At 44.1% G+C, this 261,213-nt stretch overlaps 1 protein-coding gene across 4 annotated transcripts; it reads right to left on the reverse strand.

The window, feature by feature from the left end:
* Window positions 1-14,372: 14,372 nt before the first annotated feature.
* On the reverse strand, window positions 14,373-220,275 carry LOC143924007 (neurabin-1-like). 4 transcript variants are annotated; one of them, XM_077448012.1, is made up of 19 exons: window positions 220,037-220,275; window positions 209,657-211,357; window positions 142,355-142,487; window positions 140,921-141,041; window positions 121,464-121,568; window positions 108,522-108,651; window positions 101,417-101,572; window positions 91,900-91,953; window positions 90,538-90,767; window positions 80,464-80,560; window positions 71,846-72,014; window positions 70,115-70,266; window positions 68,492-68,636; window positions 63,772-63,850; window positions 61,606-61,677; window positions 56,948-57,134; window positions 48,004-48,120; window positions 34,883-35,071; window positions 14,373-19,909 (listed from the first exon to the last, which is right to left on the reverse strand). In XM_077448012.1, exons 2-19 carry the CDS (start codon window positions 211,175-211,177, stop codon window positions 19,745-19,747), a joined length of 3,822 nt encoding a protein of 1,273 aa, XP_077304138.1. In that variant the 5' UTR covers window positions 211,178-211,357; window positions 220,037-220,275; the 3' UTR covers window positions 14,373-19,744. The 4 variants fall into 4 exon arrangements, with proteins under 4 accessions (XP_077304138.1, XP_077304136.1, XP_077304135.1 ...); XM_077448010.1 differs by having other exon boundaries at window positions 68,306-68,636; window positions 209,657-211,354; window positions 220,037-220,274; XM_077448009.1 differs by having other exon boundaries at window positions 68,306-68,636; window positions 220,037-220,274.
* Window positions 220,276-261,213: the final 40,938 nt, after the last annotated feature.

Raw genomic sequence — 261,213 nt, forward strand, 5'->3', positions numbered from 1 at the left:
TTGGGTTAGTATGACAGCCGGGGACCTAGGATTTGCAGAAGTTAAGCAATGTCAGCCTGTGTACTTCCTTACTACTACAGTTTATTTGTTTTATTTTTTTTCAAAATTGCTCTGTGCCAAAAGTGTTTATTTTTCCTTGAAGAGTAAAGGCAGCGTATAACTGTAAATAAAATGTCTCTGTAAATACATCACGGCCCGCCGATCTATCTTGATATTGTATTTATCTGACTATAATATGGAGCCATAACAGTCATATTGCACTCTTGAGTGATTATTGGTTTAATTGTCATTTTAGTTTACGATGTCATTGGACCTCGATGACTGTTTGCAAAGTGGAATTACATGAAATTTTAACTTAAGCCTAAAGGGCCCATATACGTTTGTGCAGTGTGTTTTAAGGTGTGTGTTTGTGTTTTTAAGGAAGTGTGTGTGTGTTTATGGAAGCCCATTTGTTTAAATAGACTGCCTAATGTATCAAAATGCCCAAACATGTGCATGCAGTGCAGCATATTACAGCGCACAGTAATGTATAATTGTGTGTTGTGGTGCGCAGGTCTGTTGGGAAGGCTCCAGAATAAATGGAACTGCAGCACACCAGTGCATTAATGTATCGTATTAACAAATGTGTTCCTGCAATGTGTGAATTCACTAAGCGGAGGCATAATGGTGGAATTTCCTAAGTTATAATTTCTCAAACTCCTCTGAGGCTTAAATATTTGTGCGAGGAGTTGGTAAAAGATGTAACTCATGGACAGTCTACCAGATCTTAATCATTTGGGTAGACTGACCACTACATGAAAAGTAAAAAAATGTATGCTTCGAACTGTAAGCAGAACTTTTTTTGTATTACCAACCCCCTTGATATCTAGATAAATGTTCAATATTAAAGTAGAAGTTCAGTCAAATCCTAACTATACTAAAACCTGCTCCCACCCCCATTCTAAGTCTATTCTAACTACCATGTAGAGAAAAGATGTCTATACTTGCCTATGCTGAGGGTGCTTCAGTCCAGTCACATGATCTCTCCAGAGGCCGGCTTGAAGAGGAGATTGTTGACAAGGGCTGCAGATCCTATGTGGTAACCTCATCCTTAGACTTACTATGGGGTATCCATTGTTGGATGTCCCTCCTCTATACTTAAGTCAGTGCTGGGAGATGATCATATGACCAGACTAGAGCACCATCAGCATAGGTAAGTATAGACCTCTTTCCTTTACAGGGCAGTTAGAATAAGCTTAGAATGGGACTGAAAGTAGGTTTCAGTATAGTTAGAATTTGAATGGACTTTCACTTTAAATATTAGAGAATTGATTTCAATGTTTCCTAATACAACTCTCTGTAGACTTCCAAATATATTCTACATTGAGAGACCCTCATGGGTTTATTTTTTTATTTTTTGCCCCTGCCCACCAATTAAAGTGAAAATCCACCCAAATATAAATGAGGTGCATGCTATTGGATTCAGTCACATACTCCTGAGTAGGGAAACCTTTTACAAGAATCTATTTGCTAGAGATGTATTATTCTGCAACTTCCCTATAACCAGCAGTGATGGGATCATACCCTACTGTAATCTGCCTAAAATGGAATCATTCATTTTGTCTTGGAATTCCTTTGTTACTTGTACACCAGATCAGTATGGTGTAGAATTTTTTTTTTTATGGCTTCATAATGCACCAATAAATGCGGTGTCAGTTTTGTGTCTGTGGATTCTCTAGATCTGCACTCCTATCAGTGTGGTAGGACAGTGCTGCTTTATTTAAGCCTTTAGAAACCTTTTCTTCTCTGTAGCCTCCAAGTCATGGGTTCAGTAAGTGTTTGCACTATGCAATGCGACTATTGCTGCTACTACAAAATATGGTAACTGGACAATTCACAACCTCTCCTTGACTCCCCCCCCCCCCCCCCAACCAATAGAGTGATGGGGAAAGTCTGTGTATGTACTATACTTGCCTTTTGTTGCCCCAGTATCAAATACTCAGTTGATCTTTTCCCCCTTTCTGTCAGAACTTTGTGTCCTAATGACTTAAGTTTACCTCTGAACAACAAAGGGTAAGGACCATGCCAGACAGGCAGATGTGCAGCAGTACCTGGGTATTTTGACTACCCGAGTGTTGTCTGAGTAGTTTGTGTGGATCGTTGGTACTTGTGTATTGTGTGTGGATCATGGAGCGCACATGGGTCTGCGAGTACCTGTGTATTGTCTTGTTGAGTATTAGTGTCAGGAAGTTAGTTAGGTAATTTGTACAGAGTATAATCCCCAATCCTCATTAAATTATTAGGTACGATGCCCGGTGGGTGTGGCAATGCGACTCGGTGTACATCTTGTGTCATGTATGCGTTCCTTGATCATCCAATCGAGGGTGAATACTGCTGTCCAAAATGTAAGCACATTGTTTCCTTGGAAGCCCAGATTCTGAATCTGGGGAAGCAACTGTCAGCACTGAGAAGTCCCTCCATACTAAAGGAAAGCCAGGAACATACACGGCAGGGGCCAGCACAGAGGTGGGTGGAGACAAAGAGGTGCAGGCACTAGGAAAGAGTAGATGGGTGACAGGAAGGGGAGAGGGGGAAGTGCCAGGGAGGCCGCTTCTAGGGCTGGAGCAACCCAATAAGTACATTCCATTGAGTGACATTGGTGGAACAAGTCAGGGACCAGCACTGCTGGACCTGAGGGACTCTCCTAGCTGTCGGGGGAAGAACTCCTCCAGTGAGAGTGGGGGGGGGGGGGGGGAAGCGAAGGGAAAGGAAAGACAGCTTCTGGTGGTAGGGACTCAATTCTTAGGACAGAGAGGGCAATCTGTAACAAAGACCTGAGGCTCCAAACTGTATGTTGTCTACCGGGCGCTCAGGTTCCGCACATCATGGATCTGGTGGACAGATTACTGGGAGGGGCTGGGGAAGACCCGGCTGTCATGGTGCACGTTGGCACCAATGACAAAGTCAGAGGCAGATGGAGTGTCCTAAAGAATGATTTTAGGGTCTTGGGAGCTAAATTGAGGAAAAGGACCTCCAAGGTAGTCTCAGGAATACTACTGGTACATCGAGCTACACCAGGAAGGCAGAGGGAGATTAGGGAAGTAAACAAGTGGCTGAGGAGCTGGTGTAGTAAGGAGGGGTTTGGGTTCCTGGAGGACTGGGCCGACTTCTCAGTCGATCACCAATACTATAAAAGGGATGGACTGAGCCTAAATGAGGAGGGTGCAGATCAGCTGGGAGTAAAGATGGCCAAAAAGTTAGAGGGGATTTTAAACTAGGGGACGGGGGGCCCAGAGGTAGAGCTAGTCAGCGCGGAACATATGCCAGAGGGTAGTATTGGGGACATTAGTTGTAGGTTGACTATAGCACATAAACCCAAGGTAAGTATAGTAACAAGTCCTAGTTGCAATCTAGGAACACCCAATAAGAGGATAGCATGCGACGGTTGTAAACTAGGTGGCATGTTCACCAATTCCAGGGTCCTGGTGGACAAGATGGGTGAACTAGAGATACTGTTGTATGAGGAGGATTTGGATTTTGTGGGAATTTCAGAGACCTGGTTCAACAGCTGTCATGATTGGCTGCCAACCATTCAAGGGTATAGCCTTTATTGCAGGGATAGAGAGGCTAAAAAGGGGGAGGGGTATGCCTATATATTGCAAATAATATACAGGTGAATGTGAGAGACATCACTAAGGGAGCCAGGGAGGAGGTGGAATCCTTATGGGTAGAGCTCCAAAGGGATGAAGCTAAGAGAAAAATAATACCGGGAGTATGCTATAGGCCCCCTAACCTGAGGGAGGACGGGGAGATGGATCTCCTATCACAAGTTAAAGATGAGGGTAGATGGTCCCCAGCCAGGTGCTCACCAAGAGAACTAGGAGGCAAATGGACTATCTTGGTACAATACACTAAAAGTAAGCTCGGGTATGAAAAAAATTGTGTAAAAAGATATACAAAAGTTTATTGGGTATATACATGACAAAATATCAATGATGAATAAAAAATAGGTGACGGTCCATGTGTATCGCCAAGATAATACTCCCCTGATGGGGAAGATCACAGTGAGATAGTTGGCCACGGACAGTGTTTCTACTAGTTAACGCCATTATAGTTAAAAATTTTCTGGATGATGATACTACTTTTAATGGTTTTAATTTATTATTTTTGTTTGTAGAGGCCATTTCAAATCTTCCTATCACAAGTTGGATTAGCAGCAAGGATGGCAAATATTTTCATAACGGGGGATTTTTAATTATCCAGACATAGACTGGGCAGAAGGAGCCGCGCATTCGTCTAAGGCTTGCCAGTTCCTAAATGGCTGCAGGACAATTTCATGGTTCAGATGGTAGATGCACTAACTATAAATAAAGCGTTACTGGTTCTACTGATTACCAACAATGCAGACCTGATCACGGATGTGGAAATACGGGGCAATTTAACAGCAATCACAGGTCAATTGGCTTCAGTATAAATCACACAAATAGGAAACATAAGGGGAATACAAAAATTCCCTAAACTACAAACCTCGTTAGAAGGCATGAATTGGGATAAAATCTTAGGAACAAAGAACACGGAGGAGCGATGAGTTTGCTTTAAGAGCATATTAAATAAGGGCATTAGCCAATGCATCTCATTTGGTAATACATTTAAAAGAGAAGAACAAAAGTCCTGGATGGCTTAACTCCAATGTAAAAATGCACATAAAAGCAAAGGAGAAGGCCTTCAAAAAATACAAGGTTGAGGGATAATTATCAGCATTCGGACTTTATAAAGAATGCAACAAGAAATATAAGGGTGAAATTAGGGCGGCCAAGAGAACACGAAAGATGCATAGCTGAGGAGAGCAAAAAAAAAAATCCCAAGAAATTCTTTACGTATGTAAACAGTAAAAAAGGGAGAACAGACCATATTGGCCCCATAAAGAATGAGGAAGGACATCTGGTTACAAAGGATGGGGAGATGGCAAAGGTATTTAATTTTTTCTTCTCCTCAGTCTTCACAAGGGGGGGTGGGGGCTTCAGTAACCAAAGCTGCAGTGTTTATCCTCATGACACATCACAGGAAGTACCTCCATGGTTGACAGAAGACAGAATTAAAATTTAGACTTGGGAAACTTAACATTAATAAATCGCCGGGACCAGATGGCTTGCATGTGAGGGTGCTTAGGGAACTCGGTCAAGTAATTGCCAGACCATTGTTCCTAATGTTTACGGACCAGTCTACTGAATGGTACCAGCTGATTGGAGAAAAGCCAATGTAGCATCAATATTTAAAAAGGCACCAAAATACATCCCTGGGAATTACAGACCAGTTAGCCTAACATCAATAGTATGCAAGCTTTTGGAGGGTATGATAAGGGACTATATACAAGATTTTAGTAATGAGATGGTATCGTTAGCAGTAATCAGCATGGATTCATGAAGAATCATTCTTGCCAAACCAATCTATTAACCTTCTATGAGGAGGTGAGTTGCCATCTAGATAAAGGAAGGCCCGTAGATGTGGTGTATCTGGATTTTGCAAAAGCATTTGACACAGTTGCACATAAACGTTCACTGTACAAAATAAGGTCCATTGGCATGGATCATAGGGTAAGTGCATGGATTGAAAACTGGCTACAAGGGTGAGTTCAGAGGGTGGTGATACATGGGAAGTACTCAAAATGGTCATGGGTGGGTAGTGGGGTCCCCCAAGGTTCTGTGCTGGGACTAATCCTATTTATTTTGTTCATAATCGACCTGGAGGATGAGGTAAACAGTTCAATCTTTGTATTTGCGCACAAAGTGAAGCAGGGCAATAATTTCTCTGCAGGATGTGGAAACCTTGCAAAAAAATGGGGTGGGCAACTACATGGCAAATGAGGTTTAATGTAGAAAAATGTAAATGCATATGGGTGGCAAAAATATGAATGTAATCTACACACTGGAGGAGAACCTGTGGGGAAATTTAGGATGGAAAAGGACCTGGGGGTATTAGTAGATGATAGGCTCAGCAATGGCATGAAAGCTGCTGCTAACAAAGCAAACAGAATATTGTCATGCATTAAAAAGGGGATCAACTCCAGAGAAAAAAAACGATAATTCTCCCGCTCTACAAGACTCTGGTCTGGCCACACCTAGAGTATGCTGTCCAGTTCTGGGCACCAGTCCTTAGGAAGGATGTACTGGAAATGGAGCGAGTACAAAGAAGGGCAACAAAGCTAATAAAGGGACTGGAGGGTATTCAGTATGAGGAAAGGTTGCGAGCACTGAACTTATTCTCTCTGGAGAAGAGACGCTTGAGAGGTGATATGATTTCAATTTATAAATACTGTACTGGTGACCCCACAATAGGGATACAACTTTTTTGCGGAAGGGAGTTTAACAAGACACGTGGCCACTCATTAAAATGAGAAAAAAAGAGGTTTAACCTTAAACTACGTAGAGGGTTCTTTACTGTAATAGTGGCAAGGATGTGGAATTTCAGCAGGGGGGGGAGGGGGGGGCCATCAATAGTTTCAAAAAACTATTAGATAAGCACCTGAAGGACCACAACATATGGGGATATACAATGTAATACTGACACATAATATCACACACAGGTTGAACTTGTGTCTTTTTTCAACCTCACCTACTAGTAACTATGTAAAAAAAAAATGCTACAACTGTAGGTTGGTGTACTGTGTTACAGAATCAGAAAAAGCAATTTGTAGCAAAGCTATAAGTGCTGGTTCACACTATTGCGATGCCAGACATCGCATGTAATTCGCAGCGCCACTGCTGTTCACATTACATGCGATGTCTGCGTGCGATTTCAGCCATACAGGTAGTATGGCTGATATCGCACTGCATTCGGTCCAAACACGCACAGGACCCTTTTTTCTGTTTCGCACCAGAATCGGATCGCATGTGTGTTCAGACATATGCGGTCCGATTCATATCCGAACTGTCAGTGCGATATGCGAGCTGAAATGGGGGTGTCGTTAACATATGACTCTCCCCAGCAGTTTGCATATGGACGTGTGAACTGCCGTGCGTGTCGGGTGCTATGTGGGAACCCGCAGTTGATTCGCAGGATTCTTGCATCACAATAATGTGAACCGGCACTAAAAGTGACTGCAAAGCAACTCACTGGTGATCTTTTCGCAGACATGAAATGCTGCTGAATCATTGAGCGACTGAGTTATAAATTGCTAAAAGGTTAGAAATTAACTGAAGGGAAAAAGGATTGCTGAAAATAAATTGTCTGACGTGACCCTAAGAAACGTTCCTGCCGATCTGCTTACTTTTATATGAAGTTTATTTTAAAATTTATAACCTCATTTATCGGTGCACTGTTTTTGTTTTTTGATAGTATGACTTTCATAGTAGGCGTTAATTTTGCTTTGGTTTAAAGCTATGTCATTCATGGTGCCTTTTTATTTTATTTTATTCTGCATGTAAAGTAAATTATCAATAGGATAAAAAAAGGTCAAAAAGGTTTCCCTGTATAGAATTTGTGTTTGGATTCTCTATCAGCCCATATGATGAACTCCCTAGCAGGTGATAGGAAATGTTAAGCTGACCAGCCAGATCCTTGGAAGAGGGGTCATCTGCTAACAAGGGACAGTAGGCTGTCCAACTCTCCTCACAGTGACACAATCCTTTGTGATATAGTGGTTTTAAATGTATAACAGAATCTGTGTCACCAGATGCCATGTTCCTGTTGTCCATGCATGATCTATATGATAAGGAAAACATTGCCCATGTTGCTGCTGTGCACAATGGGGGGAATAAACAAAGACTAGTGTAGACTTCTTGCCTGTGCCTCTCATTTAAGCTGAAAAAACAAAGATGTTGTTACTAATTAACAAAAGGATATCAAGCCCCCTGGCTAATTAGGAGTGAATTGTTTTATGCTGTCTGTGACAGACATGAGACAGATCAGTTCAGCTAGCGCTGCACGCCCCGATTCCCCTACCCACCCCACTCAGCAAAGTGCAGGAGGAAGGAGGGTTGGTAACCTTGTATGTTCTGCTTATGCAGTGTAATCCCTGCACGAGCAGAGAGAGGAGTGTGAGCTGTCTGCAGACTATTCACATCTTATATGCCAGGTCTAATTTACGTGGGATCTGTGGCAGTTTTCTATACCGTAATATGCCACAATCCCTTTGAGTGGACCCAGTTCCAGTTTTTGTTTCACTCTGAAAAATAAACTGGCATAGTTGGCACAGAGAAACCTGAAATGGGTTACCACAATAGCCAGTGTCCTCTGCCATTATAATGATGCAGGAACTTTTTTATTAATTCCCCACAATGCCTTGTGGAATTTAGAAGAGCTTCAGCTGCAATCCAGCTCTGACTGGTGGGTAAGAATTACATATTTTCAAAACATCTTGGACATGAGAGGTTTTGGTAAGCTCCGATGCATTGAAAAAGATTGGTCAGAGAGCGGTGATGTGCACTAACTATTGGCAGCCAATCAGAATTTAAAGTTAGTCTGAATGATGTGAACCTGTTTCAGATTGTGGGGGTTTTTTTTTTGGGGGGGGTTACTGTACACCAGAGCCCCTTCAAACCTGTGCTCCTTTTGTGTTTTTGATGGTATTCATATTTTTTGTTATGTATGCAGGAAGTGTCGGTCATATACTGTTTGCTTATTTTCTTAAAATAAGATTGATTGTTCTATAATGACTTTATTTTTGAAACAAGTCTAGTGTGAATAGCAATATCTTGCTTGAAATTTGTTCCAGTAAATTTGTATCTATCTGTGAGAACTGTCTTTATTTCCTTCACCTCTCTTTTATACATGTATATGGACATTAAGTTTTATTCACTTGGGCTGTTTACACTATTATGAGGTCTGACATCGCATGTGATTCGCACCACATTTCTGTGCAGATTACATGCGATGTCTGCGGGATGCAAATTCAGCCATTCAGTTTGTATGGCTAAATTTGCATCAAATTCAGACCAAATGGTGCAGGACCCTTTTTTTGGGCCACACTGGAATCGATTTGCATGGGTGTTCACATCCATGCGATCTGATTCCTGCACCATTTCAGTTCGCACTGCGATCTGGAAGCTGATCTGGGGAGGTGTCATTAACTTTGTATCGACACCCGCAGCAGTTCACATAGGGCAGTGTGAACTGCCTGCAAGAGACATGCGATGTGGGAACCAGCATGATTTCAGTGCGGGTTCCCGAATCGCATGTGTAAACCGAGCCTGAAAGTGGTTAGCATAGTTTCCAGGTAAAGGAACTTTTTGCCTGAACCTGGGTTTGACACAATTTTAAGCTATATAAGAGAGCGTTTCAGAGTTTGCCTATGTGAGAAGTGCATGTTGGGAGTGGCCATTTGTACTGTGAAGCGCCGTCCAATCAACTTTGCTGCATTTGGATGAATCTGGACTGACAGTATATCTCTAAAAAACGCAGAATTCATCCGGCTACTTCTGTCACATCATCAATAAACACCAATGACCCAGTGCCACTGGAAGCCATTCACACCATCAACACACCATCTACTGAGTCCAATCTGTAATTGCCTTCTCAAGAAGAAAAAAAAACCAAGAACTAATACAGTGAACATCTTTTGTTTTAATGCACTTGGAATACATTTTAGATAGCCGATTTAAATGGAAAGTTAAGTTCAGCTGCATTCACACCTGTCCCTTCTGAAAGGGGTTACATTAACCGCTTCAGCCCTGGAAGAATTTACCCCCTTCCTGACCAGAGCACTTTTTGCGATTCGGCACTGCGTCTCTTTAACTGACAATTGCGATGTTGTACTCAAACAAAATTGATGTCCTTTTTCCCCACACATAGAGCCCTCAAATGTTGGTGGTATTTGATCATCTTTGCGGTGTTTATTTTTTGCGCTATAAAAAAAAAGCGACAATTTTGAAAAAAAAATAAGTTTTTTACTTTTTGCTATAATAAATATCCCCAAAAAATATATAAAAAAAAAAACAATTTTTTTCCTCAGCCGATGCGTATTCTTCGACATATTTTTGGTAAAAAAAAAAAAAAAAAAGTATATATTACAATAAGAGTTTATTGATTGGTTTGCGCAAAAGTTATAGCGTCTACAAACTAGGGGATCGATTTTTTTTTTTTTACTGGTAATGGCGGCGATCAGCGTTTTTTATCGTGAATACAACATTATGGTGGACACATCGGACAATTTTTGGGACCATTGGCATTAATACAGCGATCCTTGCTATAAAATTGCATTAATTACTGTAAAAATATCATAGGCAGTGAAGAGGTTAACCACTAGGGGTGGGGAGGAGTTAAGTGTGTCCTGGGACGTGTCTCTAACTGTCTGGGGGATGGGCTAGCAGTGACATGACACTGTTCTCTGGTCCCAATGACAGGGAGCAGACGATCGCAGAATGGTGAGATGCTGTGTTTACATTGCCATCTCCCCGTTCTTCAGCTCCATAATGCGATTGCAGGCACGGAGCTCGCGGCAGGTGCACGCACGGCGGGAAATTCAAAGTAACGTACAGATATGTTACTTTGCCCAGCCGTGCCATTCTGCCGGTGTAAATATACAGGCGGCAAGGGGTTAAAAAAAAATGTAATATCAGTCTGTATATGCAGTAAAGCATGCCTGTTCTAATCTGTGCAACCTAAGGGGGTTAATCTTGTACATTGTGTACAAAGGCTGTTTGATCCTGTCTGCTCTTATCTGCTGCTATCCCCAAACCATCCCTTGATAAGATAGAGCCTTTTGAGTCACTCTGTACATGCTCAGTTTGGTGTGTATTGCTAGATAGTTCCCCTCAATTTCTAGATTGATCATACAGATGACCCTTTTCCTGTTACAGTGCATTCTTCTCAGGTGCTTAGTGCTTCTTGGGTCTGCTATCATCAGGCGTCCATTGCACAAGGTTGCAAGGCAGCCACTTGGTCATCAGTGTATACTTTCACAACATTCTACGAAGTGGATGTGTTGCCATCATTTTGGCCACAAGGTTTTGCAGGCTCCTGTTTAGAAGGTCTATTCCCTCTTGAGGGGGTATTGTTCAGGTTGGGCTCCAGCTTGTTCTGTATTGAGCGCCTGTTACCTGGGTTGGCTTATGTGTTAGCCTTGGGATTTTTGGTTGCCCCACTCCTCATGTTTGGAAAAACAAATAAAGTTGCGCTACGGACTAAACCCTGAACAGGGGGATTGGTAAGAGCTGCCTCTACTTAATACCTCCTCCCAGAGTGGGGGGAGGGTGATATAAGTAAAATAGAAAGAGAATAGCTTATGGCGCTATACCCGAGACCTCTATGTTGTAATAAAACACCATACACAACACAACACTAGAGTCCCTCGATGAGTGCAACCCTATATGAAAAAAATAACCTAAATGTGATCAAGGAATTGGGCATGTGTGGTTTAAGAAAGGGTAAAAAAAAAAAATAATAATATATATATATTTTGTGTGTGTATATATACTTAGTGCCTAAAATCCCAAAGAGGGTGCCAGTACAAATTACTTAAGTTGACGGTAATAAATGCATGTAATTGAGTGCCACAAGATAAATAAATATTAGTCAATATAGTAAAGTGTCAAGACAAGGAAAAAAATTGAATTGAAAAGTGACCATCAAAAATTATTAAATTAGCTCAATTGAAAGATGGCTGAAAAAAAGTCCCATACAAGGATAAGAAAAAGTGACTAGTGCAGGAGTGCTTGGTATCTTCAATAGAGAGAACAGCTTCCCCCGGAGCGCTTCTCAGTGATTTAATAATGTGGTTGCCCTCACCAGAAATCTTACCCCAGCTGGGGTGGATAGACTTTCACAGTATAAGCCACTGTGTTCACTCTTCCAATCGTGTTATATCTCCGTTTGTATATGCGTTGGGAGAAGAAACACATCCATAGTGTAGTACGTAATAAAATATACTTTATTAAAGAAATAGAAACCTACTCACATGAGAATCGTAAGAGATCAATTTTTTTCCTTGTCTTGACACTTTACTATATGGACTAATATTATTTATCTTGTGGCACTCAATTACATGCATTTATCACCGTCAACTTAAGTAATTTGTACTAGCACCCTCTTTGGGATTTTAGGCACTGAGCATATGAGTAATGTACAAGTAGGTGTGTGTGTATATACACATACCAGACACATAATATATATATTTTTTTGTGCATTACCTTTTCTTAAACCACACACGCACAATTCCTTGATCACATTTAGGTTATTTTTTTCATATAGGGTTGCACTTATCGAGGGACTCTAGTGTTGCGTATGGTGTTTTATTACAACATAGAGGTCTCAGGTATAGCGCCATAATCTACTCTCTTTCCATTTTACCACTCCTCATGTTTGGCAAGTCCCTATGGTTCTGAATAATGGAGCACTGCATCCGTCAATGAACAAAAGAAAAAAATGGGATTTATGACTTACCGTAAAATCCATTTCACAGAGTTCATCGACAGACACAACACCCACCCCTCTAACAGTTTTAATACTTCTGACACTGCTTTTTACTAAACTGAATGCCTATAGCAGAGAGGAAGATGTATACCATCTAGGACTGCCCATAGGCGTAGCTGTTTTTATTTTATTTTTTTTTTCTGCTTAGTGTCATACTCCTGTGGGGGGCAGTATAACCCTATGGTTCTGAATAATGGAGCTCTGTGTCTGTCAGTCAATGAAGTCAGAGAAATGGATTTTACGGTAAGTCAAAAAATATAATTTTTTGGTGGGATATTTCCAATAGGAACACAGCTAAAGGGATGCAGACCCAGCAGATTCCCTCATTAGTGCTCTGCGGCTGCCACAGCTGACTGATAATTATGAAACCACTCCCATTAGACCAACTTGGCCCAGAGGAACAAACCATGATTTCTTCAGAATCACAACAGGTGGGAATCTGCAAAGGTTGTTATAAATCCTTGTAATGTACATAGATGACCCAGGGAGGAATGTTTTCTCAACAAAAGTGGAGTTACACTTTAATACCCCATACACACGATCAGAAAATCATACGAAAAATACCACTTTCGAATTTATAATCGTATTGTCAGTATAGCGCTTTCAAGAGCCAATCAGGACAGTTCAGCCATTATTTGAGCGGACATGTACACAAATATTTTTCATTCGATGCCAGATCATATTGTTTTTGTTTAATCAGTACAGCTGTCCTTGGAAAACGCAATACAACATATGACATCACTTTCAAATTTTTATTCTGTTGTACCAGTATTTGTGTGACTTCGTAAACTCATCAGATTTAATCTGAGATCTGAGATCATGCAAAAAAAAAAAAAAAAAAAACCCATGGATAATTTGTCCAATAATCTCATCCTGTGTACTGGGCTTAACCACTTGCTTACTGGGCACTTAAACCTTGCCCAGACCAATTTTTAGCTTTCGGCGCTCATGCACTTTGAATGACAATTACGCAGTCATACAACACTGTACCCAAATGAAATTTTTATCATTTTCTTTCCCCCACAAATAGAGCTTTCTTTTGGTGGTATTTAATCACAGCTGGGGTTTTTATTTTTTGCTAAACAAAAATATGGATAATTTTGGGAAAAAAAAAAAAGATCATGTTTAATAGTTTGTTAGGTAATTTTTCTGCTTCATTGATATGCGCTGATGAGGTGGCACCGATAGTGCCCACCAGTTGAGCCTAATAGGCACAGTTAGATGGCACTGATCAGACACAGATTGTGGGCACTAATGTCCCGCTCACTGCCACCGGTGATGGGCTTTTTTTTTTTTTCTTTCTCCTCGCACTGTCAGCATGAGGAGAAAAAATAGGCGATTACCAGCTGTGTTGGTATTTACGTGATCAGCTGTCATTGGCTGACAGCTGTTCATGTAGTAAGGGGGTCGGGATCGACCCCTTACGCCGATCCGTGATCCAGCGAGTCTGAGACTCGCCACGCGAGCCCTTCAGGGGGCACGCAGGCCACTCGTGCACGGGGCAACGTCAATAGAAGCAGTCCCGGGAATGCAGGTCCGTGCTGTGGCCATCAATCGGCTATAGCGTGGATCCCTAGAGCAGTGTTTCTCAACTCCAGTCCTCAAGGCACCCCAACAGGTCATGTTTTCAGGCTCCCCATTATTTTGCACAGGTGATTTGATCAGTTTCACTGCCTTAGTAATTACCACAGCCATTTCATCAGAGGGAAATCCTGAAAACATGGCCTGTTGGGGTGCCTTGAGGACTGGAGTTGAGAAAAACTGCCCTAGAGGTTAAGCTGTTCCCATGGTAAGAACTGTTAAATGGTTTGTCTCAACCTTCTGTCACCTTTGCTTGATGGCTTGGTCTGGTAAAGCTTGAAGCTGAAAAATGTGATACTTTCCAGTAGGAACAACAGGTAAGATGGCTGCATTATTACTAGTGACATATTGCATCATTTGCCTTTTTATTTTGCCCTTCATTCTACAACAAAATAAGACACAAAAACAGAAAAAAGGGTCAGTTTTATTATATTAAACACTTTTTTTTACAAAAATGTTTCTATGTTTTGTTTAAACATCTACATTTAGTGGAAAAAAAACCCAGAAATGGTCCACAGTTAAGGCAGAGAACAAACATTATATATAATAAAAAAAAAAAAAAAAAATGCATGTGAGAAAGTGTTGGTGAAATAGAAATGTAGTTCATTCCTCCAAGTCATGGAAATGTACAGCAGCCTCTATTGAAACTGAAGGAAAACATGATAATGTGCATTAGAGCCCAGGCTGAAGTGTACTTTGTAGTGAGTTGACAAGCTGGTGTGAATGGGCCATAAACTCATTCACATTGACTGCAGCTTTTAAAATTATACAACTTCCTCTGAAATCACACAAAAAGCAAAAGCAGCATGTCAGTGCAACTTGAAATACATTTGTGCAGCTTCATACACAGATGTCTATGCAAATCACACTTGAAAATCACCAAAAGTTGTGCAGAAACTACTTTTTCAAATTGATCTGGCACCACAACGTTGGTTCCGCACCAATTTGAACAGTGTGATTGCCGGCAATAGGGTGCAACCTGTCAAATCACGACGGGGCCCTTTAATGTGACCGAGGGCTAAGGGAAGAGATGCTGTGGCTGAATAAATCCATCAGCATACCTCACCAACTAGGAAAAAATGCTATCAAATCTTTGAGGCACAATGTGTCTCATGTGTCAGTAACATGACTGGATGCTGGAGATATGATGCGGGTTCGATGAAGCTTAAGGCTGGGTTCACAATACTGTGCACCAGACCCCTGCTGTGACCCACTCCTAGAATAGGCCAGCGAGTCTCAGCTCCATTCCTCAAGTATTCCAACAGGCCATGTTTTTTTTTTAGCATCTATAAGAACAGCTGCTCTAATTGCTGAGACAGTAACACACATTCACGTAAACCTGTCACAGAGGCAACACAGGGGCTCCTACTGAAATTTCCAATGGCCTGAGCCAACTCATGTAGGGGTGTGTCAATGACCCAGAACAACCATGCAGCTAAAGCACTCACTTTCCTGGTTTGGGGTCAGTAACTCACAATGGATGGATGGGTGCCAAATTATCCCAAAAGCCAGGCAAGTGGCACTTTTAGAAAGTGGCCAGCAGTGGCAGTCCCCATTGTCCTGTTATGACAGGTCTACTTTAAATTAGGAGGATGAAAACCAACAAAATTGGAGTTTTGAATGTGTAGGCAACAGGTACATTTTAAAGTAGACTGCTACCCTGGGAAATGCTATGGCCTCCTGAAGATGGCAGTTGCCTGGCTTTGTGCTAGTTTCAGAGCTATAATTGTAAAGTATTGAAACTAAACAGAGCGATAGTGGTCTGCAAAGGTTCCAATTTATCCATATGGCCAGGGGTAGACAACCTCAGCAGAGCTAAAACTACAAAATCCCAGGAACCATGGACCAGAAGATCATCTTTCTAGGATTCATGCCTGTGGCTGTCAGAGGCATATTTTTGATTTGGTTGCCTACTCCTGGCACATGTAGCAGTAGTTCATCACATTCCACTGAACTTGTTCTATCGCTGAAGACAAGTCATAGCTTATCTAAGGCACGTTCTGAGTGTCAGCCTTTTAATTTAATTTTTTTTTTTAAAGTGTTTGCAAACCCTTAGGATGGGTTCACACTGGAGAATGCCATCTCACGCAGCACAAGTTCACCGCTTCAGGTCCGATTTCAGCCCAATTCAGACCTGAAACAGATCAAAAGACACACAGAGCGCCTGTGCAATTTGCATCAGAGCTGCTGCAGAGATGTGAACCCAGCCTGACATATACCCCGTCAAGTGACTGGCCTCAAGTGATACAGTGAACAGATGACTGCAGCTAGACAGGTAAAACTTCTAAGGGCAGAATTTATTAATTATGAAGCTTATCTGAACATTTTGAGGCGCTCAGCCCCCTCCCACTGCTAATTCTGTGAGGTGGGGCAGTGCTGAAACACATGGATGCACCACCATAGGAAGCTGGCAAGGGCCCCCCATAACAGGAGGTTCCAGATGTCTCTATGCAAGGTGGGACCCCCCTGGATCACAACTTAAAGGATCTGCTACGGACGGCTTGGTGCCAGATACCACAGCATACCTTCAGGGGTCTAGTAGCATCCATGACTCAACAGGTCAGGGCTATTTTGGCAGCAGACCAACCTATTCAAGATTAGGTGGGTGGTATTGTGCTGACATTCATCAGAACTGATGATGTATGTGGAATAAGCTATAAAACACATTCCAGCCAACCAAAAGACCTCTTCATTGGCAGCCAACATTTCTCCCATGACAGTTTTTCCATCAAGAATTCAGAGCCTTATTCACACTGTGTGTATAGCTATGCTCTTTAAATGGTAGTCCAACACTATTTTCATAGGAGGTCTATACTATTAGTTGTACAAAAACATTTCTGATAAAATACAAAAATTGTACTCCACATAAAAAGTTGCCACATGGCCATTTCAGTCTCTCAGATTCAATCTCACCATACTGCACCAGTGCTTTATACTTGGACATCTCCACAGTAGAATGTTTATAAGAATACAGTTTAAAAGTTCTGTAGTGGTTAGTGAATACACCAGACAATGTAAGGTAGCAGATGTGCATTCTGAAGACAATTCTTTAACATCGGCCACACTGTAGACTGCTGGACCAGTGATCCTCCAAACTCCTCTTCTCCGATTCTTTGCCTTTAACATTAAATCAATGTGCTGGTCAATAAGTTCTCATTGTACCATCTCAGAAATTTGTGGAGGTACATCAATGAATTTGCATGGTTTTTGAGGACACATTACACAGCGACCAAAAAAAAAAAAAAAAAAAAAAAATCAGACATTATCTGCACTACTACAACTAAATCTTTAAAGGGGCTCTCCATACAGCAAGAGCTTTCTTTAGAACTTTGTTTCTCACCCACATCAGATAGTCCTGCTATGAACAAGACCTGTCTTGGCCATGTCTCACTGTAAATTAGACCCACCCAAGGCAAAGAGTAGAGGCAGAGACATCTGTACCATAGAAAGGAGTTGTGAAAGTTTTACAACTGTTAGAGACAGCTTAGTCAAAGTGGCAGCAAACTATAATTTTCAGCCAAGGAAGCTGCCATCTTGGCCTCTGCTTAATCTTCGCCTGCACATGTGATCAGTTATGAAACCAACCATTGGACAGTTTAGAGTACAAGCAATGTGACAGTTACAGTCCTGGCATGCCCAGAATGTAATAAACTTTTTTTTTTTGGAAACTGTTACATTTATGGGTTTACCCCTGCTTTAAGACAAGAAAGGCAGAAAAGTCAGCTGGTGGAAAATCTGTATCAAATGGACCAATACTTCCTAGCCCACAGTGTGTCAGATTACAACAATGAGTAGGAAACAAAAAAACATCTTAATCATTACAATCCAACAGACTCAAATTAATAGCAAAAATACACAAATGACTGGTCTTGGTGCCACAGATTAGTACCATTATTTATAATCATAAGAGTAATACTATGAGAGGAAACCATGCTGTCCAACAATTGGATTACCATTACTCTCTTGCAATAGAAGTTCCCATTAGGATTTAGCAAGTGCATAGACAAGAAAGGTGATGCAGTCCATGGAAGATTTTTTCATTCTCACCAGAAAACATTGTTCAACAGCCAACATTCTGTACATGATCAAAAATGTCTAACTCTCATACTAACCAACCATACAGGACACCCACTATTCTTCCCCAAAGACATTTACAACATCCCACCAGCACACAATATAACAATCCTCCTGTGAGGGAAAGTATTTTAACAGCTTGGTCACTTATCTGGGAGAAAAGTTATTTTCATGGAGGCTGGTTTCACACCTATGTGAATTGGATGCGGGTGTTTCCACACCCAATTCGCATAGCAGGAGAATATGAGAAAAGCTCTCCATGGAGCTGGTCTACATGTCTCCGGGAAGGCTGCGGAACGCACTGCACAGAAACGCTGTGTAGGTCTTTGCCTCTGTTTCAGGGCCGAATTCAGGCAAAGATTCTGCCCCGATTCATCCCTGAAAGAGAGAACGACAGACAGCGTTGTTTTGTGACCCGCCGCCGGCTCTCAATCATAAAAAAAAAAAAACCTGATTGCAGCAATAGGCTGACATTAAAGTGGTTGTAAAGGCAGAAATTTGTTGTTTTTTTTGTTTTGTTTTTTTACACCTTACTGTATTCTATGCAGAAAAAAAAAATAAAAAATCTGCATGCAGTCCCAGTGTGTCCCATTGCACAGAGCAGGTAAGCATAACATGTTTGCTTTTTTTTTAGTGCCTTAAGAACCCATTTAAGACAGCAGAGAGGGAAGTACAAGTAGACTTGAGAAAGGGGGGCACACCCCTGAAACACAACCATATAAACCCATTACAGCATTCCAGGAAGTGCTCTGAAAGCATTCGCAGCCGCTGACAGCAACTTTACCAGCCCTGTGTACAACACTGACCAGATACAGTGCAAGCGGCCCCTCTCTGGTTTACCGGCACAAGTGGTCTGGGACAGTCCAGCAGCACTAATCTCATAACCTACAGATCAGTCCCTTCAGGGATCAAGCTTGAAACAAAATAAAGCCTTACAATCATTATAGAGATGTAAAATCCACCAGTACGTTCAATTATCATCAACTACTGATGTGATGAGGGTAAATAGAAAGGGTGGGTTGTTTGCTTCACAACCATCAGCTCAAACTGCCTCGTTTTATGCACTATTGGTAGGAAGTACTTGGGGAGGCACTCAATTTAGGAATGTTCAAATAAAAAACAAAAACCCCACAACAGGCATACAAATTTGCTTGAAACTAAAGCAGCCATACAGAACAGTGATACTGACAGGAACTGCACAGTAAAACCATTTTAATCGCTCAGCACAGCCACTAAACCCATTTAGAAAGGCTTTTTTTTTTTTTTTTTTTCACTGGACAAACCCCCCATCCCCCTCCCTTTAAACAACCAGGGCTGTTAAGTAGAAAACTATACATAAGAATCACCTTTTCTTACAAAAAGTCAGGAGGTCTGCATTTTACTGGCTGTGCGTGGAAGGTTTAAAACACAAACATACTATATTATTAAGTGGTTGTTGGAGAGAGAAACTTTTCAGCATTAAAATATCCACAACCTTATTACACTAAAAATTACACTTCAAGAAATCATTACAAATATAGTAGCTATTTTTTTAATAAAAATGCTAAATAAAAATGTTGATCCTTAGGTGACGTTCATTTTAGATGCCAGTAGGCATTAAGAAATAATCTAAATATGTTATAGATTTCCCATCATCTCATTTTAATTGTACACCTATTTACATATACAACACATGTGCTGGAAGGGATTGTGGTGTAGTGTTTTAGCAGCTCGATTCCACGGTTGCAGCCACTTTGCCAGTTCTTCTTTGTACTTCTTTTTTTGAACTTTTTTCTTTAAGTTTTTCCAGTTTTTCTTGTGATTTTTTTATTTCTTTGATTTTCTTCTTAATAGTGGCTCTGTCTGTCTGGCTTGCAACACCCAGGGCCTTTACAAGGAAAGGAAAAAGAATATACATGTGTTAATACTGTTGGCAATACAGTTACTATTAGATAACAAATGGTATACAGCAGGCATATTCAAATTAGCAGACCTCCAGCTGTTGCAGAACTACAATTCCCATGAGGCAAAGCAAGACTGACAGTCACAAGCATGACACCAAGAGGCAGAGGCATGATGGGACTTGTAGTTTTGCGACAGCTGGAGGTCCGCTAATTGGAGACCAATGATGTATACCAGGGATATGCAAACTACGGCACACTGACTGGATGCTGCCCCTTTATGTGGCCCACAGACACCAACAATTAAGCATAAATCCTCCTGCTGATATAAATAATGGGACACTATTCTTCCCATAGACACCAAAGATGGGACACAATTCTTTCCACCGATATCAATGATGGGGTACTATTGCACCCACTGATAATGGGGCACTATTGTTCCCGTCGGCACCAATCATGGGGCACTATTCTTCCTTCTACTGACCACAAGCACAATGTATTTTTTTATTTTTTACCCTCACTGACCACCAAGCCGAAGGAACTTTCAATTATCAATGGCCACAGTCTGGCCCCTAATATCTGAAGGACAGTAAACTGGCCCTTTATGCAGAAAGTTTGGGGATCGCTAGTATACATGGACTGTACAGAAACCAAAAATAATTTTAGTTCATCTCCAGTCAAAACATTCTTTCAAAGTTTGGATAGAGTGCGAAAGGGGTAGACCGTCTACTTTTTATTGTGAACCAGGAATAGAGGACAAAACAGCAAACTTGTTTTGCAGCTCGGGACTCCTAAAACCAGTAACTAGAGTAAGCTTTGTGTTGATATCTAAATTGTTTTCTCAAGATACCAACATCTCATTATCCAGCTCTTCACTATATCTGGACTCTAATACTGGTTTGACGCTTTCATTACTAGATTTCTTGTTTGCTGCGCCAAGTGCCCAGCCATGGTCTCCATGTACCAGAAAATGATACCAGACCAGGGAATCCAGCACTCCACAATCCCGTTTCGCCATCAAAATTACTTTCCCTGCTATCTGTGTCAACATATGGGAAATGTATCTACCTCCTTACAAAATTATAGTACAGCGAGGGAAGGCGAACACCTCCCCTCAATATTTTCTTGCCATTTATGCTCCCATGAGGGAAATCTCCCCCTCACCTCTTGTCCTGCTGATGAGTGTCAGACAGAAGAGCATAAAAATTCTCTATGGTGTGTGCAGACAGCATGTAGAATCTAAATTCCAAACCAGTTGGGACGCAGTGTAAAATTTTCATAAAAACAAACGATTTGATTTGCGAATCTCAAACCCATATTTTATTCACAATAGAAAATAGAAAACGTCACCGAGAAAATGTACACATTGAAGAGAAAAAAAATTCCGAAATTTTGAAATGGATGGCAGCAACATGCCTCAAAAAAGTTGGGACAGAGCAACTAAAAGCTGGCAAAGTAAGTGGTACCAACTTAGACGAGCTGGAAGAACATTTTGCAACCAATTAGGTGAATGGCAACTGGTCCGTAACATGATTGGGTATAAAAAGAGCATCTTCGAGAGTCAGTGTGTCTCAGATGTAAAGATGGGCAGAGGTACACCAATCTGTGAAAAGCTACATCTAAAAATTGTCAAACAAATTGAGAATATTTTTTCTCAATGTAAAATTGAAAAGACTTTAAATACACTGCTCAAGAAAAATAAAGAAACACTTTGAACACACATCAGATCTCAATGGGGAAAAATATGCTGGGTAGCTATACTGATCTGGATTGGGTAATGTGTTAGAAACGAAAGGATGCCACGTTGTAGGTTGATCACTTTAATTTCCATCAAAACGGAGGGCTGAATTCAAAGATACCCGAAAATCCAAGTGAAAAAAAGATGCAACAGGCTAGTCCGTTTTGCTGAAATTTTATTGCAGAAACTCAAAATGGTAGTAGTTTGCATGGCCCCACATGCTTGTATGCATGCCTGAATGTCAGGGCATGCTCTTAATGAGACGGATAGTGTCCTGGAGTATTTCCTCCCAGATCTGGACCAGGGCATCACTGAGCTCCTTAACAGACTGAGGTGCAGCCTGGCAGCATCGAATGGACCAAAACATAACACCCCAGAGGTCTTCTACTGGATTTATGTCAGGCAAGCATGCAAGTATCAATTCCTTTACCCTCCAGGAACTGGCTGCATACTCTTGCCACATGAGGCCAGGCATTGCCGTGCACCAGGAGGAACCCAGGACCCACTGCACCAACAATGGTCCAAGGATTTTCATCTGGATACCCAATAGTCAGGGTGCCATTGTCAAGGCTGTAGAGGTCTGTGCATCCCTCCATTGATCTGCCTTCCCAGACGATCACTGACCCACCACCAAACTGGTCATGTTGAACGATATTCCGGGCAGCATAACCTTATCCACAGCTTCTCCAGACTTCACGTCTGTCACATGTGCCCAGGGTGAACCTGCTCTCTCATCTGTGTAAAGCACAGGGTGCTAGTGGCTTACCTGCCAATTCTGGTGTTCAATGGCAAATGCCAATCGAGTTCCAAGGTACCGGGCAGTGAGCACATGGCCCACTAAAGAATGTCGGGCCTTAAGGTCACCCTCTGATTGTTTAGAGACATTCACTCCAGTGGCCACTGGAGGTCATTTTGTAGGGCTCTGTCAGTGTTCATCCTGTTCCTCCTTGCACAATGGAGCAGATACCAGTCCTGCTAATGTTAAGGACCTTCTACGGCCTTGTCCAGCTATCCTAGAGTAACTGCCTGTCTCCTGGAATCTCCTTCATGATCTTGAGACTGTGCTGGGAGAAACTGCAAACCTTCTGGCAATGGCATGTATTGCCTCATGCTACCACTGACACTAGCCAAATACAAAACTAGTGAAAAATAGAAAAAAGTTGAGTAAGGGGGGGGGGGGGGGGAGTCAGTGGCAACCATCTATAAAACCATTTTGTTTGAGGTTGTCTTATTGTTGCCCATCTAGTGCACCTGTTAATTTTATTAACACCAAAGCAGCTGAAACAACCCCCTTTGCTACTTAACTGACTAGATCAATACCCCAGGAGTTTGACTTGATGCTATACTCTGATCAAAAAGTGCTCCTTTCATTTTATTTTTTTTAATGTATATCATCTACAGTACATAACGTCATTAAAAGATTCCAAGAATCTAGAGAAATCTCTGCCCACAAGGGCCAGGGCCAAGATATAATATTGGATGCCCCTGATCAATGGGCCCTTGTCCAGCACAAAATCATGCCTTTTTTTAATGCAGTGGCATATATCACTGTATGGTCTCAGGAATAGTTCCAAAAATCTGAACATAGTCTGTTGTGCAAGCCAAATATGCAAGGCAATGCTCTATCGTGCAAAGAAGCCAAATCTCAATATGATCCAGAAACGCCCTCTTCTCTGGATGAAAGCTCTGTAAAATGGTCTTACAAAGTAAAAAAAACTTCTGTGGACAGAAAAATCTAAATTTGATATTCTTTTTGGCAGCCATGAGTGCCACCTCCTTCATATTAACTGCTTGCTGACCAGCCGCCACAGAACTGCGGCAGAACGTCACCTTACTTCGCCTTTTGGCCACTAGGGGTGAGCAGGCGCCGCCGGAGACGCGTGTCCGGCGGGCGTGATGACCGACAGATTGAGAGCTGGGATCTGTGTGTGTGTAAAACACACAGATCCTTTTTTTTTCAGGGGAGTAGACAGATCATGTGTTCATACTAAGTATGAACACTGATCTCAATCTCTCCTCCTAGACAATCCCATCCCCCTACAGTTAGAACACACCTAAACCCTTGATCACCCCCTAGTGTTAACCCTTTCCCTGCCAGTGACATTTATACAGTAATCAGTGCATTTTTATGGCACTGACCGCTGTATAATTGTCAGTGGTCCCAAAAATGTGTCAAGCGTCCAATTTGTCCGCTGCAATATCGCAGACCCAATAAAAAAAAAAAAAAAAATAAAAAAAATAAAAAAAAACACCCCAGATCCCCATTACTAGTAAAAAAAAAATGCCATAAATCTATCCCCTATTTTGTAGACACTAACTTTTGCACAAACCAATCAATATACACTTATTGTGATTTTTATTACCAAAAATATATAGAAAAATACATATTGGCCTAAACTGTGGAAAACATTTGCTTAAAAAAAAAAAAAAAAAAAAATGGGGATATTATAGCAAAAAGTACAAAATACCTTTTTTCAAAATTGGCGCTCTTGTTTATAGCGCAAAAAATATGAAATGATCAAATACCACCAAAAGAAAGATCCATTTGTGGTAAAAGGACGTCAAATTTGTTTTGGGTACGTCGCACGACCCCACCATTGTCAGTTAAAGCATCGCAAAAAAAAAAAAATGCCCAGCCGTGTCTTCCAGGGCTGACGTGGCTAAAGAGCAAAGGGACAATTTGGCTTGTCATCAACGCTCAGTTAAAAAGTCAGCATTTTTGATGGTATCGGGGTGCATATAGAATGGGCAGCTTACGCATCTAGAGCGGCACCATCAATGCTAAAGGATATATCCAAGATTTTATGGCAGAATATGCTCACATCCTCTTTTTTCAGGGAAGGCCTTGCATATTTCAGCAGGACAATGCTAAACTGCACACTAGGGATGCACCGAAATTTCGGCCGCCGAAACATATCGGCCGAAAATGGTGTTTTCGGCAAATTGCCGAAAGGAAAATCTTGCCGATAATGGGGCCGAAAATGGGGGCGGGGCCTGTGCGGGGCTGCGCCCCTGGTGCCACCCATTGCACGGGTGTTTTCCTGGCTTGGCCCCCAGTCCTCTGTCCTCCCTCCTCCCTTCCTCCTGACCGACAGTGCGGTGATCTCCGTGTGTCACGGAGCTGTGCATTGAATTGTCTGGGCAGCTGCAGTAACAATGTACCGCTTCCTGTGACAGACTGTACACTGATCCAATGGCGGGACATTGAATCAGCGCGACGTGATTACAGGAGGCGGGACATTGTTACTGCAGCCGCCCAGGCAATTCAATGCACAGCTCCGTGACACACGGAGATCACCGCACAGATCCGGGCATGGATGAGGCTGCATTTAGACACTGGCAAGCTGCCAGTTTTGTGCCCACAGTGCTGCTGCATCCAAAAGTCATTTGTTTGCCTCTGAGACTATCTACCTCTGGCCACTTGTGTGAATGGAGCCATGCTATATACAGTGCCTTGCGAAAGTATTCGGCCCCCTTGAACTTTTCAACCTTTTGCCACATTTTAGGCTTCAAACAAAGATATAAATTTTTTATTTTTTGTGAAGAATCACCAACAAGTGGGACACAATTGTGAAGTGAAACGAAATCTATTGGATTTTTTAAACTTTTTTAACTAATAAAAAAATGAAAAGTGGTGCGTGCAAAATTGTAGAGCCACCTTTTGCTGCGATTACAGCTGCAAGACGCTTAGGGTATGTCTCTATCAGTTTTGCACATCGAGAGACTGAAATTCTTGTCCATTCTTCCTTGCAAAACAGCTCGAGCTCAGTGAGGTTGGATGGAGAGCGTTTGTGAACAGCAGTTTTCAGCTCTTTCCACAGATTCTCGATTGGATTCAGGTCTGGACTTTGACTTGGCCATTCTAACACCTGGATACGTTTATTTGTGAACCATTCCTTTGTAGATTTTGCTGTATGTTTGGGATCATTGTCTTGTTGGAAGATAAATCTCTGTCCCAGTTTCAGGTCTTTTGCAGACTCCAACAGGTTTTCATCCAGAATGGTCCTGTATTTGGCTGCATCCATCTTCCCCTCAATTTTAACCATCTTCCCTGTCCCTGCTGAAGAAAAGCAGGCCCAAACCATGATGCTGCCACCACTATGTTTGACAGTGGGGATGATGTGTTGAGGGTGATGAGCTGTGTTGCTTTTACGCCAAACATATCGTTTTGCATTGTGGGCAAAAAGTTCAATTTTGGTTTCATCTGACCAGAGCACCTTCTTCCACATGTTTGGTGTGTCTCCCAGGTGGCTTGTGGCAAACTTTAGACGAGACTTTTTATGGATATCTTTGAGAAATGGCTTTCTTCTTACCACTCTTCCATAAAGGCCAGATTTGTGCAGTGTACGACTGATTGCTGTCCTATGGACAGACTCTCCCACCTCAGCTGTAGTTCTCTGCAGTTCATCCAGAGTGATCATGGGCCTCTTGGCTGCATCTCTGATCAGTCTTCTCCTTGTCTGAGCTAAAAGTTTAGAGGGACGGCCAGGTCTTGGTAGATTTGCAGTGGTCTGATACTCCTTCCATTTCAAAATGATCGCTTGCACAGTGCTCCTTGGGATGTTTAAAGCTTGGGAAATCTTTTTGTATCCAAATCCGGCTTTAAACTTCTCCACAACAGTATTACGGACCTGCCTGGTGTGTTCCTTGGTCTTCATGATGCTCTCTGCGCTTTCAACAGAACCCTGAGACTATCACAGAGCAGGTGCATTTATACAGAGACTTGATTACACACAGGTGGATTCTATTTATCACCATCAGTCATATAGGACAACATTGGATCATTCAGAGATCCTCACTGAACTTCTGGAGTGAGTTTGCTGCACTGAAAGTAAAAGGGGCTGAATAATTTTGCACGCACCACTTTTCAGTTTTTTATTTGCTAAAAAAGTTTAAAATATCCAATAGATTTCGTTCCCCTTCACAATTGTGTCCCACTTGTTGGTGATTCTTCACAAAAAATTAAAATTTTATATCCTTACGTTTGAAGCCTGAAATGTGGCAAAAGGTTGAAAAGTTCAAGGGGGCCGAATACTTTCGCAAGGCACTGTAAACCAGGTCACAGGACAAAGGCTGTACTCACTTTATTGACCATATAAAAAAATAATAATCTTGATTTTGACCCAGCTAGGTTTTTATCGCCATGTGATAGAATGGGGAAGGGTTAAGTTATTGCTAGTAGAGGTAACGATATGAGCATTCCCAATAGAAGTCTGTTGGAACGGAACCAGGTAGCTTGCTTGGGGCCAGTTCACACCAGATGCAGTTCCGTGTGCTTTTTTTTTTGCACAAAATGCATGCACAGTGTTTTCCATGTATTCCAATGGCTCTAGTTCACACCATGCAGTCAGTTTCCGCACCGGAAACTGACTGCATGGTATGAACTAAAGCCATTGGAATACATGGAAAACACTGTGCATGTATTTTTATCAGGCAGGCTGCATCTGAGGGGAACTGGTGAGGCTGCTTTGATCTCCTGTACCATGCCTGCAGTCTCTGACCATCTCCTGTACCATGCCTGCAGTCTCTGACCATCTCCTGTACCATGCCTGCAGTCTGACCATCTCCTGTACCATGCCTGCAGTCTGACCATCTGCTGTATGAAAATATTTTTTAAAAACAGTCATTTTCGGTATCGGTGCTGTTTCGGTATCGGTTTTCGGCCTAGTGTATTTTTCATTTTCGGTATCGGCACCAAAAAACCCATTCGGTGCACCCCTACTGCACACTGCAGCTATGACAACAGCATGGCATCATAGAAGAGTCCAGGTGCTTAACTGGCCTGCCTTCCATACCTTTCATAAACTGAAAATATTGGGTGCATCTTAAAACGAAAAATATGACAAAGAAGATAATCCTACATCAGACAAGAATGGGGCAACATTAATCTCCCAAAACTCCAGCAACATATACAGAGTGTTAAAAAAAGAGGGGGATGCCAAGTTGTAGTAAACATGCCCTGTCCCAACTTTTTTTGAAACTTGTTGCTGCCATCAATTTCAAAATTATTTTTTTTTTTTTATAATATCAAATTCTCAGTTTAAAAACATTAGATATTTCTTTTTTTCTAGTGTGAATAAAATATGGGTTTATGAAATTTGCAAATCACTGCATTCTGTTTTTATGTAGATTTTACACAGCGGGGGGGGGGGGGGGTCATCACACAAAGCATTTAAATCTAGAATCTGAAACTAGTGTGTCTTTAAAATGTCATCTTACTGGAGTGGGGCGAGATCACTATAAACATGTAGGCTTTCAAAATGACTTGCAATTGACCAAGCACCATTATGCTTTCCCTTTAACAGACCAGCCAATAAGTTCTTTCACCAGCAGATGGCGCCATTAAACTTTCTGCTGACTAAAACACCACGTGTTTCGTTTTCTTTGGCTTATACCTCATTCAGTATAAATACACAGCATGCAAAATGTTCAATCCAACAACACAAAGGATGGCGCTTGAGAAAATACTCCTACTAATGAACAGAGTGTAATCGCGACACATCAAGTAAAACGGAATGCCAAACTTTATTGAAAGCGGCAACAAGGCTTCATTTAAAAATTGAAAAATAGATTGTTTCTTATAAAACCGAATACGGTAACAATGCAATCCTTTCTCGGTTAATAAACACGGCATACAATGTGGCCTATTCACATCTGGAATATGAGAAAGACTGGCTGAGGAGATCTAAGCCATAAAAGCCAATGGCATGAGGTATGGGTAAACACATAGCTTGCAGGGGTGTCAGGTACTAGATCGTTACGGTTTTCTATAATGAGAGAACAGCTAAGAGAAACATGGAGGCTAGCCATTTGCTGCTTATGCTGATCCATTGGATTCAGTACTTTAGAGTCCCCAGTCAGATGCCCTTACCCGCATAGTTGTTCTGAGTTATAAAAAATAATGTATTGAATAAAGGTCAGCATGGAGTCCTACAACTAAATTGTGGAGGAGAAGAAGTCAGCTATGGCTGATCAGAGTTTCTCTTGGGAAAGATATAATTTAACAGCCAACAGAGAAAACCATTCATTTGTTGTACTGTGGTTAGAATAAAAAGAAAGGATCAATGTATAGAAAAAGAGCAACCAAACCAGTCAGGTATTAACTCTTTTCTTTACGGGGCCCTTTTTTGTAATATTTAAAGCTGAACTCCAGACAGTTAAATGCACACATGAAAATGTATACAAGTCGTTTCATCTGCCAAAGGATTTGTATTTCTGTCCATTCAGTCCTGAGATTTACACAGTCCTACTCCACAGCACAGCTCTGCCTGGCAAGAGGGGGGACCTGATCTTTCTCTGCTGAAGTTACAATTGCACTTACTGGTCTCCTCCCCACCCCCATCCCGTGGCCAGACAGTGAAAGAAGCAGCACACTGACACATGTCATCTGTTACTCTGCTCTCTTCCAACCAGCATGCTCTATGCACTGAAACACACCCGACTTCTGCTTCTTCTCACACCCCACCCAAGTCTGAGCTGTGCTGCACACGGACTATAACAGGCAGATACCAAGTCAAAGCCAAATCCTTACACCACTTACATTTATAAAAACACATAATGATGTATTATTAGAGATTACATTCATTTGTGTCTTGTATATCCATCTGCCTGGAGCGTTCAGCTTTAAGCACAGTCAATTTCAATCATAGAAGAGAGCGCTAGTCAAGCCAGTCTTGTTCAGACAAATAGCCAGGCAAAAATAAAGATAAGCCATGTATTGATTTGTTACCATAGGATGATTTAAAAAAATTTTTTTTTTAATTCTCCTCACATAAATAGATCACAAACAACTGTTGTGGTACCTAATGGGGACAGCCAGAGATGGACTGGCATGTTGAAAATTTGTTGCAGTGGTGAAACCCTCATACGCCCCTACGAAATCCACAAAAGTGGAGAAGGGGGGAGAGTGAAGCCAACTCATGTAAGGACTGGGAAACGGCGTGTAGCCTCAGAGTCTCTGGTGGTAACCAGTGGTGAAGAGAACTGCTAGCTAGCCGTAGGTGGAGAAGGGGCCAGAAGACGGACAGTTAAAACAACCTCAAATAGGAACCAGTGAGCGTAGGACTCCCGGGCGTGATGTCAGACGCTCAGAGAGACCAAATCCAAAACAAGTCTTGGAGCTCAAGATGGTGGAGAGCAAGCCGAGAACATGGCCGTCTTGCCAACGCATTTCAGGGCGTGGCCCTTAAGTCATGTGACACGGCCAGCCAACTGGGATTTAAACAGGAATTAGCCGCAGGAGATTAAAATTTTTAAATGGAACCATGACTGGTTACTCCACTACAGCAAAACCTCTATTGTTAAAAAGCTTAATAAAATGAATTCATATTGCAAAAACTAGAAAGAAACTAGAACAAGCAAGTGAGCCAATGACCAAGATCTAAATCAATAATACAAAATGATAAAGGCAAGTGTTATTTATTAAAAGAAATAAATGATTACATTGATATATATATTTTTTTCTAATTTGTTGCTGCCTAGAAAACCCCACTTTGGGGGACAATTCCCTTTTTTCTATAATAAAATGACAAATCACTACCATGGAGTGAAAGAAGTGGGGGGGGGGGGGTTGAGAAACAGGAAAAATTGTGTGTATACAACTGAATGGTTACTGATTGATTTTTGTCTGGCTATTTGTCCGCACAAGACTGGCTCAACTAGCGCTCTTTTCTATGGTTACCATTGACCGTATTTACATCCAGACTTTTTTGCTGTTGTCATAGCTTTAAAAGCGGAGGTCCACCCTAAAGTGGACCTTCCGCTCATTGGAATCCTCCCCCCCCCCCCCCCGGCGCCACAATTGGCACCTTTCAGGGGGGAGGGGGGTGCAGGTACCTGTACAGTACAGGTATCTGCACCCACTTCCGGGATAGCTCTCTGCGGAAAGGGGCGTAGATTACGCCCCTTTCCGAAAGTCCCCCGCTGCCTGCTGGGAAACACACAGATCCCAGAGGCAGCGGGTCCATCCTTATTGCGCAGCGCGACTCGCACATGCGCAGTAGGGAACCGGAAAATGCACTTCCTGATTCCCATAACCAAGATGGCGGCGGCAGCACCCGAGAGACGATCGAGAGATCGGCTTCGGGTGCCGACATCGCGGGCGCGCTGGACAGGTAAGTGTCACTATTTAAAAAAAGTCAGCAGCTGCAGTGTTTGTAGCTGCTGGCTTTTAAAAAAAAAAAAACGCGGACTCCCGCTTTAAGCACAGGGCATGCAATATTTACTATAATAAAGCAGCCAGAGAATATCTCAGTGGTGTAAATATATATATTTTCCCTCTCTGGAGCTCTGAGCTGTGCAGGGAGCAGTAAACTGGACCAGCTGAATAAAGCCCTGCCAAGTCGAAGGCGATGTCTGTGACCCTTACAGCCTGAACACTTACTTAAAACTTACCATACCTAGGGATTCGCTTATCCAACTTATGTGGGCCTTTATCAATCCAATTTCCCTTCCCCATTTAATAAATTGACTGAATTGTTTTCCTCTTGGAGTCACATTCCATTGTCTTGGTTTGGCAGCATCAATGCGATACACATGACTTCTCTTCCCAAACCGTTATATGCTTTTCAGGTGATGTCGGTCATAGGTTCTGTATTCAACGAAGCAGGGTTTTACAATTCATTTGGTGGTCCTAAAGGCCTAGAACCACAAAATGTTTTTTTTTTTTTTACCTGCAAGATCAATAACGACCTCAGTCCCCAACCTTCAAGCATACTATTTGGTGGCCAACATTGCTCTTCTGTCCCACCTCCACGAGAGACACCATCTGCCGCTGTGGGCCACTATAGATTTAATGCAGTGGCTCCCTCTTGCTTCCCGACAATCGACCCAACTTCATACCTCCGACTCTGGGACTTGGTGGGTGTGATCGCATCCCATTTACCCTCGTTACGCTTTCTGCATGGTCCGCTGTTCGGACCAGGGCTCAGGAAAACTTGACAGTTTGTCTGGTGGACTGACCACAGGTTTACCGACATTCTTTACTTTCTCCCTCCTACTAGGACAGGGATCCTCAAACTACGGCCCTCCAGCTGTGCGAAACTACACATCCCATGAAGCATTGTAAAACTCTGACATTCACAGACATGACTAGGCATGATGGGAATTGTAGTTCCTGAACAACTGGAGGGCCATAGTTTGAAGACCCCTGCACTAGGATGATAAATGCTTGATGCCCTTACATAATCTCAGGAGATTCTGTTGCGGGAGCATTACTGATGTGTAACACAATGGTGGATTTGCATATAATTCCTTAAATCCCAAGCCCCTACGCCGTTTGCGAGTATCTGTACATATATTCCATTGCATCTACTTAAAAACCTCTGTTGCGGTCCTTCCATCACCAATGGGAGAGTGAGTTGGGGGATGGGGTTGGAGCCAGCAGATTATGACCTTAGTGAGATCCAAGAGCTCCAAAAATGTACTCATTCTCAGAAACGCATAAAATTCTGTACAGATGGTACTATACGCCGGCTTGCTTGGCTCGTTTTATTCCATCTTAGTCATCAACTTGCTTCTGCGGTTGTTCCCAACCAGAGACTACGGTGCACAAATTGTGTTCCTGCCCTAAGATGTGCAGACTACAGATTTGGGTTTATGCGCTTCTACGCACTCATTCATATATCAAAAGAAATCCACACAAAGCTCTTTGCAAAACCTATTGAGGAGTTGCTCCTACCAGGGTGGCAACTAGCATCAGATCTTTGCAGCAACCAAACTCACCATAGCAAGAGCCTGGAAAACCCCCAATTCTCAGCTTCGAGGCAAACGCCAAATGACCGATATTATGGTCAATGAAAAATGAACGGCCATTTTACTTGACACATACGAAAAAGTCTCCAATTCTGGCAGCCTTGGCTTTCCAAAGCTCAGCCATTGCACTTTGATAACCTCATGTCAATTTGAGGGCCCTAATCCAATGTTCCCTGAGAACTCTTTTCTCTTACACCTCCTTTTCCGGGAATTTCTTGTTTTCTGCACTCTTCTTTTAAACGCTGTATCTCTTTAATTAGCATGTAAACGTATCCAGCTTTTACTGTTTTCCCTGCACTTCCATCATGGAATTGCACTTTCCTTGGCCTGCGATTTCAGGCAAACCATAAAATCACCACTCCAATCAGATGGAATGTAGTTTTGCTTTTCTGTGATGTTGAAGTTCTGGATGCATTTATTTTCTTTGTTGTATGAAACGACAATGTTATGTTTGCATTTCCCATATATGTATACATATTGCAAGTACTGTTGTGTATGTTTTAAAGACAAAGCCTTTTGTAAAAGCACTTTAAAAACCCATAATGCTCTGGGAATCTTGTCTCATGGATATACCTTGTATTCAATGTTTAGCTGAGGGCTAACCAACAATCCACCAAAACCAGATGGAGAAACACACAACCAGATTGGGAGAAAACTAGAACAAGATGTGGTCAACAGCAAAAACAAAATCCAGTGGGCCAAGTCACAGGAAACCAGGTCCCCTGAGGGAAGTTTAGACAAAACAAGTACTAAAGAGAAAAGGCTGGCCAGTCAACAGCCAAAGGCTCAAGCCTGAAGCCCGGTACACACAGCAAGTGTTTTTTGTTTAACCCAGCGGGCTGAACAAAAAAAAAAAAAGAAAAAAAAAACCTGAGGAGCTTGCTGTACTAACATCAGCCAGTCTAGCGAGCTTCTCAGTTGCACAGGCTGCTGTACATATAGGCCAAATGTCATCTGGTTTCTGCTGAACCGGATGATATTGGGCACATGTGTACCAGCTTTGACATTCCTAACCATTGAATTTCATAGTAAGGAGAATCCATATTGATGAAAGACATTGCCTGATGAGACAACTAATCTTAAAACAAGATAACAATGGTTGTTAAAGACCTCACAGCAATAGTTCAGATGAACAGAAAAAAAATTACTCCTAAGGCTGGTAGAAAAAAAAAAAAAAAAACGAGGAGGTAGAGCGAGTAAACACCCACACAAATGGTAGGCAGGGATGGAGGTGTACTGTAAGTAAAGACTAAAACTAGTACAGCCCAGCTCACACATCAATGTGGTAATCCCGATTAAAGTCACCAAAAAAAAAAATCAGCTGTGTAACAAGAATCTTGACTGAAGTCAGCAAGGAAAAAATAAATACCACAAAGATAGAAGGGATAGCAAAAAACATCAACGTTATCCAACCTCCTAGGACACTAGCAAAAAAGGGAGATACACACGGGGGAAAGTTATATGGATTTTCTGTTTTCCCAGTGTCCTGACTTCCCATAGGTGGCAGTACATCCCAACTTTCTCTGAATTCTTTTGTCCCTCTCAATAGATGGACGGGGATCAAAGCAGAGCTTTGTTGTAATACTCCTTCAATCCGAAGCCGTCTCACAGTAATTCCTTTACGGCTGTTTGTCTCAAGTCTTCTGGGTTGAATGATGTAGGCCATACTTTGAGCCCAGGCTGTCATACACATCTGAACAATGAGTGCTTTCCTGCATACTCCTTCCTAGCACATCAACTAATTGACTCCTTATGTTGCCTCATCTCCCAGTCTGAGCTTGACTGTATTGGGACTTCAAGGAGACAGATACCAAGTAAAATGTAGGTGCTTAGACTGCTTGCACTGAAAAAAAAAATATTTAAATGATAATACAGAACTGCATACATTTTTTTTCTTTAATTTTAAAGCTAAACCCCAGCAGAAATAGAAGCATAAAAAAAGCAGGTTTGCCTTTTTAGGTAAGTTATGGATAGAGTAGAAAGGGATAGAGTAGAAAGGGATTAGAACACCGAATAGTTTTTATTGCAGTCTGTGCCCCCATTCAGGAGATTCATCCTCTAATTGTCCTGTTTACCATGATCATTAAAAGTTAAAGAAAATCCCACATTGCGGGTTTTCCCGACAAAATAGAGGGGAAATTCAATGGGGACACTAGTTATGGTGGCCTGAGGGGCCCCAACAGATTACCTTATTTTGCAGGGACTTCCTCTCACTTCCTGTTTGACTATGGGACAGGAAGTGAAGGTAAATCTTTACAATGAAATATGACAGAGTACGGAAAAAAATAAAAAAACCTGACTGGAGGTTTAAACCCTCCCTTACGCAATCCAAAATGAAAAAACTTTGCCTATAATTCTATTTTAAACCAGCTATAAATGAGAGTTTCCTTTAAATACTTTACAAAACAGTGTCAGTCATGGAAATATGCCATGTGTGATTAGTGCGGACGCAGAGAATAGTGGATCTTACCTTTAGTCTGTCACTATCCAGTAGCATTAATTGTTGTCCATCAATGTTCTTTGCTGTGAACTCCGTGATGTATTGCTCCATATTCATTCCCATTAACCAGTGACACACCTGCTGAGCACTCCAGTCAGACACTGGCCGACTGTGCCATTGGTTTTGTTTCCCGCTTGTTGTGGCATCTTCATCCAATGCCTGCAAAAAAAGAAGAGCTCTGTGACTCTGCTTAATATCTCTGGGGCTGCTCAGTGTTGCCATCTGGATGGACTCCAGGGCCAAAAGAGAAATCATAATATAAAACAGTCATTTCTTCGTCTAGTAAACTCCTGGCCCCAGTCCCACTAGTCACCCCAGCTGAGCTTATTTGGTAATTTTCCTTGTCTATGACGATTTCAGATAGGACTTCAGACTATACTTTGATAACGGAACAATATGCCCTACTTGCATATAAAACAACAGATGTGAAAAACGGCAAATCTCAGTTTGAACATTTTCTGCAAACTCATCCCTTACCACAAAATAAGCCAACAAGTCACTCGGCCCAAGAAATTCAGAACAATTTTACCAGTAAATAGAAAAAAAAAAAAATAAATCTACAAATCTACAAAGTGCTGGTGGTCTGGTGTTAAGTGCCTTTTGAAACAAAACGACACTGGAAATAATGCGGTTTGGTAAAAGCCCCACATAAAATCACCAAATGTACACAATAAAAATGTACAGCCAAGTCAAAAATGCACCCCTAGAGCTCCCCTTTAAAAATAACCCAAATCAGTGTATATTTGTCTGTGTGAAAGTTCTATGGTGTGTGTGTGTTTATATATGTGTATGTATATATATTTATTAAAGTGACAACACTGAAGAAATGACACTTTTCTACAATGTAAAGTAGTGAGTGTACAGCTTGTATAACAGTGTAAATTTGCTGTCCCCTCAAAATAACTCAACACAGCCATTAATGTCTAAACCTCTGTCAACAAGAGTGAGTACAACCTTAAGTGTAAATGTCCAAATTGGGCTCAATGTGTAGATATTTTGTGTGGCCACCATTATTTTCCAGCACTACCTTAACCCGCTAGGGCATGGAGTTCACCAGAGCTTCACAGGTTGCCACTGGAGTCCTCCTCCACGACATCATGGAACTGGCGACTGTTAGAGACCTTGCGCTCCATCTTCTGTTTGAGGATGCCCCACAGATGCTCAATAGGATTTAGGTCTGGAGACATGCTTGGCCAGTTCATCACCCTTACACTCAGCTTCTTTAGCAAGGCAGTGGTCATCTTGGAGGTGTGTTTGGGGTCGTTATGTTTGAATACTGCCCTGTGGCCCAGTCTCTGAATGGAGGGGGATCATGCTCTGCTTTATTATGTCACAGTACATGTTGGCATTCATGGTTTCCTCAATGAACTGTACCTCCCCAGTGCCTATTCTATCGAACAGTGCCCTATGTCCAAAAAGTGACCGGGCATCCGTAGTACAGAAGGACACTCCAGCTGATTTCCCGATCAGCTGGCATGTCGTCACTATAGCTCATGCGCACATCATAGGAGGCATTTTTTAACAGGACATACCATTTTACGGCACAATTGAAAGCTATGCAAACAGAGGGAGACCATAGTTGTCAGATTGTGTTGTAACCTGCCCTTCAACACACACACACACACACAACCCCCCTGCAACAGCAAGGCACAATCTGACAACTATGGTCTCCCTCCACTGTTTGTGCCCGTCAAATTGTAGCGCCCTTAGAAATATATCTCCTACGATGTGCATATGCGCTAAGGTGAAATCACGCCAGCTGATCAGGAAATAAGCTGGAGTGCCCTTCCGTACTGCGCATGCAGTTTTCGATAGAGGGCACTATTCAATAGATCGGCAGCACTCATGCAACCCCAGACCATGAAACTCCCCCACCACCATGCTTGAGTGAAGGCAAGACACATTTGTCTTTGTACTCCTCACCTGGTTGCCGCCACACACACTTGACACCATCTGAACCAAATAAGTTTATTTTCTCATCAGACCACAGGAGATGGTTCCAGTAATCCATGTCCTTAGTCTGCTTGTCTTCAGCAAACTGTTTGTGGGCTTTCTTGTGCATCATTTTTAGAAGAGGCTTCCTTCAGGGATGACAGCCGTGCAGTCTGAGCACTGACAGGCTGATCCCCCCCCACCCCTTCCACCTCTGCAGAAATGCTGGCAGCACTCATACATCTATTTCCCAAAGACAACCTCTGGATATGACGCCAAGAACGTGCACTCAACTTCCTTGGTTGACCATGGCCAGGCCTTTTTTGAGTTAAAGTGGAAAATAGTTAATTGTAGATTGCAGACCACTATACCTCAAGATACCCGACAGTTTACAGGCATATCAATTTCTCATACTCAGACTGAACTAAAACCTTGTGGTTGAGCCGTGGTTTTGCCACCTCTCAACTGTTAACACCTTTAGCAGCAGAGGCAGCGACTGGGTATGTACACCTGCCCTGGCTGCGATTTTGCCTCAGCAGTGGAAGGAATTATATCCTCTGTACACCCGACAATCGTGACCCATTTAAGTGAATAGAGTTGCTTGATCGGGTTCAAGGGGTTAAAAGAGGCGGTGATCCTAACTGCCTGTCACATTTTCTCTTAAGAGCAATCTAAACATGGATAGCACTTCAAAGAACATCATACACGTTAAGTCCTTATGATACAATATAAATATTCATCAGCTCACCTCAGATCTTCAATTAGGTTCAAGTGTTTTTTTTTTTTTTTTTAATTGAGGAAAGATCAAATCACAGAGTAATGCAAAGTTTTGGAAGCTATGCAGGACCCCATTGTCAGGCATGTGAAGGGGTCATGCACAGCTCCAACAAGTTGCATTACCTGGTTTGTGATGTGATCTTTTAATTAAAAAAAAAAAAAAAAAAAAAAAAAAAACACACACACACTTGAACTCAATTGAAGATCTGTGGTGTGCTGGCAAGTATTTACATTGTGTCATGCATGCTCCAGTATCCAGCTGGTGGTTTCTACAGCACCCAGTACTTTTGAGAATTTATTCCAGGAATGTGTGCGATGGGAACATGGACTGTAATCTGCAAGTCCTTATGCTGACACGACTGATGTGGCGGTGATCAAAGACACTAACTGGGGTGCTGGCGATTAAGGACAATATGACTGGTATGGTGGAAATTAGGGACACTGACTGGTGACAGTATGTATTTAAAATCATCCATTTTTTGTTTTTACATGCTGTCAGTAGTGTAGTGTCGTCGTAGTGGTTCTTTACCACTGATGGAAGGCGATTTGGATTTTTTGACACTATTGCATATTACAGTGATGATTACTGTAAAAGCAATTGTATTACCTGTCTTGAATAGCTTTCATTCATGGCTCATTGTTTACTATTGGTATTGCTGTGATTGACTACAGCTATCGCATGGCACAGGGCCTCTGATTGGTGACAGTGATCATGTGGTACAGGGCCAGTCATAAAGATCACAAAAGTAAGTAATGCTGACATGAATGAAAGCCATTCATGCCAGTGGTTTACTTGTGATCATGTGATTGGTCACAGCGATCACATGGTACCTGGGCCAATCACAGTACCGAGCAGTGTAGTCTTCTGTGTCCAGCGGACAGATTTTATTTTTTATTTATTTATTTTTAATTAGGAAAAAAAGGCACTGTGCCAATTAAAGCAGTGTTAGCTGAACAAAAATGAACCTCTTATGCAGAACACATTAGGCTCAATATAAAAAGTTAACATATTTAACCACTTCAGCCCGAAGGATTTACCACAATGAACAGGCCATTTTTTGTGATACAGCACTGCATCCATTTAACTGACAATTGCACGGCCGTGCAACGCTGCACTTAAACAAAACGATGCCCTTTCCCCCACAAATAAAGCTGTCTTTTGGTGATATTTGATCACCTCTGTGGTATATATTTTTTGCGCTATAAAACAAAAAAAATCAACAATTTTGAAAAAAAAAAAAAAAAAAAAAAAAAAACATTTTTACTTTCTGCTATAATACATATCTAAAAAAAAACAAAAACAAAAAAACCACACACCTAAAATGTATTCAATCAGTTTAGGCCAATATGCATTCAACATATTTTTGGTAAAAAAAAATATTCCCAATAAGCATACATTGATTAGTTTGCGCAAAAGTTATACTGTCTACAAAATAGGGGATAGATTTAGGGACCTTTACATTTTTATTGTTTTTTTTACTGGTAATGGCAGCGATTTGCGATTTTTAGCAGGACACTGACATTGCAGCAGACAAATCTGACCCCAAATGACACTGTGGGGACCAGTGACACCAATACAGTGATCAGTGCTTAGAAGAAAAAAAAAATGCACTGATCACTGTATAAATGACACTGACAGGGAAGGGGTTAACACTAGGGGGCAAAGGGTTAACCGTGTTCCCTCAGTGTGTGTTCTGTGTGGGGGATGGGCTCACTGGGACAACGCAGATCGCTGTTCCCGATTACTAGGAACAGCCGATCTCAGTGGTGTCCCCTGTGAGAACGGGGATCCACCTCATTCACATATGCAGATCCCCGTTCTGCCTCTCTGTGGAGCAATCGCGGGTGGCCAGCAGACAGAGTCTGCACAGTATCTCATGCACGAAGCTCAACGCAATTTAAAAATGAGTCACATGGGTGAAAATAGTGTGCCTTTAGGCTTTGTTAACTCTTGTGCGGGGTGTTTGAGCTCTAAAGTGTGATCCACTGTGGATGGCTTTTCAGAGGCAATTTTCTGCTTCATGAATGTCCATTTTAACTAGTAAAAGCTCCCAGCACCATGATAGAACCACAAAAATTACACTGTTGTGGTGAGGCCCTATGTACTTAAATGTGTCATGTTTGGTACAACTTTTCACATTTGGCAGACAGACCCGCCTCCATTCTCACGGTGCCGCAATAGCAACACTGAGTACCGAGTCATTGGCCATGTTGAACTTACAGTTCAGCAGACAGTAAAAGCACAGCTAAACAACTTAATTTTACTCCCCCTCATCCTTGTATAAACAAGGCCTTGGGCTGGTGTTAAAGCAGTATTAAACCCAAAAGCAATCATAATGCGGCTTACCTATTAGATGTGATTGTTGTATTATTTTCTTTTTTAGGCTCTGTTTTATTTTCATCTGGTAATCCTGAAAGTCAGTTTTTCACAAGCTCAAGCTCCCCAGCAAAATGTAATTGTTTACATGAATGAGATAAACCACTTAACACTGGAAGGGGTGATTAAAAAGATCAGCTTTTATTCATGTAAAACCTTTATCCCAAAAAGGAAGAAGAAAAAAAGCTTTGCTGTAATAGATGAAATTGTGAGCGGGAGTTTGGCTTCAATTTGTTAGTGCATCTAAATCTAATACATTTAACACTAACCCCAGCCGGACAATGCTGCCGTCTGCTGTGCCTCCTGTTCTTGTGCAGCCAGAGTGGTCTCTCACCAATACAGGTGGTGTGTTACTGGCCAGATAACCAGGTCAAAAAAAAAAAAAAAAAAAAGTCATGCAGCCACCAAATCTAATGATTGGTAAGCGACAATATATGTAACATTTCCTTTAACTTAAAACAGCACTGAGCATGGGCTCCGTATTGTATATGGCTTGTAAATACAGGTAAGCAGATTCCCTACTAAGTGCCCGGTGCTGAGTTTACAGTAGACTGACTCAATACACAGATTTAACGACTTCCCAAATGCATTTTTAGCATACTCAAACTTTTGGACAACAGAAGCAACTGCTTTCCTTCCAACACATGTGATTATATAGTATCTGCTTACTACCCAAACACTAAAAATTTCTAATGAAAAATCTTTTATCGGCAAACAACTTGTACTACCCAAGGCCCAGCACAACTGCCATCTGGTTCCCTGCAGTCTAGTAGTGAGGGCATACAAGGTCATGGGTTGCTGTCTAGTGGATTATCAGTGTGTCCTCACGAATACTATGTAAATCCTACGATCATGTCTGGTATAAGCAGGCTTCTAGGACAGAAGCACCCAGTCATTTCAGGTCAGTAAAAAGGCGTTTAAAGTGGTTTTAAACCCACATTTTGGGGGGGGGGGGCCTGCAAGACAAAGGCATAATGAGCTAGTATGCATAACATACTAGCTCATTGTGTAATACTCACCTGAGATCGAAGCCCTCACTGAGACACCCGTACACAGCACCGGCCAGCGACATTACTCCCTAGAGTTACTGCCAGGTATCACAGCTCCAGCACTGATTGGCCAGAGCCACGATGACATCATTCTCGTGCACGCAAGGTGCCCGTAACGGCACACTCACTGAAGCAAACGGCACGTACGTGCCATTGCTTCAGTGCACATGTGCCGATGACATTGGCACATGCAAATATACAGGGGATATCTCCTAAACTGTGCAGGTTTAGGAGATATCCGGGGTAGCTACAGGTAAGACTCATTATATGGTTACCTGTAGCAAAAAGTGAATTGTAAGGGTTTACAACCACTTTAAAGAACAAACATGGCTGAAGGTCTTCCAAAAGGGTCAGCTTCACACTAGAATTTATTTTTTTTGTGATCTGTCAAAGCCTTGCAATGGAGTTACTCACAAAATGAAAAGAAACCGAATAATGCTTTAAAATTCAGAGCTAATGACAGAATCAGTTAATTCATTTAAATTTCTGCTTTTTTACTGAAAGAACAGCATATAGAATAGTAGATACAATTTACTTTGTCTTTCTAGTTCAGACCTGCTCAAGAGAGGCGCCGCTAAATGTAGCAATATGGTTACATTTGATGAAGGTACAATATTTATCAACATATTGCTACACTTCGACGCCTCTCCTCTCTTTTGTACTCTGTAGCTCCTGATGGATTTTGCTTCTAATCCCCTTGTAGAGGTTTCCATTTGTGGATGGACATTTTATGGTTACACAACCCATCACAATGCTGTAACCTTTTTATATGGACTATAAACTGAATGACCTATGAATAAATGATTGCAGAACGAATCATTTGAGTTTCCATTATTTCTTATGGGGAGATTTGCTTTGATATACAAGTGCTTTGGATTACAAGCATGTTTCTGGAACAAATTATGCTCGCAATCCAAGGTTTTACTGTACACACACACAGTACTGTGCAAAAGCTTTAGACAGGTGTAAAAAAAAATGCTGTAAACAAAAAAGCTGTCGGAAATAAGTGTTAGTAATTTATGTCAAAATTAACAGATTTATTTATTTATTTTTTACTAAAAGTAAATGAACTGAAGAGAAATCAGAACCAATATTTGGTGTGCCTTTAACGCAGTATCAATTCTTCTAGGTACACCTGCACAGTTTTTGAAGGAACTTGACAGGTAGGTTTTACCAAACATCTTGGAGAAGTAACCACCGTTCTGTGGATGTTGGCTGCCTCAAATCCTTCTGTCTCTTCATGTGATCTCAGACAGAATTGAGATCGGGGCTCTGTGGGGGGCCAAACCACTTCTAGGGCTCCTTGTTCTTCACACAGAAGATACAGTATACTACCAAAAGTATTGGGGCATCTGCCTTTACATGAACTTTGACATCCCAGTCTTCGCCCGTAGGATTCAATATTTGGTTGGCCCACCCTTTGCAGCTATAACAGCTTCAACTCTTCTGGGAAGGCTGTCCACAAGATTTAGGAGTGGGTCTTTGGGAATGTGTGACCATTTATCCAGAAGCGCATTTGTGAGGTCAGGCACTGATGTGGATGAGAAGGTCCCTCTCGCAGTCTCTGCTCCAATTCATCCCAAAGTTAAATCAGATAAAGGTCAGGACTCTGCGCAGGCCAGTCAATCTCCTCCACCTCAAACTTGCTCATCCATGTCTATATAGACCATGATCTTTGGAAGAATGGGGCCATCCCCAAACTGTTACCACAAGGTTGGGAGCATGAAATTGTTCAAAATGTCTTTGTATGCTTACACCTTAAGAGATCCCTTCACTGTAGCTAAGGGGCCAAGCCCAACCCCTGAAAAGAAACCTCACATCATAATACCCCCCCCCCCACCAAATGATTTGGACCAGTGCACAAAGCAAGGTCCCATAGACACCCCTAAACCTTGTGGACAGCCTTCCCAGAAGAGTCGAAGTTCTTCTAGTTTAAAGGGTGGACCAACTCAATGAACCCTACGGACCAAGACTGGGATGCCATCATGCAAGGAACCTCCACCATGCTTCACGGTTGTCAGCAGACACTCACTTTAACACTCTCGGTTCCTATGTTTTGTGCACAGTTGAGTTGCTTGGCCTCGTTTTCACGTCAGAAGTGTGGCCTTTTGACTGCAATTCTTCCATGAAGACCACTTCTGGACAGATGTCTCCAGACAGTATATGGCTGTACTTGGGTCCCACTTCTTTCTGCCAGTTTAGTGCTGATGGCACTGCTGGACATCGTCTGATGGCAAAAGGTAAGCATGATGCGTCTTTCCTCTTCTGCATTAAGTGTCCTTGGCCGACCACTGGGTCTACTGTCCTCACTGCCATGGTCTGCTTAAAGCTTGTGGGAGTAGTTTTAATTTTCCCCTGACCCTCTGTCTGAACAGTGCTGATTGGCTCTGATGATCACATACACTCTCCCAAGCATATTAAATAAAAAAACTCCAGCGATGAACAGCAAAACTGAGCATGTGCTGCCTGTCCACTAATGCTCTGTTTAGATCAGAAAATGGTCTGGTCTGGAGTCAGGGGAAGAGTATCACACAGCCTTTTTACACAATGTAGATGATTAACCCTAGGTTCCACAGCACGTATAACGAGCATACTTTACTGCATATATGGACTGATTTTACTGTTGTGGGCTTAGTAACAAATTAACCAACTTCAGCCCGGAAGGATTTACCTCCTTAATGACCAGGTCATTTTTTGCGATACGGCACTGCGTCGCTTTAACTGACAATTGCTGTACCCAAACAAAATGTATGTTCTTTTTTCCCCACAAATAAAGATCTTTTGGTGGCATTTGATCACCTCTGCGATTTTTATTTTTTGCGCACAAAAAAACGGCAACTATCTTGGGGAGAGAAAAAAAAAAAAAAAAAAAAAAAAAGCTACTAACATTTCTTCATCAGTTTAGGCCAATATGTTTTCTATATATTTTTGGTAAAAAAAAAAAATTTAAAAAATATAAAAAGTCAAAATAAGCATATATTGATTGGTTTGCGCAAAAGTTATAGCGTCTACAAAATAGAAGATTTAGAGCATTTTTCTTAATTTCTTACTAGTAATGGCAGTGATTTTTAGTGAGACTGACATTGCAGCAGACACTTTTTTTGGGACCAGTGACATTTATACGGCCATCAGCGCTATAAAAATGCACCGATTACTGTATAAATTACACTGGCAGGGAAGGGGTTAAGGAAGGAATGGATGGCTGCATTTTTAATTTAAAATCCATAAACATGAATGGTACAACAGGAAAAAAAAAAAAAAAGCAGGTACCGGTAGACACGTTTCACACAGGGACGCTGTGCTTATTCATAGGGAAGGAGTTAACACTAGGGGGGGGCAATCAAGGGGTTAAGTGTTCCCTAGGGAGGTGTTTCTAAGTGTGGGGGAGTGGTCTGACTGGGAGCGATCGCAGGTGGCCGCGGACATCGCAGGTGGCCACATTCATTACACGAACCAATGCACCGGTCCTGCGATTCACGCAATAGAGCCGACCTACTGGCAAGTGGTCCATTTACGGCTTAAAACTGCATATGCAATTGATGATCATTAGCCCCTGCTTGGTATAATTGGTTAATCATACCCCTTACTCAAATCCTACAAATTTACCTGACTTTGTGGAAATGTACAAAGTGTGCAAGTGTAAGAACTGATGCTGGTTTGAAGCCAAAAGGCAGGCACACCAAATATTGATTAGATGTATAGTTCCCTTTGCATTTTGTAAATGGATAAAAAAAAATAAAAAAAATAATGAAAATATAGCTTTTTCAAAGCACTTTACAGCATTTCTTCACACCTGCCTAAACCTTTTGCAAATTACCGTGTATAGGACTCTATTAGACTTCTAAAGGTATGCTGTGATATCTGGCACCAAGCCATCAGTAGCAGATCCCTTAAATCTTGTAAGTTGTAAGGTATGGCCTCCTTGGATCAGACTTATCCCAACATATCCCAAAGATGCTCAATTGCATTGAGATCTGAAAAATATGGAGGCCAAGTCAACACTATAAAGGCACCTCTTCTACCATTACTCTGTGGTGCAGTTCTGATACCAATGAGCCCATTGTAGGCCCTTTTGGCTGTAGGCATGAGTGCCCTGACTGGTATTGCATCCCTGGACCACTTTTGGTAGGTCCTGACCACTGCAGACCTGGGAACATCCCCCAAAAGGAGCTGCAGTTTTGTAGTTGCTCTGACCCAGTTGTCTAGCCATTACAATTTGGCTTTTGTAAAAGCTGCTCAAAATTCTTTTGCTTGCCCATTTTTTCTGCTTTCAACACAACTTCAGGGACAGCATATGCTGCCTAATATATTCCATCCACTTTCAGATCTAACTGTCACCAGAGTCAATGTTATTCACTTTCCCTGTCTGTGGTCTTCATTTTATGAATGATCGGTGTATACAGACACTTTTGGACACACAAGGATTCTATAAATAGAAAAGATACAGGTACATGTATAATAAAATAACAAAAGTTAACCAAAGTATCCCACAGACCTGCACTGAGAAGGGGAAGTATAACAGATTTACTGAATGACTTGTGTGTGTGACGCTTGTGTATGTACAATCAAAAGTGCGGCAGTATGTATGAAACAGCAAGTTATATAGGGCAAATTTACATGCCAACAGTGTTCATCGGATTTCTTTTAATGACATATATAGGACAGAACACTGATAAATAAAAGCTCATCTTTGATGCAGCAGTATTACTTCTTCCTTTCATCGATTGATTCACTTCTGGGTTTCCTAGCAACCACTGCTAGGCAAGAGTAAAGTTAAGCCAATATACGGAAGGGTAGAGCTCAGTCTTGTGACTGGGCCACTTAGCCAAAGCTGCCCCAAATCCAATATCCTTTGATACAAAGAAAACTTTTGAAGTCTGAGGCCTAAGCCAGATTAATCTGCTGCCCTTTAACCCGTCACTGGAAACACCAAGGCAGTGATAAAGTAGTGTTTAAATTAATATGGGCAAAACAAAATGGGGAAAAAAAAAAAAAAAAAAAAAAAGACTCCAGAGGGTGAAATACCACGAATTGATAATTGTGTTACCGTCATCTCCATGTGGCCAAATGAACTAGATAAAAGGGAATGTTTAATTGTTTTGTTACATATTGTCTTTATTATGGCCAGGACTTAAAGTGATATACTCTGCTTGCAGCTGAGGTTCTCATCACTTTTACACATTTACAGTTTCTCCTTGCCAATTGTGTATAAAAAAACAATAAGGCTGCTGTATACAGAGCTCAATAAATCAAGCTGATCTGTTTTACACACAATTACACTATACACCAGACCCCATCATAGCAGCTGACATTTACAATCTTTTAAATAATTGATGACTGTCAGAAACGTGCCGATATTGGTCAGTCCTTCCCCCAGCCCCCCTGCGTGGCACTCGTTACAGCATCTGCCAATCTGCTTCTCCAGATACCATTTAAAAAAGGTCTGGACTGGCCATAAGGCACACCGGGCAGGGTGAAAGTGGGGCCGACTCGCATTGCTCCCAGCCTGTGCTGTGTGCGCGCCTGCACCAGACACTAGATTGAAAGGGGGTCACAGGCAGCCAGCAGATCGATCACAGGCAGCCCTGTATTGCCAGTCCTTTCCCCGCTGGTATCTCAGGGCTGGATGGGGGCGGGGGCAGGGGCAGAAGCTGCTGGAGTTAACTTCACATTAAACATTAGGGGACTGGTTGCTAGGATGTGAGCAGTGTGTACATTTAATGTTTAAAATTTTAATAAGCCTGTTCAGTTTATACCAGATTTGTGTAGAAACTGTAGATTTTTCAAAACATATGTACAGAATAAATTGGTATCCACCCGGAAAATAAAAAAAGTTATCAGTCTATCTCTATCCCTAATACCCAGCTAACATCCTGCTTTAGCAATACTGAAAGCCAAATAGCTGGATGATCGAATGTGAACCTTACAGTTATGTAAAAAAAAAAACCCCACACATTTTACCTCTGAATAGAAAGCACAAGGGGCCTAATACCACCATCTGTAGCGTTGGCCAAAAGTGCCTATTCTGTTTGCCCCTCCGATTCTTGTTTACTTTGTTACTGATGAGCCTGAAGCAGAAACTCTATGAAGTTATAACCATAATAATGGAATTAAAAGGTCCAACACTTTGTTTTGTAATATAATCATAATGAAGTTGGGACATCCCCCCCATACAAACACTGCTCATGGCACAGGTCATTAATATCATATAGATATGCAACTTCATTAAGCCCAAACCTCTGAAAAAAGAAGATGTAAAATCAGACAAAAAAAAAAAACAAAAAAAAAAAACACCAAAGTAATTTCCATCACTGGTAAACCTGTCATTAAACTTCGCAGAGAATAAAAAACATTTTCAGTGCCTGCTTAAATTAGGTTTCAGTTGAAGCAAAACGCTTTAATTAGATGTTCTCTATCTAATCATCCCAATGTGGTTTTCCACTATTAAATCCTAACTTTTTTTTTACCTTACAAGGCACTGAAAATATTTCATGAATACACACGAGGCTTGTCGAGAGCCTCTACATGTAAAATACAAGCTCATAAAGAGGATATTAACAACATTAACATGTGTCCAAGTTTACATACCTGTGCACAACAAGACGTGCCCTGTGCATTGATATCCGTAATGCAAGATATCAGCCATGTGAGGCTGAGGAAAGGCTCAGCACAGGCTGACTGCAAAGTATTTTCATGGGACTATTGGAGAAGAAGTCAGCCATGTTTGGGAAATTGTATCATCTTACAAAAAATATTTTCAGCTTAAAAAACAAAAAGTTGGTGCATGTTATTAATAAAGCTCTTTAGGTCACCTTGTATTTTAGTTTAATTTGGCCTACTGGTACACTAGCATGGCTCAAGCATTTGCTCCATCTGACTGATTAGGACTACACAACATACATGCGGTTACGAAGAACACCAACACAACACCACGAAAAGCACACCGAGAAACTCACCTCATTGGAGGAGAAGGTGAAGGTGTGCGAGCGCCCCGATAGGGAGGGCTCTGCCACCAACCCTGACAGGTCAGAGCAGGGGCTGTAACTGTATGAATCATCTATGACAATTCTACTCTGAAAACAAGTAGAAATAAGAATGTATTATCCATGTCCCTGGCAAGCTTCATAACAACACGTTCGTGTATCTCTGCCTTATATATGAAAACCCACACACCAGCAACAGCTGTACAGAGATGGCTGTCTTTTTATATTCATTGCAGTAAGCTAGATTTGATAAACTTCTCCAGTAAATAAAAAGCAAAAAAGTCTTCAGTTTACTTCAAAAGATGTGCAATCACTCAATTTAAATAAATCCCTAAAAATTGTTTCCCACCAACGCATTAAAAAAAAAAAAAATTCCTTTTGCAGAGGCGCCACGGTGCCCATTAATTCTTGCTTAATCACTTTCTGACCAGCCGCTGCAGTTTTACTGCGGCAGAACGGCACGGATAGGCGAAACAACGTTATGTTACGTCGCTTTGCCTTTTGGCCACTGCCTTTTATGGCAGACACCGATGCAAGTGCGGCGGGCACGATAACCGCCGGGCTCCCACAATCACTCGTGAGCGAGAACCGGGATCTGTGCATGTAAAACCATACAAATCCCAGGTTCTTTCAAGGGAGGAGACATATCGTGTGTTCATACTATGTATGAACACCAATCTCTCTCGTCTCCTAGACAGTCCCATCCCCCCCCCCAGTTAGAACACACCTAGGGAACAATTAACCCCTTGACCACCCCCTAGTGTTAACCTCTTCCCTGCCAGTGAAATTTACACAGTAATCAGTGCATTTTTATAGCACTGATCGCTGCATAATTGTCAATGGTTTCAAAAATGTGTCAAAAGTGTCGATGGGTCTGCCATAATGTTGCAGTCCTGATAAAAATCGCAGATCGCCATTACTAGTAAAAAGATAAAAATAAAAAAACATAAATCTATCCCCTATTTTGTAGACGCTATAACTTTTGCACAAACCAATCAATATACGCTTATTGCGTTTTTTTTTTACAAAAATATGTAGAATACATATCGGCCTAAACTGAGGAAAAAATATTTAGGATATTTATTATAGCAAAAAAGTTTTACATTTTCTTTTCTTTATAGCTCAAAAAATAAAAACCGCAGGGGAGATCAAATACCACCAAAAGAAAGCTCTATTTTGTTTGTGTACAGCATCACATGACCGCGCAATTGTCAGTTAAAGCGAAGCAGTGCCGAATCGCAAAAAATGGCCTGGTCATTGAGCAGCCAAATCTTCAGGCTTAGGTGGTTAATTCTTAATGGCTCCCCGAGCGCACCTTGCTAACGGACACACCAAAACCCATGATAGCAAAGTGACGTATTTTGGTGCAGCACAATTTTTAAGCGAGGATCAGACACTTTAGCGCTTAGGGTGGCCCATTAAAATAAATAGGCTTCCCTAAGCGCAACATGCAAATACATGCACATGCTCTGTCACACCTGCATAGGTGTGAATGCAGCCTAAGCCACATGCCTGCTAAAATTGGCACTTAGAGCATATCTATGGTCAAAACTTTAAATCACATTTCCATATTTTATTTCAATTATTTCCTGTCCACTCCTAATAATCTGAGCAATCTTGAAGATTGTAAACCTACTTTAAGATCCCTGCACATTTACTTCCATAAGTTCTGTGACATGTATTGACTGTGCATTGTGGACAGACACTGTTGTATTTCAGAATTTATGGCACCTGCCTTCTGAACTAGTCACTACATAAAGCACTGCTTATAGGCAGCAAGGTGCCATGAGATATGTAGTCCTTAGAAATCAAAAGCATACAGGGAGCTCAGGAGGTTGTGGAAAGATGGCCAGCTCATTTCATGGCGAGTCCCGATGTCTATCGATGGACGCAGCAGCAGGACACTGAAGAGTGCACAGGTGCCCAAAGGGAGAGTGCATTTGAGAAGAGGAGGAGCCAGGAGTGCTACTGGGGGACCCCAGAAGGGGAGCATCGGGGCCACTCTGAGGCAAGTGTGACATTGTTTTTTTTGCTTTAAACTGAACCTTTAGTTATCCTTTAAGAGAAATCCTATGGTCACAGAATTTTAGCTTTCTAATAGCAATACAAACAATACGTTTTATTGACAACCATAAACTTACTTATAACATCTTATTTCATGGCGAGTCCTGCCTAAGTAAGCTTATAATGGTTGTCAATAAAACAAACTGTTTGTATTGCTATTACAAAGTTAAATTTATGTTGTGACCGTAGGATTTCTCTTAAAGGATAACTAAAGGTTCCGTTTATAAAATAAAAATAAAAAAATAAATAAAAAAAAACACGTCATACTTACCTCCTCTGTGCAGTTGGTTTTGCAGAGTGGCCCCGATCCTCCTCTTCTGGGGTCCCCCAGCGGCTCCCCCTCTGCACAAGGCACTCATGCGGGCCCAGTTCCGTGTCCTGCTGCTACATCCATTGACACAGACAGCGAGACTCTGCTCCGCCCCCCACATCATTCGATTTGATTGATTGCAGCAGGAGCCAGTGGCTGCGCCAATATCAATCTATCCAATCAGGACCTGATAAACCGGCTGGAGCGGGTGTGCTTGTCCCCGGCACAGGAACAATCAGGTACAGGTAAGTAAAAGGGGGGCTCTGGTGGACTACAAGGTTTTTCACCTCAATGCATAGAATGCATTGAGGTGGAAAACCACAAGGGTTTACAACCCCTTTGAGTGAGTATGCAAGGAGGAGGGGGGGCTAGGGGATGGCTGACACCAGTTTGGTGATCTGTAAGCGTGGCGGGTTTGGAGCAGTGGGATATCACAACAGTACATGCATCTCTTTAGAAGTCTGCTCAATAAAGCAGCTCCTAAGCATTATATGGCTGTGTGTTTAGGTATTTCCGCTTACTGCAGACATATCAAAACCAGATACGTGGAATTTCCACATCCACATGTAATTTCAGGCAGACAGGCCATGGAGAACTATAGCTATGACTGAACAGAGGCCCTTGGCATGAAAAATGTATCCTGTTCACATTTCATGACCTTATTTTTACATGAGCAGAGTTTACCTCCAACGTCATCTTTCATTTACACCATATATAAAGACAGTTTTTTGTTTTTTTTGATGCCTAGATAGAACTGTGACTGGGCTATAGACAGTCAACTATTGCATTGTAAACAAGCAGTAAAGACCCTTTGAAACAAGCTGTTTCTGCAGACACCATTAAATAATTCATTCTTAAAGGTTTAATCCATGCTTTGAACCACATTTCATAATACTTTTTTAGGGCGTAACATGAAGCATGGTCACATATACAAGCCCCCTAAAACCAAAACTGCTCCCACCATCTCAATCACAGGGTGCTTCTTGGTCCTGGTTATTTGAATTCAGAATGGTAGCGCATTGGCTCCACCCTTACAGCCGTGTCCCCATTTCATAGGGATCTGCAAACAGACATAGTACAAGTCCTGTCTGCCACCACAGCAGATCACACCTGCAGCAGGACAGTGATGTCCTTGTAGTCCATTAACCACTTTCAGACCGGACCATTTTGCTGGTAAATGACCAGAGGTCTTTTTACACTTTGGCACTGCGCTGCTTTAACTGGTAATTGCGCGGTCATGCAATGTTGTACCCAAACAAAATTTGCGTCCTTTTCTTCCCACAAATAGAGCTTTCTTTTGATGGTATTTGATTGCCTCTGCGATTTTTATTTTTTGCGATATAAACGTAAAAAGACCGCAAATTATGAAAAAAAATGATATTTTCTACTTTTTGTTATTAGAAAAATCCAATAAACTCAATTTTAGTCATACATTTAGGCCAAAATGTATTCAGCCACATGTCTTTGGTAAAAAAAAAGTCAATAATTGTATATTTATTGGTTTGCGCAAAAGTTGTCACATCTACAAACTAAGGTACGTTTTCTGGAATTTACGCAGCTTTTAGTTTACGACTGCCTATCTCATTTCTTGAGGTGCTAAAATGGCAGGGCAGTACAAAACCCCCCCAAATGACCCCATTTTGGAAAGTAGACCCCCTAAGGAAATTGATAAGAGGCATGTTGAGCCCATTGAATATTTTATTTTTTTGCCTCAAGCGATTGAATAATGACAAAAAAAAAATTTTTTTTTTTTTTTTTTTTTTAACAAAGTTGTCACTAAATGATATATTGCTCATGCATGCCATGGGCATATGTGAAATGACACCCCAAAATAAATTCTGCTGCTTCTCCTGAGTACGGGGATACCACATATGTGGGACTTTTTGGGAGCCTAGCCGCGTACGGGGCCCCGAAAACCAAGCACCGCCTTCAGGCTTTCTAAGGGCGTAAATTTTTGAGTTCACTTCTCACTACCTATTACAGTTTTGAAGGCCATAAAATGCCAAGATGGCACAAAACCCCCACAAATGACCCCATTTTAGAAAGTAGACACCCCAAGCTATTTGCTGAGAGGCATGTTGAGTCCATGGAATATTTTATATTTTGCCACAAGTTGCGGGAATATTACAAACTTTTTTTTTTTTTTTCACAAAGTTGTCACTAAATGATATATTGCTCACGCATGCCATGGGCATATGTGAAATGACACCCCAAAATAAATTCTGCTGCTTCTCCTGAGTACGGGGATACCACATATGTGGGACTTTTTGGGAGCCTAGCCGCGTACGGGGCCCCGAAAACCAAGCACCGCCTTCAGGCTTTCTAAGGGCGTTACAGTTTTGAAGGCCATAAAATGCCAAGATGGCACAAACCCCCCCCAAATGACCCCATTTTGGAAAGTAGACACCCCTAAATTTAGGGGTACACTAGTGAGACTAGGTAATAAATGGCGGGTGCCCTGAAACTATAAAAAAATAACTAACCAACCAGCGTCACCTGTAACAGTTATATGGTGATCACTGGTGAAAGGGTTAACTAGGGGGCAATTAGGGGGCTTTATGCGGTAGTATATGGGGGTCCCTGGCGCTATAAAAAGCTGCAGCGAACCTAAATACCTACCTGCCTAACTAGCGTCACCTGTGACACTAATACAGCGATCAGAAAAACGATCGCTTATTAGGCTGGGTTCACACTGGAGCGATGCGGGTACGCCACGAATCCGCGGCGGGTTCCCGGATCACATGCCTCCCGGCGGCAGTTCACACTGCCCTATGCGAACTGCTGGGAGTGTCATTGAAATGTTAATGACACCCCCAGATAAGTTCGCATATCGCAGTGCGATCTGCAAACTCGGATCGCATGGTGTGAACACCCATGCGATCCGATTCTGCTGCGGGCCAAAAAAAGGGTCCCGTGCGAATTTGCGGCGGGTGCGGCGAATGGCTGAACTCAAATCGCACAGAGATCGGATGTGATTTGCACTGCAGTGCGGTGCGAATCACATCCGTTCTCATAAACCGCTGCAATGTGAACCCAGCCTTAGTGACACTGGCGACGGGGGGTGATCACGGGGTTAAACCTTTATTGGGGGGGGTTAGGGGGGTACCTTAGAACTAAAGGAGGCTAACCCTAACTGCCCTAACAGTTATTAGTCACAAATGACACCCGCCGGGTGATCAGGGGGTTAAACCTTTATTAGGTAATAAATGGCGGGTGCCCTGAAACTATAAAAAAATAACTAACCAACCAGCGTCACCTGTAACAGTTATATGGTGATCACTGGTGAAAGGGTTAACTAGGGGGCAATCAGGGGGCTTTATGCGGTAGTATATGGGGGTCCCTGGCGCTATAAAAAGCTGCGGCGAACCTAAATACCTACCTGCCTAACTAGCGTCACCTGTGACACTAATACGGCGATCAGAAAAATGATCGCTTATTAGGCTGGGTTCACACTGGAGCGATGCGGGAACGCCACGAATCCGCGGCGGGTTCCCGCATCGCATGCCTCCCGGCGGCAGTTCACACTGCCCTATGCGAACTGCTGGGAGTGTCAGTGAAATGTTACTGACACCCCCAGATCAGTTCGCATATCGCAGTGCGATCTGCAAACTCGGATCGCATGGTGTGAACACCCATGCGATCCGATTCTGCTGCGGGCCAAAAAAAGGGTCCCGTGCGAATTTGCGGCGGGTGTGGCGGGTGCGGCGAATGGCTGAACTCGAATCGCACAGAGATCGGATGTGATTTGCACTGCAGTGCGGTGCGAATCACATTCGTTCTCATAAACCGCTGCAATGTGAACCCAGCCTTAGTGACACTGGCGACGGGGGGTGATCACGGGGTTAAACCTTTATTGGGGGGGTTAGGGGGGTACATTAGAACTAAAGGGGGCTAACTCTAACTGCCCTAACAGTTATTACAGTCACAAATGACACCAATGCAAAAAAAAAAAAAAAAAAAAGACATTGGTGTCACTGTGACTGGGGGGCAGGGGTAATTGGGGGGGTGATCGGGGGGTAAAGGGGGGGTGTGAGTGTGCCTGGCATGTTCTACTGTGTGTGTAGAGTGTTGGTGCAACTCACCGATCCGCTCTCCTCCGTGTCGGAACGAAAAATACCGACACGGAGGAGAGAATACATCACTTCCTCTCCTGTGTTTACATTACAGGAGAGGAAGTGATGTCACCGGGGATTTCTATTCGTCGGGAGCGATCGCGAGGGGGTGGCCATGAATGAATGGCCGCCCCCTCGTCCCGGATCGCTCCCGGACGAAAACCGACCGCCGCAGGCACCGGGCGGGGGCCCGATCGGGCCCCCGACCCGCGGGAGGCAAGGGACGTACATGTATGTCCTTATGCCTGCCCGTGCCATTCTACCGACGTACATCGGCGTGCGGCGGTCGGCAACTGGTTAAATACTTACCGCTGTACAAACCTGCAGCTAGGAGTAACCAACATAGGAGCCTGAGAAGTAAGGCCAAAGCTTGCTTGGTCATCTCTCTCATGTGGGTCACAGGAGTGCAGTTATTTTTTGACAACACAGATTCATCTCAGTCTCTCCATGTATCCCAACAATGTCAGGATCCACCCAGATGTCTGACTGTCAGTTGGCTCAGCCTCTCAGAGCACCACTAACAGCCTGAGCCAGCTGCTCCGGTCGCCTCTACAGCTCAGTGACCAATGAGCGCTGGAGGGGCAGAGCACAGAGCAGTGACCGTCAGTCATCGCTCTGCTCAGAGCTGACCAGGGAAATGAGAGACCAGTGGTTACAGCATTCATTTCTCAGGGTTAGAGTTGGTGGGGAACAGATGTAGCATTGGACTGATGCTGCAACCATGCCGGTGAGTATGCAGGGTTTTTTTTTTTCTTTAACTTTCTCCTTTAATTACTTCATTGTTAATGTATTATTTTCTTTAAAGATGGAATATACAGAGAAAATAATGGTAATTTTTTTTTTTTCAAACGTTACATAGTGTGTCCCCCCACCACCACAAGCCTTTTCTAATGTAATCACAGAGCAGGTGACCTGACAAGGGGCCGAAAATAGTAAAGATATCCAACTTTAATGACGTCACTTCAGCTCTTGTGAATTTTGAGGATGTACTGCTCTGCAGTGTTTGCGGCTACACAAGTCCATGAGGACGCGATATAAAGTTTATTACAATTTAAACTGACTGACTTAACCCAGTGACCTAGTGCAGTTCAGGCAGATAAATGGAGGTTGGAAAACAGGCAGTATGCACATGTTCACTCTTTAGCCAACACATAGTGTTCTGGGAATCCTTTGGTATCAGGTATTGGAGACATCTGGAATTGTCAGTTCAGTGGCACCTGTAACTCTTCAAAAGTGAAGATTAGTTTTGCCACCTTTCGGAAAGGTAAGAATTAAACATGATTTACAGGCTGGCGTAGAGCGATAGGATCACATTTTTAATACAGTTATATTGCTTTTCCAGTAAAAAAAAACTTAAAAATAATTAAATAAGCAAATCACAGTTCATGGAAAGTTAGCCGCTTAGAATTAGGTTTCTCTAGTAACTGTTTTTCAGTTAATGACTTGGTTTAGGGTGATAAATCTATGCTATGATAATCATATGAAGAAAATTATAGCTGTAAAAACCAGACTGCAATTTCACTTTGAAGTCAGCTCTACACAAGATTCCATACACATTCTGACAATCTGCTAGTGGATGTTCATTTGCCTACTTGAAGCAACCAGAGAATGGATTTATACTCTTTAATAAAACAAAACAGTAGACCGTGAAATTTCAGCTTTTCATGGACTACGTTATAAAGTATTTAGTATTTTGAACAATAACTGCATAAATGTAGGATATAGTTTGTTAAATCTCAGATTCTTGTACCGCTCTACCCAGAGCAAGATCTCTGCACAAGCAATTCCAGCTATTTTGGTCTGAAATATATTTGAAAAGTTACCTAAAAGTGGAAAACCTAAAAAAAAAAAAAAAAAAAAAAGCGTGTTTTTTTTCTCTCGTTTGTTTTTTGAGAGGAGTGGCCAAGGTTCAAAGCCTAGTCTATGTGATTTTCCATGGCATCCAGGAATCCAATTGGTTTACCCTAGCCTACAAGGAAACGCTGAATTGCTCAACCAATAAAAAAAAAAGGAATATAAACTGGTCTTTAGCAGCCTGGGTTTGCACGATTACATAAACATAAAAGCCATTAATTTATGGGTCAAACAGCACATACAAACTCATTTGAAATGTTTTCATAAGATTTTCTGATTAATGATGTGTCTCAAAGCAATAAAGCATTGTAAAAAATAGGGAAGTTAAATCTAACTACACAGCACTGGTCATGTACCTTGCAAATAAAGAGCTTTGCCTTTAAAAGCAAACATAAGCTACATACAGCTATCTTTACCCCTTGTATTGTTCTATCCATATGTGTAGAAAATCCACCTGCATAATGTTAACAGCTATGGTGACAATGCGACTGATACAAAGGATCAAAACGTCCCCTGAACAATAAAGAGCAGACAGTAAACCTATAGGGAATATTAAATATATTATTTCAATGTTTACCTTGTTTCTGCTTCTCTCTTGGTCTGCAGATGGCTCAGAGCCACTATGAGGAAAGTTGAGGCTTCCGCTAGAAGCAGATTCTTTATGGCTCTCGCCAAACCAGGAGAAGGGCATGCATGTAGGAACCGGAGAATCTGAGTCAGACAGCGACTGGTTACCACCTTCATCCAGTAACTCTCGAGATCCACTGGAAACATTTATTGAAGACAGAATTAGGAAAACCCCGCTGTTACCATGCATCACACAAAACAGAAGACAATTGCTATTTAAAACGCCTTGTTTTTTTTGGCTGGATTCACAGCATATGCATCGCATTTAGCGGGCACTAATGTGCACTAAATGCATTTGTGCCAAATCTTTCCCCCACAGCAGGAGCCAAATTACCAATCCCTTATGTATGTTATGACACATTGCAGCACACTGCGTTGGATTTAAATTCCCTATTTTCAAACAGGGCACATCAACGTGCTGGATTATTGTGTACAGGGCTGATGGAAAACAAAAAAGTATTTTGACATTGCCCCATAGCCAAAAAAGGAAGCAATCTTACATATTTCCAAAGTGAATCTCTGACTTGCACTAGAACTAGTGTCCCCCATTGGAAGATTTCCCCTATATTCCTGCTCTGGGAACAAGCCAAAAATTAGCATTTATTTACTTTCAATTATCATGGTAAACAAGATAAATGGAGAATGAATCTCCCTATGGCAGTGCTTCTCAATGCCTGTCCTTAGGACCCACTTACAGGCCAGGTTTGCAAGATAACTGAAATACGTCTCAGGTGATAAAATTTGCTGCTCAGCGATTGCAGTATTGTAGTTCGCATCTCCCCAAGGTAATACATAAAATCTGGCCTGTTAGTGGGTCCCGAGGACAGGAGTTGAGAAACACTGCCCTATGGAGATGCAGAAAGCAGCAGAACCTGGCAGGCTCTCCAATCAATCCATAAAGTTTGCCTTTATAGTTTGAAATCTTTAAACATGTCTGCAGATCACAAATTAATTTTTCAACCTTCTCGCCTCCACTTCTTTACAGGTACAGAGAATAAACCCCTGCCTTACTATGTGTAAAAACCCATTCCATGTTTATTTTTGCATCTATATTGTAGGAATAAATTAACCTTCCTGTTTATTTGATCAGGGAGAGCTGAGGTCATTTTTACAGACTGTCATCTTGGGCATGATGAGCTTTAAGCATGTTTGGACTGGGATTCAAGCTCACATGTGAGCCACCCTGACAATGTCACCTGTATCTGTCAATCTGCGATCAAGGCATTCCACACCCAGCAGCTGCAAGTATATATGTAGCTACGGGGAACGTCCTGGCTGACAATTGGCCCGCACAGTTGACTTTCTGGCTGGCTCACACGTTGGTTCAGAACCTAGTTGGAACATGCCCAATCGCATCACTATTCTGAGTGAAAAGTTTGCTCATTATGTTCATCAATTTCTAACTGACAACCACTCCCCAACCACATATGCCTATAAAATTTAGAGGACCTTTTAGGACAAGACAGGGGTGCCTCCTGTCCCCCCTCATTTTTATTTTGACACTGGAACCACTCATGTGCCACGTCAGGAATGACCCAAATATTTTAGGCATACAGAAACCATTGGCGCACCATAAGATCGTGGCCTACGCCGATGATTTGATTTTTTTTTTTTTGTTTCCAATCCCCACATCTCTCTCCAACATTTTTGGAAGCCCTATGGGCATACGGTGACCTTTCAAACTACAAGGTCAACTGCGCCAAGTCCGCTATCTTGAATATCTCCGTCCCTGAGGCTGAAGCTCACTGGCTACGCTCATCTTTTATGTTTCATTGGGCAGATAAGTCAATACGTTATCTGGGCGTTGACATCACGCCGGACTTGGCGCATTTGTACCTACACAACTATGTCCCCTTATTACGTAAACTAAAAGTAGACTTTGAGAGTTGGCACTCTAACATTGACCTGGTTCGGTCGATAGAATGCCTTCAAAATGACAACACTCCTGAGGATTTTGTACATATTCCAAACACTGCCGATCCGAATTCCCCTGAAATTCCAACTGAAGGTGCTCATTAGAAATTTTATATGGGCACACAAACCACCCAGAACAAAAAATTACAAACATTATCCAGACCAAAGGAAAAGGGAGGCTTAGGTCTCCCTGACCTGCGTAGATACTATAGGGCGACACTACTGGCTAGGGTAGTGGACTGGCACTGCAACGAACAAAAACAGTGGGTGGGGATGGAGATGGAAGACATCCATCCCCCCTGCTAATCTCCCCATGGCTCATGACAGCTTTCCCAAAAGACATTAGGGACCACCCCCCGATTGGGGCTACACTGACAGCAGTAAGGAGACTGTTCCGCGAAACATTTATCTCGCCTTTGCCCTCCCCCATGACTCCCCTAATTGGAAATCTAGACTTCTGCCCAGGCATTACTAACAAAAGACTGAGACAGTTGACAGTAGTAGGGAGACACCGCTTAGGGGAGGTGTGACCATCTGGAGAGCTCCCGACTTCACACTTCCTGCAAGCAATACAAAAGCGTCCTTACACACCACGAGACTTGACTTCCTTTGAGTCCATTTGTCACAAAAGCGAACCTGTACAGCACACCCTCTCCCTCTTGTACAACCTCCTGACTAATAAAGACGAGGAGTCGATCCCAACGTTCATTCAATTGGAAAAATATTTAGGAACCCACTTCACCCCACAGCAGACAGAAAAAACTGGTACTAGCACACAAGGCCTCCATTGCAAATCAATATGGGAATCAGGGTACAAAATAGTCTCCCGCTGGTACAGGGTTCTGTACCTACTCAAGATGAGTAAAACAATCCCGGATAAATGCTGGAGGTGGAGTAGGAACCATGGGCCATATCTTCTGGGCGTGCCCAGCATTGGGGGTGTTATGGGAGGGGTGACGGCGACGATAAAGAGCATAACCTCTGTGGAACATGAGATGCGGCCTGTGTGTCCGTGGGCTGGGTCCGGAACATCACTGGAATATTCCTGCCGAGTTGCATGGATGGGTCTGGCTGTGACCGGGAGGTCGGCTGGCTCCTGCCCGCTGTATGTATAGCCGCAGATCAAGGCCATTTAGCTGCTGGGGTGCTTCGGTGGAGCTCTGGATGGTGGAGCTCTGTCTCTAAGCGGTCATTCCATTCCGGCGCCAAGCCCCCCCCGAGGCTGCCCATTCTATACCCACTAAAACACCCCTATACTATCAGAGATACAGGGTTTTGAACAAAGTGCTGACACCAAGCCAGAAGGTCCCACTCCTCTTTAATCCAGAGGACATAGTGCCCATGGTTGCCAAAAAGAATATCAAATTTCAAATCGTCTGACCACAGAACAATTTGAAACTTTGCAAGAAACCATTTTTGAGAGCTTTGGCCCACACAAGACCGTGCCGTTTCTGGATCATGCTCAGATATGGCCCAATGTTCTTCCGCCTCTTCCTTGTAAGTACCAATTTTCCACCTTTTTGTTGCCCTGTACCAACTTTGAGACATGTCGGTGCCATCAATTTCAAAATTACCTTATGTTTTTCTTAATATGGGTACAGTTTCTCAGTTTAATATATACGCACACGCATGGGCGCACGCACACACACACACACACACTTAACCCCTGCTTGACCTCATCTCCAACTCCCTTAAGTTATTTCTTGCAGTTAGCGAAACCTGTTTTTTCAGATTTCTGAATCTTCCTTTCCAGGTGCCGTCTCCCATGGTGGCCTTCCCTGGACTCACTCACCCAGACCAATGAACAAAATTGGGTGGAGCTGGAATCCTATCCCCACAAAGCATTGTCCAAGTTCTTCATTAACCTCTCTCTATTCCTCTCATCATTTCAATCTAACTGTATTTGTCTTTGCACATTAATTTCTTCTTTTGCCGGTGTCATGCTTCCTTGATTACTTCTTTGCCAGATACCATACTTTCTCTCCTCTGAAACACTATCATTCTTGGTGACTTCAATGTCCCTATTAATGCTAACACCCCAGCTAAAATTCAAATTCTCTAACCTCAACTTTTGATCTTTTGACTCAACACCATGGCTACACATTCCAACGCCTCCAACAAATTTTTTACCACTCCCATCAGCTCATTCCCCACAGTTACAACCTTTTGTACCACTTGCCCACCCTATTAGATCGTAAGCTCTTCTGAGCAGGGCCCTCTTAATCCTCTTGTATTGTCTCCTTTTTATATTGTAAAGTGCTGCGTAAACTGTTGACACTATATAAATCCCGAATAATAAATAATATTCACTCTGGCAGCAATATCCATGACCTTGTATTATCACATTTCTGGACTCCTTGCAAACTCTACAACAGAATGTAAGCTCCCTTGAGCAGGGTCCCCCTCCAACCCACTTGTCTTGAGATGTATTAAAACTATACAGTCTCCCTTTATTTTCTAAAGCGTTGGAGAAATGAATAGTAGTAATATCATAGGGCTGGTATTATATGATTTTAGGTCAATAACAGCTAGCAGATCATCTTATTAATTCATCCCACACAAAACTAACATTTAACGTTGTAAGAAGCAAAGTTAAATAATGTCCTAACCTTATAAATATTTAAAATTTGCTGAAGTTATAAAAAAAAATGATAAAAAAAAAAAAAAAAAAAAAAACGCAAACAAAAGATTTACCGACTGTCCAAGGATCCTCTCTGGCTATCCCGGTCCAGTTTTTTGCCTTTGCCTCCAGACTTTCGCAGTCCCCTAAAGAAACAAAATTAGACTTATGAAACACTTTTATGTAACCTCCGATTTATCCTGGGGTCACATAATGCTATTCACGCTCTTCAATTGTAGGCAGCTGTAAATATGCCTCTCTCATCTGTTAATACATACTGAATTATATAAATATGAGGACATTCTTAAATGATTGGAAGACTCCATTCTTTATGATGGTTTTAAAAATATTCTTTGTAAAACTCTTAAAAAGGGGATGACCGCTTATGGAGAACTCGCATTATTCAAACCAAAAAAATAAATAAATAATGTTCTTTACAAAACTATAGGTTGCTCTTAAATTACTCCCTATATTCCCCATTTATAGATCACCAAAACAATGATTTACATAAACATGCTTTACAATTCACTTCATTCCTTGCACTCGTGGTACTTAAAGCAAATCGAACCCAAATAATAAAATCTCACATAAGTTCTAACATGTTAACGTAATTTCAAAGGTTGTGCTTCAGTCATGGTTCACACTAGCCCACACATCACACTGCATTCCTGGGCAATCCAGTGTAGTGCGATGTGCAGACACCTTTTTTGGAGCCGCATCGCACGGTCATTTTGTACCATGTGATCCGGTGTGAGAAAACCACACTGCACAAGTGATCCTTTTGGGGGTGTCATTAAATTTGTATCGACACCTACAGCAGATCACAAACACAGTGTGATTGCAATGCAGTGTGGGAAAGGAGCAAGGATTGCTGCGTTTTCCCGCACCGTGCGTGTGTGAACCTAGGCATAATCCAATCTGCAGCTTTCAATAAACGCATACCTGATAATCCTGCCATGCAATTCTCTTTCAGGCATGTCTTGTTTATGGGGTGACAGCTGTCCCCTAAATGTGATCTTGTGTTGTCACCATAACATGCGCCACTGCTTAAGACTACAAGCAGGTGCGCCAACACACACCCCCCCTACAGGCACAGTCCACTTTTACTATCTGGAAGTTTTCCCACAGCAATGGTGTGCCTATGCTGGAGCTCATGTATATAGAAAGGAAGTGGTCGAAAAAGCTGCAGGAGATGAGCAGCACAGAGACGTAAAAAAAATAAATAAAAAAAAAAACAACAACAAAAACCTATACTTTAGAAAAAAAAAAAAATTGTTTACGATACAGTGCTTTAGCAAACTACATTTTTCAGTTCTGGTTTAGATCTACTTAGTGTAGTTTTTCCATTACAAAAGCAGACAGATTTCAGTGATAATTTGGGAAGAAACAAATTAACCTACTAATTAGGTTTTTGACTTTGAGGAACACCACGTACATCTGGTGGAGGTAAAAATGAGAGGTTATAGAGCAGGGATATGCAATTAGCAGACCTCCAGCTGTTGCAGAACTACAAGTCCCATGAGGCATAGCAAGACTGACAGCCACAAGCATGACACCCAGAGGCAGAGGCGTGATGGGACTTATAGTTTTGCAACATCTGGAGGTCCGCTAATTGCATATCCCTGTTATAGAGTAATCTACTCGAAGGACAGCTGTGAAGCAAAGCACAAGTGTTAACCAATGAGCTATCCTGATCATTAAATAGGCTTTTTGTTTTGGACAGAGTGGAGAGGGATTAGAAAACCTGTCTTGGCTTTTATTGCTGTCTATGCCCCTATTAGGGAGATTCACCCTCTCCATTTGTTCTCTTTTTGGTTATGAACTAAATCGAACGTGAAAGAAAAATCCCAAGTTTTTGGCTGTCCCCAGAACAGTTAGAGGGGAAATCCATTATGGATGCCGTTTGGCCTTCCCATGTCATCAGTGTGCTGTGGATCTGGAGGCGATCCCGTTTGCTTTTTATGGCATGCTTACTTGTAGCATACGTTTGATTATACTGTTTTTAAATCACTCAATAAAAACTGCATAGTGGTAAGGCACTAGGGTCGGTGCACCCTCTTTGTTGTTGGTTTTGCAGGCATTCATAAGGATACTCAGTCCTGAGGGGACAGCAAAGCATATTGGTGCTCAACCAATGTCAGCTTAAAGGAAAGCATAGTAAGCCTCAAAGCATACCACCCAAAAAGGCAGGTGAGCATTTTTTGGATTCACAAGAATAAGGGGCTGAGGAACGCTCTTACCCAAAATCAGGAAACCTCCTCTTGTGCTTCCCAGTGGCTTCATTTGCGTCAGTGGTTTTGTCTTCACTTCTCTTCTCCTCTATGTGATCAAACAAGGCTTACATCAACAAAACTGACAGCAAATTGAAATTATATTTCTGCACGAGAACAGATGGGTCATCCAAACACTACTCAGGTCTACATCTTCTGTATTCTGTACAATCGATCATTTGCAATCCAGACAAATTCACTACACAAAGTGAGAGAAAGTTTCTCCCCACCAAGCTACAAAAGAAAACAATCCTCCTTGGACCTTCCTACAACTACATGGTCAGAAAGAGGTGGTCAACTTCAGCTTTTCGTAAAAACGTTGCTGCAAAATTAAGACAGTAGTAGATAACGTCTTGTGTAGAAGATGCTGAAAGACATGGCAGTTTTGGATCTACCCAACCTGTGCCCTTGTGGAGATCTGTTGCTTATTCAGGTTAAGTCTATAACAAGGTGGGAACACGTTAATGTAGAACATACTAGCTCCAACAAGAATAAAGATATCCTAGAAATGTTGGTCCCAAAAGTCAATTTATGATGCTCTGGCTACATGAACTCCTAGACGGAGCCAGTCCTTTAGCAACCAGTCCATGTTCTAGTTGCTTTGGTTTCAAGTTCATCTTGGAACTTGGCAGGTACAATACACACCAAGTGGACATTGCACTAAACTAGACCCGACCTCTTAACAACTCCCTAATGCTCATACATTTGGGACATCAGGTTTCCAAGAAGGCTGCTAAACATGTGCCGCCACTGCCACTCCTAGATGAGCATTTACATATTAGTTATTATCATGAGGAGCTAGCAGTAAAGCTGGCCCTCTCCCATCTATTCCCCCCTTCTCTTTGACAGGCAGATAAGGCCTATGCACTCCACTACCATCAAAAGTTTATGGCTGGTCTTATACTTTAACTCTACCCTACCCTTTGACCATAGAGGTATTGCGCTTTGATACTTCCCCTATATAATCACTAAATACTGCTGCTAGCGGAGATGTGCAGCCTGCTCCATTTAAAGCTGACTGTACACTGCAGGACTTTTGTTAAAAGAAGAAGTCCAGCCAAAGCTCATTTGGCTGGACTCATTATGAATCACAGGAGTGTAATTTGTTTTTCACTCCTGTGATCCATTTTCAGCAGACAGCCCAGTACTCCAATGAGTGAGGAGGGAGCAGAGCTGCTGATTGACAGTCAGCAGCTCTCTGCTCGGGGAGCTGTCAGAACTGAGCGATCGGAGGGGTTTGATTGCTCGGTTCTCAGTGGAGAAGCATCGGAGGACAAATGCTGCATCCACCCAAGTATAAATAATAATAAAAAAATAAAAAAAACACAAACCCATACTTTTCTCTAATTCAACCCACAGGGCTTAAAAGAGATCACTTGAATTCCCCATACATAAGAAACAGTATGGATGGAAAAATATCTCCTGCCTTCAACTGGAACCAGACATAATTCCCTACATGTACGGCAAGCTTAGTGGAAGTGGAATTCCTGCCTAACACCAAATATCATAAATGTCCCTTCCCCACTCCTGCTACCTATCCTACCTACCCCATGTTAAAAAAATATGTACAGTGGAGAAATTATTTTAACCCCGGCGGATTGTAATTTGCCCACTTACAAAGAAACTAAGAGTCTATAATTTATCATAGGTGTATTTTAAAAGACAGAACATCAACCAAAAATCCATAAAAAACATGATACACGTGTTATAAATGGAGTTACAGTTCAGTGAATAAAATAAGTATTTAATCCCCAAGCAAAACATGACTTAGTACTTGGTGGAGAAACCCTTGTTGGCAAGCACAGAGGTAAGATGTCTTATAGTTGGTGACCAGGTTTGCACACATCTCATGAGGGGATTTTGGTCCAATACTTACGGTTTCTTGGTTTTCGCTTGGTAGCTCGAAGTTTCAGCTCCTGCCATCATTTTTCTATAGGATCCATGACCTTAATGTGTTTCTTCTTGAGCCACTCCTTTGTTGCCTTGGCAGTATGGTTTGGGTCATTGTCATGCTGGAAGACTAATCTTCAGTGTTCTGGCTGAGGGAAGAAGGTTCTCATCCAAGATTTTTCATAACATGTCCAATGGTCAATTGGCTCCTCAATGCGGCAAAGTCAGCCTGTCCATCAGAGAAACAGCCCCAAAACATAAGGTTTCCACCTCCGTGTTTGACTGTAGGGATGGTGTTCTTAGAGTCATAGTTCACATTTTCCTTCCTCCAAACATGGAATGTCAAGTTAATGCCAAAGAGTTCAATTCTGGTCTCATCTGACCACAGCATTTTCTCCCAATCCTTCTATGAATCATTTAGATGTTCACTGGCAAACTTCAGATGGGCCTGTACATGTGCCTTCTTGAGGGGGACCTTGCGGGCGCTCCAGGATTTCATTACCATTGGTATTGTTACCAATGGTTTGTTTGGAAACTATGGTCCCAACTGCCTTGAAATCATTCACAAGTTCCTCTCGTGTAGTTCTGGGCTGATCCCTTACTTGTCTAATGATCATCCTTGCCCCATGAGGCAAATATCGTGCATGAAGCTCCAGACAGAGGGCGATTGATGGTTATTTCGTATTTCTTCCCTTTTTCAAATAATCGCTCCACCAGTTATCGCCTTCTCACCAAGCTTCTTGCTGATGGTCTTGTAGCCCATTCCAGACGTATGCAAGTCTACAATCTTGTCCCTGATGTCCTTTGACAGCTCTTTGGTCTTGCCCATGATGGCGAGGTTTGAACAGAAGAAAGGTGTCACAGGTGGACCGGTGTCTTTTATACAGATAAAACGAGTAGTTGGAGCACCTTCTTAAATTTGACAGGACCAACCTTGTGTACCACATCAGCTGTGGCCAGTCTGTGGGAGCCAGAGTTATTATTGGTTGGTAGGGGATCAAATACGTTTTACTCACTGACCTGCAAATCAATAACATTTGTATTGTGTGTTTTTTCTGGAATTTTGGTTCATATTCTATCCTTTTAAATACATCTATGATAACAATTATAGATCCTTCATTTCTTTGTAAGTATGCAAACTTACAAAACAAACTACTACAAAATATGCAAGGGGATCAAATATTTTTGCCACCGTATACCTACCTTTTTCAGTTTGCTCTAGTCAGCATAATCACACAACTCTGTCTCCCCTACGTCAGGAAGCAGCAGCTTCAGGGGAAAAGGAACACCAACAGCTGGGCTATAGGAGCCTATGGGTGACATCATGGCTCTGGGACTTCCCAGGTGTTGACAAGCACTTCCCGCTATGCAAACTGGAGCTGCGGATCGCATGTCCAGTGGAATTAAAAAAAAGGCAATTAGACCTTTTTGCATAGGGTAGGCAGGTTAGGGGGAGGGGAAATTGTTACAGGAATTCCACTTTACGTTCATCTAGACTTGGTGATACCCTGTTTCCCCGAAAAATAAGACCTAGCATGATTGTCAGTGATGGCTGCAATATAAGCCTTACCCACCCCAAATAAGCCCTACCCTGTTTCCCCGAAACTTACTACCCTGAAAAGAAGACCTACAAGGACTTTAACTAGGTCTTATTTGGGGGGTAGGGCTTATATTGCAGCCATCACCGACAATCACACTAGGTCTTATTTTCAGGGAAACAGTGTAGTTATATCAGGAACGCTGAGCCAAGGACGATTTTTCTGCTGAAATCCAAGGTTTGAGAATCTACAGGTTGAAACCCTTGGAAATCTACTCAGGATTAAAATGCCAGTGCGTTTTTTTTTTTTTCTTTTTTTTTTTTTTAAACCAAAGCCTATTTAAAAAAAAAAATAAAAAAATAAATAAATAAATAAAAAAAAGGTGCTCACTGCATTCTTAAACTGGGGTTAATTATCTCCAAAAAAGAAAAATCCCCCCCTTCTTGTGATGAAAAATACTGTATGTTTTAAGAAAAAGAGACATTGACATTCTGATTAGTAAGGGAGCCGATAAATGTAAACCTGTTAGCGGAGTTATTGAGATGTTGTTAATGGCCCAATTTGTTGTATATAGGATGCATGCATTCAGCTACTTGAAATAAATAGAACATGCACTCACTTCATTTTACGTCAGAAAAGACAAACTTAGGTTTTAAGTCTTCTTTTAATGAGCTGCCCTTTAATATAGTGCTGGACCTGTCAAACATTACAAATATGTTTGAATAGAGTCTGCTGTAAAATCTGTATTTCCTCTCTTGTACAAGGGCACAGCAGAGAGGTACATGAGAGGTACCCTGTCAATTGTCATACGTCCTGCAGTTCAGTCAAATATACTTTGACTGTGCAGTTTGCAGGGTGAATAAACAAAAGCACTGACGTATTTGGTCTGCATATGGAAACAAACTCTGTAGTAGAGAGTTGCCACCTGATACAAGCTGCATACTATTACTCTTCAGTAGAGATCCTCTGACCTTGAATCATACTTATGGAGAAAAAAAAAATAAAAAAAACTGAGCTTCTCTTTAGATCTTATTGCCACCTTTTTTCAGAACACAGACTTAAATACCTAAGCTTACCTTTGGCGACTTTGCCTTTGCCTTTAGATTCTCTCACTTTGGTATTCCTAGTGTATCCACCTGAGGAACTCTGAGCTAGCCCTTCCTCAGTGGGAGACTGACTGGAGGTTAGAATGGTTTCAGTGTTAGTCCTGTGTGCTGGGGAAGAGGAAGTGGAAATGGAGGGGATTGGCTCCAAGAGAGTACCTAAACTCTCAGCTGCTCGGGGCTTTTCAGTCCTTTGATCATCATCCTGGGCAGCTGCCAACACCAGCCGCTCTTCTGTCTCTTCTCTTACTTTCTCACAAGGGCTCACTGTTTCTACCAGAATTGCATCTTCAATATCTTCCTCCTGTAGAAAGAACACACACACACACACACTTTTTCTTTAGAGCACCCAGGTATTGGCTCGCAACATTGTGCTAGTACCAATTATTCACTATAATACAACACATCCTTTTAGTATGTTTAAATATGACTACCTTAGAAAAAAAATATTGCACTGGCAGACTTCCATTGTAACTTTCAATTACAAATATATTTACTTAAGAAAACAATTCTGTGACAATACAAAATTAAAAAAATGTATGTACCCAAAAATTTGCATTATGTAAATGTCAGGTTAGCACTGTCTGCAGCTTTGTCTGCTGCCCACTAATGAATCTTGAAGATACACAGAACAGCTCAGGCTCATGTTTTTGTGGGCCCATGAGTCCCGACAGTTATCTGTCACACAGATCTGCATTACACCAGCTTCTTCGTCACAGTAGGGTTCCAAGATAAACCTAACTAGTCTTTAAAGGATAAGTTCACCTTTTGCAGGGAAAAAAAAAAAAAAGTATTATATAAGATTTTAAAAAAGCATTGCACCCGTGACTAGCAGATTGTGGTTGCCATGCAGGAGTCATGCAGACTTGTCACTATCTGTCTGCTTGTACCTTGTATGACCAGGCAGATACAGGAAGAGAGAATGAATTACCTAAAGCACTCAACAGCATCATGGTAGTTCATTGAGAGCTACAAGCCGACAGCCACAAAGGATGTCGGTACTTAGTTTCCTCATTCACAGATCTCTGAATGAATAACGCAGCCGGGCCATAATACTTCTGCTCTACATTACGGAAACAATCTACAACCAAAAAAACATAAGTTAGCACAACCCCAGTGTTAATATATGGCTGTGTAACTATGGGGAAAAAAAAAAAAAAAAAACACCTAACCACCTGACCCCGATGCTTAGATATACCACAAAAAAATGTGACATTGCATGTCCCTTCTAGATAACAAAGTCTGCCTGCCAACAGTAACAGCTTTAAGGGCAGAAGCACATGGGTGATTTTTGGGTGGCTTATTCCACTTACAATGGGTGATAAAATGGTGGCGGCTCAAACCATACAGTATGCACAACAGTGTGTGTACAGCTCTTTGGTGTTCATTTTTGCAGTTAGCATCGATTATAGTGAGAACAATCAGATACTCTACAGAAATGGTGGAGAAGCAGCTTTTCCAGTGTGAAAAGCGACATTAGGTACTGTGAGGTATGAGGAAATTGAAAGAAAGTTTCCCTTCTGGAAGTTCTGTGCATCTCTAGTGGCATTTGACCACTGCACTGACTGACAAGTCTTCTGACCACCATAGGGCAGTAAGTTTAGGCTGGCAAGCCCAAAGAGGACTGTAAATGAGTTGTTTCTGCTGTGGTGACTTGAACAGAAATAACTGGAGTAGGAAATTAACTATTTTGCCAAGTTTTTTTTCTTTTTTAAAGCTTGATCCTAATGGATAGTTTTCAGTAAGCGCATAATTCATCAAATGAAAAATCATAGTACATACCTCTGTATAGGAGATTTTCCCTTCAGCAGTCAAAGGCTCTTTGATTTTGTGCCGGGATGGCCGCTGGCGTTTCACTTTAAGTGCAAGCTGAGCTTTGGCTTTGTGTGCACTGGTGTCCAAGCGTTGGATTTCTCCCACACATGCATCAAAATCTACAAGCAGGACACAGACTAAGTCAAGTCTAACACATGCGTTGTTTTAATCAGGTTTAATCACCGTGAATGCTGTGTTCTGTGTCAAACTGAGAGCAAAAGTAAACACATAATCAAGGGCAACCCACTCACCATCCATGCCAATCAAAATACAAAGCCCAGAGTCTCACTGCAAAAAAAAAAAAAATTGCAGCTATAAAAGTTCTTACCCTGGCATGTTTTGGATTTGTATTTAGGCATAAAAAAAAAAAAAAAATCACACATGAAACCTGTGTATTTTCGGGCAACTCTCTTGTACAATTGCCTAAATATTTAGCATAAACCTAAAAGCAGAACTCCAGAAAAAAAAGTTTTCCCCATGAGGTGGAGCGGCTTGTTTTGTCCAGGGGCGCACAGGAAAGTGATCAAAGGATAGGGTATACCCATCCTTAGAGCCTCTAGAAACAGCGCCCACCCCCATCCAGCAGTGGGCTGTTCCTGCCATTCTCACATCCGTCAGTGTGTGAAGATGCCAGGAAGAGTCTTTGCACAAGACCGCTAGCGTGCAGGAGCGGCACACTAGATGAGTATATCTCCGCGCTCCTCACCCCTAGACAAAAAAAAAAAAAAAAAAAAAAACACAACAAGCAGTTAACCCATGCAGTGCAGGCACAGCCCCACTGGGCATTTTTTTTCCCGGAGGTCGTCTTTGAAGCGGACGTTCAGGCAAAGTATGAAATATAAAGAGCCAAAACTGTGCCCAAATTTGATTCCAGGTTGTAATGAAACAGAAAAAGGAAAAAAACAAGAAAAAAAAAACCCCCCAAACTAGTGCATGTGGGGGGATAATGAAGTGCATGAATGCTTATGCAAGATATCAAGAAAACAGACCATGAGCAAGATATCAGAACTACTATGGGTGATCTGGAAAATGCTAGTAGACTGCCTGTCTCTAGCTTCAGTATTCTGAGACACTGACCTATAACAAAGCAATCACAACTCCAGATCTTCACACTTGTTCCAAAATACTGACTCAATGTACTAGATCTAAAATAATTGTCAGAATAGCTATGGAACTTTCCCAGGTAAGCGATGCACATGCACCGAGCCATCCACATGATGCAAAAGGAAAATGTGATTAAGCAGACCTGGCCACCTTCTTCCATTGATCCACTGTTCCGTTCTGATGCTCAAGTGCCCCTTTTAGGCTATTTTGGCTGTGGACATGGGTCATCATGGGCACCCTGACTGGTCTGCAGCCCCACATACAAACTACTATGCTTATTTTTTTCTGCTTTCAACACATCAACTTCAGGAACAACATGTTTACTTGCAGTCAAACATATTCCACTGACTTTTAGATGACATTTTAACGAGATAATTAACGTTATTCACTTAAGCTGTCAGTGGTCATAAAATTATGGAGGATCTATGTATCCCCCTCATGACTGGGAGGAAGTCAAGAATTCTGTATTTCTTAAAGAAGGTCTACTGTAAAAATTCTTGGCAGTCTTCATACAAAATGGTCATACTTCTGTTATGTTCTTTTATAAAATATATAACTGATTTTTTTTTTATTTTTTATAAAAATGATATTTACCAGACACAGAACTTTCTAGAAGTGTATAGCCCTCTGTCTCCAGATCTTCTGAGGTCTCCTCTGCAGCTGCGCCTGCATGTTCCTCATTTTCATTATCACCATCTTTACTTTGGGGGACCACCTGCAGAGTATACTCGTATGCACAGAGTCTGCTCTCGAGATCTGAAATCTATTAAAAAGCTTTACTTATTACATAATCTTGCAGATAATGATTAGGCACATAAAGGACATTCATGCAAGAATTCCAGCAGCACCAGCTAAAGAGTGAGACTAGTCCCAAAACCTCAACCTGGCTAAGCAAACAATTCTACTCAAGTGGTGCCTGCAATAAACGTCACTATAATTTATGCATTATTGTGGTGCTCATGGATTTCAGGCATAGACTGTATACTAAGCCAGGTCAACATGAAGCTCTATCCCCAACCACCTTTCTCTAAGGCTTAAAAGAAAAGTATGGACTTATAAAAATGCTATATTTTATTTTATTTTTTTTAACAGCTTACCTGTAAAAATTCATTTTCTTTGAAGTACATCATGTGACACAGAGCCATAGTAATTACTATGTGGGTTATAGGCCACCTTCAGGTGACGGACACTGGCACACCTTAAGACAGGAAGTTCACTCCCTATATAACCCCTCCCACTACTGGGAGTACATCAGTTTTTGCAGCAAAGCAATACCCATGTATACCAGAAAGAAGGGAGGGACCTCTGTATCCCGTGATGTACTTCAAAGAAAGGATTTTACAGGTAAGCTGTAATAAAAATTTCTTTAATTCCTAAATTAAATTGATTAATTTTCTTATTGTACATCACGGACACAGAGCCATAGTAGTTACTATGTGGGATGTCCCTTAGCAATGCCAACTGAAGAGACACAACAAACATAGGGCACCAAGAGACTAGAGGACTTATACTGCTGCCTGCCATACACTGCGCCCAAAGGCGATATACTCATGACTGTTTACATCTACTTGATAGAATCTGGTAAATATATGGATTGAAGACCAAGTTGCGGCCTTACAGATTTGAGCCATGGAGGCTTGGTGATGCACTGCCCAGGAAGTACTAACAGCCCTGGTGGAGAGTGCTTTAATATGAAAAGGCGGAGCTTTCCTCTTTAAACCATAAGCTTGAACAATCACTTGACAAATCCATTTAGAAATAGTAGATTTCGATGCTGCCTGTCCTTAGGACCTTCAGGCAACACAAACAAAACATCTGTTTTACAAATCTGAGCAGTCACCTTCAAGTCTACTTTGACTGCTCTCACCACATCAAGAGAATGTAGTGACCTTTCTTCCGCAGAACAGGGTTCTGGGAAAAAATTAAGGTAGAACAATATCCTGGTTTAAAATGAAACTCTGACACTACCTTAGGTCGATAATTAGGATGAGGACGTACTACAACCTTCGCTGCTCTTTCTTGAAAAAAGCCATATTTGATTATTCACAAGGATAACGCAGATAGCTTTATTGCAGAAGATATGGCTACCAGAAAAATTTATTTCCTTGTCAAAAGGACCAAGGGAATATGTTGTAATCGGCTCAAAAGGCTGTTTCTGCAATGCCGACAGGACTAAATTCAGGTCCCAAGGGTTCAGGGGTGACCTAACCAGAGGATTAAGCCGCGGTAACCCCTGAATAAAGCTACGAACCAGAGGGTGTGAAGGTTTCGGCCTCATCGACTGATAAGGCCGAAACCTGGCATTTCATAGTACTCAAGGCCAGTTTCATTCCTAATCCCATCTGTAGAAAGTCAGGGATCCTACCTATGACATATTTCCTGGGGTGCCAACCCCTGAATTCACGCCAGGAGACATATGCCTTCCAGACTCTAATATACGACTCTGGAGGCCGGCTTCCTTGCATTAACCAGAGTAGACATCACTGAACCCGATAGCCCATGCTTCTTCAGAATGTGGGTCCCCATAGCCAAACCATTAAATTTAGCGTTTGTAAGGTAGGATGGAATACCGGACCTTGCGAGAGGAGGTCTGGCCATGGCAGTAGGGTCCATGGGTCTTTTTTTTTTTTTTTTTTAGATGGTTCTAGGCTTTTTTTTGGTGGCTGAAGTCGTCCTTCTTAAGCCCTTTTTGAGGTGTTTTACCCCCCCCCTCCGAACATAGCCCCATGGACAAATGCAGAGGTACTAGCAGAAGGATCGCATCCACTGCTTGAGCAATAGTCCAGCTCTGCCGTTGCCATTAATGCTCAGCCTGATGCTAGTAATAAATGTGTCAATAGGAAATTCCTGTGTCACCAAACCTCTTTCATGCCCCTCTTTGCTCTTGTGTTCCTCTGACAACTTACAGCCAGCACAATGAGTTTTTAAAAGCACACAACTTACAGCCAGCACACAGAAAACAACATCGCCGATCATTTTAGCACTCTCCTTCCCCGTGAAGAAGGGGGAGAGTTTAGCCCAGGTGGGGAGTGTCTAGTGGAGGCAACCCCCCCCCCCCCCCCCCTCCAAACTCACCGGAGGTCTGACCTGCTAGCCAGAGGAAAAAAGCTGCTGCTTCCTGACAGCATGATCTCTGAGGAAAGCATGAGAAGGTACGTGCTCCATACAGCCTCCAGTGGTGACACTTAGGCATGACAACATTTACACGTCAAAGGAGACCTTTCATAAGAAAATTAAAAAATTCCTTAGAAAACTCCACTTACCTTTCCCGCCGCAGGGTCTTCTGTGGTAAAACCAACAGACCCAATCTTCACCCTTCACGGTGGGTTCCATTAACAAAACTTCAGGAACCCGGGACTCTCAGGGAACACGCCTGGATTCGTAATAGCACCTCACCAGTAAAACTTTATGGCTTTAAAATACCAAAGTACTGGATCCCGGGATCCAGCTCTCTAAAAAGAGAAGCGTTACAGGACCGGGTACCATTCAATCTGGCCTAAAGGACACCTTGAATGGATCCGGCTGCATAGCTAGACCCACCCCAGGAAGGATTTCTCCAGTGGAGCTCAGCACATCTTTACTCATGACCAATACCCAAGACACGAGCGAAAAAACTGAGGTACTCCCAGTAGTGGGAGGGGTTATATATGGAGAGAACTTCCTGTCTTAGGGTGTGCCAGTGTCCATCACCTGAAGGTGGCCTATAACCCACATAGTAACTACTATGGCTCTGTGTCCCGTGATGTACGACAAGAAATAATACTCTAGGTGGATGCAGCATTGATCTAGTGCTGCATCTGTCCGTCAGCTCTGCAGTGAGAGTGAGCGATTAAACACCATTGATCGCTTAGTTCTCCCTCCACTCTGAGAAGAGCCGAGACTGTCAGTTACCAGCTCTATGCTCCCTCAGCGCTCAATGGATCGCTGGGCTGAGGAGGAAGCAGCTCTTACTCTCGGCAAATCGCAGAGGCTGTACCAGGTGCCATTTCAGGATTTTGGGCGGATCCCAACTATATGGACGGGATCTTTTCAGAGTCTGGACTGGCAGAGTGAACTCAACCAACAGTGGACTTTAGCCGGCTGTCGGCTGAAAATGGGTCACGGGAAAGTGGAGCTCTAGATTGCCAACAAAGGATTGATTCTGCCTAGAATTTCTGACCTGTCTGGCTCTTGAGAATTGCGATGGACAGTTGCACATAAAAAAAATAAAAAAATAATATATAGCCCTCCACCCCTGATCACTAAACACTTACCTAGCTCCTCCAACTGATCCAGCACTGTCCCATCTAAAGTATCGCTTGTCCACTTTCTGGTCTCACAGGAGACACAGACTGCAGTCAAACTCTTGCAAGAAGGAAGCAGGGGCTTAGCTTACCAGCGCTGTGTGCATTTATGGATGCACAGCCTGGCTCAAGAGCATGTCCGTACGGGTGCCCCCATAGCGCATGGCTTGCTATTGGGGTGCTGGCAAAAAGCAGCAGACAGTGCTGGCGGGGTACCGGCAAAGTAGTAAGGGATCACTCTGCGCAATCTTGCTGCACATTACAGGTAAGGTAACCTTTTACTTTCATCATTTAAAAAAATACTTTTTAGAATCCCTTTAAAATAATGCACAAAAAAAAAAAAAAAAAAAAAAAAAAAAGCTACTTTTCAAAGAGGATGCAGTGATGTACAGACTAGTAAAACAAAGCAATAATGAACATTTCATACAGTATGTATTTTCCTTGAACTCCTTGTGGGAAGTTTCCTCACAAAGTCTTATGTAAACCCCTGTCACTATTTTAAATAGAGGTACAAAGTCATTCTAATCTATTACTTAGGAGGTGTAATTATTTCTATTTTTAGACTGCCAGAATCTATCTGGAGTGTTTTTAAATATATTTTGATCGCATCATCCATCATCGTTGTGAAGTGGTTTGAATTATTAACATTGCCACCTACACAACTGCTGTACTTTGGTAATTTCAAACTCTGAAAAACAGTTCCAAAATTGGCACAGCAATGCATGGCTTTTAGCGGAAAAGTGTCTCACTACAAAAAAAAAAAAAGAAAAATTGACAAAACCATTATGAAGTTTAGAACACTACTAAGCCTTTAAAAGGAGAACTGGTTAAAAAAACAAAAAAAACAAACAAACACACACACCTAGAGATACCTGCACATACCTACAACAGCCCCCCAAAACCCACCCACCCTGACAGACTCCTGGCGCATTCCAGAAATCAAAGCACCAACACTAGGTGATGTAGGAGCTTCTCACCAAGCCCTGCCCTACAAATCTTTCTACCGTCTCATCACCATGTAGGACAGCTTAACCACTTGTCTACCAGGCCAATTCTGACACTTCTCACATGCAAGCATCTCTTTTTTTTGCTTTAAAATTACTTGGAACCCTCTTTTCGAAGGAATGCAATGATGGGTTTTGCAATTTCACACGGTATTTGCCTTTTTCAAATGCAATTTCTTGGGGGGAAAAAAAACTTTAATGAATTTTATTGCACACAGGCACAATATAATACCCATTTTTATTTGGCCAAATTTGATGCTGGGGTCACACTAAAGCATTGTCAGACATTGCATGTAAATGCTGTGCAGATCACATGCCATGTCTGTGCGATGCAAAGTGTATGGCTGAATTTGTATCGCATTTGGACCAGAATGGTGCAGGACCCTGTTTTGGTCCACACTAGAACCGGATCCGATCCCTGCACCATTTGACAGATGTCATTGACTTTATATTGACAACCGTAACAGTTTGCAGCCTAGAGTTGGAAAGTGGTTAAAGTAATCTTAACCTCCTCCCGCCCGCCCTATAGCCGAATGACGGCCTTAGAGCGGGCGGCTTCCTTCGCCTGGCCGTCCCGGGACGGCCTGGTGTTTACTTCCGCAATGCGCGCCGCCGGGGGCGCGCATCGCGGAAGTATTGTATTTGCCGTGTCTCCCGGAGACAGGCAAATACAGATCGCCGTGAACGGCCAATCAAAGCGGCCGTTCACAGCGCGATCGCAGCTGCCAATGGGAGATGATCTCATATGTAAACATATGAGATCATCTCCCATTGCCGTGTCTCTCCCTCCTCACACAGACAGCGTGTGAGGAGGGAGAGCGATCTATGCGTCAGCCCCAGTGCCAGCCCCAGTGCCACCTGTCAGCCCAGTGCCACCTGTCAGCCCAGTGCCACCTGTCAGCCCAGTGCCGCCAGCCCCAGTGCCGCCAGCCCCAGTGCCGCCAGCGCCGCCAGCCAGCGCCGCCCGTCAGCCCCAGTGCCGCCAGTGCCGTCAGCCCCAGTGCCACCTGCCAGTGCCGTCAGCCCCAGTGCCACCTGCCAGCACCAGTGCCACCTGCCAGTGCCATCCGTCAGCCCCAGTGCCGTCAGCCCCAGTGCGGTCAGTGCCGCCAGTGCCAGTGCCACCTGCCAGCGCAAGTGCCACCTGCCACCACCAGTGCCACTTGCTAGTGCCACCTGCCACCACCAGTGCCACTTGCTAGTGCCACCTGCCAGCCCCAGTGCCACTTGCTAGTGCCACCTGCCAGCCCCAGTGCCACCTGCCAGCGCCAGTGCCACCTACCAGCGCCACCTGCCAGCGCCAGTGCCATCCGTCAGCCCCAGTGCCACCTGCCAGCGCATTTAGCCAGCCCCATTTGCCAGAGCAATTAGCCAGCGCCATCTGCCTCCAGTGCCATCTGCCTCCAGTGCCACGTGTCGTCAGTGCCACGTGGGGTCACTTTGTGGGCATTTCCATTGTCCTGGTGCTCCAGGGCCTTCAAAACTGTAATAGGTGGTTGAGAAATAAGATGTGTAATTTATGCTCCTAGAACGCCTGATGGTGCTATTTCAATATTGGGCCTCTGTATGTGGTCAGGCTGTGTAAAAGTCTCACACATTTGGTATCGTTACACTCAGGAGGAGTAGTAGAACGTATTTTGGGGTGTCATTTTTGCTATGTACATGCTATGTGTTGGAAATATCTTATAAATGGACAACTTTGCGTAAAAAAAAATGCGTTTTCATTTTTTTTCCACATTCCCAAAACTTCTGGAAAAAAAATGAACCATTCAAACGACTAATTATGCCTCATAGATTATACGTTGGGGTGTTAGCTTTCCAAAATGGGGTCACTTTGAGGGCATTTCCATTGTCCTGGTGCTCCAGGGCCTTCAAAACTGTAATAGGTGGTTGAAATGAAATGTGTAATTTATGCTCCTAGAACGCCTGATGGTGCTATTTCAATATTGGGCCTCTGTATGTGGCCAGGCTGTGTAAAAGTCTCACACATTTGGTATCGTAATACTCAGAAGGAGTAGCAGAACGTATTTTGGGGTGTCATTTGTGGTATACACATGCCATGTGAGAGAAATAACCTATTACATTGAAAATTTTGTGAGAAAAAAAAAAATCTTCATTTTGCAAAGAATTGTGGGAAAAAGATGACAACATCAAAAACCTCACCATGCATCTTAGTAAATACCTTGGAATGTCTACTTTCAAAAAAGGGGTCATTTGGGGGGTATTTGTACTTTCCTGACTTGTTCGGGTCGCAAGAAATGATAGGCCACCAGTACATCAGATGTGATCAATTTTGTGCGATTCGCACCACAGATTGTAGACTAACTTTCACAAAGACCAAATAATATCCACTAATTTGGGTTATTTTTACCAAAGATATGTAGCAGTATAAATTGTGGCCAAAATTTATGGAAAAAAAATTATAATTTGCAAAATTTTATCACAGAAACAAAGAAATATGCGTTTTTTTTTCAAAATTTTCGGTCTTTTTTCATTTATAGCGCAAAAAATAAAAACCCCAGAGGTGATCAAATACCACCAAAAGAAAGCTCTATTTGTGGGAAAAAAAGGACACAAAATTCATTTGGGTACAGTGTTGCATGACTGAGTAATTGTCATTCCAAGTGTGAGAGCACCAAAAGCTGAAAATTGGTCTGGTCAGGAAGGGTGTTTAAGTGCCCAGTAAGCAAGTGGTTAAAGCCTAAACCATTTTTTTTTTTTAATATATTGCAGGTTACCAATCTTTATACGTGGCGACTATTCGTTTTCTCATTATGCAAGCTATTCACTCTGTTATAGACCTCATGTATTAGAGTACATCTGGATTCGTGAGCAATAGACACCCCTTTGGACAGCAGCATTGTCAGTCTGGGAGGAGAGAAGCGTTCCATGGAGTAGCAAATTTAAATACACTAAATCATATTGAACTCAAGCACCAGCTAACACTTGGGCAGTTACAGCAATAGGTTTGTTCCTTTTAGGATAAATGTTTCCCATGAAAGCTGATCATTGTAAGCCAGCCATTCTCAACCAGGGTTCTGTGGAACCCTAGGATTCCTCCAAAGGTTCCTAGGGGTTCCTTGAACTGTGGCCGATTGACCTCCTATGTTAAGGTGTCTGCATAGTTCTGAGGTCAATGCCACTTGATAGAGCCAGTTGCATGAAGCCAACAATCTTAAGCCATCCATAGGGATTGCATTTTGACCACCGGTGTAAGGGCTGCCTCATTCCACATGACCACAAATGTAAGGGGCAATTTTTTTCACTGACTAAGCAGTGTAAAACGGTTTGCCTCAATCCTCCAACTGCTACATCTGAAGGACAGCTGCTTCTGTGGAAAAACAGACTTACTGGCTAGATCACCAGGCAAAACAACAAAAAAAATAAAAAACAAAGCAGCCATTACATCTAAGAATTGGTAAGCTGCAATATAAGGAACATCAAGCTCCTGCACTATCAGGAAGTTGTAAATCTTTTCCTCCAGCAGGTACATGCCGGCATTGTTTGTTTTAAAGAGGAAATAAACCCTGATGAGTTTACTTCCTCTTTCATTCCCTGCAAAGGTAAAGCATAATGGACTACTATGCATCGCATAGTAGTCCATTATGTGTCACTTACCTGACACAGGAGCCAGCGATGACACCGCTGTCCCCTGTAGTCCGGGGCATCCATCTTCTCGGTGGGTCTCGCTGCTCCGCCGCTGTCATTCGGCAAAGCCGCGATGATGCCACTCCCGCGCATGCGCACGGGAGCCGCTACGCGCGGCATATTCGCCGTTGACGGTGCCGTTATCGGTGCGCCGCTGTCTACAGCGCATGTTTCGTGCTGTCCCATACTTGAATAGCAAGGTATACGGGACGACTATGATCCCCACCATTGATCAGATATCTATAAGCTACCGAAAACAAAAACCCCAAACACTTACTCTTGAATGCAGCAAATTCATTTGTTCGGTATGTCGTCTGTCCTTTTCTTTTAGGCGCTCTTGGTGCTCTTCCTCTCTCTTTTGAAAATCAATTTCTCTAAAAGTAAAATGAAAAACAAGGATATGTAAGCAACAAAATAAAAAGGCCTATTAACCAGTTTTCATTCAAGATGTACAGATTTTTTATAACTTTCAAATTTAATCTTATCTGGAAAAATGTAAATCATGGGTGAACGTTGTTAATCTGGGGTCGAATAAATAAAAAAGACACATTGATACAGAAGCCCTTAAGTAACTATTTGAGGAAAAAAAAAAAAAAATTGGATTTTTGTACTCACCGTAAAAGTCTTTTCTCTGAAGTTCACCGACTGACGCAGCCCCTTTATTCTTGACCATAGGGTTGTTACACCACCTTCATGAGAGGGTTAACATGTACAAAAACAGAACTTTCTAGTTCCGCCCAAAGGGCGGTCCCTTCAGTAACAACCCCCCAGCCTGCTTCCTGCAGCCTCAGTATGTCAACAAGCAGTATAATGTAATCAATAGTAGGGAAGGGTGTTGTGTCAGTCAGTGAACTTCAGAGAAAAGGATTTTACGGTGAGTACAAAAATCCTATTTTCTCTTTCGTTCACTGACTGACACGGCTCCTTTATTCTTGACCATAGGGACGTCCCCAAGCAGTGTCATAATGAGGGGTGGGAAACCACATAAAAAAAAAAAAAAAAAAAAAAAAAAATTCACCCACGACCACAAGTGCGCCCTAACCGGGGAGTCACAACCTTATCTGCATCAGAACTTGCGGTTAACAGTGCATTATATAAGGTTTTTTTTAATAAGAAAATAAAGTGCAATTGCAACATTACACAGCCGCCTGCAAAACTTTGCGGCCAAAAAAGGCATCAGCCGATGCGCTTACATCCACTTTGTACAATTTTGTAAAAAGTGTGAACGGACGACCAAGTCGCCACCTTACACACTTGAGCGACTGAGGCTTGATGTCGGAAAGCCCAAGAGGTTCCATGTTCCCTGGTGGAATGGGCCGTGACAGGAAAGGGGGCACCTGCCCCTTCAAGGTTTAGGCCTATACCACAATCTGTCTGATCCGCCTGGAAATGGTGGCCGACGAGACCGCCATACCTTTATTTCAGACCAGCTACCGAAACAAACGAGTCTGACTTTCGAAAAGGGAGCCATGGCAGACCAATACACCCTTAGAACCTGGACCGCATGCGGGGAATGAAGGGCCACCTCCTTAGGATGCGTCAGTTTAGGACACAAACGATGGTAACACAACGTCTTCATTGAGGTGGAACACCGAAACCACCTTCCGCGGAACAGAAGGTTGCGGACGCAACACCAACTTATCCTTATGGATAACCAGATAAGGCGACTTGCAGGACAAGGCCGCCAGTTTCGAAAACACACCTGGCCGATGTAACTGCCACTAGAAAGACCACTTTCTGGGAAAGAGTCAACAAAGGAATTTCTCAGATATTCTCAAACGGCGGTTTCTGAAGCGCTGATAACACCAGGTTCAGATCCCACGGGGTTATGGTGGACGCAGCGGAGGAACTACATGTCGTACCCCCTGAACAAAGATGCCCACTAGAGTGAGACACCAGTGGTCACTGTAAAAAGACAGCCAAGGCTGATATTTGTCCTTTAATGGTGCTCAAAGCCAACTTCTGGTCTACTTCTCGCTGTAGAAACAGCAGGAGACTGAAAATTGAATAGGTGCACGGACGCCATTTTTCTCCTTGCACAGAGATGTACGCCTTCCATGTACGAAGATATATCTTCCGAGAAGATGATTTTCATGCTCTTAACATAGTTGAAATCACAGAGTCCGATAGGCCCCGGTTCCTTAGCACCTGGCTCTCAGCCATGCCGTTAAAACCAGCGATGGTAAAGCAGGATGGAGAGCCAGACCTTGAGGCAGAAGGTCTTCTCACATCGGTAGTCGCCAGGGAGCATCCGCAACCAGGCTTACTAGGCCAATCTGGGGCAATCAGAATTACTGGCATCCCCTCGGTCTCCACTCTGCGAAGCAGACGTGGTAGTAGCTTTAGTGACCCCACGGAAACGCCAGAGCATCCGACGCATCTGCCCAAGGATTTCTTGTTCTGGATACGAATCCCGGCACCTTCCAATTGAGACGGGAAGCCAGGAGATACATGTCTGGTGTGCCCCATCGCAGGCACAGTAGCCTGAACACCTCCAGATGCAGCGCCCATTCTCCTGGGACCAGCATCTGGTGACTTGGGTAGTCCGCCTGCCAGTTCTTCACTACGGGGATGTAAATGGCCGAACCGGCTGGTACATGTCGCTCTGCCCACTGAAGGATGTGAGCGACCTCACATGCTGCAGACGAGCTTCTTGTTCCTCCTTGATGATTGACATATGCCACCGCCATGGCATTGTCTGACTGGATTCTGATCAGACGCCCTTGTCTCATCGACTATGTGGAGAGGCAAAGCCTGATCGCTCAGAGTTCAAGCACATTGATCGGCAACTTGGGTTCCTCACCCGACCGGAGACCCTGAGTCGACTGTACTCTCAGTACTCCACTCCAGCCAGTCAGGCTGGCGTCTGTTGTGATCACAGTCCAATGCAGAGGAAGGAACGACTTCCCGGAACGGAGTGCCAGGGACCTCAGCCACCAAAGCAGGGATTCCCTGCCTGGCTCACCTGAATCTGCTGATTCAGTGATAACAGATAATGTCCCATTTTGTCAATATCGCCTTCTGAAAGACTGGTGTGAAACCGGACCTACGGTACCACCTCGAGGGAGGCTACCATGAGGCCCAGAAGTCTCATGCAGAAATGCAGATCCCACGTTGTCTCAACAATGTCAAAATTGGAGACAATACCTTGGTAAACACTTGGGGTGCTGAAGCCAAGCCAAAAAAGGGGGAGCCACAAACTGGTAGTGGGCTTCTCTGACTGCAATTCGCAGAACCCTCTGATGCCTGAAGCATATGTATATGTGCAGGTATGTATCCTGAATGTCCAAAGATGCCAGGGAGTCCCCTTGGTGGAGTGCAGAGACTATTGAGCGAACCGATTCCATTCTGAACCTCTGTAGTTGAACAAAGCAATTGAGGCTATTAGGTCCAAGATTGGACGTACCCCTTCCTCTTTGGGGGATTAAAAACAGATGGGAGTAGAACCCCTGGAACCTTTCCGATTCCGGAACAAGCACCATCACCCTGCAGCTTAGCAGGTCCCATACTGCCCCCAATAGGGCCTCCCAACGAGCCGGGAGTAAGAGTATGCCAGAGGGGAAGAATCAGCTTGGTGGCCAAGAGACGAACTATCTTGTAACCAGAGGAAATCAGTTTGCAGGCCCATTGGTCAGATAGCCGAGAGGCCCACCGGGCTGCAAACTCACAAAGGCGACCCCCCATCTGTATGATGGGCAGGGACAAACCTTCATGCGGTTGGCTCCCCATCGGGGAATCAAACCCCAGTCTCCCGCATGACAGGCAGGGATACTCTCCACTATACTAACGAGGAAGCACTTTTGCTCGTAAGCTTGCGGTTCCAGGGACACTTTTGTCCCTCATCCTGTTGGACTGGGAGCGTGTAGCCGAAGTCCCGGATGGACAAACCTCTTTTAAATGGAAATGAGCACCCTTGCCTGCGGCATGGCTCCTTAATCTTCCTGGCCTGTGGGAGCAAGGTACCACCTGTGACATTCTTAATAATGTCATCCAACGAGGCTTCAAAGAGCCACTCACCAAGGAAGGGTAGATCCACCACTGCTGACACTGAAGCCCTGGATAGCAGAGGAAGCGTATCCAGAGCCGCGTCCCAAACGTACTTAAGACCGTGCACTAACTGGTCTGCTAGTTCCACACAGACGGGAGTAGCCTGCTGCTTCTCCAATTTGAGGTGCAAAAGTTTTGCCCATTCAGTAAGTGTCTGCGACACAAGTGCTGTGGTCAGTACTGGTCTTATTGCCGACCCCCCCCAACCCTAAATAAGGAACGGGCCAATGCCTCGGTTCCTGCCAGTGGGGTCCTTACACAGGAGCCCCCTCTACCGGGATAGTGGTTACTTTATTTAACCCAGATACTGGGGGGTCCACAACTGGCTCTACTCAAAGGGGTAACGCACCGCCATGCTTTTTGGGACCAAAAAGGTTGTTGCGGTTGCCCCCATTCCTGTATATGAACTTATCTAAAAAAGTCAGATACGGAAACACCTTAGGTGTACGGGCTGGCTTACAGGACCCAAAAGGGACCACTACTGCAGCAGAAGGACCTGCTGTATCCTGATCTTCAGGGTATCACGCACAGCTGTGATAGGTGCTACAACTAACTCCTCCTCACCATCTGTTCAGTCCTGGTCAGCATCATCTGAAACGACAGAGCAGGGGCCACCAGTGTCAGCGGGGCCCAAGTCTGCATCAGAGCTCTCCAGGGGCGATGGGCGGGGGCCGCTTTCTACCACCTTGCACCCACGCACCGCCTCCCCCCTGGCAACAAACGTTTATAGGACCGCCAACAAGGCGTCCAAAGGCATTGCACTGTTTGCAGACGAGCCAATTGCAGTGAGTTCGGGGGAAGAAACACCAGTTTCTGAAGCCATGCTGACCCACCCTGTCTGCCACCTTTTGGGGACTTAGGACAGGTGTATAGTCCCACCCCCCTAGCTGTTGCAGGCTGAGGGGCCCCCACCGCAGGACTCACCACCCTGACAGTTCTGCACTGTCAGCGTGTCAGCTCCCAGGTGTCTGAGTGAAGAAACCGTGCTGTTCTTAGCCTCAGGGACCAGCGCTGGGCATAAAAACCGTGGTGGGCTACAACAAAATGGCAGCCAGTATAAAGGACATGATCACAGGGAAAATGGCCGCCAAACTACAGTAAAATGGTTCCTGACCATGCTTCTCCCAAAGTTACACCAAACATGGCCGCCAAACAACTGTACACAGAGAGAGACAGTGAAAAAAAAAAAAAAAAAAAAAGACAGAAAATGGCGGCAGAACAGCGTTATGGCGATCACCATGTGCAGACCTCCAGACACCAAGCGGGGAGACAGACACCCAGAGGCACAGCCACCCAGGGGACCCTGGCAAACACACTGCTCAGCTCACACTGCTCAGCAGCCCATGCAGCATCCCCCAAGAGGGGGGGGGGGATATAAGGGGAGATAGTGACAGGGAGAGAAGAGAGGGAGGAGAGGGACCCCTGAATCAACCTCCCAGGGAATGCCCAGCTGCTCAACCCCATCGAGGCAGGGAGAGCTGTACTTACCATCCGGACGAGCCGGGGACATTCCATCATATGGGGGCACTTGTGTGGGCTTAATCCCAAGCTGAGCTGTGTGTCTATTTACATACAGATTGGCTCTGCCCTGCACACTGCATGGAAGAAAAAAAAAAAAAAAAAGTTCACTGGCTGGACAACTATAACTCAAATCCATCAACTTGGGTACAAATAGCCTGTGAGACTTTGAAGCGCAGTTCTGCTAAAAAAAATGCGCCGGCCGTGCTGTGACTGGCCGGGCAATCATCTGGGACCCGTGCCGCGTCCCAGATTGCCGAGAGGGAGGGGGGAAGAGGTCATCTCCCTTCCAGTGCAGTGGTTCGCCGGGGGGGGGGGGGGGGGGGAGTGTGTAAGCTGGGACCCTCCCCCCCAAAAAAAAGAATCTATTTTCTTTCATACAAGGGAATATCTCTTCAAATTTTGCAGGTCTCTTTGTACCCACAATGAGCATGACAAGACAGAGAAGGATCAATTACATCAATACTGTGACTTTTACGCACAGCAGAGGTCAGCATGTCCACCATTGCAAGCATATGGTTTGAAGCTCCAGCTTCAGACATAAAAGGAGTGTGTGAGGGAGAAGAACCTTCCGTAACCCATTTTAACACTTGGGCTTTGTTCACACGACCTGCAGAGATGTCAGTTTTTCTACATGCATTCTGCAGGGGCATAAACACAATTGATACAACATTGGTATCGTGCTGATTTTTTCTGCTCAGGAATCTAACCTGCAAAAACGTACTAAAATGCGCATAAAAACTGATGTAAACTCATGTCTCTGCATGTGAAATCTGTGGGTCAGTTTATCTGCACGTATGGTGTGAATGAGTACTTGGTTGTCTGATAAATAGTGACATGATGGCAGAAAAATATGCTGTTGTCAGATGGGCCACTTGCTGAATTTTTGCACAAAGTTTAAAAAGTTTGCACTGTAAATTGAACACATGCCAAACCAGCCCTTGTTTTTACAGTAATGGTCAGAGATACATGGTAACTTCTCTTACCAATCCAGCACACTCCCTATATAGGGTTCAGGCTTGGCCTGTCACAGTGGGAATACCCCCAAAGGAATCGTCAGGGTCCAAGTTCCATAGTGATGATGGACCATGGACATGTATAGCATTCTGCAGCTTGGGAAGTTGTATAAAATCTACATAAAAACAGAAGGCATTGATATGCAAATCTGAAAACCCAAATTTTATTAACAGAAAACATATCAAAGGATTAAAATGAGAAAATGTACCATTTTAAAAATGTAACCTTGAAACTGATGGCAGCAACAGGTCTCAAAAAAGATGGGACAGGGCCATATTTACTACTGTATAGCATTACCTCTTAACACTGTAAATGTCTGGGAACTAAGGAGACCAGCTGCTAGAGTTTTGGGAGAGGAATGTTGTCCCATTCTTGCCCGATATAGGATTTTAAATGCTCAACAGTCCTGGGTCTTTGTTATATTTTTTGTTTCAAGATGAACCAAACATTTTCAATTAGTGAAAGGTCTGGACTGAAGGTAGGCCAGTTAGGCACCCAGAATCTTCTGATACAAAGCTATGCAGTTGTCAGATGCAGTTTAGCATTGTCCTGCTGAAATATGCTAGGCCTTACCTTAAAAAGAGACGTCACCTGGATGGGATCATATGCTGCTCTAAAACCTAGATATACAGTGGTGTGAAAAAGTGTTTGCCCCCTTCCTCATTTCCTGTTCCTTTGCATGTTTGTCACACTTAAGTGTTTCGGAACATCAAACCAATTTAAACAATAGTCAAGGACAACACAAGTAAACACAAAATGCAATTTGTAAATGAAGGTGTTTATTATTAAAGGTGAAAAAAAATCCAAACCATCATGGCCCTGTGTGAAAAAGTGATTGCCCCCTAAACCTAATAACTGGTTGGGCCACCCTTAGCAGCAACAACTGCAACCAAGCGTTTGCGATAACGTTCAATGAGGCTTTTACAGCATCCTGGAGGAATTTTGGCCCACTCATCTTTGCAGAATTGTCCTAATTCAGTTACATTAGAGGGTTTTCGAGCATGAACGGCCTTTTTAAGGTCATACCACAACATCTCAATAGGATTCAGGTCAGGACTTTGGCTAGGCCACTCCAAAGTCTTCATTTTGTTTTTCTTCAGCCATTCGGTGGTGGACTTGCTGGTGTGTTTAGGATCATTGTCCTGCTGCAGAACCCAAGTTTGTTTCAGCTTGAGTACACGAACAGATGGTCGGACATTCTCCTTCAGGATCTCTTGGTAGACAGCAGAATTCATAGTTCCTTTTATCACGGCAAGTCTTCCAGGTCCTGAAGCAGCAAAACAGCCCCAGACCATCACACTACCACCACCATATTTTACTGTTGGTATAATGTTCTTTTTATGAAATGCAGTGTTCCTTCTACGCCAGATATACTTGGACACACACCTTCCAAAGAGTTCCACTTTTGTCTCATCGGTCCACAGAATGTTGTCCCAAAAGTCTTGGGGATCATCAAGATGTGCTGTGGAGAAATTGAGACGAGCTTTGATGTTCTTTTTGCTCAGCAGTGGTTTTCTCCTTGGAACTCTGCCATGCAGGCCATTTTTGCCCAGTCTTTTCCTGATGGTGGAGGCATGAACGCTGACCTTAACTGAGGCAAGTGAGGCATGCAGTTCCTTGGACGTTGTTGTGGGGTCTTTTGTGACCTCTTGGATGAGTCGTCGCTGCGCTCTTGGGGTAATTTTGGGCGGCCGGCCACTCCTGGGAAGGTTCACCACTGTTCCATGTCTTCGCCATTTGTGGATAATGGCTCTCACTGTGGTTCGCTGGATTCCCAAAACTTTGGAAATGGCTTTATAACCCTTTCCAGACTGATAGATCTCAATTACTTTCTTTCTCAATTGTTCCTGAATTTCTTTGGGTCTCGGCATGATGTGTAGCTTTTAAGGATCTTCTGGTGGACCTTACTGTGTCAAGCAGCTCCTATTTAAGTGATGCCTTGATTGTGAACAGGTGTGGCAATAATCAGGCCTGGGTGTGGCTAGAGAAATTGAACTCAGGTGTGGACAACCACAGTTATAGTATGTTTTAACAAGGGGGGCAATCACTTTTTCACACAGGGCCATGATGGTTTGGATTTTTTTTCACCTTTAATAATAAACACCTTCATTTACAAATTGCATTTTGTGTTTACTTGTGTTGTCCTTGACTATTGTTTAAATTGGTTTGATGTTCCGAAACACTTAAGTGTGACAAACATGCAAAGGAACAGGAAATGAGGAAGGGGGCAAAAACTTTTTCACACCACTGTATGGTGCCTTTCCAGTTGTGCAAGCTGCCCGTTCCTTATGTATGAAAGACACTCCAATACCATCAGAAGTACAGGCTTTTGAACTGAGTGATAAGCCGGAAAGTCCCGTTCCTTTTTATTCCAGATGACACAGAGTCCACGGTGGCCAAAAAGAACGTCAAATTTGATTTGTCTGACCACAAAACTGGTTTCCACTTTGCAACAGACCACTTTGATCATGATCTCAAGGCCAAATCTCATTTCAGATATGGGTTCTGCTTTGCCCGATACCATTTTACCGTGCATTTTTTGATGGCACAGTGAACTGTGTTCACAGACAGTGATTTTGGAAGTATTTCTGAGCCCATACAGTGAATTATACATGTTTTTGATGCAGTGCCATCTGAGGGCCAAATCATGGGCATCCAATATTGTGTTTGGCCTTGTCCCCGTGCACAGAGATTTCTCCAGATTCTTTTGAGATTATGCACTGTAGAAGATATATTTAGAGTCTTCGCAATATTACATTGAGGAACATTCTGAAATTTTTGCATTTTAGATGCTGCTTTTCAGATTGGTGAACCTCTGCCCATCTTTACTTTACACTCCAAGATGCCCATTTTATATCCAATCATGTTACTGTCCTGTTGACAAATAGTTGAAGTGTTCTTCCAGCTCTTCCTTGCTAGTACCACTTTGTCAGCTTTTTGTTGCCCTGTTCCAACATTTTTCAAACATGTTGCTGCCATCAATTTCAAAATGATCTTATTTCTTGACTAATTTTTTCTCAAATTAAACATTTGATAGGTTTTCTATTGTGAATAAAATATAGATTTATGAGGATTTGCAAATCATTGCATTCTGTTTTTCTGTAGACTGTACACAACTTTTGTTTTGGAGCTGGGTTGTACTGACTCGAATGCAATGCTTCAATTGTAATATTTAGAAGACTGAGGGGTTGACAAGTTGACCGAAGAAAAAGAAGATAAAATAATAAAGATCCCTTTTACACCGAGGTGCTTTACAGGCACTACAGCCCTAAAAAATAGCGCCTGAATATCACCTCTCCTGTCTCTCCAGTGTGAAAGCCAGAGGGCTTTCGCACTGGAGCGGTGAGCTGGCAGGATGTTAAAAAAAGTTCTGCAAGCAGCATCTTTGGAACGGTGTACACACCGCTCCTGGCCACTGAACTGAATGGGCACTGCTGCCAAACTGCTGGTAAAGCGTCGCTGCAGCGGCACTTTGTGGGTCGTTTTAACCCCTTTTCAGCTGCTAGCGGGGTGATTTTAACCGATACCGGCCGATAACCCCCACAAAAATGACAATAAGGCGCCTCCTCCTTGAAAGCTTTACCAGTGTCCAATCATCTGAAGATACAACCCAGGGGCTTTGAACACTCAGCCTGCCAACTGTCCTGTGCCATTTGATTTTTATCATCTGCTGAGTGTTACACATTAGTGATGATCTCTTAATATATTTGTTTCTAAAACATGGATGTAAAAAAAAAAAAAATCACATGATTATACAGAGATGACCTACTTCAGCTGACATTCCTTCAGTAATTTCTTGGCCTTTGTGTACTTCTTCTCCAGCGTATCATACTGCTCCTGAGTTTCTTTCAGATGTTCATTAACAGTTTTACACAGAGCCTGAGCCTCCAGCCAGTAGGTTTCCAACTTCTTAATCTTTTCTTTGTTTTCCTCTACGGACTGCAGATATTTTGACCGGTTTGTCTCCCAATCCAGTTTCTCAACCTCGGCAGCCTTTATCTTTAAAACAAATAAGACAGACAAGCCAACATGAATGTAAGTAAAAAGGTTTATATATGCCACATGAAAGCAAGCAGACTTCATAGTGGAAGATGCAAATGCAAAGATTCACTAATCTAACCATTCTCAATACTATTCTCTCGTGACCATTTCTTGTGACAGGTGAGAAAGCTTAACTCCAGCCTTAGCTTTAGTCTTACACAGGCCATTACCCTGTACTAAAAGTTTCTCAGTGTGCATCAGAAACTGAATTAAATCAAATAAAACCTGACCCGTGTCCTTCTTGGAGGAAGACTTCCATCATCTAGCGCTTTGAGCTCTAGCCTTACAGTTCCTGGCCCTCCCATTTCATTCATTGACATCAGTTCCACATGTGGGTGTTACCTGGAGAAATCTCCAAGCAAATGCAGCTGACTAGGAAATCCCACTCCTAGTGACTTCTACTCAAGACATTTTGATATTTGCCTAACAGCTTGCTGTTTGCATCAGGACTGAGGGTTAAGAGGCGTATTGAAGCAGTGTGCGGTAATGTCTTCATTAAGTTATGTACACCTCCCTGCTGGCCCCTCTCACCAGCCATAATCTGCCTTCACTGCATGAGGAAGCACAGGGACCTAGTGATTAAAGTATACAGTATTGTGTATTACATCACTGGGTCTTAAATAAGGCGTGTAATGAAAACAGAACATTTGAGGTAAAACTTACATTAGCGTGTGGATTGAGGGCAGAGGAGGAGGAGCCAGGAAAGGCAATATACAAGCAGATTAACCTTGACCTTTAAACTGTCCAAGTTGCCCATAGCAACCAAGCACATTATTGCTTTTATTGTCTAGGCTCAACCCCCCCGCCCAAAAAAAAAACACACACACACACACACACACACACACACACACACAATGATCTACTTGTTCTAGGCAACAATCTTTGTTTTGCACTTGTAAAGCAGACAATAGGGATACCCTCACAAACTGTTTGTGCACATCAGTCAAATCGTGCTGGTAGCACAACTCATGCAAAAAAAAAAATAAAATCCTTCCTTTGCATTAGAAGTTTTTCTCCCCACTAGCTCAGACCTGTACAGCCATGAGAAAAAAGTTAAAACTAAATCTAATAAAATGGTAAAATGACTTACCTTCTCTTTCAGTTGAAGCACCTCAGCAGTTGTGACAGCATGCTTTAGTTGCAGCTTAAGAAAAAAATAAAAATAAAAAAAAATAAAAATGTATGTCAGCTTACATGTACAACCGTACTGGTGTTAAAATATAAAGCAGATACAAGATAATTCAGTTTTAAACATATCACAATTTCAATGTTCTTCAGAATACCTGGAGAGTGATAACACTGTGCTCGAGGACAAAAAAAAAAAAAAAAAAAAAAGTGCATTTTTAAAAGGAGAGCAAGCATTTTGTTTTACAAACAGTATCGGGTTGTGTCAACTTTTAGGGCAAACAGACTAAAAAATGCCAATGTGGGCCAAAACCCTCTACAAGAAACCGTACAGCCAAAACAGATGCAGACATGCGTAAGAAAAGGTTTGTATCGTTTAACCATGATAGTGGTGCCATGTATTTGAGAAACTTGCATGCAACTGGAGGACAGCAAGTTAGTATCTCCTGCCCCAAAGAACTTATCTGATAAAACCTCAACTAATCAAATCACTAAATTTCATTGTCATATCAAGTAAACATTGGCTTTATTACAATTTGTGATGGGTGTTCTGCTAGATTAAAACTAGCAGATCCCGTCTCTTTAATATAGGAATATCGATCCTGAAGATGGGGTAGGTCCACAGGTTTTTATATATATTTAAAAACAACCAAACACACAAACACTTATGATCAAGCAGTATTTTTTAAGCGTTACACATTACCATGCTCTAATTTTCCAACTGTAAATATGGCAATAAAAATCAATTCAGGGTAGATTACCTAAATCTATTTAGTATAAAGTCCTCATTTTCATTTTTTTGTGCCGCGGTCACATTCTTTACTTGCTCCACGCCACACAGTTCAATAGGTGGTGCAAGCAGTGAGCGCCTGAGCCTACAGATGTCAATCTGAGAGCTGCCCTGCCAGCCTCTGCATTGTGTGTCATGTAGGGCAGATCCATGTGATGTGTAAAGCACTCCTATGACGCTTTTGGGTGGAACTCTGCTTTAAAGTAGTAGTAAACTTTATTTTTTTTATTTAAAAAGGTAAAGGCATAATGTGCTAGTATGCATTGCATACTAATATAAACCACTTAAGTCCCGGAAGATTCGGCTGCTCAATGACCAGGCAGTTTTTTGTGATACGGCACTGCATCACTGACAATTGTGCAGTCGTGCGACGCTGCACCCAAACAAAACTGCAGTTTTTTTCCCCCCAAATAGAACTTTTTGATGGTATTTGACTGCTTCTGCAGTTCATTTTTTGCGCTATAAACAAAACAGAACAGGAGGGACCATTTTGAAACACACACACACACACACACACACACACACACACACACACACCTCATTTTCTTGCTATAATAAATGTCCCACATTTTTTCTCACAAAAAAAATAAATAAATTATAGCATGTACAAAATAGGGGATAGATTTCTGCCATTAGCTTTTATTTTATTTAATTTTTTTTTTTACTAGTAAGGGCTGTGATCTGTGATTTTTAATCGGGGCTGAGATATTGCAGCGGACAAAAAGATATAGGATTTTTATAACAGCTTACCTGTAAAATCCTTTTCTTGGAGTACATCACAGGACACAGAGCCACAGTAATAACTGTATGGGTTATATGGCACCTTCAGGTGATGGACACTAGGGATGAGCTTTGTGTTCGAGTCGAACATACGTTCGACTCGAACATTGGCTGTTCGCCCGTTCAGCCAATTCCGAACGTTCTGGGCCGTTCGCACCAAATTCGTGTGGCGCTCATGGCCCACAATGCACTGCGATGGCGCAGTGCATTGCTGGCTCATGATTGGCCAAGCATGCACTGTGACCCAGCATGCTTGGCCAATCACAGTGCCGGCAGCGAGGAGAGCCATGATTGGCCACAGGCAGGATGCCTGTGGCCAATCATAGCTCAGGCTGTGTAGTACATGCCCCACACTATATAAGGCCGCCAGCACGGCGGCCTTGTGTAGTGTGGTGGCATCTGTAGCAGTTAATGGGTGTTCTGTGTACCTTCACCACAGTATACACCGATCGTTAGCGGCAGATTTTTCGTTCTTGCTCTTCTGTAGTGGTTGTTGTCTGCGTGCCCTGACCGCAGTATACACCGCTATATTCGCCTATATATCTAGCGATATATCTCTCTTTTATAATAGAGCTGTCAGTCAGTGTTAGGAGATTGTGCGTGCTGTCTGCGTGCTCTGAACGCAGTATACACTGCTATATCCACCTATTTAGCTAAATATCTTGCTCGTTTTAAATAGAGCTCTCAGTCAGTGTTAGGAGATTGTGCGTGCTGTCTGCGTGCTCTGAAAAAGACGGACGGCAAAACAAATTATACAGGGGTGATAACCCTTCCCTATGTTTTCCAAAAAGCTTAAAAAAATCGTTTTTTTGACTGGAGCTACACTTTAAAAATGTACCAGTTGAAAATTACAAACCGATTCAACTTAACAAACCTACACAGTCCCTGTCTTGTTTGCACCGCCTGTATACTGCTGTTCTGAGTATATAGGGCCTGGGGGCCACACGTATTTCCTTTTTTTAATATGGGTACGGGGTTCCCCTTAATATGCGTACAAGACCCAAAGGGGCTGGTAATGGGCAGGGAGGGCTACTCATGCCATTTTTCTTAATGATTTTCAACCATATTGCAGGAACCAGATATAACATTAAAACCGCAAGCAGCTTTAAATGACGTTATTTACGTTAAATGTCATTTTGTGCAGGGACTGTTCTAAACACCGGAAACACGTGGCACTTCACAGGCATACTACAGACACCCCCCAGGCACCATATTTAAAGGAATATTTCACTTTTTTTTTTCATTTTAATAGTCATTAAAATCAGTGCTCCCGCCAAATGGCCGTTTTTAAAAGTTTTTTTTGCAGTGACCCATGTCCCCTGGGGCAGGAGCCACGTCCCTAAACCCTTTTTAGGACAGTATCTTGCATATTAGCCGTTAAAATTTACACTTTTAATTTCGAACGTTCGAGTCCCATAGACTTCAATGGGGTTCTAAAGTTCGTACGAATTTGGGGTCCGTTCGAAAGTTCTGGTGCGAACCGAACCGGGGGGGGGGTGTTCGGCTCATCCCTAATGGACACTAGCACACCCTAAACAGGAAGTTCAATTCCCTATATAAACCCTCCCCTTACCGGGATTACCTAAAGTTTTGTAGCAAAGCAATACACGTGTAACCAGAAAGAGTAGAGGGACCTCTGTGTCCTGTGATGTACTCCAAGAAAAAGGATTTTACAGGTAAGCCGTTATAAAAAAAATTGGATTTTTGTACTCACCGTAAAATCCTTTTCTCTGAAGTTCATTGACGGACACAGCTCTTAAATCTTGATCTTAGGGTTATATCGCCACCTTCAGGAGAGGACCAGGCAGAACATGTAATATATATGTAAAAAACAGCAAGACTGCACAGCATCACCCAGGGGGCGGTCCCCACTGGCTATAACCCCTCACTCTACTTCCTGCAGCTCAATTCTTCAAAAAGCATTACAAACATAACTAGGAGGGGTGGGTGCCGTGTCAGTCAATGAACTTCAGAGAAAAAGATTTTACAGCGAGTACAAAAATCCCATTTTCTCTTTCATTCATTGACGGACACACCTCTTTTATATCTTGACCTTAGCGACATCCCCAAAAAGTGTAAAAAAAAAAAACGGAGGGGTGTAAACAGCAAGAAATAACTTTACCCACAACAAGAGGAACGCCTCAAACAGAAGTTGCCACCTTAAACGGCCAACTTATGCATCTAAAGATGCGGTCACAACAAACTTGTAACTTAATGAAAGTGTGAATTGCAACCTTACACAGCCGCCTGCAAAACCTTGCGGCCACAGCAAGCATCCGAAGATGTGCTTACGTCAACTTTGTAGAATTTAGTGAAAGTGTGAACGGACGACCAAGTCGCTATCTTACACACCTGAGAAAGATGCTTGATGTTGGAAAGCCCAGGTGGTTCCAATTGCCCTGGTGGAATGAGCTGTGACAGGAAGAGGGGGCACACGCCCCTTTAAGGCATAGGCCTGAACCACAATCTGTCTGATCCACTGAGAGATGGTGGTCGATGAGACCGCCAGACCTTTCTTTGGACGAGCCACTGAGACAGTCTGGCCCACGAAATGAAGCCGTAGCAGACCGATACACTTTTAGAGCCCTCACCACGTCCAAGGAATGTAAAGCAACTGCTTTCGGATGTGTCGGCTTAGGGCATAGGGATGGTAACACAATGTCCTCATTTAGATGGAAGGCCAAAACCACTTTTGGAAGAAAAGAGGGCTGCGGACATAGCACCGCCTTATCCTTGTGGAGGACCAAGTAGGGAGACTTGCATGACAAGGCCGCCAACAAACTCTCCTGGCAGATGCAATAGCCACAAGAAAGACTACTTTCTGAGAGACTCAACAAGGAAATCTCCCTATTTTCAAATGGCTGTTTCTAAAGAACCGATAGCACCAGATTCAGATCCCACGGATGTAGCAGTGGTCAAACCGGAGGGGCTATGTATCAAACCCCTTGCGCAAAATATACTCACCAATGAGTGAGTCACCAAGTGACCTTGGAAAAAGACAGCCAAAGCTGATATCTGCCCCTTGATGGTGCTTAAGACAAGTTTCTGATCCACGCCTCGCTGTAAAAACAGCAGTATCCTGGAAATGGAGTATGTGCACGGATGCCATCCCACCTCCTCACACATGGAGATGCAAGCCTTCCACTATGATAAATCTTCCGAGAAGAGGACTTCCGTGCCCTCAGCATAGTGGAAATTACAGAGTCTGACAGACCTCTGTCCCTTAGTACCTGGGTTTCAACAGCCATGCCGTCAAAACCAGCGACAGAAAAACAGGATGAAGTATCAGACCTTGCGATAGAAGGTCCTCTCGCATCGGCAGCCACCAAGGAACATCCGCCACCAAGTCGGCGTACCAAGGACACTGAGGCCAACCTGGGCCAATCTGAATTACTGCAATCCCCTCAGCCTAGCAGACGTGGCAGCAGCTTTAGTTGAGGGGGGGGGGTCTCTTGTCCTGGACACAAAACATCTGCACCGCAGATGTTTTGCAGGAGCCGAAATACATTCGGATGCAATGACCATTCCCCTTGGTCCAGCATCTGACGACTTAGGTAGTCCCCCTGCCAGTTCTCTATGCCCGGAATGTATATGGCCGACAGGGCCAGCAGGTGCTGCTGTGCTCACTGTAGGATGTGAGCGACCTCCCGTGCTGCAGCCATTCCCCCTTGATTGTTGACGTATGCCACCACTGGCGTTGTCAGACTGGATCCTGACTGGACGCCCCTGTAGCCTCCGTGACCATGTGGAGAGGCACCGCCTGATCGCCCGAAGCTCAAGCGCATTGATGTGCAGTTGGAATTCTTCCCGCGACCAAAGGCCCTGTGCTAAATGTATGCCCAAAACTCCCCCCCCCCCCCCCCCAACCGGTCAGGCTGGTGTCCGTTGTGATCACTGTCCAATGGAGAGGAAGAAACGATCTCTGGGACCAAAGTGCCGGAGAGACCTCACCCCGCGCGCAGCAGCAGGTCCTGTACTGCCAAGAACAGGGCTTTCCAATGAGCCAGAAGCAGATTAAGGTTGGAGGGAAAGAATCTGTTTGCTGGACAAGAAAGAAATTCTTGTATCCCAATGAAACCAGTTCGCAGACCCATTGGTCGGACAGTAGGGAGGTCTAGCGAGCTGCAAACTCCCAAAGGTGGCCCCCACTCGAGAGTTGGGCGGGGGCAAACCTTCATGCGGTAACATTTTTGCTCGCAGACTTGTTTGGCTTGCGAAACCAGGGACGCTTTTGTCCTTCAGCCGGCGCCTTGTTGGACTGGGAGCTCTTACCTGCCAACCCGGGTGGGCGAAAAAGCAGTTTCTCAGTGGAAAAAGAGGGCCCTTGCCTACGGCGTGGCTCCTTGACCCTTTATGGACTGTGGGAGCAACGTGCTATTCCCACCAGTAACATTTTTAATAATGTCATCCAGTGAGGCTCCAAACAGCCCCTCACCTTGGAAGGGCAAATCCGTCAGTGCTTTTTTAAATGCCTGGTCTGCAGACCAGCATTTCAGCCAAATCAGGCATCGTAGTACCACTGCTGATACGGATGCTCTAGAGAGCAGGGGGACCACATCCAGGGCCGCATCACAAGCCATGCACCAACTGATTTGCCAGTTCTATGCAGACCGGGGAAGTCTGTGGCATCTTCGCCAATTCACGGTGCAACAACTTTGCCCATTCAGTAAGCGGCTGTGACACCAAGGCCATGGCCAGCACAGGTCGTAATGCTGACCCCCACCACCGTAAACATGGACTGGGCCACTGCCTCTGCCCTCCTGACGGCAGGGTCCTTGAAGTCCCTTCTACCGGAATCGTGGTTACTTTATGCAACCTGGATACTGGGGGGGGTCAACGACCGGAAACACCCATTTTTTCAGGAGGCTCTCCTCAAAAGAGGTAACGTACCTCCATTCTTCTCTGGACTGAAAAGGCCCATTGCGGGCTTCCCCACGCCTTGTTAAGGGGCCACCACCTCTGTAGATGTCCTTGCTGCATCCTATATCTTCAGGGTATCCCGCACCGCTGTGATAAGTGCTCCTACTAGCGCTTTTTCCTGCGCTAACCCAGACAGAGTCATTCTCACTGTCCGAACGGTCCTGGTCCACATGACACGTCAGAACAGGGGCCGCTGGGACTAGTGCAATGGTAGAATCAGGGTGATGAGAGACCCTGTCATTTGGGCCACTCTAGTGGCAGCATGATGCCAAATCGGCTTAAGGCCTGGGCAACTCCAGAATATGTGGAGAAATGAGCCTGTAGCTTGGCACTGCCTAAAACTGTACTTTATTAGAGGGTCAGGTACCATCTAGTATGTAATTTCACCAATGTCGCCTTGAGACACATGGAATGTGTACATTTGTGCATGTTCAAAAACTCCTCTGTGGTAAACTCTTCACCCATGTCAGATTCCCATCGAACCATGGTTGAGGTCTTTTCAAGTAAGTGCAACCCATTTAGATAGCTATATCTTAAGATATAACTCCTCCAGGGACAAGGGGGTCATAACAGATTGATTCAGATTCTGTGAATCTGGATCTAGCGTGAAGGGAGTATAGGGATAAAAAATAAAAAAATTCTATCCTCAGGATATCATATTTTTGTTGGAGATGGGGAAAGGAGCAGAACTGCGAGCCTTGTGTGTTAGGGAGTTGGTGAGGGTGTTCAACTCCAACCAAAAGGAAGTCATTAGGTGAAACAAAGGCTGAGGGGAATCTCATCTCCTAGGAATGAAGATAGGGTGGCCCTAGGGGAGCAGTTTAAATTTCCGGTGGTATAATGACCATAGATTTTGCAAACAAATACTGTTCAGAGGGCTAGTCTCTCTGGGCCAAACTGTGGTATGCCATAAAAGGTCTGGCAGGTAGAACTGGTAAATTTATATATTTTCAAATTGAAGCCAGGGGATCTGCAATGAAGCGAAGCGACATTGGGCCAATGGTCTAGCATGCAAGTAGTAAAACCATATATTAGACAAGCTTACTGTATCAATTTAAAACAGGAAGAAAATGGATTAAAGTAGACCTTTTTCTCCCCAGAATTTAAATGCTGTTAAGAGTTGTAAAGGCAGACTATTTTTTTATCTTAATGCAGTCTATGTATTAAGATAAAAAGCCTGTGTGTAGCAGCCACCCCAGCACCCCCATCTCTGTCCACGAGTCCCTCCTCCTGTCCGGGACTCTCCTCCTGATTGGTTAAGACACAGCAGGAATGCCATTGGCTCCCACAGCTGTCAAAGTCAGTTAGCCAATCAGGAGAGAGGGGGCAGGGCTGAATGGCAACTTTGTGTTTGACTGGAGCTGGGGTGCCCCCATATCAAGCTGCTTGCTGTGGGGGGGCACTCAACAGGGAGAGGAGCTAGGAGCAGCTAAGCGGGACCTGAGAAGAGGATCCGGGCTGCTCTGTGCAAAACCACTACAACAGGGCAGGCAAGTCTAAGCGGTTTTTTTTTACAATCACTTTAAAAAAGGCAAGGTAAATATTTCCACATACACCTCCAGTTTTTCACCTTCTTAATCATGTAGTTTCATGTAATTTGTTGCCCGTTACATGAGGCATTCAGCATGGCACTGCACAGGTTCATGCAGAACTCCTGTCTGTAGTGTGAAATCTAAAGCTGGCCATACATTATACAATTTTCTTGTTCAGTTTCCTTTAGATTTACCTTCAACTGTGTAGTACAAGGGCATGCCCCATTGCATATAAAATTTGCATATAAAATATAAAGTGTTTAGGTTTGACCTTATATTATATGGTTTTGGTAAATCAAAAGGAAAGTTGTAGAAGAAAAATTGTATAATGTATGACCAGCCTAACACTTTCTGTGATGAAACTATATATTCCACAATCCATGGGTGTCTAGTGAAGATGAGAGCTAAAATAGACATTAGATCTGACACAGACACGAGCAGGCAGAGCATTCACAGACACACGCAGCTAACTCACTCATGCAGTGCTTCATCATATTTGCACTTTAATCAGGTCATGCAAAATCACGTACCTGTACGTCATTTTTTTGAAGTGGTTGTACAGCCAGAAGCATCACCCGTTACTGTTTTAGAGCTGGCGGTCGGCTTTCAAGTGATAACCAATGCGGCTAATGTCCCTTCTCGCTGCTTGTGCCAACGACCGAGCGGCTCATTTCCTCCCCCCCCAACCGACTTCAGATTTTTAAAAATCCAAAAGGTATTCAAAAAATGCAAATTTTGACGGTTTGAATACTTTGAAGGGCAGAGGAGGGTTTGGGGTCTTTTAGATCCCAGATCTCTCCATAAGGAGTAGCTGCCACTGCCTTTTACTGTTGTCAAGGGATTGTTTACATTCCTTGTGACCGCAAAAAAAAGTGATCATAACTTTTTTTTCTAAAGGAACAGTAAAAAATATATTTTTTAAAAGCGCCCCGTCCAAAGAAATAAAAACGCATACGAAAGTTGCCCCCACAAACGTAAAGTGTGTTCAAATCATGTGTGAGGTATCACTGCAATGTCAGGGAGATCGGTGCTTGTTACTAAACTCCTCACCCCCCCAATTGGGTTGATTTATATAAAAAAAAAAAAAAAAAAAAAAAACACATATACATACACACACATATATATATATATACATATATATATACATATACATACATATACATACACACACACTATATATTATACACACACACAAAATATATAAGACTGACAGTCCATGCCTCATCAGTGCTCCATATTAGTGCCACTGTAACGCGAAAAAAAAAAAAAAAGAAGGATCCGTAAGTACTTGAAAAAAGTATCGGTGCTTGCACTCAGTCTTAAAGTGGTATCGGTGCAACCCAAACATGGACAGATGGGAAATTAAAATCAACAGATCCCGCCGACTATTAGTAGCTAATGAAGGCTCAATAGAAACAAAAAATAAATAAATAAATGCCAAAACATTCAAATTCAAGTACCTCTTTAAACTTTAATGCCATCTGTGACGTGTCCATATCTAAAGAGAAACTGATGTCGTTTTCTGGCAGCTCAAAAACTTCCACAGAATTGCCATGTAACTGGGACTCTAGATGATCATCATCATCATCGTCGTCCTCGTCGTCAAAGTCTTCTTCCTGCAGACAAGATAAATATACGTGAGGCAACCCACAGATACAAGCTTGGAAAAGAAACAATTTCCCGGTTAGTTCACAACGTTTTGCTGTGCAGAAATATGAATGCTGCCATTGCTGATCTGAAGAGTGTTACAAAACTTTAGGTCCTAACCACACACGCACACAAAATGCTTGTACTAACAATGCATTCTAGAAGAGAACACAACGAACATGTCAGCAGCCATCTGCAATGCTTATAGATTACAGATGCTGCAAAGTATTATTGTTTTATCCGAAGAGCTCTTAGGGCTCGTTCACATGAGCTTTCATCTCTGAAGAGCAATCAGCGTTCGGCCACTCCTCAAAGCATTTCACAGATGAGGCATGGTATTGCCTCCTCACCGCCTGGTTTAATCCTTGATTGCTGTGGTTGAAAGTAACAGTAAAGCATCACAGCTGCTGCAGCTAAACTGGGTAGCAGCTGGGGGGCAGTAAAAGCATGGCTCAACCATGGAGGTTTAACTGCCTCCCAACCTAACTGCTACTGTGAACCAACCCCTATAAAAAGGAAAAAAAAATAAAAAAAAAAAAGGTAAAATGTACAGTCAAGTATGGCAAAGCTTTAGGAGGGAATTCAGTGTCCTGTTATTTAAAAATTAAAATGATTTTACAAGTAAACCAAAAAGGATTTTCTCATCATACTTGCCTGTAAAATCCTTTTCTTTGAATACATCATGGGACACAGAGGTCCCTCCTCTCTTAAGGATTCCGTGCTTGCTACAAAACTGAATTACTTCATGTATGGGAAGGGTTATATAGGGGCAGACTTCCTGTCCAAGACGGTCTACCAGTGTTCATTCGCTTGAAGATAGCATATAATCCAGTAATAGACCGTGTCCCGTGATGTATTCAAAGAAAATTTTCCAGGTAAGTATAAAAAAAAAAAAACACCCATTAATTTTATAATATATTTCTTTACGATACATCACGGGACACAGAGTTAGGCTATTACTTACTGGGACATCTCAGAGCAATAGCCTTGAGGGGAGGGAGACACTGCCAAACAAAAATAGCCATCAGACTTTAAATGGCAACCTGTAGTACACTACGGCCGAAAGCCAAATTTTCAGCTTCTCCAACATCTACCTGATAAAATCTTGTGAACGTATGCACTGAAGACCAGGTAGCAGCCTTACAAATCTGAGCCATAGATACTAATGGTGAAAATCCCAAGAGGTTCCAACACCCCTGATAGAATGAACTCTCACCCTGAACAGAGGAGCCTTACCTTTCAGATCATAGGCCTGAATGACCAACTGGCGGACCCAGTTGGCAATGGAAGCTTTGGAAGCTGCCTGCCCCTTCTTGGGTCCTTCTGGTAAAACAAAAAAAAGGAGTCTGATCCACGGATCTCCGCAAATCTAGACAAACTGACTGCCCAGACGATGTCCAAGGAATGCAGTCGTCTCTTCCGCGGAACATGGCCTAGGTAAAAGGCAGCAAAACAATGTCCTGATTTAAATGAAATGCTGACGCCACCTGATAAAGGTGAGGCAGCAGCGCTGACAGTAGGCACCATACCAGACATTTGTAGAGGCTCAGATTTCCCGGAAGACTCTGGTCTTTCAGAGGATACAACACTAGGGTTTCAAATAGGCTACTCAGAAGCTACCGACGACACAGATGTGTCCTTCCTTGTAGTGTTAGTGCCGCTCCTCTATTTTGAGGACATTGCAAGTCACAAAAAGGGAGTACCTGGGTTTCGTTTTTACACCCCCCCAAGCCCCCTCTGCAACAATCCTGCCAAGCACCTTAGCTTGCCAACCAACACCTGGTGGCTCACGTGACCCAGATAAAGAGAAATGAACTGCTGAAGTGACGAGTACAGAGGCTGCTTGGTGTCTCACAGCTGTCCCCTGGAAGTGCCGCATGATAGCCATTCTCTGTTTAAATAAGATGGCTGTGCGTCTGAACACTGCACATATGTGCGCATACTATCGTGCACGGTCCCAGCGAATGCGCACGGCTGTATTCACACATGACGTGAATCTTCATGTGCCAAGATCCGGCTACGGCACATGAGCGGCGCAGAGTGCGCACAATGTCTGTAGCAAAGCTGCATTCGCCATGGCCGCCAAACAGCCACTCATGTACTCTGGCGAACTAACGCATGCCATGGCAAACCAAAATGTGCAATGGCACACCCTCGCGTGTGGCCAGCCATAAGAAACCCAACCAAGATAAGAAAAAAAGGTTGTCCTACAAACAACCGCAGGTAGCCCAAAATCGCCCCCCCCCCCCCATGGTCACGGCGCACAGGTGTCCAGCCTCCAACTAGTTGGACAGATTATTAAAATCCCTTCGGCACCCCACAGTAGGTAAATAAGGGGGTTTCACCTACCCGTCCAGGCGCAGGGCAGCTTTAGAAACAAAGAGCCCGATCTTCACCCATCACGGCAAGTTCCGTCACTTAGGGACCTTCAAGGACTGGGTACCCTTTTCATGTTTTGGGGTCCACTCCCTTGGATGTGTACAGCACCCTGCAGGAATGCCTTAGCTCTGGTGTCCAGGATTCCACTATGCGGGGTCCAGCGCCCAAAGGTTGCATTACAGGCAAAACCTTACAGGATTCTTGAGTCTTCTTTGCAAGGCTCGGGTATCATTTATTCATTGTGTAAACAATATTCAATTCTCTGTTGTACCAACACCCCCCAAAAAACAGTAGAAGAAAATAGTGGCGCTGATGTTTATAAATTGCTGAAGAATGTATAGGAACACTAAAATACCACGTCAACAAAAACGGCTGAAATTCCAAATAGTGCCAAAAACAACAAGTTGATGAAACAAACCATTAGGCTGGATTCACACCTATGCAAACCTGCAAAAAGCACTAAAAATGCATAGATGTGAATCCAGCCTTAGATGCTAAAAGACTACTTACATGCTTATGTGCACTTAGGAATTTTTTTTCTCACCCTGTGACAAGTGAACAAAAAAAAAAAAAATAATATATAGGAAAATTAACTCAACGTTCATTTAACAAACACAAACCATGCAAACAAAAATCTATAAAGTGGGGGAAAAAAAAAACACTACAAAGTGTCTATAAATATTTCTCTGTGACATGATGTGATGCCAAAAAGTTCAGGATTTATCCACACATTAATGATTTCTCTGCGTGTAAATAAAATAAGTGATATTGTACTTTCAATTTAATAAAATTATAAAAAATACTTCCACCATTACACAAACATTATTCCAAGCAAAAAAACCTTTATTGCAGCAAAAGCATTCCATGCAGTGCATAAACTCATGAGAGAATCCCATGATTAAGTCCTTGTGACGAAACATGTCGGAGCGTGGCCGTACGGCAATCATTCACGTGTGATACCAGCCATTGGGACGAGAGATGCTGCACTAAGAAGTGGAAGCTTGGATCTGAGTGGTGAGGCGGTTACAAACTACCGCACACCTTGGCTCCGCCGTGACTGCAACACATAGTTTATGCACTGCATGGAATGCTTTTTCTGTGATAAAGGTTTTTCGCTTGATGTGAATTGGAATAATGTTTGTGTAATGGTGGAAGTATTTTTTATAATTGTATTAAATTGAAAGTACAATATCACACTATTGGAGCACTTCTTTAATTTACATGCGGAGAAATCATTAATGTGTGGATAAATCCTGGAGGCATATGATGGGAGTCTGAAGGTTTATATTCACCCCCCTTTTGGTGTGGGATAAGGTGATTTTGGCCAAACAAGGGAGTGTGAGGCAGAGAAGCTGGTGAGTGCATTTCTTAAAGAGAGGAGTCACTGACACAGGTGTGGTGGAAGAATATAATTACAGGACTTTTTGGAATCATATCACAGAAATATTTAGACACTTTTTTTGTGATTTTTTTTTTTTTTTTTTTACACTTCCCACTTTATAGATTGTTTGCATGGTTTGTGTTTGTGTTAAATGAACGTTGCTTTTTTTTTCCTATATCTTTTTTGTTCACTTGTCACAGGGTTACTTAGAGCACAGAAGCATACACGTAGTCTTTTAGCAACTTGTTATTTTTGACACTATTTGGAATTTCAGCAGTTTTTGTTCACTTGATATTTTAGTGTTTCTTTATTTTTTATTCAGCATCAGCGCCACTATTTTCTTCTACTATTTGGGGGTGTTTGTACAACAGAGAATTGAATATTGTTTACACATTTACTTTATCCAAGTGGCTGCTTTAGATATTTTTTGTTTTTTCCCCAAGAGCGCAGTGCTGGTATTTTAGGTGTGGGCGATTACCTCTTACCATCAATTTTGAATATATAACATTTATTCATTACCATTTAAGCATACAAGCTTCTCTTCAAATGGATACGGTCAATCCTTTGATTCCTAATAAGAACCCTTTAGGGACACGACCTGGTGTGGCAGAGAGCTCAAGAAACGTGCCCATCCACCTTGCAGTCACTGGTGTAAAAATAAATAAAAAATAAATAACTGAAGTACTTTCTGTATGGAAGGTTATATAGGGGCGGACTTCCTGTCTAAGATTTCATCCACCTGTGTCCATTCACCTAAAGATGGCGTATAAACAAGTAAATTAATAATAGCCTAACTGTGTCCCGTGATGTATGATAAAGAAAATGCAAATTTCTTAATCATACATTAAAAATGACAATTAATTGTTAATAGGTTAATAGGCATTTAATAGGCATTACTACATAGGATGTCTCAAAGCAATAAATCTGAGGGGTGGGTAATAGCAGCAAGGCCAACTACCTCAAATCGCCATACAGAAAAGGGGACACCCCCTTACAAAGCCAGGTGTAAGACTATTTATCCAAAACTAACTAAAGCAGGATGGAATATCAGACCCTCTGAACAATCTGGAATAGCCCATGGCTCGGTTGCCAAGAGGTCTATGTCATCTACATACCACAACGCGTTAGGTTCTCGGCGAGGCCGGTGTGGTCAGGATCACTGCAATACCCTGCACCTTTATCCTGTGTAACAGGTGAGGAAGAAGTTTTGGTCAAGGGAGGGTACAGATCAGAGGAACTGATCCCAGGAAGTCACCAATGCATCCACTGCACTGCAACCTGTTGAGGGACACAAACACAGACAGCACAGGTCCAGACAAACTGCTGCTCTCCAAAAGCAGGGTAGTTCCGCCTCAAAGCATTTGGAGAGCAGCAGTCTGTGCATAGCATGGGGGCCACCAGGCATCCATTTCAGTGGAGCAGAGAAGTGTGGGTCACCAGCTTGTGATCAACAACATTTCCTTATCTTTTGTATGCCATACAGTCTCTTGTGAGAGCTTTTTTTTCCCTTTTTTTTTTTAATACTAGGGATATACTACACTATGTGGGTTTCTTATCTCCCGATAGTTCCGTCTGATCCTAGCTACTGAGAGGTTAAAGCAGAACTAATCCCTCCTATCGTTTTTTCATACGAGAAAGCTGCCATCTTGGTCTCAGTTTAATCTTCAACTGCCATGATGCTGCCCATGTGATCAGGTTTGACACCAGCCATTGGATGGTTTAACAGTTTGGTTAAGAGCACAACCAATGTGACAGTTACTTTCCCAGGACATATCACAATTGTGACTTTTGGAAACCATTAAAATCGATTGTTTTACTTCCACTTTAAGAGTGATGATCTCGAAAGAGGTGACCTGGATAGTCTGCGATTTACATCAATGCGCTTATTTGCCTTTCTTGGAAAAGATAGGCACAAAGATTGTGTAAGTGCAGTATATGCACAGGTGGAAGAGTAGCACAAGTGAATCTCACTATAAAAAGATGAGCACTGAGTGCTAACTATTCACTTTAGCTTTATCAACATAAATTGTCACTTTGCATTTATATGAGCAATACACATCTTTATAAGATTCTGTTTATTTGGGTTCAATATAATTGTACAGTGAGATACTTTGCATGGTGTTTAACAGAAATACAAAATGTTTTACATGTACCGCGTTTCCCCAAAAATAAGACCTAATGTGATTTTCTAGGATGGCTGCAAAAGCCCTAGTGGTTGTAAAATCCTATAATCCACTCTATTACACAGTGTTATATAATGTACAATGTGTGTTTCTGTAATCTTATTGTACCAAATACCTTTGTTACAGCGCCGCTCACCTGACTTCCCACTTCTCCCGGGACCCTCCCTCTGCAGTGCTCGGAGCGGGGAAGAGAGCTGTAGCGAAGGTGTTTGGCACAATAATATTACTGAAACACACATTGTATATTATATATTACAGTATTATATAATATACAATGTGTGTTTCAGTAATATTATTGTGCCAAACACCTTCCCTACAGCTCTCTTCCCCGCTCCGAGCACTGCAGAGGGAGGGTCCCGGGAGAAGTGGGAAGTCAGGTGAGCGGCACTGTAACAAAAGGTATTTGGTACAATAAGGATTACAGAAACACACATTGTACATTATATAACACTGTGTAATAGAGTGGATTATAGGATTTTACAACCATTTTAATTCAGTTCACACTTGGGATTCCTAAATTCATAAAGCTAATGACTCCTGAGCTGACACACACACACACACACACACACACATATACATATACATATACAAAGACCCTGTCTTATTTTCAGGGAAACCCAGTAGCATTTTCACAGTTGGGCTTACACAGATTGTATATTCACTAATATTCTCAGTGCTGGGCTTAATGAGGTGATATTTGGCCTTATATTTATTTTTCATGGGGTATATTTAGCAAAATCAGCAGCATAATTATTTTAATGTCTGTTTCTGTACATTTCATGGTTTAATAGTACTGTAGTGCAGGCATGGAGAGAATTACATACCTGCATCCCAGTTCTGTGACAATGTCATGACCGCCAAGCAACATTTTTACTGGTCAGCCATGGTGGCCTCCATGCCTTCTTAGTACTGAATTAGTTAACGTGATTGACAATGGTGTACTTTAAAAAGGCATATGCAAGTCCTTCATTTTACCTGCCCAGTACTGCCCTCAGAGTAGTGCTGCTCATACATCTGCTGCTGACATCTCTCCTGCTCCAGGGTTTCACTGATAAGACGTGCCACTTCACTCTGTGTTCCCGGCTTCTCTCTCCCAATATGAAATCTAAGGTGGGGAAAGTAAAAAAAAAAAAACTAAAAAAAAACTAAAGCAAGACATTTTATCATGCTACAGATTCATAGCATGTAAACTTCACAGAGAACAAATATTACAGAAAAAATAAAAACATATTAAGCCAATTTTAATACTTGTGCATTGACACTTATAAACTGTTATACATTTTATAGTCATTCTTGCCTACTTACAACTCCATTCCTTTGTGTCTCGGGAGGACGCTGGAAACTAGGCGCAGGCACTAGCACCAACCTCTCTCAAAGCTGCCAAGCTCACCCCCATGCTAATGACAAGCCCAGCAAACTATCAAATGCCAAAAACGTAGCCGCTAGCAGAGGCTTGAATACTTTACAGCTAAATGACTGGTGGGCTTAGGAAAGGCTGGAATCAAGGCCCCATGTACAGCCCAGCACTAGAACGCGGGGAACTGAATCTTTCATTGGCAAGTCTGTCCAACTGTAAGGCCTCAGGCACACTGAACATTTGATGTTTTTACAGCAGCTGTTTTTGGCTGTAGATGTTTATTTCTACAGTCATTAACCACTTCCCGTCTGGCGCACAATGACGTACGTCGGCAGAATGGCACAGACAGGCAAATTGGCGTACAGTTATGCCCATTTGAAATTGCCGTTGTGCCATCGCACGCGCCAGTGCATGCCGGCCGGGACCCCCATTAGCCCGGTCGCGAGTTCCGCGATCGTCTCTTGGGGGGGGGGGGGGGGGGCGTGCTGAACGGGGAGATGCGTATGTAAACCGCATCTTCCCGTTCTGCCTAGCGACAAGTGACACTGATCGCTGCTCCCTGTGATTGGAGCAAAGATCAGTGTTCACCAACACAGCCACACCCCCCCAGTTAGTAACACTCCCCTAGGACACACTTAACCCCTACACTGCCACCCCCTGGTTAACCCCTTCACTGCCAGTGTAATTTACACAGGAATCAGTGCATTTATATAGCACCGATTGCTGTAAAAATGACAACGGTCCCAAAAATGTGTCAAAAATGTCTGATGTGTCTGCCATAATGTCACACTCCCAATAAAAATTGCTGATCGCCATTACTAGTAAAAAAAAAAAATTAAAAAAAAAAAAAAAAAAAAAAAAAATACAAAATTTATAAAAATGGCATAAAACTATCACCTATTTTGTAATGCTATAAATTTTGCGCAAAGCAAACGCTTATTGCAATTTTTCTTCCCAAAAAGATGTAGAAGAATACGTATCGGCCTAAACTGAGTGGGGGGAAAAAAAAAAAAAAAGTTTTATATAGGTCTGGGGGATATTATTGCAAAAAGTTAAAAATTTGTTTTTTTTTCTAAATTTTTCACTTTTTGTTTATAGCGCAAAAAATAAAAACCGCAGGGGTGATCAAATACCACCAAAAGAAAGCTCTATTTGTGAGGGAAAAAAAGGACGTCAATTTTGTTTGGGAGCCACATTGCATGACCGTGCAATTCTCAGTTAAAGCAACGCAGTGCCGAATCACAAAAAGTGGTCTGGTCTTTGACCAGCAAAATGGTCCGGGGCTGAAGTGGTTAAGCCTAAAGTGAACCTAAATCAAATTGTCTGCCTGCAAAAGGAAAAATGGCTCCCAGATACCCAATAAAATTTCCAAAACGACAAGCCGGAGATTCCCCACCTAGTCACCACCAGTACGAAGGAAGCACAATTTTACTATACTCAAGGGATGTTGGCCATTTTATCATTACCATTTTAGGACCAATTTTCAAATTAACGCCTTATTACAGCACCTTAAAAGCAGAGTTCCACCCAAAAGTGGAACTTTCCGCTGGAAGCACTCGTCACCACCATTCATGCCACATTTGGCAGTGTGTGTGTGTGTGTGTGTGTGTGTGTGTGTGTGTGTGTGTGTGTGTGTGTGTGTGTGTGTGTGTGTGTGTGTCTAGTTTTGGGAGGGACTTCTTGTTGCACTTCAGGCCGCCTAGGAGACTCCTCCTCTCCCCCTAGGTGGCCCCTCCCTCAAATTTTCTGACATCCCAGAAGATTGCCCATTTACTCAAAGAGCGCAGCGCGACGTGCGCATTGCCCGCCCAGCCATGAAGTTGCAAGCTGTCATGGCCGGGTGCCCACACCTTCTAAGTCAACAGCTAGAAAAAAAAAAAAAAGTATAGCTGCTGACTTTTAATAAACTGAAAAAAGCCTGGAACTGCACTTTAAACTGTGAAGTGTATACAGTCTCTTTAAATGAGGCATGAGAGTACTCCATCACCTCTAGGTTAATAAATATTACAGCCACAATAGAACAGAGGTTAAACAAAGTGGGCACAAGTGTTTTGGACAAAGCAGACAGGGGCATTATGTGAACAGAAGCTGGTGTGGACAGAATGGGTAAAGTGGAACTAAACAGGAGTGCTGGCTTCTGGCCAAAGAGCGTAACTAAACAGTGGCGTCCCCAGACTACTAATAGTCTGCAAACACTGCTCAGCTCCACACAGGTCAGATCAGTGGAAAAACAGTCAAGTCTGCATCTAAGGTCTATATATTTTGTTGATTAATTGAAAAGGGCAGGGGGCCTCTGGTAAACTTTTGAACACTACTACAGTTGTAGTAAACCGCTAAATAATTCAAATACATATGTGAAAACTTATCTGCCAACCTGTCCAGCCAGCATTGAGATGTACCCTGCCAGAAAGATGGGTAGGTGGCATTTTGTGTGCTAAAGCAGAGTATCAAAACTGCTATTTTTTGCTAAACAGGATTTCTGTACTTATCGTAAAATCTGTTTAATTTGACGTTCATTATGAGACATGGAATCTGCAGTTATTCTGATACAATTGCTGTCGCCTTTCCGAAGAACTGGCTAATGCCAAAAAGGTTTTTCTTTTTTCATCAACTGTTGGGTGGACAACACCAAAAAACCCCAACAGGCCCACATAAAACAGAATAAAACTAAGGGTGGCCTGAAGCATCTGACACCCAAAGCTGTCAGAGGCATGAACATTCGCTTTGTAAAATTCACAGGATATGTGAACAGAAGACCAGGAGAGTTAGGACCAAGATTAGTACACCAACATTAGGAGTGCAATTTATGAAGTTTTTAATAAATATCTAAGGGGCTTTTAACCACTTAAGCCCCAGAACAATTGTCAGCCTAAGGACCAGAGGTCTTTTTACAATTTCGCACTGCACTGCTTTAACTGGTAATTGCGCGATCATGCAATGCTGTACCCAAATGAAATTTGCATCCTTTTCTTCCCACAAATAGAGCTCTCTTTTAACGGTATTTGATTGCCTCTGCGATTTTTATTTTTTACGATATAAAAGGAAAAAGACTGAATTTTGAAAAAAAAAAATAGATATTTTCTACTTTTTGTTATAAGAAAAATCGAAAACTAAATTTTAGTCATACATTTAGGCCAAAATGTATTCAGCCACATGTCTTTAGTAAAAAAAAAAAAAAAATGTCAATGAGCGTATATTTATTGGTTTGCGCAAAAGTTATAGTGTCTACAAACTAGAGTACATTTTCTGGAATTTACACAGCCTTTAATTTATGACTGCCTATTTCATTTGAGGTGCTAAAATGGCAGGGCAGTACAAACCCCCCCCCCCCCCCCCGCCAATGACCCCATTTTGGAAAGTAGACACCCCAAGGAAATTGCTGACTGGCATGTTGAGCCCATTGAATAATTTTTTTTCGTCCCAAGTGATTGAATAATGACAAAAAAAAAAAAAAGTTTACAAAAAGTTGTCACTAAATGATCTATTGCTCACACATGCCATAGTTATATGTTGAATTGCACCCCAAAATATATTCTGCTGCTTCTCCTGAGTACGGGGATACCACATATGTGGGACTTTTTGGGAGTCTAGCCACGTACGGCACCCCGAAAACCAATCACTGCCTTCAGGATTTCTAAGGGTGCAAATTTTTGATTTCACTCCTCACTACCCATCACAGTTTCGAAGGCCATAAAATGCCAAAATAGCACAAACCCCCCCCCCCCCCCCCCAAATGACCCCATTTTGGAAAGTAGACACCCCAAGCTAATTTACTGAGAGGCATGTTGAGTCCATGAAATATTTTATATTTTGCCACAAGTTGCGGGAATATTACAAACTTTTTTTTTTTTGCACAAAGTTGTCACTAAATGATATATTGCTCACACATGCTATGGGCATAAGTAAAATTACACCCCAAAATAAAAATTCTGCTGCTTCTCCCGATTACAGGGATACCACATGTGGGGGACTTTTTGGGAGCCTAGCAACGTACGGGACCCTGAAAACCAAGCACCGCCTTCAGGATTTGAATATAAACCACTATCAAAAAAAAAAAAAAAAAAAAAAAAAAAAAAAAAAAAAAACTTAGCGATCGCATGGATCAGGCCTGACTCTGAACGCTGCAGTTATGCGTTTAGTGTTTTGTAAGTGACAGTGATCGATCGATACTGCACTTGGGTGGGCTGGACGGAGGGGCAAAACGCAGGTGCTAGCAGGTATCTGGGCTGATCCCGCTAACCATGCATTTTTTTGGAACCCTAAACTGCTGGGGACGCTAGTATAGATCTGATCAGATCAGATATTGAGCTGTTCAGATACTATACCGCTACGGGAGGTGTATGCATTGCGCGTGAGTGTTAGCGGTACTGGCACTAACCTAGCGATGCCTGGGGCGACGCAGACCCTGACCCTAAAACCTAATTAAAATCACCCGCCGGGTGATCAGGGGGTTAAACCTTTATTGGGTAATAAATGGTGGGTGCCCTGATGCTATAAAAAAAGCAAACTAACCAGTCACCCGTAACACTTATATGGTGATCACTGGTGAAAGGGTTAACTAGGAGCAATCAGGGGGTTAAAATCTTTATTAGGTAGTATATGGGGGTCCCTGACGCTATATAAAAACCTGACGGGGAACCTAAATAACTAACTGGCTATCCAGCGTCACCAGTTACACTTATGCGGTAATCGCTGGTGAAAGGGTTAACTCTAGGGGCAATCAGGGTGTTAAAACCTTTATTAAGTTGTATATGGGGGTACCTAACGCTATAAAAACCTGGCGGTGAACCTAAAAAAATAACTAGCTACCTAGCGGCACCAGTGAAACTAATGCAGCGATCAGAAAAATGATCGCTTAGTGACACTGGCAAGATGGGGTTAAACCTTTATGGGGGGGGGGGGGGGTAGGGGGCTACCCTGGACCTAACACTAACTGCCCTGACACTTTTTACTGTCACAACTGACACTAAATGCAGTGATCCGTAAATAAATGATCACTGCAATCAGTGACACTGTGACCGGGGGGGGGGGGGGGGGGTGATTTGTGTGCCAATGTGTACCTACATGTCAGTGTAGTGATTGGTGCACTTACTATGTGTTCTCCTCGCTGTCCGGTCAAAAAGACTGCCCCGAGGAGAGCGCAACGCTTTTTATTAGCCAGGAGCGATCGAGAGGGGATTGTCAGAAACCAACGGCCATCCCCTCATCCCGGATCTCTCGAAGTGAAACGGACCGCCGCAGCCAGCGGGAGGGTGTCCGACCGGACCCCCCAGCCGCTGGAAGGCAAGCACGTACGGGTACGTGCTTGTGCCTGTCCGTGCCATTGTGCCGACGTATTACATGCAGCGGTCCTTAAGTGGTTAAAGTGGTAAAAATGAATGTGCGATTTCTATTCCCTTTTAAATAACTGTCAGTGGAGAGCTTGCCGGACCTACCTGGTATTAGAGAGAGGCCTGGAGATATCAAGAATAAGGTGATGGGCGTTTTTTGGAATGACCCGGATTGACTCAAAGGGGAAAGCGCATTGGAGCCTTTATACGGTTCACATTCAAGTTGTGTGTGGAGCTCGAATGGTGGTGTTTACACTGAAAGATCACATCAGTGCATGTGGAATATCCTATATTATATATCAGCATAGTATTTGGATTTCATGGACTTCCCGATTTGCAATAACAGGGGACAGAGTCCCCGGGTTACATACAGGATGGGGGGTCTGTAGGTTTGTTTTTAAAGGAGTTGTAAAGGCAAAAGGTTTATCTTCATACATTCTGATAAAAAATAAATAAAAAAACCCTCGTCTAGCAGCAATGTTCACACCATCCGGGACTCTCCTCCTGCATGGCTGAGACAAAGCAGCACCACCATTGGCTCCCATGGTGAGCCAATCAGGAGAGAAAGGGTGTGAGGCCGGGTCGGGGCTCCAAGTCTGAATGGACATTAGGAGCTATATCTCGGCTCCAGTGCCCCCATAGAAAGCTGCTGGCTATGTGGGCACTCAATAGGAGGAAGGTGCCAAGAGCAGCAAAGAGGGTCCTGAGAAGAGGAGGGTTTGGACCGGTCTGTGCAAAACTAACTGCACAGAGGAGGCAAGTATAACAGGTTTTTTTGTTGTTGTTTTTTTGGTTTTTAAACAAGACTTTACAATCACCAAGTTGAATTTGTTTGCAAGTCAGAACAGGTAAATTTAAGACAATTTACATTTTTGGATAGCATAGGGAAGGGTTAACAAACCTGTAATATTTGTTTTCCTGTATGTGTCCATGTTTAGAAGATTTCACCTCACCTTCTGTACCTATGACAATTGTATTTTGAAAATTTTGGGTTGTTGTGTAAACAAGGATTGGTGATCAAGCTTCAATAGAGAAACCTTTTCCGAGTGAATATTTCCTTCCTAGGGGTAGATTTCCTCTCACTTCCTGTTTTCTCCCTCAGTTTGCAAGTCAGATGTTTGTAACCTGGGACCCGTCTGTACATGTATTATATTGTAATCAGATATTATTGGGCACAACCAGCTTGCCGGATTTTACTTGAGATTATTGCTAGTGGCTAGTGACAATCACTGTGTTGATTGGGGGGGGGGATTGAGCGAATTTCTTTCCTGCAACCCGTAATTGCAGAAATTAAATCTGCACCATGTATGGCCTGCCTTAGAACAATGATTTGTCACAGCAACAAGAAATAGTGGAAGAGTCTTGTTTTCCCATTATGGGGACCATAAGGAATGACAAAAAGTGTCAGTCTTTAAATTGAATTAGTGGCCAGCACAAAACACAACCATGCAACGAAGGGGAATTCCCATCAGATGTACCAGAGCCAGACAGAAGGAAGAACAATGTCCCAGTTGAAAGTCCAAAAACTACCTTGGGAAGGAAGGTGGCTCTAGGCCTTAATACTAACAGGAACCTTGTGTACAATCAAAAATGGTTCTTTACAGGATAAACTGAGACACCAGTCTTTTGGAGGTGATAGCCTCCAAAGAAAAACAAAAAAACAAAAACCTTGTGAAAGAGTGGAAAAAGGGAATATCTCAATTGGTTGAAAGGATGACTTTGAAGGATCCAGAGAACCAAATCTAGATCCCATTGAGTAACAGGAACAGCCAAGAGACACCCTGTACAAAAGGTCTTGACAAAAGAATGAAGAGTAGCTAGTAATCTTTGAAATACAAGCAACCAAGAAGAGCATGCTAAGGCCATGTTCACATATGAGCAAGTTGGAGTCATGGGCAAAATCACCAATTCTGCTGCCCACTATTGCAAATTGAAGCAAAACAAGCAGCGTGCAGTTGGGTGCCATTCATCCTGAATGGAATCCAAAACATGGCGCAAATATTGCTGCAACTGTCAGGCAAGAATCAACGTAAAAAACGTACGTACCTTTTACGTACAAAAATAAATAAATAAATGCTCGTGACTCAGGGTCACAATCTGGTCTCTAAGCTTCTTTGGGGGCAACAATCACCGCATGCGCAACACGTTTTTGAGTGAGAATCAAGCAAACAAGTAATTGCAAAAAAGGGAATGCTACACTACACATAATGTGAATGGGGTTTAAGTGCAGCAGAGATAAAAGCTAAATAGATAAAAGAATCAGGTCACAAAAAAAAATAATAAAAATATATAAAAAATAAATTGGATTTTTGTACTAGCCGTAAAATCCTTCTCTAAGTTTATTGACAGATACAGCATCTTCATCTTGACCGTAGGGTTATATCACCCCTTTAGGAGAGGACTAGGCAGAAAAAGTGTTAAAAACAGGTACACTTGCACAATACCGCCCAGGGGGCGGTCCTACTGGCTATAACCCCTCACACTGCATCCAGCAGCTCAGTTAGTCAAAAGCAGTACAAACGTAAATAGGAGGTGTGGGTGCTGTGTCCGTCAATGAACTTCAGAGAAAAGGATTTTACGGTGAGTGCAAAAATCCTATTTTCTCTTTCGTTCATTGACGGACACAGCATCCACACCTCCTTAGGATGGTCCCCAGTGTCAAAGAAACTAGGGGTGGGAACAGCAAACAAACTCCACCCATAACAAGAGCTCCTCAACGGAGAAGTTGCAACCTACACAACAAAACCTTGCAGCCGAAGTAAGCATCCAAAGATGCGCTCACCTCAACCTTGTAAAATTTAGTGAAAGTGTGAATGGACGACCAGGTCGATGCCTTACACACCTAGGAAACGGATGCTTGATGTCAGAAAGCCCAAGAGGCACCAATTGCCCTGGTAGAATGTGCCGTGACAGGAAAGGTGGGTGCCCGTCCCCTTATGGCATAAGCCTGAACTAGAATCTGTCTGATACACCAAAAGATGGTGGCCGATGAGACCGCCAGTCCCCCCTTCTCTTCTTCTCCGAAAAGGAGCCGTAGCAGATAGATACACCCGCAGAGCCCAGACCACGTCCAAGGAATGCAAAGCCACATCTTTGGGGTGTGACAGCCGAAGACATAAGGACGGAAGCACATATCCTCATTTAGACGAAAGGCCGAAAAAAACCTTTGGAAGAAACGGAGGCTGTGGACGCAGCACCGCTTTATCCTTGTGGAAGATCAAGTAGGGAGACTTGCAAGACAAGGCCGCCAACTCAGAAACCCTCCTGGCAGATGTAATGGCCACTAGAAAGACCACTTTCTGAGAGCGTGTCAATAAAGGGAATCCCCCTAATGTTTTCAAACTGTGGTTTTTGAAGCCCGAAAGCAACCGATTCAAATCCAACGGAGATAGTGGTGGTCGAACTGGAGGGGCCACATGTCAAAACCCCTGAACAAAAGTACTCACCAATGAATGAGCAGCCAAGGGACGCAGAAAAAAAAATAAATAAAAAAAAAAAAGACAGCCAAAGCTGTTATCTGCCCCTTGATGGTGCTTAGGGCAAGTTTCTGATCCACTCCTCGCTGTGAAAACAGCAGGCTTCTGGAAATAGAGTATGTGCGTGGAAGTCACCCCATCTCCTCACACATGGAGAAGTAGGCCTTCCATACATGAGGATAAATCTTCCAAGAAGATGACTTCCATGCCCTCAACATAGTGGATATTACCAAATCCGACAGACCTCGGTCCCTTAGCACCTGGCTTTCAACAGCCATGCCATTAAAGCCAGTGATGGTAAAGCAGGATGAAGTATTGGACCTTGCGACAGGGTCCTCTCGCATCGGCAGTGGCCAGGGAACATCCGCCACCATTCGTACCATGTCAGCATACCACGAATGCCGAGGCCAATCAGACAGGTGAAACCATACTTGCCCCTCCTGCAGGGACTGCTGGACACATTCCACAGACAGACCCATCACCCGAGCAGTATGGGGTGGCTGACGGCCATGGCACACTGATACAGAAAGCAGTAGCCCAGTCATATGTGTGCCCCGGAGCATATAGCTCACCGGCAGCCCCTGGATTAGATAGAGAATGTTGTGGCCGACCCAGCGCGTAGCTAGGGCCCCGCTCACTCTCGATGGTGGCTGGGAAGACTACAAGGATCTATATTATCCAGCCTGTCACCCAGCCCGGCTGTTGATTGTAGATCACAGGAATCAAAAATCCAGAATAAATAAAAAATTCCCAGGACCAATGGTTCCAATGGGAGCCAAGTCCTTCTACACTAGGCAGAAAAAACTGGAGCTGCTGGATGCAGTACCAGGGGTTATAGCCAGTAGGATCGCCCCCCAGGGCGGTACTGTGCAAGTGTTGCTGTTTTTAACACTTTCTGCCTAGTCCTCTCCTAAAGGGGTGATATAACCCTACGGTCAAGATGAAGATGCTGTATCTGTCAATGAACGAAAGAGAAAGCACCTTTTTGCACGTTTAAATAAAGGTGCATCAATTTTTTTCTTGAGGGCCTGCAGAGCATTCATTGCAATGTAAGGCTCCCGCAGATTTGGGGGGGGTTACTAAAACTAAAGCCAAACTCCAGCTCACACTTTATAAGCAGTTACCAGCAAGTGTGAGCTGGTGTTTGGCAGATGTGATTTTAAAATAATCATCCAGTGTTAAGTGGTTTGCTTCATCCATGTAAACTGATACATACTGCTGGAGAGGTGGAGGAAAAACAGGTCACCAGATGAAAAGCTGAAATAAAAAAAAAGTTTGCCTTTGGGTTTAACACATTAGATCACAAATACTAAAATCTCATAAGCTTGAAATACTTTAATTGGTGTGCTTTATACCTGCCTGAAGTTTAGATTTAATCTGCTTTTTCATTTAAAAATATAATCTTTTGTATTGTTGCCCTAAACCAAAAGTGTGTATGAAAGTTTATTCTAGCGTTCCTTTCAGCGAGATTTAAAGTGGTTGTAAACCCTTACAAACCACTTTGACCTACAGGTAAGCCTAGATTAAGGCTTACCTGTAGGTCCAAGCAATATCTCCTAAACCTATATGGTTTAGGAGATATTTGCCCGAAAACGGGCACCGCTGTCTACGGCGCATGCGCCGTAGACAGCGGCGCGCAGGCGCACTGAACGCGGCAGTTCCAAAAATGGAGCTGCCTCATTTGTCGACTCCCGTGCGCATGCGGCGGAGCTGCGAGACGCCACCAGCAAGATGGATGCGGCGGACTACAGGGGACAGCGCGACTTCGCTGGCTCCTGTGTCAGGTAAGTGACACACAATGGGCTACTATGCGATGCATAGTAGTCCATTATGCTTTACCTTTGCAGGGAAAAAAAGAGGAAGTAAACTCATCAGGGTTTACTTCCTCTTTAAGTTTTAGACGTGGTATAAAATAAGGCTCAGGCTTCAGCAAGGCTCGGCATGTGAGGCCCGAGTGGAATGAGTGATAACCGCTGTGCTGAATATTTGCATGCAATTCGAGCTCACAGAAAAATACAAAATTATTTGCAAGCTAGGACTGCCTGCTTGGTCCAGCCTTTATTCTACCTTGGCAAGCTTACAACTGACCATTCACCAGACACATTTCATCTGTCCGAGGACTATTAAGGAAATTCTACATCTAGAAAGCCAAAGAGCAGGAAGCAAAACTATGCAGGGTAGTAACATGTCATATAACAGAAGTTTTGCTCTGCTGTGCCAAGTCACTTCCCCCTAAAATAGAACAAAGTTGCAATACAGCGTAGGTCAAAACTATTTTTTTTTATTTTTTATTTTTTTTAATAATCTAAAAAAGCAAAGAACACTGGACATGCCAACTAAAATGCTGTAAATTAGCTCTAAAAGATCAAAGCGTCTGGAGGGAATCAGATTACAACTAGCATTCCCTAATGCGAGCTGGGAAAAAAATGATCTGCTTTGCCAAGAGCAGCCACTCTTCAGACATACCCTTTGCATCAACAATTAAGCTGGTCATTAACCAGTTCTCAACCGGCGCACGCCGATGTACGTCGGCAGAATGGCACTGGCAGGCATATTGGCATACAGGTACGTCTATTTTTAAGCCGGTCGGGACCCCCGTGAGTCTGGTCGCGGGTTCCGCAGACTCGATCGCCGCGGGGATACCTGCGATAGTCTCACGGGGCGGCTGAACGTTGTAAACAGCATCTCCCCATTCTGCCTAGCAACAAGTGACGCTGATCTCTGCTCCATGTGATTGGAGCAGAGATCAGTGTTCACCAACACAAAGCCCAGCCCCCCCACAGTTTGTAACACGCCCCTAGGGACACTTAACCCCTACACTGCCACCCCTGGTTAAACCCTTCACTGCCATTTACACAGGAATCAATTTATATAGCATTGATTGCTGTATAAATGACAATGGTCCCAAAAATGTGTCAAAAATGTCCGACGTGATAAAAATTGCTGATCGCCACCATTAGTAAAAAAAAAAAATAAAAAAAAAAAAAAAAAAAAAAATATCCTTTATTTTGTAAACGCTATAAATTTTGCGCAAACCAATCAATTGCTTATTGCAATTTTTTTTTATACCAAAAATATGTAGAAGAATACGCATCAGCCTAAACTGAGGGGAAATTTTGTTTGGGAGCCACGTCACATGACCACGCAATTGTCAGTTAAAGCGACGCAGTGCCGAATCGCAAAAAGTGGTCTGGTCTTAAGCCAGCAAAATGGTCCGAAAGTGGTTAAGAAAAGCAACATGTTCAGCAAATATGCATTTCTTTTGAGCGAGCGAGCGAGAGAGAGAGGGAGAGGAGAGGGAGAGGAGAGGGAGAGGAGAGGGAGAGGGAGAGGGAGAGGGAGAGGGAGAGGGAGAGGAGAGGGAGAGGAGAGGGAGAGGAGAGGGAGAGGAGAGGGAGAGGAGAGGGAGAGGAGAGAATCAGTTAGAAGTTAACTGATTTTTATTTTAGGAGAACCTCATTTAAAATAATTTGGTCTTTTCATATGGGAGCTCCATTTTCAACTGGTCTATTAAAGCGTCATACATAAAAGTTGTGAAAATTTGCAGCATGTAAGTTGTAAATAAGTCTTGCAGGATTTTGTCCATTTCTAGAGAGAGTGTAACTAGGACATGTGTATAATCCTTCTCAGGTTAAGCAAAAAATAAATAAAAAATTTAGAAAGATATTAGATAGATACACACACACACACACACACACACACATATACATATATACACACATAAAAACAAAACAAAACAAAAAACTTCACCCACCTGACTGTACCTTTGGTGTTCTTCAGTACCGTGGCTGCAAAGAGTTGCGTCACTCCAACTAAACTAGTACCATCTACCTCCACAATTTGGTCATTGACTTGAATCCTTACAGAGATAAAAAAGACAAAATTAAAAAGTGCCATGAAAACTGTAAAGACCTGTTCATGTTTAGGAATGCATCAGAACAAAAAAAAAAAAAAAAAAAGTCGCCAGCTCAAAAACCTACAGCAGTTTTGTCATTTCAATCATTAACAGGTTTCACGATTAGGCAATGAAAATAAATATTGACAAAAGCAGAAAAAAAAAAAAAAAAGAAGTAAAAAAATATTATAATATATATACATACACATATATATATATATATACACATACACATATATATATATATACACATATATACATATATATATACACATATATACATACACATATATATACATATATATATACACATATATATACATATATATATACACATATATACATATATATATACACATATATACATATATATATATACACATATATACATATATATATACACAGAAATTCAAAAGATATTGATTGAATATTATGAACCAGCTTGCATTTGAATTTAAACTTTAGGGGCAAATGTTAAAAATCATAAAAAAAAAAAAAGTAATAGTCAAAATATGCAAGACAAAACCCCCCCCCCAATCCACACATCACGAATATACCAACTGTTACAGCCCCAGATGCCATTTTACCATGTGCTCAGTGATGTGGCCTTCTCCAATAAAGAATAAAGGAACAGCTAGAGAGAGTTACTGTATTCTCAGAGCAGAACGGGCATTCTCCAGCCAGTGTAGACAGCAGAAGCACTTTTCCAGCTTCGCCGAGTAGAAAAAGCTTTTTTGGGGGGTCTTGAATGCAATTTGCCAGCAGAAAGAAAAACGCTGTTAACTGCTGCTAAACACCGGTTTCCAGCTTTTTTTTTTTATCCTAGTCAGCGACCCGCTGGTGTCCTTAACCACACCAGTGTTCAACTGGGTCATGCGATTGTAAAAGCTTGACAAAACAAAAAAATAAAAAACGCACGCGCACACGCTATACTTACCTCCCCTGTGCACTTGGTTTTGCACAGAGAAACCTGTATCGTCCTCTTCTCGAGTCCCTCTTTGCTGCTCCTGGCCCCTCCCTCCTATCGAGTGCCCCCCCATAGCCAGCAGCTTCCTATGGGGGCACTGGAGCAGAGTCACAGCTCAGTGTATCCATTCAGACAGAGCCCAGACCCGACCCCGCCCTTCTCTACCCTGACTAACAGCTGTGGGAGTCAATGGTGCCACTGCTGTGTCTCAGCCAATCAGGAGGAGTGTTCTGGATGGCTTAGACATTCGTGGGCCTTGCTGGAGAGAGATGTGGCTCAGGTAAGGAATTAGGGGTGCTGGGGAGGCAGCTACACAAAAAGTTTTTTTTTTTATATCTTAATGCAAAGAAAAAAATTATTTTTGTACTCACCGTAAAATCCTTAACCTGGAGTTCATTGACGGACACAGCTCCTTTAACCCCTTCCCGCCGAGTAAACGCAGATCTGCGTACACGGCTTCCGGGGGGTATACCGGGATGATGCCCGCACCTGCAGGCATCATCCCGGTACAGTTTTGTTCAGCTGGCGATTGGCTATCAAGCCATAACAACCGAAGCGGCTAAAAGCCGCTCGGCTGTAATGCCGGAGGAGCGGGAGGGGACGCCCCACCCTCCGGCCACCTCCCGCTCGATCGGGAGCACCGATTCAAGATCCGGCGCCTCCGGCTGCCGGGGAGGAACTGGAACGAAGCCGTAATCTGCTTTGTTCCAGTATCCTAATCATAAACACGGAAGCGACGTCATGACGTCACTTCCCGTTTACTCGGCTGCCAATGGCGCCGGTTTTAAAAATATATACGGTATTCAGAATCGCCGTTTTCGGCGATCTGAATACATTGAAGTGTAAAGGAGGGGTGGGGGGTCTTTTAGACCCCCGATCCCTCCATAAAGAGTACCTGTCACCACCTATTACTGTCACAAGGGATGTTTACATTCCTTGTGACAGCAATAAAAGTGATCAAATTTTTTATTTTATTTTTTTAAACAATTTATTAATTTTCAAATAAAAAAATAATTTTTTAAAGCGTCCACTGTCCCCGCGAGCTCGCAAAGCAAAGAAAACGCATACGGAAGTCGCACCCGCGTATGTAAACAGTGTTCAAATCACACATGTGAGGTATCGCCGCGATCGCCAGAGCGAGAGCAATAATAATTCTAGCACTAGACCTCCTCTGCAACGCTAACCTGGTAACCGTAAAAAAAAAAATTAAAGCTTCGCCTATTGAGATTTTTTAGGTACCGTACTTTGTCGTCAATCCACGAGTGCGTGCAATTATAAAGTGTGACATGTTTGGTATCTATTTACTCGGCGTAACATTATGCAAAAAAAAAATTGGACTAATTTTACGGTTTCGTTTTTTTTTTTAAATTCATGAAAGTGTCCCTTTTCCCAAAAAATTGCGTTTAAAACACCGCTGTGCAAATACCATGTGACATAAAATATTGCAACAATCGCCGTTTTATTCTCTGCCAAAAAAAATAAAAAATTTTATATATAATATATATATATATATATATATATATATATATATATATATATATATATATGTTTGGGGGTTTCAAGTAATTTTCTAGCAAAAAATATGGATTTTAACTTGTAAACACCAAATTCCAAAAATAGGCTTAGTCATGAAAGGGTTAAATCTTGACCTTAGGGTCATCACACCACCTTCAGGAGAGGACTAGACAGAACATGTAAAAACAGCAAGACTGCACAGCACTGCCCAGGGGGCAGTCCCTCTAGCTATAACCCCTCACCCTGCTTCCTGCAGCTCAGTTGGTCAAAAAGCAGTACAAAACAAAATAGGAGGGGTGGGTGCTGTCTGTCAATGAATTCCAGAGAAAGGGATTTTACGGCGAGTAAAAAAAAAAAAAATCCTATTTTCTCTTTCGTTCATTGACGGACACGGCTCCTTTAATTCTTGACCTTAGGGACATCCCCAAGCAGCGTAAAAAAAAACGAGGGGTGGAAAACAGCAAAACATAACATCACCCACAACAAAAGGAATGCCTCAATAGAGGAGTTGCCATCTTAAACCTGTGGCCAACTTATGCATCTAAAGATGCGTTCACAACAAACTTGTAACTTAAAGAAAGCATAAATTGCAACTTTACGCAGCCGCCTGCAAAACCTTGTGGCCAAAGCAAGCATCCGAAGATGCTCCAACGTCAACTTTGTAGAATTTAGTGAATTGTGAGCAGATGACCAAGTCGCCGCCTTACACACCTGGGAAACAGACGCTTGATGTCAGAAAGACCAGGAGGTTCTAATTGCCCTGGTGGAATGAGCCGTGATAGGAAAAGGAGGCACCTGCCCCTTTAAGGCATAGGCCTGAACCACGCTCTGTCTGATTCACTGGGAAATGGTGGTCGACGAGGCCGCCAAACCTTTCTTTCTTCGGACCAGCCACTGAGACAAACAAACAGTCTGACTTCCGGAAAGGAGCCGTAGCAGACAGACACTCGTGGAGCCCGGACCACGTCCAGGGAATGTAAAGCAACCTTTCGGATGTGTCGGCTTAGACATAGGGATGGTAACACGATGTCCTCATTTAGATGAAATGCCAAAACCACCTTTGGAAGAAAGGAGAGCTGCGGATGTAGCACTACCTTATCCTTATGGATGACCAGGTAGGGAGACTTGCATGACAACGTCGCCAACTCAGAAACCCTCCTGGCAGAATAGCCACTAGAAAGACTACTTTCTGAGAGAGATAACAAGGGAATCTCCCTAATGTTTTCAAACTGCGGTTTCTGAAGCACCGATGGCACCAGATTCGGAGGTAGCGGTGGTCGAACCGGAGGGACTATGTGTCGAACCCCTTGCACAAAAGTACTCACTAATGAGCGAGTCACCAAGGGACGTTGGAAAGACAGCCAAAACTGATATCTGCCCCTTGACGGTGCTTAAAGAAAGTTTCTGATCCACTCCTCACTGCAAAAACAGCAGGATCCTGGAAACTGAGTATGTGTGCGGACACCATCCCATCTCCTCACACATGGAGCCTTCCATGTACTATGACTTCCTGCCCCTCAACAAAGTGGAAATCAGAGTCTGACAGACCTCGGTCCCTTAGTACCTAGCTTTCAACAGCCATGTCGTTAAAATCAGTGACGGTAAAGCAGGATGAAGTATTGGACCTTGCGCTAAAAGGTCTTCTCGCATCAGCAGCTGCCAAGGAACATCCGCCACCAGTCGTACTAGGTCGGCATACCAAGGACATTGAGGCCAATCTGGGGCAATCAGAATCACCAGAATCCCCTCAACCTCCACTCTGCGCAGCAGACGTGGTAGAAGCTTGAGCGGGGGGGCAAGGCATAAATGCCACCAGCCGATAATGCCACCAACGCGCCTGACACGTCTCTTGACTTGGACACGAACCCCTGCACCTTCTGATTGAGCCGAGAGGCCAAGAGATCCACATCTGATGTGCCCCACTTTAGGCAAAAGTGCCGGAATACATCCGGCTGCAACAACCATTCCCCTGGGTCCAGCATCTGATCACTTAGGTAGTCCACCTGTCAGTTTTCTATGCCTGGAATGTATATGGCCGACACGTGCCACTCTGCCCACTGGAGGAAGGGAGTGACCTCCCGTGCTGCAGCAGAGCTCCTTGTTCCTCCTTGATGGTTGACGTACACCAAGCCACCCCCCCGCCGTGGCGTTGTCTGACTGGATCCTGACCGCATGCCCCTGTAGTCTCCTTGACCACGTGGAAAGGCACCGCCTGATCGCCCGAAGCTCGAGCACGTTGAGAGGGACGAACGATCTCCCAGACCAATGGGATGAAGACCTCAGCCACCGCAGAAGGGAATCCGACTAGCTGGCTCACCCGAATTTGACAATCCAGGGATAACTTAGATTTGTCCCATTTGGACAAAATTTCCTTTTGCAGGACTCAAGTGTGAAATTGAGCGTACGGTACCGCTTCAAATGTGGCTACCATGAGGCCCAGAACTTGCATACAGTGCAATTCTCTTGCTTCTGAGGAGTCCAGCAGTAAGCCCAGGTACTCCAGGCATTGAGTCTGCACCAACGGCAACTTTTTTAGGTTCAGCACCCAAACTCCTGGAGAGACCATATGGTGATCGCTACATCTGCCTTTAATTCTAAGGTGGAAGCTGCTCTCAGAAAGAGGTTGTCTAGGTAACCCACGGTTGCGATCCCACGTTGCCTTAACCAGGGCTTGACAAATTTGCTTGGAATCTAGGAGCCAGCTAAAAGAGTTAGGAGCCAGGTCGGTAACGGCGATCCGGACCTGTCCCTGGCCTGACATGGAGACGAGTGAGGGGGAAGATGGGGGGGGGGGGGGGGGGGCTGCGCTAACTAAATGACTTGTCTCCAAGTCATTGCCCTTAGCACTTAGGAGGGTCATTTATTTTTTCAAATGATATTGTTTTCTTTTTAAATTGCATTTTCGTGTAAATATGAGATCTGAGTGTCTCTCTGACCCCAGTTCTCATATTTAAGAGGACCTGTCATGCTTTTTTTCTATTACAAGAGATTTTTACATTCCTTGTAATAGGAATAAAAGTGACAATTTTTTTTTTTTTTTTTAAAGAACAGTGAAAAAAAAATAAAAGTTAAAGAAAATAAAAATAATTTTAAACGCGCCCTGTGCCGCCCGCATATGAAAGTGGTGTTCAAACCACACGTGAGGTATCGCCGTGATCGGTAGAGCGAGAGCAATAATTCTAGCCCTAGATCTCCTCTACCTCAAAACATGCAACCTGTAGAATTTTTTAAACATCGCCTATGGAGATTTGAAAGGGTAAAAGTTTGTCGCCATTCCATGAGCGGGCGCAATTTTGAAGCATGACATGTTGGGTATCAATTTACTCGGCGCAACATTATCTTTCACAATATAAAAAAAAAAAATTGGGCTAACTTTACTGTTGTCTTGTTTTTTTATTAAATAAATGCTTTTTCCCCAAAAAAGTGCGCTGCGCAAATACGGTGTGACAGACAGTATTGCAACTACCACAATTTATTCTCTAGGGTGTTAGAATAAAAAAAAAATATATAATGTTTAGGGGTTCTAAATAAATGGAAGGAGATAGGCAGGCAATAAAAAAACAGGCAGGGGAAGCTCCATTAGCATTGCTGGTTGTCATACCAACAGCCACCACAAGAGGGCGCCAGATTCCAGAAGGAATCATAGGACCGCAGAAGGCCTCAAAGGCGCGGCCTCAATTACTGGCCGCCGGCGGAACGGCCCGACGCAATCATGCCGGGGGGGGGGGGGGTCCACGGAGACAGGATACCCCCAGCTGTGCTGCGCCAGGTCGCTAATTCTAGTCGCAAATGCGAGCTGGCGCCCGGGTTTTGTCGAGCCCTGGCCTTAATGCCAGAATTGGGGCTAACACCTTGGTGAAGACTCAGGGTGCTGGTGCCAGGCCAAAAGAGCCACAAATTGGTAGTGCTCTTCCCTGAAATCGCAGAAACCTCAGATGCCTGAGGCATATGGGTACATGTAAATACGCATCCTTGATATCTAAGGACGCCAGGAAGCCCCCCTGATGGAGTGCAGCGACCACAGAGCGAACCGATTCCATCCTGAACCTTTGCACTTTCACAAAGCTGTTGAGGGTCTTCAAGTCCAGGATTGGACATTTTTGGGGACTAAAAACAGGTTGGAGTAGAATCCCTGAAACCTTTCCAGCTTCGGTACAGGTACCATCATCCCGCACAGCAGCAGGTCCTGTACTGCCCCGAACAGGGCTTCCCGACGAGCCGGAAGCAGACGTAGGTTGAAGGGAAAAAAATATGTTTGGTGGAGAAGAAAAAATAAATAAAAATCTTGTATCCCGATGAAAAATGTTTGCAGATCCATTGGTCGGACAGTAGGGAGGTCCACCGAGTTGAAACTCCCAAAGGTGACCTCCCACCTGAGAGTCGGACGGGGGCAAACCTTCATGTGGTAAAATTTTTGCTCGCAGACTTGTTTGGCTTGTGAAACCAGGGACGCTTTTGTCCTTCAGCAGGCGCCTTGTTGGACTGGGAACGCTTACCTGCCGACCCGGGTGGGTGAAAAAGCAGTTTGAGCGGAAAAAAGAGGGCCCTTGCCTACGGCATGGCTCCTTACGCTTCCTGGACTGTGGGAGCAACATGCTCTTCCCACCGGTAACATTTTTAATAATGTCATCCAGCAAAGCTCCAAATAGCCTGATACGGATGCTCTGGAGAGCAGGGGGACCATATCCAGGGCCGCATCACAGACATACTTAAGGCCATGCACCAACGATCTGCAAGTTCTACGCAGACCGGGGAAGACTGTTGCTTCTCCAATTCACGGTGCAAGAACTTTTCCCCATTCAGTAAGCATCTGCAACCCCAACGCCGTGGCCAGCACAGGTCATAACGCTGACCCCACCACTGTAAACATGGACCGGGCAACTGCCTCTGCCCTCCTGGTCGGCAGGGTTCTTGAAGGCACGAGTCTCTATCGCAATCGTGGTTACTTTATTTAACCTGGATACCAGGGGATCAGAGGAGATGTCCATTTCTTCAGGAGACTCTCCTCAAAAGGGGTAACACCACCATGCGTTTCAGGACTGAAAAGGCCCGCTGCAGTTTTCCCCACTCCTTGAAAATAAAAAAGGTATCAAAATAAGTCAAATACAGAAACACCTTAGGCGTGCGGGCCGGTGTGTGGGACCCAAAAGGGACCGCCACCTCAGCAGAAGTTCCTGCTGCATCCTGTATCTTCAGGGTATCCCACACCGCTGTGATAAGTGCTCCTACTAGTGCTTTTTTTCTACACTGCTCCCGTGTCCTCCTTTCCCCTCTCCTCTGTGTGGGTGAGAGCCACCCCTCCCCCCTCCTGCTGCTCTCATAACATTAACTTGTACACACCATCAGCACTGCCTCCTATTGCAGTGTCCCCCTCTGAAGGATTTATAAATATAAATGCTTTAAATATTTAAGAGCGGAGATTGAGATCACATGACCAGTCAGCTCTCTATTCCTCCCCTCTGGACTGAAATCAGCAGAGGAATCTCAGCACTGCCCGTTGCATCGGAGGAGAAAGCTGGCCAGTCATGTGAGCGCAATCTCGGCAGTGAAATTAGGTATTTGCAGCATTTTTATAAATCACACACTACAATAGGAGGCAGTGCTGATGGGGTATACAGGTTAGAGTGGATCGACAACCATTTTAACCACTTGCCGCCCGCCCTATAGCAGAAACACGGCGGCATAGTGGTTTCAAAAGCCTGACCGGATGTCATATGACGTGATCAGGATTTTGAGCCGCTGCATGCCCCCGGGGGCGCTCATCGCGGCAATCATCGTTGTGGGGTGTCAGTTTGACACCCTGCAACTACGATCTCAGAAAAGAGTCTGACGGAGACTCTTTACCACGTGATCAGCCATGTCCAATCAAGGCTGATCACAGTGTAGACGCGAGTAGAGGAGAGCCAATCAGCTGCTCCTCTGACGGAGGGGGGGGGGGGGGGTGGGTCTGTGCTGATCGATTATCAGCGCAGCCCCCCCAGGATGCCCACACTGGACCGCCAGACCACCAGGGATGCCCAGCACAATGTAATCCTCCCTAGACCACCAGGGATGCCAATCAGTGCCCACAATGGATGCCAATCAGTGCCCACAATGGGCATCACTGATTGGCATGCATTGTTTGGAACCGATTGCCATTCATTAGTACAGTATAATACAATGCCGCCTATCCGTGCCCATCTGTGCCGCCTATCCATGCCCGCTATCAGTGCCAATTTGTGCCACCCATCAGTGCCCATCTGTGTCGCCCAGTGCCACCCATCAGTGCCACATGTCAGTGTCCATCAATGCCACCTCATCAGTGCCACTTAATTGGTGCCTTATCAGTGCCCATCAGTGAAGGAGAAAACTTATTTACAACGTTTTTAAAAAATACCGAAAATGTTTAAATTTATTTTTTATATTTTTTTTATTTGTTTAGCAAAAAATAAAAACCGTAGATGTGATCAAATACCACCAAAAGAAAGCTCTATTTGTGGGGAAAAAAATAGCATGACTGCGCAATTGTCATTCAAAGTGCGACAGCGCTGAAAGCTCAAAATTAGTCTGGGCAGGAAGGTGTTTAAGTGCCTGGTATTGAAGTGGTTAAATACAGAAATCACACTCATCTGCATTAGTGCTGCTACATACAAAAACACATGTAAATAAAAATATTTTAGGTTACAACAATAACCCAGTAGCAACGATTTCAAATTCTTGGCATTGTTGACATACTCAGCACACCCTGAAGAAATGCAATGACACATTTTAGTATACACATTACTGAGCACACTGGTGGTATGGTTTCACAGAAGAGAAACCAAAGAAGGTGTGTATGGGGTGTTAACTAGGATGCATCATTGATAAATTCAAAATATACAAATGGCAGTATTACACTATGCGAGTACCCTCTTCTAAATTTTAAACAGTTGGAGCGATAGAAAAAAAATTAGCTGTCTGGCTTGTTTGGAGAAAGGTGTGTGACCCCCACAGCCTACATTTATCTAGATCATACAGGAGAGGGGAGATCAGAGGAGAGGGGAGTGCAATATCTAAATGCAGTGCGGAACACTTTTGCACAAGTGATGTGAGAAATCACTGGGTGGAAGAATATTACTCGAATCCAAAAGACAGATTATAATGTTTTGGTCTTTTGGCTTCTTAATTCATGTTGGATCACTTTATTGGCACTTGGGTGTATAATTTATTTTCAATTTTAGTGTATGGTTATAATCACAGCACCTCCACAGATTGAAAAGTTCTTCTAATTTGTGATACTTGCTTTACTTTTAAGGGGCAACAGTGGATTTGAGCACTTAGCCTTTTTAGAACTTCACTTAAAGCGTTTGTAACCCAAAAAAAATAAATAAAAAAAATAAAAAGGGGGTGGGGGGATCCTGATACAGAGGTCAGTTTACATGCCTCAGTTGCCCCGCTGTCTGCTCCGAGTCTCTCCCTCTTCTCCTCCCTCCCTGCCAGTTCCCAGGCCTGTGTGTGAGAGTGATCTCCTTCCCATCGCTCCTTTCTTTCTGCTCTTCCCTGGGCTTGAAAAGAACATACAGTTGTGCTCAAAAGTTTACATACCCTGACAGAATTTATGATTTTTTCGGCAATCTTTCAGGGAACATGACAAAAACATTTCACTCCTGGTTAGTTTGGTTGAAGCAATTTATGAGCAATCAACTGATTACTCTTTTTAAACCATAACAGAAACAGAAACTACCCAAATGACCCCAATCAAAAGTTTACATACCCCAGTTCTTAATACTGTGTATTGCTTTTATCATCAATGACAGCATGGTCTTTTGTAGATTATCTTCTCAGATGGTAAAGCTGCCCATTCAGCTTAGCAAAAAGCCTCCAGTTCCTGTAAATTCTTAGGCTGCCTTGTATGAACTGCATGTTTGAGATCTTCCCAGAGTGGCTCAATGATATTGAGGTCAGGAGACTGAGATGACCACTCCAGAACTTTCAATTTATTCTGCTGTAGCCAACAACAGGTTGAATTGGCTTTGCGTTTTAGATCATTGTCATGTTGGAATGTCCAAGTACATCCCATGCGCAGCTTCCTGGCTGATGAATGCAAATGTTCTTCCAGTATTTTTTGATAAGATACTGCATTCATTTTGCCAACAATTTTGACCAAATTTCCTGCACTTTTGTAGCTCACACATCAGCGATCCACCTCCATACATTTCATCATAGACCTTGTTGACTCTTCTCCAAATAGTGTTTATGGTCAAAAAGCTAAATTTTGGTCTCATCACTCCAAATGACTTTGTGCCAGAAGGTTTGAGGCTCGTCTGTGCTGTTTGGTGTATTGTAAGTGGGATACTTTGTGGCATTTGTGTTAGTAATGGCTTTCTTCTGGTGACTCGACCATGCAGCCCATCTTTCTTCAAGTGCCTCCTTATTGTGCATCTTGAAACAGCCACACCACATGTTTTCAGAGAGTCCTGTATTTCACCTGAAGTTATTTGTGGGTTTTTCTTTGCATGCCTAACAATCTTCCTGGCAGTTGTGGCTGAAATTTTAGTTGGTCTACCTGACCGTGGTTTGGTTTCAACAGAACCCGTCATTTTACAATTCTTGATTAGAGTTTGAACACTGCTGACTGGCATTCACAATTCCTTGGATATCTTTTTTAATTGTTTTATACAGTTCAACTACCTTTGCCTGCAGATGACAAGTCTTTTGCTTTCCTCACGACTCAGAATCTAGAAATGTCAGTGCAGCACTGGATGAAAGATGCAAGGGTCTATCAGGAGTCCAGAAACGCATCAACCTTTTATACACACACTAATTACAAGCAAACAGATCACAGGTGAGGATAGTTCCCTTTAAAAGCCATTCAAACCACTTTGTGTCAACTTGTGTGTATGTTATCGGGCCAAAATCACCAGGTTATCTAAACTTTTCATCAAGGTCATTTGGGTAGTTTGTTTTCATTATGATTTCAAAAGAGTAAACAGTTTGATAATATATGGCTTCAGCCAAACACTAACCATCAATGAAAGAAATGTTTTTGCATTATTCATATGCTCTGAAAAATGTAACCTTATGAGCACAAGTGTATATAAATAATTGTCATCCCCTCTGTTTTATCACACTCTAAAGTACTGTGTGCATTTTTTTTTTTTTTACAATTCTACTCTTAAATACCTGATCTCACAGCACCAATGTGAGGTCACCTGACCTTCCTCTACTGGCCGTCTGACGTTAGAGGGTCCTCTCAGCCCCTCCTTCCACATTCCTTAGATCAGGGAAAGGGAGCAGAGGAAGGTCACGTGACCTCACATCAGTGCTCTGAGAAGGTATTTAGAATTGTATAAAAAAAAAAATGGAATTACGTACCGGTAATGTCCTTTTCCATAAGTCTTTCAGGACAGCCACCTTTGAGAGACACTGGCTCCTCCCCTCTTAGGAAACACCGCTTTCATTTTCATGATTTAAGCCTCCTCCTCCCTTCGTTCCTCAGTTCTTCCAGAGTACCTCCGGCCAACTGGGGAGACACAAGAACACGTCAAATAAACAAACCTTTAAGTCTTACCTGACGGCCTCATGTAATGAGTTCCCGATGATCTGCAAAAAACTTGGGTGGGAACCGGTGCTGTCCTGAAAGACTCCTGGAAAAGGACATTACCGGTACGTAATTCCATTTTTCCCCAATCGTCTTTCAGGACAGCCACCTTTGAGAGGATAAGCGAGTACCCTGTCTTAGGGTGGGACCTACTGCTTGCAGCACCTTGTGACCAAAGGGCTTGGTCTTTGGCTGAGAGAAGATCCAATCTATAGTGCTTCACGAACGTAGAAAACTTGAACCACGTTGCGGCTCTACAGATCTGTTCAGGAGACACACCAGCCCACATTGTCTGCGGAGTTGCCGCTGTCCTGGCTGAGTGTGCTTTAATTCTAACTGGAGGCTTTAATACCCCAACCGCGCAAGTCTGCCCAATGGCTGACCTTAATCATCTGGTTAGCGTACGTCTAAAGGCTTTGGAACCCTTCCTAGCCCCTGGAAGTAACACCAAAGGTAAATCAGACTTCCTGAACTGGCTTTGTGTAACCAAAATAATGAAGGACACGTCCAAGAAGATGTGTCCTGTTCGCTCACTGGTTTTGAACGAAAAATAGGCAGCATAATCTCTCGGACTCTCTGAGGATTAGAGACTACCATTAGGTAAAAAGGCCAGAATGATCTTAAAAACTGAATGGTCTGGAAAGGGAGTGCCTTAACAGAAAGGGTTTCGAGTTTACTCACTTTCCTTGCCGCAGTGATCGCCACAAAAAACACAGTTTTGAGAGTGATCAACCATAACCAGCCAGATTCCAATTGCTGAAAAAGGTTCCTTTGTGGGAACCTGTAAAACTAATGAGTGACCCCGACTGGGAAGGGGGCGACCAAAGGCTTGGTCTTTGCCTACTTAAGGCTCTAGGAACCTTACTATACCAAGGTCTGATGTTAGATGTCCTTCCAGGAATACGCTAAAAGCGAAAACCTGACTCTTCAATGTTTATGGGGCTAAACCTTTATCTGCCCCTGACTGCAGGAACTCTAGAACGGCTACAAGGCTGTGCACATTGAAGGAGTTCTCTGAGCATCAGCTGTTGAACCGTCTCCATACCTTCAAGAAAATGGTCTGAGTTTCTATTTACCTGCAATTCAGAAGAGTGGCTATTAAACAGTCTGAGACCTCTTTGCCCTTCAGCAATTCCTTCTCAGTAGCCAAGCTGCAAGAATCCACCTGGGGACCGCAGACTGGACCCTGGGAGAAGGGACACTCCTAGACCGGGAAAACCCGGGGGGGGGGGGGGGGGGTTCTACTGACAGGCCCTTCAGAATGGAGAACCACGGCCTCCTGGGCCCAAGAGGTGTGATTAGAAAATAGGTAGTAAACTCCACCTGAAAACTTCCCTGACCCTGCAGGAATCAGAACGGGAGGGGAGAAAGCATAGCACTTAGAGAAACCCTAACTCTGTGCTTTAGTGTGTCTGCTCCCGACCTCCCATCTCCCCTGTTCATGGAACAGGAGATGGCTTCCTTTGCGTTTTCCCTTGAGAAAAAGAGAGGTCTATGCAAGGAATCCCCCAACTCTGGGTGATCCATTCGAAGAACCTCCTGCTTGAGAACCTGGTTGCTCTGAGGAAATCTAATATCAGGATTTGCTCTCCTTCAAGACAGATCACTGAAAAGACAGGATTTTAATATTCGGCCCATCTGAGGATGGCCTTCGCCAGGACCCATAAGGATCCGCTCCAGGAGTCCCCGTCCTGTCGACGCAAGCCACTGCCAAGGGATTGTTTCCATGACTCTTACATGAAGTCTCCAGAGAACTCTGAGAGGTCCTGAGAACCAGATCTACTGTTCTCAACTCCCTCCAATTTGAGGATCTCTTAGATTCCTTCCTGTACCAAACAGGAGTCTAGGTGTGTACCCTTCTAGGTCTTGTAACAAACGTGCTCCCTTTCCCAAAGGGACCTCTTTACCTGAGTTGGAACCAAAGAGTCCCAAGACCCCTGTGGTCCCAAAGCTTCAAGATGAATAGTTTACAGAGGACGGTAACATGACCCCGTCCACTGAACTGCTAGGAGCGTGGCTGTCAGTAAACTCAACCTGCCTAACTGAGTTTTTGACAGTTGCCCTGGAGAAACAACAGTGCTCTGTCTATCTTCTGGATCTTCTCCAAGGAGGGAAGACCTTTTGTTCTGTTGAGCCCAGCACCTACCCCAGGAAGGTGACCCCCTGGTAAGGAATTTAAGTTGGGTTTCTCTAGGTTCAGAGGCCAACCCAGGCTCACTAACAGGTCTTTTGTTACCTGTTGATCCCAAATCGACTGCGTCAGAGAAGGTACAAACCGGAGAAGATCTTCAGGACACACGATCACCGAGACTCCCCTGAGACGCAGGAATGCCAGAACTTCTACCATCACTTTGGTGAAGATAGGAGGAGGAAAGGGATAGCCCAAAAGGGAAGTGCTTTGAACTGAATGTGTAGCACCCCTACAGAAGTTATCACTGCCAGCCTAAGGAAACGCTGGTGGTTCTCTGCAATGGGAATATGCAGGTATGCATCCATACTATCCATGCCCTGAAACAGTTTTGGTGGAAGAGGTGCCCTCACCCAGTGACCAAAACCAACGAAAGCCATCTGTAGGTGACTAAGACACACAGACGTTTCAGGTTCAGGATGAGCCTGAACTTTTTTCCCAAAGGCTTGTGAACCACAAAAAATGTGAGAATAGGAGCCCTTTCTATATATCCTGCTGGGACCTGTATTACCACTTCCTGTTCCTCTAACTCCTGAAGAGGAAAGAAGGGCACATTTTGGCAGCTCAGTGACAAGGAGTCTCAAAAGAGGAGAGTTCTGAAAACTCCAAACAGTAACCTCTTACGATGATCCCCAACACAAACTGATTGGAGGTGATCATCTCCCACTGGGGGAGGAAGGCCTCTTTTTTACTGCTCCCCATATTTCTTCTTAAGGGGAAAGGCCTTTTTCTTATCAGCCGTGCGATCTAGCCCTGCTTCAAGACCTGGCCCAAACAGCAGTAAACAGTAGCAGTAACAGCAGCCTCCTGTAAAAAAGATTCCAGAGCTTTGCTTTGGACGCCTTGTCCCCCTGCCATGCCTTGACCCCCTGCCATGTCTTCAGCCTTGAGGCCCTCCAGGCTGAGTTGGTCAGAGCCGAAGATCTTGCATACATTCGCCTGGATTGAATCGAAGCAGCGTATGCCAACACCTTAAGCAGCATGGGAAAGGAGGATAGAAAGTCTCCTCTGCCGTCATTGCTTCATGCATTAATCTGGCTAAGCCGACACTTCATATTATGAGCCACCACTGTGGCCGCTATGGCAGGCTTAGATATTTTCTTAAGAGAAAAAGCCCATGCATCCTTCAGAAGTGAGTCCATCATTTCAAACATAGGGTCTGAAAGCATTCCCATGTCCCTGAGGACAGGTCAGTATGCCTGGACGTCTGAAGAAAGGTAGTCTCTAACCTGGGAGATTCTATTCCAGACAAGAGCTTCCTCTTCCGCCCAAGAAAAAACCTTTGCTTTAATGCACCAGAAAAGAAAGGTTTTCCTTCGGGACCCCGCCATTCCTGATGGCATCGATCAAGACATCATGAACCAAGAACACCCGCTTCCCCCAGGTCCTAGTACATCTGATCGTGGGGTGACAATGCCTTCTTCCTAAAGTGGTATGAATAGCTCTCAAGAGCTTATCCACTTCATCCAGGGGGAAGTTTATATCGAGGGGTTCTTTTGGGTTCCCCACCCAAGCCCTCACCTTTATCAGATTCCCTTGGGAGTCTGAGACGGCACTGTCAACTTCTTCCTCAACTTCCTCTCTGGAACCCTCTAGACTCTCCCTTAACCTGCAGGAGGAACATCCATCGGGTTAGGTGGAACACTCTGCTGTGCTGGTGAAAGAGTGCTCTGGAGCTGAGGCCACTGGAACCTTCCCAGAAGCCGCCAGATATGCACCGTGTTCTGCTGCCTGTTTCCTGATGGCGCTCAAACAGGGACCTGAACCCTCTGAGGCCACTGGAACCTTAGGTTAAAGGTCTGACTGAGCTATCCGGTGCTTCAATACACTCTTTACCAAGTGCCTTTGAACCAGGGATTCCCCAAAGAGGCTCTATATGAAGGACGCTCCCTCCTAGAACCAAGGGGAGACTTGCTCATGTCCTTCAGAGACCTAGAGATAAAAGAGCAGCATAAAATCCTAAAAAAAAGAAACACCAGCACTACTTAAGAGGACCACCGGGAGTGCCCTCCCCTAGGATCAATCTCCATCTGGATCCCAGACGCACTGCCCTTCCCCCCCGACCACCTAGGGGGAAAAAACACCAGTGGAGCTACTGGTTGTAAGGTAAGGGAACCCCTCGCCAGGGCTTTTACCTTTGAGTGGCTGGTGCCGTTACTCCTGGAGCTCCCGAAGCCACTGCTTTGGACATTCTCCTGTTGAGGAAGAGTGGTACGAACGTGCCTCCAACAGCTACCTGTGCAACTGTAGAAAGAGAGGCTGCACCAGCCGAACGCTAGGTTCCCCTCCACGTGCCGCATCCGGAACCGGAAGACGCGGATCCAACGAAGAGGTCCGCCCCCACCGGAATTGACGTCGCCCGCCAACCGGTCCGGCCTCTGGCTCCCAGCCGACTGGATACACAGGGGGGCCTTGGACGTCCTCGTTGCAGCGCCCCACTGGGCGAAACGCAGGGATGAACCTCCCCAAAAACTTCCTGCTTTCCCCAAGCGAAGATTGGAGTGCGTATATAGAAAAAGGTCAGTCAAAAGTTCAGCTTCCCCAGCCGACCGGACTGCCTGTTCCGTTAAAACACCCGCGGGTGAACGGACGGACGACCCTGTAAAACTTCCTGCTTTCCCCAAGCGAAGTTTAGGGTGTATAGACAGTACGAACACTTCAGCTCCCCGCTGATCCGACTGTCAAGGGCCGACCGATAGACGGTCGGGTAACCGAGTGGGGCCGGGGCTCCGCTCGGATAGCTTCAGTCTCACCAACCGAATTCAGCTAAGGTTCCTTAGCGATGTCTCCCCACCGGAGGAAACACCATAACTGAGGAACGAAGGGAGGAGGAGGCTTAAATCATGAAAATGAAGGCGGTGTTTCCTAAGAGGGGAGGAGCCAGTGTCTCTCAAAGGTGGCTGTCCTGAAAGACGATTGGGGAAAATAGACACAGTACTTTAGATCTTGATAACAAAGAGGAGATGAAAGTTAATTATTCTGACTTTACAAAAACTTTAAAGGAAAGGAGGAGGCCTCTTGGGTGCAGGGTTTTGGTTTTTCAAATTTTGTATGTAGCCTTCCTATGAAATGCATCAAATTTAAAGTGGGACTTTCGTCAGAAAGTCCTCCTATATCACTTCAGGCTGTCTTTTTCCAGGGATAGTACTATAAAACGTTAAAAATGAGTGCCTATACCAGGCATGTTCAAAGTCTGGCCCATGGGCCAATTGCAGCCCACGTTCCAGTTTCGAACGGCCTGGTAATTTGGACATGTATATCTTTCGCGGCCCCCCAACGAATCTCCAAGCACCAGGGGCCACAAAAGAGAGATAGATATATATATATATATATATATATATATATATATATATATATATATATATATATATATATATATATATATATATATATATATATATATATATATATATATATATGCTGCCTGCCTTGGAAGTGATGGGGAGGGGTTGGGACGAGTGCCGTACATACAGGAGAATTCCTTGTTTACACGATGGCCTCTAAAAAGAATGTCCCATCACCTGCGCTGCCACTGGATGACTGTTCTGTCCATAATAGGAGGCGGGACTTTGTATTAAAGAGGCTGAGGAGAAAACAGGAGTTTCTCCTGTATGTAATCTGTTGGCGCTCAACTCGCCCCCTCCCTGTCTTGTCCAAGGCTGCAGATGGGCATGAATCAGGCCACTTCATAGCAATGGGGTGGGGCCGCATTCATGGCAATGGGAGGGTGGGCAGCATTCATGGCACTGATCCTTATTTTGCTTCATAGTAATTTATTTAAAAATTTAAGATCAAAATAATACGCCCAAGCTCATCTCTTCATCACACACAGCCACAAATGCAAAAAAATTCTTGTTGGGCAGTGTATTAGTGCTCGGACAAACACACTTAAACCGAATTTTAATGGTTCAAAAAATGTCAGGCAAAATGGTCAACCCTCACGCATGTTTACTTCATCAAATCTGGCCCACTTTGAAAAAAGTTTGGACACCCCTGGCCTATACTGTTTAAAAGCTAGGAATAAACAGTCTTCCTCTGCTCTGCACATGCTCAGTTGCCCTCTATTTTTAGGCACTGTGCCGAATTTGTAGAGGCCGATCTGCTGACAGCCCAAAGATTTATTGCCATTTAGGGGCTCTGGTCTTCAGCAAAATGGCAGCCTCCAGCAACAAACAGGAGGTAATTTACAGCTCACACTAATTTTGGTAGCATAAATTATTAAATGTGAAATGCATGTTCCTTACTTAACATTTTTATTAAGCTGGTGTGGGTAAATCTTCACACGTGACCATTTTTTTGAGTACAAGCTACAAAATGCTCAACAAGCAAAAACGTATTGTTTTCAATAGCCCTTGTTCACATCTGAGCATCCTGTCACAAAAAAAAAAAAAAAAAAAAAAAAAAAAAAAGTACACAAGCTACTTTTCAGGCAGAATTAAACGTTTTTGTCCTTATAGACTTCAATTGAAAAGCACAACATGAGCTCTTTGAGCATTTTTTCAAGGTTTTTTTTTTTTTGCACATTTTCTGCTCAAACAGCAGCTTTACACACCTTTTAGTTGACAAATAAGTGAAAAAACACCTGACAAAAAGCTGCAAAAATACAAAAAAATGTATAAAAATTAAAAAATGTAGCCTTAACCTCTTTAGCATACTACAGCTAAAGAACCAAGGCACAATTTAAAGGGGGGAGGGGTGGGATAGATTCCAACTGTCAATCAACCCAAGAACCAGCAAACATTAATAGTTTTTACACCTGTCAGATGATTCAAGTTGATATTGGTCAGCTAGGACTGTCAGCTGGTTCCAAAGACATTATTATTAAGGATTTTTTTAGCGCCAGTTTGTGCAGCGCAATTTGGTTTCTGATTTTGATGAACAAATGGAGAGGGGGGGGGGGGGGGGGGGAGAAGCTTGCTGTTCATCTCAAACCTATGGTAACCCTTTTTGGGCACCCAAGAGGTATCACAGCATTTGTACAGACAGCACAAAATAAAAAATGCAACATGCACATGAAATAATGAAGATATCTATTGTATATCCATCTATATAGTATTAGACAATTTCATAAAGTAAATGTTACTTACCGTCCATCCCTTTGAGCTGCTCCTCCTTCTGTAATCGTTTTTACAAAAATTCCCAATTTCTCCAAGCCCTGATCTGCACCAACCCCCATTCCAATGATACTGATGCCAAGGCCACAGTCCCCTGAACACAAAAACACAGAAAATATAAAGACATGAGAAAAAACGGTCCATTGCTAGAATATCATTGTTTCATATACTCTAGACCAGCTTTACGCAACCTTTTTTCAGTTGATGCACCCTTTTATAAGTATTCAAAATCTCCGGGCACCCCAGTCTAAAATGTTAAACAAAACAAAAAAAACAAACAAACACGTAAAATGTCACTTAGTGGGAAAACTGAGCCTGTGGCAATATATACAACTGCCCTGCTGAAAACAGAGCCCTACCTTTAGGCACCCACAGCATGGCAGAGGGGAAGAGGTGGATGATGCGGACTTCAGTCTTCTCCTGGATGCTGTAGGGGACCCTGCATGGCACCTGCCCTGGGTCAGTCACATGGTGCATGTGAGAAATTAATTACCATGGCAACAAATGACATGGTGGGTCCTGGCTCTAGAGCATAATTGGTTATGATGCTAAAGACTAGCCCGCCTACACCATGGAAACTCATGATGGATGATCCAGGGCATATTGGGTCTGCTGCGTGTGGACTGAGACAACCCAGATGGCACCCTGGTTGAGAAACACCGCTCTAGACTGAATAGATTACACAAACTGGCTTTTTAAATGGACAAGTTGGGACGTTTGTTAGGTTTTTGTAGCCATCTTTGTTCCTGTCAGGAAGGATTGCCCTTTCCTCTAGTCCCAGAGATTGGGACAGATGCAGCAAGTGTAGGGAAATATGTCCAATAAGGACATATACCAAAATATACAACATAAAGTAAGGTGGAAAGCAAGGACATTTTTCTCATTATATGCAACTCTGCATATTAAGTGAGCCATACAGTTTCGTAAGGGGTGTGATTTAATTACCAAGCCAGTCACTACATATGTGCACTGCAAAGACCTATCAAGACAAGAGAAATAGCCTATAGGGTCCCAAAGCAACCACACTCAGATCTACTATCAATTATTTCATTTCAGGTATGCACATATATGGCTGTTCTAAATTATGGCATAAACATTATCAAAGTAGTTGGCAACCATCACACATACATCATTGCTGGCCAACATCTCTAATAATTATGCAAACAACCTTGGGATCAGATAGAAAATGGGTTCGGAAAGTAGCCATCTGTTGGTTTATCGATTTTGATGCGTACAGTCATTGATGAACAGTCATTGATGAACAGTCATGACTACAACAAACCTCTACACAGAAGCAGAGGATCAACAGTTCCACCCTCTAGAATAATTTAGGCACCAAGGGTATGGCCATACTGCTTGCTTGGTGTTTGTGTTCAAAGCAGACCAAGAGGTGTATGTTGGTGTTACCTTTTTCGATTTCCACCGGGAAAACATCCATTTTCTCCACCCTCTTCTCCAGTTCATACTCTGCAGATGCTGCCACCGGGTCCACCTCGTCATTACGTCTGTCATAGTCTTCATTGGAAAATGTGGAGTATACCTTAACAAGAAACAGAAAATGTATGAAGAATAACTGCAGATCATAGCTTTGTTCTGGTTTACTGTAAAATTGATGTTTAAAGAGGTTGTAAACCTCCGGGGAAAGAAAAAAAAAAAAAAAAAAAATAGTATACTAGCTCATTATGAAATACCTCAGAACGATGTCCTGAATCAGCGTCGGCAAAGATTTTTCCGGGTTCACGGCTCCGGCACTGATTGGTCATGGCACAAGTGGCTATACTAAATCTCTCCTAAATTGTGCAAGTTTAGGAGATATTCAAGGTACCTACACAGTTAAGCCTTGTTATAGGCTTACCTATAGGTAAAAAGCGGTGCAACAAGGTTTACAACCTCTAACTGAGATCTATCTCTATAGACACACACACACTTGTTTGAGAGGAGAGTCCGTGCCACTATTTTGGGGCAGTTTAGGCCAGATTTTACAGAACAGACACCAATGAGCCAGGGTGCACTAGGCTCATATTGGAAGCAGGATTAGAGGTTGGTGACCTCCACCCTCCCGAGGGGGTCAGTTTATGCAAGGGAGCTGTTATGAGCAGGCTGTTCCATACTGTTCATGCGGAACAGTGAAGGGCCGAGCCAGTAAGGATGTAGCAGTAGGGAGCTGCAGGAGAAACCATCAGAGCTGAGGAAGGTTCAGCATTTAGTATACAAGCATGGGGAGGGTGTTTGACAGTCTGGAGCACCAAGGCAAGAAGCCTATGCAGAGATACTGCTGAAAAGAGCCATGAGGTGGTATGCTGATGCCTTAAGAGTTCCCTTCACTGGAACCAAGAGGCCAAGCCCCACCTCTGAAAAGCCACCCCACACCATAATCCCTTCACCAAATGATTTGGACCAGTGCACAAAAAAAAGGTCCATAAAAGACATGGATGAGCAAGTTTGGGGTGGAGGAACTTGACTGGCCTGCACAGTCTTGACCTCAACCGGATAGAGCACCTTTGGGATGAATTAGAGTGCAGACTGCGAACCAGGTCTTGTCCACATCAGTGCCTGACCCCACAAAATGCCCTTCTGGAAGAATGGTCAAACTCCTACATCTTCCCAGAAGAGTTGAAGCCGTTCTAGCTGCAGATGGTGGCGTACGTCTCTCTCCATCTAAAACTATTTTCCCTTGGCAAAGGAACAGGTATATGCTACACAGCAAGCTTCTATGCGGCTGGTACTTCATTTCTATTCACTGAAGTTCTATGTGACAACTCTCTGGGACTTCTCAAGGTCTGCTCAGGAAGAAAAGTCTGCTTTGGGTGAAGAAACGAGGCAGCAGGGGGAGTAACTGGAAGATGAGCACCAGGAGCAAAAGGGGGCTGCTATTGTATTGGTGTTATGCTGAAAAGGACTGCTTGCAGTACCCTTTGTTTTATTTTATTTTTTATTGGTGTATTCAATTAGAAAGCCATCTTTAGATAAATTTTTAGCCATTTAAGATACATTATCAATTTAGTTTATTGAGCAAGAAATGGAGCTTAATTATGTAGCATGAGGCTGTATAGTCTGCAATATGTCACAGTAACCATAAGATAAACCAAACTTTAGGAATATTCCTTTATCCCACTGTTTTGTAAATTATGTACATTACAAACTATATGATTGAATCGATTCCGAAAGCACCGTTTTACTAACCTGACAGCTTATTCTAAATGAGAAATTTTGTTTGCAAATATTTAACAATTCTAACAGCAAGAATAATTCCTTATTCCATTTAAAAGCACCTGTCATTTCAGATCCATCGTGGCAGCACCTGTTAGCAGACATGCACTCACCTGCTGCAGCCACGTCCCTCACCTTGTATCACTGCTGCATCACCAAAACATCCCATTAAAGTAAATAAATTCTCTTTAAAATAAAATATATGGTTTAAATCAATCCCTTTTATTAGATTTAAAGAGGAAGTAAACCCCTTCAAACCACTTTGACCTACAGGTAAGCCTAGATTAAGGCTTACCTGTAGGTCCAAGCAATATCTCCTAAACCTATATGGTTTAGGAGATATTTGCCCGAAAATGGGCACCGCTGTCTACGGCGCATGCGCCGTAGACAGCGGCGCGCAGGCGCACTAAATGCGGCAAATCCAAGAATGGATTTGCCTAATTTGTCGACTCCCGTGCGCATGCGCGGGAGTGACGTCATCGCGGCTTCGCCGAATGGCAGAGGCGGGGCTGCGAGACGCGACTCCCGTGCGCATGCGCGGGAGTGACGTCATCGCGGCTTCGCCGCTGTCATTGGTCGGAGCTGCGAGACGCCACCAGCAGGATGGATGCGGCGGACTACAGGGATCAGCGGCGACTTCGCTGGCTCCTGTGTCAGGTAAGTGACACATAATGAGCTACTATGCGATGCATAGTAGTCCATTATGCTTTACCTTTGCAGGGAAAAAAAGAGGAAGTAAACCCATCAGGGTTTACTTCCTCTTTAAAATCAAATCCACCCTGACTACTATGCAGTAAAACCATTACTCTGCATTCAATGGGTTCACCTTTAAAAAAAAAAAAAGAACTTTAAAGACCATAGCCTTTTGTCTAACTACATATTTAAAAGCCATCAACTGTATTTACCAATACTGCTAATATTATTGCCTCAAATATGTGTTCAGTATCATACCACACAGAGAGGAAAGGGGTGCAGAATGAGCCAGTCAGCACATACAGTAGTAGTATTTTATGCATGTTTAACCGATTCAGCCCCGGAAGATTTTACCCCCTTCTTGACCAGAGCACTTTACGTCAATTTAACTGACAATGGCGCAGCCGTTTGACGTTGTACCCAAACAAAATGTGTGTCCTTTTTTTTCCCCCAACAAATAGAGCTTTCTTTTGGTGGTATTTGATCACCTCTGCGTTTTTTTTTTGTTTTTTTTTTAAGCGCAAAAAATAAGTATATATACACACACACGCACACTCTACGTATTTTGGGAAAAATAAAATCCCATTGATTGGTTTGCGCAAAAGTTATAGCGTCTGCAAACTATTGATGGGAAAGATTTATGGCATTTTTAGCATTTTATTTTTCAGCGATGATCTGCGATTTCTATTTTAAGCTGTACTGCAACATTGCGACAGGACAGACCGGACACTTGACACTTTTGGGACCATTGGCATTTATACAGTGATCAGTGCTATAAAAAAAATGCACTGATTACTGTGTAAAAGGTCACTGGCAGGGAAGGGGGTTAACACTAGGGGGTAATCAAGGGGTTAAAGGTCTTTAACTGCATAGGGATGTGTGTGTTTACACACAAAAATCCCCATGCTGGCGCGCGCAATCACGCATGAGCGCCGGTGATAGTGGCCGCCAGCCACGCACCACAGGTGCCCAGCCATGCAGCAGGCACACGCACGTGCCCTCTGGTGGCTGAAAACGGGTAGGATGTACCCATACGGGATTTCACCCAGGGGTGCCATTGTGTCGCAGTATATCGGCATGACATGGTTGTCAAGTGGTTAAAAAAACTACAAGCTGCAAGAGGAGGTGATCAGGCAGCTTAGATGAGAGCAGTCCCCCCAGTCTGGCCATTTTTTCATACAGCAATGAAAAAAAGATACATAAAACAGTGCTGTCACTAAAGGTTCCCATCTCTCCAGGTCAAGGTATAGCTTAGCTGTAGTTATTGCAGCTAAAGAAAAATTAAGAAAAAACAAACAAACATTGAGCAGAGAGGCGCACATGACCACATTTAGTGCCAGTTCACACAGGGGCGACACGACTTGCAGCGCAACTCACAGAGGCGTTCTGCACACGATTTCAGCACCAACTTGCAAAACTACTTCTGTATAGAAGTCAATGCAAGTCCCCCCAAAAATAGTACAGGAATCTTTTTCTAAGTCGGAGCAACTTGAGTCGCTCCTATTAGAACAGTTCCATAGTACAGAACGGAGCGTGACTTGTCAGGCGGCTAAGTCGCCTGACAAGTCGCCCCCGTGTGAACCGGGACTTAGGGCTGGTTCATAGCAGTGGCTACATGGTGTGCGGTAGATGATCGCAGTAAACAAACTTTACTAAAATGTCACACAGTAACATTAAAGAGGAAGTAAACCCTGATTACATTGAGACAATGCCAAAGAACCTCCCCTCAGCCGAACGTTTCAGAAAACTTTGTCAGAGAAATGTTTTGGATTTTTACTTTAAATGTTCTTGCCCCTGGAGGGTTGAACGAGGACTTTGAAACTAGTGCCATTCTCTAGATTCCTCCTTTCCTAATATATTTGTGCAAAATTTTTTTAGTAGTATATAATTTTCTATTAGTATATTATTTTAAATATGGTAAATATTTTTAAATAATTTTAACCTTTTCGGTATATTTATATATTATATATTTTTTTAAATATATTTAGCTAATATATTTATACATATTTTTTGCCCTAGATATTTTTCAAAATAGTTTCTCTTTGCCCCTTTATTCCCTTTCTTCTTTTGCCCCCTACTCCCTCCCCTTCAGTCTTATATATTATGCCTAGACCTAAGCATTATTGAAGACTGTGTAAAAATATTGATTCTCATTTTCATTTTGTTTATTTTTATTTTTAAATGTCGCTTATTGGTTGTTGCTCTGTAAGAAATCATATTTTTTTTGTTTGGATAGGGATTTTGTTTCTGTTTCTCCCCCTGTCCTATACCTTTATATTGTGATAACGCTCCATTTACATATCCCCGCCCCTAAGGTCCGCCCAGGTAGTATAAATAGTCCCATACACACACAGTCATCAGGTTGATAAAGGAACCAATGAGATGTTCCGAAACGCGTCCCTCTTTGATGACTGCTTCCTGTTTGTGGTCCATGCTGGTTGCTGGTTATTGTCTCCTGCCGCTCACGTCACTTCCAGGATCCTCGTGTTTTGAGACTGTGATTGCGGACTGGCCTGTCAGTTCTCTTGGAGCTCCCTGCTGTTTTTCCTGTTGGCATCCCCTGGACCTCCCTGCTACTGGACACACACAGCCTAAAGAACTGGTATATGCCAATGACCACTGCATCCATGCCGGACCACCTACATGGATATTAATGATATGCTCTGCCAGTCTACATATCTTGTAAGTGTTTTTAACCCTTTTTGGGGAAATTAAACAGCTTTTAATTCTACACTTAGAGGAGCCTTTTCTTTGTTTTTCTGTTTCCTATTCAGAGATTGCTTCTCTCCATAAGTGCAGCCCTAAGTGTGGAAGATACCCTATTATAGACTTTCTGGTTCATAAAGACATCTGTTTTTTGCTTGGTCCTGAAGTTCAGAGCGCCCTTACAAACTGTATCTGGTTTACTTCCCGTTTCCCTGCAAAGGTAAAGCATAACGGGCTACTATGCATCACATAGTAGCCCATTATGTGTCACTTACCTGACAAAGGAGCCAGCGATGTCCCCGATTTCCTTGCTGGCTAGAAGTGTCCATCTTCCTTCCGGGGTCACAGACGCCGGCTCTGCGATTGGCCGGCGTTGCATGACGTCACTCCTGTGCGGGAGCCGGCAGTCACAGCATGTCGTTTAATGAAAAACGGCATGCCGAGACCCTTCTAAAGTGCACATGCGCCGAGTACATCGGCGCATCCGCAGATTGAATCCTCGTATGGGGAATTGTAAATATCTCCTAAACCATGTAGGTTTAGGAGATATTTGCAGCACCTACAGGTAACTTAATATAGGCTTACCTGTAAGGTTAAAGTGTGTTGTAAGGGTTTACAACCACTTTAAGTGATAAAAAAAAAAAAAAAAAAAAAAAAAAGAAGGGGGGGGGGAGGGAGGGAGGGTACTGCATGCAGTCCTTTTCAGCTTACACCAATACACGACTGCAAAATGCAGAGGTGCGAACTGGCCAGGTAGGAAACAAAGCATTTTGCCTTGTCTTGTGGCGAGGCTGTGCTGGAATATCCAGAGAAGTCCTATCACACCTAGCGTAGTGTAAACAGACCCTCAAAATCAAGGTATTCATGCATCTCCGCTTACAACAGCAGCATAATGTACCCACAGGCAGAGGGTTCACATTCACCAGCCACAAACCACTTGTTGATGGAACAATTATTTGATGAAATAACAGCACAATGAACATGCCAGACAACATCTGCCAATTACATCATCTAACAATTCTGTCTGTACAACACATTAAACATGAAGTGATAAATACAGAACACCAATGTACCCAACTAAAGATAAAAATAAAAGAAATGTGAAAAATGCAGTTAATATTGCAGTTGTGCCAAGTGGGTGGAACCACAGTGCTGAGCGAGGAACACAGCATCCAATACATCCAGAAATTGGAGATGCCAGTGGATGAGGTTTTAGCTCCGCAAGAGTAAAAATTGGAATTGCTGCCCACTGGAGAGGGAAGTATTAAAGTGGTAATAAAGGGAAAAAGTCTTTTTTTTTTTTTTTTTGTAAAAAAGTAGAAGACTGTGCTAAAAAACAAATAATTCCTAAATAATCAAATTATAGCTGCAGCCCAACTTGTAAGATACATACAAACAATGAACAAAAAATAGAAAAAAAAAGCTGCGCATTAAAATTACACTAAAACATAGTGACACAAAATAAAATTAATATATCACCAAATAATCATTAAAAAGCAAATATTGTGATTATGTATATTCTGTGGTAAATAACCAGTCCTCAATTCAAGGAAAAGATGGAGGATGATATCCAAGTCCAGTGAAATAAGTGAAAGTGATAACTTAATAAAATTCTTCTGTGCAGACAAACCACCAATGCATGTGAACCTTCCCCACACAACATATCCACTTACCAGAAGGCAAGCAGTGAAAAGCCTTGTACTGTAAGATCAGCTTCCCGACAATGGCAGGACTTGGCTATGAGTGCACTGAGACCAAGCCAAGAGATCGCAATTCGATTGGCAAATCGGCACCCAATGATCACAATCTCAGTGGAAAAAGAGCTCACCATAATGTGAATCAATAAAAACAAAATTATAGCAAAAAGTATTGCACTTGCATTAGTAAAACCAATAAATGCTCATATGAGGAATGCCGGCCGGCTTGCAAACACCCGTCCTAGACAGCGATGACGTCAGCATGTCTCCCTCCCGACATACGTTTCGTCAAAGAGTGACTTAGGCAACATTTCACTTGACTTGGATTTTTTTTTTTTAACCCAATGCATTCTCTGCATAAAAAAAAAAAAAAAAAAAACACACACACACACACACACACACACACACACACACACTTTCAAACGCTGCTCCTTCCAGCCCCTCAAGCACTTACTGGAGGCCGATCTCGTTCCAGCACTGCCCGTCTGCAGCAGTTTTCCTCTCCTCACAGGAGACCCAGCAGCAGTGAGAGCCATTGGCTTCTGCTGTCAGTGAAAGCCTGTGAGAAGCGGGGGGCCCAGCCACACCACATGCGTTTATGGATGTACACAGCTCAGCGATCAAGCTCGCACAAATCAGCAACGGGGGACTCCAGAAGTCAGGGCCAGACTGTGCAAAATCATTGCATGGAGCAGGCAAATATACATTTTTTTTTTTTTTTTTTTATAAATGTAATAAAAAAACCACAAAGATGACCTTTACGGCTACTTTAATAATCTTATCAGTCCAATTCTGGTTAAGGGTTTTCCTTCTAGCAACAGGGATGCGTTAGTAGGTACTTAGTACCAACATCCTCTAGTTTTGGGGGCACAAATGCTGAAAACTACAAGCAGTCCAAACACAAAATTAATGCAGAGCGTTCCATAGGGTGATCTATATGGATGTAAACCCCAAAATGAAATGTTCTGACTTGTAAGAAAGCACAATAACTCGATCTTACAGAACCCAGAAAAATCTGCATTATTTTGACAAAGGGAGTTGAAGACTTCCAAAATGCATTGATCAGAACATGTTAGGGACGTCTCACACACACACAGTCCTTAAGGTGGATATAAACCCAATTCATGAAATTTGAGCTGGGCACATAGCTGCAGTGTTTTGTGATCTCTCTTTACAGCACTATGTCCCGCAGCTTTCTCCTGCCCTGCTCCTCTTATCAATCTGATCACTCCTGACAAGTTCTCCATCAAAATATAAAAAAAAAAAAAAAAAATTTTTTTTTTTTTAAAAAACGCAGCAGGCGCTGCATAAACTGTTGGCGCTATATAAAACCTGTATAATAGAATCATCTTAATAAATAGATTAGCAGGCAGCTTGCCTTGTCACAGAACACCTCCGAGAGTCTTTGCGCCTTTCCTCCAATCAGCTGTCTTGGCTATATGCCCAGACTTCCATGTTAAACAGGAAGAGAAAAATCCCCAAAACTTTCTAAACAGTATATAAAAAAGGTGAAGACAGCAGATATACAAAACTTATATAGAGAGATTTGTTTCCTCTTTGTGCATCATCGGAGGCTGTTCACGTTACTGGGTATATGTGAGGGTTTACATCCACGTTAAAGGATTTGAATAGACACTGCCTTATTTATGGCAGGAAAGTTCTGTGCGCCCAATGTACAGAAGTCTGCCATTATCCAGAATTACTGTATAAAATATGAGTGGTCTGATTGGAGCTCCATTTTTATCATTATTGGCATCTTCAGACTCTATGGAGGTGCTGGTTTTGTTTTTCCATCATGTCTCAACTGCATGATCACACCTATAGATAGGGTGGAAATCAATGAAAGATAAAAAAAAAAAAAAAAAAAAAAAAGCCTTGGAGTAAAAATCTACCTAGAAGGTTTTTCAACTTAAAGCGGAAGTAAACCCATCCATAAAACAGTTTCATTTCCGGCATGTGCCAGAAATGTAACACTCCCATTGGTTGTGCTCTCAACCAAACTGTCAAACGATCCAATGGCTGGTGTCATAACTGATCACATGTGCAGCATCATGACACTTGTAGATTAAATAGAGTCAAAGATGGCAGCTTCCTTGGCTAAAAACAATAGGGGGGTTTACTTACACTTTAAAGCGGGCGTCCGCCGTTTTTTTTTTTTTTTAAAGCCAGCAGCTACAAATACTGCAGCTGCTGACGTTTAAAATAATGACACTTACCCGCCCAGCGCGCCCGCGATGTCGGCACCCAAAGCCGATCTCTCGATAGTCTCTCGGGGTGCTGCCGCCGCCATCTTGGGTATGGGAATCAGGAAGTGGAGCCTTGCGGCTTCATTTCCCGGTTCCCTACTGTGCATGCGCAAGTCGCGCTGCGCAATAAGGATGGTCCCCGCGTGTTCCCCAGCAGGCAGCGGGGGACCTTCGAAAAGGGGCGTAGATTCTGCGGAAAGGGGTGTAGCTTCTGCAGAATCTACGCCGGAAGTGGGTGCAGATATCTGTACTGTACAGGTACCTGCACCCCCCTCTCCCCTGAAAAGGTGGCAATTGTGGCACCGGAGGGGGGGGAGGGTTCCAATGAGCGGAAGCTCCACTTTAGGGTGGACCTCCACTTTAAGATACATCAATAATTTTGTTTATTCAGCATGAAATGGAACTTAGTTATGTAGCATGAGGCTGTATATTCTGCAATAGCTACATTTTTGGTAAACTCATTCAATGAGATAACATGCACCGCATTGATGTATTCACACAATTTCACAGTAACCAAGGAGATAAAACAAAAGTTCAGGAATATTCCTTTTAAATTACACCGTTTTGCAAATCTACAGTGGCTATAAAAAGTTAAAAAGTCTACACACCCTTGTTAAAAATGTCAGGTTTCTGTGATGTAAAAGAGACGAAGAAAATCATTTCAGAACTTTTTCCACCTTTAACCAGTTTAACAACTGGAGCATAGCCGAATGACGGCTACAGGGCGGTTGCTCAACTCTGGGAGGGTGACGTCCTTCCAGAATACCACTCTCGTGCGCCCCCCTGGGGCGCGTGCCATACCCTGCCAAAACCCAGCCATATCTATGTGGCTAGGCTGTGGAAGTCTCACACGTGGTATCATTGTACTTCTTACAGGAGGTGAGAGCTGAAATTCCGGTCTTATAGCACAAAAAATAAAAAACCCAGCGGTGATTAAATACCACAAAAAGAAAGCTCAGTTTGTGTGAAAAAATCATAACCTTTTCCTACATGCTTTTGTGAGCCTTCAGATGCGTTTTTACAAAATTTAGCTGGGCTTGGATGTTTTACTTTGTAAGAAAAGGCTTGCCACTCTACCCCATATAGATTGGCAATGAAGTGTATAGTTATTCCTGTGCTACCATATAAAAAGGAGGGATCATGGAACTGCTGCAGGCACCGAATAAGAGTCAAACCCTACCCATAGTAAATAAAATCAAAAAAAAGGTGGTGCTGCGCTGTTCCCAATGAAGTGAAAAAAAGTCACTGCTAAAGTTCCAAATGTGCAAAAAAATTAAAATCCAGTAATACAATTTATAGTTTTCTTCCTTCCTGTGTAAATAACATGCTGGAAAGGTACACATCTCCTCTTCATGCAAAGATACACACCAATAAAAGTGGCCTCTTACCTTGCAGCAATGAGGTAACCGTGTGTGTGTGTGTATAAAATTATTTTATATTTATTTATATCTATATATATTTTATACACACACATGGAACTTGGTTGTACTTTATGATAGACTTGCAGTTTACACAACTGAAGATTCGCACTTATGTGTTTGTTGTTTGCACAGGCAGCTATTTGCACATATTGCTTTATTGCACATCTGTCATTTTTACACATTGTTTTTCACCATTGCGTATTGTATATTTTACAGTGGTATTAGCAATTTATTTATGCACTTTGCATTGCCCCGACTACTGTCTGGATTGGAATTAATCTTTTTATATTTTACGATTTTTTTTTTTATTCATATTGTTGATTTATCCCTATTGAAATTTCCTATGTACTGCTACCTTTAGCAGTAACTTTTTTTTTTCACTTTATTGGGAACAGCGCAGCACCACCTTTCTTTGATTTGACTACAGGAGATTGTTGTCACATGTACCACACAGCCAATACTTGCCAGAAATTCCTGCAGCTCCTTTAATGTTGCTGTAGGCCTCTTGGCAGCCTCCCTGACCAGTTTTCTTCTCGTATTGTAATTAATATTGAAAGCACGTCCAGTTCTTTTTAATGTCAACGTTTTGTCATTTTCTCCACTTGATAAAGACCGGCTTCATTGTGTTCCATAGTATAGCTAGATAACTTTACAACAAGATGCCTGTAATGCTTTGGAAGCTCTCTGCGGACCACGGCTTTTGCTGTAGGATGTGACTAAGAAAAAGTCAGGAAAGACCTACCAGAACAGTTAAACTTTATTTGGGATTAATCAGAGGCACTCTAAATGACGACGTGTGTGTACAGACTTCTATTTAACATGCGTTTGAATGTGATTGCTTAATTCTGAACACCGCTGCAACCCCAGTTATAAGAGGGTGTGCAACCACATTTTATCTTTTACTTCCCCTCCCTAAAAAGATTTCAGTTTGTTTATCAATTGAGTTGTACAGTTTATAGGTCACGTTATAAAAAGGGTTGAAAAAGTTCTGAAATAATGTGTCTTTTTACATCACAGAAACCTGACATTTTAAACAGGAGTGTTGTAGACTTTATATTCCACTGTATGTACACTGCCAACTGTATGATTAAATTGGTTCGGATATCGCAGTCTTACTAACTTGACAGCTTATTTTAGGAAACCTTAAATTTGTTTGCAAATATTAACTAGTTCCCGACCAGCACACGCCGATGTACGTCGGCAGAATGGCACGGGCAGGCATATTGGCGTACATGTACGTCCAATCTTCAATGCCGCCCTGCCATCACGAGAGCGGCGGCGCGCTCACGTGCCGGTCGGGACCCCCGTGAGTCCGGTCGTGGGTCCCGTGGACTCGATCGCCGCGGGCGTACCCGCAATAGTCTCACAGGACGGCTGATGGGAGGAAATGCTGTGTAAACACCATTTCCCCATTCTGCCTAGCAACTAGTGACGCTGATCTCTGCTCCATGTGATTGGAGCAGAGATCAGTGTTCACTAAATGAAAGCCCAGCCCCCAACAGTTAGTAACACACCCCTAGAAAACACTTAACCCCTACACTGCCACCCACTGGTTAACCCCTTCAATGCCAGTGTCATTTACACAGGAATCACTGCATTTATATAGCAATGATTACTGTATAAATGACAATGGTCCCAAAAATGTGTCAAAAATGTCCGATGTGTCCGCCACAATGTCGCAGTCACAATAAATCTTAAAAAAAAAAAAAAAAAGAAAAAAGGAGGGCATAAAACTTTCCCTATTTTGTAAACGCTATAACTTTTGAACAAACGAATCAATCGCTTATTGCGACTTTTTATTTTTAACAAAAATATATAGAAGAATACGTATCGGCCTAAACTAAGGGAAAAAAATGTTTTTATATTTTTGGGGGATATTATAATAAAAAGTAAAAAATTGTGTTTTTTTTTTTCTAAATTGTCGCTCTATTTTTGTTTATAGCGCAAAAAATAAAAACCGCAGGGGTGATCAAATACCACCAAAAGAAAGCTCCATTTGTGGGAAAAAGGGACGTCATCAATTTTGTTTGGGAGCCACGTCGCACAACCGCGCAATTGTCAGTTAAAGCGACGCAGTGCTGAATCGCAAAAAGTGGTCTGGTCTTTGACCAGCAAAATGGTCCGGTCTAAGTGGTTAAAGATTCTAACTGCCAGCAAGAATAAGTCCTTACATTTAAAGGGCATCTGTCATTTTAGAGCCATCATGGTAGCGCCAGTTAACCACTTTCAGACCATTTTGCTGGCTTAAGACCAGACCACTTTTTGGGATTCGGCACTGCGTCGCTTTAACTGACAATTGCGCGGTCGTGCGACGTGGCTCCCAAACAAAATTAACGTCCTTTTTGGTGGTATTTGATCACCCCTGAGGCTTTTATTTTTTGCGCTATAAGCAGAAATAGAGTGTGACCAATTTTGAAGAAAAAAAAAAAAAATGCATTTTTTACTTTTTGCTATAATAAATATACCTCAAAAATCACATGGAGCAGAGATCAGTGTCACTTGTTGCTAGGCAGAACGGGAAGATGCTGTTTACATCGGCATCTCCTCGTTCAGCCTCCCTGTGAGACGATCGCGGGTATCCCCGCAGCAATCGACAAGATGGCAGAGAGGCCAATACAAATGGACGTACCTGTACGCCAATTTGCCTGCCCATGCTATTCTGCCAACGTACAGCGTTGTGCGCCGGTAAGGAAGTGGTTAACGAGCACCCACTCACCTGCTGCCACCATGCCCCTCACCTTGTTGTGTCACTGCCACAGCACCATTAAAGTGAATGGGACTGTCCGTGAATCAACAGCGGGTCAGAGGAGGAGCCAATGTGGGGCTGATGACAGTTACTCTTTAAAAATGTACGATTTAAATCAAAATGACCCTGCCTGTAGATAAAGCCATTTTGTAGTTTCCACTTCAGGCTACACATGAGCCTAGAGTAGTCAAGTGAGACTTATAGGAAGACCTCAGAAACGAGCGTAACATGCGTTTCAGTGCATTTCTCAGGCTCTCACACAAAAGTCTATGGGGTCAAAAATTCTCAAATTCTGAAAAGAAGGCACTGTACAACAGGCGCCTGAACCCTGTGTGAACAAAACCATTTGAAACAATGTGATTTTTAATGTTTAACATAATGCAGCTGTAAACTACAGAAACTCAGGCATCAAGGTCACATTACATCTATCCCTGTGCATACTATATTGAAACACAACTACTTTGGCACTAGAGCAATTTTTTTGCACACAAGCAAAAATCAGAAATTTTTGGCTACAAGAAATATATATATATAATTTTAGTACACACCAATTTTTTGTTAAAATATAATAAGAGGGTATATTGAGTAAATGGATACCAAACATGTCAATCTTGAAATTGTGTCTCTCATAGCTCAGTTTAGATGCTAGCATTAGTTCTTTCACTCTGACATTTGCGGCGATACCTGTGCATTGTAAGTGACACTTTTTTGGTAAAATTACATTTTTTTTTATTTAACATCATCATCGCAAAGTGTTAATAAACCCCCATATGTTCACATTCGGCAGGTGATGGTAATCTTTGTGGAGACAATTTATCTACTGCTCTCCAAAGCAGCTAACCAAACACAGATCGTGCCTGGTTAGCCGCTTTCCTGGCCGTAGAAACCAGGGAATGACCGCTCAAAAACCAGGAGAGACAGAGACCCCTGCAGGCTACTGTCTATGCACATTATAAGAACCGTCTCTGCTGACAGGGCTTTCATCTTCACCTGGTCTTCCTTCTGGGTTTGCAGGTTCTGGCTGTTTGAATGGCCGAGCTGAGAAGATGTCACTCCTGCAGCACAGCCCTCAATTAATGGCATGCCAGCAGTCTGGATAAGCTGGAGACCTCATTAGCCGATACCACAGTAAATCACACACCACTTAGGAGACATTTACTGTACCTACAAGCATTACATACCTGTAAGTATAAATAAAAAAAAAAAAAAAAAAGCGGACTTTACTACCGCTTTAACCCTTCACTGTACTACATACACCCAAAGAGCAGAGCTGATTAATACTGGTCATTATTGGCTACTTGGGGGCCCTTTCACACAAACATGTTCTGATCAACAGGGAATCTGAACAAATCCAACACTGAATCAGAGTAACCAAAAATAATAAGTGCTGGCATTGTGGTCACTGAAAATTTGTTGAAGTGCAAAAATGTACTCTCTATATACTGTATATAGCCAAGTGTTCTCGGCCTAATATTTGGTCCCTTTTGCACTGTTAAAATACAAGTACTGAGCAATCCAAACTATCAAATGAAGTTACTTCACCTTCCTGATTAATGCTGGCTATACACAAAACGATTGTGATTAGAAAATGCCTGTACGTTCGATTTTCTAATCGTTAGTGGGGTCAAATCGATGTTCATTTTTGGACCGCAGCGACATGAAAATTCGAAGGAGCAGCAGAATAGAAAAGTCTCTTGATCATACAAATTTTCGGACAGTATATTGTTTCTGTTCAGAAATTCAATCTTAAAATTGAACGTTAACAGCAAGTAATATTTTTGAACGACATTTGTAACATTTACAAAGAGTATTCTCGTCTGAAAATCTACTAGTGTATAGCCAAATCCTCCTTGGTGCCCCAAATGCTACCACTTCCAGACACTGCAGCTCACAGGGAGAGGGGTGTCAGAAACAGAAGCACCAGTGCAGTCAATATAGGAAGCGGTGGGGGCCGGACTGGGTGTGGTCAGGTGCTGATTGATCAGCTCCAGGCTTGTGCAATGCCGATAGCCACGCCCACCGCAATATGTTTTCATCTCATGGTAGTGGAAGCAGGCACAGCCTACACGAGTGGTAACCCTCTATGCAGGAGCAGTGCTGCATCACTGCCACAAGACCCCTTTCACACATGCGGCCCATATGTCCCTATTTCAGCCATCTGTTTTTGGATGAAATACAGACATACATGCATCCCTATGGGATAGCGGGTGTCAGCGGATGATATCATCCGTCCCTGCTATGGTGCGATTCTGCAGATGGAGGAAAATCCTTTTTTTTTTTTATCTGTCTGAGGAGCAGATCGGATCAAAAAATGGACAGATGGTCCGTGTTCATCCGATCCAAGATTGGACAGGGCGATTCCTGCTCAGCAGGGATCAACGGAGCAAACGGATGTTCACGGGGAAAATCACCACGGATCCGTCCCGTGTGAAAGGGGCCTTACAGGAAGCTGCATTAGCCGAACTTCACAAGCATTCAGGGTGGGGATTTAAGAGGGCGTTGTCCATTCTTAGCAGGGGATTGGTCAGCTGATCCCTGCTGATCAAAGCAGAGAAGATGACAGTTCAATGTCGGCTCAGTTTATGCCGAGCAGACATGAAGAGACCCAACTCTGCTCAATGGGTAGCTGGGAGTAAAACAGACTACGCTGTCAGTTTACCCCAGGGTACCTCCAATCCGGTCCGCCCACACAGAGGATGGCTCAGCCCTCCATTTTATTTTTTTATTTTTTTTAGTAGGCCTGATTGGACCAGGAGGTAGCCGTGTGTAAATGGACATTAGTCCATAGGAATGTATCCATCTGAAAAACAGATCCTCTGTAAAAAGTCCCCAAAAGTCCTCCCTTGCACTGGGGCTTAGCCCACACTGCAAAGGTTAATGGTTCGTTATGTCTAAGGCAGTGGCTCTCAACCATATCCAACAGGCCATGTTTTGGGAATTTCTCTTTGTTAAAATAGCTCTCCAAAATACCAAGCCATTAACTCTGATTTAAAGCACCTGTGCAAGAAAGGAAAACCTGCAAACATGGCCTGTTGGGGGTACTTGAGGACAGGGCTGAGAGCCACTGGTCTAGGGGACAGTAAAGACATTTACCTGATTCTCCACTCCTCCAGCGAAAGGTGCTCCCCTCTGCCAGAGCAGGGATTTGTCTTTGGTTTCCCCCCGTCCAATGCAAGGCTATGGGCCCTGCATCAGTCTTGATGATGTCAGAGGTATCCCAACACCAAAAGAGGCTGCCAAGACCAGTTTAGTAGTGCAGAGGAGCCTGCAGGAGTGAATGATCAGGCAAGCAAGACTACGTTACCCGGTCTCTTGGACATGTGTTTTATTAGATCCGTTTCATAAGTGCTAAATACAAATGCCTGCTGATCCTACTAGAAATCTTATCAGCTGACAACTTCCTGTGGCGCATTCTCATTAGAGAGTCAATATTGCCAGGCATCTCAGGACTACACAACCTCTTTCCTCCGTTACAGAAATTAAAAAAATTTAAATAAAAAAGACAGACAAAAGCAATGCAGCCACCACATCTAAAAGACTAGTAAATTGCTCATTTTTTTGTTCTTGGGTTTAGCTACCTTTAACAATTAGAAGTTACTTTACTCAGATTTGTTCTATGAATCTGTAAGCAAAGATGCTGTCTGTACACGTGCCAGACAATTCCGCTGGCATCTAGTCATACTGGAGTATGAAAAGCACGAATGAATAAGAGTTTGTTTCAACACAGCCGCAGTCTCAAACATGTCATAACAAAGATGTACAGATATTGTAAGAGACACAACCCTGCGAAAACATGAACACACTCTTCTCACACAAATCAGAGCCTGCACAAATGAAGGTTTGTTTTTACAAGGACTTCATATGAAATGGGGAAATCCTTTAGGTTTTTGCAGTTACCTGCCAGACATCGATGATGATGGGAATGATTTCATCAGACAACTGTAGATATTGCCTACCACCAGGCGGGTGATCAGTAATTGGCTATAGGTGCAGCTCTAGGTATAAAAAGGAATCACACTGAGCGCAAATTTCTCTAAGGGCCCGTGGTCGCCAGTGACCTGCACTGAACGCACATCCACTGGTGCAAGCCAAGTAATAGTGTAGATGCGATGATCTCGGCACTTTGCACCTTTTTTTCCCCTTCACAGAACTTTATAGAAACATTTCAACACAGTTGTATGCACTGCAGCAGCATTGGGATGCAGTGGTTTGCAATTCAATGCGCCATAATGGAAGAAAAATAAATTCTGCATCAATAATGCTGTGCAGTAACCAGACCAAACAAAACGCATTTTGGCATGCGAGTTGGGGCTGCACTGGAAGCAGCTGCCAGCACAACCCTACTGCATCAGGTGTGAAAATGTAGCTTTTTTTGGTGGTCTTCTACAGGTAAACTATTGAGAGTATGTTTGTTGAAAGGTTTTACAAGTGCAAAAAATACCTGTTGTATCTGCTAGAAATCATGTACCGTATATACTCGAGTATAGGCCGACCCGAATATAAGCCGAGGCCCCCCAATTTACCCCAAAAAAAACTGGGAAACTTATTGACTCGTGTATAAGCCGAGGGTGAGACATGCCTGTCCATCCCTGTGTGTGTGTCCATCCATGCCTGTGTGTGTGTCCAGCCTACCTGTGTCCCGAGCCGAGCCTCCGTCCCGAGCCGAGCCTCCGTCCCGAGCCTCCGTCCCGTCCCGAGCCTCCGTCCCGTCCCGAGCCTCCGTCCCGTCCCGAGCCGAGCCTCCGTCCCGTCCCGAGCCGAGCCTCCGTCCCGTCCCGAGCCGAGCCTCCGTCCCGTCCCGAGCCGAGCCTCCGTCCCGTCCCGAGCCGAGCCGAGCCTCCGTCCCGTCCCGAGCCGAGCCGAGCCTCCGTCCCGTCCCGAGCCGAGCCTCCGTCCCGTCCCGAGCCGAGCCTCCGTCCCGTCCCGAGCCGAGCCTCCGTCCCGTCCCGAGCCGAGCCTCCGTCCCGTCCCGAGCCGAGCCTCCGTCCCGTCCCGAGCCGAGCCTCCGTCCCGTCCCGAGCCGAGCCTCCGTCCCGTCCCGAGCCGAGCCTCCGTCCCGTCCCGAGCCGAGCCGAGCCTCCGTCCCGTCCCGAGCCGAGCCTCCGTCCCGTCCCGAGCCGAGCCTCCGTCCCGTCCCGAGCCGAGCCTCCGTCCCGTCCCGAGCCGAGCCTCCGTCCCGTCCCGAGCCGAGCCTCCGTCCCGTCCCGAGCCGAGCCTCCGTCCCGTCCCGAGCCGAGCCTCCGTCCCGTCCCGAGCCGAGCCTCCGTCCCATCCCGAGCCGAGCCTCCGTCCCATCCCGAGCCGAGCCTCCGTCCCATCCCGAGCCGAGCCTCCGTCCCATCCCGAGCCGAGCCTCCGTCCCATCCCGAGCCGAGCCTCCGTCCCATCCCGAGCCGAGCCTCCGTCCCATCCCGAGCCGAGCCTCCGTCCCATCCCGAGCCGAGCCTCCGTCCTTCTGCCATGCCAGGATCGCCGCTCTTAGTCGGCGCCTCGGCGGCCATTCCACTGTTCAAAAGCCGCGCCTCCGTCTGTGATAGGCGGAACACTCAATTTCCCAGCAATCTGTGTTCCGCCTATCACGGACATCCTCTCATCCTCGTCCGTAGTATGAGGATGAGCGGATGTCCGTGATAGGCGGACCACTGACTGCTGGGAAATTGAGTGTTCCGCCTATCACAGACGGAGGCGCGGCTTTTGAATAGTAGAATGGCCGCCGTCTGTCTGCTCGACATGCTGATCGGGCAGGCAGACGGCGATGACTCGAGTATAAGCCGAGGGGGGCACTTTCAGCCTCAAAAAAGAGGCTGAAAATCTCGGCTTATATACGGTATGCTGATAACAGTATAAACTAAGTTGCAGTTCAGTGAGTAAAATAAGTTATTTAATCCCCAAGCAAAACATGACTTGGTACTTGGTAGAGAAACCTTTGTTGGCAAGTGCAGGAGGTAAGACATTTCTTGTAGTCGGTTACCAGGTTTGCACACATCTCAGGAGGAATTTTGGTCCACTCTTTACAGATCTTCTCTAAATCCTTAAAAGGTTTATTGGCTGTCGTTTGGCAACTCAAAGTTTTAGCTCCTTCCATGAAATTTTCTATAGGGATTAAGGTCTGAAGACTGGCTAGGCCACTCCAGGACCTTAAAGTGCTGCTGCTTAAACCACTTCTTTGTTGCCTTGGCGGTATGTTTTTCGGGTCATTGTCATGCTGGAAGACCCATCCACAACCCATCTTCAGTGTTCTGGCTGAGGTAAGAAGGGTCTCATCCAAGCTTTTACAATACATAGTTCCATCCATTGGCCCCTCAATGCAGTAAAGTCAGCCTGTACCTTTAGGCCTCATGTACACTGCTGCTGGCATTTTTTCAGCTGCCCCTGAACTCTCCTCTATGTAATCTTTCAGTAAATGACACAGGGTCATTTAAAGTCATTACTAGGCAGTTGCATTGAGTTTTTTTTTTTTTTTCTAAAAAACAAAACATGCGTTCAGAAGCTGTGTTTAGAGGCATTTCAAACAGCAAATGCGGCTAAACACGGTAATTCTCATTTAGCCGCGTTTCGTTTACAGGCATTTTTCAAAACACTTCTAGACACAAACGTGGCTAAATTAGACTAAACAGCCGTTTCTAGCTGTCAAGTTAAATCGTTCAGGAGAGGTTGAACGTCCCGTGTACATGAAGCCGTAGAGAAACAGCTCCAAAGCATGTTTGCACCTCTGTGCTGGACTGTAGGGATGGTGTTCTTAGGGTCATAGTCAGCATCTTCCTTCCTCCAAACACGGTGAGTCTAGTTAACGTCAAAGAGCTCAATTCTGGTCTCATCTGAACACGGCACGTTCTCCGAATCCTTCTCTGAAATTTGCCAGTAAACATCTAAATGATTCAGGACAGGCCTATACATGTGCCTTCTTGAGGAGGGACCTTTTGGAAATTGCAGGATTTCAATCCATGGCGGCGTAGAGCGTACCAATGGTTTGCTTGGTGACTGTGGTACCAACCTGCATTGAGATCATTCACAAGCTCCTCTTGTGTAGTTCTGGGCTGAACCCTCACATTTTTCATATTCATTCCTTACCTCATGAGGCAAAATCTTGCATGGAGCTCCAGACTGAGGGCAATTGATTGTGATTTTGTATTTCTTGCATTTGCGAATAATCACTCCAACAGTTGTCTCCTCACCAAGCGTCTTGCCGATTGTTTTATAGCCCATTCCAGCCTTGTGCAGGTCTACAATCTTGTCCCCGACGCCCTTTGACAGCTTTTTCTTTTTGACCACGATGGTCAGGATTGAAGGGAAGAAAGATTCTGTGGACAGGTGTCTTATGCAGATAATGAGTTGTCATTAAGAGCACCTTATTAAATTGACAGGACTAATCAGTGTACCACATAAAGCACATACTATAGCCAGTCTGTGGGAGACAGAATTAATTGTTGGTTGGTGAGGGAATCAAATACTTATTTTACTGCAACTCCATTTAGAACATCTGTATCAGGTGTTTACTTATTGTTAGGTGTATTTTAAATAAGACAGAATATCAACCAATGATGAAACATTTTAGGCCCTTCATTTGTAAGTGGGCAAACGTACAAAATCTGCGGAGGATCAAATAATTACATTTTTCCCACCAAGCACAAAATATACAGAAAAAAAAAAAAAATTATATACAATTTCTCAAAAAAAAATAAGGACGCCTGTACTTGTGTGGTGCGAATTGAGCCCATACAAAATCACCCATCAAAAAAAACACCCCCATCAAATCATTCTCTGCTGCCATTACCTTTTGTACCACCAACCCTTTCCTTTAGAAAGGAAGCTCTATGAGCCAGGCCCTCCTGGACCTTTTGTATTGAACTGTACTACAATTGTGTTGTCCCCCCTACACATTGTAAAACGCTACGTAAACTGTTGGCGCTATATAAATCGCGTATTAGAATACAAAATGAATGGGTGCAATTGTACTGCGAATAAGCGCATGAAGTTTGAATAGGAATGTGTGCAATTTCTTTTCCAATATTTTTATTCAGAAATTATTTAAAGAGGAAGTAAACCCTGATGAGTTTACTTCCCCTTTCATTCCCTGCAAAGGTAAAGCATAATGACTACTATGCATCGCATAGTGGTCCATTATGTGTCACTTACCTGACACAGGAGCCAGCGAAGTCACCGCTGTCCCCTGTAGTCCGGAGCATCCATCTTCTCGGTGGGTCTTGCTGCTACGCCGCTGTCATTCGGCGAAGCGCACGGGAGCCGCCACGCACAGCACATCGCCCTTGACTGGTGCCGAGCTCAGTGCGCCTGCGCGCCGTCTACGGCGCATGCACCATAGACAGCGGTGCCTGTCCTTCGGCAAATATCTCCTAAACTGTGTAGGTTTAGGAGATATTTCTTGGACCTACAGGCAAGTCTTAATTTAGGCTTACCTGTAGGTCAAAGTGTGTTGTAAGGGTTTACAACCACTTTAACAAGTACAATATCGACATTTACCATATTAATACAAAGTAATGGTACAGGTGACAAATTGGTTATGAGTCGGTTACATCAGGGCTCGACAAAACCCGGGCGCCAGGTCGCATTTGCGACTAGAATTAGCGGCCTGGCGCCTGGGGCAGCACAGCTGGGGGTATCCTATCTCCGTGGACCCCCCCGGCGTGATCGCGTCGGGCCGCGCCGCCGCCGGCCGGTAATTGAGCCCCCGGCTTTGAGGCCTTCTGTGATCCTATGGTTCCTTCTGGAATCTGGCGCCCTCTGGTGGTGGCCGTTGGAATGACAACCAGCAATGTTAATGGAGCCTTTACTTAGAACCCCTGAACATTATATACATTTTTTTTATTTTATTCTAACACCCTAGAGAATAAAATGGTGGTCGTTGCAATATTGTCTGTCGCACCGTATTTTCACAGCGGACTTACAAGCGCACTTTTTTTGGGAAAAATTATTTATTTAATTTAAAAAAAAAGACAACAGTAAAGTTAGCCCAATTTTTTTTTATATTGTGAAAGATAATGTTATGCCAAGTAAATCGATACCCAACATGTCACGCTTCAAAATTGCGCCCGCTCATGGAATGGCGACAAACTTTTACCCTTTAAAATCTCCATAGGCGAAGTTTAATAAATTCTACAGGTTGCACGTTTTGAGTTACAGAGGTGGTCTAGGGCTAAAATTATTGCTCTCAATCTACTGATTGTAGCGATAGCGATACCTCACATGTGAAGCTTTCCTTCTGCACGCAAGCTTGGCGGGACAGGGCGCGTTTAAAATTTTTTTTTCTTATTTTAACCTTTATTTTTTTTCACTGTTCTTTAAAAAAAAAAAAAAATGTGTGTCACTTTTATTCCTATTACAAGGAATGTAAAAATCCCTTGTAATAGAAAAAAGCATGACAGGTCCTCATATATGAGATCCGGGGGGGTCAGAGAGACCTCACATCTCATATTTACACTAAAATGCAATTTAAAAAAAAATTGTCATTTGAAAAAAAAATAAATAAAATGTCCCTCTAAGCGCTATGGGCAATGACTTGGAGACAGGTGGGGGGGGGGGGGGCACTATCTTCCCCTCACTCGTCTCCATGTCAGGCCAGGGACAGGTCCAGATCGCCGTCACGGACCTGGCTCCTAACTTTTTTTAGCTGGCTCCTAGATTCCAAGCAAATTTGTAACCCCTGGGTTACATCACAAATGACCTTGTATTTATGCAAGGTTTTGTGTATCCTTGTTCTTATTTTTGGTTTATATAGCAAGGTCAGACCTAAACCGAAAAAAAAAAAAAAAAAAAAAATATGTAAAAAAGGAAAAAGCCTCCTCTAGGTGGTGCATCAACAAGTAGCACGGGGAACCGTGGGGGTAACCCCATTTCCCTCTGTCACCTCCCCTGAGTGTAACCAACTTGTTTAACTTCCAAGTGTACCCAGGGGTGTGCAATTTCTATCCAAATCACATGTGGTGTCCCGCACCACATATATGTAAATCCAGCTCTAGAGGAAAACCCTGACCTCTCCATCAGCAACACATTCAAGTAGTACAAGACAAAACTAAAGTTTTCTTCAGCAAAATCTGACGCTTACAATATTTTTATTTTTTCCTGACTTCCTGAGAAATGCTTCAGCTCTGTTTAGGGACTGCACACACCACTTCACACAGACAGCTGACTGCACTAATAATCAGGGCTATATGTTCTTTCATTCATTGCTCCACTGCGTCCTGCCCCTGCTTTAACCGTCAGCAGGTAAAGAAAACATGCCCACAAGCTGATATTAATCACTCCCTGGAGGAGGGGCAGAGATGCGCCCTCTGTGTACAGTGCATTTACCTCTCTTAACACACACACACACACACACTAATTTCTCAGTCTGCTATGAGCAGAGCGGTGACTGTACTCTACTCTGCTCCTCCGGTGCTCAGTGGAGCATCAGGCAGGAATGGCATGCCGAGAGGCCATATTTATCTTTTTAAGCCATAATTTTTTTTATTTTTTTTTACCTACAGGTAACTAGTGATGGACGAACTTCCGACGGGACGTTTCGCGAACGCGAAACGCGAACGGACACAAACGTTCGCGAAAACGACCGTTCGCCGCGGGCTCCATTGACTTCAATGGGAGGCGAATTTCGCAAACCTTTAGGTCGAATTTGCGGCCACGGGGTAATTATTAGGGGGTAGCACGTAGTCCCACCACCTGGACAATAGCATAATACATGTATGAGGTGAATTTGGGATCGATAACTACAAGCATTTTTTTTTTATTTGGGAAATTGTTCTGACAATTCAGGACTATGGAGCTAATGAAGGCAATGGAGGAGAGGGAAGGTCAGGGACCAGGGTAGGCAAACAAGAGGGTGCAGGAGATACAGAGCACTGACAGCAGCACCGTAATACAGAGCACTGACATCAGCACCGTGACATACAGCGCTGACAGCAGCTCCGTGACATACAGCGCTGACAGCAGCTCCGTGACATACAGCGCTGACAGCAGCTCCGTGACATACAGCGCTGACAGCAGCTCCGTGACATACAGCGCTGACAGCAGCTCCGTGACATACAGCGCTGACAGCAGCACCGTGACATACAGCGCTGACAGCAGCTCCGTGACATACAGCGCTGACAGCAGCTCCGTGACATACAGCGCTGACAGCAGCTCCGTGACATACAGCACTGACAGCAGCTCCGTGACATACAGCGCTGACAGCAGCTCCGTGACATACAGCGCTGACAGCAGCTCCGTGACATACAGCGCTGACAGCAGCTCCGTGACATACAGCGCTGACAGCAGCTCCGTGACATACAGCGCTGACAGCAGCTCCGTGACATACAGCGCTGACAGCAGCTCCGTGACATACAGCGCTGACAGCAGCTCCGTGACATACAGCGCTGACAGCAGCTCCGTGACATACAGCGCTGACAGCAGCTCCGTGACATACAGCGCTGACAGCAGCACCGTAAGCAGCCCCAGGAGGAAGTCAGCACAGCACAGGGATGGTGTGATCCCCTCATAATAAGAACCCCCAGGAGGAAGTCAGCACAGCACAGGGATGGTGGGAGCCCCTCATAATAAGAACACCCAGGAGGAAGTCAGCACAGCACAGGGATGGTGGGAACCCCTCATAATAAGCAGCCCCAGTAGAAATATGACACCGCTCAACCTCTTCAAAGAGGAGGGTAGGGGCATATAGTACGGTGTGCTTTTTTGGGTCAGGGAAGTGAGCCAAATGAATTAAGAAGGTCTGTGTGCTTGATTCCAAAAATTGTTTATAGACATATACATGGTCTACTGATCACATGTGTTGAATTCCTCCGAGATCCATGCCTCATTCATTTTTAGAAATGTGAGGTAGTTAACACTGTGGTGAGCTAGGCGAGTACGCTTATCGGTCACAATCCCCCCTGCTGCGCTGAACGTCCTTTCGGACAGGACACTGGATGAGGGGCAAGCCAACAGTTCGATTGCAAATTGGGCAAGCTCTGGCCAGAGGTCAAGCCTGCCCACCCAGTAGTCTAGGGGTTCATCACTCCTCAGAGCGTCCACATCGGCCGTTAACCCAATGTAGTCGGACACCTGACGGTCTAGGCGTTCCCTGATGCTGGATCCGGATGACACCTGTCGATGGGTCGGCTGAAAGAATGACCTCATATCCGAAGTCACCAACACATCTTCAAACCGGCCTCTTCTTGCAGGCGCTGTTGGATTGGTACCCGCAAATCCTTCTCTGGGAGTGGGAATTGCTCCTCTGCCAGCGCACGCAAAAGCAGAATGCAGCATTTCTCGAAGCAAGGCCTGGAAGTGCTGCATTCTGACAGCCCTCTGCGACGGCGGTAACATTTCCGCCATTTTGTGTTTGTACCGGGGGTCTAAGTACGTTGCCACCCAGTACTGGTCCTTGACCCTCATGCTTTTTATACGGGGGTCCCTATTAAAACACTGGAGCATGAAGGCCCCCATTTGCACTAAAGTGGAAGCGGTGTGGTGGCCTGGCTCCTGCTCATCATCCAGGATAATGTCGTCCTCTTCATTCTCCTCTCCCCATCCTCGCACAACAGGGATCCCAGAAAGGTTTAAAGCATGCTCTTCTTGCTCCTGCTCATCCGCCCCGGCACCATCCTCCTCTGACTCCTCATCAGACTCCTGTTGTTGACTTGTCTCAGATAGAGTAGCCCCCCCTGGGAATTCATCCAGCATTGCGACTTCCTCATCTTCCCGCTCCTGCTCCTCCACAGCCTGATCAATGACACGACGCAATGCACGCTCCAGAAAGAAGGCATAAGGTACCATGTCACTGATGGCGCCATGGCTGCGACTGACCAGTTTGGTGATCTCCTCAAATGGCCGCAGAAGTCTGCATGTGTCGCGCATGAGCAGCCACTGGCGCGGTGAAAAAAAACCCAGCTCCCCAGAACCGTTTCTTTCGCAGAGTTCATACAGGTAGACGTTAACTGCACGTTTCTGCTGGAGCAGCCTATCAAGCATATAGAAGGTTGAGTTCCATCGCGTCGGGCAATCGCAAATAAGACGTCTGACCGGCAGATGGTGTCGCCGCTGAATGTCAGCAAGGCGAGCCATGGCCGTGTAAGATCTTCTGAAATGGGCCGAGATTTTCCTTGCCTGCCGCAAGATGTCCTGGACCCCAGGGTATTTGACAAGGAATCGCTGCACGACCAAGTTTAAGACGTGTGCCATGCACGGCACGTGCGTGATTTTGCCCTGTTTCAATGCGCTAAGCAGATTGGCACCGTTGTCACACACCACTTTACCAACTGTCAAATTGAGCGGTGTTAGCCACTCATCTGCCTGTGAACGCAAAGCTGAAAGGAGTGCCGGGCCAGTGTGGCTCTTTGCTTCCAGGCACAACAGACGCAGCACGGCATGGCAACGTCTCACCTGGCATGTGGAATAGGTTCTGGGGAGCTTGGGCGGTGCAGTGGAAGAGACGCTAGCAGCGGAAAAGGAGGAGGCAGCTGAGGAGGAGAGGGAGGAGGATGGAGTAGGAGGAGGAGAAGAAGAGTCAGGCCTGCATGCAATCCGTGGCGGTAAAACCAAATCTACACGGGTGCCACGGGTTACATGCTTGACGGCCGTCAGAAGGTTCACCCAGTGGGCAGTAAAACTGATATACCTTCCCTGCCCGTGTTTGCTAGACCACGTGTCTGTGGTCAGATGTATCTTGGCACCGACACTGTGTGCCAGAGATACATTCACTTGCCGCTGAACATGGCCATATAGCTCTGGGATGCCCTTCTCTGAGAAATACTTCCTTCCTGGGACCTTCCATTGTGGTGTTCCAATGGCCACAAATTTGCGAAAGGCCTCCGAGTCCACCAGTTTATATGGCAGTAGTTGGCGGGCTATGAGTTCTGACAAGCCAGCCGCCAACCGTTGGGCAAGAGGGTTATCCGGCGTCATCATTTTTTTACGCTCAAACATTAGGCCCACGGAAGCCTGCCTTTTTGCAGAAAAATGTGAGCTTGGCGTGATGGAAGGTGGAGTGGAGGACAATTGTGAGGAGAGAGGAGAAGGAGAAGTAGAAGACGAGGCTGGACGGTGAGAGCCTGCAGTGTGGCTTTGTGTGTTCCGTTGCTCCCACTGGGCTCGGTGATGGCTGCTCATGTGCCTTCTTAAGGCGGTCGTCCCTAGGTGAGTATTGGGCTTACCGCGACTAACGCGTTGACTGCAAAGATTGCAGATGGCAACGCTATTGTCAGCAGCGGACACGTTAAAAAAAGCCCACACTGCGGAGCCATGTGCCGGTGTCCTGGGAGCGCCAGATGTGACCGTACATGGTCGATGACTCGCTCCTGATACATTTGCAGTCTGCTTTGTCCCTGCTGTGCAATGTAAGTCATTGCTGCTTCTCCTCCCTATCTGCTGGTCCATATCTCCCTCTGAACTCCCCTCCTCTTCCTCTCTTGTGGGCACCCACGTGACATCACTAGACACGTCATCATCAACGTCACCTTCCCCACCGCTATAAGTAGAGTAGGCAGCAACACCGGGGACCAACCTCCTCCTTGGGCTGATCTGGGTACTGGCGTCAGACTGCTGAGTAGCGCTTGTTGCTACCTCCTCTTCCTGATCCAATACCAAGAGTGGCTGCGCATCAGAAATGTCCTCTTGATATGGATCGGAAAATAATTCCAGTGACTCAAGCGGAAGGTATGTGGTGGTGGTGGTGGTGGTCGTGTTGTTGGTGGTAGTGTCTTTGGGGGTGCACATAGCAGAGAGTGAAGAAGAGGGTGCAGATCGAGAGGATGAGGAGGGTGCAGAAGAGTAAGGCTGAGCGAGCCACTCAACCAAGTCTGGTGCATCCTTTAAAGTAATTGAACGCACCTTCTGCAACTTCCCACTTTGGCTCAAGCCTGTTGCTCCTGCCCTACCCCTACCACCCCTGCGGAAGGGCCTGCCTCTTCCTCTGCATGTCATTTTTTAAATGACCCTGTGACAAAACTCTTAGTCCCTATACCGCTGAAGGACTGCTGCAGTATAGGTGAGCGGTCAGCAGTGGTGCACGTCAACCCTATCTATTGTGGACCTATAGCGGTCCTTACAGAACAGCAGACTGTACCGCACTCAAGCCTATGTACCGTAGCACCCTATACCAAGTTACCAGTCCTTATAAGAACTTTTGTGGACCAAGCAGGTTGTGTATTAGTGTTTAGCAGACTGTACGTCAGTCCCTATACCGCTGAAGGACTGCTGCAGTATAGGGCAGCGGTCAGCAGTGGTGCACGTCAACCCTATCTATTGTGGACCGATAGCGGTCCTTACAGAACAGCAGACTGTACCGCACTCAAGCCTATGTACCGTAGCACCCTATACCAAGTTACCAGTCCTTATAAGAACTTTTGTGGACCAAGCAGGTTGTGTATTAGTGTTTAGCAGACTGTACGTCAGTCCCTATACCGCTGAAGGACTGCTGCAGTATAGGGCAGCGGTCAGCAGTGGTGCACGTCAACCCTATCTATTGTGGACCGATAGCGGTCCTTACAGAACAGCAGACTGTACCGCACTCAAGCCTATGTACCGTAGCACCCTATACCAAGTTACCAGTCCTTATAAGAACTTTTGTGGAACAAGCAGGTTGTGTGTTAGTGATTAGCAGACTGTACGTCAGTCCCTATACCAATGAAGGACTGCTGCAGTATAGGGCAGCGGTCAGCAGTAGTGCACGGCAACCCTATGTATTGTGGACCGATAGCGGTCCTTACAGAACAGCAGACTGTACCGCACTCAAGCCTATGTACCGTAGCACCCTATACCAAGTTACCAGTCCTTATAAGAACTTTTGTGGACCAAGCAGGTTGTGTATTAGTGTTTAGCAGACTGTACGTCAGTCCCTATACCGCTGAAGGACTGCTGCAGTATAGGGCAGCGGTCAGCAGTGGTGCACGTCAACCCTATCTATTGTGGACCGATAGCGGTCCTTACAGAACAGCAGACTGTACCGCACTCAAGCCTATGTACCGTAGCACCCTATACCAAGTTACCAGTCCTTATAAGAACTTTTGTGGACCAAGCAGGTTGTGTATTAGTGTTTAGCAGACTGTACGTCAGTCCCTATACCGCTGAAGGACTGCTGCAGTATAGGGCAGCGGTCAGCAGTGGTGCACGTCAACCCTATCTATTGTGGACCGATAGCGGTCCTTACAGAACAGCAGACTGTACCGCACTCAAGCCTATGTACCGTAGCACCCTATACCAAGTTACCAGTCCTTATAAGAACTTTTGTGGAACAAGCAGGTTGTGTGTTAGTGATTAGCAGACTGTACGTCAGTCCCTATACCAATGAAGGACTGCTGCAGTATAGGGCAGCGGTCAGCAGTAGTGCACGGCAACCCTATGTATTGTGGACCGATAGCGGTCCTTACAGAACAGCAGACTGTACCGCACTCAAGCCTATGTACCGTAGCACCCTATACCAAGTTACCAGTCCTTATAAGAACTTTTGTGGACCAAGCAGGTTGTGTATTAGTGTTTAGCAGACTGTACGTCAGTCCCTATACCGCTGAAGGACTGCTGCAGTATAGGGCAGCGGTCAGCAGTGGTGCACGTCAACCCTATGTATTGTGGACCGATAGCGGTCCTTACAGAACAGCAGACTGTAACGCACTCAGGCCTATGTACCGTAGCACCCTATACCAAGTTACCAGTCCTTATAAAAACTTTTGTGGACCAAGCAGGTTGTGTGTTAGTGTTTAGCAGACTGTGCGTCAGTCCCTATACCGCTGAAGGACTGCTGCAGTATAGGGCAGCGGTCAGCAGTGGTGCACGTCAACCCTATCTATTGTGGACCGATAGCGGTCCTTACAGAACAGCAGACTGTACCGCACTCAAGCCTATGTACCGTAGCACCCTATACCAAGTTACCAGTCCTTATAAGAACTTTTGTGGACCAAGCAGGTTGTGTATTAGTGTTTAGCAGACTGTACGTCAGTCCCTATACCGCTGAAGGACTGCTGCAGTATAGGGCAGCGGTCAGCAGTGGTGCACGTCAACCCTATCTATTGTGGACCGATAGCGGTCCTTACAGAACAGCAGACTGTACCGCACTCAAGCCTATGTACCGTAGCACCCTATACCAAGTTACCAGTCCTTATAAGAACTTTTGTGGACCAAGCAGGTTGTGTATTAGTGTTTAGCAGACTGTACGTCAGTCCCTATACCGCTGAAGGACTGCTGCAGTATAGGGCAGCGGTCAGCAGTGGTGCACGTCAACCCTATGTATTGTGGACCGATAGCGGTCCTTACAGAACAGCAGACTGTAACGCACTCAGGCCTATGTACCGTAGCACCCTATACCAAGTTACCAGTCCTTATAAGAACTTTTGTGGACCAAGCAGGTTGTGTGTTAGTGATTAGCAGACTGTACGTCAGTCCCTATACCAATGAAGGACTGCTGCAGTATAGGGCAGCGGTCAGCAGTAGTGCACGGCAACCCTATGTATTGTGGACCGATAGCGGTCCTTACAGAACAGCAGACTGTAACGCACTCAGGCCTATGTACCGTAGCACCCTATACCAAGTTACCAGTCCTTATAAAAACTTTTGTGGACCAAGCAGGTTGTGTGTTAGTGTTTAGCAGACTGTGCGTCAGTCCCTATACCGCTGAAGGACTGCTGCAGTATAGGGCAGCGGTCAGCAGTGGTGCACGTCAACCCTATCTATTGTGGACCGATAGCGGTCCTTACAGAACAGCAGACTGTACCGCACTCAAGCCTATGTACCGTAGCACCCTATACCAAGTTACCAGTCCTTATAAGAACTTTTGTGGACCAAGCAGGTTGTGTATTAGTGTTTAGCAGACTGTACGTCAGTCCCTATACCGCTGAAGGACTGCTGCAGTATAGGGCAGCGGTCAGCAGTGGTGCACGTCAACCCTATGTATTGTGGACCGATAGCGGTCCTTACAGAACAGCAGACTGTAACGCACTCAGGCCTATGTACCGTAGCACCCTATACCAAGTTACCAGTCCTTATAAGAACTTTTGTGGACCAAGCAGGTTGTGTGTTAGTGATTAGCAGACTGTACGTCAGTCCCTATACCAATGAAGGACTGCTGCAGTATAGGGCAGCGGTCAGCAGTAGTGCACGGCAACCCTATGTATTGTGGACCGATAGCGGTCCTTACAGAACAGCAGACTGTACTGCACTCAGGCCTATGTACCGTAGCACCCTATACCAAGTTACCAGTCCTTATAAAAACTTTTGTGGACCAAGCAGGTTGTGTGTTAGTGTTTAGCAGACTGTGCGTCAGTCCCTATACCGCTGAAGGACTGCTGCAGTATAGGGCAGCGGTCAGCAGTAGTGCACGGCAACCCTATGTATTGTGGACCGATAGCGGTCCTTACAGAACAGCAGACTGTAACGCACTCAGGCCTATGTACCGTAGCACCCTATACCAAGTTACCAGTCCTTATAAGAACTTTTGTGGACCAAGCAGGTTGTGTGTTAGTGATTAGCAGACTGTACGTCAGTCCCTATACCAATGAAGGACTGCTGCAGTATAGGGCAGCGGTCAGCAGTAGTGCACGGCAACCCTATGTATTGTGGACCGATAGCGGTCCTTACAGAACAGCAGACTGTACCGCACCCAAGCCTATGTACCGTAGCACCCTAGACAGACCAAGTTACCAGTCCTGATAAAGAGCTTTGTGGAACAAGTGAGTTGTGAATGATTAGCAGACTGCAGCAGAAGGGCAGCAGTCAAGTATAATATTCTTTCTATATTTGGAAGAAAGAATATTATACGTGTACAAGCCTATTACCGTACCACTGATACCAGTCCTGAAAAGAACCTTTGTGGAACTAATAGTAACAGCAAGTCTTTAAAATTATCCTCACTGCCTGACACACTGCTTCCTGCCTGTCCCTATACAAATTGGCAAAAAAGAGTAGGCTGGAACGATTAGCTGGAACAGCTCTTTTGTGGACCTGATAGTAACAGCTAATGATGATGATGATGATGATGATGAAGAAAGACTAATCTGGCTGAGCTGTCCCTAAAATAGCAGCATACAGCGCTCTGTCCCTTTATCTAAACTGACAAAAGAAACTCAGGCTGCTGACCTAACACCTATACCAGTCCTGAAAAGAACTTTTGTGTACCAAATAGCTAGCGTTTTCTCTGTCCCTACTCCACACAGGATCCTTTCCCTACAGTGACAGAAGAAAGAATGTAAAATGGCCACCGGATCGGGTGTATTTATAGGTTAGGGGGAATGTCCAAGTGTCCATGAGCTGTCATGTCTCAATTGGTTGTCCTGTAACACATGATAAACGTGTCACGAAAGGTTAAAGTTCTTGTATACATTAAACACGTAAGTCCGCCGGGGCGAACGACGGAAAAAGGCGTTCGAACCCGCGGACGGCGAAAGTCGGAAATTCGCCGCGAAACGACCGCCGGGCGAACCGTTCGGCCATCACTACAGGTAACCTTATAATAAAGCTTTCTGAAGGGCCACTTAAGCGACTTGGAAACCGGTCATGGCCGACTCTACTCTATGGGCCCTCCAATCCTATCTGCCCAGAAGGGAATGGAACTCTTTTTTTTTTTTTTTTTTTTTTTTTTAAATCGGAAGAAGAGGATTGGAGTTAGGCAGGTATAAAATGGACAAAAATCCTTTTACATCTAGCACTCCATACAGGTAAATAGAGGGTCCGATTGGGTCCACCTGAAAAACAGACAGGCGGACCCGATTGGACTGATCGCATGAAAGGGGGCCAAGGCTGCTTTCACACTGATGAGTTCTGGTTTACCTGCACGAGTACAGTGCATTGCACCTGTGGCTTCCCTGCAGGTTAGTTGCCCTTTGCCAAAGAATTCTATAATACCGTGCAGGTGTGGTGTACTTATAAATCAAAGGGGAGGGGAGAAACATACTTCTCTTTTTAAACTTGCCTAGGTGAATGCAGCAGACCGATGCTGCAGCTGTCCCCTGAGCCATAGAACACCGCCAATGGCTCAGTTCTCACTCCTACCCTGCTCCCTACAACATTTTCCCTAAATGTTAAGTTATTCCCTGCAGGTTATATTATTCATATTTAATATACCCCAAGACACCCAATTATAACCTTAAACTTTATTTTGATAAATGATAGCTAGGCCTTAATTGTTTACCGATGTACAGTACATTCTTATTTGCATACGTTTTTCTGAGAGAATATCATCCCACAATATTTTTTTCCTTATATTGATGTACGGGTTGTTATTTTGCTTGATACAATAAAATTGAGATTGATCAAAAAAATGTCCCTTTGTGCAGAGAAAGGGTTCTTGAGAAATGAAGTCCTGGAAGTGTGCCTATACCAGTAGGAACTCGGACGTCAAAACGCCACATAACTGGATTTCAAACTCATCACATGCTGTATATTTTCCGAATAAGTACCAAGACAGACACACACACACACACACACACACACACACACACACACACACACACACACACACACACAGCTTATGCCTGTGAAGACCAAACAACCCAAAACATTTAATGTGTCTGCATTCCATGTAATAAGTTGTGCACATTACTGTCCACTTAAAACTATATTCACATACTTCTTTCTTTGGGATCCTGTTCCCCTAAATGGTGGGTGAGGAAAGATGGATTTAAAGCCTCTTTACCACAGTTATGTTAAGAATGGCCGAGTCACCAGGATCTGGCTTAAAACTATGACTCAATACAATACAGGCAAGTCCCCGGGTTAAAGGTTCTGTAGGTTTGTTCTTTAGGCTGGGTTCACACTGCTGCGGGGGGAGATCCGGATGTGATTCGCACCGCAAATCACATCCGATCTCCGTAGCAATGCGAGTTCAGCCATACAGATAGTATGGCTGAATTTGCATCGCTCCCGCAGCAAACTCGCACGGGACCCTTTTTTTTTGGTCCGCAACAGAATCGGATCGCATGGGGGTTCACACCATGCGATCCGATTCCTGTGCGAGTCGGCAGATCGCACTGCGATATGCGGACGGATCTGGGGGTGTCATTAACATATCATTGACACTCCCAGCCGTCCATATAGGGCAGTGTGAACTGCCGCCTGGAGTAATGCGATGCGGGAAAACTCCGCGGATTCGCTGCGTTCCCGCATCGCAGCGGTGTGAACCCGGCCTAAAAGGGCAAGTTTACCTTTACAGAAAAATCTGTAAGCTGAACTTATACAGGAACCCCTCCTCACCCCCCCCCCCCCCCCCCCCCCAGTCCCGCTGACCTGGAGCCCGGCAATCTCCCGTTCTATAGCCACCTCATGGCCCCGGGGCTTATACATTCCTGGAGCTTAATCTCCTAAACGTACCCAGTCAGGGAGCATTCTAATTGGTGGTTGGCACCGACCAATCAGAACCCACGTAGCCCATCCTCTCAGCAGGGAAGAAGACAGTAGTGAGGAGGGGGCCCTGTGCAAGTTCCTTACAGATTTTTCTGTAAAAGGTGAAACTGTAATGCAATTTGAATTTGTATACAAGGTGGAATTAATTTTAACTGGAACTCCAGCGTAGAAAAGTTTTCGTTTTTTGGATGGCGTAGGGAAAGGTTAACACCCCTGTAACATTTGCTTTGCTGTCTGTTCCCCTGTTCAGAAGATTTCACATAAACTTTTTGTCCCTGCAAAAATTGGATTTAGAAAATTTTGGGTTGTTGTAGAAATAAGGATTGGTGATAAAAGCTCCCCATGATAAACTTACAGGAGTGAATTTCCCTAGGGGAAGATTTCCTCTCACTTCCTGTTGTCTCCATCCATTAAATATGAGTTTTTTGTCATTTGGGGGAGTGTCACCAATCTGCCATTAAGAATTATTTTACTGCAGATCAAAAATGTCCTGCCCCAAAATTTCTATACCCGAGCTACCTTGATCAATTCTAGACCCCAGAATTTAACCACTTCCCACCCAAAGACGTCATGACATCTGACTTTCAGTGGGAATATCGGAATGCTGTACATACAGGTATTATTCAGATATCCTTGTTTTCAGCCTGCGATTCTGGGCACCGTAAGAACGATCATAGAGACAGTTATGCCACTTGATAATTCTGTCAGGCATCGGGGGGGGGGGGGGGGGGCGCGGTGCTTCTCCAGGCTCTCCCGTGCCATCGGGGACCTGGAAAAAGAATCGGCCACCCCCTGGATGATGACCAGATGGTCACCAGTCATCTCTATGACTGTCTGAGGCCCAGACACGACGTTATGACGTCACATCCAGGCCGTGGATGTAAAAGCCACGATTGTGGCTGGCAAGCATGAGATAGTGTAGTTTTTTTCCTGCTCATGCTTTCCAGCCTGGGAGGAGAGATGTCGGGTCTTATTGACCGGACATCTCTCAATAAAGAAGACTGGTCACCAACGATTCCTATTACAAGGGATGTTTACATACCTTGTAAATAGGAATAAAAGTGATCAACACACACCCGTTTGAAAAATTGTTGCGCAAATACCGTGCGAGATAAAAAGTTGCAACGACCCTAGGGCGTCTACAAAAAAAAAAAAAAAAAAAAAATTCTTTCAGCAAATGTACAAAGATTTTTCTTCTGAAAATTGATCCGTGGGGCCAGCATAAGGCTCGGTACACACCTTTGCAGTTTGCTTTTGATCAGTATCTGCAGTGCGTTTTAATTTTTGCTGCAATTTTACTGCAAATTGTGCTTTTTGCATTTTTACAAATACTGCAGCTGCTGACTTTTAAAATAATGACACTTACCCGCCCAGCGCGCCCGCAATGTCGGCACCCGAAGCCAATCTCTTGATCGTCTCTCGGGTGCTGCCGCCGCCATCTTGGGTATGGGAATCAGGAAGTGAAGCCTTTCGGCTTCATTTCCCGGTTCCCTACTGCGCATGCGCGAGTCGCGCAATAAGGATAGTCCCTGCTGTCTCTGGGATCCGTGTGTTTCCCAGCAGGCAGCGGGGGACTTTCGGAAAGGGGCGTAGATTCTGCGGAAAGGGGCGTGCCTTCTGCAGAATCTACGCTGGAAGTGGGTGCAGATACCTGTACTGTACAGGTACCTGCACCCCCCTCCCCCCTGAAAGGTGCCAATTGTAGCACCGGAGGGGGGGGGGGGATTCCAATGAGCGGAAGGTCCACTTAAAAAAAAAAAAAAAAAAAAAAAAAAACACATAAATGTGAACGTGTCCCTTAGGAAAACATGTAAATGAACTGTAGTGCATTTCTGCAATAAAGATAGATAGATATATCTATCTATATCTATCAGGTATTAACATTTGTAACATTTAGTAACATAATGGGGTTAAAGACTAAAATGAGCCCTTTATAGAACAAAACAGATAGTTACTGTAAGGGGTTCATTTTTTACTGTAGAACAGTGAAAGTAATATTTACAGTAGCGATTATTTACTCTTTTTGTACTATAAAGGGCTAGTTTTAGTTTTTTTAACCCCCATTGTGTTACTGGCCCGATCAATCGATTACCATTTTCATAATCGATTAGTTTCAGCCCTACAAAGAAGCTCGTGTTCTTTTTTGAGCTGAAGGCGTTTTTCCAGGTGACAAAACTCATGTATAAAACCATAGCTTACATTTTACAGGTAAAAAGATTGCAAACCGTATCAGATCTGTTGTATAAATCCTCCAACTAAGATATTGAAAGCTTATTTTAATAACAAAACACTACTTCAATAGCTGAGCACAACAAGATCATACAACAAGCCAGGAGGGAGCAACTGACCAAAGGAGGCACATCACCTGTTGTACATACTAAAGGGTGTGTACAATATTGTGAGCCTGAGGAATGTAGACAGAGAAGGAGGAGAACATTCCACAGGTATGACATTTCTGCTACAAGGGAGAACTGTTTGCCTGCAGTGTAAACGCTGCTCAGGTAGTTTGCTGCTTTGAGTTCGATCTCATTTCCTGTGATAACAAAAATGGGAGTCACCACTGTGCGGGCACCACGGCTGTCATCCTGATCCCGGCTCATTAACTACAGCAGCATTTAACCTTTTTCAGTTGCGCCACTCTTTAAAGTATAAGTATTAAGGGGTTATTCCTGCGCCTAATCAGGGAAGAGAACAAGGATCTAATTTTGTACTGCTGCATACACTGGAAATGGGGTACTTGAACCCTTTTTACAGGAAAAATATATAAGAAGTAGTGTTGCGCAGTACTGGGTTGGGTGATATTATCCTGAGAGGTCAGTAAATTCTGTCCACATCACAATAATTAAAGTTAGATGTGTTATCGCCCAGACTAAAAGGGGATGTATGGGCGGCTAAAATTGGCGAAATAATATGAAAAAAATGATGCTCAAGTGTGAACAAATATAAGTGGGTGACTTCTACGTCACAATGTGAATAGCATAGTATATCCAATGGTAAGCAAAATAAATAGTGATTCTTAATGCGATTAACAAAATCGCATAAGAAGTGCCAGTGCTAGATAGTGAATAAATCTATAGAAATATCGACTACACCATAAATAAAAACCAATGTGCATAGAAAAGTCATTAAAAAACACAAGAATTATGTAAAACAGGTTTGCTAGTGGCTAGGAAATCGCATAAGGTGCCAGTGCCGAAAATTATTGTAAATAAATGCGTATAAATAACTTTATACCATGTGCTAAATTGTGTAAATACGGTGAACACGTAAAATCATGTGACATACACAAAATCGTGTCAAAGAAAACAACACATAAGAAAAGGATCTCTGTAAAAATATTCTCAGTAAATGTGCACAGTGATTTAAAAAACTATATCAACCAATAGATAAAAAGATTGCACAATCACATATATCAGGTTTGTGTCCATTCAAGATGTGCGATAACTGGTGGCGATTATATTCAAAATCGCATGCAACAAAAAACGCATAAAGTGCTGGTATCAGATTTTTTGTGCACTGTAAAGTAACGTTGTAAACAGTGATGGTATTAGTGATGGTGACTGTATCCCACGTGGTCCTGTGTACTCAGGGTATAGATGTCCCCTTACCTTACAGCTGTAAGGTAACAGCGTTTGACATGTGTATCCTCAGGCTTCCTGGTGGTCTTTTATCCCTCGAGGTCCTATCCTTATGGCCCCAGAAACTGGCGTCTCCTGCCTATTACACCGTGTTGGTCTCCTTAAGTGGACGTTCAGCGGTACTCAGCATAGGGGGGGGGGGTTGTTAGGTTGCCTCAGCGGTGGTTGTTGTGTGAGGGTTAAGCAGATAAAAAGGGGAGCCCCATAGTGTAGTAATTTTGAACAAGATTTAAGTTTTATTTAAATATAGTGGATAAAATACTCACAAACATATAGAGATTTCTTTGCAATGTAAAAACGAGCCTCGAGCTCGATTACGTCACTTCCGGTAGCGTCCCGACGCGTGTTCGTCACGGTCACGTGACTTCATCAGGGGATCCCCTGATGAAGTCACGTGACCGTGACGAACACGCGTCGGGACGCTACCGGAAGTGACGTAATCGAGCTCGAGGCTCGTTTTTACATTGCAAAGAAATCTCTATATGTTTGTGAGTATTTTATCCACTATATTTAAATAAAACTTAAATCTTGTTCAAAATTACTACACTATGGGGCTCCCCTTTTTATCTGCTTAACCCTCACACAACAACCACCGCTGAGGCAACCTAACAACCCCCCCCCCCTATGCTGAGTACCGCTGAACGTCCACTTAAGGAGACCAACACGGTGTAATAGGCAGGAGACGCCAGTTTCTGGGGCCATAAGGATAGGACCTCGAGGGATAAAAGACCACCAGGAAGCCTGAGGATACACATGTCAAACGCTGTTACCTTACAGCTGTAAGGTAAGGGGACATCTATACCCTGAGTACACAGGACCACGTGGGATACAGTCACCATCACTAATACCATCACTGTTTACAACGTTACTTTACAGTGCACAAAAAATCTGATACCAGCACTTTATGCGTTTTTTGTTGCATGCGATTTTGAATATAATCGCCACCAGTTATCGCACATCTTGAATGGACACAAACCTGATATATGTGATTGTGCAATCTTTTTATCTATTGGTTGATATAGTTTTTTAAATCACTGTGCACATTTACTGAGAATATTTTTACAGAGATCCTTTTCTTATGTGTTGTTTTCTTTGACACGATTTTGTGTATGTCACATGATTTTACGTGTTCACCGTATTTACACAATTTAGCACATGGTATAAAGTTATTTATACGCATTTATTTACAATAATTTTCGGCACTGGCACCTTATGCGATTTCCTAGCCACTAGCAAACCTGTTTTACATAATTCTTGTGTTTTTTAATGACTTTTCTATGCACATTGGTTTTTATTTATGGTGTAGTCGATATTTCTATAGATTTATTCACTATCTAGCACTGGCACTTCTTATGCGATTTTGTTAATCGCATTAAGAATCACTATTTATTTTGCTTACCATTGGATATACTATGCTATTCACATTGTGACGTAGAAGTCACCCACTTATATTTGTTCACACTTGAGCATCATTTTTTTCATATTATTTCGCCAATTTTAGCCGCCCATACATCCCCTTTTAGTCTGGGCGATAACACATCTAACTTTAATTATTGTGATGTGGACAGAATTTACTGACCTCTCAGGATAATATCACCCAACCCAGTACTGCGCAACACTACTTCTTATATACTCTTTAAAGTATGTATAAATAAAACAGCTCATAAAAGTATGCAACATCTGGGGGTCAAGATGTAAAACAAAAAAACCCATTAACGAGAAACCCTAGCCTGGGACATTGCACAAAACTGCCTCAATGAAATGAAAGTGGAACTTGCTCTCATTGGTCTCCTCTCCCCCTCTGGGGAAACAATTTGCACCGGGGGGGGGGGGGGGGCAAATACTCCCACTTTCGGGAGCCCAGGCCGCGGCTCATGACCACTGCGGGGCTCCTTCCTCCTCTCCCTGTCGGCAGGCCAGTAGGAGAGAGGTGCGAGGCCTCGCGCATGCGCAGTAGGGTCGGGTGGGTACACTGCTGGGCACCGCTACCAGCAATGACAGCACCGGATAGCCGATGGAAACCATCAGCTGTGGTGCCAACATCGCTGGACTCCAAGACAGGCAAGTGTCCTATTAAAGTCAGCAGCTGCTGTCTTATTTTTTTATTTTTTTATTTTTTTTGGGGGGGGGGGGGCGGCGGACCACCGCTTTAACTTCAATTAAGAAGTCCCTGGCGAAATCAGAAGCTCCCCCTTCATATCAGCAGCCGTCCACCATATTCAAGGTCTCCCAACATGTGGTCCCCCAATCACAAAGCCCCCTCCTCACATCAGAGCCCTATCTTTTTGCACCAGCAGCAGGGCAGAGTGTGGGAAGTGGCAAAGGTCTGAAGAAAGTGGCCTTCTGCTGAATGCTTGAGGCATGTTATCTGTCCTAAAACATTATGCATTGCCATGGTGTGGGCAAGCCAGCCGGCATCAGCAATAAATGACATTGTGTGCCCTGGCCCTAGAGCATCACTTATTGCTTTTGTGATAGTGTGCAGCCCCCCCCCCACCATGGTAACTTATCACAATGATCCAGGGCAAGCTGGGTTCCATGCTCATGGCACCCCGGAGGGAGAACCCAGATTGTACACTAGGGTGTCGTGGCACCTTGGTTGAGGAACACCAACTTGGGGTACTTTCACACTGGGACGATGTTTATTAGCAGTTAAAAGCACCACTAGTTTTAACAGCGCTTTACCGCTATAATAGCAGGACTTTTCACCCCCCACTAGCGACCAAAAGGGTTAAAAAAAGACTGTCTAAGACAGGTATTTGCACCCACTTCCAGGTATAAACTCCCACGGGAGTCTATGCCTCTTGTTGTCCCGCCGCATTGTCTGCTGGGACACACATGGGTCCCAGAGACAGCGTGGACCATTCCCATTGCTCTGCGCGACTCGCGCATGTGCAACGCTTCACTTCCTGATTCCCTCACCGAGAATGGCGGCGGAGGCAGCAGCCGAGAGAGAGCGATCGGCCGCCATTGCTGGACCCCAGGAAAGGTAAGTGTCTATTAAAAGTCAGCAGCTGTAGTATTTATAGCTGCTGCCTTTTATTTAATTTTTATTTTTTTTCCCCTTGGGTGTTGTCCCTCTTTAAGGAAAGACCATAAACTATATGTTTCAATTAATGCTCATCTTCATATGATTCAACACACAAATACACACACACACACACACACACACTTCTATACATTAATCTATGGTGCTGGAGGCTGCCAAGCTCTTCACTACTGTTCTATAAAACTTGTCAAGCAGTAGAATCGTGCCATAAATAAAAACATTAATCACAAGTAAAAGAATAAAAGCAGAGAGAACATGATGAAAGGAACCTGTCAAGACAGAAATACAAGAACTGCCACTGGTGCAGACTCTAGGCCTGTCATCCTCATCCATCAGGAATCTGATGCATGCATATGGACATGCATGGCCTTCTTTGGCTGCATGCTTGTTTCTGGTCAATGACTTGCCAAGTAGTGAAAACTAGAACAGACCCGAAAGTTTGCAATAGCAGTTCCACATTTGCATTCTAACCGGTTACCGTTAGGCCCCTTTCACACTGAGGTGTTTTTCAGGCGCTACAACGCTAAAAATAGCATCTATATAGTGCCTGAAAAAAAGCGGCTCCTTTCACTCCAGTGTGTGTGACACTGGAACGGTGCGCGCTGGCAGGACGACAAAAAAAAAAAAAAAAAAAAAAAAAAAAAAAAAAAAAAAAAAAAAAGAAGAAGAAGAAGAAGAAGAAGAAGAAGAAGAAGTCCTGCTAGCTGCATCTTTGGAACGGTGAAGGAGCGGTGTATTCACCACTCCTACCCATTGAAATCAATGGGGCGCCCGGCTATACCACCGGCAAAGTGCCGCTGCAGCAGCGCTTTGCAAGCTTTTAACCTTTTTTAACCCTTTTTCAGCCGCTAGCGGGAGGTAAAAACAGCCACGCTGGTGGCCGAACACAGTTGCTAAAACTACTGTAAAGTGCCGCCAACAATAGCAGCGCTTTACCGCCAACGCTCGCACTGAAAGTCACGCAACTTGAGTCTGGTTAGTGTTAACCAAGCCTATGACAGAATGATTAGTGCTGCCACTGTACACTTGTAACCACAGCACAACCTATTAAAACTTTGATTTTGACCATTTTATTCCGTCAGAATAAACTGACGGTTTTTCTGACGGAGTTCCGCTGAAACGGTCCTGCCTACACACGATCACACCAAAGTGCGATCGTTTAGAACGTGGTGATGTACAACGGGAATATAAAAAAGGAAGTTCAATAGCCAATAGCTGCCGTTGCATTGTTTTTGGTCCGTCGGAACAGCATACAGATGAACGTTTTTTTCCAGATAGAAATTGATTCCGTCAGAAAGATTTAACACATGTTCCATTTCTAGGTCTGTCAGAATTTTCGAAAAAAATTAAAATAAAATAAAAAAAGGAAGGTCAGCTGAAGCCCACACATGATTGGAATATCCGATGAAATTATTCCATCTGACTTTTTCTGCCGTAAAGTCCGACCAGGTATACACGGCATCATATATGCTTTGATCAGGGTTCAGCTTCCAAATCAGTGACATTTGGAGGCTAGCAATGACAGTTCCCGTATTTCTGCGATTACGGACTTCCCTTAACATTAGGAGGAATACACTTAAAACCAGGCGCTTACAAGGTGCGCTTAGAAACTAAAGACCACCCCCTCATCTTTGGAGAGGGAGAGATATAGATATATACACCCCCCGCCCCCCCCACAAGGTGTACTTCCATCCTAGCCGGGCCACGGCAAATCATGCAATTTCTTCCTCTGTGGGAAAGCCCTCCTTCTCCCCTGCTGCCTTCTGGGACCTGTGTGTCCCAGATATAGAGGAGGCCATTCAGAAAGCGTCGCACATGCGCAGTAGGAAACCGGCTGTGAAGCCTGAAGGCGCCACTGCCGGTTTCCCTTAGTTGTAATGGCGGTGCCTGCACCCAAGCCAGTGGATGATTTGGCCTCGGGGGTTCACATTGCAGGCTCCCTGGACAGGTAAGTGTCCTTATTAATGTCAGCAGCTGCCAGTACTTGTAACAAAACAAAAAAAAAAAAAACAAACACACACACACACACACACACACACACACACACACACTTTGGAGGCTGGAACTCCATTTTAAGAAATTAATACTTTGTTCTAGTCTAAAATTTAGCAAAAACTTTTAGAAAACTGCACATATCTCCATTACACAGGCAGCTTCTCTAAACGCTGATTTACACCACCTACTAAATTCTACAGCTTGTGTTTTGCTGCAAGAATGTGAGGCGTTGCTAAGGAATACCTCAGCTATGGCATACAATGCCCCTTTCTTTACCAAAAGACTTAGCAAAGAGAAGCCAAGCAAATCCCAAATGATATGCTCACAGCCAGCATGCTTCTTCAAGTATAGAAATCAGACCTAAATTAAAAAAAACAATTTTTATTAACAGCACAGATGTCCTCTGAAGTCTCAGTGAATATGGCACGAGGAGGGAATACAAACATTCACAAATTCCACATGTCCATATTCATGATTACAGCTCTGTCCACCACCAACATGACAGGGGAAGTCTTTGTGGGGCTCCTGTGTTATGCTGGAACACTGAGCACCTCCATGACAACCACATGCATGGAAGGCATTCATGGCCTACACAGTTCACTGCAACACAAAGACCTGCAAGAGGGTGGGTGAAGTGTTAAAGCAAAATGTTTGCCATTGTGGCACTTTCAGAGCTCTCTGAATGGCTCGTTTGGCAGACAGTCGGATGATTTCCAAGGCAGCGCGTTCAGGGGGGGTTTTCATACAGTGGTGTGCCAGTACTGGAGACTTCAGGGTCTCAGGTCATGAGGCCGATAAAAAGAGCAAATCGTATTTCGTGGTACGCAATGTCAGAGGACAGCAGGTGGATAGGCAAGAGAACTTTTATTAAGCCTGTGAAATTAGCTAAATCAAAAAACACATTTATAGCTAGTAAGTAGCTTTACACAAAATCTCACAGTTGAACCCCAGAAATACATCGTGAATACAGAGCTGCATTCAATTTTACAACACATTATTAAAATGTTACCAAACCCAACAGATCAATACGAAAAATAAAATAAAAATAAGAATAAGATGCCATCATCTATTGTCACTTTTTTTTACCTTCTAAGACTTAATGTATAAGGGACGTTTTTACAACCTCTCCTGAACTATTTAACTTGACAGATAGTAAAAATGTCCGTTTTCCCGCATTTAAAATGTCACGTTTAGCATTTAGAAGAGTTTGGAAAAAATAAAAATGAAAAACGTGTGTACACGAAACACAGCTAAACCAGAGTTAGCACGCTTAGAAGCATTTTGCGCTTGAAATGCCTCTAAACAAGGGTCGGAACTCTTTTTTTGCTTTCCAAAAAGGGCCTCTAAGCTCCACTGCCGAGGAGCGCTCAGGAGCAGATGAAAAAAAAAATGCCCAACTGGTCCTAAATGTCCGTTTACTAGCAGGTAAAATGAACGTTTAGGAGCAGGTGGGCACTTTTTTCTTCATCTGCTCCTGAGCTCTCCTCTTATCTTACGAGTACGTGTACACAGGGTCGTTTATAGGCAGTGTAGCTTAAAATTAATTTTTTTTTTTTTTAACGCAAAACCTAAAAAAGCAACTTCTAGATGCAAATGCAGCTAAATGGACATTTTAGACGTTGGTTTCTAGCTGTCAAGTTAAACCGTTCAGGAGAGGTTAAAACAAAGTCCCGTGTACATGAAGCCTTATAGTATCTGGCAGCACATTTACCCCCCATCCTACCCAGGCCAGTTTTCAGCACTGTCGCACTTGAATGACAATTGCACGGTCATGCAACACTGTACCCAAACAAAAAATTTTATCCCCCCCCCACACAGAGCTTTCTTTTGGTGGTATTTAATCATCACTGGGGTTTTTTTTTGCCAAATAAAAATAGGCCAAAAAAAAAATTATATATATATATATATATATATATATATATATATATATATATATATATATATATATATATATATATATATATATATATAACCACTTCAGGTTTGTTATGCAAACTGGTAAATTTTTCTCCTTCACTGAAGTGCTGATGAGGTGGCATTGGTGTGCACTGATTGGCACTGTAGGAGCAGCACTGATTATCAGTGTACATGTCCCTTTTAGTGAAGCCAGTTATCGGCTCTCTTATCCTCTCCTTATGCTGTCAGCACAAGGAAAGGAGTGCTGATAACCAGCTTCTATTTACATCCATGATCAGCTGTGATTGGACACAGCTGTTCACGTAGTAAAGAGCCGCCAATTGGCTCTTTACCTCAATCTGATCAGCAGTGTCCTCCAGACACTGTTTACAGAGCGCGCTGCCCACGCCGCACAGTGGGCTCGATCACAGGGGGCCATCATGACAGCCTCCCAGAACTAGCTGCCAACGCTGCAACTGTCCTTTGGTTAGAACGTAGTCAGCAAGTGGTTAAAAAAAAAAAAAAAAAAAAAAAAAAAAAAAAAAAAAAACACTGGATTTCAAACCTATGCCAATTATAAAAAGGTGGTCATTTTCAGTCCACAGTACCATGAGGGAATGTAGCCAGCCTCTTCTACTGGCTCACAAAATGGAGCACATTATTATGTTCTGATGCAGCTGGCGTTTTATCGTATTGTGCCCTCTGTCAAAAAGTTCCCACGCAGAATGGAAGGACACGCCAGCCAATTTACCGATCAGCTGGAGTGACCTCACCATATCGCATGCGCACATCGTATGAGGGATCCCCCCCCCCCCAAACGGGAGATACCGTTTCATGGCTACAATTGAAAGCTATGCAAAGAGTGGAGGGATACCGTAGATGTTAGATTGTGCCTCGCTATAAACCCACAGCGCAACACAATATGACAAATACTGTGTCCCTCCGCTGTTTTCATAGCATTAAATTGTGCCCGAGAAATGCCATCCGTCGAAAAAAAGGCTCCAACGATGTGCGCATGCGCCATGGTGTCGTCACTTAATTCTGCGCATGCGCGGGCACAGACAGATCAATAGAATTAGACTAACATCGTTAGGATTAAAAATTACGAGATTTCTTTAATGTTCTGCTTTTACAGACACTTTAAGGGCTTGTTCCAATGCTTAACAACTGAACAAATGACTCGTATTTATGAGCGTTCTTTTACAAGCGCGGATGACGAGTTAAAAATGCTCCCCAAATGCCCTATGGGAAGCTTTTAAGCGTTTGATGAGCTTTCAGGCATGTTAATACCGTTCCACAAAACGCCCATTTCATTAAAAGTAAAATGAAATGATCTTAACGCCCCAAAACTGCACCACAACGGTCTGCCAGAGCATTTGCGAAACGTTACCAAATACTTTAAAAACACCTCCAGACTCGACACGAGGCTTAAATTTTGAAGAGACGCTTCGCATTTTGATAGCGCGAACAGCACTGTGTGTGGTCTATTGTATCGTGTGCATAGGCGTTTGAGGGGCCTTTAACGCCTCAAATGCCCGCTTTCAATGCCAGTGTAAACTTAGCCTAAGAGTGTATGCAAGTGTTGGTTTAATGCAAACAAACAATGAGACCTTCAGTTGTGCTGCTGTACTCATGTGCCAAGAAGGAATAGCAGGAAAGGTGATGCAAATGAGCTCAATAGTCTGCTACTTCTCTTTTCACTGTCCAGTCACAGACTGGGGAGAGGTAAGACCTGTGTTAAAGAATATGTAAACTCAACAATTCATATTCCTGATATGTGCCTACTGTACCCATGTACTTCAATAAGGATCCCATTCTCTTTGTATTGATTCATTTTGTGTAAAATCCCTGGTGATTCTGCCAATCTCTACTGTCCTATTAAAAACTGACCACACTAGGCATGAGAACACACTGGTCAGTTCTCTAGATGTGCTGGGAACTCAGCCTGCTCTCCTCCAATGATCAGACTTGCCTTGACCTGATCTTGCCCCACTCTCCATAAAATGATAGGTGTCACATTTGCTTTTGCCTAAAACTGAAGCCACTGATCACGTGTAGCACCATGCCAACCACACATCAAACAAATCAGAGAAAACATGGCAGCATCCTTGGCTGTAAATAGGAAAGTTTAGTTATGCTTCCTTCGGATCCCACATTACACAGCACCTAGTGTCAGTGGGCTGTTTGACTGGGTTGTCACCGACAGCTCCAAGATTTGATTATGAACGGTAACCAGAATGGCTACTGATCACATAAACATGGCCAGATAAGACAATTATCACATGGCAGAGCAGGGATAAAAAAAAAAAAAAAAAAAAAAAAAAAAAAAACCCCCACACACAAACAAAACAAAAAAAAAAAAAACACACAAAAACAAAAAAAGGTACCCCCCCCCCCCCCCCAAACTTGTCACTCTTGTTTTTAGCGCAAGAAAAAAAAAAATAGAGGCAAATTCCACCAAAAGAAAGCTTCATTCATGGCAAAAAAATAAATGATAAAAATTGCCATTTGGGTAGTATTGCATGACCACCACACAATAGTCATTCAACGTGCAACAGCGCTTAAAACTGAAAATTGGCCTGGGCAGGAAGGGAGTGAAAATGCAGTGTATTGAAGTGGTTAAACACAAAAAATACACACCACACACACACAGAACTTTAGTATCACTTTAAAGGCTTTAATGACCATTAGTGTTGAAAGGGTTAACCGATCACGCTGTAGTAAAAGTAAAGTGGAATTGCTTTGGATTATTGTACTTTGCACAGAGTGCCCTTTACAAGATAAGCTTAAACTGTGTTATAAATATTATTTCTTGTAATTCAAGGTATAACTATCCCTCTCATGATGTGAAATATCCACAGAATAACCCGATTAAGCAAAAGGCTACAGTACACCCGGCTCACTGGACTATGGCTCGGATGGCTTCAAATAACAGTCAATGAGCTTGCTGTCGTTTGTTATCCAATACAGGCAGAGGCCCAGCTCTGCAAAAGAGAAAGCTCAGAAGAAAAGAACTATTGAATCATGCAGCCAGCTTAAAAGCTTCTCTCCCACTTTGTAATGTAGATGGGAAGGTGGTACAGAATCCAGGCCAGGGCAAACAGGTGCATTAGTCTTCTACAACCGCTTTGTAATTATTGCAATAGTGTGTTTAGATCAGGGAAACCTCTCCACTGGTACACAAGCATAACATTTTCAGTGGAGCCCGCTATTTGCGCCACTGTGAATGTTCAAAAGAGTAGCGCAGACCGCAATGCCAACGTGTCAGGTCCACTAAACTACAGCCAACAATGAGTGGAGCCATTCAGAAGCACTGCAGAATCAGATGCTGCGGACCATTTAGATTTCAGAACAAAAGTCAATGCTAATGCGCATGGAGTGTTTGTGGGCTGCTAAAGCGCATAATAATTAATACAATTTAAAAAGCAAAAATGGAAAGAACCAGACTTATGACACAGTGTAGTAGCAATACAAATGGTCACCCATTGTGCTGCAACCACACTATAGAACTGCTAAAAATGTGTGTCGTGCTTGCATAGCCAACCACCAATGGCACCCCAAACACGGCAAGTAGTCTCACTTTTTTTTTTTTTTTTTTTTTTAATACAAAAAAATAAAAATCCAATGAGGCCTTAGCCACAGTCACTGGCAAAATGCAGTCACCGACTGGATATCCCATTATATTCAATCACAAAAAAAAAAAATGTATAAAACACACGCACACTATAGGCAACCACCTGGAGACATTGTGTTATGAACAGTCACCGTTTTAAAGTATAAAAAGGCATAACTCATTTTGCTTGTTTAAAGTGGTTGTAAACCCTTAGGCTGCATTCACACCTGAGCGTAGCGTGTTTGAACGTTTTTACTGGCGTTTTGTCACACTACAACGCGCGACAACGAGCGTTTTGTCACACTACAACGCGCGACAACGAGCGTTTTTTAACTTCGGCGTTTTTTTTTCAGCCAATAGGAAAAATATTTTTCATCTGCTTATTTTTTCTTGAGCAGATACAGTGTCAAAACGCCCGTAGAAACGCTCGTTGTCGCGCGACTCGAGCGTTTCCATTAGTTTCTATGGGAATGAAAACGTCCAAATCAGCCCGATTCACGCGACAAAAAAGGGTCCAGAACTTGTTTGAGCTTCAGGCGTTCGGCTTCAGGCGACATGGAGTGGAGATGTGAACGATCTCCATTGAGAATAATGTATTTTTTCCCCTCCAGCGTTTTGTAGCTTCAGGCGTAGGGCTACAAAACGTTCAGGTGTGAACGGGCTGTTACAAACCACTTTGACCTACAGGTAAGCCTAGATTAAGGCTTACCTGTAGGTCCAAGAAATCTCCTAAACCTATACGGTTTAGGAGATATTTACCCGAAGACATCCACCGCCATCTACGGTACATGTGCCGTAGACAGCGGCGCGCAGGCGCACTGGGCAGGCCGCAGATAGCGGCGACATGCCGCGAGTGACGGCTCCCGTGCGCATGCGTGGGAGTGACATCACCGCGGCTCTGACGAATCACAGCGCCAGAGCCGAGAGACCCGGGATCCATGGCAGCGGGGAAGGAGAAAGAAGAAAGAGGGAGAAAGAAAGAAGAAAGAAGAAAGAGGGAGAAAGAAAGAAGAAAGAGGGAGAAAGAAAGAAGAAAGAGGGAGAAAGAAAGAAAGAAGAAAGAGGGAGAAAGAAAGAAAGAAGAAAGAGGGAGAAAGAAGAAAGAGGGAGAAAGAAGAAAGAGGACCGCTTCGGGGGCTTCGTTCTCAGGTAAGTTATTCATAATGAGCTTTACTCTCCCCCCCCCCCCCACTTTATATCCTCTTTAAGTGTTGCCTGCCAAAGTGGAGAGGGATTAGAACAGAGGCCCCCACCCCCCGGGCACCTGTCTATGGCCTGTTGGGGGCAGGGCAGGGCCATGCGCCAGAAGGGTAGAAGTGAGTGAGCCAGCACAACTTTCACTTCCAACCACTACAGAGCACCCACTCCCCTTCTCCCAGCACTACAACTACCTTCCCTCTGTGGTCATATCAAGAAGAGGAAGAACAGGATGAGAAGGGGAGAAGGAAAAAGGGAGGAGAGCCACAGAAAGAATAGTCATTGGCATAGATCACTGGTGGGGCCCAAGAGCTTACTTCAGGTGACAAAAAAAAAAAAAAAAAAAAATTATTAAAAACACACACACACACACACACACACACACACACACGAAATCCCATTATATTGAAATCACAAAAAAATAAAGATTACAGAGCTTTTGTTTACATCATGTGATCAGCTGTCACTGGCTGACAGCTGATCACATGGTAGGGGGACCGGCCCCATACTCAGATCGTGATCACGGCATGCACAGGGAGCATGTTACAGGGGAGGCCGTCCTATGACTTGAAGCAATGCCTGTGTATTCTTGAGGTCTATGGACCTCAAGTCGCATCAAAGTCAGGCCAAAGTAGTGCAGGGACTACTTTAGTCACTGAAACTCTAAGGGCCGGTTCACACAGGGGGGCGACACGACTTGCCGCGATCTGACAAGTCGCCCCCGTTCTGTACAATGGAACCGTTCTAAGAGGAGCGACTCGAGTCGCTCCGTCTTAGAAAAAAGGTTCCTGTACTACTTTTGGGCGACCTCGGGGCGACTTGCATTGACTTCTATACAGAAGTCATTTGCAAGTCGCCGCTGAGGTCGCGGCGAGGCAAGTCGTGTCGCCTCGCATCGCCCCCAGTGTGAACCGGCCCCAAGTCAAAGTCACACAGATATGAACGGGACTCATTGAAAATCATGGGGAAAAACTTGTCATGCGACTTTGCAGTCCCAAGTCACAGGACAAGTTGCATAAATGGAAACAGAGCCCAAAAAGGGTGGCCATAGACAGATTGAGGTCCCTGTTGAACTGGCTGAAATTCAATGTGTGGCTGTCTCCATTCGGCAGAAGCCAATCAGTAGATAATGTTTTCCAGGTAATCTCTTCAACAGAAAACCATTTGTTGACCCCGCTGTCTCAACAGAAGGATTCCTCAAATCCACCTCCATTGCGTGGATGGAGGAAACACCACACCCACACCCCTCTGCCACCCTGTTAAATCTGTCAACCATCGTTCTTAAATAGTCGGCTGCCCAATCATCCCACGGTAAGGGAGACGTGACATTAGCTCAGAAGGCCTTTCCTATAGCACCTGCCCCGTCGCCACTCACCCCAATTGTGAGTAACCCAGCTTTCAGTCCTAGGGTCAGCGACCCTAGATTCCAGGAATTGAAGGTGGTAGAGAGATCACAGGTGCGACATTTTCTTACCAATGGAAGGTGGAAGACTAGGGAACAAATCATTGGCAAAAAAGACCGCTAGCTCACTTTATTGGATCTTTACCTGCCACGGGGGCCTTCCAGCGACAATTTACCTTTTTTTGAATTCTAGAGAAGTCTCCAATGTGTCATGCAAAATCCCAGACTTGCCAACTATTGTTAGACCCACCTCCAGACCTCTTTATGTTACCAAAAGGGGACAGGAGTGGAGAATATAAATTTACTGAGAAGTAGATAGACTTTCCCCTTTCACCTACAAAACTTCCATCTGTTCCAGACATCAAGTGTCGGGATTCAAGGTGCTAACCTGGTGGTACTACACACCAGAGAGGAACCATAAGATGTGGAGAGAACACAGGCTCACTTCTCCACATCTGGTTCTGCGTCTTCAATCCTTCTGGAAGGGGGTCCACCGCATAGTCCAGAAGTTTACGGACAGGGAGCTGCCATGGACTCCTAAGTTCTTTCTTCTGCATCGCCACAAGATTCCGACCAGGATTTATAGGAGATCCATATTGCCTCTTCTGCTCACATCGGCGAAGAGCTGCATTCCGCGGTTTTGGAAGCAGACGCAGCCAACTTCGGTCACTGGTTGGTTGAAAAAAAGTGGCAGACATTAAGGCAATGGAGGAGTTGGTGGCCACGGAGAAGGGCCTTCGTGAGAAATTTCTCATAAAATGGTTTTATTGGCACAAACTTGTCTAATACGTGGAGCTGGTGGCTTAGTTCCCTGAGGGTGGGCTGTGTCACAAGGTTTCCCCCAGACATGGTCGGGTGACTGGATGGTGGCATCCACTCCACCCCTCCCCCCCTTCCTCTCCAACCCCCATCTTTCTTTAGCATTTTCTGCTTCTTCTTTAATGTTCTCCATTAGTAGTAGAGACCCTTTGGGTCACCTCTCAAGATGTCCAGGGATGGCTTCCCTGAGATTGGGGTTCATTTACTACTGTAAAGTGGAGTTTATATGCCTAGTCTTGTATTTGGACTGTTTCTTTGTACGCGCACCACTGTGAAGGTTTCTGTATGTCTCACACAAAATAAAGAATTGGAAAAGAATTGATCCCTCTCATGGAGGGACAGAAAATAAAATGGTAAAAGAAATGTCCTTCCCAAATCTTCCTTTTGACAACTATAACAGATTTAAAGACCATGTTCAGGGAAGAGCCATGTGCAAGAACTTGTCAAACAAAAGGCTGACAAAGTCATCTAGAGATCACCTTATTAGCAAACCAAAGTAAAATTTGCCAACAGTCGAATACATTAGCTCGATCCAAGATCTAAGTACTGCCATCTAGCAAAATCAGCCTTGGCTGATTTTAGCAATCGCTATAAGGGCCAGTGCACACCAGACGCAGTTCCATGTGCTTTTTTTCTGCACTAGAAATACATGCACACATTCTGGTGCAGAACTGACTATTCGTGCAGAAAAAAAATTGCATCTGGTGTGAACTGACCAAGACCTTTTTTGGGTTCTTGACCAGGGACTGTGTTATGGGCTCTGACCACTTCATAGTAGATAAAGGGAGATTTTTTTTTTCTCTTCTTTTATGTTTGTGCAGCAATATTCTTGTCAATGCTGTTGGCCATCACAAAACGATTTAGAATTACCAACATTTCTGAAAGTAAAACAATCTCACATATACAGCAGCCATGTCATCAGTGTATTTACCAGTTTGGTTGGTTCAAGGCTGTTATGATCCGTAATCCAACCTGACATACTCCGTACTCATTCAACATAAGAAGCTGCTATATAAACATTACACAGACATCAAAGGTGGGAATCTATTGTTGTGAACAGACAATGCAAGAAAGGACAAACGCACAAAGGCCTCTGTGAACTAGAATATCACAGCACACAATTAAATGCTTAGTTCTCGGTTTACAAGCAAATCATAAGGTTTGTTCTCATCCATTTATTTGCAGATGGGACAATCTGCCCAAACAGTAAAAGCAATCTTCATGGGCTTGTCAAAGAATCTGTAAAGATACAAATTTGCCCAGGTACTGATGCCCTGTAAATCAGAATAGCTGGCCATAGGTGGGTAAGACTTAAAGTGGTATTTGACCCAAGACCAAACATTTTACATACTGAAGCTTACCAATCATTAGATGTGGTGACTGCATTGTTTTGGGCTTTTTTACCCCCCTTTGTTTTAACCAGGTGATCTGGGTACCAAGTTGCCTCCTGTATTAGAGCGCCCCCACTCTGGATGAAAGTAACAGCCACCCAAGGACAGCAGCATTATTAATCTGGGGGGGGAGAGTTAAATGCATTAAACCTATTTAAATACACTAACAAATGGAAGCCAAACTCCAGCTCACACTTTTTCACAGCAAACTGATTTTTTTCTTCTTTTGGTATAAAAAAAGGTTTTACATAAAATAAATACGGATCATTGGAAGCACCCCAGGTCAATGGGGAATGCTTTGTCTCAACACTAACTGCTACATGTGCAGGACAGCTTGCTCTATTGAAAAAATAGGTTTACTGGCCAAATCAAGCGAAAATAAAAGAAAGCCCAAGGCCTCTAACACATGGTACTGAGGTTTGAGCTTCTGATTTTTTGGGTGTAATTTCAGGCGTTTGCTTTGCAAGAATTTGTAGGCATTTACTACTCTATCACATGCCTGGCAAAGGGGTCCTGCGTGACTCTGAAACATTGCACCTTTGTGTTGTGATCATGTAAAAGACTAGCCGTTTGGGCCCCACTTTGTGCCGATCCTTGGTGTGCTGGCAAATATCTACTTTGTACGTATTTATGCACATACCTTCATTCACGACCACAAATACCTACCTAGGGAAAACCCCTTTATATTTATGCTCATATCTGTGTGCACTGGTGAAAAATACTGACTGGGAAAGCAGATTTCAGATTTTATCTTTTACTCAATAAGCAGTGCTTGTTTACCCGTCTGAATACAGGCACATTGTAAACAATGGGCTGCACTTTAGATCAGTAAAGAGCTTTTTCAAGCTACAGCGTTGCAAGAGGAGAGGGGGGAAGAGGAAAAAAAAAAAAAAAAAAAAAAAAAAAAAAACACACCACACACAACAAACCACCACATCCAAGAATTGGTAAGCTGCAATATTACACAAAAATAAATAAAAAATTCTATAGGGTTTAATATCGCTTTAAGAACCCCACCAAGCATGAGCATGTGACCAAGACCGTAATACAAGTTGAAATGCAGTGTTGTATGAGGTTTTGACATGATTTTTGCCCCTGTGTGCACTGAAAGCAGCTTTGAATTAGAGCTACTTAAAGTGTTTGTTAAACCACAGGGTACAATTTACATTATCCTCTTGGTTGATGACCCGCCGTCTTTCTCCTCTCTCATATGACAGCTGCAGCTGGCACCGAGGATCCCCCACTGACGTCATTCGAGAGGAGGAAAGAGGCAGCACCGCCTGCTGCAGCTGTAATGCTAAAGAGGAGAAAGACAGCAGGTCACGTGATCGCCGATCTGTAAACAAGGTATATAGCTGCACTTTTTTTTTTTTATAAAGCATTCACAGGGGGGTATATTTATCAACCAAGAGGATAATGTAAACTGAACCCCAATTTGAGAGGGCGGCACGTAAAGCAGTGTCACGGCTCTGCAGCCATGAAACACATTGGTCACGGTGGGGTTGGGGGGGGTGGGAATGGCAGAAACCTGTAGGATCAGCCAGCGCTGTACATTATGCGTTAAAAAGGAACAGGATCTGAATTTTTTTGGGGTAAAATGTTTTAAGCTTGATTTCAAAGTCGCAGGACAGTGTGATTTCATCTGCGGTTTGCTGACATCTATGCATGACATTGGACAGATGTCATTGCAAGTCGCACATGAAATTGGCAAAAATAGTTCAAGAACTACTTAAAAAAAAAAAACAACAAAACAAAATCGCACCTATTAAGACTATGCCGTAGAAAGATATTAGTTTCAATTTGTAAATCACATGTTACATGGGTATGAACGGGGGGGCTTAATGCATGAACATAAATTTTCATCTCCTGTAACTGAATTGAGATTTGCTTTGGAAATTGAGGCGACTATATGTCTTGTGGCCAGCAGGACATAAAGCATCACGAAGCAGAGTCCATTTCTTAGTCTTCTCTTTTCAATTAGTCCAGACACATGCACCTATTGTTGCTGTGGAAGGGGTAAAAACTTAAAGCGGTTTGGTACCTAAAAATTAAACGTCATATTATTAAAATCACAAAATAGAATACTTGCCTAAATGAACCCTGAAAAAAAAAAAAAAATATTCTTTACTTACCTTTTATTTCAGATGTTTCTGCTGACTTCCGGGTTGTCCTCCCGTGGGAGTAGGCGTGGTTATTGTCCTCGCAATGGTCCCTGGGAAATTTCTAAGCTATTTCCCAAGAATCCATGGGGGGGGACAATGAAATTGCGAAATCTCGTGAGATTTCATTAGGATGCCGGTCACGTGACGAGGGCGTGTCCGAATTTGCCATTTTTAAAGTGGGCAGGCAGCTGTATCTGCCATTACCACCATTGCACACTGAGCATGTGCGAGATGGAGCGGAGCATGCTGGGAGCTGAGCGTCATCGATATACAGGAAGTAAATGCCTGTGGGCTTCAGATGCCCACACTTAAAATGGAAAATGCCAGAGCACTTTTTTAAAAGTCATCCCGAGGGAAAGAATCGTCGCGCCGGGGGTCAAAAAAACGCCGGACGTGGATGCTAAGCGAAGGTAGCAGTCGCCCACCTGTAACACAGGTAAGAAAAAAAAAAAAGAGCGGAATCCCGCTTTAAGTCACATCAAATACACATGGCTGTGGGTTCTCTACCTTCTGAACCTGGTTACTAGACTTTGGGAAGGTTTATTTTTTTTTTATTTATTTTTTTTTATTTTTTTTTTTTTAAGATGGCTTATTACAAATACAATGTGCATTTACTACAGCACTGTGCTGTCTATTGAAAACCAATAACATGCTTTGTAAAATCAAAGAAAAGAAAAAAAAAAAAAAAGGAAAAAATAAATAAATAAATAAAAGTCTTTGTCTAGCTCCTTTATTACATCACACCAACTGGCAACACCGCTTACACAGATACTGGAACAAGGATCTTTTTTTCCTGGCCCACACTTGTGCAGCTCTGAAAGAAGTGTTTGCCACGAAGAGGTCCTATTTTCTTAATGTGTGGGTCATAATAGAAATTAGAGGTAATGGAACCCCATAAAGCAACACAAAAACATTGTTTTATTAAAACTGCAGACATTTGCAGCTTGATAGACAGCCAAATAAAAAATAAAATATGAAGTTGTTATAGACCGTGTCTTTTTTCTTGCTGTACGGCAAAAACACAAGCTCTACACTATCTACTAGCTCCTAGGTTTCAAATAGAGAAATGAATCTATAATAAACATACCCCTATCTTTGTACTATGTGGCCAGCCTAGGGGCTTGGTGATGTTCTCGATTGTAACTTGCCCAGATAAACAGTCATAATCGTTGCCTGATCGAGCTGCAATAAATTTGATGCAATCGCTTTTTGGTGATCATTTGTCACAAAGCTCAGGTCTGTTTTTAAAACTACTTTTGTTGAACCGAGTGGTGCTCGCAGGGACACCCACAGCTCACATGTTGTCCAATTCAACAAGTCCCAAAAATATGAGCAGTCTAGTTTAAGCTACAGTTTTGTAGACAAATTTGAGAAAACCTCATCATCTGACACTTAGGCTCGGTTCACACAGGGGCGACTTGTCCAGGCGACTTCGCCGTCCTGACAAGTCGCGCTCCATTCTGTACTATGGAACCGTTCTAATAGGAGCGACTCAAGTCGCTCCGACTTAGAAAAAAGGTTCCTGTACTACTATGGGGCGACTTCAGGCGACTTGCATTGACTTCTATACAGAAGTCGTTTTGCAAGTCGCCGCTGATCGTGTGCAGGTCGCGGCGCTGCAAGTCGTGCCGCCCCTGTGTGAACCGAGCCTTACACAACATACCTAAAAACCATTAGAGATAATTCTGATCTTTCTACATGTTTGTTCAGAGCAGTTCTTGGGCAGATGGCAAGCACTGTTTAGAACAACCTGAAATAAGAGGAAATTCAGTCTGTCCCCTCTGAAAGAGGGACACACGAGTTTCCCCCCATTGACATCCAATGCAGAAGCCCAGCCAGCCCAATCTTTAAAACAGACAGCATTCAAATTTAGTTTCAACTGATATGGAGATCTACCAGCTCAGTAGAGACAGGTCTGGTCGGGGCGACACTGGGGAGAGGCTGCACAGCCATATTTAGGACATAAAGAGGTTTCATTAAGGCACAGAGAAAACCCCAACAAGCTGCATCTGGTGGCAGGCTTTGTAAGTTTGTGGCACCTTATTCTCATGGTGTCGGGATGACAAGGGTCAATACCACATTCTCCCAACCCTCCCATCCGGCCAGGGCCTTGGAAAATCTTCCTCCACAAAAAACAGTTCCCTGGTTCCCAAAAAAAAATAAAATAAAAAAAAAAAGTTAAGGGGGGGGATGGATTCAAAACCGATTCCACCCAAAGGCAGTATGCAAGTTATTAGCTGGAGATGCTGAGCAGAATAAATCCCCTAGCTTATTGTAGGTCTTGGGTGCTCCAAGCAATAATTCCTAAGGCTGGGTTCACACTAGAGATCGCAGCGCCTCACAGCAGGAATCCAGTGTCCCCATTCTCCGGTTCATGTCCGATTTCAACCTGAATTGGACCAAAAGACACACAGGGTACCTGTGCAATTCACACCGGAGCCACTGCGGTGATGTGGAGAACCGGCTCCATGGAGGGCCGGTCACAATCTCCTGCTATGCGAATTGGATGTGGGGAAATCCGCATTCAATTTGAAATAGTGTGAACCCAGCCTTACTCTGCGCCTGTCCACCCAGGAGGAGTTTTGAATGTTGCTGCCCACCTTCACATGTTCCATATTGTCCTTTTTGCATTCTCTAATAAAAAAAAAAAAAAAACATCCAAATAGGGGTATATGGGAACCCCTGAATTATGACAGGTGTGCAGAATCAAGAACTTAAGTGCATATACCTCACTAATAGAATTTCCAGGGAGAGAAGATATGGTCAGGGGGTTTAACTCTGACAAAACTATAAAAAAGGCAAGTTACAGAATACATTATAGAAAAATAAATAAATTAGCCCCTGCCACAGGGAAGCTACCAACGTAATGTTCAAATCACATCTGGGGAAAAAAAAAGACAGTCTTGGCTCCACCTCCTGAGCATCCTTGTGGGTTATCCTCGTGTCAATCACATAACGCTCAGCCACCGCACATATGTATCCACATTGGCATGAGGTTTGTGTGCCGAGAGCACGCCCTTAGTTCACACTGCAGTTGACCACTTGTATGGTCTTGGGGATAGAAAAGCACTTTTAAACTTTCCAGACCCTTAGTTCCCCCCAGTAGACAGTGCTACCCCATGCTCTGTTGGTGGAAGGTTTCTCAATGCAGAGCTATGAGAATCAGAAGACTTTAGACCACTGGAGTGCAGAGGAGAATACGCTGCCAGGGCTGGTTTAGCAGCACGGAGTAGCCTCCCCATTTAAAAAGATATTTAGTAGGGTGTTCATTTCTCCCATTACCCACACTGAAGAAAAATATATAATAATATATATCTCTGCCCACAACAAAAAAAAAAAAAAAAAAAAACAAACAAAACAAAACCAAACAAAATAGTTGCTTAATAAGGGATTCCAAAAAAAAAAAAAAAAAACCCAACACACACACACCACACATCTGGCCCCATAACAAGCAGCTTGCTATGGGGCCAGACTCATAAAAAGGAAGAGCAGGCAGTACTGACGGAGAACCTCAGAAGAGGATTGGGGTCAGCTCTGTGCAATACCATCGTTTAGAGCAGGCAAGTATAAACCAGTTTATTATTTTAATAAAATAAAAAGTTTGACTTCTCAAACGGGTGATGTAGCCAGCACCTTATAGTTGTTCCCTGTAAAGGCTTCATCACCAGTGCCATCCAGGGAGAACTTGCTTCTGAAATGTGAAATCTTGTGAGATCGAGGGAAATAGCCATTTGTTGAAGCCATGGCATTGTATAATTAATGTGTGTTTACTGGCACAACTACTCACATTGCCAACCACATGGCAACATATGAACAAACCGTGCTAGATCTCATACAGTGCATGTAAGAGATCTGCCCCAGACATCTTTGGCTGAAAACCACCAAGTTTACACATGCTCAGTTTCAACTGCCCAGGTCTGTGACAAGTTTACTTTAAGCAACCATAGAAGTAGCTCAGAAATACAAAAACAAAAAGACCAAATAAAATTGGGTTACCATAGTAACTATTCCTGCCAGTATATGTGCGTGGTAAGAGAATGCACTGTTCTTTCCAATCCTAGATTTCATTTTATTAAATTTCCCAGCAGCTTGCATGCAAGAGGTTTCTTATAAAGTTCATGTAAAAACTAATTTCATAGAAAAGGAGAGCGCTACAATGTTTTACCTTTACCCGTATCACAAGGTATACAACATTGCGCTTTCTAGAAAAAGAACATGGAAACATTAACTAACCCAATGACACCGGTGTGTAATGAAACAATGCAGAAAGGCACCAAAAAAAAAAAAAAAAAAAAAAAAACAAACACACACACACACACACACACAAGTCAATGCTGCAATTAAAGCAGCAAGTTTCATAAAAGCAAAAATGTGAACAAGACCAGCTTAAATCAACAACAGTCCAACATTACATGCATTAAACCTGAGCTGGACACTTTGGACTATATAAAAGTAGAACTGACAGCAAAAGTGTTGGTTCACACTGAGGCAGAACAACTTGCAGCGCGACTGCCTCAGGCGACCCGGACACGACTTGCAAAACAACTTCTCTATAGAAGTCAATGCAAGTCGCCCCCAAAGTCGTACAGGTACCTTTTTCTAAGTCGGAGCGACTTGTGTCACTCTGATTAGAACGGTTCCATTGTACAGAACGTGATGCGACTTGTGTGAACCGACCCAAACTCTCTCCCTCCACCCACCCCCCCCCCCCCCCAACCAAGCTGATGTCTCCATCAGCTATCGGGTGCCGTTGCCACTATTGTGGGTAGGGGAACCCTACTGCGCATGCACAAGGATATTTTCCTTCACTTCCTGTCCCACAGCCACAACAGGAAGTGGAGTGAAAATTTCTCCAAAGTGAGGGAATTCCTGATATCCACCAGAGCTAGTGTCTTTTAGAAGATTTTCCTTCTATTCCATCTGTTCTTGTGACCACATTTTGGACTTACGGTGCCAATAGTCACTAGGAGAGAGACAGATTTGCCTTTAGTTATATTTTAACACACACCAGTTGTGAGTAAGGATTTGAAAGATTTGTGTTCTCCTACAATATTAGAGTGTATACTCTTGCAGCCCTCTCAGAGCCTTGAAAATCTTTTGGCACTGAACACTTGTGGGACGATCAGACGTCTGCACCCCCAGCTGCATGCTGCTGCTTTCTCCTGGAAGCGTCAATGCTGTTTTCTCAGACTGCAGAGCTGGAACAGTGGAGAGGTTGGAGAAAGGGGCTGTGGGAGAAGCAAGTACACACTTGCTTATTGGAAGGAGAAGGTTTTAAAAACTTTTAGAGATCTGAGATGGTCTTTAACACTGAAATGTGACCGATAAAAAAAAAAAAAAAAAAAAAAAAAAAGAAGAAGAAGAACCTGCAAGTTTGCCTGATGATCATAGACAAGACTCAATACTGTACTTGAGACCAAGTACCAGTCTGCTGCCCATTCCAAAATAGGCACAGCGCATAGAGATATAGGTGTACGCTTCTGGAACGATTAGCAATCACAGCAGTACCACCATGGCAGCTTCCAAAAACTGAGAGCAAGAAAAAAAAAAAAGAAGTAGTAAACATTTAGTAAACCTTACATTGGATGTTGATCAAGACAAATGGCAAAGCCTTTCAGACAAAAAATGTTCACCTTCAATTATTCTGGTCAAACCAAAACAAATGAGATTAAACTCAATCTGCCGAAGTGGAAAATCTAAAGAAAATATAGATACCAGACAGAATCCATCTTTAATGCAGGGTTAGCATTCAGCCAGATTACCAAGCGTAACAATCACCAAAAAAACTACAATGAACTGAAGGCTGGGCGGTCACATTCACTGCCTTCTTACAGAGATCAATAGAAATCTTCTATTGACCTCCACGGATAGCAGGATGATAGACAAACATCCTGTCGAGCTAACCATGCAGGTGTACTGGATGTCATCTAGGAAGATCCTCCCTTAAAGCAGAACATCTCCTTTTTCTAACCTGCGAGCAGGCTGGCTCTTTATTGCTGTAAACAACCAAAACTACCGATCTGCTGGCAGTCTCTGCCTGTGAGCGCAGCTTAGTTTACATTCTGGCTAAGATCCCATGTTCTGGGATGACTGAACTCTGCACATGTACATGCCATCCTGCACCAGTCAATTAAGATGGCCATAGCCTGGCACCCAGAAGAAGAGATGTAAAATATGCCAACAAGAGATGTTATACCATTAAAGTGGTTGTAAAGGCAGAAGGCTTTATCTTAATGCATTAAGATGAAAAGCCTGTGCACTGCAGTTTCTCTCAGCGCCATCTCGATCCAGCGATGTTGCATGAGAGACTCAGCTGCCCGGGGCTCTCCCTCATTGGCTGAGACAGCAGTGAAGCGTTATTGGCTCTCACTGCTGTCAAAGTCAGTGAGCCAATGAGAAGAGAGGGGAATGGACCACACAGCAGCAGCTCAGGTGCCCCTATATGACCCTGTTTCCAGGAGGACGACTGTCATTGGCCACTGCTAAAGCCAATCACAGTCCTGCTAGCCCTGTCCACCATCTGGGAGGAAAAAGGACTCACTTGGTTGCTGCTACCAATCTCAGAAAGAAGGGATTTCTCTACGATTGAGAACCACAATCAGGTGACAGTTTGTGGAATTACTGTTGAGCTCCTGGGAACTTGGTTGAAATTATTCCTGAACCTGTGTCACTTACTACTGAACTCCTGCACTCAGTCTCAGCCACAGACAGTATTCAAAGCAATGGAGGGGGGGGACCCACACACCCAACCTTTGCTGCAGCGCAGAAACTCTTAGCTGCATGGGCCCAACTTATGATCCTGCACACAGGCCCACTGCTTTCAGAAAATGCCCATGACCGGGGCTCATCATTGCACCATACATTCCAGATGCTTGCAAGTGGCATAACATACAAGCATGTGGGCTGGATGCAAGAGTTGGATCAGCAGGATGAGTGTGCCAGGACAGGTAGACGAGTCTCATCTCTGCTTCCTTTCACCACTCTGCATATCACACATCATAGATGAGAAGAGGGTACAGCGGCAGTGCAGATGAGCAGGAGGGTACAGCAGTGGAAGAGATGAGACGGGAGTTCAGTAGTGAGACAGCGGAGCAGGGAGGTACGGTGATGGGGCAGATGAGAAGGGAGTTCAGTGGTGGGATGGAAAAGCGAGGTGGGGGGTTGTTAGTAGAGCAGTGGGGCAGATGTGAAAGGAGATACACTGGTGGGACAGATGAGCAGGGGGGAACAGATGTGCATGGAGGTACACTGGTGGGGCAACAGTGATCTGAGGTGTGAAGGTGCATGAATTGGGGCTGATCTGAGGCGTGAGTGCAGGGTGTGAATTTCTCACTAAAAAGGAGGTTTACAGCATAAAAAAAAAAAAAAAAAAAAAATTAAAAAAAATTATATATTTATATATATTACAGACCAAAAGTTTGGACACCTTCTCATTCAAAGAGTTTTCTTTATTTTCATGACTATTAGTAGATTCACACTGAAGGCATCAAAACTATGAATTAACACATGTGGAATTATATACTGAACAAAAAAGTGTGAAACAACTGAAAATATGTCTTATATTCTCGGGTCTTCAAAGTAGCCACCTTTTGCTTTGATCACTGCTCCGCACACTCTTGGCATTCTGTTGATGATCTTCCAGAGGTAGTCACCTGAAATGGTTTTCACTTCACAGGTGTGCCCTGTCAGGTTTAGTAAGTGGGATTTCAAGCCTTATAAATAGGGTTGGGACCATCAGTTGTGTTGTGCAGGAGGTGGATACAGTACACAGCTGATAGTCCTACTGAATAGACTGTTAGAATTTGTATTCTGGCAAGAAAAAAGCAGCCAAGTAAAGAAAAACGAGTGGCCATCATTACTTTAAGAAATGAAGGTCAGTCAGTCCGAACAATTGGGAAAAACTTTGAAAAAGTGTCCCCAAGTGCAGTCGCAAAAAGCCAAAAACCACCAAGCGCTACAAAGAAACTGGCTCACATGAGGACCGCCCCAGGAAAGGAAGACCAAGAGTCACCTCTGCTGCGGACGATAAGTTCATCCGAGTCACCAGCCTCAGAAATCACAGGTTAACAGCGGCTCAGATTAGAGAACAGGTCAATGCCACACAGAGTTCTAGCAGCAGACATCTCTAGAACAACTGTTAAGAGGAGACTGTTTGAATCAGGCCTTCATGGTAAAATAGCTGCTAGGAAACCACTGCTGAGGACAGGCAACAAGCAGAAGAGACTTGTTTGGGCTAAAGAACACAAGGAATGGACATTAGACCAGTGGAAATCTATGCTTTGGTCTGATGAGTCCAAGTTTGAGATCTTTGGTTCCAACCACCGTGTCTTTGTGCAGCGCATAAAAGAGGTGAACAGATGGACTCTACATGCCTGGTTCCCACCGTGAAGCATGGAGGAGGTGGTGTGATGGTGCTTTGCTGGTGACAAGGTTGGGGATTTATTCAAAATTGAAGGCATACTGAACCAGCATGGCTACCACAGCATCTTGCAGCGGCATGCTATTCCATCCGGTTTGCGTTTAGTTGGACCATCATTTATTTTTCAACAGGACAATGACCCCAAACACACCTCCAGGCTGTGTAAGGGCTATTTGACCGAGGAGAGTGATGGGGTGCTGTGCCAGATGACCTGGCCTCCACAGTCACTGGACCTGAACCCAATCGAGATGGTTTGGGGTGAGCTGGACCGCAGAATGAAGGCAAAAGGGCCAACGAGTGCCAAGCATCTCTGGGAACTCCTTCAAGACTGTTGGAAAGCCATGTCAGGTGACTACCTCTTGAAGCTCATCAACAGAATGCCAAGAGTGTGCGGAGCAGTAATCAAAGCAAAAGGTGGCTACTTTGAAGAACCGAGAATATAAGACATATTTTCAGTTGTTTCACACTTTTGTTCGGTATATAATTCCACATGTGTTAATTCATAGTTTTGATGCCTTCAGTGTGAATCTACAATTTTCATAGTCATGAAAATAAAGAAAACTCTTTGAATGAGAAGGTGTGTTCAAACTTTTGGTCTGTACTATCTATATACACATATATATTTTAATAATTCGCAATAAGCGTATATTTATTGGTTTGCGCAATAGTTATAGCGTCCACAAAAATAGAGTATAGTTTTATGGCTTTTTTCCCCCTAGTAACGGCGACGATCTGTGATTTTAAATCATAAGTGTGACATTGCGGCAGACAGATGGGACACTTGACACCATTGGCATTTATACAGCGATCAGTGCTACACAAATGCATTGATTAGTGTATAAATGTCACTAGCAGGGAAGGGGTTAACACTAGGAGGCGATCAGGGTTAACTGTGTCCTAGGGAGTGATTCTAACTGTAGGGGGACTCAAGGGGAGTCCCGATTGGTGTTCCTCTGTACTGGGAACACATGACCGGTCTCCTATCACCTGAGAGGACGTGGATCTGTGTTTGCACACAGATCCATGGGTCTGCTCGGTTAACGGGCAATCGCGGGGGCCCAGTGGACATCGCGGGCGCATGCATCGGGTTTCGAGTGACGCGGCGAGTGTGCCCCCCAGACAGCTGGGAATTCCAGGATGTCATGACGCTCGCTCAGGATGGGAGATCCCTTCTGTGGATGTCATGACTATATGCGGGATGTGAAGTGGTTAACCACTTGCCGACCGGCTCATGCCAATACATGTCAGAAAAGTGGCAGGGGTGTGCAAAAACGACATACCTGTACATCACCTTGTCATTGGCAGATAGGTGTGCTCGCACCCATGATGCCCACCGGTGGCCTGCAATCGTGGCATGGGGAGATGCCCATGTAAAACAAAAAGGCATTCCTCCCCCCCCCCGCCCCATTTCTGTTCTGCCTAGCAACATGATAGGTATCTACTACTCCCAGTGATCTGTCATCTGATCGCTGTATAAATGTCAATGGTCCCAAAATATGTGTCCGATCTGGCCTCCACAATCACGATTTAAAAAAAAAAAATATATATATATCACCGCCATTAGATAATAAAAATGCCATCAATCTATCCTCTAATTTGTAGACGCGGTAACTTTTGTGCAAGCCAGTATATGCTTATTTTTTTTTACCAAAAATATATGTAGAAGAAGAATACACATTGGCCTAAACTAAATTAATTTTTTTACATTTTTGGGGGGGGGGGATATTATAGCAAAAATCAGTTTTTTTTTCAAAATTGTCGTTTTGTTTATGGTGCAAAGTAAAAACCGCAGGAGGTGATCAAATAGGTCAATTTTGTTTGGGTACAACATCGCGCAATTGTCAGTTAAAGTGACGCAATTCAGTGCATATGGAACTCTAAATGTGTACAATTTGAATACTTTGGCAACATCAATCTTTGCATCACAACTTGGGAAAAAGCGGTCCACCTTGACTGAACATTCTAAATTAAAGTGGTTATAAACCTCAGACATGAAATATGAACAATTAGCTCTCAGAGCCTTCCTCACAGCGTACCTTAAATTCCCTGCCCCCTGCATTCTGAAAGTTCGACAAGCTAAATCAATTCTGCACGTTAAACAGCTGTATAGAAAAGAAGACTGCAGATAAACAGGTACAACATGTGCAAGAGGATTTGTTTCATGTCTGTACATCACCTGAGGCAGTTACTTTACTGGGTGGGTACATGAGGGGAGTTTACAGCCACTTTTACTGGCACTCCTATCACTAAGACCCCTGTCACACTGCCGCGATTTCAGGGAATCGCTGTGTAAACTTGGTCTATGGTCCTCAACTCTCAAATTCAGACCAAAGTAGTACAGGGACCACTTGAAGTCGCACAGATATGAATGTTACTGACTGGAAATCATGGGATGTGACTTTGCAGTCCCAAGTTGCAGAACAAGTCACACAAGTGACCCAGCCGCTAAAACCGAGATGCAGTTGTGTAGTATCTTTAAAGTACGTGAAAGGAGTGCATGAATTCTGAACGGTATCATATGTGGCACCATTGACACATGTTCATCATTGGTTTGTCTCACATCACATTGTATTGCATGTTTGTAAGCGTACAATGTCCTGTTCTGCTAAAATATACAAGTCAATACAAATCCAACATAAATACAAAGTAAACATCAAAAATAAGACTAAATCAATGGGGTTGATTTAGGCTCCATTCACACAAGCACGACTCCAAAAGTAGCAGGATCTCCAGTGCGACTTTGCAGAAGGACTTGGATCCAACTGTTCACTCTCTGGATCAAAGTGGCATTAAAAGTAGTGTAGGCACTTTTTCAATTGCACTGCGACTTGAAAAGAATGGGCTGTGACTTATCATGCAACTTTGATGTCCAAAGTTGCATGACAAGTTGCACAAGTGTGACTGGAGACTGCAAAATCTGGTGCAGCTTTGGATACAAAACCCATCAGCTTATTGAACAACCTTAAGTTAGAAGCCGATTGGCTACCACAGCTTACAAACAGTAACAATAAAAACCATCAAGACAAATCAAATATATTAAACCAAGAAAGGCTGGTGTAAAAAATAAAATCATCATCATCATCATCAACTATACCTTTATTGGAGCTGTAGAAAACTTGACTTTTCTAACAGGTAGATCTTCCTCCTCCAAGAGACCAGGTACTTCCTCATAAGTACTGCCTAAATCATAATCCTCATCCTCTGCCCTCAATTTCTCATTATCAGCTAGAGGCTGCTCAGTTTCAGTATTTTGGTCATCATCAAAAGCTGCATTTTCTATACCATAAGCCCCAGAGGAGTATCTCAGCAAGTTTTTATTCCCGTCATTCTGTTCTTCGGGCTCACTGCCTTCTTCGTCATCACTATCCACATCTGTGGCTTCCTCTGTTGTCTTCTTAGTGATATCTGTGCCAAAATCATCTTTTTTTGCGTTGATCTCTTGTTCATCTTTGGAATGATCCTCTACCTTCTGTTGATTACCATTAACACATGGCTGAGAATCAAGGGGTTTTGTGTCAAATACATCATCATCATCTAGGTCAGCATCTTCCTCTTCCTCGCTCTCAGATGACTCGTTTTGTAATACCACTAGCTCAGCTCTTACCATTTCAGTTTGAGTTTTGTCAGCTGCAGGGCGCGCTACGTCCCATGACTTCCTGTCTGGGAATGCATTGTTATTTTGAATGGATTCAGCATCTTCTTCAATAACAGGACTTTCTGCGTTCTCTTCACAGTCCTGGCTCTTTACCAATGGTTGTTCCACAGCGGCAACATTTATGGTCCCTTCATTATTATTTACTCCTGTAACATTCAGCGAGGCCAAGTGGTTAGATGTGACTGAAGAAGTGGTATCAAATAAAATCTCAGTCTTGGACAGGTTCCTAAATTCTTCCGCATCACTGTCAGCAAGGAAACTTTCCAATCTCTTGCTAATTGGTCCAGCATTTAGAGAGGAGGAAGAGGAGGAGGAACATGTTGACCGATGACTGATTTCCACTGATGAGGACTTGGTTAACTTTGAAGAGTTAATATTGGGGCTCCAATCAGATGAAGAACTCTCAACATCAACAGATCCATGTCGGCGCTCCAGTCTGATCGGTTTCTCTTCCTTTGTTGGGGAAGACCTGTCAAAAGTGGCTTGCTTGTTAAGGGTTCTTTCAAAGAGTTTCCTGGTTTCTGAAAACTTCTCTGCCAGAGTTGCCTTGTCCAAGTCTTCATCCTCACCTGCTTTGACCACCTTTTCCTGAACAGGTAGATCAGGGCTGACATTTAAGGCATTATTTCTTTGCACACTTACAACAGAAGTGTTTGTTGGAGGAGAAGAACATTCAGGTTTTATGAGTTTACTTTCATTCTGATTATCACTTGGAGTTGAGCTCATCTGCATAAACATGTTCTTGATTTTGTGAACGCGGTTTCCATACGAGGCACGGCCTCGGGTGAGGTCAGCTGGTGCTCCATTAGTGTTCAGCTTTAAAGAAGCAGGCTTCGGAGAGATCTCTGGTTTCATCCCATCAAAAGAACATTTGATGGCATGGAAATCGGACTTGTAGGAATTTCTGTGCGGAGAAGCACTTCTTAAGTTCCTCTCCCCTTTTCCCTCCGTTTTCATCATTTTCGGATCACAAAAAAGGCCTGTCTGGGAAAATGTACAAATGTCACTCCCCTTTTCACATGGACCACAGGGATCATAGGAATTAGGGCTGTGTAGGATTCATGGGAAATCCCAAGCAATGAATCATTCCCTCCACGCTCAGCTGTCTGTCTAATTTCATTGCTACAAGACAACCATCTGCTGAAAGAGAAAGAAAAAAAAAAGTGAAACCAGTGGCCAGAACATTTTCCATGATCTTTTGTCACACACACACACACACACACACACACACACGTGTAAGCCTCTAGCAGAACTTCACTGACGATTGCACGCAAGAATCAAAATGAATCTCTGCAAGAGGCATATTAGAGGATAAGTTCACCTTTGTACACTATCTAAATTCCAGCTCCCCTATGCACCAATATAGCATTCATGTACTTTTTTTTGCAAAAATATCAAAGCTTTTCATTAAAGCTCAACTCCTGCCCCGCCCCCCCCCCCCCTTTTTTTCATTACTATTCAGGTTTTATATAGTGCAGCGCTTTACAGCATGAGGGCAGACATTACAATTTGGTACAAGAGGAATCAGAGGGCCCTGCTCGTTACAGCTTACAATCTAAAAAAGGAAGGGTTAATTGATACAAAAAGGCAATAGCTGGTGGGGGGGTGAGCTGATGGAGGAACAAAAAAACAAACACACAGTGTTCGTTAGAAGCAGGATAGGCTTCTTTACAGAGAAGGGTTTTCAGGGATCCTCTAAAGATGGATAGATTAGGGGACAGTCGGAGACATTGGGGTAGGGAGTTCCAAAAGGATGGGAGAAGCTCTGAAGAAATCCCGAAGGTGAGCATGAGGAGGATGTGACAAGGGAGCTAGAGAGCAGGAGGTCTTGGGAGGACCGAAGAGAGCGGCTTGGTTGGTATTTTGGGACTAGGTTAGTGATATAGCTGGGGGCAGTGTTATGGATAGCTTTGTAAATTGTTAGTACTTTGAATTTTATTCGTTGGGTGAGTGGAAGCCAGTGGAGGGATTGGCAGAGAGGGGTGGAGGACACTGAATGGTTGGTAAGGTGGATGAGTGGCATTCATTATGGGCTGAAGGGTGGTTTCATAATTAACTGTCAGGTGTGCAGATGCAGGGCACTAATGAGGAAATCTGCTGGGCCTGCATCACTTTACACGTGTTCCCATTGAAAATCTCTCTCTAAAAATGACATTTTTGTTGCAGGGGATGCCCGATATCAGACTTGCATCTTAGGCAGACTTGTGTGATTGGCTTACCAATTTTCCCAGAAGCAGGAAATGATGTTTCTGGGGAGTGGCCGGTACACATTCTGTGTACAGAACAACTCCATGTAGCCATATTGCATTGCATTATCAGAAAATTTACATTGGCTGCAGATTGAAAAGGAAAGTTCATTTTTAATAACATTCAATTACAATAGTGTCGCAATTATATATGCTATATTTTTCTTTAATTTGCTATTTTTTTCCCCCCACGAAAGCGGAGTTACCCTTTAAATCCAGAGTCGCTTACTTTTGTCTAAATCCACGTTTCCATTAGTAATGTCTTATTCTTGATCAGATGGTCATGACACAGGAAGGAGTTGACCAGCTGACCTCATTAGCTCACACCCTACATCATCCACCCTCCCATTCCCAGGTGCACATTTTTTTTAAATGAAATGCAATCAGTGATTTCCCTTCTCATGAAATACACAGATTGCATAGTGTATGGCCATCTTTACAAACGTACATAGGAGGGAGTGGACAGAAAGTCCCATTCACAACTCTGCTTAGCGGGAACTCGCATTCCCACATACGTTTTTAGTTTTAGTGGTGGGGGAGCCGTTTTGGAGCATTTTCACTCATCACATAGGGCAGCCCACCCACCTGAATGGGCTGCCCCACACACCGCAATCGCCCCAAAAGGAGCTCCAGAACTTTTGTGTTTAGAGTGGAGCTTGGAGCGTTTTTTTACTGCCATTTTTGGTACGGCGCATTTCTGAAATGCAAGGAAATGCACAGCTGTGAATGGAGCGTCATTGTTCTCGCTTTACTGCACCAATTTCACTGCTCGGCCCCATTCACATCTAGCATACTGGGAGCGCACATTTTGTGTCTTGTTTTTCCTGTGACATGCATAGGGCAGCTTGTTGATTTAAATTGGCTGCACTACATGTGTTTAATGGGATATTTTAGCGTTTGTGGTTTGTGCGTTTTTTACTGTGCGTTTTGCAGCATTTGTGAATGATGCAGGGCGTGTGCTAATGAGGTCAGCTGGTCAACTCCTTCCTGTGTCATGACCTACAGTCTGATCAAGAAGACATTACTAATGGAAACGTGGATTTAGACAAGAAAATTAAGTGACTGTAGATTTAATGGAAAGCTTTGATATTTTTGCAAAAAAAGTACATGAATGTACAAAGGTACTTTAACTTTAAACATGGTCGGCTCAATGCTGTAGTTACTAAAGGGTCAGTCCACCTAACACTGCAACTTGTTATGTGTAAACATACAAAAAATTGAATCACCCATAGGCAAGCACTAATGATTATAGCATCTAGGTAATCTCTAGAAAGTAGTTTAAAAAAAAAAAATCTAAAGCCTCGTACACATGATGAGAACAGACAACGAATGATCATCCGTTTGTTTTTTGCATGTTATATTAAAAAATAAAAATAAAATAGGTTACTAAAGTTACAAAAATTCTCATGAGTTTTTTTTATTCCAGATGAATACTGTACTGATTAAATGAAAACTAATTTACGTACTAGAAAAAATAAAAAATATGTTTTTTTGGGGTCTCTTGTTTTTGCTACTACCAGTTGTACCATGATGTTATTCTTACATGGTTGTGATGAACCTACAGTACAAACAATATTGCTGTGCTTTCTGTACCACTGTATGTTTGTTTTTGTATCTATTACTTTTCAAATAAAGAATAAAAAAAAAATAAAAAAAAATAATAATAATAAATAATTGTCCCTTCACGATTGACTCTCAAATTTGTGATTGTGTACCAACAATCAGATTAATGTACAATTGCTTAGAAAAACAGTATTTTTCATCCGATTTTCTGATCATGTGTACTAGGCATTAGGCAGCTAAATGAACCCCGGAACACATGTATTAGAGCCCTTTCACACCAAACCGCAGGGGACGTAGGCGGTAAAGCGACGCTACTTTAACCCCCTACTAGTGGCCGAAAAGGGATTAAATCTGCCCGCAAAACACCGCCGGAATTACAGTGCTGCCCCATTAATTTCAATGGGGAACAGCGGCGAGTTCACTGCTCCTTCACAGCTCCAAAGAAGCTACTGGCAGGACTTTTTGTGACGCCCTGCCAGTGCACCACTCCAGTGTGAAAACCCTCAGGCTTTCACACTGGAGTGAAAGGAGCAGCTTTTTTCCAGGCAAAATTTTTGCGCTGTAGCTCCTGAAAAACGCTGGTAGTGTGAAAGGGGTCTTCGACTCTATACTAACAGTAGTAAAACCTACCTTTATTTAAAGCCAAAATATGAATAGTGGGCAGACTGTTCCTTCAGACCCTGTTCACACTGGCAGCGTTTTTCCAGGCGCTACAGTGCTAAAAATAGCGCCTGAAAAAAGCGACTCTGTTCACTCCAGTGTGAAAGCCTGAGGGTTTTCACAATGGAGTGGTGTGCTGGCAGGGCGTGACAAAGTCCTGCCAGCAGCTTCTTTAGAGTGGTAAACTTACCACGCCTCCCCCATTGAAATCAATGGGGCAGCGCTGCGATACCACCCGGTGGAGTTTTGCGGGCAGATTTAACCACTTTCCGGTCGCTAGCAAGGGGTTAAAAACACCCCACTAGCAGCTGAATAGCGTCACTAAAAAGACAGTAAAGCGGCGCTAAAAATATCGCCGACGCGCCTCGTGTGAAAGGGCTCTTAATAGGCCAATTAAAGTCATTTATAAATATCACAACTATGTATTTAAAAAGCCAACCCAGTGACAGGCTATTAGAGACAGACAACCAAGCCAAGTTGGAACTTCTAGTTCCAGAATAATTTGGTCTGATGGAAGTTATCCACCTGTTACAAATCAGATGGCAAATGTACAGGAGAATGTACAAACACCTATGCAGTGCAAGGACTTATCTGATTTAATCTAAAAACGACACACTGGACCTCAGTGTCCCTCTTCCTGTAGAGAAAGCTCCCACAATTTATCATGCACCACCACGTCTCATCCATTTTTTTCCTATAGCTGAAAAGTGTTCTTCTAATTTTCCATAAAGGTTAAGCAAATGTAATGGCTTGACTGGGGTGACCTTTACATTGCACACAATTCTTTTGATTTGACAGAAGCGATGCAATCAGATTTTAATGCGAGTTCCCAGCTTTAAGTATATCTGATGCCAGGGCTTGTTTTCCTCTATTTGGGATTGAGTGAGGAATGGCAAAACACCATTAGCTTTTATTCTACCATTTGTGCCTACTGGGGAGATTCCCCTTCCTTCCTGGCATACAGACACAGCAAAAAGAAACAAAATCTCTCAGAAGTGAAGGAAAATTAAACTTAAAGTGGAACTGCGACAGGTATCATGTCTCCACTTCTGGCAGTCCGGGCCATGGCAAATTACACCAGAAGCTCGGCTCCATCCTCCTTCCCCCACCAATGGTCCAGTAGGAGAGCACAGCAGTGCCTCGCACATGCGCAGTAGGGACCCGGCGTGAAGCCGTAATGCTACACTGCCGGGTTCCCTTACCCGCAATGGCAGCACCAGACAGCTGCCCCCAGTGGAAGATTTCCCCCTGTATTCCTGTTCTGGTGACAGCTCAAACTTTAGACATTTTCTCAGTCTCAGTTTGCGTATATGCGATGAGGGAAACGCATCGAATCCTGTGCGTTTCCTGCACTGCAATGAAATCGCAAGGCGATCTGCTGCAGGTGTCAATGTTAAATTGACGACACCCCAAAACAGCTTGCAAAATGCTGTGCGATTTCCTGAATTGGATCGCATGGGTGTGAACACCCATGCGATCCGATTCCGATGCAGCAAAAAAAAAAAAAGCATTGTGCACCATTTTGGTGCGGATGTGGTGTGAGTTGAGCCATAGAAAAATGATTGTGATTTACACTCAGTAATGTGAACCTACTCAGTCCTACAGGAAATGGTCACCAGGACAAATATATAAAAGGCAACCTTTTCAACACAGAAGAACCATTGAAATAACTTTCTGGCCTCAGGGAACCCCTGCTAAAAAATAAATAAAAAATGATGACTATTCACAACTCATGATACATTAGTGTGATGGTCATTGGGAAGAATTAACCCCATACAGATAGCTAAAAAGATCAATGGTGTCAGTGAGAACTTATCTGAGAGGCATTTCTCACCTGCTGCCCTCTGGAGGAACCCTGGCTTAGAAACCCTGATATAGAGTAAAAACAATGAATAAAAAAATAAAAAATAAATCCCTGAGGGAGCTTCTAACCCCTTATCGCTGTATCTGGGATTTTTTTTCTCTAGTCTGGGCTTTAGACACATTTAAGAAAATAAAGAGTTGTTAAAAAAAAAAATGTTTCATTATCAGTATAAGTTCATAGAGTTGGTGCATTGTAAGCCCACGTTTACTGCTGCAGAACACCTGGTCAATTTGTTCTTCATGTGACATTTAAGAAACTTTTTCAACACAAATCGGTTTGGTTGCCGGAGTAACTGACAGCATTTTCTACACATCATTACCCCAGGCCTGCATGCTTCCAGGCATACTGCTACACATAATGGAAAAAATAAAAATGTCACTTTGCCTCTTTGCCAGTACCAAGCAGCTTTAAAGAAACCAATAAAGTTCAGGCTAAGAAAAGCCAACAAGTAGCCTAATAACTAAAAGTCCCAGCAAGACCTGCCCACCAGGGATATCAGAGACCCGTTAAAGCTGAACTCTGGGGAAACCAAAAGTTCTCTCTTACAATGGCGACCCTCTTACTGCAAGGGTTAAAGGCTCCTTTTTGCCAAGGCTACCAAAGAAAGGGACTTCTGCTTTCCCAATACCTACCCTGTTTCCCCAAAATATGACCCAGCATGATTGTTGTGATGGCTGCAATATAAGCCTTAGTTAAAGTCCTTGTAGGCCTTATTTTCAGGCTAGGGCTTATTTTCGGGGAAACTGGGTTGGGCTTATTTTGCAGCCATCACCAACAATCACGCTAGGTCTTATTTTCTGGGAAACAGGGTAGCTCCTGCAGGTTCCCTCCTCATTGGGCGGCCAGCCCCTGCAGCCACCCCAATGTCATTACATACAATGCAGAGCCAACAGGCGTGCATTATACAGGGCGATGCAGAGGGATTGACCACAAGTCAGAGGAGCAGGGGATAAGGTGGATAAAAGTCCTTACTCGTTGTAGCTTAGGCATAAATGCTCATTTAACCCTTGCAGTGTAGGGGGGGGGGGGGGGGAGAAGCACCTGATTGGCTGCAGACACTTTTAGGGCTCATGCACACAGACTTTTCAAAACTGCTGTGAGAAAAAAAAAAAAAAAAAAGTTTCTTTCACACATGCGTTTTTGCGTGCTTTGCCGCGTCAGCGTTTTATTGAAAATACTCTCTATAATGTAAAAAAGGCTAAAAAAATGGCTTAACGCATTTAGACACGTTTTTCTTTTTTACTGCTCCTGGAAGCACAGGATGGCTTTTTTTTTACTGCCTCCTACAGTTTGTGTGGATGGACACATAGGCTAACACAGAGGGGCTTTTAGAGGCAATAAAAAAAAATTTATATATATGAAAAGAAAAAACCCATCAAAGGCCCCTAACAGCAGCTGTAAAAAACCCTTAAGATGACAATTTTCCCATTTGGCCCTTTTGGTTTTTCAGTGAAAGGATGTCAGCCTGGAAAGGCCATGAGAGCAACCCAGAGAGCAAATTGTGGCCCGTTCATGAGGAACCAGCAGACATTCACTCCATGGATGGACAGCTTAAAGCTGAATTCAGACGGGCGATTCTCCAGCTAAACTGACAGCGGCCGGATCGCTACAGAGGCCGCCCGTCTTTCTCTCTGTAGCAGGGATGAGCTCAGTTGTGTTCAGACATGGCTCTAAGCCAGGCTCTCTCAACCTTTTAACCCAAGAGGAACCCCAAAAATAATGTCTCAAGGAACCCTTCCTAAAACCAAATCATTAGGGCTCAATAGGAACAATGCTCCTCATACTGGTGGTCAATAGGAAGAATGCCCCCCTTAAAGAGGGATTCCACCAAAAAAAAAAAAAAAAATATTAAAAGCCAGCAGCTATAAATACTACAGCTGCTGACTTTTAATAAATGGACACTCGCCTGTCCCGGTTTCCAGCGATGCCGGCAGCCGAGGCCGATCGATCGCTCGGCTCTCGGCTACTGCCGCCACCATTCTAGGTGAGGGAATCAGGAAGTGAAGCGAATCGGCTTCACTTCCCGGTTCCCTACTGCACATGCGCGAGTCGCGTCGCGCAATAGGAAATCTCTGCGCTGTCACTGGGACCCGCGTGTGTCCCAGCAGACAGCGCGGCAGGGCAGGAAATGGCGTAGACTCCCACGGGAGTCTATGCCCGGAAGTGGGTGTAAATACCTGTCTTTGACAGGTATCTCCACTCCCCCCCCCCCTGAAAGGTGTCAATTGTGACACCAGAGGGGGGGAGGGATCCGATCAGCGGAGGTTCCACTTTAGGGTGGAATCCCGCTTTAGAGTGGTGTTCACAATGCAACCCTTAAAGACAGCTAAAAGGATATTTGGTGTTATTGCTGCTGGCTTTGCCAAGTGGTGCTGAACCTTGAACTCTGTAGGCACCAAAAAAAAAAAAAAAAAAAGGGGTGGTTCATCAGCCACAGCTCAAGGAACCGCTAGCAACATCTGAAGGATTGAGAGCCCAGGTTGAGAATGGCTGCTCTAAGCTATCCTGCTAGGCCACTATCAAAGGGGACAGCCAGCAGCGGGATGGGGTCATCCAGCCCAAGGATCCAGAATTGTGCCCCCGCTGTTAATACATGCTGTACAGTGGGGTGTACCTCCCCAAGTCTATTCTTTGCCCCCTTGCTTCTCTGCAACTGCCCCCACCCCCCTTGCCCCAGCCCTGGAGACAGCCAATCATAGGTGGCAGAAGACTTTTGTGCCCCTTGGATGAGTGCAGCTGCAGGGTGGGGCATGTCTCTGCTGCCTATGATTGGCTGCCTGTTTTGACAGCTGAATGGCAGGGGGAGGGCTCAGCAGGGACTTCAATTAAGTCTGAGCTCATCTCCATTCTGTAGTAGGGATGAGCACAGATCTTGGTTTAAAAACGTACCTGAGCGATCCCGCCAGGACGCCGTCACTGTACTGAGCCAAACACTTACCCAAGGAATACCTTGGCCGCTTACGATTGGCCCAGTACAGCGCGCTGGCAGGATTGTTGGGACAATCGGAATACTCCTGAACTGATCCCTACTCTGCACTCCCACACAGCGAGATGTCACCGCCGGTCGCTATGGAAGTGACAATCGCTGTGTGGGGACCATTCCAGAATGACAGACCGACTTGACAGGCGATTCTGACAAATCCCATTGGCTGAGCGGCCCGTCTGACACCGGTGGCCCCCCCAGCAGGCCGCCCTCCTCCGGGGCCACTCCAGGGACCCCATAAAACATTCCTGGTCCTCTGAGGAGGGGGGGGAGGGGGCTGCAGTTCTCCAGGGAAGACTCTCTCATCCCGGGAACCTCCGTAAACACCCTCCAAAGTGCAGTGCAAGGTGGCCCGGCCGGGTGAGCTGGCACACACACCCCATTATGTGTCCCGGACCCCGGAGAAGTAGCGGGAACCGAGCCGGGAGTCCCCCTCCTCCTCCACACACAAAGAACTCGGCGCCTAGTCCGCCTCACACCATGCGGGAAACTTCTCCAACTACCTGAACTCTCCTCCGTCCTCCCCCCCGCCAAGGTGCGCTCGTTGGATCCGTCCCGTACAAGAGCCGCCGTCTGGGAACAGTCCAAACTGCGAGCCGGGGGGAGTCTTCGGTAGCAATGAGTGGTCCTTGCGCTCCCTTTCACCGAGCCGCCATCACTTTTTTTTCCTCCTCCTTCCCGGGGATCCGTCTCCTTCTTCCTCCTCGCTCTTCCCAAATAACTGCGAAGTGCGAGCCCCAGCGCGCGTTCACGCCGTCCCCAGCCAATCAAGGGCCCTTAGGAGAGGCGCGCTCCCGCTCCGGAGTGGCGGCGTGCCTGCGCTGGATAGATAAGGGAGAGGGACAGCGAGGGGCGAGAGCAGGACTTCCCAGGGCGCGCTCCCCGCACTCTCTCGAGGGAAGGCCCGGGCGCGTGCACGGGAAGCCTCAAGTTTGAGCCCCGGAGCCCCATGCGGCTTCCCTGGCTATAGACAAGTGAGAATGGCCACCTACCGTCCTCATACCATCGGGGTGGGGGGATCCAGACTGCAGAGGACACTGCTTCCCAACATATAACCCCTAATATTTGTTATACTATTTCTCAAGAAAAACTTTTATTCATTTCAGTAAGAGAGGAGAGGAGGGTTAAACTAGGGATGCACCCATTTTGACGAGTATGAGACGAGTACCAATACTTTTTTTTAGTACTCGCCGATACCAATTACCGATACCTACCGTAACTGTTTTGTTTTCACGTCAGCAATGGTACAAAGCATCGAAAAGTTATTTACAAATTAAATAAATCGTTTTTTTTTAATTTTGCACTTTTTCAATGTGAAATGTGTAAATATATATAATATATATGTGTAAAAATATTCTCTAACAAAGCAAACAAAAAAAAAAGTTGTAATTATGTGTCGTTTATAAAACAGACGTGAAAAAAAAAAAAAAAAAAGCAGGGAAAAAATTAAATGGAAGAGAATAGAGAGTTGATTAAGGGCCGGTTCACACTGCAGGCGATGCGAGGCGACACCGACTTGCCTCGCCGCGACCTGCCGCGACCTCAGCGGCAACTTGCAGATGACTTCTGTATAGAAGTCAATGCAAGTCGCCCCGAGGTCGCCCGAAAGTAGTACAGGAACCTTTTTTCTGAGTCGGAGCGACTCGAGTCGCTCCTCTCAGAACAGTTCCATTGTACAGAACGGGGGCGACTTGTCAGATCGAGGCGAGGCGAGTCGTGTCGCCTCGCATCGCCCGGAGTGTGAACCTGCCCTAAGGCTGATTAGAGTAAATTAAGGGTTAATAAGGGGTTAAACAGAGGAACATTTCTTCATCCCTTTGATCTGCAGATGGAGAAACAGAAAGATTAAAAAAGAAACAATGCTTCTTTTTATTTTAGTGTTTCAAGGGCTGAGCAATGTTGTTAATAAACATTGCCGGCTGCTTTTTTTTTATTTTTTGACAGCCCCAATTACCAAGCTTCTTTAACACTTCAGCTGTCAACAGGGGAGACCCACTGACAGCTCAAAGAACCAAGCGTGTATCCGTCTTGCATGAGGACGGATACTTGTGCAAATACTCGGTATAGGCACCAATACCGATACTAGTATCAGTGCAATCCTAGTTATAAGCTCTGTCCTGACACTTCCTGTCCCATATCACCAACAGGAAGTGAGAGGAAATCCCTCCAAAGTGAGGAAATCCCTGGTTGTCACCAGAACTAGTGTCTCCATTGGCAGATTTCACCCTGCACTGACAACATTATCAGTGGGGGTCGTCCATAGGGGGCACAGAGGCACCCCCCCCCCCTCCAAAGCTAATCATTATTTTTTTAAAGTTTCTTTAAGTGTGTGCGCGGGGGGGGCGGGGCGCCGGACACAGAGGTGCTATGGGAAGCATTAGGTCATCACAGTTATGTGATTGTGGGCAAGAAGATCTATCGGCTGCCCTTTAGGTTCGGTTCACACCTAAACCGGCCGGGGATCGCACAGCAACGCTGTCCTGTTCTCTGTTTCAGGGACAATTCAGAGCAGAATCTTTGTCTGAATTCGGCCCTGAAATTGAGACAAAGACGCACTTAGTTTCTGTGCAGTGCGCTCCGCAGCCACCCTGGAGACATGTGAATTGGCTCCATAGAGAGCCAGTCATATTTTCCTGCTATGTGAATTGGATACGGGGAAACACACACATCCAATTCACATAGGTGTGAACCCAGCTTTAGACTGCCCATGGAGCGCAGTGCTCTGCGCACTCAACACTCCCACTCTGGCATTATGTGTCCCGTGGTGGTTAGTGATTGGCGGGTCCATTGGACATAGGGCGGTGCTTTTATCTGACCCACCAATCACTTCCGTTTTTTTAGTGACTCATCCTGGCTGGTCTGATCCGAAGGATGAAACACAAGACATGAGCAGAGGAGTCGGCCAGTGAGCAGAAAACATCACTGACTGATACTGAAGCTACTAGTATGTAAGATTAAGCAGACAGATTACTTGTGTTGTGTTTTCGTCACTGCAGTGTGATCGCAGCAGCTGCCTGTTGATCTGGGGAGGAGGAGGGAGAAGCAGAGAGTCCCACAGGCATTGAAGGGTTAAGAAACCATTCACACATCCACCCACCCACACATCCATTCATCCATCCATCCACCCACCCATCCATCCACTCACATATCCATCCATCCATCCACACATCCAACCATCCACCCACCCACACCACATCCATCCACCTACCCACCCACCCATCCATCCACCCACACATCCATCCATCCACACATCCATCCATCCATCCACACACTTATCCATCCATCCATCCACCCATCCATCCATCCATCCACCCACCCATCCACCCATCCATCCATCCACCCATCCATCCACCCACCCACCTATCTATCCATTCACCTATCCATCCATCCATCCACCAACCTATCCCTGCACGTCCCTTTCTGCTGGTTGTGTATATCCTGGCTATCCCTCCTCTTACCTATACGAAAGCAATTTACTTTCTTGGTATTGTCCTAAAGGTGACCATACTTTGTCCAATCTCATTTTTCAGCAGACCATACACAATACAGTCTGTGCAATCTCCTATAGATCTGCCAACTACTATGTAGTGCAAGAGCCTGCCTTGGGGGTCCGTTTTGTGCCCCCCCCCAAAAAATTTTTGACCACCAGCCATCACTGTTTATTATACAGATGCAGTGCCTTGAAAAAGTATTCACACCCCTTGACATTTTTCACATTTTGTCATGTTACAACCAAAACCTAAACACAAATTGTTTACAAATAAATATGTGAAAAGTGTGGTGTGCATTTGTATTCAGCCCCCCTGAGACAATACTTTGTAGAACCACCTTTCACTGCAATTACAGCTGCAAGTCCTTTTAAGGATGTCTCTACCAGCTTTGCAAATTTTTGCCCATTCTTCTTTCCAAAATAGCTCAAGCTCTGTCAGATTGGATGGAGAGCGTCTGTGAACAGCAATTTTCAAGTCTTGTCACAGATTCTCAATTGGATTTAGGTCTGAAATTTGACTGGGCCATTCTAACACATGAACATGCTTTGATTGTAGCTCTGGCTGTATGTTTAGGGTCGTTCTCCTGCTGGAAGGTGAACCTCCATCCCATTCCCATAAGAAATTTCTTATGACTTTATTTCAACAATGGCTTTCTTCTTGCCACTCGTTCATAAAGGCCAGATTTGTGGAGTGCACGACTAATAGTTTTCTTGTGGACAGATTCCCTCACCTGAGCTGTGGCTCTCTGCAGCTCCTCCAGAGTTATCATGTGTCACTTGGCTGCTTCTCTGATTAATACTCTACTTGCCCGGCCTGTCAGTTTAGGTGGAAAGCCATGTCTTTGGTAGGTTTGCAGTTGTGCCATACTCTTTCCATATTCAGATGATGGATTGAACAGTGCTCTGTCAGATGTTCAAAGCTCGGGATATTTTTTTTATAACCTAACCCTGCTTTAAACCTCTCCCCAACTTTAGCCCTGACCTGTCTGGTGTATTTCTTGGCCTTCATGATGCTGTTTGTTGACTAATTTCTCAAACAAACATCTGAGGCCTTCACAGATCAGCTGCATTTATACTGAGATTAAATTACACACAGGTGGACTCTATTTACTAATTAGGGGACTTCTGAAGGCAATTGGTCCCAATAGCAATGGAAGTTTGGGGTATCAGAGTAAAGGGGGTTGAATACAAATGCATGACACACTTTTCAGATAATTATTTGTAAAACATTTTAAAAACCATTTATCATTTTCCTTCCTCTTCACAATTATGTGCCACTTTGTGTTGGTATATCACATAAAATCCCAATAAAAACATTTACATTTTTGGTTGTAACATGACAAAATGTGGAAAATGTTAAATTCTTTTTCAAGGCACTGCATGTATTGTACCGCACTGATATCACTGGGGTCGGGAAGTGTGCCATGACACAGGGTGACATGTATAGGGTGACATGTATCTATAGTCTACATTTACATAAGTGTGTACGCATGTCATTTGTTCAGCAGCCTGATCCTTTAAATGGGTTGCTGTACCCCCACCTGCAGGACCTAACTCATAAATTTGACTCTCTCCCTCAGGAGTTCCTTTCTTTTTCTCCTCCCCTCGTAGGCAAAGGTTGCTCTTTGAGAATGGTAGATGCCCTCATGAAAGCACGGAACAGCAGCAAGAACAAAGTATGACAAAATTCCAAAAATATGGTACCGGTATGTCAGAAGTTTTCTCCAAAGAAGCAAGAGTTTGTCATGTCCTCGATTTTCTTCAAAGAGGTCTTGATATGGGCCTGAGCGCAAGCACAGTCAAGGGACACATCACTTCCATGTCGGCCCTTAGCGGGACTCAGTGGACCTCTGATTCTTCAATTCTTAAGGCCGTAGTAAAGCTAAGGCTTCCCAGAGTCCCCCACATTTCTACATGGAACCTCACAATAGTACTCAACTACCTTTCTACCGTTTCTGAGTTGGCAGCTATAGGGTATAAAGAACCCTATGAGTCCTTGGCGGACAGAGTTCTTCTGCTTCCGATGCTGGATTCTATAGCGACCTATAGCAGGACTGTGATATTGCAGTGAACATTCTGACAATAACTGACACTTTTGACACTTTTTGGGAACAAGTGACACTAATACAGTGATCAGTGCTAAAAATATGCACTCTCACTGTACTAATTACACTGGTGGACAAAGGGTCAAATGTGTGCCTAACCAGTGTTTTGGTGTACTGTGTGAGGTGCTTTTATTAAGGGAAGTGATGGATTTTATTCCCTGATTTGCGGGTAAAGAAAATCCATTACTTCCCCTCTGACAGGACAGAGCTCTGCCTTGTTTACATAGGCAGGGCTCTGTCTGCTGTTGCTGGAGGTCATCTATCGGCCAGCACCTGGTGATTGACATGTGTTTAATCACAGCAAGGCACCCAGAAGTGCCAGATCCCATACCTAGGCTAGTACATGATCTGGTGCAGCAGAGCCACCTTGCCGCCGTATATCTATTTCTTAATCGTACATCACGGGACACAGAGCTATAGTAATTACTATGTGGGTTATAGGCCACCTTCAGGTGATGGACACTGGCACACCCTAAACAGGAAGTTGCCTCCCTATATAACCCCTCCCACTACTGGGAGTACTCAGTTTTTTTCACCAGTGTCTAAGGTGTTGGTCATGAGTAAAGATGTACTGTGCTGAGCTCCACTGGAGCAATCCATGCTGGGGCTAGCTATGCAGCCGGATCCATTCAAGGAGTCTTTTTAGGCAGAATTGAATGGTACCCGGGCCTCGTGGCAGAAGAAACGAGGTTTAGCCTGTAATGCTTCTCTTTTTAGAGAGCTGGACCCTGGGATCCAGAGTGTTTTCAGTCATAACGTTTTTACTGGCGGGGTGCTTTACGGGTCCAGGAGTGTGGGTTTCCTGAGGGTCCCCGGTTCCTGAAGGTTTTGTAACGGAGACCACCGTGAGAGGTGAAGATTGGGTCTGTTGGTCTTTACCAAAGAAATCCCTCCGGCAGGAAAGGTAAGTGGAGGTTTCTAAGGAATTTTTTAATTTTCTTATGAAATGTCTCCTTTAACCACTTGGGATCCGCGCTATTGCAAAATGACGGCAATAGCGCGGACCCACATTTTCGGGACTACGTCTATTGACGTAGTCCCGGTTACGAGCGGCCTGCGCGCCCCCTGAGGGGCGCGCGCGGCGCGCTCTGTGATCGGCGAGTCCGTGAGACTCGCCTGATCACCGATCCGTGTAAGGGGTCGATCCCGACCCCTTATCACGTGATCAGCTGTCAGCCAATGACAGCTGATCATGTGATAAAACGGAGCCGGTAATCGGCTAGTATTCCTCCTCGCGCTGACAGCGCGAGGAGAAAAAAAAAAAGCCGATCGCCGGCGGCCGTGTTTGGGACATCAGTCCCGATCACGGCCAGCAATTTAAAAGGACACCTGCCCCCTGCCAGTGCCCACCTGCCACCCGCAGTGCCATCCTGAAATAAAGTAAGTGCCCCCCTGTCAGTGCCACCCAGCAGTGCCCATAGTGCCCACAGTGCCACCCAGCAGTGCCCACAGTGCCACCCAGCAGTGCCCACAGTGCCACCCACAGTGCCACCCAGCAGTGCCACCCACAGTGCCACCCAAAATCTGCCTCAGGTGCTGCACCCCAGTGCCGCCCATCAGTGCCCAGCAGTGCCGCCCATCAGTGCCCAGCAGTGCCGCCCATCAGTGCCCAGCAGTGCCACCTATCAGAGCCACCTATCAGTGCCACCTATCAGTGCCCATCAGTCCCATCTATCTGTGGTACCTATCAGTGCCCATCCGTGCCACCCATCCGTGCCACTTATCCGTGCCACCCATCCGTGCCATCTTATCTGTGCCCATCTTTGCCCATCAGTGCCGCCTTATCTGTGCCCATCGGTGCCGCCTTATCTGTGCCTATTAGTGCCGCCTTAACTATGCCTATCAGTGCCCACCAGTGCAGCCTATCAGTGCCCACCAATGCAGCCCATCAGTGCCCACCAATGCAGCCCATCAGTGCCCACCAATGCAGCCTATCAGTGCCGCCTAATCAGCGCACTTCAATGAAGGAGAAAAATGACCCGTTTGCAAAATTTTATAACAAACTATTAAAACATGATTTTTTTTTTTTGCATCTTTTTTTGTTTGTTTAGCAAAAAATAAAACTCCGAGCTGTAACTAAATACCACCAAAAGAAAGCTCTATTTGTGGGAAAAAAATGATAAAAAATTCATTTGGGTACAGTGTTGTATGACCGCGTAATTGTCACTCAAAGTGCATCAGCGCTGAAAGCTGAAAATTGGTCTGGGACTGAGGGGGGTTTAAGTGCCCAGTAAGCAAGTGGTTAAAAAAGTAAATGTTGTCTTGTGCAAGAGTCACCACTGGGGGCTTTATAGAGCACATACCTTGTCATGCTTTCCTCAAAAATAACGCTGTGTCACAGAAGCAGCAGGCTTCCCTCCGGCAAGCAGCTCAGACCTCCAGTAAGATTGGGGGGGATTTTCTTCCACGAAACACCCCCCCACCTGGACAAAACTCTCCCCCTCTTCCTGGATAGGGGGAAGCCAAAAATGACCGGCGATGCCCCCACCCCTGCACGGTGACTTGTCACAGGTCTCCTCAAACTGAGGAACTGGGGGCAGGAGAAGATGAATTCCCTCAGGGGACCATGGTAGGCTGATGACTCCTCTTCTGAGAGGTCAAATGCGGGGGGATCAGCTTCACAATCTGTAAGATAGATGGTGCAATTTCTTGCTGAATGGTCCGCTCCACATTTATGCGACCCTTAACTGAGTGTTTGGATTCACTAAAGCCTCTTCAAGCTGTGCATGCCTTTCCTATCCATTCATTGCTGGAAAAGCTTTTTGTATCTGAGTGGGATCACCCAGATAAGCATTTTTCCCTCCAAAATATTTTTTTTTCACACTTTATCCTATGGGGGAAAAAAAATTACTAAAGGTGGGCATATCAGAAATTTACGCTGCTATGTCCTATGTGAATAAAAGTTTGAATTGTCCAGCAGACAATGCTCAAATGCTTAGGGACCCAACAGATAAAAAGTTGGAATTAGTTGGAAAAAAGTTGGTATTAAAAAACACTTTTTTCTCTGCCAGGTTGAGTGTTTCATCCTGTGCTGACAGTAATTGCTCAATCCTTGAGAGACCAGTTAAACAGGTGCTCAAGGTTATCCTGTTCAGCAGGCCCAGTATCTGGCAAGTTACTATCAGCTTTATGAAATGGCTGTTTGGGGATGATTTGGGTAATACATCCAAAGAATTTCTAGTGGAAAAAGTACCCCTTTGCCATTTAAGAAAAGGAATATACATATTTAATTTTAACAAACTCCTTCTCTAGTGCCAGGAGCGAAGAGTGTTGAGACAGATGGGGGACTTCCTCAATAGCTCCAGTGTACAAAGTGGAGTTCCAAGAGCTCCGTCTCCTCGTTTTCTCAGATCCTAAGGATCCAGAGAAAAGGAAGTCTTTCTTTCAAGCATTGGACTATCTTTTGGCAAAAAAAGTGATCATAGTGATCCCCATGAAAGAGCAGGGGTTGGGGCATTGTTCAAATCTTTTTTCACGGTGCCAAAACTGAATGGAAATGTCAAACCGATTCTGGATCTCAAAAATCCTGAATATCCGCTCTTTTTTCTCATGGAATCAATCTAATCAGTTGTCTCCATCCTACAAGGAGGAGAACTTTTGTCGTCAATCGACATCAAGGATGCATACCTCCATGTGCCTATTTCCCCGCTCACCAGTAATATCTACTTTTCAAGGTAGAAAATCTTAATTTTCAGTTTGTAGCTCTGCTTTTCAGTCTAGCTACAGCACCTTGGGTGTTTACAAAACTTCTGGCCCCTCCTCTAGCCAGATTAAGGGCTCAAGGTATAATGATTATAGTTTACCTAGACGATCTGCTGTTGATAGACCAGTCGGTAGCCAGTGTAGACCAAAGTATGGGTCTAAGCTGGCTACCGGCTGGTCTATCAAGAGCAGATTATCTAGGTCAGGGATTTTTTTCAGCAGGAACTAGGGGGAACTCAGTTCCACCACCTCTGGCTTAGGTCTTCTACTCCCTGCTCACCACTATCACTTGGTAACACTGAAGTCCAGCTTCTTCGTTTACAAGTGATAGATTAACTCCCAGTAGCTCCCATAGGTCAGATCTCCTGCGCAGATCCCACTGAGTGCTGGACAGGGACAAGGGAGATACAGAACAGGTGCCCAGAGTTCAGTGCAGTCATGGGCAGGAGAGGGTGCGTGGTAGTCTGCACCCTCTGTAGTCTCCATTTTTTCCCTGGTGACCAGTTGTTGATGCTCCTACTGCATGATCTCCCTTGTAAGTGACTGTAGTATAGTATGCTGGGAGGTGTTTCAGCTTAATATTGCAACAAATGTAAGATATGTGACAGATGGTGGAGCTTTTAAGGAGGGGAGAGAAGATGAGGGCAGTGGAGGGATGGGGTTGTATGCAAAGGAAAGGGCTACTATTTGATGCCAATTGGCAGGTATGTGTGTGTGTGGCAGACATGGTTGAGTTCCTGCACCTATTCTCTGAGGAAAAAAAGCCCTGGTTTAGGTAAACTATAATCATTATACACTGGGCCTTTAATCTGGCTAGAGGAGGGGCCAAAAGTTTTGTAAACACTCAAGGTGCTGTAGCTAGACCGAAAAGCAGAGCTACAAACTGAAAATGAAGATTTTCTACCTTGAAATTCAACTACCTGGAATACCTAGGTTGGATTCTCAACCTAGAGAAATCCCCCTTAAAACCATGAAGGGGGCTAGAATACTTGGGTCTGATCATAGATACACCCATAAAAGGGTATTTTTGCCCCAGGCAAAGATCAGTGCCATAAAGGAACTGATTCAGGTAGTCAAAGCAAAGAAGAATCCTTCTATTCAACTTTGCATGAGGTTGTTGGGAAAGATAGTGGCTTCATTTAAGGCCATTCCTTATGCTCAGCTTCCATCGAGGCTGCTGTAAAACAGTATCCTATCAGCTTGCACCAAGAAGGTCCAAGCTTTAGATCAGTGGTCATCAACCCTGTCTTCAGGGCCCCCTAACAGGCCAGGTTTGCAAGATAACTGAAATACATCACAGGTGATATCATTTGCTGCTCAGTGATTGCAGTATTTTAGCCTGCATCTCCCCAAGGTAATAAATCCTTCCTACAGTTACCTGGGAAGTGGTAACAACATATACCAACCTTTTTTAAGTTGGGGAGCAGTCCTGGAAGAGGCAATGACCTTGCCCATTAACATTCTAGAGATTCGGGCAGAGCACTTGGCCCTGAGGGCCTGAATGTTCAGTTTACGGAATTGTCCTGTCAGGATCCAATCCAACAATGCCACAGCAATGGTCTATATTAATCACCAAGGGGGCACAAGAAGTTGTGCAACTCAGAGAGAGAGGTGAATCGTCGCTTTAGTCCCCATTCACACCTGTGAAAACTTTACGCACATTGGCTGATGCATGATCATGCATGACAAAAGGTGTACCATTATTTTCTATGGAGCCTATTCACACCTATGCATTTCTCTTCCATGCATCTTGAAAGAAAGTACTTGATGAAAATGCAGATGCACAAGTGTGAAGCCAACCTTAGTCCTGGTTTACATCTATGCAATGTAACAACTTTTGTGCATAGATGTATGTTTTTTTGTGCATTTTCCTTGTGTTGGGCAGCAGCATTTGAAAGGATTGCCCAATGTACAGAAATCACACTAAAGAGCTGCATGTACCTTTTGTTGTGGTGCACTAAAATGCACATGGATTGGGGTGCCATTAAGAATGAATGGCAGCGCACCTACAAAAAAACAATAACAAGTGATTTGGCTCACGTTCCCGTGATGCACAGATCGCATCAAGAAGAAATGCAAAGATGTAAGTCCAGCCTAATTTGCAGGTCTCAAGCAACCCTAACAAAAATGTTATTTATAGGTTACAGTGCATTAATAATGTGAAAGAACAGTAAGCTGTTAATAAAATAAAAATTATGTAGTGCTCATCCTCAAAGTGGATGCTGAGAATAGGGCTCCCTTACTAGTACAGAGGCTGTCTGCCACAGACACAGCTCCATGCACACCCACAATACAGGCTCAGATTAGGGGATGTCTTTTGTGGATTTTATTGCAGAAAACTTCAACAGGAGGTGATTTAGGGGTTCTGGATACTCAAAGATGATATCAGAAATCAACAGGAGCTCAGATCGTAAAGAAATAGGAGACTCGGAAATGAAAAAATTGGGAAATTCTAAAAATTATAATATTAGTAAATTCCAAATTCGAATATCCGAAAATTCAAACTTTCGGAAATCCAAGAATATGAATGAAAACACAAAAATTCAAAAGAACGAAAATTCGAAAATAAGAACAAAAAATTTGAAAATTCAAGAAACTTGAAAATCTGAAATAATTAACTAATAATAACTTAACTATTACTAACTATTAAATTATAGGTATTCCATATCTAAACAAATGGAATATAACAAAGTAATAATAATAAATAAGTATTATTATTTATTATTATTTTGTTTTGTTCCATTCTTAATTTTGTACAATTTGTAACTTCAGATAAATTCCTATTCGTTACTACTCTATCAGCCAAATTTGAAAGGAAATTTCAATACCTATAATGTAATAGTTAGTTATTAATAGTTAGTTATTATTTTGGATTTTTGGATTTTCATTCTTTCTAATTTTCGGATTTTCAAATTCCGAATTTTCAAATTTATAAATTTCAGAATTCTGAATTTTTTAATTTATGGATTGTCGAATTTTCAGTTTTTAAAATTTTAAAATTTCGAATTTACAAATTCTGAATTTACGAATTTTGTCCACTGCTTTTACATTTTTACAGCAGAAACCTGCAGTAAAGTGACACCCACAGATTATAAAAATAGTGATTGAAATATTCCCATCATACTAGAACAAAGCATTCTTAAATACCTTAAGATCATGAATACTACGTGTACTAGCAAACATTACCAAATTGTGTCTATATGACATTTTCTCTTTGTCGCAAGGTTGGCATATTATTGGATGACTGTTACTGTATGTACTATATGCATGAAATACAGGTTGCCATGGCAGAGGAAAGCTAATGCAACCTGCTACAAATCTTGGAAATAGAACTTTTGCAGAATATTAAGTATGACCTGTGGCGTTCCAATATGCAGGCTGATTAATGCTGCAGTATGAACAGCATGCAACACTAATTTAGCTGGTTAAAAAGCTACTAAATTGTCAGTAATAAAGCAAGATGCTAGCAACAAGTTTATTTAGTAAAATAGTGTAAGTGTAATGGTCATGTGCAGTAACCCACATCAACTACTTAGCATACAGAAAATCTAAGGCCCTGTTCACCAGGGACATTTCAATAGCATCATGGGCCCCTGGGCAAAGTAATGCAAAGGGGGCCTTACCAGCCTGCCCTAATTACGCACCTACTCTCAAGAAATGAACTATACGTAGTTAATAGAATTAAACATATACAGTATGTTTTAGCACTTTCAATAAAATTTAATTTAAACAATAAAAAAAATTCCAATAATCAACGACTTTTAAACAAAATAAAAAGTCAGTAGTGCAGAGGACAGAGCGTCAGAAGGGCAGAGTATGGGGTCAGGGGTGCATAGCAAGGAGGCCATAGTACAGGGGTGCAGAAGGGCACAGTACAGGGGGGTCAGGAGGGCACAGTACAGGGGGTGCGCAGGAATGCACTTTATTGGGGTGGTCAGGAGAGCACAGTACAGGGGGTGCGCAGGAAGGCACTGTATTGGGGGGGCAGGAGGGCACAGTACAGAGGGAGCAGGAGGATACAATACGGGGGGTCAGGATGGTACAGTACAGTGGTCAGGAGCACGCAGTACGGGGACCAGGAGGGCGCAGTACAGGGGGGAAGGAGAGGACAGTACAGGGAGGCAGAAGGGCACAGTACAGGGGGAGCAGTAGGGTACAGTTCAGGGGGGTCTGGAGGGTACAGTACAGCGATCAGGAGGGAGCAATACAGTGTGCAGGAGGGTACAGCATAGGCTGCAGTAATGTATAATACAATGATGGGCTCCACAAGCAGAGCAGCACAAGGAAGCTTCTTTCACAGATCTTACCTGTTCTAGCACTCTGTTAGTTGGCTAAATATACAATCCAAAGCACCATCTCCCACCTCCATATGCCCCCCCCCCCCCTGCAGTTTTTGGAGCTCTTCTGGTGCTTTGCTGTGATTAAGGGAAAACTCTGTAAAATTACAGTTGTAGTCTTTTCATTCATAGATTATGTGAATGACTCTGTGAATGAATGATGCAGCAATGTGGACAGAGTCACACACAGCTGTGCTAAATTCAAATTAATACATGGTTTTCCAGGTAGAAGAACCCCAATATTCAAGTAAATGCCCCCATAGTGTCAGGGAGGGGGCTGGTTTGTGTTACAGTAGTTCATATTACACCCTAAATATGGAAACGTGGGCTATTCTTTTAAAGCGGGTGCATCTGTAAGGGTAAGCCACTTGTTCAGAATGAGGAATCATTTTTACAGGACTCTTTACATGGCGGTTTTATGTGCTTGTATACATAAAACTGCCAGGTGAAGAGTTCAAAAGCATTCATAAATGGGATAATCATGTGCCACATGTCCTTATGTACTGGATCATCCAATCAGAGTGAATGTTCAGAGGGGCTAAATATGGACAGTCTGAACAGTCTATAGTCATTATCAGATTGGATAACTGTTCAGGGATGTTAGAAAAATAATAGCTGAGAGTAAGCTGAGGGCCAAGGCTTCTGGAAGGAAGCAGTGCAAAGGAGAAGTAGGGATGAGCCGAACACCCCCCGATTCGGTTCGCACCAGAACTTTCGAACGGACCCCATGTTCGTTACGAACGTTAGAACCCCATTGAAGTCTATGGGACTCGAACGTTCGAAATGGAAAGTGCTAATTTTAACGGCTAATATGCAAGATACTGTCCTAAAAAGGGTTTAGAGACCTGGCTCCTGCCCCAGGGGACATGGGTCAATGCAAAAAAAAGTTTTAAAAACGGCCGATTTTGCGGGAGCACTGATTTTAATGACGATTAAAGTGAAAAAAAAAAGTGAAATATTCCTTTAAATATGGTGCCTGTGGGGTGTCTGTAGTATGCCTGTGAAGTGCCATGTGTTTCCCGTGTTTAGAACAGTCCCTGCACAAAATGACATTTAACGGAAATAACACCATTTAAAACTGCTTGCGGTTTTAATGTTATATCTGGTTCCTGCAATATGGTTGAAAATCATTCAGAAAAATGGCATGGGTAGCCCTCCCTGCCCATTACCAGCCTATTTGGGTCTTGTACGCATATTAAGGGGAACCCTGTACCCATATTAAAAAAAGGAAATGCGTGTGGCCCCCAGGCCCTATATACTCAGAACAGCAGTATACAGGCGGTGCAAACAAGACAGGGACTGTGTAGGTTTGTTGTGTTAAGTTGAATCTGTTTGTAATTTTCAACTGGTACATTTTTAAAGTGTAGCTCCAGTCAAAAAAACTATTTTTAAGCTTTTTGGAAAACATAGGGAAGGGTTATCACCCCTGTATAATTTGTTTTGTCGTCCATCTCACTTGCTGCTGTCTCCTTGCGTTTGCAAGTAGGAGATGTTTGTAAGTTGGATGTTTGAAAGTAGGGGCCTGCCCTATATGCTCTGCAGAAATGGCGGAACAAGGTGTTGGTTTTGCCACAACATTGTAAGCCCTCAAAGTGACTCTTGGTGGACGCTGGAGCGCCCTGCTGTGAACGATTATATCAAGAATTGTAATTACATGCCATTGTTGAACAGTGGTAGAAAAATTGACCTTTGGTGGTTGTGGTGCTGGTGCCACAACACTATAAGTCCTCACCGTTACTCTGGGTGGGCACAGGAAGGGGCCCTCCTGTGAAATATTATATCAAGAATTGTAATTACATGTCCCTGTTAAACAGGGGCAGAAAAATTTGGCCTTAGGCACTGCTGCTGGTGCCACCACACTGCAACCTCTTCCATATACTCTAGTTTTTTTGCTGGAATTAGCCCTGCTGCAAAGCATTGCATCAAAAATTGTACTTAAACGCCCCTGTTAAACAGGGGCAGAAAAATTGGGCCTTAGGCACTGGTGCTGGTGCCACCACACTGCAACCTCTGCCATATACTCTAGTTTTATTGCAGGAATTAGCCCTGCTGCAAAGCATTGCATCAAAAATTGTACTTAAACGCCCCTGTTAAACAGGGGCAGAAAAATTGGGCCTTAGGCACTGGTGCTGGTGCCACCACACTGCAACCTCTGCCATATACTCTAGTTTTATTGCAGGAATTAGCCCTGCTGCAAAGCATTGCATCAAAAATTTTAATTAAACGCCCCTGTTAAACAGGGGCAGAAAAATTGGGCTGCTGGCATCACCCAGAACCAAAAATGTTCTTCCAACATATCAGCGGAGGAGGAAGAGGATAGACAATCAACATAACAGGACAGTCACTCAGCATCAGCATAGGCAGTCTTGAAGGGATGTGGTATTTCAAAAAAAATTATTCGGTTACATCAGCTTCAGGTGCTTGGTAGCTGTGGGTGATCCAAGACTGATTCATCTTGATGAAGGTCAGTCGATCAACTGATTCGGTGGACAGGCGCACCCTGTGATCGGTAACAAAGCCACCAGAAGCACTGAAGGTGCGTTCCGAAAGAACGCTGGATGCAGGACAGGCCAGTAGCTCAATTGCATACTGTGCAAGCTCTGGCCAGTGATCCATCCTCAAGACCCAGTAAGCCAGAGGATTTTCGGTGGGAAAGGTGTCCAAGTCTGACCTTGCCCCTAGGTATTCCTGCACCATGTAAATCAGACGCTGGCAATGGGTGCTGGAACCAATCATACCTTGGGGCTGCGGACTAAAAAATTGTCTGAAAGCATCAGTCAGACGGCCACCTTCTCCACCGCTCCTTCTGACCGATGCCTCAGCAACACGTTGTCCAGGACCAGGAGTTTGTAACCTCCCAGTCTCTGGGAACGCGTTGCACAGAGCTTTCTGCAAGGCCTCCCGGAGATGTCTCATCCTCTGCTCCCTCTGCGATGGCAAGATAAGGTCGGCAACCTTACCCTTGTACCGTGGATCAAGGAGAGTGGCCAGCCAGTAATGGTCCCTCTCCTTGATCCGAAGAATACGAGGATCCTTCCGCAGGCTTTGCAGGATCAGGGAGGCCATGCAGCGTAGGTTAGCTGAGGCATTCGGTCCGGAGTCCTCTGGGTCACTAAGGACAACATGATCCGCAGCTACCTCCTCCCAGCCACGTACAAGTCCACGTGTTTCTTGGGACTGTAAATCATCCCTATAAGACTGCTGCTGCTGCTGCTGATGCTGAGTGCCAGCCTCCACCTCCATGCTGACACAATCATCCTCCTCCTCCTCTTCCTCCTCCTCATCCTCTTCCTGTGTGATGGGTGGCACAGCAGGAACACTGTCTGGATAAAGGGGGCCTTGAGAGGCAAGGAAGTCCTCCTCTTCCTGCCTCTGTTCTGCCTCAAGTGCCCTGTCCATTATTCCACGCAGCTTATGCTCCAAGAGGTGGACAAGAGGTACAGTGTCACTGATGCATGCACTGTCACTGCTCACCATCCTTGTGGCCTCCTCAAACGGTGACAGGACAGTGCATGCATCCCTGATCATGCCCCACTGGCGTGGTGAGAAAAAACCAAGCTCCCCTGACCCTGTCCTGGTGCCGTAGTCGCACAGGTAGTCATTGATGGCCCTCTGCTGCGTGTGCAGCCGCTGCAGCATGGGCAATGTTGAGTTCCATCTGGTGGGCATGTCACATATAAGGCGGTTCTTGGGCAGGTTCAACTCCTTTTGGAGCTCAGCCAGCCGAGCACAGGCATTAAATGATCGGCGGAAATGCACACAGACTTTCCTGGCCTGCTTCAGGACATCCTGTAAGCCGGGGTACCTGCCCAAGAACCGCTGCACCACCAGGTTAAGGACGTGAGCTACACAGGGCACATGGGTCAGTTGTCCCTGTCGGAGGGCGGAGAGGAGGTTGGTGCCATTATCGCAAACCACCATTCCTGGCTTAAGCTGGCGTGGCGTCAACCACCTCTCGGCCTGCCCCTGCAGAGCTGACAAAACATCCGCCCCAGTGTGGCTCCTGTCCCCCAAACAAACCAGCGCAAGCACGGCATGGCATCGTTTTGCCTGCGTACTTGCGTAGCCCCTGCAACGCCTACGGAGCACCGCTGGTTCTGAGGACAGAGCACTGGAAGAGGCCATGGAGGAAGAAGAAGAGGAGGGGGTGGAGGAGAGAGGTGTGTCACAACCAATAGTAGCATTTTGGAGGCGTGGTGGCGGAACAACCTCCAACACTACTGCACCTTGTCCTGCATCCTTCCCAGCAGCCAGAAGAGTGACCCAATGGGCCGTGAAAGACAGGTAACGTCCCTGTCCATGCCTGCTGGACCATGAGTCAGCGGTAATATGCACCTTACCGCTGACCGCCCTGTCCAGCGAGGCAAGGACATTGCCTTCCACATGCCGGTAGAGAGCCGGAATCGCCTTCCGTGAGAAAAAGTGGCGTTTGGGGACCTGCCACTGAGGAACCGCACATTGTACAAACTCACGGAAGGGGGCCGAGTCTACCAACTGAAAAGGCAGCAGTTGAAGTGCTAGCAATTTAGCCAAGCTAGCATTCAACCGCTGGGCATGTGGATGGCTGGGAGTAAACTTCTTCCGCCGGTCCAGCAGCTAGGGCAGGGACATTTGCCTGCTATAATCGGACGTGGGTGTACCGCTAGCAGAGTTCCCGGAAGCACTTGGCTGTGACACACCTAATTCTACACCTTCATTCCTCTCAGAGCAGGTTTCAGAGAGGACTGAAGGTCTAGTGGGGTTGGAGATGCCAGCTGATGAGGAGCAAGGAGAGGTCCGCTTTGTACTTTGGTGTGGGTCTTTGAGGTACGCTTGCCAACAAGCTGCATGGCAGGTCAACATATGTCTGGTCAAGCATGTGGTGCCCAAGCGGCTGATGTTTTGGCCACGTGAGATACGCTTAAAACATATGTTGCAAATAGCAGCGGTGCGATCTGATGCACTCGTCTCAAAAAAGGCCCACACCAAAGAACTTTTAGAATAACGCGCAGAGGCAGCGCTCTGCACAGGCGGAGCTCTGCGGTGTGATTCAGTCGGTGTGCTGCCCCTAAGCTGGCCCCCGGAGGGCATCCTGCCTCGTTGGACATGTGCCTCCTCCTCCTCCTCCTCCTCCTCCCTCCTTCCAGGCACCCAAGTGGAGTCAGTGCCCTCATCATCCCCTCCCTCTTGATCGCTGTAGCAAACCTGGCAGTATGCTGCAGCTTGTGGAACATGACTGCCAGATTGCTGTCCTTCTTGAGCATCCCCTCTCTCTGCGCTCACGCTACTGCCTTCCTCTAGCTGAGTGTCATCATCAGAGCCCACCAAACACTGGGCATCCTCCTGGAGCATGTACCCAACACTGTGCTCAAAGAGTTCAGGAGACTCCTCAGGAGGACGTGGTGGGTCTAGAGAAGGAGTCACTGATGATGACATTGAGAGGAGGGAAGACGATGCGTTGGCAGCTGCTTTGCGACTACCCTGAGACTGGGTGAGAGAGGATGAGGAGGATGAAGAGGGCTTGGTCATCCACTCTACCAAGTCGTTGGCATGTTGCGGTTCAACATGTCCAGCTGCCGAAAAGAAGGACAAGCATGTCCCATGGCCACGTGCTGATGACAATGCACCGCGTCCACGACCAGCACTGTTGTCTCTAGACACAGAGCCTGCTTGCCCTCTTTTATCGGCTCGCGCCTGTCTGCCTCTCCTTGCTGGCCTTCCAGACATGGTAATGGCCTGAAGGGAGTTGGGTAAAACAGCAGTTGGGTAGTTTATATTGTGCTGGAGGCACACACAACTTCCAATAACTCCTGCAGATGGCAATTGGGCTCAAATAGAGAACAGCTATGTAGGTGGATTATAGCGGTATGTACTGGGTACAGAGCACGCAGACAGCACGCACTATCTCCTAACACTACTGACTGCAAGCTCTATTATTAACGATAGATCACTAGCTATATAGGTTAGGTGAATATCGCGGTGTATACTGCGGTCAGGGCACGCAGACAATAACCAGAAAACAGCAGAGATAAAGGGGTATATACAGATGTATACTGTGCTGTGCTGGAGGCAGACACAACTTCCAATAACTCCTGCAGATGGCAATTGGGCTCAAATAGAGAACAGCTATGTAGGTGGATTATAGCGGTATGTACTGGGTACAGAGCACGCAGACAGCACGCACTATCTCCTAACACTACTGACTGCAAGCTCTATTATTAACGATAGATCACTAGCTATATAGGTTAGGTGAATATCGCGGTGTATACTGCGGTCAGGGCACGCAGACAATAACCAGAAAACAGCAGAGATAAAGGGGTATATACAGATGTATACTGTGCTGTGCTGGAGGCACACACAACTTCCAATAACTCCTGCAGATGGCAATTGGGCTCAAATAGAGAACAGCTATGTAGGTGGATTATAGCGGTATGTACTGGGTACAGAGCACGCAGACAGCACGCACTATCTCCTAACACTACTGACTGCAAGCTCTATTATTAAAGATATATAAATATAGTGAAGTGAATAGTGAATATAGTGGTGTATACTGCGGTCAGGGCACAGACAATAACCACTACACAACAGCAAGATAGGAAATCAGCCAAAATTGATCGGTGTGTACTGTGTTGAAGGTACACAGAACACCCACTGCTTCAGATGCTAACACACTACACGAGGCCGCCTCAATGGCGGCCTTATATAGTGTGGGGCGTGCACTACACAGCCTCAGCTATGATTGGCCACAGGCATCCTGCCTGTGGCCAATCATGGCTCTCCTCGCTGCTGGCGCTGCGATTGGTCAAGCATGCGGGGTCACAGTGCATGCTTGGCCAATCATGAGCCAGCAATGCACTGCGCCATCGCAGTGCATTGTGGGCCGTGAGCGCCATGCGAATTTTGACGCGAACGGACCAAGTGTTCGGATTTCGCCGAACGGACGAACAGCCAATGTTCGAGTCGAACGTACGTTCGACTCGAACACGAAGCTCATCCCTAAGGAGAAGACAAGAGAATCAAGGTCAAGCCAATGTATTGTAACCAAGTAATCCTACAAGACAAGCATCAGAGCCAAAACATACTAGTGGATACAACGTTATGGAAGTGGAAACTGGTCAGATGATTTCATGAACAAAGATAGATTAGGTTCCCACGCAGGACGATGAAACAAACACTGGAGAAGTGTACTTAGAGCCAAACTGTAGTCTACAAAATAGTGCCCTTATACTCAGGTGCACAACCAACAATAAGGGGATTATGAAATAAACTGATAATTGTTTATGAAAAGTAAAAAAAAAAACATTTCCTCTGTCTTCTTTCTGATTGTATAACCAGAGTCAGAAATCCTGGGACCCTTTAAAGCTATAACTGTCCAATGGCTGATATCCAAAACCTTAGATATCACACATACAGTATACTAATGCCTCGTACACACGACCGGAGTTTCCAGCAGAATAGGTCAGACGGAATCAAATCATTCCATCGGATAGTCCAATCGTGTGTGGGAGAGTACGATAGTTTTTCTTTAAAAAAATTCAGACGGACCTAGAAATAGAACATTTCAAATCTGTCCGACGGACTCAATTCCTATCGGGAAAACCGTTCGTCTGTATGCTGGTCCGACAGACCAAATACCATGCAAGGGCAGCTGTTGACTACTGGCTAAAAATGCCGGAAAGATGCCTTTCGGAAAGAGCACGGTCGTGTCTCTATCTCGACCCGCACGCTCAAGAAACGCGTCGCATACATATGACGTCACAGCTCCGCACCCCACTCGTCTCTGCATACCAAGCCTCATTTTGACTTTACATCCTCTGCGTCCACCACAAGCCGGCATTTTTGAAACACCTTACAAGTGGATAACGCTGTGAGAAAATGCAAGATGACACATGCGGACCGGACCACTAAGCTGACGGATTGAACCAAAGGAATCAGATGACCCTTCCTGTGTCTTTTTTAAATGCTCGTTTTAAACTTCAAAAATGTGAGTGCAAATTTTATTGATTATTAAGAAACTGTGAATAAACTTTGGAAAAAATATGCACCCAGAGGTGCCTCCTCTCTCTTCTCTTTTGTACTTTTCAGCAATTTAGGAGCCTAGTTTCAGCTCCCTGATGGAGGCAGCCCTGCTTGTGGATCCTCCTTATAAATAAACTAAGACATTTTTCTCCTGGACTTGATTAAGTAGATACAGAATCATTCTGTACTCATTATTTCACGCATTTATGTAGACAGTTCTCCCCCTGTTGGGACATATTATTATTATACGATTCTTGCGCCTTAACTTGTCGTACGCATTCTTCCAGCTCTCTATGGCTTAGTTCTGATACTCACCTTTCCATTGTAGGCTATTTTGGCTGTGGTCAACATGGGCACCCTGACTGGTCTTACGCAGCCCCATATGCAACAAACTGTGATGCACTGTGTGCTCTGACACCTTTCTATCTGAACCAGCATTAGCATTTTCAGCTATTTTAGCTGCAGCAGCTCTTCCATTGGTTAGGACTACACAGGCCAGCTTTCACTCCCCACTTACATCCAGCCTTGGCCACCCATGACCCTGTTGCCAAATTACCAGGTTTTCTTCATTGGACCACTCTTGGTAGGTCCTGATCAACGCAGACCAGGAACATCCCATAAGAGCTGCAGATTTGGAGTTGCTCTGATCCAGTCGCCTAGCCATTAATATTTTGCCTTTGCCAAAGCCACGTGACCAGTTTTTTCTGCTTTCAAAACATCAACTTCAGTAACAAAATGTTCCTTTATTGACTAATATATCCCATCCACTTTCAGGTGCCATTGTAAAATTATAATCAATATTATTCACTTTATCTGTTAGTGGTCATAAAGTTATTGCTGTGTAGAATAAAAGCACAGTATGAGGTCAATCCCAGCAGGACAAAATCAAGACAAGCCGAATCACAACAGAAACATACAGGTATACCTGAAGACCTTACAGCGGGGTTAAATAGTCATGTAGCTGCTTTGAAAACGACACTGGGTCTTGCATACATCAAGCATGTATCCAGGACCACATAATGGGAAAAAAAAGAAACATTGTAGCACATGCATAACCTTCAGTGATAACTGTTCTGTTTGTAACATATTACAAGTGACAGTAACAATTTGGCAGACATCAACTCAAGGCTTTTCATCTGAACACATAAAGCTCAGTCTAGAATCCAATGGGATAAATACCTTAAAGTGGATGTAAACCCGAAAATATATATATATATATTTTTTTTGTCTGGCACAATATAGAGTATGGGATTTCAGATCAGCTGTGCCCACTCTTGGCACAAAGAGTTAATTCAGCTCTGAGCAATCCTCATATCTTTTTTCAGTGAAATAAAACGGACAAACTGTAAAATCTTTGTCTGTTCTTCCTCCTTGCTGTGATTGACAGGTGATTTACATATCTCGTGCACTAGCCTAAGACATGCATTCTTTTTTAATTCCCACCCCCACTCCTTTCTTCAGCAGCTCTGCAAGGATTGGTTGTTCCACACCTCAGCATGATTTGGCATGCTGAAGTCATGTGGGGACTTTTATGGGTTTTGACTGGATGTTCATAGCAGAAGTTCAGTGTAAGAAATACACAGGAGAAAATACATGTTGATAAGAGGAGTGTAGAGGTGGGCGGGGAGTCTACTGACATCAGGACTCCACCCACTGAGCCCTAGAAAACAGACCCACCCACAAAATCTGCATTTTTTCGGGTCTCATAGAAGACAGAGGGGAGACATTTGACAGATAAGTATACATGCAGGATTATGCAATATTGCAGCAGTTTAGAAAGGATGAGAGTGGGTTTACATCCACTTTAATTGTGGTTATAGAAGAATAGCACTCTGTTCCCCTAGTGTTTCTGTCTGCATATCATTTCTTCTTGTCTATGAATACTGCCTTCCCCTTTTTATTAAATGTAATAATGTAAAAGATATGTATGTGTATGTTGTGTATATTCAATAAATCATTATTTATTATGTCCATGAATCAAACATTATAATTGATTGTGGCAGGATATTATTTGTTTTGGCAGCATATACTCTACAATGCATTTTCTTTATGTTATATAGTCAGATTTAAATAGGTAGTTTCCTACCAATAATTATTACCAAGCCTGATACTGGACAGAAAGAAAAGGTAATTATTATTAAAGCTGAACTCCAGGCAGATATAAGAGGCAGGTGAATGCAGCTCTGTAATAATGAATACACCATTAAATGTATTGTTTAAACAAAAGTGATGTAAGTATCCAAATTTGTCCTGATATCAGCCTCTTGCAGTCACTTGTAGAGCAGGGCTGAAGTGTGAGAGGAAGTATGAGGAGCCAACCAGTTCATATGCTGACTGGAAGCATGCTGGTAGGAGGAGAATGCAGAGAGATGAGCTCATTACTGGGCTGTTTCTCCTTTCACTGTCCAGTCACAGGCCTGGATAACCTGGACTTAAAGAAAGTGGGTTGAATGACGTTGGCCATCAGACTCAGAATATCTAGTGGAAAAAAATGTATTGCAGCAGGAAGTCTCTGGATTTTATGTGAATGTTGCAGAAAAAGCTGGTTTTGTTACTGTTTTATCTTTTAACCACTTGCGGATTGCCCACTCGCAATAAACTGCGGACAGGTGGCCCGCACAGGCAAAGTGACATACCGGTACATAACTGCCTGCTTCCAGGTTTAGGACGCCTGCCCTCCCCCTGCCGGAACCCACTGTTATTGTACACAGTAAGAGCCTGTCAGCAAGTCCTGGTCAGGGGTGTGTGGCCGGGACCTGCTGATCAGCTGTGTACAAGCACAACCCAAAGCAGGGATGAAAAACTTTGAGATCTAGTAGTAAAAGCGGCAAAATCGCAGAGCTACTGACATCGGTATGCCCACCAAGGGTGTCTTATAGATGTTTTTGACATGCTATTTACTGTTGTCCTTGATGTGAGTATCTGTCTTTTTTCAATAAAAGCTTTTTTATGATATTGCATTATGGGAGATTTTCCTTCCTCTTTTCATGACATGTACAATCATCTGGCTATCTGGGTGCCTTTGGTGTGACCTAATTGGAGCCACCATCCATCCATCTGGTTTAGGGATTTCTCACATAGAGTGCTGTTAGACTTCAGAGTGTTAAGGGCTCTAATTATCTGGTAAGCAGGAGTGGTGTTTCTGATCTGGTGGTTGGTGCACAGTGGTGGTATATAGAAGATAATCATTCCACATATCCTTCAGCTTTTCATCTTTTTGGTGGAGTGCTGTGTGATTATTGGACTAAACACTGGGCATTGGTCTTTTCTTGATTATTGTTTTAAAGTGGTAGTAAAATCTTCTTTTGACTTGTACCTATAGATAAGCCTATAATAAGACGTACATGTAGGTACAGTGAAGATCTCCTAAACTTGCACTGTTTGGGAGATAATCACATTGCATGCAGCCGGTGAGGTTACCGGCACATGCGCTCTGAAAGGGATGGCATACACATGCCATCCTTTCAGAGCTCAATGCCGCTGCCGGGAGTAACATCATCGAGGTTTGGCCAATCAGACAGCCGGAGCACCCGAACATGAAAAGAAGACCAGATAAGGATGGTAAGTCCTGTTAGCAGTGACAGCTCGCCACTGGAGGGTTTCCATAATGGTAAGTATTTCATAATGTGCTAGTATGCAATGTATACTAGCACATTATGCCATTATCTTGCAGGGTTTTAAAAAAAGGTGACACTTTAAACACTTTTTATGTGGGAAATAGAATTTTATTTGATATATTATTTTGATTAATCTTTTTGTTACTTGTATGTATGTATTTATTTATTTATGTGTGAACAGAATCCATATATATATATATATATGTGTGTGTGTGTGTGTATATATATATATATGGGCATTGACAGTCTCTGACAGCGTAGACTGCCACAGCCAGTCCATGTCCATTTCTTCATCCTCACTGTCTTCTGCATCCATATTTGGTAGCAAGGATTGGGACCTGGGGTTACTGGAGGTGATTCCTGAGAGGTGGTTTGAGTAAGCTGTTGATTCGGTTGATAAGGTATACGAACAGCTTCTGATAAAGATAGATTATTCCGGTGCCAGGTCTTTAGTGGGCCTGTGCTTCCTTCTGGGGGCGAATCTGGTATACTTCCTCAGTAACACTCTGGCCCCAGGTGTCTGATGCAGCCTGGGCTTTCTCATATGCTGTCTTCAGACTCTTCCTCAGGCGGTCCACATATCCTCTGTGTAACAACATTGAGATATGCTCTAAAGAGGTGCCAAATGCTAAGTCCACTGGCAGTCGCGCTTCCCTACCGGACATCAGCCTATATAATGAATAGCCTGTGGCATTGTTTTCAGTGCTATTATAGGCATGTAAAATAGCTGCAATGTGCCTGCTTCAATGCTGTTTATTTTCAGCCGTAAGAGTCCCAAGCATATCCAGGAGGGTGCGATTAAAGCGTTCTGGCTGGGGATCTCCTTGAGGGTGGTAGGGGATGGTTCTTGACTTCTGAATCTGAACATCTAACAGGTCTAAGAGTCTTTTAATGAGTCTACTGTCAAAGTCTCTCCCCTGGTCAGAGTGAATATGCTGAGGTAGGCCATGGTGGACAAAGAACATCTCTACCAGAATTTTGGCCACTGTAGATGCTTGTTGGTCTTTAGTTTGGAATGCCTGGGTGTACCGTGTGAAGTGGTCAGTCACCACCAGAACTTTTTCCAGTCTTCCTCTGTATACACCCTATGCAGGAGTGACAGTATCCCTTCAGCCGGCATACAGGGCCAATAGAACTGGTCTTGCATCAGTTTGAATGTCTTCTCAGGCCCTAGGTGACCATGATTATCATGTAAGGCAGTCAGCACAAATTCTCTATGATTTCTTGGTAAGAATAGCTGCCACTCATCTTCATGATCTTCGGTAGATCATCCCATTGCGTAACTGCAGTCGATCCCATTCCTTGTGTACTAATCATGCTCCTGTTGGAGCAGTAGATTTTGGTGTTGGCCCTGCAGAGCCTTCAGTGTTAAACTACAGAGGGGATCTGCTATCTGGTCCTTTTTTAGGTCCCTATCTGAAAGTTAGGTGGGCCGTTATCCCTGACCTGAGACAAATCACAGTAGTATTTGGGAATACCTGCTACTGAGACTCTGATGGCTTCAGCCCCAGTTGTTCCTTTGGCCTGATGTTCCACTCCCTGCCACAAGGCTTGTATTCCTTCTGGAGTCAGTTGAGTCCACTCTTCAGAGAAAACCTCCAAGTCATAGGGTCTCTTTGACAGGGCATTAGCATCTATGTTCTCAATTCCTGGGCGGTATTTTAAGCTGAAGCAGAATCCTGATAGGGCGGCCAGCCACCTGTGCCAGGTGGAATCTAATTTTGCTGTGGCGAGTATATACGTGAGTGGGTTGTTGTCAGTTTTGACCACAAAGTCTGCACCATACAAGTAATCTTTCAACTTGTCCATCACTGCCCATTTCAGAGCCAAGAATTCCAACTTGTGTATAGGGTAGTTTTTCTCAGCAGGTGCAAGACTTTGACTCACATAACATGCAGCTCATATGGCTTGGCTGAATTGGCATAGGCCAGAACAGGAGCAGTTGTTAGTCCACTTCAGCTGCCAAAAGGCTTGCTCACACTGGTCGGTCCACTGGTGTCAGAAACCATGAATCAGACTGAGACAGAGGTACAGTTAAATCACACTTGTTTAATAATAAAAAAAGGTAAACAGTGTAAACATAGTCAAAACATAGCCAGAGTTCAGGAACCGGAATGGATAGTCAGACAAGCCAAAACATCAGGGAGCCAGAGATCAGCATAGTAGAACAGCAAGCAGGATCTGGAGCCAGAAGGAATATCAGCCAAGCAAGTCTTTAACAGGAACACAGGAGAGCGTCTCTAGAGATGTAACCAGAGCGAAGGCAAAGATCATCTGGACTGGACGGCTTAAAGTGGAGGGCCACCCTGAAAAAAAAAAAATATTAAAAATTACAAAAAAATCTAAAAAAAAAAAAATGAAAAAAAATTTTTTTTTTACTTACCAGAAGTGCCTGTTGCTAGGCACATAATCCTAATCTTCCTCTTCCTCCTCCGCGGAGATATTCTGGTCTTCTCTCCTCGTCGCGGCGTCTTCTGGGTAATGGGTCACGCTGTGTTCTGGGAACTGTGTGTTCCATAACACAGCGCGTCCCATTCACAAAGCGCTGCGTGACTCGCGCATGCGCAGTAGGAAACGGGCAGTGAAGCCGTAAGGCTCCACTGCCTGTTTCCCTTACAAGGAATGGCGGCGCCGGGACCCGAGAGCCGAGGGACGGGTCGGCCTCGGGCGGCCGACATCGCGGGCGCCCTGGACAGGTAAGTGGGCTGAATAAGTGTTTGCAGCTGCTGACTTTTTTTTTTTTTTTTTTTAAACGGCCCTCCGCTTTAAGTAGGTAGGACTGACGAGCAGGATCTCATCAACAGGTGAGTCACTGTGGAGAGATAGGAGCTGGTAATTAGCCGACAGCTGAGTGGCCAGCTTTGAGAAGGAAGGGCTGAGCCCAGCCCTGACAACTGGACTTTGAGAGACTCTCAAGGCTTCCTGGGTCCTCTGATTTTCTCAATGGGTCTTGTTGAATCGGGGTCATTATAATCCTAATTTTTCAGGAACTCATTAAGGGGCCAAGCTATTTTAGCAAATCCTTCAACAAACCTTCTATAGTATGAGCATAATCCCAGGAACAACCTAAGCTTAGTTACATTGGTAGACATTGGCCAAGAGGTGACAGCTTCCAGCTTCTGGGGTTCAGTAGCTATTCCTTCAGCGGAGACAACATGGCTGAGGTAATTAACTGAAGGTTGGTAAAACTGAAATTTTTCCAGGGACAGCTTCAATCCCTCATCATAGAGTCTTCTCAGAACCTTCTCCAGACGCTCTTCATGTTCTTCGAGAGTTTTGTCAAAGATGATGATATTGTCCAGATACACCAACACTTCAATTAGGTTCATATCACCTACTGCCTTCTCCATCAGTCTCTGGAACGTTACTGGGGCACCAGACAGACGTTGAGGCATCTTATCAAACTTGAAGAAGCCTACTGGGGGTGATAAAAGCTGTCTTTTCCTTATCCTCAGGATGCATGGTTATTTGATAGTACCCATTCTTCAGGTCCAGCACGCTGAACCACTTCGCCCCAGATAGGCTCTGCAAGGCATCTTCTATCCTTGGTGGTGTACTGATCAGGGATGGTCCTCCTGTTGAGCGTACGATAATCAATGCACAGCTTTAGGGAACCCCCCTTTTTTCTTCTGCACCACCACTATGGGGGAGGCATAAGGGCTCCTAAACTCTCTGATGATGCCTTATCTCTTCAATTCTTCCAGCTGCTCACATAAATCTTCTAGGTCCCCAAAGGGATCCATCTGACTCTTTTCCTGAATGGCTTGTCTTCCTGAAGGTGAATCCAGTGCTGGGCACTTTTCTCACACCCCATATCAAACTCATTTTTCGAAAAACATTCTGCCATCTCAGGTGCTGGGCTTTGACCTTTTCTTTCCACTCAGGTAATAATGTGGTGTTTTGTGGGTAAAACTGTTCTATGGAGATTCTGTCCTTCTCTCCCTTCCCCAAATCAGATGGTGAGACTGGGGGGGGGGGGGCTGGATTTACTTTTCCTAACAGCATCCAGGCTTGCAGTTTCAATGGCGAGGCCATAACATTCTGGGTGCTGACAAGTATCTTCCCACAACTCCGTTGCAGAGCCCTAATTGATATGACTTCTGGGATTACCTCCACTCCTGTGTCCTCTCCTTGGTGGTCAGCTTCAAGGACAACAGAGGGGCCTGGTTGTTCCCAATTGAGCTTGACTGAAGCTTGTAGACACATCACCTCTGAAGGTTGTAGAATCTTCTCACTTCTGTCCAATCGCCAAATCTTCCCCACTCCTTCAGCTGGGGCTCTCTGTTCCTCAACTAGGTGCTGATACACTTGACTCAGCATAGGGTGTATGCCTTTGGTTGGGGTGTCAGACTTCAATACAAGAGGAGTGAGCAGCCTCCTGGCAAGGCCAGTGTTCATTCCTGTTATCAGAGAACTCTTGTTGGCTCCTGATAGGTAAGGGCATACAACGGCTAAGGTATCAAACGTTTCTGTTTGTTCGGTCACAGAGGGGTCAAAAATCAACTTGACTGGTAAATGTCCATCATATGGGAAACAGGGCATACATGTGGGAGTTCTTTTGATCTGGCTGGATGCCTATCACCCACACCTTCTAATCTGGGAGTATCTTCACATCTTGAATGATCCATTTCTCAGTCCAGGCCACCCCAGGGATGTTGATTACTGTGAGGGATTACCTAGGTTGGAGTCCATGGTGCAGAACTGTACAAAGCTGGAAAGCAGGCTGAAAGGAACTGAGGTGTGGCTCGAGAGGTAAGGTAACAGGAGCACTAAACATGCAGTCATAGGTTCAATACCTCTTTGAGCCACTTGGTGTGTGACCACACTTGGCCATCTAAAAGACACGATAGGGACCATGACAGTTCCCTCCCCTTAGGAATGCCCTCAGAGCATGGAACAGCCTATTTCCTTTGGGCTTTCTTTGTTTTAGAAGTTCCAGCTGGGGAGACTTTCGTCGCTCGCAAGGCTCTTTCGAAAGTCTTCAGGTCCTGCTTATGGACTATGGTGGGTGCCATTTGAGGCATATGTACAGTCAGGAGGTAGTGGGGACACTGGCACAGGAACTTCAAGCTGGATAGCAGGCAGAGATTCAGGGGTAGCAGGAAGGATCCTAGTAGTAACCACTTGCTGAAACTTTGGCCGAGGAGGACGAGTTGGGCAGAGAGAGATAAGGTGCCCTCTTACTCCACAATACAAACAGAGTCCACAGCCTCTCCTCCACTCTCTCTCTCCCTTAACCTTGTACACACGATCTGAGATTCTGACGGAATGTGTCCGATCGGATCGTTTTGTCGGATATTCCGACTGTGTGTGGTCTGCATCGGACTGTTTCTGTCGGAATATCCGTCGGACCAACTTTTCCAACTTGCCGAAAATATTTTCCGACAAAATGCTCCGATCGGACATACTCTGATCATGTGTAGAGAATTCCGAATGGGCAAAGTGCCACGCATGCTCAGATCAAATTCCTATATCAAAGCTATTGGCTACTAGCCTGAACGTAGTCCCATCATAACGAAATTACGTCATCACGTTCTGAAAGATTGGATTTTCCGACAACTTTGTCCAACCGTGTGTATGCAACAGTTTCGGACAAGATCCGTCGGACAAAATCCGACGGATTTGGTTGTCGGAATCTCCGACCGTGTGTACAAGGGCTTAGACAGCTTGGACCGGATGGACCCGATCTCCATGGGTTCCACATCATCCAGGGTAGAAGCGGGAAAAACCACAGGACTGTCCAGGCTTTGAGGGGTTAGGTCTTCATAACTTGGCACAGACTGGGATGGCTTGCAGTCGTATCTGTACCCATGTAGTCCATGGTGCAGAACTGTACAATGCTGGAAAGCAGGCTGAAAGGAACTGAGGTGTGGATCAGAGGTAAGGTAACAGGAGCCCTAAACATGCAGTCATAGATTCAATACCTCTTTGAGCCACTTAGGGTGTGACCATACCTGGCCATCTAAAAGACACAGTAGGAACCGTGACTATTACAACACTTAACTCCCGATTACCATTTTCCTCCTCATACCACTGGGTTGTAGTGGCAGGGTTCATCTTGATACTGTTTTCTTGGAGATTTGCCAGTAGAAAATCCCAGATGATCCCCCACGTGTAGCGCCACCCCTGAAGGAGCCGCTTGGTGAATTTGGATTCTCTGATCTCCACCTCAACTCCAAGAATTACCTCAGCCCCTCTGACACACCTGGTTAAATAAGGTTACTGCAAACACATTTAAGGACACATGCAGTAAATACCGTTATCCTGGCTGTGGATTATCACCAACAATAGACACACACCTGGTAGAGATAAACAAGTTGAATATATTAGCACGGTTTAAAGTATATGGAAACTTACAACACTGTTAAACCTTGCTACAAATAACTAATACATTAGAAAAGACAGCCTTCATTTAGCAACTGCGGGTATAGAAAGGGCAGTAATCTATATGCCCTTAACACACGTGCTGAGAGGGAGGAGTGAGGACTTGTCAACTTCTCAGCTCCTTCTGGGCTGCAAACACCTTTTGAGAGGCAAATACACAATGAAAAGAAATGAGACACACAAGTACAGTAAGCACCGTTCTGTAATGTTGCAGGTCCTGAGGGGAAGAATACTAGTGTCTTCTGCTAGCAAACGGTGGGGCCCTTGTTTTAAGAGTAGGTTTAAACAAGTTTGCATTGAGCAGTAATCCTCTAGAATGTTTAGGTAGCGTTTTAAAACGGAAAACTAGTAGAGATGGCAACTCCAAACAAGCATCCCGTGACACTAAAAAGGGAAATTTGGGTCTGCATGCAGTGTCAGTGTCAAAAAGAATGTTGGGTTTTCACCTTCTTACCAATCCTCTGTGTGATGACACAACAATAATCCCAGGTGCTGGTTTAGGCTCCTGATGCTCTTAGCAACGTTTTAAGGCACTGGCTCCCCTTCTGAGGGCAGATCGAGATGACTGGTAGCAAAACTCGCAAGGTGAACATGTAGCGGCTGACCCGATAACTGTATGTATATCGCAATCCCTGAAATGGCGTGGGTAATCTCCACTGAGCTGGGTGCTGCTTGGCTCTCTGATCAGGGTCCCTGAGCTGAATGGTGGCAGAAAGAGTGGGTGACACCGATCCTGGCTCTCCTCTATCTTCTTGCAGCGCTCTCACGGTCTTCTCAGGAAAAATGTGTCTCTCTATCTCTCTGGTGTCGTTCCACCACACAATCTGCTCACCTCACTACACTCTCTGTCCTGGCAGTCTCTGGAAAGGCTTGGCTTTCTCTCTCTATAATAGGTCACACACTCTTCGGTGTCAGTGTGTGTCTCTCTCTCCCCTCAGCTCCAAAATCCCTCTCCTCACCGTGTTTTTCTCTCACACTCCCCACCCTGATTCTGGTACCTCAGCCCGCTCTCCTCACTCCCCTCAGATCTCCTTTCCTGGGCTTTTTTATATCCCTGGCTGGTCATTGGACCTCTCTCCTCAGCCAATGGGAAGGAAGGAGTACTGAAGCGTCGTGGCTGGGATCCACAGAGCCGCCAACAACCCCGCTTCACACACACACACACACACACACGCACACGCACACGCACACGCACACACACATACATATATATATATATATATATATATATATATATATATATATATATATATATACATACATATATTCACTTTTTATCTATTTATTTATATCTTAATTGATTTTTCTATTTTTTATTATTCACATTTGAGAGACTACACTTTTCATATATTGGTGTTAGTTATTTGTAGGTGTGTGTATAATAAGTGAGAGCAGCTGTTTATGATTTTCTCAATTTGTACATTGAGCACTGGATGCTTTTGATGTTTTGTGTCTTACTTTTCACACCAAAAAACATCCCTGACCCTTTTTTCCCCAACTCATTGCAAGACAGTGAATGTAGTCACATGTATGCGTTGTGTTCAGGTGTGTTTTTTACTACATAGATGTGCATTGGGGCACATTAAAGAGGAAGTAAACCCTGATGGGTTTACTTCCTCTTTGTCTCCCTGCAAAGGTAAAGCATAATGGGCTACTATGCATCGCATAGTAGCCCATTATGTGTCACTTACCTGACACAAGAGCCAGCGATGTCACCGATGTCCCCTGTAGTCCGGAGCACTCATCTTCTTCCGGGTATCGCTGCTCCAGCCACTCACAGCGCCAGAGCAGCGATGACGTCACTCCCGCGCATGCACACGGGAGCCTCCACTAATGGCATATAGCCGTTAGCAGCGGCATGCTGCTAACGGCGATAGTGTGGCCTGCGTGCCGCTGTTTACGGCGCATGCGCCGTAGACAGCTGTCACTGTCTTTTAGTAAATATCTTCTAAACCGTGTAGGTTTAGCAGATATTTCTTGGACCTACATGTAAGCCTTAATCTAGGGTTACCTGTGGGTCAAGGTGGTTTGGAAGGGTTTACAATCACTTTAAAAATGAAAGGGAGCACTCCAGGAACACACGCACAACATTTGTGTCCAACACATAAGCAAGCACTTTACAATGTGTATAAATGTACAATGCATGCACCTTCTATAAGTGGAAGCTGGCCTTAGTGTCCCTAGTTGAAGGGTGCAAAAGGTAGAATGTGCATAAAACAGTAAGGTGTGTTCAAAATTTATTGTAGCCAGTAAATTGTAGTCATACTAGAGAAAGATGAATTCTGATTGTTTACTTCTGTTTATGACACTTTGCACATTGCTATTTACTCTTCACCATGCACTCTGATTGTAATTCTGTTGTATGATGTTCTACTGTAGATTATATGTACTGTTTTTCTTTTTGCAGCTTTATGTACTTCTAGGTTCACCCTAACCAATGCTGCATATTTCCAGTAAAACAAGAAATGAAATTACTTGCATAGGAATGTGTTGCTCACTTTCTCCAGGATGTGCTGCTATATAACCTTTGTCCAACACACTATATGCTATTTCTTGTATTAACATGTCATAGTTTGTTGTTAAATAAGTTTCATCATTTAACTTGATTATTGCAAAATCAGCACATGCTTGCTTTTAAAATTGGAGCTTTCCACTATTGTCAAACACATGCAATGAGGGGAATTTATCAAAACTGGAACAGACAGAATGTAGAGCCATTACTGACCCCTGTTGATGCTAGTTGTTTGCCTATTACACTGAACATCAGGGTTTAGTAATGCTTGAGTCACTGATCTTAAAAAAGTTTGCATATCAGGAATGTCAGATGTCCTTATCCACATACTTGTTACAGGTTAGTTGCACAAAGCATTACAAACAGATGGTAAACTACAATTACAGCCTCCATGTTTCTTTCAGGAAAGTTTATGTTTAATGTGGATAGCATGAAAAGGGTTAGAACCAATGTTGTCTTTTTATTCTGTTCCCATTGCATAGCTGTCTTCTTTACTTCTTATGTCAAGAAATGGAAATGAGGGGTGTATTGTAAGAAACAGGATTCTGCTGTCCCAAAGCCAGGAAATATTGTTTAAATGTTACAGGCTGTTGCTAGTACAATCGGAAAATCCTAATGTGGCAACATAGTAGGAAAGATTTGGAACCTCTTCTTGAAATCTACCCTCCCATTGCTGGCCTGCTCTGCTCTTGGGCTTGTTTCTTCTCTGCCTTTCTGCTACTGACCTCAGCTGGTTCCTGGTCACAGCTTATCTCTGCTGATTCCTGGCTTGACTTTGGCTAGTTCCTGATAACGTCTTATTTTTGCTGATTCCTGGTTTGACCTTGGCTAGTTCTTCACCACAGTTTATCTCTGCTAATTCTTGATTTGACTTTGGCTAGTTTCTGGTTACAGCTTACCTCTTCTAATTCATGGTTTGACTTTGGCTAGTTCCTGGTTACAGTTTATCTCTGCTGATTCCTGGTTTGACCATGGCTAGCTTCTGATTACGGCTTATCTCTGCGGATTCCCGGTTTAACCATGGCTAATTCCTGATTATGACTTATCTCTGCTAACGCCTGGTTTGACCATGGCTAGTTTCTAATATAGGCTTATCTCTACTGATTCCTTGTTTGAACATGGATAATTCCTGATCACGGCTTATCTCTGCTGATTCCTGGTTTGGCCATGGCTAATTCCTGATCATGGCTTATCTCTACTGATTCCTGGCTTGACATTGGCTAGTTCCTGATCATGACTCATCTCGGCTGGTGTCTGGTTTGATTTTGGCTAGTTCCTAAACACAGATTATCTCTGCTGATTTCCGCTTTCAACCTTGGCTAGTTTCTGACCATGACATGTCTTTGCTGATCCTTGTGTTTGACCTCAGCTTGCCTCCTGACCACAACTCTGTCTACTATCCTGCCTGTTGTCTGTCTCCTGGTTTACCAACCACCACCTGTCCAGACCACACTTCCAGCCTGCTGTGTGTTTCAGCCAGCTGCCTTCCAGTCTATCTCTTCTTTAAACTTCCTGGCGGTCTGCACAAACACCTATCTACCAAGCCTGCCTCCAGATGGGATCTTCTGTGGACTGGACCTCTGGCACCCATACCATTATGTGCTCTTTCACTTTCTATGCTACAACTCCAGAGATGTAAAAGAAGAAGCACTCTTCTCATGTCCACATTCAACCATGTATGTGATAGTCACAGTCAGTGTTGGTCATCTTACTTTACAGTAATTAGTTAAGTTACAAATTACTTCTCCCAAAAAGTAATTGCGTTAGTAACTCAATTACTACATTGGAAAAGTAATTAGTTACTCAGCAAAGTAACTGTGACTTTTTTTTAAATATTCTATAATGCAATTACGTTCTATAACATCTTTAATATCAAAGATGTTTATATTAACTGAAGAATAAAAACACTATATACAGTATTTTAGAACATTTGGTATTTATTTGAACCCAAATGTTGAGGGGGGTGGCAGCGGTGGTACTTGAGGGGTGGCAGCGGTGGTACTTGAGGGGGTGGCAGCGGTTGTACTTGAGGGGGTGGCAGCGGTGGTACTTGGGGGGGTGGTGATGGTGTACTTGGGGGGGTGGTGGTGGTGTACATGGGGGGGTGGCAGCGGTGGTACTTGGGGGGGGGTGGCAGTGGTGGTGGTGTACTTGGGGGGTGGCAGGCAGCATGGTACTTGGGGGGTGGCAGCCGTGGTGGTGCCATAATCTCCCTTCACCACCACCTCTGCCTCTTACTGATCCCATCCCCCACCACCTCTGATCTCATCCCTACCCTATCCCCCCCATCACCTCTGTTGTAGAAGGGATGGGATCAGTAAGAAGCCGAGGTGGTGGAGGACTTGGGATGGATCGATTGCACTGCAATTCGGCTCATCAGTCACATACTTGAATGCCTCCAGGGATGCCTTTCCTCATGGAGAGAGAGAGAGACCCTCCCCTTCACTTGATTGGTGTCAGCTGGTCAGCTGACTTCCTTTTTCAGTGTACGCCCTGCCTCCCTACATTCTCCCTCTGGATAGGCGGGGCAGGATGGGGCGGTCCAGAGAGTCTCTCTGAGTCTCAGCCTCTTCTCAGCTCAGAGGGTGAAAGCCCCCCTCCCCACGGCGGAACGAACAGCCAGGCAGCGCGGCCATGGCGGGGCCTCCTGGGCAGTAGATGTAATTGAGGTAACTCTGCCCAAGTAATGGGAACTGAGTTATCATGAGGGGAAGAGTAATCAGTTAGATTACTCGTTACCCTCTAAAGTAACTGCGTTACGTAACTCCGTTTATTTTAACTTAACTTACATCACTGGTCACAGTGTGCATAAAAAGGTGCAGCAATCATATAGAGCCTACTCCATTTCCTGGCTGCAGGATGTCCAGGATCATCTAGCCTTTCCTTCCCAGTGGAACTGTCCTGGTCCATCACTTTTATTCATTGTATTTGACTTCTTTCAATCATAGAGGCGCAACATCACATGTGGTTGCTACCTAGGATACCTGCTGTTTTCATGAAGCTTAGTACAGCCCTTCCCATTAGTCATGATCTGCCTGCATTGCCGAGAGAAGCACAAAAACCCAATGATGGTAACATTGGGTCTAAAATAAGGTATATAATGAAGAACGAAAGGTTAAAAAAAAGCAGATATAACTGTAGCGCTACCCCCAGGCCTGGACTGGGACAAAAAATAGCCCCGGGCATTTAAGACTGAGAAGCCAATTTTTCCAGGAAACGGGGGGGGGGGGGGGTTTGGTTGGGATTCACGGGGGTGGCTGGTGTCGTCCTCCACACTGTAATGTGCAGTGGACACTGTGATATAATGGTCACAGCACTGTAAAGGGGCACTGTAATGATTACAGTGCCCCTTTACAGGCAGGCCTCTTTATATTACAGTGCCCCTTACTTATATCCCCCCTTTTTCTGTGTAATCACATTGCCCCTTTTACTCTCTGCTCACTCTGCTAGTCTCCAGCTCCTCCTGCCCCCTTACATCAGAGTCAGCACAGACCCCCCCCCCCCTTACATCAGAGTCCGCATAGACCCCCCTTACATCAGAATCCGCACAGAGGTCCCCTTACATCAGAGTCTGCACAGAGCCCCCTTACATCAGAGTCCGCACAGAGGTCCCCCCTACATCAGAGTCTGCACAGAGCCCTCTTACATCAGAGTCTGAACAGAGCCCCCTTACATCAGAATCTGCACAGAGCCCCCTTACATGAGAGTCCGCACAGAGCCCCCTTACATGAGAGTCCGCACAGAGGTCCCCTTACATTAGAGTCCGCACAGAGGTCCCCTTAGAGTCTGCAAAATTTCCACTTACTGTAAGGTGGAGATCTGTAGACTCTAATGTGAAGAGGAACCCTGATTTAAGGGGGGGTGCTGTGGATTCTGGTGCAAAAGGAAACTCTGATGTAAGGGGGTCTCTCTTGACCAAAGCCCCCCTCTTACATTAGAGTCCACAGAGCACCCTTTAAATTCATTTTACACACTGGGAGGCAGGAGAGAGGGTGATCTTACTCACTCCAGGATGGAGGCTCAAGACAGGCTGTCTGTAGCATTTATCTTCTGAGTTCAAACTTTCTTCACATCTCATCGAGTGTGTGGGCAGGGCAGACACAGAAGTAGAGGGGTGGGAGAAGGGGGAGCAGTCCAAGTGGAACTGTCAGCGTTGGCTCTGAGACTGAGCTGTGGGCTCAGCCCATGCAGCCACTGACATCATTTGTAGTTCCGCCGGACACAGGCATGGCCGCATAGCGGTAGGTGAGCGGTGGCCACAGCCTGTGTTAACCCTGCCCAGACGTGCGGTCGCCACTTGCCTCCCGCTGTACAGCCTGGACATCAACAGGCCACGGCCCACGCAGTCTGGGGCCTGGTTACCCCCCATTTGAGCCAATCGGTTAAGAAAGGCCTTCTGTTCTTTGCTTTGATCTCCATAAGAACATTAGCCCCTCTGACACTAGGTTGAGTGTAGAAAACACACACTACAGAAAATCACTGAAAGTAATATCTGGTAACCAGAAATAATACCATGTCCGAGAAAACAAGCCCTGAACCAGTTAGTAAACACAAACTTGATATATTGTCACCCTATATGGTAGGTAAAGAGGCAAGCATGAATATGGATTAACAAAGGCACTTACACAATTTAACCACTTGACCTCTGGAAGGTTCACCCCCCCCCTTATTACCAGGCCATTTTTTGCGATACGACACTGTGTTACTTTACTGGCCATTGCACGGTCGTGCGACACTGTACACAAATAAAATCAATCTTTTTTACACACAAATTTTTTATTTGTTGCTCTATAAAAAAAAGACCAACAAACATATCCACTAAAAAATTTAAATATTTGAATTCTCTATGCATTCTGCTGCATATTCTTGGTAAAAAATCCCAATAAGTGTATATTAGTTGGTTTGCACAAAAGTTATAGTGTCTAAAAACCATTGGGATATATTTATGGAATTTTTATTTTTTTTTACTAGTATGATGCGTTCAACGATTTTATAGTGGGCTGTGATATTGTGCCAGATAAATTGGACACTAACTAACATCGGGGGCAATCAAGGAGTTAGCTGTGTGCCTAACCAGTACTTGTGTACTGTTAGGTAGGTGCTTTGACTAGAGGAAGGCACTGATCCATGTTTCTGCTTTGATCAAGATCAATACCTTCCCTGTTGACAGAATGGCGATCTGCCTTGTTTACAATAGCAGATCACCAATCTGGATCTTTACCTAATGATCAGTTATTGCCTGCAGACATCAAGTCTGTGGTACCCCCATATCTGCACCCCCTGTGTATAATCACAGACACAGAAGTGCAGGATCATGTACTAGGTGCGTGATCCTGTGCAGGAGAGCCGCCTTGTCACTGTATATGTAAGTTATACGGTCGGCAAGTGGTTAATATACAGAGTGATTAGTAATAAAGAATAGGCATAAGATCCCTTTGTATGACAGTACCAAGTGGTTTGGTGCGGCACATTTTAAAAAGTAGTGTATCCACTCTTTTATCCACCTTTCCTTGTGATTTTCAGCCCACTCAAATGAATAGGCCATCAAATCATCCTCCACTGGAACATGCAGTACTCGTAAAGGAACACCATGTTTCTGTGCAATCCCGGTATTAACTGGACCTTATTGTATATGCTTTATAGAACATATGTGGGTATAGGATTTTGTATATGGAGGTTTTCTATTTTTTTCTGTTGGTTGAACTTGATGCACTTTTTATCAACCTGACTAACTGTGTAACTATGTACAATATGGCCTATATCGACAACCTGTAATTTGCCTATTAGGAGCCTTTAATACTCAATACTAGATGGTAGATGTATGCGTGTAAAATGTGTGCCCATCAGATTCCCCACTTACATCTATGTGTGTCTAGCAGATTCCCCCTTACATCCACGTTTGCCCAATAGAGTCTCCCCTTACATCCATTCTTGCCCAGTAGAGCAGCCCTCAAATCTTCGCAGTCACACACAGCCCCGCCTCCTGGCCCTGAAACTTTGATAGACAGATCACCGCCCCAATCCCGGGACTTGTTTTGTATATCAAAGTCTCTGGGCCAGGAGGCAGAGCTGTATGTGATGGCGAGCAGCGGTAACACATGGAGATTGAAATGTAAGCTGTTACAGCGATGTCCCAGCCGCCTGCTCTCCTCTCTCTTCCCCTCCACGATCGCTCTCTTTTCCCCTGCACCGGTAGGCAGCATTGATGGACACAGGTAGGCTGCATTGATGAACAAAGGTAGGCTGCATTGTTGGGCAAAGGTGAAGCGACATTGATAGATACAGGTAGATTGCATTGTTGGGCAGAGGTGAGGCAGCATTGTTGTGCACGGGTAGGCTGCATTGTTGGGCACAGGTAGGCTGCATTAATGGACATGGGTAGGCTGCATTGATGGACACAGGTAAGGTGGCATTGTTGGGCACAGGTAGGCAGGGCTGTATGTGACGGCGAGCTTCAGGAACACACGGCAATTGAAATGTAAGCTGTTACAGTAATAAACTGCTCTCCTCTCTCTTCCCCTCCGCGATCACTCTCTTTCCCTGCACTGGTAGGCAGCATTGATGGACACGGCAGACAGCATTGTTGGGCACAGATAGGCAACATTGCTGGGCACAGGTGAGGCAGCATTGTTGGGCACAGGTAGGCAACATTGATGGACACAGTTAGGCTGCATTGTTGGGCACAGGTAGGCTGCATTGATGGGCACAGGTGAGGTAGCATTGTTGGGCACAGTTAGGCAACATTAATGGACACAGGTAGGCTGCATTGTTGGGCACAAGTAGGCTGCATTGTTGGGCACAGGTGAGGCATAATTGTTGGGCACAGTTAGGCTGCATTGTTGGGCACAGTTAGGCTGCATTGTTGGGCACAGGTAGGCTGCATTGATGGACACAGCTAGTCTGCATTGATGGACACAGGTGAGGCTGCATTGTTGGGCACAGGTAGGCTGCATTGTTGGGCACAGGTAGGCTGCATTGTTGGGCATAGGTAGGCTAAATTGTTGGGCACAGGTGAGGTGGCATTGTTGGGCACAGGTGAGGTGGAATTGTTGGCACAGGCAGGCTGCATTGTTGGGCACATGCAGGCTGCATTGTTGGGCACAGGTGAAGCGCCAATGATGGATACAGGTAGGCTGCATTTTTGGGCAGAGGTGAGGTGGCATTGTTGGGCACAGGTGAAGCGGCAATGATGGATACAGGTAGGCTGCATTTTTGGGCAGAGGTGAGGCTGCATTGATGGACACAGCTAGTCTGCATTGATGGACACAGGTGAGGCTGCATTGTTGGGCACAGGTAGGCTGCATTGTTGGGCACAGGTAGGCTGCATTGTTGGGCACATGCAGGCTGCATTGTTGGGCACAGGTGAAGCGGCAATGATGGATACAGGTAGGCTGCATTTTGGGCAGAGGTGAGGTGGCATTGTTGGGCACAGGTGGGCTTCATTTTTTGGCACAGGTAGGCTGCATTTATGGACACAGGTAGACTGCATTGTTGGGCACAAATAGGCTGCATTGTTGGGCACAGGTAGGCTGTAT

The sequence above is a fragment of the Lithobates pipiens genome, unplaced genomic scaffold, assembly GCF_037356315.1.
Source record: "Lithobates pipiens isolate NorthernLeopardFrog02 unplaced genomic scaffold, aLitPip1_a1.2 Scaffold_22, whole genome shotgun sequence".
Taxonomy (NCBI): domain Eukaryota; kingdom Metazoa; phylum Chordata; class Amphibia; order Anura; family Ranidae; genus Lithobates; species Lithobates pipiens.

Excerpts from the sequence above, each read along its gene's own strand:
- LOC143924007 (XM_077448010.1), bottom strand. The coding sequence starts at position 211,177 with ATGATGAAAACGGAGGGAAAAGGGGAGAGGAACTTAAGAAGTGCTTCT. Across the intron at positions 108,652-121,463 it reads AACACCAAAGGTACAGTCAG|ATTTCATATTGGGAGAGAGA; the intron begins GTGGGTGAAGTT and ends TCCCCACCTTAG. Across the intron at positions 70,267-71,845 it reads TCTAGAAAGTTCTGTGTCTG|ATTTTGATGCATGTGTGGGA; the intron begins GTAAATATCATT and ends TCCTGCTTGTAG.